The sequence below is a fragment of the Megascapheus bottae genome, chromosome 10 (assembly GCF_031878675.1).
Source record: "Megascapheus bottae isolate mThoBot1 chromosome 10, mThoBot2.hap1, whole genome shotgun sequence".
Classification (NCBI taxonomy): domain Eukaryota; kingdom Metazoa; phylum Chordata; class Mammalia; order Rodentia; family Geomyidae; genus Megascapheus; species Megascapheus bottae.
The window spans coordinates 17,723,508-17,976,945 of NC_143518.1; the positions used below are offsets into that span (position 1 = coordinate 17,723,508).

Consider the following 253,438-nt stretch of genomic DNA (forward strand, 5'->3'; position numbering starts at 1 on the left):
ATTGAAATTACCCTGGATACAATAAGGAGAATACTGTTCTAAGTCACAAGTACAACACTAAAATGTTCTAGTACTTTTAATCACACACTGATTTTTCAATGTATTAATACCTTCTGAAAAGTTAAATACTTGTCAGAGACAGAAATTCATTTTTTTACAGGTTTGTAGTATAGATGAGGAAACTTCAGAGCTATTCTTGTATAAGTAACTGTTAAAGTACTGAAATCCCAACAGGAGACATTTTGTTAGGTTTGTTATAATGTATAGCTGTGCCACCACTTAGAAGTAAAAATTTGACACTTCATGAAGTGAAGCTTCTTTAGTTTTTTTTTTTTTTAATTTGTCGTATTTTGTTTCTTCTTAGGTTTGTGTATGTGTGAAAGGTTTGGTATCTAGTTAGTCCATAACCAGCTTTTTGAGTTAATTAACTCATTTATTTTGGCTATACTGGAGTTTTCAGTTAAGCCTCAAAATTGCCAGGCAAGCACTATACCACTTGAGCCACATCCCAAACTCAGAAGAAGTAACTTTACAACCATTAAGCTCTGGAAGAGTGGTATGGTTATAACTGAAAACTCTAAACTATATATAAGAAAGCTCATCATAGCTGGGCACAGCTACTGTAACCCTAGCTACTCAGGAGGCTGAGATCCCAGGATCACAGTTCAAAGCCAATCCAGGCACTAAAGTTCGTGAAACTCATCTCCACTTAGCCACCAGAAAACTAGAAGTGGAGCTGTGGCTCTAGGGGTAGGGTGGTAACCTTGAGCTGAAGAGCTTAGGGACAGTGCCCAGGCCCAGAATTCAGGTCCCACAACCAACAACAACAACAAAAAAGCTCATTGCATAGAAAATGTGGGTATTGGAAGTTAGAAAACAATATTAAGGTGTGGGCATGGTAGCTCCTGCATGTAATCCTAGTTACTCAAGAAGGTGAGATCTAGAGATATCGGTTCAAAGCCAGCCCAGGCACTAAAGTCCGTAACATTCTTTATCTCCAATTAACTACCAGAAAAACCAGAAGTGGTGCTGTGGCTCAAGGGATAGGGTGATAGCCTTGACCTAAAGAGCTCGGGGACAACGCCCTGGCCCAGAGTCAGAGTTCAAGCCCCAACCAACAACAGCAAAAAAAGACTAAGGCCTTGGAGGGTCACAGTCCAGAGCTAATCCCAGCAGAAAAATCTTCCAGACTTCCATCTCTTCCATTTACCAGCAAAAAGTAGCTGGAATCTCAGCTCAAGTGGTAGAGCAGCAGCTATGAGCAATCAATTTGAGTAAGCTTGAGTCTCTTAGCTGCAAAAACAACAAAAACCCTAATTCTTGTTAGTTGAAATACTAACTTTAAAATGAGCACCATAAAGAAATCGATGCTACTACTTTGCTTACTGGAAAGAATAAATTTCTATAACACAGGAAATACGAAGCCAGCCCAGGCAGGAAATCCATCTCATCTCCAATTAACTACCAGAAAACCAGAAGGGGAGCAGTGATTCAAAGTAATAGAGCTATACCCTTGAGCAAAAAAGCTCAGGGACAGCTCCCAGGTCCTGAGTTCAAGCCCCATGACCAGTAAAAAAATTTAAAAAAAAAAATAAGCTAGCACTTGGACTATCTGGTTTAGTTCATACTGCTAAACTGAATGTTTCTATAAATTTGCTAAATGCCCATCAACGTGACATTGATCAGATACATTTACACAAGCTTAATTTGGTACAGAAACAGAACTTCTGTTTCCTGAAGACCCAAGTTCAATTCCTTGGTACCACATACATAGAAAAAGCTGGAAGTGGTGCTGTGGCTCAAGGGGTAGAGCTCTAGCCTTGAGAAAGCCCAAGGACAGTTCTCAGGCCTGGAGTTCAAGACCCAGGACTGGCAGCAAAAAATAAATAAAAATAAATTGGTAGAAAGTTGGAAGCTGATAAATTACATTAAGCTACAGCCAGAACTTTGGCCTAGCCATGGAATGCTTGCCTAGCATGGAAATGGTGCTATGTTTTAAGTAGTAGAGCCATGAGAAAGCTTAAAGACAGTGCCCAGGCCCTGAGTTCAAGCCCCTGGACTGGCCAAAAAAAAAAAAAATGTTATCTAGTGGGAAAAGCTGAGATCTGAGGATCAAGCCAGCCTGGGCACAATAGGACCTGAGACTTTTATCTCCAATTAACCTCTAGAAAACAGGAAGTGGAGCTTGCCTTGAGCTTAAGAGCTCAGGGACAATGCCCAGGCTGAGTTCAAGCCCCATGTCTCTCCCCCTCAAAAATGTTATCTACAGTTAACAACTTATTCCCATAGTTACAATGTAGTTAATATTCTCAAATGACTATAGTTGAGTGGTGTCAGCCGTATCTCATTACATTTTATTTTATTTATTTTTTTGCCAGTCCTGGGCTTGAGCTCATGATCTGAGCACTGTCCTTGGACTTTTTCAAGGCTAGAGCTCTACCACTTGAGCCTCAGCACCAGTTCTGGCTTTTTTCTATGTATGTGGTACCGAGGAATTGAACCTGGGTCTTCATGCATGCTAGGCAAGCACTCTACCACTAGGCCAAACTCCCGGCCCCTCTCATTACATTTTAAGAAAGCAGATTGGGGGATATAGCTCTGGTAGAATGTTTGCCTAGAATAATAAGGCCTCCTGGCCCATGTTTGAACTCCAACACTACAAAAAAATAAAATGTGTTAGTACTCCAGACATATATTCAAAAAAGGGGTAACCAAAGAATGGCTTGGGGGATCACTATGGTATCAAAAATTCTATTTACCATACTGACTTCTAAAACCCTACTCTAAATGATATTCTGGTTTGTTGAGGTTGGAATGCAAGAATAATCCCCAAAAGTTTACGAATGTGTCTGCATTGCTTAATTACAATGTTGAGTGGCCCAAGGTTGGTTACCATGGAGGTGGCTAAGTAGAAGATACAGACTTCACTGGTCCTTTCTCAATGGGCTCAGCAAAGTGAATTACAAACTGTGGGACCTGCATGAGGTTGCAGGACTACTGCTGCAACTCATTCAAATACACCAAATAGGATCCGGGATTCTACTTCGGGCTAGTCATGTGCACTTTTCTAGTCAAGCAATTGGGTAAACTACTGTTCCATGCTATATAATGTTTAGTTAAGGATAGACTGCATGCAATCAGTGGCTCCATAAGATAATGGACTGAAAAATTCCTACTAACTGTAATACCATAGCTGGTAAGATGTCAGTACATGCACATGTCTGGTGATGCTAGCGTAAACAAACGTAACCTACTGTGTCATCATTTATATAAAAGTATGGCACACACAGTTGTGTACTTTTCATAATAAACCATTGTTATTAGGATTTGAATTTACTATTTTTAGAGGGGTGGAGAGGCTGTGTTCAAACTCAAGATCCTTCTGCCAAAATGCTGGAATTAAAAGGTAAGCCCCCCACCTTAGAGGATACTAGTATTTTTTTTGTTTTCATTGTAAACCAGTATTTCATGGTACATGAGCATGCTGATTTACATCTCTTGACTGACCTATACCATCTAATGTGTGAATAAACTATATCCCAACACAATGAAATTGCCTAACACAGTTCTCAGAATGTATCTTCATGCTGTGTGTAATACTGGACTACTCAATCACCATTAGCAAGGCTCCTTGAACCAATGGATCCATTTCAACTGAAACATCTCCCTCTGCCATTCCTTACCAATGCCATACTGTTAAATTGAGTGGCAGTCAGTGGCTTATGCCTCTAATCCTAGCTAATCAGGAGGCCGAGTTCCAATGATCAGTTAATAAGTGAAAAAGCTAACAGTGGAGCTGTGGCACAAGTAGTAATGCCAATCTTGAGTTCAAGCCCCCTGCTTGTGCACTGTCTTTGGGTTTTTTCTCTAGTCTAGAACCCTACCCCTTGAGCCATAGCACTACTTCCAGCTTTTTCTATGTATGTGGTACCAAGGAATGGAACCCAGGTTTTTGTGCATGATAGGCAAGCACTCTTAACACTAGGCTAACCTCCCAGCCGTACAAGAGGCATTTTTTAAAATAACAAAGTTACTCCCTGTAACAACTCATGAACAGAACAATCCATAATAGCAGATCTCAATTTCTCACATCCAAATCCCATTAACATATGACTTTGGTGGTTTAAGTTTTTAGCACCAATGTTCTAAGAAAGTAAACATTGAAGCCATAGCAATACCTGTATTAATAATTAGACCTGACAAGCTTATGTTCTTCAAGGTCTTAGAATCTATTCCCACAGGCTTTCTCTACATATCAAAATACATGATCAAGGGGTGAGAAGGTGGCTTAGTGGTAAAGTGTTTGCCTAGCATGTATGAAGCCCTAAGTTCAATTCCTCAGTGCCACATAAGCAAAAGAAGTGCAGAAACAGTGCCTAGGCTCTTGGGCCCTGAGTTCAAGCCTCAGGACTGATCAAAACAGGATGTCAGACCACATCTTATGTACCCTTCTCAGGACATTTTTGGGATCTGATGCAAACCAACCTAAAAACAAAAAAGACTGTAGGACAACAGGGTTCTTTGTTTTGCAAGGTAACTAGCTCCTTTAAACATTGAGGTCCTCAATCACTAAAAAGCCCAAAGTAAAGTGGAGCTGTGGGTCAAATGGTAGAGCGCTAGCTTTAAACAAAGATCAAGGATAGTGTCCAGGCCCTGAGTTCAAGCCCCAGGTCTAACACACATACACGCCAAGATTGTATAATCTATTTTGTCATTAGTCTATTTAGAGATAACTGGTAAAAACACATCAAACTTCATTTCTGACAATGAACAACTTCAACTTGAAAATCTCAATATATTTGATGATGTTCTATGTTGTATGCTTAAATTGGTAGGGATTTTACATACTTGCAAAAATACTGCACTTCCCAACAAAAAAAGAACTACAGACCTATCTCTCTAATGAGACGCAAAACTCCGCAACAAAATACTAGCCAACAGAATCCAGAAACAAATTTTAAAAATTATACACTACCATCAAGTAGGCTTCATCCCACAGATGCAAGGCTGGTTTAACATTCGCAAATCAATCAATGTAATACATATCAATAGAGCTAATGATAAGAATCATGATTTCTCTGTATGCAGAGAAGGCATTTAACAAAATACAACATCCATTCATGTTGAAAGCACTAGAAAACGGAATAAGAGATACATTTCTCTAAAGCCATATATGACAAACCTACAGCCAGTATTATACTAAATGGAGAAAGACTGGAACCATTTACCTTAAAATCAGGAACTAGACAGGGATGCCCACTCTCTCCACTTCTCTTCAATATAGTGCTGGAACCCTTAGGTAGGCCAGAGCAATAAGGCAAGAGGATACCAAAGGGATCACATGGGGAAAGAAGAAATTAAAGTATCCCTCTTTGCAGATGACATGATCCTTCCTATACCTGAATGACCCAATAAGCTCCACTCCCAAACTCCTAGAACTAATAAACCACTTTAGCAAAGTGCCAGGATACAAAACTAACCTGCAAAAGTCAGTAGCCTTCTTGTATGCCAACAATACACAGAAGGCAAAATCAAGAAAATGATCCCATTTGCAATAGCCCCCAAAAGAATAAAATACTTAGGAATTAACCAAAAATGTAAAGGAATTATTTAATGAAAACTATAAAAGCCTAACAAAGAGGATACCAGGAAATTGAAAGACATGCTCATGGGTAGGGAGAACCAATATAGTGAAAATGGCCATACTGCCAAAACTGATATACAAATTCAATACAATCCCCATCAAAGTCCCAAAGACATTATTCACTGAAATAGAAGATATAATCCAAAGGTTCATATGGAACAAGAAAAGACCTAGGCCTAGAACAGCCAAAACAATTCTAGGCAAAAAGAGCAATGCAGGTGGTATAATACCAGACTTCAGAGGGAAGCAAGATGGTGCCGAAACAATAGGGACCCAACCTAGCTCTCTCCCACAGTACCAGACTTCAAACTCTACTATACAGCCATAATAACAAAAACAGCATGGTATTGGCACAAAAATAGACCAGAAGATTAATGTAACAGAATAGAAGATCCAGAAATAAAACCACATACCTATAGTCAACTTGTATTTGACAAAGGAGCCAAAAATATAAAGTGGAACAAACACAGTCTATTCAATTATTGGTGCTGGCAAAACTGGGCAGCCACGTGCAGAAAACTAAAAACTGGCCCTAGCCTTTCACCAAAAATGGATTAAAGATCTCAATATCAGACCGGAAACCTTGAAACTGCTACACGATAGAGTTGGAGAGACACTGGAACTCATAGGCACAGGCAAAAACTTCCTGAAGAGAGTCCCAGGGTCACAACAGATTGGAGAGAGACTCGATAAATGGGACTACCTAAAAATAAAACGTTTCTGCACAGATAAAAGCATAGCCACAAAAGTAGAGAGACAGCCAACCAACTGGGAAAAGATATGTACCAATAATACATCTGACAAATGCTTAATATCCAGTATCTACAGGGAACTCAAGAAACTAATCCCCCCAAACCCAACAAACCAATCACTAAATGGGCAAGGAAACTAAAGAGAGACTTATCAGAAGAAGAGATTAAAATGGCAGAAAAGCATATGAGAAAATGTTCATCATCCATGGTCATAAAGGAAATGCAAATAAAAACAACCCTAAGATACCACCTTACCCCAACAAGAATGGCCAAGATTTTGAACTCAATGACAGTTGCTGTTGGGGTTGTGGAGAAAAAGGAACCCTACTACACTGCTGGTAGAATTGTAAACTAGTTCAGCTACTCTGGAAAGAATGTGGAGGTTTCTTAAGGAACTGAAAATAGACCTTCCCTATGATCCCTCCATACCACTCCTGGGCATCTATCCTGAACATCATAACCCAAGATACAAGGACACCTGCTCAGCCATGATCATCTCTGCACTATTCACAATAGCCAGGCGATATCCAGAGCCCTACTATAGATGAATGGAAACAAAAATGTGGTATATATATACAATGGAATTCTACATAGCCAATAGACAAGATAAAATAATGGCATTCGCAGGGAAGTAGATGAATCTAAAGTGAATCATGTTGAGTGAGACAAGTCAAGACCAAAGTAACAAAAGGCGCATGATATCCTTAATATGTGGCTATTACATCCAAACAGTACAAGAGAGAGGACTCAATATTTGTATACCCAATGCTATGGACATGGTATTGGAAATACAAACTACCTAGACATAAAAATTTATGACTCTGTAGACATGTTTTATTACGTAGATTAATATGTATCTATGACATACAAATCCTCAGCCTAATTTAAATTATGTTCTAAAAATCTAAGTGCCCGTGATTGTATAGAGTCCCTTCTTGAATACTTGTTAAATGTCATTTGAAATATAATGTAAAAATCAATGTTAATAAATTCTTTAAATAAAAAAGTAAAAAAAATACTGTATGCATATTTTAGAGCAAAAAGATTAAGGAATTGTCAACCTCCACCTACAGAATGACTTATTTTTTGTGACTTTTTATTGCTCGTGGGACTTGAATTCTGGGCCTGGGCACTGTCCGTGACCTCTTCAGCTCAAGGCTACCACCCTATCTCTTGGGCCACAGTTCCATTTCCCGTTTTCTGGTGATTAATTGGAAATGAATCTCACTGATTTTTTAGTCAGTGGATTTGAACCACGATCCTCAGGTCTCAACCTCCTGAATAGCTAGAATTACAGGCATGAGCTACCAAGCCAGGCAGTTTTATGCAAGTTTTATGAAAGCAATACATGTACATTACTTAAAAAGTCCAAGTCTCATGGGGCCGGGAGTCTGGCCTAGTGGTTAAAGTGCTTGCCTAGCATGCATGAAGACCCGGGTTCAGTTCCTTGGTACCACATATAGAAAAAGCCAGAAGTGGTGCTGAGGCTCAAGTGGTAGAGCTCTAGCCTTGAGAAAGTCCAAGGACAGTGCTCAAGCCCTGAGCCCAAGCCCAGGACTGGCAAAAAAAAAGTCCAAGTCTTACAAAGTATGAAAAATGCACTCATCAGGCCGGGAGTTTGGCCTAGTGGTTAAAGTGCTTGCCTAGCATGCGCGAAGACCCGGGTTCGATTCCTTGGTACCACACACATACAAAAAAAAAAAAAGCTGGAAGTGGTGCTGAGGCTCAAGTGGTAGAGCTCTAGCCTTGAGAAAGTCCAAGGACAGTGCTCAGGCCCTGAGCTCAAGCCCAGGACTGGCAAAAAAAAAAAAAAAGAAAAAGAAAAATGCACTCATCATTTCTAAGTAAAATGCACAGTCCCTTTATTTTCAGCTTTACTGAAATCCTAACTTCTGCCATCTTCCTTCTCATCCTGAAACTCTGTGTGTGCCAGCCCTGGAGCTCAAACATAGGACAGGACTGGATCCCTGAGGTGCTTTGGCTTGAGGCTATGGCAGTACCAGTAGAGCCGCTACTTGCTTTTTTGTTGTTGGTGGTGGTGGTTTTTTTTGGGGGGGGGATAGTTTAGTGGAGATAAAAGTGTCACAAACTCTTCTACTGGGCTGGTTTCAAACAATACTCATATCTCAGCCTCATGAGTAGCTTATAGTTATGAAGACACTGGTACACAGCTCATCCTAAAACTTCTTCTTATTTTCCATCTTTTAATTACCTTCTCCAGAAGACTTCATACAACATCCCAGCACTTCTGTTGGTGTTAAGGATTTCCCATTATCTTATTCTTTAATTTTCAAGGCTCATTTTATTTTCCTCAATGATCTTTTTAATTCTAAATATAAAGCTAGAGGTATGGCTGAACAATTAAGTCCATACCTAGCAAGGCTTGCTAAGCCTTGAGTTCAAACTCCAGTACTGGGGGAATTTTCTCTTTCAGAAGCATTTGTGTGTTTGGCCTGTTTCCTTATCATTATCCTTTCCTCCAGGATCATCCATGTTGTCACAATTGACAAGATTTCTACTCTAAGTGGAAATCCTACTATTCCACTGTGTACATTTATACATTTGCTTTATCCATTCATGTGCCTATAGTAGGATGGTTCTGTTGTTGCGAGTAACACTGCACTGAACACAGAACTGCAGATGTCTCAACAGTGATTTTATTTTTTATGGGGATAGATAGATAGACAGATATAGAAGTAACTTTCTGAGGAACCTTCAAACTGTTTTCCATAGTAGTTATACTTACTTTCCCACATTTATGCAAGGATGTTTTTCTCCACATCTTCACAAATGCTGACATGATAATAGCCACTCTACCAGGTAGGAGATATCTCATTGTGGTTTTGTTGATTAGTCATTTTAATCATTTCTTCATACACTAGCTGGCTTGTTGTTTTGTTGAGGTATTTATTCAGGTCCTTTAAATGTAACCTAACATCCCTATGTCCTGGTACTGTGGACTGAACCCAGGGCCTTGTAGACAAGCACTCTGCATGTGAACTGTATGTCTAACCTTTGTTTTTGAGATAGTATCACTGACTATGGCCTGTGTAGCCTACACTTCCTAAGTAGCTGAGAAGCCAGCTGTGTTCCAATACACATGGCTTTTAGTCTACTTTTAAATTCAGTGGTTTTCTATTAAGTTCCTTAGGTATGTCAAACGAAAGGTTTGACATTCTGTAAGCTGTTTCTTCTCTTCACTGTTAGTTTTTACTGCTTCAACCAAAGACACTGAAGCAATTCAAGGATTATACCTGTGACTCAGTCACGACAGGCTTGATGTCACTAAGCTATGCTTACAACCCAATGCTATGGACAAGGTATTGAAAATACAAAGATTAACTACATAGACATAAAAACCTATGACTCTACAGACATAATGTTTTATTTCATAAATATGTATCTATGATATACAAACCCTTAGCCTAATTTTGATTATGTTCTAAAAACTAAATGCCAGTGATTATAGATTCCCTTCTCGAATACTCGTTTGTTAAACATGTCATTTGAAATATGATGTAAAAATCAATGTTAATAAATTCTTTAATAAAAAAATCATAAAAAAATATGCCTACAGGTGGCTGGTAGTGAAACAGACTATGGCAAAGGGAAAACTGCAGAACCCCAAGAAAATTCACAGCGAAAGACTCAAAGGAAAGTATTCCATCCCATGAAACCCATGGTCTTGTGCAAAAATACCATGCTCTCCCTCCTGCAGAAACTTGCAGACATCCACAAGTTCCTGTTTTAAAAAAATAAACAGCAAGCCTGGGAGTTTAGCCTAGTGGTAGAGTGCTTGCCTAGCATGCACAAAACCCCAGGACTACCCCCCCCCCTGCCCCGGACAAAAAAAAAAAAATCAGCAACACCAAAAAGGGTTTTGTTGTTATTGGCTATGAAGCTTGAACTCCAGGACTGGGCGCTGAGTTCTCTTTGCTCAAGGGTAGTATTCTGCCACATTCAGCCATTGTGTCATTTCTGGTTTGCTGGTGGTTAATGGGAATTAAGAGTCTCATGGGGACATTTTTGCCCAAGCTGGCTTCAAACTATGGTCCTCAGATCTCAGCTTCCTGAGTAGCTAGGATTCCAGGAGTGAGATCCAGTGCCCAGCCCCAAAAAGTTTTGAGAGGAGTGACAGACAGAAGCTACCTTATGTAGGCCTAAGAGTATGTGAGTGAGTGTGGGTATCTCAGTCAAAAATCGCCACAGTCCTTTTCAATTCAAAGTTGAAAAAATAAGGGTGCATTAAAAAAAGTTCTACACTTATTACAATATTTGTTTTTTAAGCTTATCACACAAGTTAAAAATACAGTAGGACATGGCATTACACACTTGTAATATCAGCACTAGAGAAGCTATGACAGCAAGACCAAGAGTTCAAAGGCAGCCTTGGCTATGAAGACCTTAACTCAAAATTTAAAAAAAACAAAACTTTGAAAGTTTTTAGAAAAAAACATTTACAAGCTGCTTTATTGAATTGAAACTCCTGTGTACCACACTAAATTAAAAAAAAAAGAAACTTAAAAAAAAGCATAATTAGCTTTAGATTACTGGAGAAAGAAAATGTTTTAAAAATTTGGTATAATCTATTTATATTCTTAGGCTACAGTGGATATCCTAGACTTTACCCACGATTGGAATTAAAGTCCTGCAAACTCAATCCTTAACAAGAGACTGATCCAGGCAGACCATTTTTCAAATCTTTGATACAGTATTTTTACTGTACCATTTTTGTCTATCAAGCTAATCCAAGCTCAATGGGCTATCCCATACAGCTAAGGTGTGAAAGAGGCTACATCATTTAGGTATATTCTAATACTATAATTTTTTTTTTTTTTTGCCAGTCCTGGTCTTGAGCTCAGGGCATGAGCACTGTCCTTGGACCTTCTCAAGGCTAGAGCTCTACCACTTAAGCCACAGCACCACTTCTGGCTTTGTTTCCATGTATGTGGTACCATGGAATCAAACCTGGGTCATCATGCTTGCTAGGCAAGCACTCTACCACTAGGCCAAACTCCTGGCCCTCTAATACTATAATTTTTATACAAGGAAACATCCTAACAATGCACATCTCAGAACCTACTACCATTGCTAAACAATATTCCTGTAGTTTGCAGGTTTTCTTTTCTAAGCAAATTATAAGCCAAAATGAATTCAGAGTTGGAGATGTAGTTCAGTAGTAGAGAACTTTCTTAGCATGCTGTGAGGCCCAGGTTCAATCCTCGGTATCCTCTAAGAGGTATATGAACTGAACATATTAGTCATCCTCAGTTTCCAGCCTTGAAGCCCTCATCTCAATATAAGGGTTTGAGGAAACAAGGCTTTGGGTTGGTAACTCAAGTTAAAAAGGAGGTTCTCAGTGTTGAGGTCCCTAGGAGGGATTGCTTAAGTGGGAGAACAGCATAGTGTGTGAGTGTATGACCAGAATCCCAGCACCAGAAAGGGTGAGATAGGAGGAACTGAGTTTGAACCTGGCTTGGGGACATATGACAAGACTGTCTCATGAAAACTGAAAAAGATTAGAAAGAAAAGAAAAAAAAAATAGATGGGGCCGGGAGTTTGGCCTAGTGGTTAAAGTGCTTGCCTAGCATGCATGAAGACCCGGGTTCGATTCCTTGGTACCACATACATAAAAAAAAAAAAAGCCGGAAGTGGTGCTGAGGCTCAAGTGGCAGAGCTCTAGCCTTGAGAAAGTCCAAGGACAGTGCTCAGGCCCTGAGCTCAAGCCCAGGACTGGCAAAAAAAAAAAAAAAAAAAAAAAAAATAGATGCCTATGGCTGGGAACATGGCCCAGTGGTAGAGTGCTTCCCTAGTATGCATGAAGCCTTGGTAACACATACATAAAGCCAAACATGGTACTGTGGCTCAAATGGTAGTGCTAGCCTTGAGAAACCTCAAGAACAGTGCCCATGCCCTGAGTTCAAGCCCCAGAACTGGCACAAAAAAAAAAAAAAAAAAAAGCCAGTGGCTCACACCTGTAATCCTAGCTCCTCAAGGAGGCTGAGATCTGAGGACTGTGGTTTGAAAAGTCCAAGAGACTCCTAATTTCCACTCAAAGTGGTTAACCACTCAAAGTCTTCCTAAGACTCATTGTCCATTAACCACCAGAAATGGTGCTATGTGGTTCTAGTGGTAGAGCGCTAGCTTTGAGCACAAAGAGGCTCGGGAACTGAAATCAAGCCCTACAACTCATACATATATATAAAGATAGATATAGATATAGATATTTAAGAATAGAGCTCATGGCGGGGGAGGGGGTAAAAAAAAAAGACAAGAGCTCACTTGCTTCCAATACTAAGGACTATGAGAAGGCAATCATTTAGACAGCCCCACAGAAGACCTCCACCAGTAACCCAGTAACCACTGGCACCTTAACCCTAGACTTATTAAGTCTTCTCAGCTGGGAGAAATAAATGTGGCTTAAGTCGTGTGGCTTATGGCATTCTGTTGTATCAAACCTGAGCTAAGACTGCCTTTTACATGTAAACTATCCAATTACGTTTACCAAGGCATGTCTTCAGCTTGGAAGTCTTTTTAGAATTTCTGTGAAGGAGATAAGGCAGTCAGGTCAGCTGGCTGATAATTTTTTTTCTGGCATTGTGAGAATGGCCTCATTTCTTCCATTTTGTGACACAATTTTACTTTGCTTTTTTCTCTCAACACTTTGTGATTGCTGTCTTCCCTCCCCTCCCCCCCTTCCCCTCTCCCATCCCCATTACTATCTTGATGAAAGGCTGTTATGGACAATCTATTGTGATTTGTTTATTGCTTTCTGAGACTGCTAGAATAAACAAGTGCTGCTTTATGGATTTGTGAGTTTGCGGTAATTTATTGGGTGTTTGGAATGCCCATCAAATGCTTTCCATCCAGTGGGGATGTCCCAGCCGCTCTCCCCCGACCCCTCCTATTGGAATTTCTGTTCTGCTTTGGTACACTTAATGACCCACAGTTCTTTGCTCATTGCTTTTCCACTTTTACCAGAAATGTATTTTCAATTGGTCTACCTCGTTTATAATTTCTTAAAGAGTTCAAATCTACTATGACTCTTTAACTTTTAATGTTATTTCTCAATCCAACTTTCTGCTCTCATTATTCATCTCTACAAGTTCCAAAGTCAGACCCAGAATTCAGAACCACAGCTTTCAGGATGATTTAGTGAAACATTTATTGAACAAACTCCCCGTATTTAGTTCTTCAGCCCCAGTTTCTTGTAAATTATTTGGGTATGCTTATTAAACCAGACTTAAAAGTATTTTGAGTCAGTCCAACACCTGGACTACCTCATACATAAAGGCTGCTTGGATTCTTTATATGTTATGTAAGTTTTTGGTTTAGACTGATTTGTCTAGACTGATTTGTGTTTACTGTTTGCTTAGTGACCTTCCTGAATTAATTTTGTAAAATATGTATACTTTATTGTGTGATCACTTAAGCCTTTGCCTCATTAGCTTTGTGGGCGGCTGTTAGGTAGATACTGATGCCCTTAAATGTCTTTCCTAGTCTTAAGTGGTGTCCGGTTGGGATAATGCCTGTAACACTCCAGTAAATTTACACTGTGCTTAGCCTTCCCAGGACCAGCACAAAAGAGAAGGAAAAAAAGCTCTGAAAATAATGCTTTTTAAGAAGTGAGATGTTAAGACAGGTCAAATGAGAATTTTTTTGAGATGAATTATTTAGGGATTTTAAGAATTCTTCTTTGAGAGCTTCAAACTGTGTGTGTGTGTATGTGCACACAGGCTGATACTAGCGCTTGAACTTAAGGTCTGAGAACTATTCCTTAGCTTTGTCCTTCAGGGGTGGCATTCTATCACTTGAGCCACAGTTCCACTTGTAACTTTTTGCTGATTCAATGAAGGTAAGAATCTCATGGACTTTTCCACCTGAGCTAGTTTCAAACCATGATCCTCAGACCTCAACCACTTCAATAGCTAATATTACGAGCTAATTTTCAAGGGTATCTAATTGCTAGAAATCTTTAGCTAATTGAACAACTCTGAAAAGCTAATGTTTTATAGATTCTACTTTGTTTTCATTGGTATTATAGAACAGTAAATTGTAAGAAGCCCTTATTGCACTATGAGAAAAGTCCAGACAGTTTTTTAATAGTTACAAAAATTGCAACATGGATGATTAAGTGCAGCAGTGGAGCTCACTGCACATTAATGGAAGTGAACTATACACCTCATGGACAGAGTAAGGAGGGAGACTGGGAGAGAGTGAGGGAAAGACACTGTATGAAAGAAAATGTACTCTCATTACCTGACTCACATATATACTCACATTGTTATTATAATAATAATTAAGTAGAAATTGTGAAACTAATCTGTAATAATTATGCTTATAAGATTAGCATACAAGAAAATATACATACAGAAGTGAAAGTATTTCTAAGTAGAAATGCAGCTGAAATCTAAGAGATGCCTTTTCTCATCTGGCATTTCAGTTACTTCAGGTATGTTTCACTGAGTTAAAATACTTAGCCACAACTTCTCAAAGGCTTAAAGAATAAAATTTCTTCCTCAAAGGATTGAAAAAAATTAAAAATAATAATGTAAAACTTATTATAATGCTCTAATCAAGTAGGGCGGCACTGTCCTTACAGACATACCAGTGAACAAAGCCCAAACATAAACTCTAATGTACGGAACTTCGGAGAACAAAGACCATTTCGTTGTGAGTAGACTACTGTATGATTGAGAAGACAAGGTATCTCCACATGAAGATAAAACGAAAGTGAGAATTTTATCCAATACAAAACTCAAAATAAATCAAAGAACTAAATGTACATGAAACTATAACACTTAGAAGAACAGGGAAAGGAAGTAGTGCTGTGGCTCAAGTGGTAAGAGCTCTAGCTTTGAGCTGAAGAGCTCAGGGACAGTGCCCAGGACCAGAGTTCAGGTCCCACAACCGACAGAAATAGCACATGCACACACACACACACACACACACAAAAAAAAAAAATACAAAAAAAAAAAAAAGGATAGGGGGAAAAGTTCACATTAGTGAATAACTGATTTTTTTTATTATGACACCAAAAGTATAGCCCACAAAAAGAAAAAGACTCACCCCCCCAAAAAAAGGGGGGCCCTGAAAATTTATACAACAAAAACACAAATCAAGAGAAGAGAAGAAAACTCAAAATGGAAGGATTCAGTTGTAGTTTATGTATCTGAAAACAGTAATAAGCAAATACATAAAGACTTCCTACAATTCAATAAAAAAAAGAGCAACCCAATTCAAGACAGGCAAGAGAACTTAGGAGGCTGCAGCTAAAAGATAGATCACTTGAGCCCAAGAGTCTGAGGCTAGTCAGGGCATCATAGCAATGAGCTATTTGAAAAACAAAGGAAAAGTTCAGTGAAAAGAATACTTGCCCAGAATGCAAAAACAAAAGCAAAGAATTATAGATTTCTGCACAGAAAATATTAAACTTATCATAAGGAAAAAGATGTCGAATATCATAAGCCATTTAAAGAAATGCAATTCAAGGGGCTCGGAGTTTGGCCTAGTGGTAGAGTGCTTGCCTAGCATGCATGAAGACCAGGGTTTGATTCCTCAGTACCGCATACATAGAAAAGCCAGAAGTGGTGCTGTGGCTCAAGTGGTAGAGCTCTAGCCTTGAGAAAACCCAAGGACAGTGCTTAGGCCCTGAGCCCAAGGTCAGCCCCCCCTCAAAAAAAGTATATAATAAAATAATAAATCCTGAAAAAAAATAGTAGTAAGTAATATGGAGATTATGGAAAAACTGGAACCCTTATTTACTTCTGGTCACAATGTAAACTGGTGCCATCACAGTAGATAAGAGTATAGGGCTCCTCAAAAAAATGTAAAGGTAGGCTGCGCGTGCGGTGGCTCACACCTGTAATCCTAGCTACTCACTGTTCAAAGCCAGCCCAGGCACTAAGGACCTTAAAAGACTCTTTTCTCCAATTAACCACTAGAAAATCAAAGAGGTGCTGTGGCTTAAGGGGTAGGACAATAGCCTTGAGTTGAAGAGCTCAGGCCCAGAGTTCAAGCCCTACGAGTCACAAAAAAAAAGGGGGGGGGGGCTGTGGAAAAATAACGGTGATCATTACACAACATTGAATGTACTACTACCACTGAATTACAGATTTTAAAATGGTTAAAATAAGCCACATAGGGTGGTATATATACCCTTTGTCCCAACTACCCAGAAACTGAGTGAGGAAAGAAGATGGCTTAAGATAAAGAGTTCAAGAACAGCCTGGATCTTGGATATTCTGTGCCTCTCCCTCAAAAAGAGTGGGAAAATATGGTTATTAGTAACAAAATCTAAAATAATAGTGTATCCAAAGGCCAGCATAACATTAAGTAAGCCAATGGTAACTGGAATTTTACTTACACAATACCACTGAACAGATGGGCACTGGTATCTCAAGCCTGTAATACTAGCTATTCAGGAGGCTGGGATCTGAGGATCATGATTCAAAGCCAGCTTGTGTAGAACTGTCTGTGAGACTCTTAATCTCCAATTAACCACAATAAAATCAGGAAGTGATACTGGGGCTCAAAGTGGTAGGGCACTACACTAGCTTTGAGCAAAAGAGCTCAGGGACAGCACCCAGGCCCTGAGTTCAAGCACTATGACCAACAATGAAAAACAAACAAACCAAAAAAAAGGCACCATGGAACAGTGATGGCCAATAGTCATTCATTCTTTCTCGCTCTCTCTCTCTTGCCACTTCTCCCTCTTCCTCTCCCCCCCTCTGTCTGTCTGTCTGTCTCTCTCTCTCTCTCTATATGCACATGCACCATTCACCATTCTTATCACTTACTTCTATTTTGCAAGGATCACACATTCAATGACTTTACTAATGATGCAAAGTTTATGTCCTCCCAAACTGACAGATAAAAACACATACATTCTCTAAGCACAAAGCTCATATTCACAAATAACTTTATGCTTAAAGATAAAATGTCAATTAGTAACCACAATGAAATTTAGTTATTTAATGCAACCACTAATCTGTCACCAATAAAATCTAAGCAATTTTTTCACAAAACCAGGGTTATATATATAATCAGTGGACATGCATTAATAATCTATACAACTTAACTTTACACCAGAAAAGGAATTTAATATAAAAGTTCTCTTAATTTTTGGTAGCTTTCAAATTTCATGGCACAGATTACAAAAAAAAACTGTAAAAACAGATTTCAAATGTTTTCAGTAAAATGGTAAAAAATTGAATAAGCCTTTAAGTTTTAATACTTGGCTCGAGTTAAAACATTGAGCTGCCCCAATCTGTCAAAATTGACAGGTAAATATTTACAACAACTAGACAGACTTTAGTTACAGTGGTACTGGAGGTCTACTCTCTCCTAAAATTTTCAATGCAGACAAGTCTTCATAAATACTGTAATAATATAAACTTGGAGACATTTCTAGATTAAAAAAATAAGACACAGCCAGGTGCTGGTGGCTCACATCTGTAACCCTAGCTACTCATGTAGCTGAGATCTGAGGATTGTGGTTCAAAGCCAGCAAACGCAGCAAAGTTTGTGAGACTCATCTCCAGTTAACCACCAAAAAGCCAGAAATGGAGCTGTAGCCCAAGTGGTAGAGCACTAGCCTTGAGTAAAAAAGCTCAGGGACAGTGCCCAGGTCCTAAGTTCAAGCCCCAGGACAGGTACCTCCCTGTCAAAAAAAAATAAGAAAAAGACACAAGCCAATCTTCCAGACTAGTAGGCATAAAGCTTCTACATCCCAAATGGCCAATAATGTCTCTAACATAAAACTACTGGTTAAAATTTTTGCACAGAATCATCTTTTACCACATATTAAAGCAGGGTTCAAACTCCATTAACCTGCTTCTGTAGTGTAATTAGCAAAGCACCAAATTATAAACTGATATGGCAACTCAAAATGCTAAGCACACTTTCAAACACAAGCAAAGAGTTTTCCATTGTTAGTTCTATGTGCCATGTTATTCTGGGCTCAAAATCACTACCAATAAGAATGATTGAGGGAAACTGAACATATCTTGTACTTTTCATCAAGGCTAAAGTGCAAAATATCTCTGGTATCTTTAACAGGAAAAAAACATCAAACACATAATAAAAGAACTGAAGTAAAACTAATACAAAAGAACTCTTAAATATACAATCGAGAACTACATATTCCTACTGGTTTAATTTTCTTCAGTGAAATCTGTTAATGAACTATGTTCACAAAGAACTTAAGACTTTCTCTTCCCCATGATCAAAAATTCTAAACTTACAAGTGAGTGGGAGAGGGGAACAGAAGAAAAAAAAAAACAAAAACATTGCAATGACAATGGACACCAAGTTCATAAAGAACCTCTTTCAAAAATGCGATATATGGAAGAAAATACCATGAAAATAATAATCCTATGAGAATTGTTTTTAAGCAAATTGAGCCTTGGTCTTCATGAAGATACAAGTTATATAGAAAACTATAAATATATAAGACTCCAGGAAAGGAAGGAATACATACTATGTAACATTCTACAGGCCTAAAAACTAAAGGAAGAAGGAAAAGATGGTCAACTGAAGCTGTACTTAAAACTCCTGGGTCAAAGGGCACTCCACATGGAACCATTCTTTCACAAGGACATGTTATAAAAAGAAAAAAAAAAGTACTGAACTGCTGCAGTATCTTTCAAAACATAAATCTTAATTTAAGGGGAAATGGTTCTAATAGAGTAAAAGAGTCTGGCTCAGAAAGGAAACTGAACAGCATATCCAAGATCTATCCGTAAGAGTAGTGATGGTACATCTTTAATATTAAAGAAAAAGGCTATAAAAAAAAAAAGGTCCAGTCTCAGAATTAGTTTTAAAACTTATTTGTGCTCCTTGGTGGGTGCATAATAAAGTTCCATGGGCTTGTTCACTTTCCAGTATTTCTCACTGACCAATTCCAAAGAAAAAGAGCCATTTAATACCTAAAACAAAAAGAAAAAATTATCAAAGTCACATTTAGTTCAGTAATCGTGAAGCAGAACAAAATTAAAGTCCACAAACATTTTGGGGAGTAATGGAGGACAAAACCAGGGTTTGAACTCAGGCACTCTAACATTTCCAAGCCTTTTTTGCTCTATGATTCAACAGGGTCAATTTGTTATCTGTCCAGGCCAGCTTGGACCTTCATGCTCCCACTTACATTAACCACACCGCTGGGGTGATATATGTGAACCACCAGGTCCACATGTTTTAAAGTGGCTGAGATGAGATCAAGTAAACTTTATTCCTGGCTGGTCTACAATAATCCTTCCAATCAAAGCCCCACCTCCACCAAGTTAACAGGCATGAAGCCCCACACCCTGTTTACAAAACTTTTTCTTTTCTTGTAGTACTAGGATTTAAAGTTAAAACTTCCTACTTGATATAGACAGAAACTACAACCCTTCCCTTCTCTGTACTCGTTATTTTTGAGTTAAGGTTTCACTTCCTGTCCAGGTACACTTTGCTCCTCATATTTTGCACTTTCTGACAAAGCTGGGATAACAGGTACATGCTACCATGCCCAGTTTAATGTGAGCGGGCACACTGCAGTCTTTTCTGCTTGGAATGGCCTAGAATCTTCTAGGTCTCAGCCTCCCATGAAGCTAGGAGAAGTGTACCATACCCAGGGGAAGGATTTCTACATGAAAGTTTTTGACCAGGCAGACCTCAAACTTCAACCTTACCAATCCCAGCCTCCCAAGTAGCTAGGATTCCAGGTATAAATCTGTAATATAGGACTTTAAGAGTAAGTTGGGTGCCGGTGGCTCACACCTATAATCCTAGCTACTCAGAAAGCTGAGATCTCAGGATCCGGTTCAAAGCTGGGCTGGGCACTAAAGTCTGTGAGACTCTTACCTCCAATTAACCACCAAGGGATAGGGCAGTAGCCTTGAGCTGAAGAGTTCAAGGACAGCACCCAGGCCCAGAGTTCAAACCCAATGACCAACCAAAACAAAAAGAAATTTAATAATAAGTTCTCAAGGATAACACAGAACTAGCCTGGGTGTTTGTAATGTAGGAGGGAGAAGGGGAAAGCCTGAGGTCCTAATTAAGTTGCTATCTGCCTGCCTTAGAGTTACCTAGCAAAGATCTTCTTGTCATCTTCGACATCCTTTCCCAAGTATCTGTGCATATGGAACTATTATCCAAGTTCTATAGTATCCACCCAAACTGCTTACCCAAATATTCTAGCAAAGCATGTTCTGCTGCCACAATTTCTCAAAAAAGAAAACATAGTGGGCCGGGAGTTTGGCCTAGTGGTAGAGTGCTTGCCTAGCATGCACGAAGACCCGGGTTCGATTCCTCGGTACCACATATATAGCAAAAAGCCAGAAGTGGTGCTGAGGCTCAAATGGTAGAGTGCTAGCCTTTAGAAAGTCCAAGGACAGTGCTCAGGCCCTGAGCCCAAGCCCAGGACTGGCAAAAAAACAAAACAAAACATAGTAACTCCAAAAAAATCACTTTTTGGAATCACCAACTAGTTATAACAACAATGGAATGGATTTAATGAAGATACTGGAGTATTTTAAATGATCTATGCTGAGTTCAACAGGCTTAAGAGGTATCTGGAAGCAGGACAGGGAGAATGGCGATGGTGAGAGAAAGGGATGACCTCTGTAAAGATGGGTCCTGATGTTTCCCTACTAGTCACATTTTAAGCAATTAGAATTCCTTCCACTCTTACCCTCTGTTCACCTGCATAGTCTTTATGACTGGTTTGATTTGCACCATCCCAACAAAGTAGTGAGTAGAATCAGCACCATCTTTGTGGAGCTCCTTGTTATTTTGTGATTTATCACAGCAGAGGCTATGAGAGACCTAGTATCTCAGGTCTTTCTTCTCTGTCCATTCTGCAATGTGCTCCCAGTACAGCACATCTATTTAATCAAGTTGTTCCACTACCATTAAAAGTACTGTTGGCCCCTGTAATCTATTCCTGGTCATTTTTTGTTTTTTTCTTTGTGACTTTCTGATGCTATTCCCTGATTTAGTCACTCTGATGTTCTCAGCTCCCCAACACTATCACTCTTAACCTAGAAATGCTACTTTAATGTTTCAAAGCTCACCTAAGATCTTTCCCCACAAACTATCTCTTGATGACTTTATCTTTCTCTAAGTCCTACCACAATCATCCTGACTCTAGCCAGTCATTGCTCTGTGAGGTATTATGAAAATTAGGAATTACATGCAGGAATTAGAGACATACCTCAGTGGCAGAACATTTGGCCTGGCATGTGCAAGGCCCTAGATTAGATTAACACCATGGGAAAGAAAAAAAAAGGAAAACGCTGATGGAAGTTCAAACAATTTTTACTTTCAGTATGATATAATGCTGCAAAGGATAGGAAACGGAGAGGTGGGGCCAGAGCAGGAACCCTTAGTGTTAAAATGCAGGGGAGGGCCAGGAGTTTGGCCTAGTGGTTAAAGTGCTTGCCTAGCATGCATGAAGACCCGGGTTCAATTCCTCGGTACCACATACATAGAAAAAAGCCGGAAGTGGTGCTGAGGCTCAAGTGGTAGAGCTCTAGTCTTGAGAAAGTCCAAGGACAGTGCTCAGGCCCTGAGCTCAAGCCCAGGACTGGCAAAAAAAAAAAATGTGTTTAAAAAAATAAATAAATAAAATAAAATGCAGGGGATCAGAGGAATGAAAACTGATCCAACAGTGAGACATCAAACAAACTATGCTTTAAACAATGGGAAAAGCAGAGCATGATACTGCACAACTACAAAGCCAGCCTTCGGGAGGCTGAAGTTGAAAAGTTGTGAGTTCAAGGCCAGCCTGGGCTACAGAATAGGGGGAAAATTACACTAAAATAAAATTTTTTTAGTCTTAGGAATAACTGCTTTTCATTTACACTGTAACAAAACAAAGGTATCAAAAGGTCAACTACTCTGTTGAAATTTGTTTCTCAAGATTCCATACTGTCCTATGTGGTCCAGCATCAATACTTGATACTCAGTTGGTCAACGTGCTCCCAGGTTCAAGGGTCTAGTATGTTAAATACTCACAGTGAACTGGCCGCTGGCAGTTGCTATGTAAATGGTATACTGCTTCTCACTGGCTGTATCAAGGTTCATCTGGTTTGATTCTCCTTTGCTTCGAAGTTCCTCTAGAGCTAACCTCACAGCCAGATACTTGGACAGATGATCAACAGTGGCATTACCTGAAGTCTTTATGTACCTGAAGGAATAAATCATGAAAAATTTAACCTGTAGAAACAGAAATTATATCAAGAAAACATATAAATTAGGAACTATATTTCTAAAACGTTAGGTAAAATATAAATAGAAATTTGTTGATGTATTATTCAGACCTTTCTCCTGAAAAGAAGTACAGACTATTTGATTGCTTTATCTCCCATAAAATGATATAAAATGACAAAAATCAAACAGAAATGCAACAAGTACTGGAGGCAAAAAAGAAAAGAACATACCCTTAAAGCTCAAGGACTAGGATCTGCAGGTTTCATAGCATGAGAAATCTTAAGGGTAAGAGCAAGTACTGTTTGAAGAGTTATCAAGAGTTAAAATCTCTAGTTTTTAAGATTAAGCAAAGTACTAATTTAACAAGCATTTAATGTTAGCTCTGAAGGCATGACTCAAGTGGCAAAGCACGTGCTAGTAAATATAACATCCTAAGTTTAAACAGCAGTATGTTCAATGATGATGATGATAATAGTAATATTAATAGTAACAAGACCAATAATGTTTATCTGCACTCACTGGCAAACTGCTTGCTGGGTCTTTGCCACATGAATTTTATAGCCTACTTAAAAAAAATCAGGACAATCTTTTTTCTTCCACTACCTAGAAACTATTCTGTTCCTTTCATATGTGCATCTATGAGTGAGAAGCACTTGAAGAAAGAAGGAAACACAATAATCTGGACAACCAGTTTACCCAAGTTGAACCCTGACAAGACAATGAGAACTACTGCTCCAACTTCATATGCAAAATTAACTGTTTGTTCCAGACTAAACCCTTTGAATTTAGATCATCTGAAGCCAAACCATATACTTACCTTGTCTGTGCACTGTCATCTTTTTCCATAAGTGTAGGATGAGGCCTGAACACTAACTCAATCTCACTAGCACCATCCATTACTGGATCAATTGCCACTGCTGTATTGTTATTATCAAGCTCAAGTCCAGAATCATCAGAGGTTTTGGTCCGTTTGTTACTAGGGCCTGCCTCCTGATTGCTGTGGGTGGATGCATTGCTACAATGCGAACTGTCACCGTTATCTTCTGCTCCACTACCATTTTCAATCTGTTGCTTCTTGCCTCGCTGCAATCTGGTTAAGTGGGGGGGGGAACAAAAAATTTACATTTCAAAGGCTTTTATACCAACAGGGGAAAAAAGTTTCAATTTATTTTTTGAGACAAGGTCTCAGTATATAACCTATTTTGTGATTTTCCTGTATTAACCTCTCAATCTTGGAATACCATGCATGTATGCCACATTGCCAGGCAATGTTGCTATGAACTTTAGAATTTAGAAAAAAAATCTTGATTACTCAATTTGGTAAGTTTCCCATGTGCCCTGAAAGGTCCAGAAAAAAAAAAAATCTCACCTCCCAAACTGAAGCAAATGTTTTGATTACAAACAGATAAAGGAACTATTAAGGCACAAGAAAGTGTAAAAGTTGTGAGGGGAAGTTATTTATACCTATTTAACGCATAAATTAGATTACTTTTAAGCAAACAAAATTTAAGGAAGGATGACAAAAACATTTTGACTTCCCCTTACATCCTTCAACTGCAATATAAAAAGTTCTAATGAGGAAGATGGGATGGTATCTAAATAACCAGCTTGAAGAAAAGTACAGTTCTCTAATAAGATCAGATACTAAGGCCACCTACTAGACAAGGCATTCTGTATAAACAATCTCATTTACTCTTAACAACAAAAAAACCTGACAATGGAGTAATAATACTCTCATTTTGCATTAAGACAAAAAATAATTAGCCTAAGGCAACACAATTAGTTAAGTACTAGGCCTAGAGCTAGGAAGTGATACCAGAATACATTCTTCTACTACACTATCGCTCTATCTGTGTACATGTAATTTTTTAAATCATGTTAACTCAACATCAACTTAAAGACTATACTTAAAAATATTTTAACACCACAATTATAGCAGGAGACAAGTTGCTCCAGCTGACCGTAAATTATCAGGCTAAGATTTAATGTACTTATTTTTATCTCATGCCTCTGCCCTCTGATCTAAGTGCCAGAGCACTATCATGCAATAATGTCAGAAAGTATTTAAAGAATGTTTAGATATCAAGGCCACCCTGGGAAAACAGCTCTCAAGACTAAATCTCAAACAATAAACCTGAGTCTGATAGTGCATGAATGTCATCCCAGCTATATGAAAGTATACAAATGAAGACCACAGTTCAGGACAACAGACGCATAGATGTGAGAACTAATTAAAACACAGCTAGAGGTATGGTCCAACAACAGTAGTGCCTGCTTAACAAGTACAAAGCCCTGAGGTCAACTCTCTCCATTCCCTCAAGTAAAAGTAGAATGGATGTTAAGAGAGGATCCTGATTATCTAGGGTCTACTGAGCCATCACTAGTCTTTTTGGTTTTTCACTTAAATGTAAACAAAAACTACTAAAGGACTCTAAACAAAAGGAACCATGGGATGACCTTCTATTTAATTACCCTGCCTATTGTGCAGGCTGAGGACAGACAATGGGGGAAAGCATGGAAAGTAGAAAGTTGGGAAATTACGCAATGGCAAGTGAAATAACATGGACAAATACATATATATTACAGAGAAAGCTACAAAGAAATTACTCACAAATTAGAATACAGGACCTAAAAAAGACCTTAATGAGTAACTTCAAAAGTTTATGGATGGTGAAGCAAATGGAAAGATCAACAATGAGGAGGAATAAATAGGTATCAGGCAGGCGAGGTGGCTCACACCTGTAATCCTAGCTACTCAGGAGGGCTGAGATCTGAGGGTTGCAGTTCAAAGCCCTGCCCAGGCATTACAGACTTGTGAGACTAATAAACCACTAGAAAACTGGAAGTGGCACTGTGGCTCAAGGGGCAGGGTGGTAGCCTTGACCTGAAGAGCTCAGGGACAATACCCAGGCCCAAAGTTCAAGTCCCAAGACTGACCAGAAAAAAAGAAAAAGAAATGGGGAGGAGTGAGACACAAAGTCTTCTGAAAGCCGGGTGAAGAAGCTAACCATGTCTTCTAGTGTTTTAAATGAAATGCTCTATTATGTTTTGAAATACATATTATACTTCCATCCCAGGAAACGTTTGACTGCATTTTCATTTTCTTAAGTAAAAATTCAGTATTTGGGAAAATAATTCCCATTTCTCACCCTCTCTCCCACATACCTATTCAGGGCCTGTATCTTCAGTCCTTCTTCAATACTGTGACTGAGCGCTTGCTGATTATTGTGCTTGTTGATCCTGGCTAATACTCTCTCTTGATGAGCTTCATACTCATCACGGCTTGGATAAATTTTGCTGATGAGAGCATCAAAATTTGGGTCTGGCCTTAGTGATCTTTTGGAAACTAGCTTTTTCCGACAAGTAGGGCATTCTTTGTTGCTAAATGAAAGGAAAGAAATTGTAAACAACACCAGCATCTTTGGTCTGAACACAAAGTCAAGCTTCTAGATACTAGATAGTCATCTTTACTGCAATGCCTTTTCTGGGTCACAGAAAGTTAGGATAATACAACTGCATTTCCTAGAAAATCTTAAGTAAACACAAGTAAGGTTTTACAAATCTCACCCACTATCAACTGTCAAAAGAAAAAAACATTTCACAATGATAATATATATATTAGAAATAAAAATAACATTTGCATTGAAAAGAACATGTTTTCATGTTTCCCAATTTCATATATATATAGATATAGATATAGATTCCTATACAACTTCTATAAGTACATAAAACCAACTGACTAAAACCAAAAATTCTCATTAATTAAAACCTAGACTTCGGGCCGGGAGTCTGGCCTCGTGGTTAAAGTGCTTGCCTAGCATGCATGAAGACCTGGGTTCGATTCCTTGGTACCACATATATAAAAAAAGCCGAAAGTGGTGCTGAGGCTCAAGTGGTAGAGTTCTAGCCTTGAGAAAGTACAAGGACAGCGCTCAAGCCCTGAGCTCAAGCCCAGGAGTGGCAAAAAAACAAAACAAAAACCTAGACTTCATTTTCAGTCAAATAATTATTGGAAGTAACCCCTCAAATTTCAGAGAGCAGTGTCATGTGGTACAACCTAAATATATCTAGTATAGTTCAACATACCCACTTCTAAGGGCTGTGATAATGCAATCTGCACAAAAACGATGTAAACACTCCTTTGTAGTCATGGTATTCTTCAACATGTCCAAGCAAATTGGACACATTAATTCACTGTGGAGACTTCTAGGCGAAACCACAATCTCCAAGCCATCTGTTATGGCCTCCTGCAAAAGATTTAATTCTACTTATTTTACTTTATCATGGACAAGTATCCATCACTGCTACCACCATCACATCTAATCCTCACACACCACTACTGTATTCTATAAATGCTAAAATATTCATCTGAAGAAAAAAACAGAGGGAAATTACCCTGCTATAATAAAAAAGACGTTGCATTTAGTATCATAAGTCTCAATAGTTCTAGATGATTAATTAGCGGCATGACTCTAATAAATTATTTTATTGTTCTCTTACTTGCCAAGATGAGAAGGGCTAATTAAATACTTAAGAATTTTTCTATATTCAACTCCTAAAAAGTTTACAAGCCATATATATTTGCCTATTAAAACATTTCAAGATTCTAATATATGTACTTTCAAATTTGCAAAAAACAGAATTTCAATTTAGTGCCACTTTTGAAACTCAAAAGGTCTTACTCCACAGTTTAATCAAAACAATTAGATTCTCAGGCCAAGTCTCAGGCTGAGTTAAAATATAATACGTCTGTGAACTACAACATGTCTAATTGTCCCTACAATTTTTCTATGCCAGAACACATTTAGAATTCCAAAGAAAAATTCCAGGATATTTGACTCCTGATGCCCATTATTGTTCCTACTTATTTAATTTCCACACTCTCAACTTCCCCATGGCTGTAATTAAGAACAGAACAACAGTTAACTCTAAAGCCACTGATTTTTGTAGATGGAGGAAAAGTTCTAGTATGGTGAGCACTGAAAAGAAATATACAGGTATGTTTCCAATACACTACTGACACTTGTTTCCAATGCCTCTCATGCTTCCTTTAACATGACTAAAGATCAACTGCTTGATAAGAAAAGACAGGGAAGTTATATCCTCAGATCTCAGCCTCCTAAGTAGCTAGGATATCAGTTGTGAGCCACCACATCCAGCTGAGTCCAGCTTTAAGCATGTTCATACCTTTCAAAGCTGCTCCTTCCCCAATCTTTGCCATCTTTACCGCCTCAAGTTTTCCCTACTTACCTCATTATTACTTTATTGCTGTAAAGGAAACTTACTCTTTACAGAACTTCTCACATGTGATTTTATGGAATCTATTTGTTTAATGTCTGTAAAATTTCCTCTTACTTTTACTTACCACTATTCACCTACTACCTCACATAGATAACTGTATATAGTATGTAAATTATTTGCTGATCAATGAGCTGCTGGTTTATAAATTTATTATTACTGTTAACTTCTATTTAAGTTTCCATTTTCTAAAACTGTGTCTTTTTTTGCATACATCTCATATTCTTCTTTGGTTATCTTAAGTCTTTATTACCTGAGGAGTTCTTTGTAATTCATACAAACTGAGTTCCCATGTTTTGCTTAGTGGTTGAGTTCCATTTGTCTGCACAGCCTGAGACATTGCTAGAATAAAAAGACAAAAATAATTGTTAGCAATTAAAAGGAAAGTACTATGGTCTGAATAAATGTGTAATGCACAAGACTGATGTTCAAACTGTTAGGGCTTAGAAAACAGCACCCCAAATATGCTCCTTTGGATTTTAAACTGAATTAGGTGGGAAGCAGCAACCATAGGCAAGGGCTTTCTCTAAAGTTCCTAAAACTGGTTTTGTCAAAGAGGAATGTAGCTGCCTTCAAATATTCTTACCGAACTTTTCTTAACCAGCGACAACTAAGCTCATGACAGAGGAAGATTGAAACCCAAACTTCTCTACAGCCCACTGGTACTTTGTCCTAGGCAAAGGGATGTGGTGGTGAGTACCTCTAACCAAGTACTGAGGATGGGGCAGGAGAACCTTAGGTTTGAGGCCAATGTAAGGCTTTGTTTCCAAAACAGAAAACCTTAAAATATAAGTGGAGCATTCAGAATCTCTAGTCGAAAAATATCAAAGTTTAAAATACTCACAAATCCACAATCTTTTAGTAAAACATGCTGTCCCAAGTGGGAAACAGCAAACCTGACCACATGTTAAAGGGTACAGTCAAAATGGAGATGTACTAAGAACATTATATAAAATTATATTTAGAAATTAGGGGTAGTGTAACATGCCTAGAACTCCTGAGGTCCTAGGTTTGAACTCTTAACAGTAAAATAATCTTCAAAGTGGCACTGAGGCTCAAATGGTAGAGCACTAGCCTTGAGCTGAAGAGTTTGGGGACAGCACCCAGGCCTAGAGTTCAAGCCCCACGAATGACCAAAAAAAAAAACTTTATCTGGGGCCTTGAGTGTGGCCTAGTGGTAGAATGCTCACCTAGCATGCACAAAGCCCTAGGTTCAATTCCTCGTTACCATATACACAGAAAAAACTGGAAGTGGCACTGTGGCTCTAGTGGCAGAGCATTAGCTTTGAGCAAAAAGTATGCAAGGACAGTGCCCAGGCCGAGTTCAAGCCCTAGGACTGGCAAAAAATAATAAATCATCTTCAGATTATATGCATAAAGTGTATACGAAACAAACTTTGTGTTTAGACTTGGGTCCTATCATCAAGATATTTCATTATGTGTATACAAAAAAGCCTGATAAAGCCAAAGTTATTTCTGATCCCACACATGCATTTTGGATAAGGAATACTCAAATGGTGTTCATGTAGTCTTACTCCATTGTTTAGGAGCCTCTAACCCCCTTGCAGTGATCTGAAAGGGAGTTTCTTTTGTTGTCTGCAATAAGTCCTTTCAATATCAAAGTTTGCACAAATGAGATAACTGGAAGTATGCCCCAAGTCAGCTGGAGGAACCAATCACATTGCAACTGTCATCTCCACAAGACAGAAGTCCCTAACCATGGGACCCCCGGACCTTGAACTATGTACATCTTCGGCTGCTGTTCATCTGTACCCTTTATGTCCTTTATATTAATTTGGTTAAATGAAAATAAAGTTGCCTGTGCTATTCTAGCAAATAATCAAACCTGAGAACCTCAATTTATAAACAGATGGTCAGAGACACATGAAGATGTACAGTTGGAAAAGATATCTGATGTGGAAGCACTCTTACAGGACTGATCCCTTTACCTGTAGTGTCTCATACTAAATTTGGAGAGTTAGGGCCAGAAATGATGCCTTTGGTTACTGAAGTGGTAAAGAATTGTTTGTTGCTGTGGGAAAAGATCACATTTTGTGTTAGTGTCAAAAAGTGAATAAGAACAGATTTTACTAGCAGACTAATTTTCCACTTTATTATCTTTGATCAATATATAATTAAGAATTTACTACCTCAGGGCCATCCGTTTAGCCTAGTGGTAGAGTACTTGCCTAGCATGCACAAAGACCAGGATTTGATTCCTCAGTACCACATGTATAGAAAAAGCCAAGTGGTGCTGTGACTCAAATGGTAGAGCTCTAGCCTTGAGAAGCCCAACAAGCCCTGAGTTCAAGCCCCAGGACAAAGACAAAGACAGGAGGTTCTTTTTAACACATCTAGGTACCTTTAAAAAAATAATCATATTGGGGCTGGGAGTTTGGCCTAGGGGTAGAGTGCTTGCCTAGCATGCACGAAGACCCGGGTTCGATTCCTCAGTACCACATACATGGCAAAAAGCCAGAAGTGGTGCTGAGGCTCAAGTGGTAGAGTGCTAGCCTTGAAAAAGTCCAAGGACAGTGCTCAGGCCCTGAGCCCAAGCCCAGGACTGGAAAAAACAAAACAAAACAAAACAAAATAATAATAAGCATATTTATTCAATAAAATTTAATTGTGAATTCAGTATTTAAAGTATTTGGAAACTAGACAGCAATGAAAGATAACACACTAAAATAACTGCTACCCGACTTAAAAATTACCAAGTAGACGTGTTGTTTCACCAAATTAAAAAGATAACATAGCTGGGTGCTGGTGGTCTATTGACTCATGAGACTGAGATCTGAGGATTGCTGTTTGAAGCTAGCCCAAAGTTCATGAGATTCCTATCTCCTATTAATCACTAAAAAGCTGGAAAAGGAAGGTGATTCAAGTGTTAAAAGAACCGACTTGAGTGAAAATGCTCCAATACTGACATAAAAAGAACATACATGCATACATACATACAGGCATAAAATAAACATATATAAGGACATTCAAAACATTCAAATCATTTTAAAAAGTCTATGTAAGCCCGGTGCAGCGGCTCACACCTGTAATCCTAGGTCCTCAGGAGGCTGATATCTGAGGATCACAGTTCAATGCCAGCCAGGGTACTAAAGACTGTGAGACTCTTCTCTCCAATTAACCACTGGAAAACTGGAAGTGGCGCTGTGGCTCAAGGGGAGGGCAGTAGCCTTGAGCTGAAGAGCTCAGTGACAAACACCCAGGACCAGAGTCCAAGCCCCACAATCATCCAAAAGTCCATGTAATGGGAAAGTGGCTAAAATACATTCTTAGTACAGAATACATAACAGATTACCAAAATGAAGCTCACATATATAAACATATGTTAGTCTTAACTTGTTCCTCAACTGATTCATAAATCACCAAAATTTTACACATTAACACATATATACAATGCCATGGAATGTATGCATCCCATATACCTTTTAAATGTTGTAGAGCAAATTGTGTAAGACTATTTACTTAATTATACAAGAAATCCAAACACCCTAAATATTTATGATTTTGATACTACATACCATGTCATCTTTATTCATCTTACCAAGCTTATTTTTGGTTCAGAATCTTTTCATTAGCTTGTCCTACATGGAACAGAATGCTCACTTTATGTAAAGTTCTCTCAGGGCCACGCCCCCCATTCTAAAGAATATCCATCTTTGTCAATTTTTATGCATTACACCCCCACCAACTACAGCAAGGTTATAGTCCCTAGGCTTCTTCAAAGATAGCTGGCTATTACAGCTAAGTGTGATGGCACAAATCTACTCATGAGGTGAAGTAGGACAGATTTTGAGATCAGCTCTGCCAAAATTAGAAAGACCCTATGGCAAATACAAAGTACAGAATAAAAGGGCCTAGGGCAAAGCTCAAGTGGTAAGAGTGCTTCACTTGCCCAGACTGATGGCTGGCTTCTATCCTACTCACAAGATTCACTATCTTATCTACATAGATATTGATATTGTACATCTATTCAACACAATACTCAGAACTTTTATTGTACCATGCATACAGTAGTTATTCAATACATATTTGCTAAAGAACAATGACAGTAACTAAACACTAGAGCTCAAGTTATGCAACCTTAATGTTCAAGAACAAAGATACAAAGATACAGGCTCTTGCCAACCTTGTCTTCACTGGGTATCACAAGAAACAAGCTGAGAAGATAATGAAGCTACACAAAGATGGCCTAATCTTTTTTTTTTTCCAGTCCTGTGCCTTGAACTCGGGGCCTGGGCACTGTCCTTGGGCTTTCTCTCAAGGCTATAGCTCTACCACTTGAGCCACAGCACCATTTCTGGCTTTTTCTATGCATGTGGTACCAAGGAATCAAACCTGGGTCTTCATGCAGGCTAGACAAGCACTCTACCACTAGGCCAAACTCCCAGCCCATAATCTTTTATCAAGAGTTTTACAGAAGTACTGAACCAACATAGTGTGCTCACAGTGTGGAGAGGAGGGGGGGTAGCACTTGCATATTAGACTTGTTAGATTGGATTACCTAGTCAGAGGTTAAACAGTCACCAGTGACTGTCCACAGGCTGAAGACAACAGTAGCTGCTCAGTCCAAAAATCTGGAAGCCTCAAAATAAAAGGTAGCAATGATTCAGCCTGAGGCCACGCCTACAAGAACCCCTGGTCTAGGTTCAAAGATTGAACCATCTAGAGTCTGATGTCTACTGGCAATGGCAATGAAGAAAACATCTGCTAGAGTCAAATGAGTTCTCTTTTTTTTTTTTTTGCCAGTCCTGGGCTTGGGCTCAGGGCTGAAGCACTGTCCTTGGACTTTCTCAAGGCTAGCACTCTACCACTTGGCCTCAGCACCACTTCCGGCTTTTTGCTATGTATACCGAGGAATTGAACCCGGGTCTTCATGCATGCTAGGCAAGCACTCTACCACTAGGCCAAACTCCCGGCCCCATCCTCTTCCACTTTTTAAAAAATTAGCTAGTATTAGTTATATAGAGTGGGGAAGGATTTCATGATTACCTCTCCACATGTTTACATTCTACTTTTTATTCCATCAGGGACCCTAACTCACTGGATTGTGCTATCCAAGGTCAGGTCAAGTCTTCTTCATTCTGTTCACTGACAATCTTCTCTGGAAACAGTCATACAAACCCATCCATCAATGTGCTTTTTGCTAGTTTTTCAGGCATCTCCTATGGTTTGGATATGAAGTGCCCCCACCCAATCACTGGAGTGGATAACGAGGGCTCTACCTCAGTAATTAATGAATTAGTCTATTAAGGAATTCATAAACTAATGGCAGGACTGGTAGGTGGTAGAAGCTATGAGGTAGGGACTGGGTACAGGAAATACAAACAGGAGTGTGCTCAACAGGTACATTTGCGCTGGGCTTCTTCCTTTACATCCTGTCTGCCACAAGGAGCTCTGCTCCATCACATGGTCACCATGACGTTTACCTCACTTCGACCCACAAAAAAATGGAGCCAAATATCATGGGCTGAAGTCTCTGAAACTGTAAGGCAAAACAAGTACGCTTATTTTTCTCAGATGTTTATCACAGCAATGAAATAGCTGACTAAAACAGTGTTTTATCCTCCCAATTAAGCTGACAACATTAATCATCAGATTCTTCCTTTAGGGTATCCAGAAAGAAGACTGTAATGACTGGGAAGCATGGTGACTGCAACAGTGTTCATTACTCTTAGAAAGAGGTGTCAGGCTGGGAATGTGGCTTAGTGGTAGTGTTTGCCTAGCATGCGTGAAACCCTGGGTTTTACTGCTCAGTACCACATACACAGAAAAAGCAGTAAGTAGTGCTGTGCATCCAGGGGTAGTAGAGTCCTACTAGCTTTGAGCAAAAGAAGCCCAGGGGCAGTACCTAGGCACTGAGTTCAAGCCCCAGCTCTCTCTCTCTCTCTCTCTGTGTGTGTGTGTGTGTGTGTGTGTGTGTGTGTGTGTGTGTGTGTGTGTGTGTGAATCATTTACCACTACCACTGCAAAATCTGCCCACTAACAAAAACAATGCCTACAGTGAAAATACTGAAGGAACAGGCGAAATCTACCAAAGAAATAACCTGCTGCCAGACTGGGGAAGGGGATTAGGGAGAATCTGTCACACAAAGTATCTTTTGAGAAGCAATGCCTGCTCCCCCATCACCAATGCCAGAGTGAAGCACCACAACCATGGCGATGCCCTGCTTGCCTGCTCACCAGAGCAACACATGTACACGACTCCCTTAAACTATTCATTTAGGTTGTGCCAAAATATCTTCTTAACTTCTTATATTTGTATCATTTTATCAACTAAAGATATTGTATGCATAAGATTTAACAATGGAGAGATGACAGCTTTGTTTTTATACTGCCCTGGATTTCTGGGGGGGGGGGGGGGGAAATCTGTCCTTCGAAGTGCAAGCCTTGAAACTTAAAAGATAACTGAACAAATAGTAGAGAAGATTTAGCTTCCTGGTAACATGTTTATATTTCAGAAGGGATTGAAGACCAGACTATGCACACATTCCAGGGATTGTAAAGTCTAAGATCTGTCTGATCTTCACTCCTAGAAAAATTCATTTACATTCAAGCCCTTTCTGCTTCTCGGAGAATTAGTTTACTATTTGGGAACAAAGGCTATTACAAAAGCTATTTTTCCGTCTTAGGAAGAAAGATGGATAACACGTATACAAGTTTCCAGATTCTGGTTCTTCACCTATCAAATAAACATCTACTTTTCACTGCATTGCTCTGAGGAAGAATCAAGGTATAAAAGAAGGAACAAAATCACTGCTGTAATAATCTTTCCTTGCTACAGAAGTTTCACGTCTACTTTTAGGGTAATATGAATATGTATTAAAATATATATATATCATTTCAACATACAGAATTTGGTTTGTTACTTTTCCTTTAATTCAGGCTTTTGTATCTTTTACTATGTATCTTTTATATCTTTTACTGCAACAAGGCAGTCACTGAGAGCTTCCAGATTTAGGTAAACATTTTCAAAAAAAATCCTCTCTCAGTTTGAGGTAAGTGCATTTCTTTGTCATGTAAATGTAGATGTATTGCTCCAATCTGTCATTACTGTCACATGACCTCTGTGGCTATTACTTCCTAGACTCTGTCTCACATGTGCTGACATTCACAACGTGCCTGGCTAATCCAGAACAAAATTAGTTTAATTATATATTCAAAGTTCCTTTTTCAAGAAAAGTAGCATTTACAAGTTCTACTAGGGAGGGTAATGTGGAATTGTAGGGCCTATTATTGTTACTGTTCAACCTACATTTGCCAAAGGTAAACTGCAACACATCAGTCACCATAACCAGTTCCCCCACAGACAACACTTAAGCCTTTATCTGGTATGTGATTTGTTTCCTTAATTTGTTTTTACATTGTAAAATAAATATCAGAAAATACAATCACTTTTAAATTACTTTATCGCATTTTCCTATATAACATTTTTCTTCATTAGTGTGAGATGCTTCCCACACACTACGAAGCAAAAAAACTGAGTTGCTTCTCCATTTCTAATGTTTGTCTCTTTCTTCCAAATGTTAATACCTCTTTGAACAGAGTAAAAATGCTAATAGAACAGAAATGTTGAGTAAGGGTACATGGAGTGGATTAAGTGGTGTAATACCGGTTGAGGGTCAACATCCTCCAAATTCTGGAGTTGGTGCTAGACTAGAATGGTAGAAGGCTCAGAAAAAGCCTGCAAAAAAGAATACTTCTCAGATAATAAATAGTACTATCCCATAACAAAGGTCACTCTAAATTAATTCCCGTGTTCCTAATATTTTTTAACCCTTTGAATTACAAAATGGGTGAATAAGCAAGCAATTTCTTTATTAAAACACTGCTTCCTTACAGGACTCAGATGTCAGATTTTGGAAATTTATTCAAGATTAGGCTAAAGCCAGAAAGCAGTAATCAATTCTGAGTAAGCCATCCAACTGCCCATTATAATTCTGCCTGCGGTTAACTACCACCTAATAAATACCGTGGTTCAGGATTTTAATCTAAAATTATGTCTGTAACACACATACTGAATGAAGACACAAGAACACATCCAAAGACAAAAAGGTGTTCATTCTTTTTTTTTTTTTGGCAGTCCTGGGCTTGAGCTCAGGGCCTGAGCACTGTCCTTGGGCTTTCCTCAAAGCTAACCACTGCACCACTTCTGGCTTTTTCTTTGTATGTGGTACCGAGGAATCGAACCCGGGTCTTTGTGCATGCTAGGCAGGCACTCTACCACTAGGCCAAACTCCTAGCCCCTGTTCATTCTTTTATTTAGGAACTTATCATTCTAGGTAGCATTTGGAATAGCCATCTAAATTACTTCTAGTAACCTAACTGCTTCCTTATTTAAAAAGGTATCAGGCCTGGTGCTGTTGGCTCAGGCCTATAATGATACCTACCTATGAAGATCCCAGTTCAAAGTAAGTCCAGAAGGGAAAGTCTGTGAGACTCTTTCATCTCCAATTAACCAACAAAAAGCCAGAAGTACAGCTGTGGCTACAGGGATAGAGTACTAACCTCAAGCAAAAAAATCTCAGGCACAGTATGCAGGCCCCGAGTTCAAGCCCCAAGACCAGCACACACACACACACACACACACACACACACACACACACAAAATAGTATCATCCGGATGTGGTGGCTCACGCCTGTAATCCTAGCTACTCAGGAGGCTAAAATCTGAGGATTGCGGTTCAAAGCCAGCCAAGGCACTAAAGACCAAAGACCGTGAGATTCTTATCTCCAATTAACCACTAGAAAATGGAAGTGGGGCTGTGGCTCAAGGAATAGGGTGGTAGCCTTGAGCTGAAGAGCTCAGGGACAGTGCCCAGTCCCAGAGTTCAAGACCCCTAACCCACAAAAACAAAACAAAACAAAAAAATAGTATCAATTCATAATTGGATTATACATACTTTCTGCATTGTGAAACAGAGTAGGGACCATCTAGGGGCTGGGAATTTAGCCTAGTGGTAAAGTGCTTGCTAGCACGCACAAAAACCCAGGTTCAATTCCTTGGTACCACAGACACAGAGAAAGCAGGAAGTGGTGCTGTGGCTCAAGTAGTAGAGCTCTAGCATTGAGAAAGCCCAAGGGCAGTGCTTAGGCCCTGAGTTCAAGTCCTAGGACTGTCAAAAAAAAAAAAGAAAAAAGAATTTTCTAAATCTTTATTGTTCAGTCTTAAGTTTCAAAGTATTAGTAATAAATCCAGTGTTTTCTAGGCTCAAAAATTAATTATTAAAGGGAAAATAAATATTTCTAAGACTTAACAGTTTCACTTAAAATGAAAATCTAGTTAGTGTGACCTGTACCTTCCTTCTACACTTTTCCCATCACCCATTACTACTTCATCTCCAACTACTCCTATACGTGTGTGTGTGTGTGTGTGTGTGTGTGTGTGTGTATACATATACTGAGAAAGAGAGAAAGAAAAAGAGAAACAAGAGGGGGGGAAGAGGGAGGGAAAGACTGAGAGCAAGCCCAATCTATACTACCATGCCTACATTCCTTCTAATAATCACTCTTTGGAGGAGAAATAAACACAAATCATAATTTACTACATAAAAGCTAATTTGCCCAGCTACAATGCTACTGTTAGATAAGAAGAATATGTTCTAATTGGTTTTTGTTGCTGCTGCTGCTGCTGATTTTGGACACAAAAGAAGCCTAGCTATGTGGCCCAGTCTGTTCTAAAATTCACAATCCTCCTGCCTAAACCTCCCAAAGGCTGGAATTACAGGCATTTGTCATCACATTCAGTTCTAAGCTCACAGTAGGGTGATTTATAGTTAATAACTGTAGTTTATTGTATCTTTATATAGGGGTACAATATAGAAACGTAAGATACAGTCAAGTATTCCATAAAATTCTATCTACACGTATTATTTCTGGATCAAGAGCAAATAATAAATGGAAACTCTGACCCAACTTTCCAGTCTTAGGCCTGCAAATCCAAGATTCTCAGGAGGCCAAAAACTAGAAGACTGTATTTGAAAGCCAGACTTGGGGGAGGGGGAGGTTGTCTGCAAGATTCCATCTCCAATTAACCAGCAAAATGCTGGAGTGGAGATGTGGTGCAAATGGTTAGAGTAGCAACTGTGAGCAAGAAAAATCAAGTAAGAGTATAAGGATCTGAATTCAAGCCCTGGTATCAATACATAAAAAAGACATTCCACTGGGCCCGGAGTTTGGCCTAGTGGTAGAGTGCTTGCCTAGCATGCACGAAGACCGCGGTTCGATTCCTTGGTACCACATACATAGAAAAAAGCTAGAAATGGTGCTATGGCTCAAGTGGTAGAGCTCTAGTCTTGAGAAAGCCCAAGGACAGTGCTCAGGCCCTGAGTTCAAGCCCCTGGATTGGCAAAAAAAAGCTTCATAATTGAAGCATGCACATTAAGGCCAACAGTGAAGTATCACTCACTTGTCAGATGAGGAAAACTTTCTAAAAAAACTACTACTAATCCCAGACTGGTGGGGAAAAAAAAAAATCAGTGTAGCAATTTGAACAGTGATTTTCAGAATTTAAAAAAGTATGCCCATTTTTTACATTTAAGAGGCCTGGAAATAGCTTTTCTACTCCATGTAACTGACAAGTTGTCTTGGCATCATTTATTGTTCTGCTTTCTTCCCCACTGATAAAGTTACTCAGCATGCTTTTTTTCCTTTTCTTTTTTTTTTTTTTTGCCAGTCCTGGGCTTGAGCTCAGGACCTGAGCACTGTCCTTGGATTTTCTCAAGGCTAGAGCTCTACCACTTGAGCCACGGTACCACTTCCAGCGTTTTTCTATCTATGTGGTACTGAGGAATCGAACCCGGGTCTTCGTGCATGCTAACTAGGCCAAACTCTCAGCCCAAGCATGCTATCTTTTACCCAATAACAAAGACGAGAAAACAGAAGAAAAATGTTTATGGCTTCCTACACCTTATGCTTACATAATACATGCTTGCATACATTAAAAAAATACATTAACATATTTAATCTCCCTACACTGTCCACAATACTATGAGAATTCCTTGATAAGATCACTAAATATGAAGGCAATAGGTAGGATCTCCAGGATTCCCTTTGCAAAAGTAACAGAACAGTCACAGGATTGCTGCCTCTTCCTCAAAAGCCAGGTTCTTTTCCCTAGCAGTTCTCTTCCCTTTTTATACGCAGATATGTATATTTGTTGCCACTAGGTGGAGACAATTTAATAACAGAAATGTGTTACTGAACTAGGAATAGCCACAGATTTTCTACAAACACACTTTAACGGTAATTTGGCTTATAAAATCTATGGTGAACTAAGGCCACTCAACTTAGCTGAAGATTCAATTTCCTCCAAATTGTAAATGTATGGTTTTATATTAAGTAGACTCAAGAATACCCTTAACTCTTAATACTCTAAGGAAGAAAGCTTGCTTAAATATTCATTAACAGCAACATGTCTACAGAGAGCCTTATCCTCCTCCAGCAACTCTTCCAAAGTGAACACTTTAACCATGTTGTTTCCTTCAATTTTTTATTTACATAGCAAGTCAAAAGGAGGTATGCTGCATACTAAAATTTACAGAACTTGGGGCTTAGTGGTAGAGCACTTGCCTGGCAAGCATAAAGCCCTGGGTTTGATTGCTTAGTATTACATACACAGAAAAAGTTGGAAGTGACATTGTGGCTCAAGTGACAGAATGCTAGCTTTGAGCAAAAGAAGCTTGGGGACAGTGCTCAGGCCTCTAGTTCAAGCCCCAGGACGGCAAAAAAAAAAAAATCTAAAATTTCCCCTTGTCTTAAAGACAACAGTCAATCCTATACTTCTCCACCTTAACTTCATTTGTATATGAAACAATAAGCTAGTTATATTCTTGGTGCTAGACTATTTTTACCTGTAGTTATTTTTTACTCTTATTATTTGGGGGGGGGGTCTCTAACTTGATCAGAACCTTCCAGTTGTGTTTCCTTAGTTCAATTGTCCCTCAGACAAGGCAAATATCTTAAACTGGTACACTTCTGCTTCTCCTGTATACCAGTAAGAATTTATCTTTTAAGCTCGGGGCTATAGCTCAAGTAGTAGAGCACTGACTCTCAAGCATGTGGCCCTTGGCTCAACCTCCAGTACAACTAAGTTATATACATATATATATACATATATATGTATATATTTATTGTTAGTCCTGGGGGGCCTGAACTCAGTCAAACAAGGAAATGTTCGGAGGGCAAATGCTCATAGCTATAAAAAGTATTTTTCCACTTCAAAAAACTTTTCTTCATAAATATGCTAACCAAAATTTATAATACAAAAGAAAAAAAGAAAGCTGGATGCCAGTGGTTCATGTCTATGGTCCTAGCTACTCAGAAAGCTGAGATGTAAGGACGGTGATTCAAAACCAGCCTGGGCATAGTCTGTGAGACTCTTACCCCAATTTGGCACATGCATATAGAAGAAACAAGCAGAACACATTTATAAAATGAAGTAAAAAAGATGCACTGCAGATGTGCACATCTGACAACAGCCAACGGAGGTAGCAGTGAAGAAATAAGAAAAAAGGAAACAATTTTTTGGATGGACAATTTTTTTAATGCATGCATGCGGGCATATATTTAATAAAACAGTTCATTAACAACCAAAAACACTGAGACATTAGTGCTTGGAAGAAAATGAGTCATCAAGAGAAAACAACCACTGACGGAGAACGCTGCATGAGTGAAACAAAGTCAAATTTAATCAAGTTAGTATAAGATGGTGTGAAAAGAGGAGATGGAGAAGCCTCTACCTGTCTGAGAGCTCCATATGCTACACAGGAGGGAGACCATGCACCCAGACAAGCAGAAGAAAAGAGTAATACAGACCCCAGGGCAGGGAGATGGAAGAAGAGACGGAATTACCAAGAGATGACAAAAAGGCCTTTTGTGTCCTCTAAAGTCTAAAATAAATCTTCAGTTTTAAAATATGTCAAATTCAATGATTGCATAATGAATGGCACTAGAATTGTGAAGAATGTTGGAGGAGGGTGGTTCATAAACATGAAGGGATGGCATGAAGCCTTCTCACACAGAGCTTACAACCCATGAAGAGACAGATTCTACACATTGAAATAACTACAAAACATCGTTACAAAGGAACAGACATACAAATAAAGGATTAACCAACATAGGAAAGCTAAGGAGCACCAGTCAGTAATTGCTTAGAAGTTCCTATACCTTGCAGGTATAGTAAAGGAAAAGATGTCAGCCTTGCAGTGTTACATTAATGGGGAGTAAAGCATGTGTAAATGCAGGAGTAGAAATAAATGCCATGTTTAGAAAGTAGATTAACTTGATTAGAGCAGAATGTTCAAATAGATCCAGTCAATTTGGTGAAAGAGACTGTGATGTACTGTGATGTTAGATCTGGTCCCTAAAATAAAATGAATGAGGAATGAAAATTTTCATGCTTTATTTTTTTTTGCCAGTCCTGGGGCTTGAACTCAAGAGCCTGAGCACTATCCTTAGACTCTCTCAAGGCTAGAGCTCTACCACTTAAGCCACAAAACCACTTCCAGCTTTTTCTTATGTATGTAGTGCCGAGAAAATAGAACCTGGGTGTTCGTACATGCTAGGCAAGCACTCTACCACTAGGCCAAACTCCCCGCCCCATGAGGATCAAGTGGCCTTAGGCCCAGGACCACCACTCTCAAAGGTTTTTTTTTTTTTGTCTCTCCAGGAGATAAAACAATCCTATTACAATCACACTGCTATATCTCTTATGCCTACTATTCCTAGTAGAGGAGCACTCAGCTTCCTTGAGCAAGCAGAAGGAATTCCCTTCAGCAAGAACTGCTTTACTTCTAACAGTATGGAAGTAAAAACCTCAAGGCAATTCCTATACAGACCTATCATTGGGAAGCCACCTTGATCTTGGTAATATCAACGGTTCAATAAAGCGTATCTCTGACCCTTGCTACTAATTTGTGGTGAGGAATAAATGGTATACGCTTATGTATTTTTTTTTATTTTGAAACCATAGTGACACCCAATTTTGATCTTATCAATGCAGAAACTAAAAATGAGGATGAGCCCAAATGTATACGGAATGCTCATGTTCCTAAAGGACAGGTCATTAAGGGCCCAAATTCTCCCCTCGTCTTTTAAGTAAAAAGGCAAAACATCACACCTTGGAAAGAGGCTGTTCTCAGCAAAAGTGAGACCCTTTCTTTCAGACCAGCCTACTGGTCTGAAGCTGTTGCTGGAAGAAAAAGGGTTCAGGCCAGATGTTCAGCAGCAGCCAGAGCCTACTTCAGGAGAGTTCTGGGGAGAAGTGTTGGGTCCCACTGATGTTGCAAATGACTGCTGAGGTGCAATTTTGATGCCATTTCCCTCATTGAGGACATCAAATAAACCCTACTGGATCTTCCTATATATTTCTTTGGCTGTATTAATGAAGACCTCTTTAACACTGCAGGCTGTTTTAGCCTACATTTCTGTGAATTCAAGTCCCTGCTCCTGAGCAAAGGTCTCTCCTTCCTCTTCACATCCCCCCAGGTTCTAAGTCACTCTTATTCCTGATAAGCATGATGACCATGTTGGAGCTGGAAGGCATCCTCTAACCATGAGGTCAGGTGGCTAAAGGTTTCACGTCTGGTAATGTCATACAGTAGCAGAACTCCAGCTGCTCCCTGGATAGCAAAAACGAGTCAGGTGATAGAACAGAAGGATTCTTGCCCAGCCGTATCCCAGATTTGCAGTTTGATTTGTTTTCCATCAATGCTGACCATTCGAGCTCCAAACTCCACTCCTATTGTGAGGTTATGAACAGGCTGGAACTGCCTGTCGGTAAACTTCAGGAGGAGATGTAACTTGATTACACCTGAAAGACCAGCATGTGCGTTCCAGAGGATGGCACGTAGCAGGGAAACCCAGCTGTCTGGACAATTTTTTTTGCCAGTCTAGGACTGAACTTAGAGCTAAATAGAGCACTGTCCTTGGGCTTTCTCAAGGCTACAGCTCTACCACAGCACCAGCTCTGGCTTTTTCTATGTATGTGGTACCAAGGAATTGAACCTGGGTCTTTGTGCATACTAGGCAAGCACTCTACCTCTAGGCCAAACTTCCAGCCCCATGGACAATTTTTTAATTGTTATTATTAAGAAGCTGTATGAAGTGGTTGAAATTCTACAAGTCAGTTAATGAGCACAATGCTTCCTAGGCAATATTACCGGGAAAATTTTTTAAAGACATCAAAATAAATTACCTGATATAGTCTTATTTTTAGGAAAGTGAAATTAGGAACTTCTGTCTCCTTCCTCAGAAACTGAGTCTGTAGGACACTCATTAAGAAAGAAGTAAAAGGGGATTTTATTTAGTATTTTTCTCTTAATAACTATAATCCTAGCTACTCAGAAGGTGGAGATCTAGAGGACTGTGATCTGAAGCCAGTCCAAATAAAAAAGTTCTCCAGACTTCATCTCCAATTAACCAGCAAAAGCTGGGCTCCAGATGTGGTTCAAGTGGTAGAGCATCAGCTTGAGCAAAGCAAACTAGTAATACCCAGACTGAATTCAAACCCTAGTACTAGATAATAAAAACAAAAACAAATGGAGGGGAGGGAGGGAAACAGAAGCAGCAAAATCCTATCCAAATTACTGCTTTGCAATATAGATTAGAAATCGAGTCCCCCTTTTAGATCATCTCTTTGTGCTATATATATAGTTAAATAACTGATGTGAATTTTCACATTCATAAAATCAAATAACACTATCCCAACTATTTTCTAATGACCTTAGGAGAAACAATATTTTATGCCTACTATCAATTACAAAAACAATTCTCTCATAAGACGCCCTTCCTGAACACCTATTTGTTAAACATGACATTTGAAATATGATGTAAAAGCCAGTGTTAACAAAATCTTTCAAAAAAAAGGAAAAAAACAAATTTTTCAAAGATCTTTGTACAAATTATTAGGCTAAACTAACAGTTCAGAGAAAACAATGATCTTTATAATTTAGATGAAAAAAGGCAAAGAAAAAAACTCAGAAGAATGATTATTACTAACAAAATTGAGGTATCTCAGAGAAACAGCTTTCACAGGAATTAGGCAGAATACAGCAGTCAGGAAAAAAGTTCAATTTGACAGAGATACAGGATTAAAAGACAGTACTGGTCATTAAGTTTCTGTAAGTAGAGAAGCAGCAAGTTGGCTGCTATTTCTTTGGGCTCCCAAAACACATCACTCATCTGTTCACTGCATTTAACACACTGTATAGTACTTTATCTATCATTCCCAGTTAGACTACATCCCTTAAAGACAGAGAGGTTGTTTGATGCATTTTTCTATTGCTTATCCCTAGCAAAAGGCTCTGGCCACACATAAAATCATCACTAGATGTTTTCTAAAAGGCAAGTCAAGTACAGGGTTTCCTTCCTATTTAAACTATACGTTTAACATTTACTTTTTGTTCAGGTTATTTAATTCACTATCTCTCAACTCTGAAAAATCACCCTTCTAAGCTCTGGTCTATGGTTGTGAGAGCTGAAACTGTGTAACTCCATTTTACGACTCCTTTGCCAATAAGGTCTCTGAACGTAGTAAAGAGTGCCTGGAAAGCTGACAGCTGTAACCTGCAGTTGTTGGTCCAGACAACACCAATTGATTCCAGCCTTCAATTTCTCTTGGCACTCCCAGAACTGGGTTTACCTAATATGCCTATGTACTCACACAGAACAATGTTTACCAGGCCCTAGCCCTTTGCAAAACAGTGATTCTAAATATTCTCTTCTGAGACATCTTTCTGTTCACAAAAGGAAACAAAATTTGGTGTTGGTTACTTTAGACATAAAAGGTTAACGTTTAGATAAAAGGCTCTAAATTTGCTTCTGTTGAGCTGAAGCATAAGAAAATAAAAAACACCAAACTTTTGTCACATAACCCACATATCTTTGAAAGAAAAAGGAGAAATAATTAAAATTCATTAAATGGCAAAGCCTACTCCAAAACGACTTTATTACTGGATTTTTTTTACTTCAGCACATATCCTCAAGACACTGTGATGTAACATAAAGTTCATCTGCTGCTTCCCAATATTTTCAATCCCAATCTGTGGCCTAAGACTGCTGAATATGATTCTTCTATGTCTGCCTTTCCAAACTATTTTTAAGGTTTTTTGTTTTGTTTAGTTTTTGGTGCTAGGGACCGAATCCAAGGCCTTGCACATGGCTAGGCACCAATGAGCTACATTTTGTGAGCTCCAAGTACAATGTTTTAATAAGTATGATTTCTGAATTTCAAACCTTACTATTCCACTCAACAACAACATGTGCGCGCGCGCACACGCACACACACACACACACACACACACACACACAATTTCCTTTCAGGAAAACCCATAAACAACAAATCTGTTAAGCAAAAAAAACCCACAGCCAGACACCAGTGGCTCACATCCTGTAATCCTAGCTACTCAAGGAGGCTGAGATCTGAGGATCAAGGTTCAAAGCCAACCCTAGCAGCAAGACTCTTATCTCCAATTAACCACAAAAAAAGGAAGTGGTGCTATGGTTCAAAGTGGTAGAGCGCTAGCACTGAACTGAGGAACTCAGAGACAGTGCCCAGAACCAGAGCTCAAGGAGAGAGTTCATGAGGGAAAGGGAGGGGGAGGAGAGAGAATTCAAGGAGACAGACAGACAGACAGACATAGGGAGGGAGGGAGGGAGGGAAGGAGGGAGGGAGGGAGGGAGAGAGAGGGGGAGAAGAGGGGAGAGAGGGAGAAGAGGGGAGAGAGGGACCAACAGGGAAAAGGGGGAGAGAGAAGCAAAATGTACAGATGTGGCTTATTTAGCCAATTACTTCACTTAACAGGATTTCTCATAAGAAAATTTAATCTGAAGGTTTTAAACATAATATTTCATTATTATACTCAATACCAACAAACTAACATTTGAAAATTTTAACAAATGGCAGGCACGTTGGACGCAAAAATGAAATGGGAGAAGGCTAATTTAAGCAACAGAAATCTTTCTCAGAATAGTTGATAACGTAATATTGTCACCGAGTATCCAAAAGCAAAGAAAAAAAAAATCGAGAACATGACAGTTCTACTGGAGTTACTCTACACAGCATTAAACTGGAGAGTGGACCCTCTCCTCCCTAACTACAACCAGGAATTCATCATCTAGCTCCTGCCTCGTCTCAAAGTAAAGGTAGCTTCTATTTCAAAGCTATAGGTCTCATCACTGCCAATCACATTACTTCTGATGCCAGAAGACCCAGCAGGCACAAAAGGTAGGAGAGTGGAAAATAAACCACGCTGCCACTGTACCTTTTACCCCAATCCATAACTGTTCAGTTAAATACAAACTCAGTAATGAGGAAGTGGAGCTCAAGGAATAGAGAACTAGTTATGAGCAAGACAATCAAGGACAGTGCCTGGGCCTTCAGGTCAAACCCCACGATTAGCACCAAAAATAAGGTCAAGAAATTACTAGGATAGCTAAGATTTCAAACCAATGAAATAAAATAGTGGACAACTGCTACTCAATAACGAATGTTTTATTTTGCACAGGATATGTAATAAGCAATAGTAATTAAAAACCAACCACGGATTTTTATGTGTATAAAAATCTTATTCTTCCACTTTAAAAAACTGCTGATGTGATACTTTTTCCCACTTCTCTAGAATTTTTTCCACTTCTCTAGAATTTAATAAACAAATCATTTCAAAAATGACTTAAGTCTGCCATAATATTAATAAAGTACAGCTTAGTGTTAACTCATTTCTGTTGCTGAAATTATGCCTCTTTGCTAATGTATAGAAATTAAACTGTCACTGGAAAGATCTAGTTTTATATATATATATATATGCATTAAGCATATATCATCTTTAGCCTAAAGCCTGCATAATATAAATGCAAATCATGCATAAGATCAAAAAGAAACAGTTGACACTACAAACTGATGTATCAAGTAACAGACAAATGAAATTTCAAACAAATTTGCTAAACCTGGTCTATCTATTCCTATCCACACAAACCTGGGAGTCAGCTGTCTGGATGCTCCACACAAACACAGAAAAATTCAAAAATTCCCATTGTTTTCTATGTACTGTCTACTTCGTATTACTTACCCTAATTTGAAGTTTTCTGATCAGCACTTGAGGACCAGTAGCTTATTTTTTAAATACACGTGAGAAGGACCAGTCTGATCCAGACAATTTTGTTTCCTAAATTCTCCACTTTATTCTTCCCTTACAGCTGATTCTAAAATTTATATAGAGATTTCGCAACGATTTACTTAGAATCAGTAAAAGATCACCTTTGCTGTGGGAAGATGGAATCCTCTAACAAGTACCCATTCCTTTACTTAAAAAAAAAAGTACCAAAAGATACTTGTTGATTGTGACAAGTAAGGCATTTTGAGAATAAAAGGAATATCCAAGAATCGACGGCTGCCCTACAAATTCTTTAGAAATCCAGGGATCGAATTTCACCTAAGACCCAGGATCTACCCCAGTCCAGGTGGAAAACAGTCGACCGCGACATTAAATTCAAAACACCGACGCGTCTCCGCTGCCCCACCCCGTGCTCCCGGCCTTGACCTAGGGTAGTGGGGTCGGGAGCACCGAACCCGTGCCTCGACTCAACTTGTCCCCGAAGCGCCGAGCCCGCGCGGCTGGCCGTCCCACCCGCCCCTTCTCCAAAGCCACTCGACGCGTGCCTGCGGTTGTTGGTGTTTTTTCTCCTTTCCCCACCATTTTACCAAGTAAAAGGCAACCCATGCCGGAGAACTTCCGGAGGTCTCTACCCCCCGCCACGGGTCTTCAAGGACCGGGGTCTCCGCGCTGTGGGGGCCCACCTCGCAAACCAGCCTGCAAGTTCGGTAGCCCCGTTTCGGCCGCACCATCGGGGGCACCGGGAAGACGTCCCGGGGCGGGCCGGACCCTTGACAGCCGAGTGGAAGGGGGGGGGGGGCCGACACGGCTCCCCGGGGACCCAGGCGGGGGGCCAAGAGGATCGCGGGCTCCACGTCCGAAGCGGCCCAGGAGAAGCCAGGCCCGGGTCGGCTGGAGAGGGGTCAGGGGTGGAGGGAGCGACCACCGAGACCCGGGGCGCTAGGAGGCACTCCAGGAATGTGCGGGCGGAGGGAGCCCCGCTTCCCAGGGGCGCCCTCCCTGCCCGAACCCCAACTCCAGCTGCCCCCCCCCCCCCGCCCTGCTCGGAGCAGCACCGGGCGGGCGGGCGGGCAGGAGGCACAAAGTGCCCGTCTTCCAGCCCGCGGCTCAGGCCCCCGGCCCGCCCGCCCGCGCGCCCCGCCCCGGCGGCGAGGCGGGGGGGGGGGGAAGCCTGCGATGGGATGGGGGGGGGGAGCCCGCATTCCCCCGCGGCCGAGCGGGGCGGCCCAGGCCGGGCTCTCGCCGCGGAGGAGAGAGGAAGGACTCCCGCCACCCCGCGCCGGCTGCCTCCCGAGTCCCGCGGAAAAACACGAACAATGAAGAGCCGCCTCCCCCGCCGCCATCCCCGCTCACACCCCCGCGGACGCGGACACGCTCCCGCACTCGCACCCCCGCCGGCCGCGGGGCGCCCCTCACCCCGCCGGCGACGCGCGGCCCGCGGCGCCCAACCCGCCGCACACCGCCCCCCCCTCCGCCCCCGACTCACCGGCTTCGGCCCCAGTCCGGGGCTCCGCGGGCCGCGGCCGGAGACAGAGACTCGGGGATCAGCCGCCGCGGCCGCCCGCGCCGCCGCACAATATGGCGAGCCTCGGCTTCCGCAATGGAGCTCGGGAAATACAACAGGGGCCGCTCAATATTCATGAGAAACGGAGGGGAAGCCGGCTCGGCCGGCGCCGCGGGGAGGGCGGGAAGGAGCGAGCGAGGGAGGAGGCAGAGGCGCGGGACGGGGACGTGCACGGCGCGGGAGGCCCCCGGCGCAGGGGAGGGGGCGCGCCGCGTGCTGGCCTGGAGCGCCCGGCCCCGCCCCGCCGCGGCGAGGCCACGCCCCTCCCGCCGGAGGCCACGCCCTCTATGTCCGGCCACGCCCCTCCCCAGGCTCGGCGCCCCCAGCCAGCCCCCGGGAAACTCCCGGAGACCCAGGTGCGGACCTTACCCTGCGGTGCCCCGGGAGCCCCGCGGTGCTTGCGGGTGCGGCCGCGGGTTATGCCTCCCAGGCTTCGATGAGACTTCCTCCGGTGATTTCGTCCTCTGAACACCCATCGGGCCCGGTAGACGTCTTCCTTAGTCTTTCACCCCCAGAACTTCACCTGAACTTCAGCGTCCCGGCACCCCTGCTGAACGAAAGCTTACTTTCTCGCCTTTGCCCAGCAAAACCTTCAGGATCCAACTATTCCGGGGAAAGTGACCTTCAGCTCTACGAGCCAGAGCATTGCTGAGGTTCTGTTGGCATTGCGATGGTTCTTAACGATTTATTTTGCTGATGTTTTTTTCTCTCTCCCTTCTTGGCCTTTTCTGCTTCCATATTATTAATGTTCTGAGAATATGAGGACTGAAGGTTAAAGGAGATGTAATCCTTACCTAAAACAAAGCCTACAAGAAATTATTCGCATCGGTTATGAGGTGAAGAAATAATAAAAGAAATAATTCAAAGATGTACCGCTGCTGAGATGTCGCGCTCTCTTCGAAAAGAGAGCCAACAATACTCACATGGTACCTGGAAAGGCACTTGAAGGAATGGACTGCACTAGGAATTAGACAAGCTGATTTATAGTCTTCAATAACTGAGATATACGTGTGTGACTTAAGTAGATATATTAGCTCCTCTGGACTTTTTCCTCCTCGTTTGCAAAATGAGACATTGTGTCCTTTCCATCTCTTGAGCAACCCAAAATCCTCAGTAAGCAACTTAGAATAAGAAATAGCAATGTACTACATACGGCTTTGGAAAAGAAAACTACGAATCCCAGCTGACCTGTCCAGAGAGTTAGGATTTGAGATGGTCTTAGTCTTTTAAAAAATATTTAGGTGATATAGGCAGGTATGCTGGATAGGTAGAAAGAAAGAGGAAAGGCATTAAAACATTGAAGACAACACACTACGTGTGCTACTTAACATCCATCAAAGTAAATGAGAACAAAGCATTATCCCTTTTTTGTCTCTGTCATTTTTTATTAAAGAATTTATTAACATTGATTTTTACATCATATTTCAAATGACGTGTTTAACAAACAAGTATTCAAGAAAGGAATCTCTATAAATAGTCACTGGCACTTAGATTTTAGAACATAATTAAAATTAGGCTGAGGGTTTGTATGTCATAGATAAGCATTATCCTTTTTCGGTGTCCTGAAAACTTTATCCCAGTATCCAGAGCCTTAAATAAGAAATGACAGTTTTGCGAGTTCACAATCGCTTCAAGGTTAAGCTCTTCCTTAAATATGAATAAGTTGCCAAAGTAACCATGGACTCTCTACTCCAATTTCTAGAAAGAGTGCAGGTGCAGACACATCTCTATTTTTCCTTCATGACTATATCAATTGAAGGGCAGGGTATTTGTCATTCAGAAAACCACCCAGTTAAAATTCTTTTAACTTGAGAGAACGAATGGGGTTGGGAGTGATGATGGGGGCGAATGGTGGAAGCAGTGACACTGATCAAGATGCATTATATACATGAATTGACATGTTGAATTGAAATCCCCTGTACAACTATTTAAAGATAAAATTGCTTTTGAAAATCATGATGTGTGACAAGATTAAACAATTCAATTGATGAGGAGGAAAATGATCTTTTGCAGAAAGTATGAGAACTTCATGAATAAAAATTAAACACAGCACTTAAAAAGGATTCACAGGAGAATCCATGGGGAAAAATGGAAAGTGTAGGGGATATTTGGATGAAATGTGATTAAGAAGCTAGACCTCAGGCTAATATCCTTTTATAGGAAAGATGCCACTGACAAATTAATGCAACTTCTTTTTATCCATGGTACCTCTTACTCCAAAACTTGATACAGAGAGTACTCTGAATCTTCTCAGACTTTGTTTACCAGAAAGGTTATGTTAAAACATACAATAACAAGCATCTCTGAAACAAAAGTTTATCACCTGCTCATGTTTTCTGTTTTATGAGGCTCATACTCACTGTTACAATCTCTCAAGAAATTGTATGAACTGACACTGTATCATCTGGAACCCAGCCCCCATTCTCTGTAGCAAAGGAAGGTGACTGAAGAATAACTATATGCCTTTCACTTGCAAGGGTACTGAGGCCTTGAACTAAACAAATGGAGTTACAGGAAAACAACACTAACGCCAACCTGCCTGCCCCTACCGGTTAACTGTTAGTTGTTATGAAAAAAATAACTCAAGAAATTTAAACTGTAACAGATTTTCTTGAGTAACTTCAGCAAATGTGTGCTTTCAAAAATAAACTATACTTGCTGTATTGACTGTCATCTAGAGTAGACTTTCCAATTCTTCCTCTACCTCCACAGGTCCATTTTTGGGAAACAGTGGTTGGCCTCAACCTGGAAATTTTCCTACCTCATCCTCTCAAGTGCTGAGATTACAAGTATGCACCACTACTCCCGATTTCCTTTTTAAAAAACTGAACAGTATGAGCAGTCCCTAGTTAATAGTAGTTGAGTTAACCTATTTTTAAAATTTATGGTAATATGAAGCATACCCATACCACATTATTGCATTTTTGTATCCTATCAATAAATTACATAAGAAATTCAATACTGTGATTATAGAATAGGCTGTGAGTTAGATATTTTTTGTCCAAATGGTCTAAGATAAGACTAACATAAGTGTCCTGAGAATAGTTACAATATCCCATAGATTAGGTACAGTAAATACATTCTTTTTTTTTTTTTTTTTGCCAGTCCTGGGCTTAAGTTCAGGACCTGAGCACTGTCCTTGGACTTTCTCAAGGCGAGAGCTCTACCCTTGAGCCTCAGCACCTTTTTCGGCTTTTTTTTTTTTTTCTATGTATGTGCTACTGAGGAATCGAACCTTGGTCTTCATGCATGCTAGGCAAGCACGTTACCACTAGGCCAAACTCCCAGCCCAGTAAATACATTCTTAACCTACGTTTTTCTTAAAGTTTCCATGGGTTTATTAAATCAAGCATCTGTGCATTAATAAATGTAGTGTTTCAACATATGGAAACTATGTTCTTGATGTATGGGCCATGCGCTTCCTAAAGTGTTTTGAATTTAAAAAAACCAATATCAATTATGACTGGGCTATAAGCTCCTTGACAACAGAAATTCTTGTTTGCAGCTGGGTGCCAGTGGCTCATGCCTATAATCCTAGCTACTCAGGAACCTGAGTCCTGGAGGAGGTAAGTGTAAAGCCAGCCAAGCCTGATAGAAAAGTCCCCGAGACTCCATCTCCAAAGTGACCAACACAAAACCCTGCTGGAAACTCCAGGAAATGAAAAGGAGAGATTATTTCTCTAAAGTAAAGAAAAGGCCCTAGATCAAGTGATAGACCACCATCCAAGTAAGCAAGCCAAGCAAACTGTAGGCTCTGAGTTCAAACTCTAGCACTGGAAGAAAGGAAGGAAGGAAAGGAGGGATGTAATCTTATTCACAACATCTACCTAGAGACTAGCATTGGGCTTGGTACTCAAAAAAACAGTTGGTAAGTGTGTTAAGGGAATGAAATCCTGGAATTGTAAGTCTACACACATACAGATATAGATAACAGAATACACATGATTTTGGTTTGCCGCACTGTATGTTAACAGCAGAAATTTCCCTCAAAATTGCATTTAGTTTCTCCAGAACTCTCTCTACAAAACCAGAGTATTATGTCACATAGATTTCTTTTCAGCCAGATTCCAAGTATCTAATTGCCACAGGTTGTTACAAGATGAAAACTGTAAGTCACCAATAGTCTGTTAACACTAAGCTATACATGTGTCTATAAAGAGTGCTGGTAGATCTATTATTTCACTGAATCTTCAGAATAATCCTCCAAGGTATTCGATTTTTAGAGATGAGACAATGTGATTTCTGTGGTTCAGTAACTCTCAAACAATGAATTTGAAAGTGACCAAGTTCAGTCATCTGACTCTAAGCCTGGGGTGGAGGGGTTCATTATTTGAACCTGCTACCGCCTCTCCAGGGTACATATTTAAGACAACTGAGGAATCTTGGCTCTTTTAATAAGTTTTACTTCCTGCAAATATCTCCAGAGCTTCTTCTCTGAAGTATTATTTATCAAATTATCAGTATAAACTATATAGATAGATACATAGATATAGATAGATACATTTTTTTTTCAGTTGTGCCCTTGGACTCAGGGCCTGAGTGCTGTCCCTGAGCTTTTTTTTGCTCAAGGCTAGTGCTCTATGATTTTGAGCCACTGCACTCTTTTCTCGTGGACAAAAGAATCTCATGGATTTTCTTTCCTGGGATGACTTTGAACTGCAGTCTTTAGATCTCGGCCTCCTTAGCAGCAAGGATTACAGGCGTGAGCCAGCACCCAGCCATGGGCTATTTTTAAGAAGCTGGAGCTGATGCAAATTGTAACAATCTATAAGCCAAATATATTGACAGGAAACCATCAGGTATTTTTTTTGTTTGTTTAGGAAACATGCTTTAAAAAAAAGTGAAAAACAAAAAAAAATGGTGAATAGATTGAGGTTTAACCACCTCTCTATATATCTTGCTATCATTTATCCTAGAGTAAAATTTTTATTTGTTTTATTTTAAATGGGTTGTGTTTTCTCTGAAAGAGCTAAGTTAAGTACAAAACTGTGTAAAAAGGCCTAAAGTCTTATAATTCAGGGTGACTTCAGGAAGCAGGCAACTCAAGATTTATGACCTCTTCAGCTGAAAAAATATAATTCTAGCCACAAGCTTTAGTGAAGTTCTATTTGTATTTCAACATAGTGAATTTCTGTTTGTATCCCTTGTTGTTGCAGCTCTTTTTTATATTCCTAAGGCAGCCCAAATAATTGGTAACACTCTTACTGTCTAACTATTCAACTCTGAGGAATTAAACAGTTAAATGCAATGGACCAGTTAGAAAGACTTAGAGAGAATGAATCAATATTGCATTTTCTCTCATATGGAGACTTGGAATGGTATTTTATATGTCCCAGATGTGGCTCCATTCTTCCTAACATCTGCTAGTGTATTTTATTAAAGAAATGAACTAGAATGTGTTTAAGGAGCCAACAGAACAAATTAAAGTTTTTATTTTAGTACTGAAGGTAGAATGATTCTTTATAGTTAATAATGATGTATATTAGTGAGGGATATTAAATTGCAATATTTATTTTCAAGCAAAAACTAAAGGATGACTTAATGATTAGGTTTTAGTTTTCTAATATAAAGAAATTTTATTCCATTCAAATCTTTACTGGTTTTTTTTTGTTGTTTTTTGTTTTGGTTTGGTTTGGGGTTTTTTTTGAGGGAAGGAAGGATTCCTGCAAAATTTCTACTGGATGAAGTATAATGTCTTTCTTGGCAGTGATCCAGAAAGATCAAGAATTAACCTGGAAACTGACAAGGAACAAAAAAAATTAAAAATCAGAACTAAAGTGGAAATTTCTCTGGAAAAGAATATTGAAAGATCCTAGTGGGAAAATAAAGAAAAAAGAATACAAAATACTTAAATTACAGTTCACTCAAAATTTCCCTCTTAAGAGAAGTGGGATACTAGAAAAAAATTTGTGGGGTTAGGAATAACAGAATGAAGAGAAAATATCTCTTAACTAACATGGTTCATAGAAATGTTTTTAGTAAGGAATTTAAAAGAACTGCCAAGGCAAGAGCCAGGGCTCAAGTGGTAGAGTAACAGCAGTGAGTAAGAAAGCTAAATGACTATGAAGCCCCGTGTTCAAGCCCTGGTAATGACAAATAAAAATTTAAAAATAATAAAAATACCTTCCAAATCCTCCCAATATAAGAAAAAAAATTCAGAATACATACAATTTGAAAACCCCCATCATATACATCATCTGATTCGATAACATTTTATACTCCACCAAAAACTATTTAAATATATATTGAACAACATATATAGGTTAGAACTTAGGTAACTCTAAGCAAAACATTTTGATCATTTTGATCACACTATCTTGTTAGAGACAAAAAAAAATGACCTAGCATACTTTGACTGTCCTCTCTCCAACACTCATTTACTCCTCCATTAATTTAAGTATCATTAGTCCTTGTTCTAGAACAGTGTTGATAGTTCATGGTTTATTTCCAGTTCTACCACTTCTTGCATATACATATACCTGTCTTCATATTCTTGGACTTCACCACACTAGCTACCCTTGTTTGACCCTTTCCTACAACTAGAGACTACTGTGTGTCTGCTTACAATACAGTTGTTTCTTCTTCCACATGACCCAGTTCTCAGCTAGTTGCTTATTCATTCTTGACTTGACCTGGTAATAGGTTTTTTTGTTCATATCTTTCCCTCAGCCCTTAGCTTAGCTTGGGGCTTGACAAATAATGAAATCAATTGCATTGCAAGAGAGTCTACTACAAACCTTACTCCTGCCATTCGTGAAGGAGAAAAACAAACACAAGCATTCTCCCAAGAACTTTCTCTATCAACAAATGTAGAAAATGGAAACGATCTCCAATTAACTACCAAAAAGTGGAACTCTGGGTTCAGAGTGGTAGAACACCAGTCTTGAAAAAAGCTGAGACACAATGATCAGGCCATGAATTCATGTCCCAGTTCTGGCACAAAAACAAACACCTTCATTCTCACAGTAGCTGTGCCTCCACTTACCTTTTAGGTCAACATTATAGAAGGGTCACAAATAATCCTGACACACATAGGGTAAATACTCTTGAGGCAACATCCTATGGATTTAATCAAATACAAAATAAACCATGTTTACTATGAGAAAGAGACTGCTCACTCCCACTTATGAAGTGTAGCCAAAGACCTACTGCTCAATATATTTTAAGGTTCCCTTAAATGTTTCTCAATACATAGTGAACTATAGCCTATATTGACATATAAATGGTCTGTTACTTACAACAAATAGGTGAATCTCAGTAGATCTGTTCAAATCATATTCAAGTAAAACAGAAGTAAGTAGGATGGCTCTGTATTTCATTTCCATTTTCCTAGGGCTATAAATATAATATGCCCAAGAGGAAGGGCAGAAAGCTCTGAACCATTTTTTGATCTAAACTGCTGCCTGATTTGAGAATTGGCAAATAAAGTCCATTCAATTTTGCAAAATAACATTTGTTGGCATTTGTCTTTTAACCACTGATAACAATACAAGGACTATTGCTAAATCAAAGAAGCTCATGTCTTCAAGTCTTGTGGCTTTGGGCCTGACTTTAATATGACCAGGATATTTATCCACTGAAGGAGCCTGTTACACAGGCCAGGGTAAATGAGGACACTCCTTTAATGTGGGCTCCCCAGAGAGATTTGCTGTGACAAAACTCAAAGACCATTGAAGAGCTTTGTTAAATTCACTTTCTCTACTTTCACTTAGATTTTACAGATGCTCATAAAAACAGTAGGCCAGTTAACAAGACAATGGGGAAAGACAAAGGAGAGAGCAACTTTTCAATAATTATTAAGAAATAAAGTTAGTAAAGAAAACATTTACGGGGAGGGGAGGGGAAGAAGGTACAAAAAGAGAAAACATTGTGTGTGGGGAGGTATTTAACCTGCAAAGGTGAAAATTTTTAGATATTCTGCCCTATTTCTATCTCTTTATCCCCTTTTGGAATTCCCCGAGGGGAATTTGAGGTTTGTCTATTATGGCTACCAAATATTTCTGCATTCACGAGTAATATGCTATTTGGCTTTACATATTCTTATACTTCACTCATGTTGTAAATGCTTTTTCCAAACTTCTTTCCTAACAATTAAATCATGTGCATTTGAAAAAAAAAGAAAAAAGAAAGAAATGGGATAGAAGCCCTGGGCACAACCACAAGCTCTATGAAGGAAGGAAGAGAGAGAGGGAGGGAAGGAAAGATTGAGAGGTAGGGATCGAGGGAGAGAGAGGGGGGACAGAAAAATGGAATGAACAAATTGGAAATTGATGAACTTAAATGAGTAAATGTATTGTATAGGAGATTGGGGAGATCAAAGGGACCTCCTGCTGTTTTCCCAACTTTAAGGAGTTTCAAACAAGTTTGCTCTATTTATCAATCAGAGGACATTTTAAAAAATCAGAAGACAAAGGTTACATTGAAAAATCTAGCCTATGGCGGGGGTGAGGGGATGGAAACGGGGACCAAGACATGAGAAAGGGTATCAATGTATGTGAAGTAATGCACCTTCTATCTGGTGAATATAATGTAACCCTTCTATTAATTACAATAAAAATATATGAAAACAATCTAGTCCGGCAGATTTATTATAATAGGGATGAGGCCAGTCTCTAGGCTCAACCTTGTGGTGGGACTCTTGGGAAACCAAGTTTTATACAACTGTATAAAACAGCCAGGGGTACTGAAGATAAGTATTTAAGACTCCTTGATAAGAGAACATCACTCACAATACCAAGACCCAATGTTATTGCTCTAACACAGATTACAAACAATTTGAAAGAACATAAAGATTGTGAGAGTTGGTAAGATTATGAAAGTTTGATTATTTAAACAGGCTTTATCTAATGAAGTTATGTTTCCTTTACTTAACTGTTATATTTCTGAAAAACATTTTCCCTACCCAGCATTGTAGAAAACAAGGCAACTCCCAATATTTGGGAAGCTGAGGCAGGACAATGGATGGTGCATTAGAGGCCACATTGGGCTAATAGCAAGATCCTGTCCTCACAACAATGGAGAGAGAATGTAAAATCACCTCTTAAGCACCATTAGTTGGATATTCTAAAAGGATCTTTAAGATTGAAAAGAGAACACATTTTGTGTGTAGTGCAGACAAGGAGATCTGACAAAAGTCCTCTGAGCACCTCCAAGCAACAGCTACTGGAACTTTGGACAACTTGTGGAGTTAGGGGAAATTATCTTGCTATCAAACGTTTATTACTTTGCTATCAGACATTTATGGCCTTGCTATTAGATATTAATGGAAGATATTTCTATGAATAAAGGGCATAAAATAATATTGAAGCTTGAAATCCCATGCCGTCTTGGGTCATGTCAAAGACAAACCGTAATGAGGCTGTCCTAGTGCCTAGAATTCATGATAAACTGGAAGTGGTTTATGCAGGGATGTGGTACTTGGAGAATACAGAAAAGCCTTTTTCCCCTTTATGACTCACTCTGGATTTGTGTGGGTAACTGCTGTATTCTATGGTACCCTACAAACGGCTCTTTTTTAAAATTGTTTTTATTGTTTGGATAATGTATAGAGGGGTTACAGCTGCATTCGTCAGATAGTAGGTGCAATACTACTTACACATTGATACCCCTTCTCATGTTTTTGTCCCTACTTTCCTTCTCCAACTCTCCCAATCACCTTATTTCCTCCCTTCCCTACTTCAAATAAATGAATAAAGTCAAATACAGTAATATCCATATCCTAGAGTTCATGTCAGTTGGTCTCATCCTATATGACCTTATGTATCTAGGTTTTGAGCTATTGTAATCCTCTGCTAGGAGAGTCCTAGATGTGTACTAATTATTACAAATAAGGGAAACCATTAAGACTATGTTCCTTGGGGGTTGGCTTACTTCCCTTAATATGATTTTTCCCAAGTCTTTCCATTTCCTTTCTGATGGCAGCATAGAATTCCATTTTGTATTCATAACACATCTTCTTGATTCCGTCATCTACTGAGGGGCATCTGAGTTGGTTCCATATCTTTGCTATGGTAAATATGTTGCAGTGAACATCATTGTGCTAGTGGCTTTAGTATGTCCTTGTTTCTGGACACTTGGTTAAATGCCCAGGAGTAGGATTACAAACAGCTCTTAACTAACAATCAAGAGCATGATTTGTGCATAACAGTTATAAGGTGAACAGCAAACAGCTTCTTTAGAAGGATCAATGGTAAAAGTCAATCCACTTGTTAGTCTGAATTGTATGTTCTTTTCTTATCAGTGATGGAAGAAATAAACAATGATAAAACTTACTTTGGTGTGTTACTATGGGCAGTGGCCAATGGCCATTCCATACACCAGGAATGGGGAACTTTATTTTTCTGAGCCATTTGGATTCTTATAGTATCATTGACAGGTCATTCAACCATCTACTTAATACTTAGCCTGCTACCTTTGATCAAACATTTAATTTGGTCACCTCTTATATGATAGCTAGAACTGTTTCTCTTTGATAACATGTGTGATGTCAGCTGATAGAAATGGTGTTGCTACTCATTGCTGCTTTTCCAGTTAGTCTGTAGTACTGTTGGCTCCTCATGATGGTAAGTTTTGAAAAGAATCACTCACCGCAATTAAGGTGTTCTGAACACACACACACACACACACACACACACACACACACACACACACACACACACACGTCAGTCCTGGGCTTGAGCTCAGGGCCTGAGCACTGTCCTTGGATTTTCTCAAGGCTAGAGCTCTACCACTCGAGCCTCAGCACCATTTCTGGCTTTTTCCAATGTATGTGGTACTGAGGAATTGAACCCTGGTCTTGGTGCAATCGAACCCTGGTCTTGGTGCATGCTAGGCAAGCACTCAACCACTAGGCCAAACTCCCGGCCCCCGTCAGTATATTTTTAAAGTAAAAAATTAATCACTGTTCATGGCATGTTATGTTTGTTTGTCAGTCAAAGAGCTAGAATTCAGGGCCTCGATCTTGTCACTGAGCTTTTTTGTTCAAGTCTAGCTCTACCATTTTGAGCCACATACTACTTCCTGTTTCAGGTGGTTAATTAGAGATAAGGGTATCACAGACTTTCCTCTGTGGGCTGCCTTGAGCCATGATTCTCAGATCTCCTATCTCCTGAGTAGCCAGATTACAGGCATGAGGCTTGATGCCCAGTTTCATGTCATGTTTATGAAACTCTTGCCAATCACTATCACATTGCAGCTAATTGATTATATATTGTAACTTATCAGGCACATCAGATGATTCCATATTGAATGGTATAGCAAAGATACCCAATTTCATGTTTTTACTTTTTCTGTCCTTGAATCTTTCGTTAAGTGCCTCCATTGATTTTTTACATTCACCAGCATAGTAAAATGTCATAGAAGGCTTTTGCCTTTCCAGATTGGGGAAAATGTACCATGTTATTTCTTTGGAGTTGCACTTTCCACAGCCTTAATTTAGCTTCAGATGATTTCACAATTTGAAGGCAGGGAGCTGAGAAGCTGAAATTGCAACTTGACAACGAGCTGTGACAGATATTGATAATGTCCACCATCAATGTTAGATCACATAGCATCTCGATACCATTGTGTTCTGACATATGTTCCCATTATGTTCCCTTCTGGTTAGTTCAGTTATTTTCATTGTTAGAAGAAACTCCTCAGATCCTCACTTTTTATTATGTCATGCCTGATTTTCAGTGATTGTAGTTCTTCTCATATGCCAAAGGCTGCCGTTATCCCATTAATGGAAAAACAGCCTGAATTTGTTGTCCATTGTCTCATCATAAGTCAGAGAGAAAAACTAGACCTCTCCTGCAGAATCTTCTAATATTTTTAAATATATTGTGCTAGGTCTGTAATCTGATGAAGTAGTATTTTGAAACAATTTTACTTCGGTGCTAATACTTCCGTGGTAGTCACCATGAAATTTTTCACAGACTTCCTTCTCCTTGTGATTGGCATGTTTACTACATAATTCTTCAGAAGCATGGTGTCTCTGTCACAGAAGACCTTGTTTGTTTGTTTATCTATTTATGTGGATGTGGGGCTTGAACTCAGGGTCTAGGTGCTGTCCCTGAGCTTCTTTGTACTCAAGGCTAGTGCTCTACCATTTGAGCCACACTGCCACTTCCAGTGATTGAGTAGTTAATTGAAAATAAGAGGCTCACAGGGACTTTTCTGCCCAGGCTGGCTTTGAACCTTGATCATCAGATCTTAGCCTCCTGAGTAGCCTGGATTATAGGTGTGAGCCACTGGTGCCCAGCTTATTTATGATTTTTAATACTAATCCTGAGGCTTGAATTCAGGGCCTGGCTGTTGTTTCTGAGCTTTCATGCTCAAAAGGTAGCACTGCCAGCCCAGTGGCTCATGCCTCTAATCCTAGCTATTCAGGAGGCTGAGATTTAAGGATCACTGTTTAAAGGCAGACTGGGCTCAAAAGGACCTGAGACTCTTATCTCCAATTAACCTCTAGAACATGGGGCTTGGGGCTTGTTTTTTGTTTTTGTTTTTTTAATCCACACATGTGTTCCCCCAATTCATTGAATTTAGTGTGATTTGAGCTGTCATGATGGTCCCACTTGACATGTTAATACATCAGCACAAACTGCTTTTGGCTTCAGCAAAAAAAATTGTAAAAAAAGAATTATTTTTTCACTTTTCTTGGAAAGATCATGACTACATCAACATTTCTTTGTAGTCACCATTTGTAGGCTATCACATTATGTAAGTTCTAAATAACTAAGCAGTGTGTGTATGTCATCAACAATGGAATTATTTTTGCTTTGCTCACTGTTGTAATTCTGCATCTTGGATTTGGAACTTACCCAACATTCATATCATCTGTTCTTTAGGTCTTTTCTGGCTATTGTAATTCCCTCAATCTTCATCTGTGATTCAGTTATTGTGAGTTTTGATGATAAATGTGTGGATAAAGGTTAGATCAGACTTAACATCTGTGTCTAAAGAAGTAAATACCGTTGTTAGTAATCAGAGTGAAGGTCATCAATCAGATAAGGAATCTACTCATTACATCTCATCATCACTGTGGCTGTAGTTTTGCCACAGTGGGTTAACACTCTGCTAAATACGTATACTTCTAGCCTGCCTGGCACTGATTGTTCTCTGAGTCATTGCAGTACAGAGGCAGCCAAGAGAACGCATGTATATCTGTCCCATCATGTGTGTGTCCTGCTTATCCTGTAATGGATATTCCTTGCTTGTCCCTCAAAATTATGCTGTTACTGTGATTCATTGAGAGAAAATTTACAATGCCATGAAAAAAAAATGCTCCTAGGTTTATTGAACTGCAAGCCCTGCCAGAGACTGTCTTGGAAGGGCCAGACCTAATGATATTCCAGGCCTTCTACTACTTGAGGGTCCACTGTTGTCCACTCTTGCTGTAAGTTCAGGAAGGAGGACAATAGACCCTGCCTAGTTCATGGGTTGCCATGTGGAAATCTGAGGAAATTATGATGTACGTGATGTTGACACCCATTAGAAGGATCCTTTCTAGGTTTGGAAGTTGATTGGAATTGCCAAGTGGCTATTCCCATATGCTCATTTAAGATAACCATCTAGGTAAAGAAATGAGTGGACATGAGATTCTTTTAGCCACGCAGAGACACTCCACTTGTTTCTCCCACATACTCTCAGGCCTATCACTCCCCTGAAGAATTCTTCCATCTACCAGCAAAAGACACACAGTGACCACTATTTGGCAGATTCCCCAGGGGATAGCTGTCAAGTGAGACTGATTCCAGAGACCTTGGTGACCACAAGTGGCTCTTGATGGGACTGGACCATGCTACTAGGCTACTTTTGCATACCCAGTAAAAGCTGTAGGTGCTAAGTGTTGTAGAAAAATCAGGATGCAAGATATTGCAGTTTTGGATGGCCGGTTAACATTGCCTCAGACCAAAAAGCATACCAACCATGGGGAATAATTATCATTCCATTATCATGACCATGTAATCTGCCAAGGGAAGAGTCCACTAGTGTAAGGACTACACTCTCCCCCACCCCCACCCCCCGCACATACACACATCACTCCAACTCTTTTCTTTCTTTTCCCTACTTGATGCAATGGTTCCTAATGAAAACTGCAACTTTTGTTTTGTTTTCTTTTGCCAGCCCTGGGACTTGAACTCAGAGCCTTGACACTGTCTCTGAGCTTCTTTTGCTGAAGGCAAGCACTCTATCACTTGAGCCACAGCCCCACGTCCAGGTTTTTCTGTCAATGTAGTACTGGGGACTCAAATCCAGGGCTTCATGAATGCTAAGCAAGCACTTTACCATGAAACCACATCCCCAGCCCAAAGCTCCTGCTTTTATAAAGTGCTGGAAGTGGACTCATTGCTCTGAAACTTAGGTCAGAATACTTAAAAGCCTGACGGGGGGTGTTGTGCTTCACTGCATCAATAAACTTGGAGTTAACAGTGAGTGCAACTGTATTTATTGCCTGATGATTGAAAAAAAAAATCCTGTGAGTTCTGTAACTTTAAAACTTTAGCTTTTCTGAATTTAAGGGGACTTAGGGAGGGTACTATCAGACTAGCATTTACTACCTGTAGTCTCATTAAACACCGTGGTTGAACTTAATATCCCTTCCAAAGATGGGAAACTTTGGGTAAAAATGAAGAGAAAGAAAAATAATAGCTGAAGTCAAAGGAATGAATAAATAGGTTATAAATTAGGGAAATCAAATATTATATTTATACCTTGAAAAAGGCTCAGAGTAAGAGATGAGATATCAGATGTCTGAAAGCACGCACTATGTTTGATGGGTCACTCTTGCACTTGGAACCTGACAAGATTGAAAGAAGAGATGGGTGTTGGTAGCTCACACCTATAATCGTAGCTACTTGGGAGGCTGAGATCTGAGTGCCACCCTGAGAAGACCAATCCAAAGACTCGATGGGCTGGATGGAGCTCAAGGCGAGTGAGTAAACTGTGATGCTGTACAACATGTATTTGGTGCTCATTTTCCTTCTTGGTATTCAATTTCTCATTTCTTGAGACCTTCAAAAAAATGTCTTTTCATGCCAAGAAGCAGGCAAATGATGGGCAACCTCTAGGAAGTTCAAGACAGAAGTCGGTCACTTGAAAGACCAAAGCAGATCTGGGTGCAATCACATGTGCTGCAGAACCAGCTACTTGTGAGGCGGAGACAGGAGGATCTCTGGCACCTAGGAGTTTGAAGACACTCAGGACAACATAGATTCTATCACTTAATAAAAATGGGGGAGCCCAGGCCTACAGCTCACCCCTGTAATCCTAGCTACTTAGGAGGCTTGAAATCTGAGGATTGTGGTTCAAAGCCAGCCTGGACACAAAAATCCATGAGACTCTTATCTCCAATTAACCACCAAAAAACCGGAAGTGATGCTGTGGCTCAAGTGGTAGAATGCTAGCTTTGAGCTAAAGAGCTTAGGGACAGGGCCCAGGCCCAGAGTTCAAGCCCCATGACTGACAAAAAAAAAGCATGTGGGAGGGCATGGGTTCCATCCTCAACACCAGAATTAAAGAGCTTGATGCTGATGATTCCCGCCTATAAGCCTAGTTACTTTGGAGGCAAGACTAGAGGAATTGTGCTTTGAGCCTCAAACTCTCAAAAAGACTATCTGGGAAGACAGGTGTGATGCCATGTGCCTATTTTTTCAGCTCCAAGAAAGAACGAATTGTGGAGGACTGCAATTCTAGCTTGGTCAACAACGTTTGAGATACTCTCATCTCAATGAAAACTTGTGAGTATTGTAGCATGTTTTGTCATCCTAGCTATGGTAATGGAAAATGTAACTAGAAGGAACAGTGAGGAAGACTTGTCTGGGCAAAAAGCTAGATTGTATCTCAAAAATAACCAAATTGCCCAGAACATGGCCAAGTGGTAGAGTGCTTGCCTAGCATGCATGAAGCTCTGTATTCAATTTCCTGGTATCGTACATAGAAAAACCCAGAAGTGATATTGTGGCTCAAGTGGTAGAGAACTAGACCTTGAGAAAGTCCAAGGATAGTGCTCAGGCCCTGAGTTTAAACCCCAGGACTGGAAAAAAAATAAAACAGAATCAGGAAATCTGAACATCTCGAAACTTACATCCAAATTGTGACTTGTCCCTCTCTTTAGATGTGTAACAGGAGGCTGAGAAAGAGGATTACTTGGATTGAGGAATTTCAGATCAGCATGGGCAACAACAGAGAAAGAATTTTATTTTGTCAGTCATGGGGCTTGAACTCTGGGCCTGAGCGCTATCCCTGAGCTCTTCAGCTCAAGGCTACAGCCCTACCCCTTGAGCCACAGTGCTACTTCCCAACAGAGTAAGATCTTGTCTCAATCAAACAAAACAAAACAAAATAACAACCAGAAAAACCAGGAACCTAAAATAAAACCTTCTTCAATGTGTAGTTGAAGAGCAATATATGTCTTTTTATTTGTAACTATCCTATTGATACTGATTTACTAGTTCCAGGGGAGTGTTAAAAAAAAAGAACTCTTTTTTGATAATTACTTAAGATCACAAAAAAACTAAACATTAAATAATATTTTAAATGGGTTTGCATGAGGTTTTATACATTGTTCCTTGTTAGAGTCTACAAGGGAATGGGAATGAGGGTGGGCTAGTGGTAGAGTGCTCACCTAGCATGTATGAAGTCCTGAGTTCAATTCCTTGGTACCACATACACAGAAAAAGCCAGAAGTAGCTCTGTGACTCAAGTGGCAGAACAATAGCCTTGGGCAAAAAGTGTCCGAGGACAGTGCCCAGGCCCTGAATTTGAACTCAGGACTGGCAAAAAAAAAAAGTCTAGACTCAATACTTCAAAGAGATGTTTGACAGAAGAACAGCCCTCAAAAAACTCAGCATCTAATGGTGGAATCAGAAAGAACAAGATCAATAAGAATAAAGGCAGCTGAAGGAACTGTCCCTTGATAACTATTATTAGTTACACACTTCGGAAAAGCATCTCCCACATCTCTCACAGAGCTCCACTTATGGCAATAGTAGCTTCAATCCTGAATATTAGAGGAGTTGTAGGCAAATTCACAACTGTACTAATAACCAGCAACCTTATGGACTTCATATGCAGCAGGTGCTAAGTATTTTATAAGCATCATCTCAGTTAATCTTTGCAAGATTTGATTTAAAGAAGTTACTATCATGATCACTTTACAGTTTAGAAAAATAGAATTCTAAATCAAAGGGGTATCAATGTATGTGAAGTAATGCATCTTCTATCTGGTAAATATAATGTAACTCTTCTATTCGTTACAATAAAAATACAAAAAGTAGAATTCTAAATCATTTCAATGCCTACCTAAATCACCTCAGAGTTACAGGGTGGGAAAAGTCATACTTTCAATTATGATTCAAACTGCCTTCTCATAATTGATGGCCCTGCTTTTACTCAATAATTTCTTCCTCCTCTTCCTCCTCTTTCTCTTCCTCCTCCTCCTCCTCCTCTCTTGTTTTCTTCTTCTTCTTCTTCTTCTTCTTCTTCTTCTTCTTCTTCTTCTTCTTCTTCTTCTTCTGCTGCTGCTGCTGCTGCTGCTGCTGCTGCTGCTGCTGCTGCTGCTGCTGCTTCTGCTTCTATTTGTTTGGGGTATTATTTTTGTTACAAAGTTGAGAATGAAATCCAGGACCTCATGCTCACTAGGCAAAGATGTTATCACTTGAGCCACATTCCCAGCCCAGGAATAAATTTCTGAACAAGCCAAATAGTTTAATATTACATTTTGGGGAAAAAAATCTTCATTTACTAAACACACTTGAATAATAATGAATGCTTGTACAAGATGTTCATCTCCATGAAATGATGTGGTCAGACTTACCCAGCTCATAAAGATGCAGTAGCCACAAGTGGGCTTCTTTAGATTCCTGCTGATTGCCTTGGAGATAAAACTTCATTTTATATTAAGGTTCTCTCTTGTTACTATAACTTAATAAGTTAAATAGAAAGAATCTTCAGACTTGCAGAGGTCAAGAGAATATACAACAAAATGTATAGGAATACAATTTTCTGAATTTACTTTTCTGAATTGATTTATCACATGGTAGAAACTTAAGGAAGATGTATTCTAGTGGAGGAGGCCATTCGCTGATAGCCAGGGTGCAGGGCCTCCACCTGAAAGTTTAAAAAATCAGAGCTCATGGTTACACACTAGAGTAAAACTTCCACTCATCTTTTCAAATGAACTGGAACTCTGTTTCTTAGTCTGGAAGTTATTCAAACTGCTGGCTTTTGAAATGCAATTATTTTTATTTTCTGAAGACTCAACATTTTCTGAGTCACTTTTATTTAATCTAAAGCAAAATCTTCTTGGAAATACAGCTCTGATGTATAAATATGAACATTTACACATTGCCACTTGCTCTATTCTCATCTGGAATTTAGACATCACATTTTTATAGCTAAAATTGAATAATATCTTGCCATCTGTTTTCTTTTAACTAGTTTTAAAATTTTGTTCTTTCAGGTCACATTTAAGTATTGAAAATAATTTCATTTTAATGATATGCAGCTAGAGAATGTTTTTCCAGGTTAGACACAATGAGTTACATAGCTATATTACCATTTCATTTTCAAATAATTGACAATTATTTGGTAATGTTTCTTTGTTAGGAGTATACAGTATCCATATAGTAAAATACACAACTATTAAGTCTATAATTAATTGGATCTGTTTCTATTACCATTAGTTCTTTAATTAAATAATTATACAAAGAGGTTTCAATTCCACAAGGCAGGTTATGAGTACAGTTCATCTCAACCAATGTCAGTTGTCCATTGGATGAGTTTCAACAAATGATTATTCTTATTGTAACCAAAACCCCATCAAGACTCAGGACATTTCCATCATCCTCAGACAGTTCCTATATACCCAGACCTTTTATGGTTATGGCAAGTTCAGGGAACAAAGGTTTATTTGGGCTCATGGTTTCAGAAATTGTAATCCAGAGCATTGTGATGAAAAGGATGTTGTGAAGCAAAGCTGCTCACCTCATGGCAGCCAGGAAGTAGAAAGACAGAAGACAGGGCAAGGAACAAGATGCATCTTTCTTCCCTTAAGTTTCTTCCCCCTTTGAGTATTTATCACAGTCAGAAAGTCTGTCTAACATAGAAAATATACCGGAGAAGTGAAATCATTGTTAGGACTATCTGACCATGTAGTCTAGAAGTCCTTGAACTGTCTTATGGGAGGAATTTGGAAACATGTTGACATTTAAGCTAAGGAAGCCCTATAAATCTCGGAGTAGATCACCTCTTTCTCCCCTGCCCCCGATCCTGGGACTTGAACTCAAGGCCTGAGTGCCATTGCCAAGCTTTTTTGTGTTCAAGATTAGTGCTCTACCACTTGAACCATGGCACCACTTCCAGCTTTTCCTGAGTAGTTCATTGGAGATAAGTATTTCATTAGACATTCCTGCCAAATGTGGCTTTGAACTGCAGTCCTCAAATCTCAGCCTCCTCAGTAGCTAGGATTACAGGCGTGAGCCACTGCACCCACCTCATAAACAGATCTTAACGGGTAATTCTAGGAGGAGCTAAGAATTCCAGAATGCCGAGACAAATAAAGATTTCCAATGAGAAATGACATGTATTGGGAAGGAAACTGGAAGTCACTTATGTTATATGTGGCATGTGACTTGCCTAAGTTTCGTCCATGCCCTAAGACGTTGTATGAGGCTGAGTTTAAGGATGACATATTCATTTAACAAACAGATGGAATTTGAAGGTAGCACAGCATTAAACCTATAGCATGCTGATTGCTGGTTGGTTTTTATCTTGGTATAAGGTGAAAGATGGGAGCAAAAACTGCAGATGAAAATACGTGAAATACATGCAGTTTGGTCAGAAGTGGAGCATGTTAAAGTCTGTAAAGAAGAAGAATGTGGCTGTTAAAGACATTAACTCCTTGTGAAGATGCTAGTTACTTTGCATCAGAACAATGCAAAAGATGCATTGAATATACCTCAAAGTTAGCAAGACAGCTCCCATCATAGAACTAAGGATTAACTTTGTTTGAAAGACTTTGCCTTGGCTGGGAGTTTGGCCTAGTGGTTAAAGTGCTTGCCTAGCATGCACAAAGACCCGGGTTCGATTCCTTGGTACCACATACATACAAAAAAGCTGGAAGTGGTGCTGAGGCTCAAGTGGTAGAGCTCTAGCCTTGAGAAAGTCCAAGGACAGTGCTCAGGCCCTGAGCTCAAGCCCAGGACTGGCAAAAAAAAAAAAAATCTAAGACTTTGCCTTGATCAAAGCATACTGGAACACACACATATAATCACAGACTTTACTGTGAGAAGACAATGCCTCTGGGCCACCCAGAGAAGGGTTTTCTCAGTTCATCTCCTTCAACACTCAGAGGGTGGCAAAGAGGTCTGGCTACTGCTCAAGCAGGCAGTAGATCTTGGCATTGTCTATCCACATGGTGTTGATTTTGAAGACATACAGAATCCGAGAGTTACAGGATCACTGAAGCTTTTGCTCAGATTTTAAAGGAAGGGCTGTTATGTAAGCAGATCCACAACAGGGTCTCAGTCCCCCTCTGTAGGTAGTCCCACAAAGAGTATTGCATGGATCTGTGAGAATGAGCATTCATGATGTTAGCAACCCAGAAGTTCGTAAGTGGACAGTGAGAGGCAATGAGCAAAGTAAACTCAATGGAGAAGCAATATGGTGCTTCACATCACTCAATGTATGGCCCAAGTACTGAGCATGAAGTTATAGGATTTAATGCTAGCCCTTATGGGTTTCAGTCTTGCTTTGCTCTTTTGTCTCTTTTCTGTTCCCCTATTGCTTCCTTCTAGAATAGGAATACTTCTGTCATTGGAAGCATGCATCTTCTTCTTTCTTTTCTTTCTTTCTTCCCTTTCTTTCTTCCCTTTCTTTCTTCCCTTTCTTTCTTCCCTTTTTTCTTTCTTTCTTTCTTTCTTTCTTTCTTTCTTTCTTTCTTTCTTTCTTTCTTTCTTTCTTTCTCTCTTTGTTTTTACAGAATCTTAGAGCTAAGAGTTTGCCTCAATTCTCAGAGGAAAACTTTGGACTTGAATTTTTAAGTGATATTGGTACTGTTAAGACTTTGGGGACTCTGGGACCGAACATGTTTTGTGTTATGAGATGGCCCTGAGCCTTGCATGCTAAAGCTAGAATTTATGGTTTGCAACTGCTATGTACTCTTGTTACCAGATTTGGGTCATTGGATCCAGGGCCAGAAAGTGCTTTTTCAGTTGGGAAATAATCCAAGGATAGACACAGGAGACTTAAGCAGAAACAGATTTATTAATGCAAAAGAAAGTGAAGAATAACACACATGTACCGTTAGGATGAGGGTGGAGGGAGGGAAATGATTGTGGGTAGGCTCAAAAGGGAACACTGCTCTGCAGATTCTAAGACTCAAGCTTTTATTGGAGTCTGAAGGCTTGGAGGTGAATAGTGCTGGAAAACTGGCTTAATATATCATAAACTTTGGAGTCTGGGTTAAGCATCATCAACTCCCACATGCTGAGCAAGGAGTTCAGGCCATTGGGTGGTTAGATGAGGACTGTCATCTTCTACAGGCTGCAGGGGCTTCCAAGACCCTGTTGTGAGTCACAAGGTACTTCATTAATGTCAATTGCCAAGGATAGGACCCTTTATCAGTGTCCAAGACATTTTCTTGGCCATCTATTAATTTGCTTTGATTTGTTATCCTAGGGTAATCTGCTTTCAAAAATTGTATAAATAGAGCTCAGTTTCAGTGGTTCTTGTCTGTAATCCTAGCTATTCAAGAGGCTAAGACTTAACAGAATTGCATTTGGAAGCCAGGCCTTGCAGAAAAGTCTTGTGAGACTATCTTCAATTAACCAGCAAAAGTTGGACTGGAGGCATGATTCAAGTGGTAGAGTGAGCAAGAAAGCTGAGTGAGCACATGTCGAGCACAAGACCAGGTAAAAAAGCCAGTTCTTAAGCTATCTTAAGCTATCTATAAAGCATTGGCTCACACAGTATATTAAAGACAACAAACACAAAGATAAACCTTTTGCTTTCATATCCAGGAGTTCATTTTGCTTAGCATCATTCTGTATGGCCATATACACATAGTTTTTGAGCTATTATAATCATCTGCTAGGAAAATCTAGATGCATACTAATGGTTACAAGTGAGGCAAACCATGAAGCCTATGTTTCTGTACTCTTTTTTCTCTTTATGTCTTATTCCCTGTGTTGCTGTATCTGACTTTGGTACCTAGTATATTGTATATGCATTTATTTATTTATTTGAATTAGGGAAGAAAAGGGGAAAAACAAGATGATGAGACCAAGTCAAAGGGTGAACCAATGTAACAGATATTCACAAGATAATATGTTGGACATGAACTTACAACTTGGGAGGGGATGGGGAGGAGGGAAAGTGGAAAATACATAGGAAGGGGTAACAGTGTTCAAGAAATAATATACTCAATACCTTACAAATGTAACTGTAAACCCTCTATATATCATCCTGACAATAAAATAAAATTTAAAAAAAATTAAAGCCTTGGTCGTCAGTAAAACAGGCTGAGGAGATAGCAAATGATGTAGAATCTAGTCTAGACAGGCAGAAAGTGGCTTCTTTACAATAGGCAATGAAGGTTGTGATGCGGGTTACTGGTTTTCTCTTGTTTTTAAACTGATGGCAGTTGATATTTTAATTTGTAAGGAAGTGGAAAGTAGAGTAATATCATAACACAGGATCCAGGAAGCACCCCTGACAAAGCCCTAAGCCCAGGCCCTTCTGCATTCCCAGATTTTAGTCCAAAATGGAAAATCTACTCCTACTGGCTAAGTAATTCTGTAACTATGAGACTTTCTTTTCTTTTTTTCTCTCTCTCTCTCTTTTTTTGCCAATCCTAGGGCTTGAACTCAGAGCCTGAGCACTGTCGTTGGGCTTTCTCAAGGCTAAAGCTCTACCACTCGAGCCACAGCACCACTCTGGCTTTTTCTGTGTACATGGTACTGAGGAATTGAACCCAGGGCTTCCTGCATGCTAGGCAAACATGCTACTACTAGGCCAAACTCCCAGCCCCATCTATGAGACTTTCTATAAAGTGACTTTATGACTCAGATTTATAGCATTTCTATTTTTAGTTTTCTTTTTGTCTGTCATGGGACTTGAACTCAGGGCCTGCGCACTGTCTCTGAGCTCCTTTGCTCAAGGCTCATGCTCTACTACTTTTAGCCTCAGCATCACTTCTGATTTTCTGATGGTTAATTGGAGGTAAGAGTTTCATTTCTTTTTTTGCCTGGGCTGGCTTTGAACTGTGATCCTCAGATCACAGGCTCCTGAATAGCTAGGGATTATAGCCATTAGCCCAAGTACCCAGCTATTTTTAATTAGCTTAAGGAAATGTTTTTTTTAATATTTTTATTGTAATTAATAAAAGGGTTACATGATATTTGCCAGATAGAAGGTGCATTAATTCACATACATTGATACCCTTTCACATGTCTTGGTCCCCATTACCCTCCCTCCCACCCCCCCATCTTGGTTTTTCCCCCTTCCCTATCCAATTTCAAATAACCAAATACAAATATATCCAATATTTCTGATAACAAAGTGAGATACTGTAACAATATGATATAACCAAGGGACAGCAAAAGAGATGAGAGATAACATAGTACATTAAGGACAACAATCATTCATTATATGGCTTTTGTTTCAATATCCTGGAGGTCCTTTCAATTAGCTTCATACTATATGGCCTTATGTATCAAGGTTTTGCTCTATTGCAAATCTCTGCTAGGAGAGCCCAAGGTTTCTACTGATTATGACAAATGAGGGAAACCATTGAGCCTAAGTTCTAGCTTAAGGAAATGTTTGATGATTATTCTGATAACCTGTGGTGTTTGTTGGTTATTTAAATAGACTGTACTTTTTAGGTTTGAAGTATTTGAACAAGGTAGGTAAAATTTGAAACCATAGTTTATAATATTTTAGGGGAATTCAATCTTTTAAGACATAATTGGGGGTGTGGGAAGGGAAATGGGAGCAAAAACATAAGAAGGCGGGCGTATCAATGTGTGAGAAGTAATGCACCTACTACCTGGCAAATGTAACTGCGACCCCTCCATACGTTTCCTCGATAATAAAAAAAATATATATATATATGTATATATATATAAAAGACATAATTAAGGCCAGGCTTGATGGCGCATGCCTATAATCTCAAGGTCAAATAGGGATGTATAAAAAGAAAGCCCATGTAAAAAAAACCTTTGCAATGAATTATATATTAGCCTAAAAATAAGTTAAATTGATTTCTTACATGTGTTTTTAAATTATTCCTTTTTTGTGAGTACTTGAGTTTGAATTCAAGCCATCTGTGTTTACTAGGTAGTACTAGGTAGTCATTTTACTTTTTTGTGGGTTCTGGGGATGAACTCGGCCTGGGCGCTGTCCTCTTTAGCTCAAGGCTACCACCCTACTCTGGATCCAAGCCCCACTTCCCATTTTGTTTTTTTTAGAGGTTAAATGAAGATAAGGGTCTCAGGTTCTTTTGTGCCCAGGCTGGCTTTGAACCTTGATCCTCAGATCTCAGTCTCCTGAGTAGCTAGGATTACAGGCATGAGCCACCGCACCTGGCTTCATTTTACTTCTTGAGACACCACTCCTACACCAAAATAATTCTGCTCTACATTTGTTTTTTGTTTTTCCAGTCCTAGGGCTTGAACTCAAGGCCTGAGCACTGTCAATGGGCTTTCTCAAGACTAGCACTCTATCACTTGAGCCACAGCACCACTTCCAGCTTTTTTCTATGTATGTGGTACTGAGGAATCAAACCCAGGTCTTCTTGCATGCCAGGCAAGCACTCTACCACTAGGTCAAACTCCTGGCCCATAATTCTACTTCTAAAAGACCCATTTATTTATATGTATTTACAGAGCATAGTAATCTGATATGTGTATGTACTATATATGATCAAATAGGGCCATTAGCATTCCTATCTCTTCAAACATTAATCATTTCTCTGTGTTAGAAGTAATTGGATTTATAAGTAGAACAGATTAAAATTAATGAGGTTTTATTTTAGGAGAAAACTAGGAAAAAGCTTTATGTAATTGGATTTGCCAACAATTTCTTCGGTATGAAACCCAAAGCATTGGCAACAAAAGAAAATAAATAGGATTTGATTTTTAAAATTTTTAATGAATCAATCAAATAAATAGAAAAACAGCACATAGAATGACAGAACACAGATATAAGTCCTATATCTGATAAAGGATATATATCTACAATATGAAGGTTACTGTGGAAAAATTTAATTTTCAGCAAGTTAATGTGAAATGACCATAGGATATACAATTCCACTAAAATAAAAATAAAGCCCAAGACTCAAATAGCTATATAGGGTTTTTTTTGGGGGGGGGGTGTTTGTTTTGTCCTGGTACCCAGGCTTGAACTCAAGGCCTGTGTTCTTACTTGGCTTTATTCCCCACGCTCCTCCCCCACTCCCCAGTAAGGCTGAAACTCTACCACTTGAGCCACATTGCCCCTTCCTGAAAATGTTTCTCATGTAGTTTAGCATCTGACAGAATGGAGAGAGATGATGGCTGGTGGGAAAAAAGCTAAAGGGATAACAGTCTGGGGAAGGCAAAGGAAAACAGAATGTGGAAGAAGGGACCCAAACATCAGATGCAAAGGAAAAGATAGCTTAGAAGTAGAAATGAGAAAAAGTTACACTAATTCTGATTGCTGCAGAGGAGGAGATTGGAGGTTAAGCCACCATGGACCAGGTGTTTCTTGGTGGACCACAGCCTTAAGCTGGCCTCTTTCTTCTCTCTTCTGAATGCCTCACTCATGTCTACCTTTGGGCCACTTCCACAAACCCAGCTCTACCTCTGTAGCTAAAGCTGAACCTAATTTTTTTTTATTCAAAACCCCCTTTATGCCTGTTATTATTTTTTCCTATAGGTTTTAATCACTGTCAAATACATTATATAATCTATTTGCTGTATTTTTTTAAAATGGTGCCTCATCTCTGAAAGGGTAGCAAGTGTATGTCAGTGTGTGTGTGTGTGTGTGTGTGTAACTGAGTCTTGCACTTTGGGCATCACATACTCCTTTGCTTTTTTGCTCAAGGCTAATGTTCTACGCTTTCTACCACACCTCCACTTCTGGCTTTTTGCTGGCTAATTGGAGATGAGAGTTTCTTGGATGGTCTACCTGCGCTAACTTCACATCTTGATCCTCAGATCTCAGTTTCCTGCATAGCTAAGAATACAAGCATGAGACACCAGACTGGCCAGCATGTTTTTGATATGGAATGGGGGTATTCAACAGCAGAGTAAACATGATGGTTACTTGCTTCAAATCACTCAGTTAGTTGTTAGAACATCACACAGTTAGCTATCCTGTAAATATCTGCTGCTCTGCAGTCTCAGCTAGGTCCCCAGCTAGCAAGGAAATAAATGCAAAGAACAACTGGGAACCCTGTCTCCAACCCTGCATTAATGCTGCATCTGCTGAAGGTGAGTGCCTTCTGTTAAGAAGCTTGAATGTTCAAAGCCAGAGGTGCCAGCCTTCAGTGATAAAGCTAATGGATAGCACTCTGGTCCTTAGTTCAAATTCCAGTACTGGCACATACAAAAAAATGGTAATAATAATAATAGTGTTTTTTCTGTAAAATAGTAATAATATTTAACTAGACTGAAATAGATTGAAGATATTGCAGGTTAAAGTGACAAAAAGGATTTAGCAAGTTCGATGTGGTGATTCATGTCAGTAATTGGAGGGTAAGTTAGGAAGATCATGAGTTCAAAGCCATGCTGTTTTACATAGTAACATTCTATCTCAAAACCAGACACAAAGAGTAGATCAATAACAGATTTAATCATGAATATATAGTGTTTACAGAAAAGTATAATCTATTGATTCAGTAGAATTTATGACCTATCTAACATCTTAACAGAATGCATGGGAGAAAAGAGAAACACACGCAGAAAAAACACATGACTTTTTGTGAGAAGAGATAGGAGATTAGATGATTTTGTTACAATTCTGGTTCACCCCATGGTACAGACTTCTCTGATGATAAGACTCAATCTTCCCTGATAGTCCCTAGGGAAAGTGTTTATGACAATTGATTGCTTTTGGTTGCTTTGGAAGGCTCTGATTTTAAGCAGATAAGAGAATTCAGGAATTCAAATACCATGCATTCAACATTGTTTTTATGCCACAGTAATATATTCTAAATCACTTCATTTCCCAGCTCATCTGAACTTTGAAACTAATAGAAAGTAAAGACAAGGTCAATGTCAATGTTTCCCCTGTTGCATAGTTCAGAGGACTTGGTAATTTCAATATTGAATGCATCTTTACCATAGATTTCTAGGGGCATTGTGTTATACAAAACACAGTACCTACCTTCAAATGCTTAGCTAGTGGGAGGGACAGGATTAATATCTCAGGGCTGGCATTTAGTTCAGTTGTACAATGGCTGTCTTGTGGGTTCAAGGCCCTGAGGTTGATCCTTCACACTACAGATACTAAGATAGATATTAAGATACTACAGATAATACAGATAGATACTAAGTGTAATTTGACTTTAAATTCTATGAAGCCAGTATAAAACTAGAAAGCTGTTTGCAGCCGCTTGCAGCCATCCACATCCTCTTAGAGTCTTTTCACCTCTGTACATAGTGGTTTCAGCTCTCCTAGAGTAGTTTTTCTGCTACTGCAAGTGCTACCTTGAGCTTGTGTTGGGATGTGTTCAAACCTGTTTCAAATTTATTTCACACTGCTATGATTAGTGGATTCTTGCATACATTTGTTTTTGGTGGTAGTGGGTTTTGAACTCAGGGTTTTGCATTGTTACACAGATATTCTACCACTTGAGTCACATTCCCAGTCTGTTTTTTCTCTTTATTCTTCAGATAGGGTCTTTTGGTTTTACCTGAGCAGGGGTTGGACCTTGAGCTTGCCATCTATGCCTTCTGTGTACCTGGTATCACAGGTACATGTTGTCACTGTGTCTGAAATGGGGTCTTGCTAACATCTCCTCTCAGCATTAGCCTTCAACTGACAGGCCCCTAGTGGCTGTTTCTGGAGTGTCTGGGATTATAGGTCTGAGCTACTGTGCCCAACCTCATGCCAAGAGTTTCATGACATCATTTTAAGTTTCCTTTTGAGAAAGAGTAATTACAGTAATATAGCCTTGGTCTAGAAATGGTTTCTCTGTCTTCTTACTTTTGAAGACAAGTTTGTTTTTTGTTTTGTTTCTGGATATTATCAGCAAAGATAGAACATAGATCCTTTTTGATTTGATAGTTTCTAAATAATGCCATATGTCTTGATTTTAATTTAACTAGTGCTTACTTTTCAGTCTAGACTCATTTGCCTTATAATAGTAGGTGCCATCATCTCTAATAGAATATGATTTTATCAAACACATTTGTAGTTAAAAGGGCCATGTTTTGCTGAGAAAACTATGTAGAACAAGTTCTGCTTGTATAATGGGGGATTTTGGGGGGAGCAATGATGAATTTTTTCCTGAGCTGATTATAATTAGAGATATTTGTATGAAAATAGAATATCTGTTGCTTCCAGGCTGCTCAGTTCACGCCAATGCCTTTATCGTTCACAGGCACCATCCTTTGTGATATAATAGTTAGTTACTACGGAGATGATTATTCTGTCATGAAGAAAAGAGTCATGAATTTAAATGAAGAATGAGTAGCAGGAGCAAAGGAACTATGCTAGGTACCAAGGACTTCATCTAATTTAATTTTCTCTTGTCTTTTTAATGTATGGTACATCATAAAGTTGGATGTATCCTCTTAAATAATACAGCATTAGAGGTAATGATGAATAATAACAATAAAATTTTGAGAGGAAAAGGCAAGCTATAATTCTGCCATGTTATACAGAAGCAAGAATGAGTTCCAATTATAAAAAAAAAACTCAACAGGTCAATTGACATATACTACCAAGGCATTCTTTGTGAATGAAACAAACTCTTTGGACAGTTCAATTGAAGTCTAGCTTTTGAGGACTTATGGAGGTCATTTAAAGCATCATTTGCCAAGTGGGAAATAGAAGATTGGGAAAGAGAATTAGCTTTTTATCAAACAGCAGATTTTGTCACTTACATATTATTGTCTTTGGCAGGATAGTTGATCCTCTCTTAAGTTTCATCCAATCTCAAGTGATAACCAGTCCATTCGGTTATTTTCAGGGCTGTGCAACTAGGAAAGAACTCAGCTGATTGTCCCAGTTTACAGCCAATTTTATTTGTTTTGATAGATCAGTAGTCATTCTGTACTAGTCATTATATATTCTGAGTATCATCTGTTTTTTAGTCAGTACAGGATGGACAGACAAATTTCACAGACAAATTGTGAGATCTAAGTGAGGTCACATTTCATAAGCTCACAGATTCCCATGCAGATCTGGTAGATTTTCTTTCACTTGAGGATAGGGGCTTCCAATCCAAGATTGTTACGGTAGAAGAAGAGAGATAAAGATATACCAGATTTTCAAACTTTCCCACTTCTAAACAGACATATGATATTTTTACGCAGAGACCACTAATCAGAAATATCAGTACAATACGTGACCTCAACTATCTGCAGGGGAGGTTAGGAGATGTAATGTCAAGCATGCAATCATTCATGAATAGGTAGTGACTACCATTGTTATAGAACATCTTTGTGAATTAGATGAGACAGCATATATACAAGGTTTGCAATTGCACTTACTGAGTTAAGATAGATAATGAAGGTGATTGCAGTGTAATGGTGATTTGGTCGAGATATTTTATTTTCATCTAAAGCCAGCAAAAGAGGCACAAAGTTGATCAAGGGTGCAGGATGGTGCTTGTTAAATTCAGCCTCCCAGTCTTCCACCTGCTTGGTTCTTCTGAAGCCTGTGTGAGATTCAGTAGCCTTAGCAGCCAACACAGAGGAGTATGACAGATGAGAAGAGCCTGGAACAAGGCTTGCTGAATGGTAGTAGTATGGAAAGTAGGGAGAGAAGTCAACATGTAAACACCATACTATACCATGAAGAAATCGCTTGGTAGGTCTTAGCTCCCTATTACACAATTCACTCCTTAGGATATCTTTAAGACTGCGTTGAAAGAATTCCCTGCCAGGGGCTGGTGGTTCAACCTAGAAAGAAGGCTGAGGTCTGAGGTCTGTGGTTTGAAGCCAGCTCAGGCAGGAAAGTCCAATTACCTACAGTGAAACATAGTGTAGCTATGGCTCCAAATGATCGAGTGCTAGCTTTAAAACAAACAGAAAAAAGCTCAGGGACAGCACTGAGGCTCTTAATTCAAGCCACATGACCGATATTAAAAAAAAAAAAAAGAACATTGGGCGCTGTGTCTCAGGCCTATAATCCTAGCTACTCAGGAGGGTGAGATCTTAGGATCTCAGTTCAAAGCCAGTCCAGACAATGAAAACTGGGTGAGACTCTTATCTCCAGTTAATCACCAGAAAACCAGAAGTGATGCTATGGCTCAAGGGGTAGGGCTGTAACCTTGAGCTGCAGAGCTGAGGGACAATGCCCAGACCTAGAGTCAGTCCCACGACTGACAAAAGAAAAAGAAAAGAAAAGAAAAAGAACTTCCTGAGTTCATATGTATGTCATGTTGATGGCTGAAATATGCTAGTGTTTTAGGGTCTTCACAAGAAAAATATAACCCAGTCTTCTTGTAAAAAAAAAAATTATAATCAGGGCTGGGAGTTTGGCCTAGTGGTAGAGTGCTTGCCTAGTATGCACAGAGACCTGGGTTTGATTCCTTGGTACTACATACATAGAAAAAAAAGCTGGAAATGCTGCTGAGGCTCAAGTGGTAGAGCTCTAGCCTTGAGAAAGTCCAAGGACATGGATCAGTCCCTGTGCTTAAGCCCAGGATTGGCAAAAAAAAAAAAATTGTAGTCAAGCAGATAAAATTATTGTCAGCTTCCAATCACTATGATAAAATACCTGAAACAATGAACTTAGGAAGAAGAAAGGGTTGTTTTGGTTCACACTTTAGGAGGTTCTACTTGGTGGTTGAGGGGGCTTGTGGCCTTGGGATGTGGTGAGGAAGTCCATTACAGTGGGAGAAAAGAGCAGAGCAAACTACTCACTTCATTCTCCTGGGAGCATAGAGCATAGGATGGGCCTGGAGTTCTACACAAATACACTCAGAGTGACCTAAATACCCCCACTAGACCCCATCTCTTAAGGTTCTACCATCTCCCGATAGCAGCAGTATGCAGATGGAGTCTTCACCATATGGGCCTCTGGAGACATGCAGAATCTCAACTAGAGCAGTATATGAACCAAAAACCAAGTAACAAGGCTAAACCCACAGTCGAGGTCAATTTAAAAATAGGAAAACATACAGTGAGCTGTTGATTATGATGCATAAATGACAAAAAGTAAAGAAGAGAATTAATTATTGGGGAAGGTAGTAGAATCCAATGGCATTATTCTCTCTCTTACTTCCTTGTCTCTATTACAGTCTCACAGTCACAATCATTTTCTCTCTCTTTCTTGTAGATATGTATGTATATATTTTAGGATTGGATTCCACAAATGAATGAATATGAAATGGCTTTTCTCATTTAATATAATGATCCATCCATTCTCCTACAAATGACATAATTTCATTTTTCCTTTTGGCTGAGAAAGATGCTGTACCACATCAGCCAAACTCCAGTTCCTTGAACTAGTTCTTCATAATGAGAATCATTAACAATCAAACTAGCTGGGTGTTGGTGGCTCATACCGGTAATCTGAGATACTCAGGAAGCTTAGATCTGAGGATCAAGGTTCAAAGCCAGCGAGCCCAGGCAGAAATGTCCTTTTGAGATATTTATCTCCAATTAACCATTCAAAAATCAAAAGTTGTGCTACGGCTCAGAGGGCTAGCCTTGAGCACAAAAAGGCTCAGAGATAGCACCCAGGCCCTGAGTTCAAGCCCTGAAACCAACAACAAAAAGAAAGAAAGAAAGAAATGAATGAAAGAAAATAATCAAGTTAAAATATTTTAACTATTTCTTATGTTTTGGGAGAAATAAAAACCTCCTAGGATTCAGTAAATAATGCCTAGTAAATATATATATAGCACCTCAAGTAAAACACAGTGAGGTTATTATTTGAAAAACAATTTAGGGCTGGGAATGTAGCTTAGTGAAAAGTACATACCTAGCATACATGAAGCCCTGGGTTCTATTCCTCAGTACCACATAAACAGAAAAAGCCAGAAGTGGTTCTATGGCTCAAGTGGTAGAGTGCTAGCCTTGAGCAAAAGAAGGTCAGGGACAGTGCCCGGGCCCTGAATTCAAGTCCCAGGACTGGTAAAATAATAGTAATAATAATAATAACAGTAATTTAAACATTTTTCTTGATAGTATTAAAAGTACTGAAAATTAGTAGCACTTTTTTTTTTGTTGGTTATGGGACTTGAACTCTGGGCCTGGGCATTGTCCCTGAGCTCTTTGGCTCAAGGCTACTGCTCTACCTCTTGAGCCACAACACCACTTTTGGTTTTCTAGTGGTTAATTCCTCTCTTACATACACATATATATTCCTCAGTATGTATATATACATATACATATATATGTATGTATATATGTGCAGATGTAGCTCAGTGGTAGAGCATCTGCCTAATATATTCAAAGCTCTGGGTTTGTTCACTAACACTATATAAGCAAGAAAATAAATCTGTCAGTCTATTTCTCTCTATAAATAACTATATCTATAGTTATAGATATCTATGTATATATATTAATTATCTATATCTATACATCAATATAGATATGCCTTTAGATCTCTCTCTATATATATCTATACAGATCTGTATAAATATATATACTCATAGATGTTATGTATATCTATATCTACTTATAAGTAGATAGATATGCATATAAAATAGCATAACTGTGTCAGAGATATGTTTATATCAAAACTTGTCATTTCTTTTTCTTTTTTTTTGTCAGTCCTAGGCTTGAACTCAGGGACTGAGCATTGTCCCGAGCACTTTCTCAAGGCTAGAGCTCTTCTACTTGAGCCTCAGCACCACTTCCAGCTCTTTTCTAGGTATGTGGTACCAAGGAATTGAACCCAGGTCTTCGTGCAAGGTAGGCAAGCACTCTACCACTAGGCCAAATACCTGACCCCAAAACTTGTCATTTCTTAACACTCATTTATGCATTTGTTATTTCCCAAACTATAGCACAGAGATGGTTGTAAGGGTTAATGAAACATACGTATCTCAGATGACAAGACAGAATGAATGTATAAGGTTACTTACTCATTATACAGAGGGTTTTTGATGGATAGATCAATGACCCACATTAGTAATTATCTAGCTTGTCTGGGCTCATCATAACTTGATATTATAGTAATTTAATTTGCTTAGCTATAACAAGCTGTCATTGTCATCGAGGGTCTTATAAGGTGTGAAGTAAACAATCTGTAGCTCATTATTTTTGCTAATAACAATCTATGCCAGTCTCCATAAAAAAGGGGGTGGGGAGTGGGAAGCAGATAGCAACAAAAGGTCCAAAGGCCCGTTGGAGAATTCTGAGAAAATAGATTGTTTCAAAACTGACATTTATTTGAAAATGAGAAGTAGCATTAGCTATATGCAGGGAATTTTGTGTTTTGAGCCGACATGGTTTAATGAGAAAGCCTTTAATATAATTTATTTAGCAGATCTGTTGTACTTTAAATGGCTAGGTGATTATATTTCTCTATATTTTATGCAGAAAAGTGAATAGCTTTTTGAGTGCTTTTCAATGTGTAAAGTAATGTGCTTTTTAATTGCTGCTCAGAGGTATCCTTAATTTAGTGAAATCTCTTTCCTGAATCTGGATGGTCTGCCTCTCTGAGCAGATTTGCTTGATTGTAGCCATAAATGGTATTACAGCTTTGTGATAGCCAGACCTTTCACTGCCATGACCAAAACCAGGATGAAACAACTTGAGAGAAAATTAATTCAGTCCATGGTCAGCTGGCTCCCTTGCTGTGTCCTGGGGGTGAATGGCATGCCAGGTACAACGTGGTCGAGCAAAGCAGCTCACCTCATGGTGGACAGGAGGCAGAGAGAACCTGCAAGGGACTGGGGACTAGTGTTTATATTTATGGAACATTTCCAGGGACCTATTTCCCCCATCTAGGCCCCAATTCATCTAATTATGAACCTATCAAATGATGAATCAAAGTCTTCCAGATCCAATCACTTCCAGCAAGTTCATGGCTGGTAGCCTCACAAGCATACAGTGTAACTCCATGAATCATTACCACACTCCCTCCTCCTGTTTTCCTCTCAAAACCACCCTAATAAGTTTCATTGTTCTACTTTCATACATGAACACCTCCGTCATATTTATCCTTATTCATCTTCCTCACCAGCCCTTCCCCTCCCTCAGATACCTACTTTCTCAACAGGAATGAAAACCTGCTAGGATTCAATAAACAATGTCTAGGTATTTTTGGTGTTGTTTGATTGCTTTTGTTTGTGTGTGAGTACTAGGGCTTGAAATCAGTGTCAGGACACTGTCCCTTAGCATTTTTGCTCAAGGGTGGTCTCTCCTACTTGAACTACAGCTCTACATTGGGTTTTTTGGTGGTTAGAAAGAAGAGTCTTGGGCCAGAATAGTGGCCTAGTGGTAGAGTGCTTACTTTGCATACACAAAGACCTGGGTTTTATTCCTTGGTACCATATACACAAAAAAGCTGGAAATGGTACTGTGGCTCAACTGGTAGAGCACTGGATGGTGCCCAGGCCTTGAGTTCAAGCCCCAGGACTGGCAAAAAGAAAGAAAGAAAGAAAGAAAGAAAGAAAGAAAGAAAGAAAGAAAGAAAGAAAGAAAGAAAGAAAGAAACTTTACTGCTCTCAATTTGTTTCTTGGGTCTCAGCTTCCTAAGCAGCTAGGATTACAGGCATGAGTCATTGGTGTCCAGCTCCAACAGAACCCACTTGATTTTCCTGTCCTTTACTCATTTCTATTTCTTTATTAAAAATGTGTATGCATAAGCATGGCACTGAGCCAGGCACAGTGGCTCATGCCTGTAATCCTCGCTACTCAGGAGGCTGAGATCTGAGGATCTTGGTTCAAAGCCAGCCTGGGCACTAAAGAATGTGAGACTCTTATCTCCAATTAACCTCTAGAAAACAGGAAGTGGGGCTGTGACTCAAGGGGTAGGGTGGTAGCCTTGAGCTAAAGAGCTCAGGAACAGCACCCAGGCCCCAGAGTTCAAGTCCCATGACTCACAAGGAAAAATAAAAAAGAATTGCATACATTGTCTTTGGCTTAGAATAGTAGTTCTAGTTCTTTCCCGCCCTGCTCCCAGCTCTTTATTGGTCAACAGCACTCATTTAGAGTATTTATGCCATCTTCATACAAGTAACAAAGTATTTGGAAATTTTTCATTTATCTTTTTTCTTCCCTATCCCCACCCCTCAAACAGTCCCATAGCTAGAATTATAGAGTGTGTGTGTGTGTGTGTGTGGTGTGTATACATGAATGCGTCCATGGATCTATCTTCTACATGCGAATGAAAACATATGATACCAGGCTTTGTGAGTTTGGCTTATTTTGCCCAGTATGGTGTTCAATTCACCCATTTTCTTGCTAATGACATGTTTTTGTTTTTCATGGCCATGTGATATTCAATAATATGTATGTACCATGTATTTATTTTCATCTGTTGTTAGGTACCTTAGGTGATTCCATTGTTTGGCTATTGTACTGCAATAAGCAAGTATAGAGGTATCTTTCTAGTACATGGATTTACATATACATTTCCAATAGCAGACAGTAGATTATAAAGTAAGTCTAGTTTTAGTTTTTTTGAGGAATTTACATACTCATTTTTCTCATGGTTGCACTAGTTTATATTCTCATCAAGAATAGGTGACCATTCCTTTTTCCTCTTGAATCCTGGCTAACTATCATTCGTTGTCTGTTTTCTTGATGATTTCCATTCTGACTGGGGTGAGATGGAGTTTAGTGTAGTTTTCATTTGCTTTTCCTTTATGACTAAGGGAGTTGAACATTTCTTCGTGTATCTATTGGTTGTTTGCATTTCTTCTCCTGAGAATTACCTGCTCAGTTTATTAACTGTTCATTTGTTAACCAGATTCTCCATTCTCTTGTTTAACTTTTGAACTCTTGGTATTTTCTGGATATTAATCCCTTTTCCACTGAAGAGTAGGTGGAGATTTTCTCCTTTTCTATCAGTGGTCTCTTGGTTCTAGTAATTATTTCTTCTGTTGTAAAGAACCTTTTTAATTTAATGCAGTTTCACTTGTTAATTTGTGTTCTTACTTTCTGGGCAATTGGAGTTTCATTAAAAAAAAAAAATCACTGCTGGGGCCAGGAGTTTGGCCTAGTGGTAGAGTGTTTGCCTACCATGCATGAAGACCCAAGTTTGATTCCTCAGTACCACATACATAGAAAAAGCCAGAAGTGGTGCTGAGGCTCAAGTGGTAGAGCTCTAGCCTTGAGAAAACCCAAGGACAGTGCTCAGGTCCTGAGCTCAAGCCCAGAGTTTCCCTAGGTTTTTCTCTAATAGTTTCAACATTCCAGTTCTTACATTATGATCAACATGTTGGATGAATTCTTCAGTACAAATGTAGTCTTCTGTCTTAATCTTAGGTGGATGTCTGTCTATCAGCCTCTGACTCTCAGATTCTTCTTTAATCGTGATCAACTTCTGGACTCCTACATTCAGTTTTCAGTCCAGGTCTCTGAGCTCCTTTGTCTTCCTTCCTTCTAGGAAGCTCCAGGGAATGAGTCTTGGCATTAGTCCCGATACACCCACCGTCAATCTCCCTGAGTCTGTTTTCTAATTATAAATACAGAGAGTACAGTCCATCTAAAGGAGTGAAGTTCTGATACATGCTACAACATAGATGAACCTGGAAGGCATTAGGCTAAGTGAAATAAGACAGCATGGAGCAAATTCTACTCACACGACTTACCTAAAATAGACAAGCACATAGAGATACGAGATGGCATGCTGGGAGTGTGACCTAGTGTTAGGTACTTGCCTAGCATGCACAAAGCCCTGGGTTTGATTCCCTGGTACCACATAAACAGAAAAAGCCAGAGGTGGTGCTGTGGCTCAAGTAGAAGAGCCCTGAGAAAGCCCAAGGATAGTGCCCAGGCCCTGAGTTCAAGCCGTAAGTCTGGCACAGAGAAAGAGAGACACACACAGAGAGACAGATAGAGAGACAGAGAAAGAGAGAGAGAGAGAGAGAGAGAGAGAGAGAGAGAGAGACAGAGAAAGAGAGAAAGAGAGAGAGGAGAGTACAGGTTACCAGTGGTTGTGGGGAGGAAGGAAAGGCAAACCATTGCCCTTATGAAAGATTTCCATGTGGGACAAGGGAAAATGTAAATAATGATCACTGTTGTACAATGTGATTAACTCTACACTTCAAATGGTGAAAATGCTGAAGTTTCTATCATATATATTCTACCACAGTAAACCAGAAGACACACTAGTTTCTTCTCCACCTTTCTTAGTCTCCTATTGGGATTTTCCCTCCATCTGCCATTTAAATATTAGGATACAGTAGTATTTAACCCCTTTGGCTCTCTTTCATAACATCCCCATCCCCTGGGGAAATCTCATGCATCTTGTTAATGATGATTAGTCCTGTGTTTCTAGGTCAAAATTGTCCTAAGAGGCAGCCAATCCCAAGCTATGAATGATTACTTGACATTACTGGATGTTCTGCTGGCTCAACCATGGCCATATTCTGCAGCCAACCCCTTCCTCTTCCTTTCATCAATCATTAATCTCCATTCTCTACCAGCTAGATTCCAAGACCAGACACTTAGCTGTGTCCCTGCTTCCTTTCCCCTCATCTGCGTGCTTGTAACATCTTTTCTTCTCTGCTCCATCATTTATGCCACAGCTGCAGATCTAGTCTTAAATCTGATGCTTGTTTTTAGAAATCTGTTCTTCTGTGTGGGATATTTTAGGTTGATTTTCCTTACTCTTTTATTAAAATATATTTTAAAAAGTCTTATTGTAGCTGTGTGCTGGTGGCTCACATCTGTAATCCTGGCTACTCATGAGGCCGAGATCTGAGGATTGTGATTTGAAGCCAGCCTGGGCAGAAAAATCTTCATGAGACTTTTATCTCCAATTAGCCACTCAAAAACCAGAAGTGGGTCAGAAGTTTGGCCTAATGGTAGGGTGCTTGCCTAGCATGCACGAAGACCGGGACTCAATTCCTTGGTACCACATACATAGAAAAAAGCCAGAAGTGGTGCTGAGACTCAGGTGATAGAGCTCTAGCCTTGAGAAAGTCCAAGGACAGTGCTCAGGCCCTGAGCTCAAGCCCAGGACTGGCAAAAACAAACAAACAAAGAACAACAACAACAAAAAAAAACCCAAGAAGTGGTGTTGTGGCTCATGTAGTAGAGGGCTAGCCTTGAGCACAAAGAGGCTCGGGGACAACACTAAATAGCTTAGATTAATGTCAAAATGTGTACTATGCACAGCAAGTACAAGCTTGCACCTTAAGACAGATTGGTCACTTAAGAAGAATTTATCTAGGAGAGTAATGCATTTTTCAGTGGAGATAAAGAAGCTGAATGTTAGTATTTGTTTGAGTAATGGACACCTATAAGCAAGTTCAGAGCACCTGAATTTGCTTTTGAATGGAGTCTAAGACGAATTAGACCTCAATACCTCATAGCCCAGATGGGCATGAACTATCCCCTGGATGTCCAGCAGGTGTCACTCTTCCCATTGTGCACTAAGACTAACCATATAACTTTTCCCCCTCAGTAGGCTTTAGAGACTTGTCTTCAGAAGAAACAGTAGGCATCAGTGGATGCCTTTGACAATTACATGTACAAATTGTGCAAAATGATGGATATCATATGACATTTTCATACTCACATATCACGTACTACAATTTCAAGTAATTTTTCCCTGTAAGTCTAGATTCTTTATTTGTCTTTTTAATTTACTTGCCTAGTTTATTTCACTCAACATTATGGTCTGCAGTTCCATTCAATTTCCTGCAAATATGATCATTTTTTCTTCTTTATGGTTGGATAATTCTCCGTTGTATATACATACCTCATGTTCTTTACTGATACGTTTGTTGATGGTAACCTAGGCTGTGTCTATGATGTGGATAATGAGAGTAGCACCAAAAAAAAACATAGCTATGGAGGTATTTCCATTGCATGCTAACTTTGATTTCTTGGAAGTTATGCTCAGGAATGGTACAACAGGATTGTATGGTAGTTTTAGTTTTAAGTTTTTGAGGAACCCCCATACATATTTCCATAGTGTTTGCATTAGTTTACACTCCAACTGTGTGTTAGCATTCCTTTCAACCTGCATCTTTGCCAGCATTTGTTGTTGTTTCCTCAATGGTAGCCATTCTGGCATGGGTGAGACAAAATCTCAGTGTCATTTTGATTTGCAGTTCATTTTTGACTAAAGATGGTGAACATGTCTTTATGTCTGAATGGACTGTATGGCTTTTGAGAACTGATGGTTTAATTCATTTACCCACTTATTGATTAGATTATTTCCTGCCTTTTTTTTTAGTTCTTTATATAATCTCGATAGTAATCCTTCATTGGATGAATAACTGGCAAAGACTTTTCTCCCATTTTTTAGGCACTGGTAATTACTTCACCAGGAATAGAAATCAATTCAAAGTAGATCAAAGACATTTGTATAAGACCTGAGACTGAAACTAATACAGAAAAACATAGGGAAAACACTGAAGATGTAGGCATAGGCTGTGACTTTCTGAATAACTCAGGAAATAATAGTGAGAATTGACAAATGAGATTGCACAAATTACAAAGCTCTGCACATCAAAGGAAAATAGTGAAGCTGTTGCAAAGGTAACAATGCTGGCCTAGTCTCTGATCTGGTCACATTTAAATGTCACTTTGCTTCTAGTGTTTTACCATCCTTAATTCTAAGCCTTTATTGGTTTGGGCTAAAATGCTTGCATTTCTATTTTGAGTCTAAGGTCTGATGCATTGCTAAGGTCTTTGCAAAACCATGACAACTCATATTTGAAAGACATGTTGAACAAATATTTTTCAATTAAAAAAAATCTGTATGCTAGGTGCTGGTGGCTCATGCCTCCTAGCTACTCAGAAGGCCGAGGATGGTAGTTTTTGAAGCCAGCTTAGGGAAGAGAGTCTGAGCGAGCCTTATCTCCAATTAACTACCTCCAAAGCTGGAAGTGGAGTAGTTGCTCAAGCAGTAGAGTGAGAGCCTTGAGGAAAAAAGCTCAGGGAATGGCTGGCAATGTGGCCTTGTGGTAGAGTGCTGGCATAGCAGGCACAAAGCCCTGAGTCTGATTGCTCAGTATCACATAAACAGAAAGAGGCAGAAGTTGTGCTGTGGTTCAAGTGCTAGCCTTGAACGAAAGAAGTTCAAGGATAGAGTCAAGGCTATGAGTTCAAGCCCCAAGACTGGCAACCCCCCCCCCAAAACAAAAACACCCCACAAAACAAAACAAAACAAAAAAACCTAAAAGTGGAGCTCAAAATGGTAGAGCACTAGCCTCTAGCCAGTCCCTAAGTGAGTTCAAGACCCACCACTGACCAAAAGCAAAAACAAAACCAATCCCCCCCAAAACGACCTATCCCAGAACCAGTCAAACCACATTTTCCTTTCTTCCTTCCCTCCCTTCCTTCCTTCCTTCCCCCCTTTCTTTTTTCTCTCATTCTTTCTTTGTTCTCCTCTCTCTCTCCCCCCTCTTTCTCTCCCTCTCTGTCTGTCTGTCTGTCTGTCTGTCTCTCTCTCTCTCTCTCTCTCTCTCTCTCTCTCTCTCTCTCTCTCTCTCTCTCTCTCTTTCTCTCTCTCTTTTGTTTGTGGATCCTGGAGCTGGAATGCAGGGCCTGGGTGCTGTCCCTGAGCCTCTTTGTGCTCAGGGCTAGTCCTTTACCATTTGAGCCACAGCACAATTTGCAGCTTCTTCTGAGTAGCTTATTGGAGATAAGAGTTTCATGGACTTTCCTGCCCCGGCTAGCAAAGATTTTAATTTCTTACCAGTGGTCATGCTAGCTTCATTTAACGAATGCCAAATAAATAACGTACATGAAGTGCATTGTGTAAATTGTATGAGCTCACAATTCTCACACATGCCCACTTTGACAACATGGAAGATAGCCTTAGAAAAATGGAGCTATTTCCTAAAATCATGAGTTGAGTCAAAATCAGAATGAGGAGTGAAGTCACTTTTTCTACCCTGGAATGTATTCTTTTATTACAACAGCTGGTAAGCAGAGGGCTTTTCTTTAAAAAAAAATACAAAATGACTTTCAATACTTTATTTTGTATAAAGACCCTATAAACATCAGCCTGTGGGAGCTAATGGACCAGATTGTTTTTTAGCATACGTAATGAGAAAGAGGAAGCGAAGTGGTGAGGAAAGATGGGGTGTTTCATTGATTTTACAATCTGCCTCTAGTGAGCATCATGTTCAAACTCAATAAGCAGCCAGAAATATGTTTTAATAAGACAAATGTAGCCGGATAATGGTTGGCTTATGCTTGTAACCCGAGCTACTTCAGAAAACTGACATCCAGAGAATTGTGATTCAAAGCCCAGCAGGGCAAAAGAGTCCATCTGAGAGACTCCATCACCCATTAACCAGCAAAATGCTGGATGGGAGGTGTGGCTCAAGTGGTAAGAGTGCCAACCATAAGCAAGTAAAGCTGAGTGAGCTCAAGGCTCTGAGTTTAAGTCCTAGTGCTAGGATAAATAAAATGAGAAACCTATTATGAGTACTTACCAGTCAATCAAGTAATTTCATGGTTCTAATTTCTATGTCACAAGACTGTGAAAAATATTTTGGAAGTATAAAGAAATCTGAGACTATATTTTAACTACAGGCAGCTAAATCCCCCAAGATACAGAGATACTAAACAAATGAGAACATAACAAATAAAGGGCTCATGGTTTGTGACATGCAAGCAAATTTCCAAACACAACACACACACTTTAAGGTATTTAATGTCTATTAAGCTAATTTATAGCTGGGCACCTGTGGCTCATACCTGTAATTCTAGCTACTTAGGATGCTGAGATCTGAGGTTGGAAGCCAGCTTGGGCAGATATGTCCCTATGAGACTCTTATCTCTAATAAACTACTGAAAAAAAAAAACAACCCAGAAATGGTGTTGTGATTTAAGTAATTGAGTGCTGGCTTTGAGCAAAAAGAGGCTCAAGGATAGAGCCCAGGCCCTGAGTTCAAGCCCCAGGACCAGAAAAAACAAAAGACAAAAACAAAAGAAAGAAAAGAAAGAAAGAAAGAAAGAAAGAAAGAAAGAAAGAAAGAAAGAAAAGGCTAATCCAAGACAGGCTAAAATCTGAGGATCGGAGATCAGGGTTTATATCAGCCCCAGCAGTAAAGTCCCTGTGAGATTCTTATGTCCAATTAACCACCAGAAAACCAGAAGTGGTGATGTGGCTCAAGTGGTAGAGGGCTAGTCTTGAGCACAAAGAAGTTCAGGAACAGTGCCCAGGTCATGAGTTCAAGCCCCAGGACTGGCAAAGAAAAAAACAATCATCAATCTAAATGGGAGGAATTTTAGCATTTGTGAATTCTATTTCAATGAAAACGCTAGAATAGTAATTTTAGCATATGATATTTACCTGAAATGATCTGAAGAGTATTTTTAGTACAACATGTACTGATGTAGTACAGACACTAGCACTGTCTCAGAAATGTTTCATACTTGCTGATTTGAGTCATATGAAATTGAATCTGGTTCACAAAGCTATGGAATTGCTCGGAGACTCATTTAATGTGTGCTTAATAAAATGATGCTCACCTAGGATTTGCAAATATTAAATACCATGACTAAAATAATGAATTTTTTAATTTTTCTTATAAACCATTGGGAGAAAAAGAACTCTTATTTGTTGGGGGAGGCGAGGAAAGAAAGCATTCTTAATGCAGCAGCAATGATCTTTGAGATCTGATTCTTCTTTTTTTTTTTTTTTTTTTTGCCAGTCCTGGGGATTGAACTCAGGGCCTGGGCACTGTCCCTGAACATCTTTTTTGCTCAAAGCTAGTGCTCTCTTTTAAGCCACAGCACCACTTCTGGCTTTTTCTGTGTATGTGGTACTGAGGAATTCAATCCAGGGTTTCATGCATGCTAGGAAAACACTCTACCACCTAAGCCACACTTTCAGCCCCAATTAAATCTTTACTTTCTCTAAAAAGATTGTTTCCTTGTTCAAAATTGTTTCCTTGATTACTGGTAATAATCTTAACTTTTCCCCAGCTGCTTACAATGCTACTCAATATATGTATGTTCAGTGTCTCAGAGACCTGATCACATTTGATTTTCGCAGCAGCTCAGAAAATAAGCAATATTAGATTTCCTTGACTAATGAAGAAACTCAGACAAGTACCATAGTTTGGTTTGGGAATCTCTTCCTCCAAAAGGCTCATGTGTTGAAGGCTTGGTCCCCAGTGCATTTGATGATTAAGTGAGGGAGCCTGAAGGAGATGAGGCTTAAGTGGAGGGAGTTAAGTCATTGGAAATGATTGCATTGAAGGGGATGTTAGAACCCCAATCTCTTTCTCTCTGTCCCTGAAATGTTGGCTGCCATGGGGTTAAGCTCTCCTACTACATGTTCCTGCCATAATGGTCTGTGTTGTCACAAGCCCATAGGCAAAGAGCCAGGGGATCACAGAATAAAATAGCTGAAATTCTGCACCAAAATAAGACTTTTTCCCCTGTGTGCTAGGGATGGAACTTAGGCTTGTACACAGTAGACAGATGTTCTACCATTGAGCTATACCCCAGCCCAGTCCTTTCATGGAAAAGAGACTGCCACATGGTTCAGGCAGAGAAGAGTTTATTGAGGGGAGAGCAAATTGCTAGCTAACACAAGATGGAGATGTGCAGAGAGAAAAGCGAAGACAAGAAGAGGGAGGAGACTGTGACCAGGATGGTTCAGGAAGTGCCCTCAGTAGATGAGGAAGTGACCTCAGAGTCTGGGGTCTTTTGCTGACTCACAGTCAGGTGATTACTGGTTTCCAGCAGGTGATTTCTGGTAAGGCTACAGGCTGTCTTTCATGAAGAGGAAGTGGGGAGGGTGCTTTTCTCCCTGACAGTCCAAACAGTTTGCCTAGCAGTGGGGAGCTAAGACCCCACATAAGTGGAGGTGCCTGTAATCTTAGCTGAGATCTCAAGATTGTGGTTTGAAGCTATGTTGGGCAGAAAAGTCTATGAGATTCTTATCTCTAAAAAAGAAGTTAAAAAAAAAAAAACAGAAGTAGAGATATGGGTCAAGTGTAGAGTGCCAACCTTAAAAGAAAAAGCCAGGTAAGACCCTAGTACTGGTGTGTGTGTGTGTGTGTGTGTGTGTGTGTGTGTGTGTGTGTGCTTGTGCACACACATATACACAACTACAGATAAGTGAAGTAATGTGACAAGGTCATGTGCTCTGCTAGTGATTCAAAGATAAAACTAATTTTAATGCCCCATCACTCAAACCCTGACTTGCATCTTGTTTCCCTATCAATCTCGCAAAAGAGAAACAAAGAATGATAGATTGCAATGGCCAGTTTTCTTTCCAATAATTCCTACTCTATAAAATCCCCAATAAAACTACATTTCTGGTATGATATCTGAATTCATTTTCTCCTAGAACTATAGATACAATAGTACTTTATATAATGAAAGTAGTTGCTACTCTACTGCAATCGAAGCCAACTGAAACACTGACAGAGGAATTAAACTAGTTTCCATTGTTGTGCAGTTATCTGAAAATGCTCTTTATTCACTTGAATCAGAACTCTTTTTTTTTTTTTTTTTTTGCCAGTCCTGGGCTTGAGCTTAGGGCCTGGACTTTCTCAAGGCTAGACTTGGACTTTCAAGGCTAGGCCTGGACTTTCTCCTTGGACTTTCTCAAGGCTAGAACTCTACCACTTGAGCCTCAGCACCACTTCCCACTTTTTTTATATATGTAGTACTAAGGAATCAAACCCGGGTCTTTGTGTATGCTAGGCAAGCACTTTAACCACTAGGCCAAACTCCCGGTCCTCAGAAGTCTTTTTGAGTCTAGATTATAGCAGTTTACATCTTTTTTTTTTTTTTTTTTTTGCCAGTCCTGGACTTGAGCTCAGGGCTTGAGCACTGTCCTTGGACTTTCTCAAGGCTAGAGCTCTACCACTTGAGCCTCAGCACCACTTCTGGCTTTTTTCTATGTATGTGGTACCGAGGAATTGAACCCGGGTCTTCATGCATGCTAGGCAAGCACTTTAACCACTAGGCCAAACTCCCGGCCCCAGCAGTTTACATCTTATTGACTGTGATACAGTCCTAGATATTTGAGCTATCTCAGGGGGTGTAAAAGGCAAATATTGCACTTAGAGAAAAATATAATAACCAAAGAAAGGAATTTTTTTAATCCTAGAAAGCAAAAACAAGGACAATCATTTATATTGTGGCTTATATTTCAGCAGGGGAAGATAGCAAAGAAACAAGGGCAAGGGGCAGAGATGAGGAATAGTATTTAGACAGGGGGTGGGGGGTGTCAATCAAACCCTCTCTGAGATACTAGCCTGTCAGTGGAAATTTTTATGAGGTAAGACAATTACCTAGAGAGTGGCTCATGTAATTATCTGATTGCACTCTAGGCAGAAGAGAGCATGTGCAAAGGCCACGAGCTTGCTGCGTCTTGAAGCAAAAATGCTTCAGGGCCTGGAGCAAGAAGGAAATTGGTCCTAGATAAGATTGAGAGAAAACCCTGCCTGGGAGGTTAAGGACTTGCTTGTCTTAGTAGAAGGGAGACTCAGCAGGAAGCTACTAAAACAATCGAGGAGAAGAACCAAGGAAGCAGAGGATACTGGTTGCACACCACACACATTTTCATTGTTGGTTTTTCTTTTCCCAATTGAAGATGGGAACCCATCTTGAACCCAAGGTATTGTTGCGCTTGCTAGACAAGTGCTTTTCCACTGAGCTACATCCCAGCCCCTGACACACATTTTCAAAGTAGAATTGACAGAATTTGCTACTGGATTGACATGTAGCCTGTACAAGATTCTGTGTGTACGTTTGTGTATGTGTGTGTGTGGCATGAGATATTACCTGTGTTTACAGTGATTAACTTTAAAGATAGTCTTCCTCAGGCCTGCTTCTGGTATGTGCTGAGCTTAACTTCATGTGAATAGCAGCTGCTAAAAATCTGACAACTGAGATGAGACCAGTGGCTCACATTTGTCATCCTAGCTACTCAGAAGGCTGAGATCTGAGGATCTTGGTTTCATGCCAGCCTGGGCAGGCTGTGAGACTCTTATTTCCAATTAATCACTAAAAAGCCGTAAGTGATTGACCACCAGCCGTGAGTGAAAAAACTAAGGGACAGGGGCTGGGAGCTTGGCTTAGTGGTAGAGTGCTTGCCTAGCATGCATGAAGACCTGGGTTCGATTTTTCAGTACCATATACATAGAAAAGACGGAAGTAGTGCTGTGGCTTAAGTGGTAGAGCGCTAGTCTTGAGGAAAGCCCAAGGAGAGTGCTCAGACCCTGAGATCAAGCCTAGAACTGACAAAACACACACACACACACACAAAGGGACAGTGCTGAGGTTAACTTCAAGCTTCAGGACTGGCACACACACACACACGCACACACACACAAAGAAAAAAGAATCTGACAGCTAAAAATAGAAGGAAATCAGCTCTGCCCAGCCTTTTGTTGGAGAGAAGCTGGCAAGCTAAACAATGGCTGGGGAAATCAACAAATGCCTTTTTCCATGTTTCCAATTTGGCCCAGAGAAGATCTGAACTTCAAGGTGTAAAGACATTTCCATCAGATCTTAGAAAGTTTGGGGGCTGCAAGTACATTGTAGTATCCAGCCTTAATTTCCCATTAGGTTCCCCATTTCTGCCTCCTTTTCCACGCATTCATTTCCCACAGTCTACTTCATCCAACTTCTTGGCTGCTGGAAGGTGTAGCTCATCACTGGTTCTGATATTCCAGCAGCTATAGGAGGTCCCTCGAGGGTCTGTGAAAACTCATCGCTGGGCCCCACTCCCAGAGTTTCTAAGTTTCTAAGTATACGTGTGTGTGTGTGTGTGTGTGTGTGTGTGTGTGTGCCTCTGTCACCTGGGAAATGGTCCACTTCTTCCCTAGAACTTCCTCCATTGCCCTTAACTGGTGAAAAGGAACCTAGTTTAGGTCAACAATGGCAGGCTCTGGTGGCACATGCCCGTGATCCTAGCTACTCAAAAAGCTGCGATCTGATGGATGCCCGCCTGGATGGAGAAGTCTGCGAGACTCTTCTCTCCGGTGAGCCACCCGAAGCCAGAGGCTTAAGTGGTAGAACTTGAGTCTCGAGTGAACGAGCTCGGGGACAGCGCTCAGGTCCTGAGTTCAAGCCCCAGGACCTGCACACACACTCTATAAATACAGAGATAAATAAACGAATACAATATAAGATAAAATGAAAGTGAGTAAAGAGAAGAGCGAGAAGCCCTGGCTGGTCGTCGGCCGCGAGGGCGGGCCGGGGCCAGCCCTCCCATCCTCGAGGGCGCGGACCGGAGGAGGTGCCCCAGAAGGCGACGCCTCTCGGAGGAAGTCTGTCCTGTAGCCGCGGGGCCGGCGTCCCAGACGCGCCCTGCTGCGGGAGTGAGCGCGGGTCTGGTCGGGGTCTGAGCTGTCGGCGGTGCCCGGGACGCGAGCCGCTCGCTTTGCCCAGCGGACAACACCACCCACCGCCATGGGCGGCTCTGCCTCCAGCCAGCTGGACGAGGGCAAGTGCGCCTACATCCGAGGTACCTCGGGGACCCCCACGCGCGCCCCCAGCCCACGCGCTCTCCCCTGGGCCGGGGATGGCGGGTGCCCGCCGAGTTGTTCACGCTGCCGCCAGGCCTGGGTGCTGCGGGAAGGTTGCGACGCGCCGAGGCACGCGTGGGAAAGGCAGGTGCAGGACGCAGGGACCCGGGGACCTGGGGCGCCCCCCGCCCCCCGCTCTGATCGTCCCAGGGTCCGTTCTGCTCTGATCCCCCCCGCCCATCCGCCCGGAAGCACCTGGTTTGGAGGTACCAGGCGCCCTAGTAACTCGGTGGTGAGCTGTTCTCCGCTCTTGGCGGCGGGGAGAGCGCGCGGGCAGCGGGGATACCCTGGCTTTGCAGAGATTTCCCTCGCGGGGGGAGGGGGGATCCCCGACCCCGGCGGCAGCGGACTTTCCACGGAAAGTTGGCCGGCTTTGGTGAGCACTGGGCGCGATGGGGCCCAGTTGGCACTTGAGCTGGAGCCGAAAATGTCCACGCCTACTAAGCTCCCACGTTGGGAGCTTCCCTTCCCGTCCCCAGTGGGTGTGTTTGCGGGGGGGAGTAAGGGGGGACAGAAGAGGAACCCCCGGAGAGTGTTTTGTAACAGTTGCTAAAGTGACCCAAGGAGAGAAACTCATCTTGGGAGATGGGCAGAGATAGGTGACTCAGACCAGAGCTGAAGATAGGACAACAACGAACCCAACCGCAACTTCAGGAAGTCACAAGTCTGCAGCACCCCCCCCCAGCCCCACCTGCCTTCTACCGCAATCCAACATGGAAGGGGGGGGGGTTCTGAGAATGTCGTCTGCTTCTCCCCTTCTCAACTCCCTCGCCACACAAAACCCTTTAAAACTAGGCACTCCTTTCTTGTGCTAAGTCTTTAAAAGGACTGGTTAAGCTATTCCTAGCAGCACCTTTCTTCTGGACCTTGAACCTTTTCCTAAGAGGAAAGCTCTTACTTGGTGTCCGGATTCCGTATTTGTTGGTCACTATAGCCTGTGGAACGGTTTTAAGAAGAGGTTCATTCCCCTCAGGGTGCTCGAACGGGAAGCGTGCTGTGAATTGGCTTTCCTGATTCCTGCCACTGCTGCTTTTCTTTGGAAGGGCGAGAATAATTGACAACTCACCCTGTCAGCGAGTAAAACTTGATTACATATCCCTCTGCCGTTGTTTATTAAAAAGGGGGAGAGATGGATGTTTTATTTGGCTAAAGGAAACCTGCAATAGTTTTAAGAATTTGTCTGTCATGTGGGAGGAGATGAAGAGCTGGATAAGACGGCCATATAGTTGGTCCTTAGCAAAAGTGTGCATGTGTGTGGTACTTATAAGACTATGTCAGTCGGTCTAAAAATGTGGCTTAGTGGTCCAGTGCTTACCTAGCATGCATGAAGCCCTGGATTCAATTCCTCAGTACCACATAAGCAGAAAAAGATAGAAGTGGTGCTGTGGCTCAAGTGGTAGTGGGCTAGTCTTGAGCAAGAGAAACTCAGGGACAGTGTCGATGTCTGGAGTTCAAGCCCCAGGACTGGAAAAAAAACAATGTCTAGCGGACCCTAGTGAGTCATGTTCTCAGGAAACTGAGATCTGATAATCTTGGTTTGAAGCCAGCCAGGGGAGAAATGCCTGTGAGATGCTTTTCTCCAGTTAACTAGCAAAAAGCCAAAAGCAGTGGTGTGATTCAATTAGCAGAGCATCAGCTGTGAGTGAAAAAGCCAAGAGAGAACAAGCCATGTGCACACACACACACACACACACACACACACACACACACACACACATGCACACATACACACAGGCTGTGTCCCTGGAAAATGATAGAAGGGCCTAAAATAAAAAAAACATAATCTCACAGCACTCTTCTGGAGCCTAGAATGTGATGGATTTAGTTATAGTACCACTTTAAGGTCATGACCTTTGTCTCCATTGAAACAAGAATTAAACTCACATAAGAAAACATTCTTTACGTCAGAACTAAATTATTACTCATACAAAAATATAAGATGGGGCCCGATGAAGGACTTGTAGTGAATATATTCTAACAAATGAAGTTAAGAGCAGCTTGAGTGACAGTTATTACATTCCCCAGTCTCGTCTAGTTTTATGTCTTTCTATATTTAGGTGGGCATTTTGGAGGTATGTATAGCAGGAGGGAAGAAAAGAGTTAAAGTACCTCCTGATAAAATGAGACATTGCTCCATATGCGAGCACTGGGCTTGCCAAAAGAGAAAGGAACCTTGGAAACATGCATGCAGGATGCTGGGAGCTGTTGGTGCATGAGCAAATGCAGATCCCAGGGACAGGATTTCTTGGTTTGACGCTTCAGGTCCCTGAATAAAACCATAACTCTGTCTTTAGCCCTCTGTCCATCCTTTAATGTAGACACATCATAGGGCTTTGATTTCATTATAAGTAAAACAATGGGAGATATGACAGTCATGTTGAAATAGTTTTATGGTCTGTTTCTCATAAAGTTGCTGCCAGTGAAATATGATGGGTTTGAAAGCTCCTGGAGCAGAGACAGTAACTTTTATTGGTGCTTGATATATTTTGCTAACCTGGAGAATAACTAGTCCATATATTTTGAGTTTTCTTTTAACTGTATTTTGTATGTGTTGCAAGCAGCTGTACCTCCAAGATGCTGCTGATAGATCTGTTTGCTTTTGGATGAATCATTTAACAGTTGTCATGTGGTTTGCATTCTTCCAAACTATGATAATCACGATGTGTGTCTTGCAAATATATTGTTTCTTATGATTTAGTCTCTATGCAAACAGGGATCAGATTGTTAAGGAAATACCTCCTTTCAAAATGTATCAGTTTTGAAGATTACTGCTGCATTCGTATTTTTTTTCTTCTTTCTCAATTCCTTCTTCTTACCCTCTTTTTTTTCTTTTTTCATTGTAATGTATAGAGGGGTCACAGTTACATTCACCAGACAGAGTTACCCTCTTCTTTAAAAAAATTTTTTTTGGGAGATGCTGGAGATTGAGTACTGCTACATAAGTGCTGTACCAGTTAAGCAATACCACCAGGCTTTTAGACTTCATTTGGTAGATAGAGATTTCTGCTTTAGCCTGGGAAGACTGTAATCCTTTTACCCCCTACTTCCTGAGTAGCTGGGATTATAGGCAGGTGCTGCCATGCTCAGACTGCAGACACATGATTCTTAAAAAGGAATTCATTTTTAGGATGGTCTACAACCTCGATAAAGTGTTTCTATTAATAAATAATACTGAGACCAACTTTCATCAAAGTGTCATCTCTTGCCCTTCAGTGACACTTTGAGCATTGATCTAAAATAATTTTTCTAATCAGGAATGAATCTTATACAATTCTGCTGCCAGTGGTCAGTATAAGACATTTTACTCAGCCACGTACGGTGGCTGTAATCGTAGCTACTCAGGAGTCTGAGATCTGAGATCATGGTTCAAAGCCAGCCTGGGCACTAAAGTCCTGTGAGACTTTTATCTCCAGTTAACCACCAGAAAACCAGAAGTGGCCCTGTGGCTCAAGGGGTAGGATGATATCCTTGATCTGAAGAGCTCAGAGACAGCATCCAGGCCCAGAGTTCAAGTCTCACGATAGACCAAAAAAAAAAAAAAAGGCATTCTACTGTTCTAATTGTGTATTAAACATTTCTTTTGGTATGGCTGAAATTAAACTTTAGATGAGAAAAAAGAAAACACAATGTGTTTTCCTGTTTAGGCAATGATTCCACTTCCTTTAAAAATCACAATTGAATTTTTAATGAGTCAAAAGGAAAACAACTGTGAAACTCACATAAAAAAGTCTTAGGGCTGTACAGGAGCTAGAAAATCAGATTTGGGGTGTGGCTGGTGTGAACTTCTGGGCCTACTAGCAGCAAATAGGAGAAAACTTTTCTGGACTCATTCATTACTGTTTAGTCAGCCACAATTTGTGAAGGGCCCAGTGGCTTTCTTGAAATGCTCATTCATGAGCATTTGATGCTTTTAAAGACATGGGTTTTGGCAGGCTGTCATTTACTCATGCCTGTAATTCTTGCTATTTGGGAAACTGAGATTGGGAGGATCAAAGTTGAAGGCTAATAATCCAGGATGAGCTGAAGTGACTTTTTCTGAATGGACAGTGGGCTTGGTGGTGAGCTCCTGTTAGGCTAGCTATGATGGAAAGTCTAACACAGAACAATCATGCATAGGGGTGTATCTGGGCAGGAAGAAAAACTATTGTAATAATAACCAGCAGAAAACAGGACTGGAGGTGTGGCTCAGTGAAAAAACTGTCTACCAAAAAAAATCTAAATATGTTTCATCTTTAAAAAAACAGCAGCAGCAGCAACAACAACAACAATAACAACATCAAGTTCTCTAAAGAGAGTATGCCCTTATTTTATATTAAGGGTTAAATTAGGTAGCTGTATCTAAAAATGCATGGTGGTGTGTAAAATCTCCCTGGACAGAGTGGAAAATGATGAGAGCTGTTTTGCGGTCTACTCAATCTATCTGAGTAGTGCTAGTCCATACTTTTGCTCATTTTTCAGTCACTTGTTGGTAAGAAACGCATATAAGATTTGTCTGATTTATCGGACTAATTTTTTTTTTTTGCCAGTCCTGGGGCTTGAACTCAGGGACTGGGTACTGCCTTTGGGCTTTTCCTTCCAGGGTAGCACCACTTCCAGTGTTTCTATGTATGTCGTAATAAGGAATCAAACCCGGGTCTTCATGCATGCTAGGCAAGCATTCTACTGCTAGGTCAAATTCCCAGCTTATCTGACTAATTCTGACAGTATTGTCTAAGAATCCAAGTTATCTGAATAGCGCCAGCTGTACACTGTGATGGCAGAGTCCATCTGTGGAGTATGGATGACCTTGTCAGTTGCCAACTCCAACATCCTCTCTGTGTTCTGTTTTTGGGTTCATTTTTTTTTTTTCAGTTGTGGGACTTGAACTCTGGGCCTGGGCACTGTCTCTGAGCTCTTCAGCTCAAGGCTACCACCCTACCCCTTGAGCCACAGGGCCACTTCCGGTTTTCTGGTTGTTAACTGGACACAAGAGTCTCACCGACGTTTGTACCCTGGCTAGCTTTGAACCTCGAACTTCAGATCTCAGCCTCCTGAGTAGCTAGGATTATAGGTGTGAGCCACCATGCTCACTTTCTGAGTTCCTTTGTAACCTAGGTATTGTTTAGGTGGAGAAACTCTTCAGGAGATGTTGTTTTGGCCCCCGAGGGGTGGGTGTTGATTGGTCCTTGCCCTACCCTGAGGGGGGTGGTCCTTGCCTGGGATTACACCACACCTGGGGCTATCAAGCCATCTAGCCCCCTACTGGAAGAGGAAGACCGCTGGCTGCTTTTGGGAAAGTTTTGTCTCTGTTGATAAGGGAGTGCAGGGAAAGGTACTTGCTCTCCCCCCCCCCCCCAACGAAAGTAGTGCTTGAAAGTTATGTCAAAGAGCAGTAAGGATTTAGCTTACAGAGGCTATGCTTGGGGAACATGGGAAAAAGTTAGAGCCCTGGCAAACTTTGCGGATAGTGTGCTTGAACTCCCCTATGCACTTCTTGGTCTGACAGATACCAAATCCCCTTTCAGATTGAGTGATACAGATTGCTAGTTATTTCCTAATACCATTCTCTTCTTTCTTCTCTAATGGAACTTCCAAATCTAGCTTTTGTGAGTTCCTGTGGTAAAGGTGTTTCCCAAGTTGTCCTACAACTAGATGGAGTCACCTGAGGTTTGCCCAATGCATACAAGTGGAAGCATTGTATGGTATTTCCAGAAAGTGGTGTTGCCTGGTAAGGGTGTGCTGTTCTTTGTCCAGTCGCCATACTGCTGGATGGATTGTGAACTTGCAGGGAGCTGTCATCTTGGATGCTGACATATCCCTGAACAAAGAGGTTCATCCTGAGCCAAGTACATGAACCAAAGGAGCCTAGGTTCCTGTGAGATCACATAGTAGAACCGCCATAACTGTCCCTGGGATACACCTCTATATCTCAGTAAAAGAGAAATAAACTATCTCATTTAAGCCATTGCTATTGGTGGTATTCATATTATCTGTAGGCAAACTATTACCCATCGCCTAACTAACAAAACTGTTTTCTTTTTAGCCAAACGTATCCTAACAAATTCACAGAAGGCTACCACCCCGGGTCTCATAAGATTTCATCCAATTATGGTAGGAAGTGGGCAATGGTTATTTAAGGTATTAATTTATAGAAATGAATTGATTTTGTTAAGAGTAGGATTGAAGTTCCTCAGATGGGAGTAGGAAACTGGGGAAACCCTCTAGAAATAATTTATACATGTACCTTGGGTTCTTCATATTTTGGGTTTAGAAATGCCTTGAGGCATGCTAAGTGACTTGCTGAACTTAATAGGACTTCCAGATACGGAACACTATGGCAGAATGGGAATTTTCTGTCACTTGTAACCTTTTGCTTCCTTCAAACTTCATGAATAAAAAAACTAAGTGTTTGAGAGTGGAAATCACTTTAGAAAGTCCCAAAATTGAGTATTGCCAAGAATTGTGTGTTGAGAGCTTTTTAGAAGATGTAATTAAAAAGAAACTAGATAGTACACTGAGAGGGGTGACAGTTTTCTTCAGTACTTGGGGAATCAGTGACCATGCCTGGATTCTAATACAGGCCCTGATAAGAACAAGTCCATCGGGCTGGGAGTTTGGCCTAGTGGTTAAAGTGCTTGCCTAGCATGCACAAAGACCTGGGTTCGATTCCTTGGTACCACATACATACAAAAAAGCCGGAAGTGGTGCTGAGGCTCAAGTGGTAGAGCTCTAGCCTTGAGAAAGTCCAAGGACAGTGCTCAGGCCCTGAGCTCAAGCCCAAGACTGGCAAAAAAAAAAAAAAGAACAAGTCCATTGTTGAATCAATAGGTGGTCTTAAGGAGACATTTTCCTTTCACTATCTACACTGGCTGCTGCAGGAAAATCGTCCCACCGAGAGTGGTCTAGTAATTATAATGACATGTGTTTGGAAGCCTGGCTTAGTTGGTAGAGTACCAGCCAATGAGCAAAAGCATCAGGTTCCAAGTTTGAGTCCTACTCTCAGACCAAAAAAGAAAAGAAGGAAGGAAGGAAGGAAAGGAAAGGAAAGAGAGAGAGACAGAGACAGAGAGAGAGACAGAGGAAATTGCTATGATGATAAGAGTTTCTTGGTAGCAGTGGAGGGGGCAGGGCTTGAATTCAGCACCTTGAACTCAAGACTGATGTTCTTCCACTTGAGCCATATCTCCGCTTTCAGCTTTTTGCTGGTTAATTGGAGATATGAGTCTCTTGGATTCTTGGATTTATCTTTCCAGATTGACTCTGAACTGAGATCTTTAGTAGCTAAAATTACAGGAATGAGCCAAGGCATCTGGTAAGAGTAATTTTTATTATTTGATTGTTGCTACTGACTACCTGAACTGGTTGTGGTTTCTCTCCATTGTAATCTTGGGGGAAGGCCTGAGTTCATATGTAGAAAGTGCCGCCACAGGGGTGTCATTTATAGCAGTAGTTTCTAATGTAATTAAAACAATGTACTATGATTGGTTTATAAAATATGCAGTGTGAATTATGATAGTGAATTTTAATCTAATCAAAATTTTAATTTTATAATCAAAAGTAAGTAACACCAGAAGCAAGATATGTATAACAGTTTGCATTATGAAATGAGGAATGAAATCAGAAATAAAAAGGAAGAAACAAAGACAAAGTCAAATTTATCTACTGAAGTCTGGTTAAAGCACTTTAGAAAAACATAGGAATATAAAAATTTTAGGAATATAAAATGTTAGCAATTCCAAACTAAAATACACACACACACACACACACACACACACACACACACACACTCACACAGTCCCAAATGTAATACAGATTCTGTTCTTTGAAACTGGAAAATTCATTTAAAAAAAGACAAGAAATTTGCTGCCAATAAGAAAATACAAGCCAGCTTTCCAAAACACTCTTTTTCTTTGCTACAGCATACTTTTCTCTCTAGAGGAGAGAATAAAGAGTTTAGAGGCATGAAAGCAATTAATTTAGCCTTGCAAACTGCAAGGTCTAGAACCTGAAGAAGTTCATATTTCTGTGTTTGATGGTGTAGGGAAGGAATCTTCAAGATTAGAATAAATGAAGTTTTTGCTAAGAAGAGGTTTATGAAAACACCCATAATTTGAAAGAATTTTGGAAGAAGACTAAATGTATCTATGCCAAACCATGTGGATAATTTTTGTCTTTTTCCTTTTAAGCACTATTTTTATTTTAAAACAACATATAGGTTCAGAAACCGCACAAAACAGATACTTGGTGAATCATTATCAAGTAAAATATCCATGTAGCCACAAACCAGGTCCAGAGATAGAAAGAGCTCTACCGGCTGTCTCAGCAGCTTCCGTGCTCCATCCAGATTCTAGATTCCTTTTTCTCACCCCAGAAAACCCTCCCCCCCTCCTCCTCCTCTTCCTCCCAGTCCTTCTTCCTTCTTCCCAGTCCTGGGGACCGTCTTTGGGCTCTTTTTCACTCTGCCACTTGAGCCACAGTGCCACTTCCGGCTTTTTCTGTGTAAGTGATTCTGGGAATCGAATTTAGGGCTTGGTGCGTGCTAGGTGAGCACACTACCACTAGACCATGCTCCTGGCCACAAAACGTCTTTTGAGTCTCTTAATCTGCAAATTTCCCCTGTATCTCTTTTTTTTTTTTTTTTTTTTTTTTTTTTTTTTGCCAGTCCCGGGCTTGAGCTCAGGGCCTGAGCACTGGTCTTGGACTTTCTCAAGGCTAGAGCTCTACCACTTGAGCCTCAGCACCACTTCCAGCGTTTTTGTATGTATGTGGTACCAAGGAATCGAACCCGGGTCTTCACGCATGCTAGGCAAGCACTTTAACCACTAGGCCAAACTCCCGGAAAATTTGAGCCTTGTGACACATAGAGTATTTCAGTCTGGAGTTTGTTCATACCACACATTTCTCTTTTATTTTCTACAAATGGAGAGGTCATGAGACTAGATCCATCAGAGTTTGTCTTCTTGTCAAGACTATAGGTTATGTTACATTCTTCACTTGGAGTGCATGATGTTGAGTCCTCTCCTTTTGTGATGTTAGCAGCCCTCAGTGCCCATTGCCAGCTTAATTAACTCATTGCGATTGAAAAACTATCCGTTCTTCAATCTGTAGTAACAAAGAAACCTTTCTCAAGTAGTTCATTAGCAGAGTTCCAGGCTGCTCTGAACCTAGTCTAGTAAAAGTCTAAAAGCAAGTGTCAAAAGAACCGAAGTGAATCCATGTAACTTAATAGCATCCCTGAACAAAGGCTACATCTGCTTTAAATGTTATTTAAAATTAGTATACGTGAATAACGGGAGAGAGATTTTCACTGTGATAATTCCATAAATTCTTACAGTGTACTCTGAACAAGTTGATCCCCTACATTATATCCCTACAGCTCCTCCCTGCCTTTTTGAAGTGTTTGGTTGGTTTAATTACGTGCACATGAATACACAGATACATGTATATAAAGACATCATAAATAAATATGATAGAAGATCCATATACTTCCAGTTCTTAGCATCCTTTCCTTTACCTCTCTTCCCACTGATCCTCTACCAGATAGACCCCCCCTTTACATTCATGTCCCATTATCATCATCATCATCATCATCATCATCATCATCATCATCATCATCATTGTTATTAAGTCTAGATTTTATGAATTAGTAGAAACATGTGATATTTGGCTTTTTTGAGCTTATGTTTCTGAACATAACGATCTCCACTTCCATCTGTCTTCCTGTAATATTATTTTTCTTTATGACTGAATACTACTTTTATTGGTTGTTGGGCACCATGGCTGATTCCACAGTTTGGCTGTTGTAGCTATAGAGCTACAGTAAACATATATATACAAGTATCTTTCTTTTCTGTCTCTTCTTCCTCCTCCTCCTCCTCCTCTTCCTCCTCCTCCTCCTCCTCCTCCTCCTCCTCCTCTTCCTCCTCCTCCTCCTCCTCCTCCTCCTCCTCCTCCTCCTTCTCCTTCTTCTTTGCTGGACCCTGGGCTTAAACTCAGGGCCCGGGCGCTATCCATGAGCTTCTTTGTGTTCAAGGCTAGCCCTTCTATCACCTGAGCCACAGCACCACTTCAGACTTTTTGAGTAGTTTATTGGAGATAAGAGTCTCATGGGGGACTTGGGCACATTTCTTTCTTTCTTTTTTTGCTTATCAGAGGCTGGGAAGTACAGAATCTAGGTGTCTGCTTAGAGAGGATCCACACTCTCCACTTCAAATATGCCTGTATGATCTGGAGGGGCAGAATGCCAGCTCTGTGCCTGGCAGAAGGAAAGCCCTTCTGTGTGGACATGAATCCCACCTATGAGCTCTGAGTCATTATGACTCCATCATGATTTGGGGACATTTCTGCCCACAATGGCTTCGAGCCAGTATCTTTAGATCTCAGCCTCCAGAGAGGCTGAGCCATCAGTAGCCAGAAGCATCTTATATGTTGATTTACACTCCTTTGGATATATGCCCAGTGGTTGTAGGTTGGGGTCATGAGATATGTTTATTTTTAGATCTGTGAGAAATCTCTGCGCTGATTTCCATTGTGGTTACACTAGATTACTTTCCTACCAGCACTGCATAAGGATTCATTTTCACCTATCTCCTGGGCCAGCATTTGTCATTGTTTGTTTTCTTGATGACTGCCATTTTGACTGAGTGAGATTTTCTCCCATTCTATGGATTATTTCTGGAAATCTGGTAATTATTTCCTTTGATGTGAAAAAACTTTTAATGTAGTCTCATTTATGATTGTTGCTTTTACTTCCTGCCAATTGAGCAGTCAGAAAATAATTATGCATATATCTTACAGAGTTTTTCTTCTGTTTTCCTGCAGTACTTTCTTTTCCTTTTCCTTTTTATTTTTTATTTATTTTTGCAAGTCTTGGGCTTGGGCTCAGGGCCTGAGCACTGTCCTTGGATTTTCTCAAGGCTAGAGCTCTACCACAGGAGTCACAGCACCACTTCCGGCTTTTTTCTATGTATGTGGTACCGAAGAATTGAACCTGGGTCTTCATGCATGCTAGGCAAGCACTCTACCACTAGGTTAAACTCCCAACTCCTGCAGTACTTTCAAAGTTTCAGATCTTACAGTAAGATCTTTGATCCATTTGGGGTTAATTTTTTTATATTGTAGTTTATTGTCGGGATAGCAGATAGAGGGGTTACAGTTACATTCATCAGGTAACTGGTGCATTATTTGTTAAACATTGATACCCTTTCTCAAGTTTTTCTCCCACTTTCTCCTCTCCCCCCCCTGAAGTTAATTTTTATACATGTAATAATTAGTTTTCTTACTACCGTTTATTGAAGAAACTGTCTTTTTCCAATGTCTATGTTTTGACCCTTTTAAAAAACCAGATGTTGTCTGGTGCGGTGGCTCACGCCTGTAATCCTAGCTACTCAGAAGGCTGAGATCTGAGGATCAAGGTTCAAAGCCATCCAGGCACAAAAGGACTTATCTCCAACTAACATCTAGAAAACAGGAAGTGGGGCTTGGCTCCAGGGTAGGATGATAGCCTTGGGCTGAGGAACTCAGGGACAGTGTCCAGTCTGAGTTCTAGCCCCATGACCCACAAAAACAAACAAAACAGATGTCCGAAGCTATATTGATTTATTTCTGGGTTTTCCATTCTATCCCATTGGTGTTTGTGAATGAATGTTCTTGTGCCAGTACCATTCTGTTTACGTTAATATGGCCAATTTGGTATTATGATACCTCCAGAAGTGCTCTTTCTACTCAGGATTACTTTAGCTATCCAGGGTCTTTTATGTTTCCATATGATTTTCAGGACTGATTTTTTTCTGTTTTGGCAAAGAATGACATTAAATCTTTAATGAACTGGTTGAATAGGTAGATTGCTTTGGATATATAGCCATTTTTACAATATTATTATTCAATCCATGAACATGAGAAGTCTTTCCACTTTCTGATATGTCTTCTATGTCTAATTTCTTTTTTCAAGATTTTTATCAATTTTATTGTAGAGATCTTTCACCTTTAGAGGCTACTGTGGTATATATATACATGGGCTGGGAGTTTGGCCTACTGGTAGAGTGCTTGCCTAGCATGCATGAAGACCTGTGTTTGATTCCTCGGTACCACATACATAGAAAAAAACTGGAAGTGTGAGGCTCAAGTGGTAAAGCTCTAGCCTTGAGAAAGTCCAAAGACAATGCTCAGGCCTTGAGCTCAAGCCCAAGACTGGCAAAAACAACAACAAAAAAAAACCAACAAAAAAAACCTAATGATTTTTGTATATTGATTGTGTATCCTGTCATTTTTCCTAAAGTACATTGTCTTCTAGAAGTATATTTTTAGGGTCTTTAAAATGAAGGATCATATAGTCAGTTGAGTACCAGTGATGTATGCCTATAACTCTAACTACTTAAGTGATTGAGAATCACAGTTGGAAGCTAGCCTGGGCAGGAAAGTCTTATGAAGCTTTTATCACCAATAAACTCCTAAGCCAAATCAAAACAACACAAAACTTGAAGTGGAGCAGTGGCTCAAATGGTATTGCACTAGCTTTGAGCAAAAGAACATTAGGGACAGTACCCAGGCCCTTAGTTCAAGCCCCAAGACTGGCATACACATACAAACACACCCACACCCCCGCAAGAATTATTATATCATCTTCAAATAGGAAAAAGTCAAAGTCCGAACTCAATACAACTGCATATCCTTTCAACAATGTGAAACTGAGTGTCCAGGCATCCGTTTACCAGGCAAATGAAGAAGTTGGAGGGTATCCATACTTGTAGGGGAAAAAAAAATACATCAGGCTGGAGGTATAGCATGAGGTAGAACCACTGCCTAGCAAGCATAAGCATTGAGTTCAAAGCTCAGTATCACCAAAAAGGAAACAAAACAAACCATCGAAACAGATTTAGGAATTACAGGCATAGCAAACAAAGATGTTAAGACAGTAATTATATACTTCACAAGTTAGTTAGAAAAAATGCAAACATCATGAGAAGGGAAAGGTAGCACTACACTTCTAGTCTGCAGTCACTACGGAAGAGCAATGTTTGGGCTGCCTGTTGGAACATCAAGGGAGAATGCAGCTGAACCAGCCTGCTGCCAGTGTCCTTACTGGGAGAGAAACGGAACAGCCTGCATAAAACTGGATGTACAGGGGAGCTGTTAGAACACTAGGGCTGGTCTAGGCCCAGGCAGAGGAGCAGTGCCAGTTCAGAAATGGAAGGATCTTGTGGGTATTCTTTTATTCTTTCTTTTCTTTTTTTGGTGGGTATTCTTTTAATGGTGATGCTGTCCCTTTAACTGTAGGGCCCACATGGACAAGCAACAATTTCTATGATTAGCTCAGAAAAATTCAGAGGTTTTCCAAATTTGGATTGAATGTGTTTATTTAAAAAATTATTTCCTACATAAGTCATGCTGCTTGTGTTGGCTACATACGTTTGAATAATTGCCCAAGTGAAGTAGACATAGGCTTAGAGTTAGAGTAGTGATAAATTTTTATTAGCAACAAAGGCAAATATGTAATATCTGGAGAATAAATATTTAAAATGGTTAGGCTGCAGAGGATTAAGTGAGTAGTAATAATTGAAATGATTTTTTTAAATTGAAGGAAGAAAGAATGTCAGAGTCTGGCTAAGACTTGTACAAATCAATAGATATGTCAACTCCTAATTTAAAAAGAACTTCTGGTCTGAGAAATGAAAACCATAGTAAAAGCTAATGGTTATTGAGTATCTGCATTGTGTCTGGCAGGTAAATGTCTCAGAAAAGAGAACAGAAGGGTGTGGAGTTGAGGTTCAAATGGTACAGAGGCCCTGAGTTCATCCCTAGTACCACTGAAAATAAATAGACAAATAAATAAATGGGAACAAATTACTAAGTACTACTTCAAGTATATACTTTAATAAAGTGTAAGTCTATTTACAAGTCTTATACACTTACAAGTATGTAAATGTATAGACTTCTATAATGTATAAGTCTTTCAGAAATTCCATGTTAACACAGTTTTGGCTTGCTTGTTCTTTCAAACAGTATAGGCCCTTCCTTCCTTCCTTCCTTCCTTCCTTCCTTCCTTCCTTCCTTCCTTCCTTCCTTCCTTGCTTCCTTCCTTCCTTCCCTCCTTCCCTCCTTCCTTCCTTCCTTCCCTCCTTCCCTCCTTCCCTCCTTCCCTCCTTCCTTCCTTCCTTCCTTCCTTCCTTCCTTCTTTCCTTCCTTCCTTTCTTATCTCCTCTTATCTTGGCTCTGTTCTCTTTTTCTCTCTTTCTCTCTCTTCCTCCCTCTCCCCATTCCCAATTACTACTTTAGTAAGTGTTCTACCTCTGAGCACAATACCTTTATTGCTCACAAAAGCTTTTTCTTTGATAAAAAGAAGTTGTCAACTTGATAGGACTAGAGCAGTGTTTAATCTAGTTTAGTACTTTAAATAACCAAACCTATAGTTCATCTGTTGGTACAAGTTGAAACATTTATTACAGCTTTGATAGCTTAACTTTAATCTGTTTTTGAGGTGAGTAGTGAATGAGATGGTAGATTGTAAATAATCCAGAAATTAAAATTCATTTACGTGTGAATAAAACAATGTGCAGTCTACAACATAAGTGACAGTGGCCTTGTAAGTAAGTCTAGCTATAAGGAAAGTGATGCTTTCTGGTTACTGCCCCAGTACAAAGAGAAACCTTTGTATTTGAGAAGCCTAGCTAAGGGTTAATTAGTAGACCTGTCAACTTGGCAACCTTGGAGGACGTGTTGAGTCTGAAGCTGTGTTCTCTGTCAATCTTTGGGCTGTAGAATGGCTGTGCTCAGTTTTCCCTGTGTCCATTGGAGACTGCTGTAATACCCAGAGAGATTAAAAGAGCTCACAAATGAACAATGTAATGTAATACAAGTAATGTGATTCCAGATTTCCCAGTCCTACTATCATGCTAATCAATTTGTTTTACTCACAGTAATGACATCAGCCCTTTGCCAGGAAATAATTGGCTTTCTCATACTGCCAAATAATCCCTATCTCACACATTTGTTCTGTAGACTAATTAATGTTTGAGTGTTTAAACACAATGCCGCTACAGAAGCAATGGCATTATATTGTGTTGGGATATTCTAGTATTGTAATTAGTACTAATTAGATTCTTTTCAACAGCTTGCTGAATTTACATATTCCGCATGTAAGGTATTCTTGTTTTTTTTTTCTGTTATGAACAAGTTAGACACTGATTTAAATAGAAATCTTTGGGTGGCTGTTCTCAAAGTACTACCAACTACTTTCCCTGAAATGTAGGAACTTTCCAGGGAGAGCCACCCTTGAGATGTGCCCTGAGGCAGCTCACACTGGTTGTCAAGAGCTGGCTTTAAACCATTTAAACCACTCAGGCTTCATTGTTGTTACTTGGCAGTGCAATCAACCATGGTGGGAGACTCTTCTAGATTCTATTTACCAGCACTCACTGCCCATACCCTACCTTTCAGTGGGTAGAATCTGCTTGAAGTAGTAACCAATGGACAGTAGCCTGAAGCCAGATTTCAGTTGTATAGTCATTAGAATGGGCTGAGCTGTGACAATCACCCCTCAGATTCAGTGATCTAGTGTGATTTGGTGGGAGCTGGTGATTGGATTTGGGGGCCAAGAACTAGAACATTATGACAGTCTGGAGAACCCTAGGTATCTCTTTCTCAGAATAGCATTTTTTAAAAGGGAGGAAAAATCCCAACAATATTGCAGGATTAAAACGGAACCATTTTTCACTGAAAAGGGGTTATCAGAATATTGAAAAATATTCTCTGCTATAATGAAATATGTGCTTTTTTATTAGTGCATTTCATCATAAGTTGCTGTGAGTTTTACAGCTTCTGTCACTTCAAGGGATTGCTCTTGTGAAAATGGTCAGCAGCTTCAATGTGCTGAGAAAACATTTGTGAGCTCTGTTGGCTACACAGTCACAAGAGCCAGTTGTCTTCGACTGTGGATGGTTGTCCTCATTCATAATCGAAAGAAATATTGAATTGGAAATTGAAAGTCAATAAAATAAAATATATTCTCCTTCGCTCAACTTTTGGATCCCATGAATTCTATTCATAGAGCTCATAAAGGCCTGTAAATTCCAGTTTTAAAACAACAAACAAACAAAAAGCCAAAAGACCCTAACATATTGACTCCATTTTTCTCAAGGTTCCAAAGATCTGAAGTGGGTATGTTTTCAGATAAGGTAGAGCGAGGGCTGAGGATCATGGGGGAATGTATTGAGGACCAAGCCTAAGAGTGGCATAAATCATTTCTGTCTGAAGGCTCCATTTTTAATAATGACACAGCCCCTTCCTTTTTTCCCCCTTCCTTTTCCATGGCAAATTTTCATTAAGTCCCTGTTTGCTTTTTTTGTTTGTCAAGGGACTTGAACTCTGGGATTGGGCATTGTACTTCCTGTTTTCTGGTGGTTAATTGGAGATAAGAGTCTCATGGACTTTTTAGTGCCCTGGCTGGCTTTGAACTGCAATTGCAATCCTTAGATCTCCGCCTCCTGAGTAGCGAGGATTCAAATCCCTGTTTTATTCTTTGCTGGTCACTTCTTTTCTTTCTGCGTACCCTGAATGTGTAAAATGCAGTCTTTTTTTTTTTAACCTGTCCTGGGGTTTGTACTCTGGGCTTGAACACTGTCCTTGGTGTTTTCAAGGCTAGAGCTCTACCACTTGAGCCACAGCAGCACTTCTGGCTTTTTTTTTTTTCTATGTATGTGGTACTGAGGAATTGAACCCAAGTCTTCATGCATGCTAGGCAAGCACTCTACCACTAGGTCAAACTCCCAGTCCCTAAATCTGTTCTTATTTAATTGACTTATTTAATTGACAGTAGGTCCTGAGCTCAAGACTGGCAAAAAAAAAAGAAAGAAAGAAACCATAGAATGTTGGGGATTAGTAAGTGCTCTGTTTACTGTGAAGTCAGAGGTAGAATGAGCCACTCCCACCTGCACAGCCAGTCACGCAGATACAGGACTGGAATTCAGGTTGTCACACTCTGATACTGACCAAACCATACCACACATCATTCTCCCCCTTCTCACTCTCTGTTTCTCTCTCTCTCTCCCCTCTCTCTCTCTTCTTCCCTCCCTTCCTCCCTCCTTCCTTCCTTCCCCTCCTCTCTCCCTCATTCTCTCTTCTTTCCTTTCCCCCTCCCTCCTTAAAATTCTTGGAAGTGGCACTGTGGCTCCAGTGGTAGAGCAGTAGCCTTGAGCTGAAGAGCTCAGGGACAATGTCCAGGCCCAGAGTTCAAGCCCCATGAACATTAAAAAACAAAAAAAGAATGGTGCAGTATTATTAATAGGGAAGGGAAGGGGAAAAACAAGATAGGGTGTGGGGAGGGAAAGTAGGAGAAAAACATGTTCAAGAAGTAATGTACCTAGTACCTTGTGAATGTAACTGTAACCCCCCCATACATCACCCTGACAATAAAATACAATTAAAAAAGTTAAACTCAAATGGGTGCGGTGGCTCACGCCTGTAATCCTAGCTATTCAGGAAGCTGAGATCTAAGGAATAAGGTTCAAAACCATCCCAGGCACAAAAGAACCTGGGACTCTTATCTCCCCTTAACCTCTAGAAAACAGGAAGTGAGACTTGGCTCAAGGGTAAGGTGGTAGCCTTGAGCTGAAGAGCTCAGGGACAACACCCAAGCCAAATTTAAGCCCCATGACCCACCAAAAAAAAAAAAAATTAAACTTCTTTATTAGTATACATTCTTTTTTTCAGGGGGAATTTCATTGAGACATTTCTACACATTCATATTTCTTTGTTTTATTTTCATATTTGCGTGAAAAGTACTTTGACAAACTTCACTCTTTCCATTCAGCCCTCCATTCCTGTCCCTCACAGAGCCTGTTTTACTCCCCTGTTGTTTTTCTTTTTAGTGTATATTAATGGTACCAAGGGATTTTTATTTTATCATAAAACCAACCCTTTTTTTCTGGGCACCCTCTCTTAGTTTTTTTCTTCAAGGCTGACACTCTATCCTTTAAACCACAGCTCCAGTTTTGGGGTTTTTTTTTAGTTAACTGGAGAGTCTCCTGGACTTTCCTGCCCTGTCTGGTCTCGAACTGCATTCCTCAGATGTCCACTTCCTGAGTAGTTAGGATTACAGTGTGAGCCACCAGCACCTGGCAAAACCAAACATTTATGAGATTTAAATTTCCAACTTAAACCAAAACATAGCCTAATCCAGATTATTTATAATCATGAAAATGACTAGTTTTTTTTCCAGTCATATAAATTCCTCAGCCCTAGATTTAAATTTTAAATATAGCTTTCTTTTGCTGTTTAAAAATTGCAGGCTGGCAGTCATATTGGCTGGTACTTGACTCCCTTGTGAACCCAGATAAAAGTAGCCCTGAAGTTTTTTCTTTGCCTCGGGTCTCATGCATTCCCATTTATTGAATGTTTTAGATCAAGCTAGCTTGCTTTTTTTGGATTTTGTCTTAAGGGATAAAAATATGTGGAATCCTAGTATTGAACAGAGCTACCCTAATAGCAGAATATAGATCGCAATAAGAAGGAATAAAAGAAGGGTTTGTTTGCTTTTTTGTTGTTGTTCTTTTGTTCTTGTCTCTCATAATGTATAGCCAAAGATATGTGGAAAGCTTTACTGATGTATTTGTTCCAGAATATTCTTTCCCGTGGGTTTGCCTCTTTCATTTTATTCTCTCTCTGAAACCCAGCAGTTTCCATACCTTTATATTTGGGCCATTGTGTATTTAGATAATAATTAAGATGAAAACGTAGCTAATAGAGTTCTTTTTTTTTTTCTTTGTCCAGTCCTGGGGCTTGAACTCAGAGCCTGAGCACTGTCCTTGGGCTTTCTCAAGGCTAGAGCTCTATCACGTGAGCCACAGTACCACTTTCTTTTTCTATGTATGTGGTATTGAGGAATTGAACACAGGTCTTTGTGCATGCTAGGCAAGCACTCTACCACTAGGCCAAACTCCTGGCCCTTAACTTTATATTGCCAATACAGCATTTGTCTTAACAATGTTAGGTATTATTTGCTGTTGAAATTGAAATCACATGGATACCCGATTCAACATTCTTTGAAAAAGATTCTATGTTCCCTATACCCTGGACTTCTGGAGTTCCCTGGACTTCTACTTTCTCAACATTTTCAATGGTCTCAAGAACTCCTAATTCTGAGGTGAGCCACTAAAAAAAAATGCTGGAGCCAGAACAGTGACTCATTTACATATTCTCTGTTTTGGTATTTTTCTCTTCATTATTGTGCTTGGCACACAAAAAACCCCTCTTGAGGCCTGTCATAAGTTGCTTCTTATTTCAGGCTTTTTTTTTTTTTTCCAGATTCTCACATCCTCTGATACCAATGGATATCTTAGAAAGGCACATAAACTGTTCATGTCTCCACATGGCTTCATAAGAATGCATACTTATTAGCTCAGCACTTAGGGGCTGAAGGAAGAAGATGGTGAGGTGTAGGCTGTACTGGGCCAAATGGTGAAACCTCATCTCAAAACAAAACCAAGACAAAACTGCACACACACACACGCGCACACACACACACACACAGAGGAGACTTTGAAATACATTGATAATTCAGCATTTCTTTTAAAAGAAAACAAATTTCAGGATAATTTACATTGTTATTTAAAAGTAGGACTACATATGCATGGCATGCTTTGCAAATGAGTGTGAGCCTTATTAAGATTTGTATTAAAACTTTAAAATGGTATTTATAATATATGTATATATTTCACTTTCGAGAAGTGGACAAAATGAGATGAGCTAAGCAAGCAGATTAGACCTTATAAAATATGTATCATAATATGCTAACCATGTAGCTTTCTTGATTCAGTAGAGCCATGTCTCTGTACAAGACCACTCATGTGGGGCCGGAAGTTTGGCCTAGTGGTAGAGTGCTTGCCTAGCATGCATGAAGACCCGGGTTCGATTCCTTGGTACCCCACATACATAGCAAAAAGCCGGAAGTGGCACTGAGGCTCAAGTGGTAGAGCTCTAGCCTTGAGAAAGTCCAAGGACAGTGCTCAAGCCCTGAGCCCAAGCCCAGGACTGGCAAAAAAAAAAAAAAAAAGATCACTCATGTTCAGTTACCCACTCCTATCACGTGCTAGCTGTGCAACGCTTTCTAAGTTATCTAATCATATCTTTCCAAGTTATCCAATCCTGTCTTCCAAGTTATCCTATCTTATTTTCCAAGTTATCCTATCTGGTCTTTACCACTGCAAAAATAAGAATAAAGCTTCAGAAAGTTGTTGCAACGATTCAATATGACAGTCATGGCAATCATACTGTGGCTGGGATTTGGTGCTCAATCACTACTAACTTTTATCATAGGCATTTGATGTACTGCATTTATTCAAAGTCTCAGTTAAAGATTTTAAATAAACTTCAAATCATATAATAAAATCTCTTCCTTCCAAATCTTTAGTCAATCACTTGGAATCAGACTGAATTTCTGCCTATTATTTATGGTGAGGCCATATCACAATATGCTTCATATTCAATAGGCAAACATCAATCTTGGGAGCCAAGGATGTGAAACTTAATGCAAAAATTCTTGTATCATATGCAAACCATAGCAATTACTTAGGATCAGTGTATAAATTTGAACTTGCAGCATTTAATTTAGTCTTTAACCTTCCAGCTTCCCAGAACCCATCTATTTCTCATTGGGAGGTATAAATAGTCCTGTTTCAAGCAAGTCTAGAGAAATCCCTGCTCTCTTGGGACTTCATCACGGAAGTAGTGGTGGGGAGAAATAAAGTAAGTGAAAACTAAGATGGCATGTGACAAGCAGTGATACGTAGCCAGAAGGCCAGTGTGGTCGGTGAGGATTGAGCAATTGGAACTGTGGTACAGGGCCACGGCCTCACAACCAGGGTGTTTGTGGGCTGTTGTGAGGGCTGGGCCTCTTCTCTGAGCAAGACCGAATTTTGAACAGCAGAAGGTGCTGTGTAGAAAATAGAATGTAGGGCAACAAAAGAGGAAGCAAGTTGGTTCACAAGAAGTCAGAATCATAATCCAGGTGAGGAACTATGGTGGCTTGGACCAAGGGGTGGCTTGAAATAGTAAGAAGTAGTGGGGTTATAAATGATTGGAAGGTAGAACTCACAGGGTTTACTGAAGAGATATATGGGGTATAAGAGACCTGAACAACAAGAAGAATAGAATTTTATGTAGGAGGGAAGTCTAGAAAAACACATTAGAGGGTGAAAAATCAAGTCATCTTTGATCATGCTTTGCCTGAGATTCTAGTGGAAATGTCAGGTAAGCAGCTGGATGTCTTCTAAGAACTTTATTCAGGCTCAACCCTGCTCTTTCCATGGTACTGTTCACTTCCCAGCCATGAGAAGAGCGGGGCTTTATAATTACATCAATGAAGTAATTACTTCTATAAAGACTACTGCATAGCTTTGTATGCTGTGCCTTAACTTCTGCCTCAAGTCACACTGCCATTTTGGAGTTAATTGTATTTCAGCTCAAACTCAGCCTTTGCTATCGAAGAGAGCAAAGATGTGGATGACATATAGTTGCAATGTATTTTACTTCTGAGGATTACAAATAATTTTCAGCACCAGAGATATGATTCAAGAGAGTAGTAAGAACTGCCATTTCATGAAATTATTGTTTCTAAGAGAAAGAAGCCTGGAGGCTTCCTTTATAGCTGCATCAAGCGTTGGCAATGAATCACCATGTCTGGCTTATCTTAATCTGAAACCAGCTGCCTATTTGAAATGCTACTGATCAAGTGAAGTTTTCCCACCGACGTTGCATCCTGGCCTTTAGATGAATAGGCAAGAATATAATCAGGATGACCTTATTTGCATAAGCATCTCCTGACAGGTCATCAGGTAGTTTTATTGTTTCTTGGCTACATTTCATGGGCTGCTAAAGGCATGCATAATAATCTGTGGCAATTCATCTTTTTTCATAGCTTAATGGCCCCAGTTACATATCAGGAAATGATGGAGTGAAAAGACAAGACAGTATGTCTAGGACCAGTCTGCCTGAGAATGTGGAGTAAATTACATTGAGAAAGAAATGACGTTAACCCTTTCTCCTTCAGTTATCTTTTGTAAAGTTCCTCTCACTGGCTAAACAATCCTGGATGCCTGGGAAAAAGAAAGCCAACCTTCTTCTCCACAACAGGCCCAGATGCTTTGTTTGGATCATTTTGCAAGACAGAGAGATGAGATTTATTATACAATATAGGCATGTCATGGGGAAGATCATGCTTCAGCCCTGCTAGGGATACAAATGTTTCCTTTGGGTTAAACAGGAAGAAGTGGAGACAGGAGTAAGAAAGTATGCATTTTTCTTATTTTATATTTTTTGCCTGGGCATTGTCCTTGAGCACTTTTGCATGCTAAGCAAGCACTCTATCACTAGGCTACACTCCTGGTCCTGTAAGTATGTCGTCGTCGTCTCCTCCTCCTCCTCCTCCTCCTCCTCCTCCTCCTCCTCCTCCTCCTCCTCCTCCTCCTCCTCCTTCTCCTCCTTCTCCTCTTTCTTCTTTCTTCTTCTTCTTCTTCTTCTTCTTCTTCTTCTTCTTCTTCTTCTTCTTCATCTTCATCTTCATCTTTGTCTTCTTTTTTGTTCTTGGGCTTTCTCAAGGCTAGAGCTCTACCATTTGAGCCACAGCACCACTTCCAGCTTTATCTATGTATGTGGTACTGAAAAATAGAACCCTGGTCTTTGTGTATGCTAGGCTAGCACTCTACCACTAGGCCAAACTCTCAGCCTCGAAAGTATGCATTCTTATAACAGTCCCAAGTCACGGATGTGTTTAGAGGTAGTCAGGTGTTGCCAGAGGTGGCATCAGAAGTTTTCTCATAGCCTTTTGTGTGGTATTTGTCTCATAATAAACATTTTGGTCAAGTGAGGTCTTGTTGCAATAAGGATCATTGATTCTTGGCAGATGGTCTTGTCTCCTCTGTGTTATTTCTTTGTTTCCAAGATGGCTGCAAAGTGAGTGCCGGAGACAATGGCTAATGTCAAAGGACACAGTAATGAACTTGAGGAGTCTGAGACATCTACTTGGCCTTTATCGTGTGCCAGTTAATTTTGGAGCCCAGATAAGGAGTCAGTGTTTCTCAGCAAAAGATAATTATTACGCACTTCTTACACTGGAGGTTGGACTCAGGGCCTCAGACTTGCAAGACATGCACTCTACCAGTGAGCCACACACCCAGCTCATCTGTCTGTCTATCTATCTATCTATCTATCTATCTATCTATCTATCTATCTATCTATCTATCTATCATCTATCTACCTTTCTCTCTTCCTCCTCTCTCCCTCCTTCTCTCCCTCCTTCCCTCCCTCCCTCCCTCCCTCCCTTCCTTCCTTCCTTGTTTGTGTGGCTTGAATTCAGGGCTTGGACACTATCCCTGAGCTTTTTTGCTCAAGGTTAGCACTCTAGCACTTAGCCATAGCTCTACTTCCAGTTTTTGAGTGCTTAATTGGAGATAAGAGCTCATGGGTACTTTTCTGCCTGGACTGGCTTTGAACTGAGATCCTCAGATCTCTGCCTCCTGATTAGCTAGGATTACAGGTGTGAGCCACAGGTACCCGGCGTTACCTGCATTATTTTTTTATTTTTTTGCCAGTCCTGGGCTTAAGCTCAGGGCCTGAGCACTGTCCTTGGACTTTCTCAAGGCTAGAACTCTACCACTTGAGCCTCAGCACCACTTCTGGCTTTTTCTAAGTATATGGTACCAAGGAATCGAACCCGGGTCTTCGTGCATGCTAGGCAAGCACTCTACCACTAGGCCAAACTCCCAGCCCTGCATTATTTTTTAAATAGTCTCATAGATCTACCTAAAGAGATCTGGACTTAGTCTCCCTATGCCTTCTTCTTATGGAAGTAGAATAGGCATTTTCCATTGCATCTATCTAGCTGTGGGTTGAATCAGGTTTGTGTGTATATGTTTGGGCTGGCCTCAAGTTTTGACCCTCTCAAGAATAGCCAGGATTATAGATATGAGCCACATCTCACTCTAAACTTTCAGTGATATGTGGTCTCTGAAGGGGTTGTTCTGTGGCAGAGCAGGGATCCAGCTCTGTCTGTAGCTTGTCCTCATTTAGTTGTGATAATCAGAAGGAAAGCAGGTAATTTCAATCTCACAAGATTAACTCCTTGCATTCAGAGAGAAGTACATTGGATCATTGCTTGTCCTTCATTAAATGTATAGTTGGTTGGTTAAGCAGAAAAGTGTCTGATTTAATGGAAAGAGTAGAATAAGGATTAGACAGAGGCTGGGAATGTGGCTTAATGGTAGAATGCTTACCTAGCATGTGTGAAGTCCTGGGTTCAATTCTTCAGTACCACATACACAGAAAAAGCTGGAAGTGACACTGTGACTCAAGTAGTAGAGTGCTAGCCTTGAGCAAAAGAAACTCAGGGACAGTGGCCTGAGTTCAAGCCACAGGACTGGCAAAAAAAAAAAAAAATGATAGACTCTATTTGGATCCTATGTAGGTAACCTTAATGCTATGCGATCCAAGCTGAGTTTGTATCCTGAATGATAGAGGCATGAAAGATCTCAGGCAACATGGGTGGGTTAACAGTAGGCAGGGTTTTATTTAAGGATGGGCTGAGAGGGATTCAGAAAGACTGAGCCCGAGTAGCTTGTATAGCCCAAGGTGTTATTATGATTATTTTTTTCCTTCTTCTGTTGTGGGACTTGAACTCAGGGTTTGGACAGTGTCCCTAAGGTTTTTCACTCAAGGCTGATACTCTAGCACTTTGAGCCACAGTGCCACTTACGGTTTTCTGGTGGTTAATTGGAGATAAAAAAAAGTCTTTTATTCTATTTTTTTTAATGTTTTATCATTGGGGTAATATTTACATTACAGTTACATTTGTCAGGTAGTGGGTACATTACTTCTTGAACATTGGTCCACTTCTCATGTTTTTCTCCCACTTTCCCTCCCCCCCACCCCGTAGATAAGACTTTTCTGGGGACTCTTGGACATTTCTGCTGGGCTGGTTAATTGGAGATGAGAATCTCACAGGGACTTTTCTGCCTGGGCTGGCTTCGAACCGGGATTCTCATATCTCAGCCTCCTGAGTAGCTAGGGTTACACTGGCACCCAGCTAAATGTTTTTTTGTTGTTGTTTTGTTTTAATGAATTTTAAAGGCTTTCTTTTGGTTGGTGGATCTCCTTGTGAGGTTGTGGAGTCAAAAATTTAGAACCCTTGTTTCCACATTCTTTTATCTTATCTCAAAAGGCTTTATTTCCTCATTCTTTTGAACCACCTGCTCCCATTTTGTTTTTTTGTTGCTGAGAAAATTTGGCTTATTATCTTATCCTTCCATCAGAAAGTTGTATAGGTCTTAAATTTCCTGATAAATTGCCCTTCTTCTTCTTTTTTTTTTAAATCACTTTCTTATTCTTTTGTCCTTGCTCTTCTTGACTTTCCATGTCCTCAGTACCTTCTGTCACCCACTGCCCCATTTCATGGTGGGGCAGGTTTTGCTTTGTTAGCTTAACCTTCTGCTTGAAAACTGAAGCCCCATTTCCATGGCTGCTGCTTTCTTACTAATATCTATCTAATAACCTTCAGGGTTGCCCCAATTCATTTATATTGAACTTGAATAATGACCTTTTTGAGGGTTAGGATTTAGGTTTGAAATCAGGGCCCTGTATCTGGTCAGTTGGTATTTTACCACTTGAGCTATATCTCCAGCCTTTTTTTTTTTTTGCTATTTAGTTGGAAATGGATTCTCTCAGACTTTTCTGTCCCAGTGGCTTTAAACCAAAATCCTTTGATCTTACCCTATCCTGCTGAGTAGCTAGGATTATAATTCTACATTTGTTTTGAGGGTTAGGTCATGGAGTAGATAGATAGATAGATGATAGTGTTCTATTTTACTTATAAGGGCTCAATAAATGGTACTGTTTTTGTTATAATTATAAGCTAATCTCTTTGAACTACAATCCAATTTCAAATATAAAAGAGACAAAACTCCCACAAAATGTCAGGAATGTAATAAAGATTTTAGAATAAAGTTGTGGAAGAAATACTCCAAGTAATATCAATTTCATTTAAATAGTTTAAGTAACAATTGATTCCAACTCATAAAACATTAAGAGAATATAAAGGAAAAAATTGAGATCTGTGATCCCTCAATCTGTTCTTAATTTTTTATTTTTCTCTCTCTTTCCCCCTCTCTATTTCATGGAATAAATAGAGCATATTTTATCTCCAACTTGGTATACCTCTACACTATAGTGTAACCAATAATAATAATAACCAATAGGTTATTTATGATTAAATGTTCTTCTAAATCTTAAGATTTTTTTTTCTTTGCCAATCCTGGGTCTTGAACTCAGGGCCTGATCATTGTCCTTGGGCTTTCTCAAGGCTAGAGCTCTACCACTTGAGCCATAGCACTGCTTCTGGCTTTTTTCTATGTATGTGGAACCAAGGAATCAAACCCAGGTCTTTGTGCATGGTAGGCAATCACTCTACCATTAGGCCAAATCTTAAGTTTTATTAGCTGTAATGGACACTGTGTTTTGCATGCTGTATAATTTATTTAGTTATTCTTCTGTTGATGGACATTTAGATTATTCTCAACTTTTATTACAAGGAACATTATATTGAGTATCCTAATAAATATTTATATGCAGCTCTGATTATTTTCTGAGAATTACTTCTTAGGTATTAGAGTGTGAACCATTTTTCAATTAGAAAGGTATCATAAATACATAGTATATAGCTGCACTGAATTTGGAACCTCTCAGAATGCAATATCTTGTCTTAGCTCTTGTAGCAGACATTTTTATCTTATTTATTTTCCTGCCACTTTTGTATTTCATGTCATTGTCCTCAATTCTTGCTTGATGAATGAAAAATAAATGAATAAATACTTGCTTTGAGCAGTAGTTAATTAATTTGAGATCTTGCTTCAAATAAAAATGTACCCAAAGCAATTTTTTCTAGGTACTCTATATAACTAAAGGACTCTTGCAGACAAACCCCACAAGCTTATGTAGTAATGACAGTCATGTCTTACCTTTCTTATTCTTAAGGATTTTTCCTGTTTTATTACAGAGTCTTGAATAACCTGTTTGTGCTTATCTAGGCATAGGTTAAATACCCAAGTTATCTGAGTTCCTTTTCCATTCCCTATAATTTTCCATGTCTCATAGCTTAGGGTGAATATAGTAAAGGGATAAACATCACTGGCTTGTTCTTTTAAGAGGGAATTTAAAGGTCATTAAAAGTTACTTCATGCTTGAATGCTTTTTACCAATCGAGTGAGCTGCTTTTAATACCTTTAGTAATAGAGAACTCACTGTGTCCTAAAGTGAATGAATCCATATTTGGAGAGATATTTTGCTAGTGAGTCTTGCCAGGGCTGAATTCTTCCTCCTTTTATTTTCACTTCTGCCTCCTACGTAACACTTAATGTTTGTGCCAACTCCTCTGCCACCCCTATTGTCTAGGACAACCGGGTGTCCCTAGACTCTAGCCCCTAGTCACAACCAAGGCTCTTGTTCTATAGGGAGAGAGCTCAGCTACAAGAATCCTGGATTTAAAGTCCAGGTTTATCTAGTGTCTAGCTGGACATTTTTTTTTCTTCTGATACTAGGGCTTGATCTCACACTTCCTCAGATTGCTTGCTTGGCACTCTACCACTTGAGCCCATGGCTCAAGCCTGCATTTTTGCTCATTTTGGGGATGAAGTCTCTCAAACTTTTCTGCCTAGACTGCTCCTCCGAATATCAGTCCTCTGGATCTCATCCCCTTGGTTCGTTCTTTCTTTCTTTCTTTCTTTCTTTCTTTCTTTCTTTCTTTCTTTCTTCCTTCCTTCCTTCCTTCCTTCCTTCCTTTCTTTCTTTCTTTCTTTCTTTCTTTCTTTCTTTCTTTCTTTCGTTCATTCTTTCTTTCTTTCCATCTTTCTTTCTTTACTTCCTTCCTTCTTTCTTTACTTTCCTTCCTTCTTTTCTCTTTCTTTCTTTCTTTCTTTCTTTCTTTCTTTCTTTCTTTCTTTCTTTCTTTCTTTCTTTCTTTCTTTCTTTCTTTCTTTCTTTCTTTCTGCTACAACTGGGGCTTGAATGCAGGGCCTGAGTACTGTCCTTGAGCTTTTTCCAGGCTAGAGCTCTACCAGTTGAGCCACTGCACCATTTCTCGCTTTTTCTGTGTATGTGGTACCAAGGAATCGAACTCAGGGCTTTGTGCATGTTAGGCAAGGACTCTACCACAAGGCCAAACTCCCAACCCAATCTTGTCCTCTTGACTAGGTAGGATTACAGGTGTAAGCCATCAGCATCTCTTTTTTTTTCCCCCTTTCAAAAATTATAAACATAGGGGCCAGGAGTGTAGCCTAGTGATAAAGTGCTGGCCTAGCATCCATGAATACCTGGGTTCAATTCAGTACTACATACACAGAAAAAGCCAGAAGTGGAGCTGTGGCTCAAGTGGCAGAGTGCTGTCCAAAGACAGTGCCCAGGCCCTGAGTTCAAGTCCCAGGGCTAACAAAAAATTTAAAACAACATTTTAAAAAAGTAAAGCTTACAGTAGAATCCTGAAAAAATTATTTAAAAAATTATAAAAATATGCACAGTACATTGTTTATCATTTTTGTGATTGAAAAAGAGTATGTGTATGTGTGTAAGTGTGTAGATGTGTATATGTGTATGTGTGTGTACACATGTGTGAGTACATGTGCATGTATGTGTGTATGTGTGTATGTGTGGTAACAAGCTTTGAAGAAAGGGTCTCCCTCTTGGTAGCCTTGAGACACTGCTCTAGCCATTTTTTTTCCAGTCATGGGGCTTGAACTCAGGGCCTGAACACTTGTCTTGGGTTTTCCTCAAGGCTAGCGCTCTACCACTTGAGCCACAGCACCACTTCTGACTTTTTCTCTGTATGTGGTACTTAGGAATCAAACCTGGGTCTTTGTGCAGCATGTTAGGCAAGCACTCTACCACTAAGCCAATCTCCCAGCCCCTACTGATTCCTTTTGAGATAGAGTTTCACAAACTTTTCTGACCTGGCTGGCCTTGAACCATAAGCTTTTTGCTCTCAGCTTTCCAAGTGTCTATGATGATAAGCCTGAGCCACTGGCACAGCTTCTTTTTAACATTTGAAAGTGCACATCTCAATGGAATTAAACACTTTCACAATAATGTATAGCCACTATTACTCTATATACACTGCCTTAGCCCATTTTCCATTGCAGTAACAAAATACCTAAGACTGTGCTATGTTTGAAATAAAGAGATATATGCAACGCATAGCATCAGAGGCTGAAAGTCAAAGACCAAATAGCCGCATCTGTTTGTCCTCCTGTAGGGCTTAATGCTGGATGGAAGACAATGGCAGGACCATCCGCAGAGGAGGTCTGGTGGTAAAACAGGATGCCAGAGGGACTGAAGGACCACATTTACTCTATGTAGAAGAATCCAATCCAATGGAAACGTAACTGGAGACTCCAGACTCATTTACCCTTTGCAATAACGCTATCATCTTGTTTTCCTTTCAACCACCCTGCCTTCCCAAACATACAAACACAACCACCTTCTGAAGGTTTGGCCACCTGTCAACATTGCTATAATGTGGACCAAGTTGCTAATATGTACAATTATGGGACACATATTCCAGTCATAGCCAAACCATAGTTACTCAAAACAACAACAACAACAAAAACAAAACACTTGAACCTATTACACAATAATGTTCCATTTGTCTCTCTCATTCCCTAGTGAAGTCAATCTTCCTTTCTGCCCATGAGTTTGCTTTATCTATGTGGGCTACTACAGTATTTGTTTCATGTGTGTGTGTGTGTATCTGAAGCCAGACATTTTACTAGAGCACCCTACTTTCCCAGCATATTTTGCCTATCACTAATACATTGTATCTACTTAATCTTCCTGAAGTCTTTTGGGTCTAAGAGTTGCCACATTTTTAGAGAGATCTCAAGGGCTCTGACTCCATATCATTTTAATGAAAAAAAAGCAGGGCAAGAAATACAACAATATAGTTCTTTGTTTTGAACTCTATACTAATTTTAGGCAAGTTTTACTTCCTGTTGGGTCAGATTCCTTTTTATAAAAGTACAAAAACTGGAGAATAAGTGTCCTTCCCCTCGCAATAGCAGTCATTCTGGTTATCTTGCTTTGGAAAATCAATGTCTTTCTTATTTCTCTAGAAAATTTGATAGTAACTGCTGGTTTTAGAAATAAGGCTTGGAGTTTGGCCTAGTGGAAGAGTGCTTGCCTAGGATGCATGAAGACCCTGGTTTGATTCCTTGGTACGACATACATAGAAAAAAAGCTGGAAGTGGGGCTGTGGCTCAAGTGGTAGAGCAGCATTATCCTTGAGAAAGCCCAAGGACAGTGTTCAGATCCTGAGTTCAAGCCGTAGGACTGGCAAAAAAAAAAAAAAAAAAGGAAGAAATAGTATGTATGATCTCTCTACTTTTAAATCATCAGTGTTTAAATCATCCCATTAATACCAACTCCACAATCATTCCTGGCATTAATATCAAGCTTAAGTGCTGAAAAACATTCTGAAAGGGTCTTTCTACCCTCTACTTTTCTCTTGAGACCCACATATGTGTTTTGTCTATTTTATTCTTCAAGCACCTCTACTAGTTGGTAATATTTTAATACTCTTTTGTAAGTTTTGTTTGGACACTAGGTAAGAGTTTATTATATAGTAATTAGCTACTTTATTCTGTATTAACACATAGCAATCATATGTACTTATGGGATTCAGTCTGATGTTACCATACTTCCCTTTGAATTTGCAATTCAGTATGAATTTTTGGCATTAGTTGTATCAATCTACCTTTCTTTCCCCTTTCCCCCTCCATCTCCTTTCCAGTAACCACTGCTCCATGCACACATCATTGTTTGTTAATTTCGATATAAGAATGTGCATATATATAGTACTTGTCTATGTCTGGCTTATTTCACTTTGCATGTTTCCTAGTTCCCTCCATCTTGCTGCAAATGACAGGATTTCATGTTTCTGCTGTATAACACTCTATTGGGTTTATTTATTTATTTTTTAACTTAATTATTTAGAGACAGGTTGAGCTATGTAATTCGAGCTAGCGTCCAACTCTTGACCCTCAATGCCTCAGCCTTCCGAGTACTGAGAATATCTGCTTTTTCTTGACCAATTTTCTCTATCCATTTAATACTTAACTTGATAGAGTCAACACAAGCACACAGCTATCTTTCTGGTATGTTGATTTCATTTCATTTCAGTTTTGTATGCTGATTTATCCAGGAGTGATGACTTAGGGTCATGTAATTGGAAACAGCACACTTTTGTGTCTGCAATACCCTTTTTTGGGGGAAGGGCGGGAGGGGTCTACTATGCAAAGTTTTCAGCTAGTTTCTGAAAATGACTGTGCTCTAAAAAGCTTAACAGTTTTCTAGATTTCTTAGATTAGATATCATTTTATTCTGTTCCCTTTTCATGGGGGAGGAGGGGTGTGAAATCTTTTTCCTTATTAGCATATGTGAATGTACAAGAGTTTCATTCTCTTCGAAGTAAGCAAAGCAGTTTGTTTATGTTTGGACTAGTCCTTTTGGGTTTGCATGCTGGGACTGAGGATTTTTCTAAAACACAGAGTTTCAAGTCATATTGTGCTAACTTTCCTTCCTTCCTTCCTTCCTTCCTTCCTTCCTTCCTTCCTTCCTTCCTTCCTCTCTCTCTCTCTCTCTCTCTCTCTCTCTCTCTCTCTCTCTCTCTCTCTCTCTCTTTCTTTCTTTCTTCTTTCTTGTGGGTCATGGGGCTTGAACTAGGCACTGTCCTGGAGCTCTTCAGCTCAATGTTACCACCCTACCCTTGGGTCAAGCCTACTTCCCGTTTTCTAGAGGTTAACTAGAGATAAGAGTCTCAGGTCTTCTTGTGCCAAGGCTGGCTTTGAACCTTGATCCTCAGATCTCAGCCTCCTGATTTGCTAGGATTACAGGCATGAGCCACCACGCCCAGCTTGAGCTAACTTACTTATACTTACAGTGACCCATAATAGGAGCTAGGCTGAAGTGTAGCTGTATCTGACAGACTGCTGTCCTGGTCACTTCAGAGCTGAGTGTGGAAAATGAGTCACACATATTAGTAGATTGCATACCAAAAAACCCCCATGATTTTTCAAAAAATGGAACCACTAACACATTTCTATCACTCATATATATACATATGCATCATGTATATACATATATACATATGTATAAAATATACACATAAACATATATATTCATATAATCATATATATAACCATTATATATGAGTGATATTTTAATTATATATTATATTATTTTAATGGTATATTGTTATATTTGTCATTATATATCATATAATATAATATTATAACATATTATATATATTTATCTTAGACATTGTCCATTAGATATGTCTGTAGAGATTTTTTTCAGATGTGTGATGAAATTCGGGGCTCTTGTCCATTTTATTTGTGGCTTATCTGCTGTGCTGAAGATTTGCCCTCAACCTGGTTTTTTATTTTTTATTTTTTTGTAATTTATAACTTGCAAAAGGTACTTTCTTTTATAAGTTAGGAACAGTTAAATGGACTGAAAACTAAAGCATAACTTTCATGTATGTGGGGAGTGGAATGATATAATAATTACTATGTTCTCTTTCTGGAAGTTTATTGTTGTATTTCTTGGCTTACACCACTTTTATAATAAATGCTCTTGCATCTCTCAGAAATTATTTTACAGGTCAGTAGCTTGGTTGCATTTGAACAAATAGCTCAGGGGCCTTAGCAGACTTTAAATCGTTCCACTTAATTGGTTTTTAAAACTGCAGGCTTCATTATGATCCCCTGTCTTGTCTGAATATATTTGTTGTTTCTGAGCTATGAGCTTTGAGAAGTGGAGTCAAAACAAGTCCCTAGTCTATCATCACTTGCCTTTGTGCTGTTTCCACATCCTTCCTCATCCGTGCTTTAAGACCTTCCTCTTTTCCTGGCAATGAGGAACATCCTTCTCCTGGGAGGCACACCTACTCTCGGTACTTCTCTGTTAGAACACTCGGCTCCATCTACCTGGCTACAGCCTCAAAACTTTTCATGAGAGACCTGCTCTGGACACTATTGTCTATAATCTCCATGTCCTGAGAATGCAGTTTGGCATGAGAAGAATACTTTCACACTCTTGTTTCTTAAAGAACTAGGAGAACTAGACCTGACTTAAGTGTGAGGTTGTAGAGAATGAGTAGTTGATTTTTTTTTTTTTTGTTAGTCCTGGAGCTTGAACTCAGGGCCTGAGCACTGTCCTTTGGCTTTTTCCTCAAAGGTATGGCTCTGCCACTTGTGCCACAGCACCACTTTTTCTTTGTATGTGGTACTGAGATATCAGACTTGGGTCTTTGTGCATGCTAGGCAAGCACTGTGCCACTAGGCCAAACTCCTGGCCTCCAGGATTCTTTAAATGAAAGTGTTAACAGCGAAGATACTTAGCTTTCCTAATTTAGAATTAGACTTGGTGTGGATAAGGAAAGGAATGTCAAATGGCTTTCACTGGATTTAGTTTACTTGCTTCTGTTTCTTTTTCCTTCCTTCTCTTTCTTCCGGGTATTAACCCCTAAGTGGCTTGGGCATTATTGTAAATGATGCCAAGTGTGGAGAAAATGTATGCCAAAACTGGCCATCCTGTGAACCAGAAAACCCCTGGAAGATGATAAAGCAGAGAGCGGAGGGTTTCTGGACACCTTCTTGGTGTGTCTGCTGGTAGCACACTGCCTCTTGTACCAGCCAGATGCAAGAAGTCCACCATCCAGCCCAGCTCAAGCAGAGTGAGCAAGGAGCACCATACCTTCTCCATTCTGTAGAAAAAGGGATCTCCTTACAGTTTTAGAAAGTATTTTTCATCTATTATCCAAGAGTACAGTAGGTTACCACACATTGTTACTTATAGACATAATAACAAAGGGAGAGGAAACTAAGGAAGAGAAACAAAGGGATGAATATAATCAAAGCACATGTATAGAAATATCACAATGAAACAATACCCCAATAGAAAAGAACCAGAGACAAGCTGAACATTTTTATATAAGTGGTTTGCTTAACTTTCTCAAAAAAAAAAAAAAAAAAAAACCAAACCTACTTAGTAAGTATGTTAAGCTAGGGGTTTGGCTCAGTTGGTAGACTGCCTGGCGAGTGGTAGTTCCTGAGTTCAAATTGTAGTACTTCTCAAAATAGTATATTAATAAGAAATCATAAACTAGTAGTCCTTTTCCTCAAACCCTACCAAAATAAATTGGTGTATGCTAATTTACCCTAAACAGGATACCTTGTACTTAACATTGCTCTTTCATGAGCAAAGCATGTAATACAACAAAACAGGATTGTTTTCTTTCACCTATTTCTAAAGCACTCCCTGCTGAGCACATAATTTGAGGAATTTAGAGTTCCAAGTTATTGCTGCAGCTGCTAAGATAATTTGGGGAAATGTATTCACTACAATGCTTCTTTCTTTACCATTCATAGTCACTGATTTCCTCAAAACCATGTTTGTAATCATAGCTCTTAGGAAGAGGAGATCCAGAGGATCAAGGTTTGAAAACTGCCTGGAGAGAAAAGTTCACAAGACTTTATTTCCAGTGAACCAACAAAAAACTTGGGCTGGAGTTATGACTCAAGTGGTCTGCAATGAGCAAGCAAGCTGCACGAGTGAAGTAATACAGTCACAAGTATGGAGTGCCAGGCCTCACCAAATACGGGCTAAGTAAGGAATATCTTCTTCCTAGACTGTGGAAGCCTCTGAAATTAGTGGGCGCTCTGCCACTTTAGCCACAGATCCACTTATGGCTTTTTCCGTATATATGGTACCAGGGAATTGAATCCAGGGCTTCGTGCATGCTAGGCCAGTACTCTACCATTGGGCCATGCTCCTGGCCTGTGGCTGAGCTTTTAAAGGTGAACATCACATGTAGGTAGTAGTCACCGTATGACATCACCTTTCAATGCCCATAGTCAATAACCACAAGGATGAAACCACAGGCAGATGGGCTTAGTCACTCATAAGTAGTCCAACAGGTTAAGCATTTTTACAATTTGGCAGCTAAGCTTGCCATTGGTAAACTTATTACAATGGTATGGAATTTACCACTTGTGGTGTTCTTTGGGGGCTCAAACAGGTCTGGTTTTGAAACATTTTGGATTTCAGAATTGAAGTTGAGATTGTCAGTCAGTGTGCTAAAGAGGAGCCCTAGCTCGCTCTCCTGTTAAATTTTGGGGAAAGGAGTTCTACATCCTGCTTTCTATCGAAACTTTATTATTGTAACCTGTTGTAGTTCTCCTTTTCAATTAACAGGATTGTAATTGGTTCTTGGTAGGGATAAAGTGGTAATTTTTTTTAGATGCTAAAAATACCAACAAAACATACTTACCAAAACCAAAACAAAACCAAAACAAAAAAACCTTCACAAAAAGCCAGGTACCAGTGGCTTGTAGTCCTAGCTACGCAGGAAGCTGAGATCTTAGGATCATGGCTTGAAGCTAGCCCACGCTAATTGTGAAACTCCTCTCTCTCTCCCTCCCCCCTGACACACACACACACACACACACACACACACACACACACACACACACACAGGTCAAGCTCAGGGACAGCATTCAGACTCCAAGTTCAAGCCCCAGCACTTGCATAAATAACAAATAATTAAAAAAAAAACCTACAAAAGACAGATGTAAAGGATCAAGAAGGATTAGAGACAGACCCACTTTCCTTTGGTTATGCCCAAATCCTGTTTTCTTCCAATAGATGTTAAAAAAAAAAATCACAAAATTTGGGGCCAGAGGCAAACCCAGGTCCACAGCTATAAACTCAGCAATGTGGAGGGCGGGGGCGGGTAGGAGGATCATTATCCATAGCCAGTCCTGATAAAAAGAAAAACACCTTAAATGAAAAGTAACCAAAATTTCTAAAAGGATGAGAGGTATGACTCAAATGTCATGTGTGAAGTATGGCAAGTATGAAGCCCTGAGTTCAAATTCCCAGTACTATCAAAAAAAATCATTTTTAGAATATAAAATTAAAGTCATAGGAGTCCAGTAAGCAAAAGAGAAGAATTCCTGATTTTTAGGTGAATTGTATTCTGCAGCTACCAATAAAGGAGTCACGTATATTTAAACCTAGGTTTTTCTATGTGTTCTAGTTTACTTCACTGCATAATGCAACACGGACTTACATCTTGAACCCATCTTGTCTATAACTCATTTATAATTAGACGTGATAGTCCACGTTTCTATGGTCATTCTGACCTACACACAAACAGGATACACTAGTGTCTCACTGTCTTGTCATTCCGTGCATCTTTTCTGAAATCTTTGGCATGCTGGAGTTTGTCCTCAGGGCCTTTGCTAGGCAAATGTTTTACCATTGAGTCATCCCTCAGTCTCTAGTCAAAAGCAGATTAAGCCCTGGGCTTTTGCCTGGGCCAAGTTCAAACCAAGATACTCTGACCTCTCCCTCCTAAGTATCTGATATGACAAGCACGTGCCATCATTTTGAGCCCTGATACCTGGCACTCTTTCCTACTCTCCTGTATCTACGTAGCACATGCAACTAGATTTTTTAAAAAGCACATTATTTAGACACTGTGAAATTATTATTGCCTTACAATAAAATAAGAAGTTATAGACATTCTTCCTAAAACAAATAATTATTCTGATAATATTACATTTTTGGCAACTTTTTTTGCATGCCTTTCTATTTTCCCAGTAATTCTTTTGCTTCAGTTTTAAATCCAATTATATAGATGGAAGTACTTTTTATATCAGATAAAATGGACCTAAGTAAAAAAAACAAAAGACATGTACAATGGCTATTAAATTGAACACTATTAGACAAAGCCCAGTTCAAGTGACAGCAATGCGAATAGCCATGACCAAGTTTGTACAAGCAACCATGACCCGATAGCAAGTGGTAGAAGGAAATTGTAAGTCCCTATTGACTTCCACAGAGTGGTATGCTCCTGTAACCCCAGTAGCGTGGAGATGAGGAGCCGGAGGCTTTTGGTTTAAGGATAGCCCAGGTAAAACTAGTGAGAGCTCAGTCAGCAAGCTGGATGTGATGGGCTCATCTTTATCTCAACTATGAGGAGAGCATGGTAGTGGCAGCACAATCTGAGGAATGGAAAACAAGAGACTACTTACAGGGAAGGGTGAAGGAAGTAGCTAGAGGGTTGACCTTGGTTGACCTTGATTGGAATACAGTGCAAATGTGGGGAGATGTAACAAGAAACACCCCTCCCCCCACTTCACCGTATCACTGACATGAGCCAAGAAAAAATTCTACTCTCCTCCCCTGAATGAGGAGATGATGTGAAAGGTGAACATCTGGTTGCCCCTGTTTCTGGCTAAGGTCACAAGAGTGGGGACAGGACAACTTCAGGAGGGGCAGTTGCACCTAGCCTTCCTATCTCTGTCTCTCTTGATTTGTCCACAAAGTGAAGCATCCCAGGCCTGTATTGGTTACTGCTCTCTTCCAATTGATACCTGCATGAGTGAGGTCTTTAATGAAAAAGTTTGTGATTCTCCTTGTCTGGGCATTTCTTCATGTTCTACATTTCAAAAACCCTATCTTTTCATATTGAGATCACATAACTTTGGCTCCTTGAGTCATTTCCAATAGAATCACTGTGAGCATGCGTGTTCCAGTCATCCCTTGTGTAAGTATGCAGTGTTTCTACAAACTGAGTTGTGTATGTGAAACTGGGAACAGAAGCCAAACTGTCATTCTCTTTATCTGCCATGCGGAAGGTTGAAAGATATATCTGTCTCTGTTTTGGCAGCCTTCACTCTGAATTGAGCAGATTTCAAACTTTTCTCTCAGCAGAATACCTCGAGTTTAATCTCTAAAGACTTTTATTTCACTGCTTGTCATATTCAAGATGAATAGATCTGAGTTTTCTTCTGCTGGGTTTTCTCTAGTTGCTCTCTGGTTAAAGAAATAAGAGTAGGCAGCTGTGAAAGAATTAAATTAAAAAAGCCTAGGATACAATAGAGCCACCTACACAACATGTTCACTGCAGCACTATTTACCATAGCCAAGGTACAGAAACTACTCAGATACCCCTCAGTGGACGAATGGTTCAGAAAAAGCAGTATATTTACACAATGGAATCCTATCCATGCATTAGAAAGAACTGAATTGTGTAATTTGCAAAGAAACGGAAGGACCTGAAAAAAATTACGTTACGTCCATTAAGTCAGGCCTGGAGAGTCAAAGGTTGCTTGTGTTCTCTCATCTGAGGAAAGCAGAATTGGTTTACATACATGTAAGTAAACGTATTAGTTGGTATGCAACTGTATAAAATGTATTAACTGAAATATGGGAGATTCAGATTTGAACTCAATGTAACTCCTTAGAAAGGTAAAGCCAAAGTTCAACAAAACAAACACCAGGATACAGGCACTTGAAAAGTGAAGAGTGAGAGGAGTGAGGAGGGAGAATGCAGTCAATAATTCCCTGTATAGTCTACAAAATTGAGAAATAGGAAGGAAGAGGTGGATCAGGAAAGATGTGTGAGAATACTAGAAGGAGTGACATTGATCAGGATGCGCTGTAGTTATAAACTGCTTTGTTAAATGGCAACTCCCATGTACAATTACAAAGATAATCATATTATCTTATACAACTACACAATAATAGAATAAGAAAATAAAACATACTAAAAAAAAGGAAGAGGGGCCTAATGGTAGAGTGCTTGCCTAGCAGGCACGAGGTCCTGGGTTCAATTCTTTGGTACCACATACACAGAAAAAGCTAGAAGTGGTGCTGTGACTCAAGTGGTAGAGTGCTAGTCTTGAGAAAGTCCAAGGACAGTGCTCAGGCCCTGAACTCAAGCCCTAAGACTGGCAAAAAAAAAGAAGAAAAGAAGGAAGGAAGGAAGGAAGGAAGGAAGGAAGGAAGGAAGGAAGGAAGGGAGGGAGGGAGGGAGGGAGGGAGGGAGGGAGGGAGGGAGGGAGGGAGGGGAGGGAAGGAAAAACGCTCACCAAATCAGAGTCTTGAGAAGCCTGCAGTAGAAGACATGGAGGCTAAGTCCCTGGAGCAGGGCTAGGACAACTTCATCATGGAGTGAGATTGGCTACTAAACCCCTGTGGGAGTTCTCTTAGGTGGACAGTTTTTCATTCTTAGTTTTGGCTTTATCTCTATTACTATCTCAAGAAGTTGCTTCTGCTGTAATCTGCTGGGTACAATCTTATGAGTGGCTAGATGATGACATTCAGTAAGGATTAGATATATCTTCCTTTTAACACTTCATATACTATAACTTATCAGATAGAGTCTTCATCATGTTGACTGCTTATTAGTAGAGTCAACACCATAGAGTTTTGTTTTATTTTGTTTTTTGCTAGTCCTAGGGCTTGAATTCAGAGCCTGGTTGTTGTCTCTGAGCTTTTTATTTTGCTCATGGCTAGAGCTCTACCACTTGAATGACAATGCCACTTCCAGCTCTTTTTGAGTAGTTTATCAAAGATAGAAGTCTCAAAGGACTTTCCTTCTGCAGCTGGTTTCAAAAGAGATCTTCAGCTCTCAGCCTCTTGAGTAACTAAAATTACAGGTATGGGCCATAGGTGCATGGCTGAGATTATTTTTTCTTTTGAGATAGAGTTTTTTTTTTTTTGCCAGTCCTGGGCTTGAGCTCAGGGCCTGACCACAGTCCTTGGACTTTCTCAAGGCTAGAGCTCTACCACCTGAGCCTTAACACCACTTCTGGCTTTTTTTCTATGTATGTGGTACCAAAGAATTGAACCCGGGTCTTCGTGCATGCTAGGCAAGCACTCTACCACTAGGCCAAACTCCCAGCCCTGAGATAGAGTTTGTTTGTTGGGTTTTTTTTTTTGATAATTTCTTTTTTATTTATTTTTTTCCATATATTTTTTATTGTAATTAATAGAAGGGTTACATTACATTCGCCAGATGGAAGGTGCATTACTTCACATACATTGATACCCTTTCTCATGTCTTGGTCCCCATTTCCCTCCCCCTCACCCCCACCCTCATCTTGTTTTCCCTCCTTTCCTATCCAATTTCAAATAACCAAATACGCATATATCCAATATATCAGATAACATAGTGAAATACTGTAACAATATGAGATAATCAAGGGAAAGCAAAAGAGATGAGAGATAACATAGTACATTAAGGACAACAATCACTCATTATATGGCTTTTGTTTCTTTTTTTTTTGGCCAGTCCTGGGCTTGAGCTCAGGGCCTGAGCACTGTCCTTGGACTTTCTCAAGGCTAGAGCTCTACCACTTGAGCCTCAGCACCACTTCCAGCTTTTTTCTATGTATGTGGTACCGAGGAATCGAACCCGGGTCTTCATGCATGCTAGGCAAGCACTTTAACCACTAAGCCAAACTCCCGGCCCTATGGCTTTTGTTTCTATATCCTGGAGGTCCTTTCATTTAGCGTCATACTGTATGGCCTTATGTATCTAGGTTTTGCATAGCTAGTAAATTAATTAGGAGAAGATCTTCACTAACCATACAACAGACAAAGGCCTCATATCTAAAATATATCAACAGCTCAAAAAATTGAATCACTCCAAAACTAATCTCCAAAGTAACAACCATCCCATCAAAAGATGGGCCAAAGATTTAAAGAGAGTCTTCTCTGAAGAAGAAATAAGAATGGCCTATAGACACATGAAGAAATGCTCAACATCTCTGGTCATAAAAGAAATGCAAATCAAAACAACTCTAAGACTCCACCTCACTCCACTTAGAATGGCCAGGATCAAGAAATCTAATAACAGCAGATGCTGGAGGGGATGTGGCCAGGAGGGATCACTACTACACTGTTGGTGGGAGTGCAAACTCATTCAACCACTATGGAAAGCAATATGGCAGTCCCTCAAAAGACTAAACATAGAGTTCTCCTATGACCCAGCAATTCCACTACTTGGCATTTACCCAATCATCCAGAAACAACATCCACTAGCACAACGATGTTCATTGCAGCACTATTTACCATAGCAAAGATATGGAACCAACCTAGATGTCCCTCAGTTGATGAGTGGATCAACAAGATGTGGTATTTGTACACAATGGAATTGTATGCTGCTGTCAGAAAGAATGACATCGCCCCATTTGTAAGGAAATGGAAAGACTTAGAAAAAATCCTATTAAGTGAAGTAAGCCAGACTCAAAGGAACATAGGCCCAATAGTCTCCCTCATATTTCATAATCAGTAGAAACCTTGGGCTCTCCTAGCAGAGATTTACAATAGAACAAAATCTAGAGACATAAGTCCAAACAGTATGACACTAAATGTAAGGACCTCTAGGATAAGGAAACAAAAGCCATATAATGAGTGATTGTTGTCCTTAATGTACTGTTATCTCTCATCTCTTTTGCTATCTCTTGGTTATCTTATATTGTTACAATATTTCACCTTGTTATCTGATATATTTTATATGTGCTTAATTGGTTATTTGAAACTGGATAGGGAAGGGGGGAAATCAAGATAGCCGGGGGGAGGGTAAGAGGGACATGGGGACCATGTTATGAGAAAGGGTATCAATGTTTGTAAAGTAATGCACCTTCTATCTGGTGAATATAATGTAACCCTTCTATTAATTACAATAAAAAATCTAAATTAAAAAAAGAAAGAAAAGAATGAAAGTTCAGATTAGCATTATTATATTACCTATTACTGGCTCTTTACATCAGAGACTATATCCTTAAAATAATCGGAGTATGTGATAATAGTTTAATTAAAACAACTACTTCTTTTAATATGAATGTTTAAAAAATTATCAAATTCTTTCTACTGGGGAATTGAGCTCAGGGCCTCTAAGTAAGTGGTCTTAAACCACTTAAGCCCAGTCCCATCTGTATCTTCCTGAAAATGATGGCATACTTTGGACATTATTACTGATTATTTCTTGTTTTCTTTTCCTCTTCTCCCCTTCACCCCCTCTTCCTCCTTGCCTAGCCTGGGGCTTGAATCCAAGACCTGGCTGCTGTCCCTGAGCATTTGTGCTCAAGACTAGAGCTTTACCTTTGAGCCTGAGCTCCACTTCTGGCATTTTGGTGGTTAGGATCACAGTTTGAAGCCAGCCGTTGTTTGACTCTTATTACCACCCAAAAGCCAGAAACAGGGTTTTAACTCAAATGGTAAACTGCTATCCTTAAGCAGAAAGAAGCTCAGGGACTGTGCCCAGGCTCTTAGTTCAAGCCCTAGATCTTGCACAAAAAGCAAATAAAAATATACCCTTTTATAACAATAGAAAGAAAAAGTCATATACAGGCCCATTAAAATGATAATCATCATTTTGTTATTATTTTTCCAGTCTTAGATCATCTGGTTTTTCTTGTTTAACTTCTTTGTGATTTCTCTCCATGTATAAAGTCTAAAAGAGTTGTTGTTTCTGGTTACTTTTATGATGCATTTCTTGCATGTTTGGTTCTTGGATTTGTATGTTTGATAGGTGTATGTAGTTTAAAATCTGCTATATTATCTGGGTTCCAGTGATACACAGTTGTAATTTTAGCTACTCAGGAGTCTGAGATCTGAGGATTACAGTTTGAAGCCAGCCTGGGCAGAAAGTCTTATCTCTTGTTAACCAGCAAAAAGTAGAAGCATCACTTGGCTCAAGTGGTAGAGTGCCAATTTTAAGCAAAAAAAAAGGGTAAGGGATAAAGTGTCTATGCCCTGAATTCAAGCTTTGTGCACACACACGCACACACACACACACACACACACACACACACACACACACACGCGTCTATTATACTTTACTTCCTCAATCTTTCTTATGTTTTATTAAATCAGGAAACACACTTTGTTTGTAGGATATTTTTGTTTGCTTCAACTTTTACATTTTAACTTTAAAGCAACAGATAAACTATTCAACTTTATGAGTAAGCTGGCTAAGGTCCATCTACTCAATAGGATGATACTCATTTGGATACTTCTAGATGATTATACAAACAAAAAGAGATGTTGCTATTCCATCTTAACTAGATGTTTCTCTTAGATTATCATTTAATGAACAAACACTTGGTGGTCAACTTACAAAGTTTTACGTAACATACACATTCTCTTTTCTTGATCTCTTGATTATCTTCTCATACTCCTCTCATGCAAAAAGACTAATTGGATGTATTTCATATCTTTGCAACCATGCCAGCCACAGGCTCTGAGTGTCCTTCTAAGGAGGAGGCCTTGATTTTCCATCTTTATATATTTTGTGGGTTTCTGACTCCTCAGTGCCCTCTAGTAGAGAGCCCCAGACCACTTCTTCTTTCAGGTTTGCCTCATTTCCTATCATGCATTCCTGACTTTGGTTGGCAAGCCTTTTTCTAAAAAAAAAAAAAAAAAAAATTAATAACCAAGATAGAGATAGAGTCTTCCTATTCTGGGTAAATGAACAAAACAAGACTTGTCATCTTTTTCCCTTGTAAGGAAATTTTCTTCAACCTGGAGATTGTTTTGAATGTGTGATTTTAAAAAATGGCTATTGTTAGCTTATTTGGAGATTGTCATAGTGCTGTGACTCAGAGAAGTCAGTGTTCCTCACATATACTTTACATCCATTACTAGGGAGGTGTACAGAATCCCCCTCCCCCTGGGGCAGCTGCGTTTTAATTCCTTCCCTGTTACCATTTCCCAAATAGAGACACTCTAGGAATGTTGGTGAAAAGTAGTGAGACAGACTGGAAGGCAGCAGCTCATTTCTTTCCTTCCTGATCATCTCTCTTGATAAATTATTTCCTGAGTAAACTCCAGTCTTGTCTTTTTTCCTAATAAGTCAATCATTTCGGATGCTCAGTCTGTTGGAATTTGATTTGTTTCTCCCTCACACTGGGTTGAATTAAATCAACCTAGTAGTTTTGCGTTACACAGCATGATCCTATCTAAATTTTCATCTCAAAACTTTAAATGTGTACTTTTGATGCTTTGCTTCTTGTGGAACTTGGCTTCTGCCGAGACTTAGCACAAAGAATGAGATGTTTCCCTCTCGGCCTCTGGATTTCCCGCTCAAGCCCCAGGCTGCTTCAGGATGGTCCTCGACTCACCCACAGGTCAGGGCATCCAGTCTGAAGCAGGTGTCTAAACCTTCCTTCTGCCCTTCTTCTCTCTCCCTCTCTCCCTCCCTTCTTGACTCTCACCTTCCCTCTCCCTCCACTTTAGAGACAGGTACCAAAAGCGGGGTCAAACTTGCTATTCTTCTGCTTCCTCCTCCAGAATGCTGAGATTACAGGTCATCACACCCAGCTCAATAGTATCTATCTATGTATCAATCATCTATCTATCATCTATCTACCCTTCTAACTATAGTATATGTATTTGCAGCTTACATCTATAGCATATTCAGATATAAGATATATGGAAATACATTTGGCAATAAATGGAAATATATATATGTGAAAATAAAGAGAAATTAATCAATTATTTATTTATTTATTTAGCTTATGATTGGTTTCTCTTCTACTTGCTGTAGCACACACAAAAAATAAAACCATGCATTTATAGTTAGGCTAATATTATGTACATGTAACAGCTAAATAAAGTGCTAATAAACAACTAATAAAGTTTTCAATGCACACTCAAGTGAAGTTCCTACCCTAAGCTTCTCTGGCTTTGCATATGAATAATTTACTTAGTTCTTATAGCTGTCTTTCCCCCTTTCATGATCATTTTTGTATTTTCCAGTTCTAGTCTGTTATCAAGCAACCCTGTGTTATCTATTTACATTATCCACATCAGCTTCCTGAATAAGAGCGCACAGAAACTCATTAGCACAGGACATTTTTGCTTGTGCAAGGAATCACCTTGCCTATAATTGTGTAGCTTGCTCTTGGAGAGCTTTGTGCACAGTGAGAAAATCCCACCATATTCCCTCAGGAGACTAGGCAAGCAGATGGCTTTTACATCTGTGGAGGAGGAAGGAATGTGCATGGCTTTCTGAGACTACCCTGCAGCTTCGGAATCCTCTTTGGAAGTTACATAATGTGCTGCTGGAAACAGCAGCACACTCAGCAATGGACTAGAATGCAGGCCACTTGCCAGAAAGCCACCCTTTGATCCTATTGCGTTCATTTCCCCCCTCCATTTTATAAAGCTAATAACCTGACATGAAGGAAGACTGGGTATGTGAAGTTTTTCTTTCAGCTGCTGTTTCTGTGTCTCTTCTTACTATAGGTGGTGAAAAAGAACTAGAATTTGAACTCAGAACATATGTGCGTGCTCTACTCAAGTGCTCTGCCACTTGACGTGCTTCCAGCCCTTTTGCCCTGGTTATTTTTGAGATAGTCTTTGTTTCTGTCTCGGTCACTCTCTCTTTCTCTCTCTCTTTCTCCATTCTCTCCCATCTCTCTTTTGCCCACAGTCCTCCTATTCATTCTTTCTACTGTAGCTGTGAAGACAGGAAAGTACCATTAAGCCTAATTTTTTGTCTGTTGAGATAGGATTGGTTTCATGACCTGTTTTTTTTTGCCCAGGTTGCCCTGAACCTGAAGTACTGTTACTCTCATCTCTGGAATAACTGGAATGACATCTATTCATCATCACATGAACTGTTAGTTGTTAGTTGAGACTGGATTTCTTTTTTTTCCTTTTTTTATATATTTTTTATTGTAATTAATAGAAGGGTTACATGATATTTGCCAGATAGAAGGTACATTAATTCACATACATTGATACCCTTTCACATGTCTTGGTCCCCATTTCCCTCCCCCCACCCTCACCCCTCACGTTGTTTTTCCCCCTTCCCTAACCAATTTCAAATAACCAAATACAAACATATCCGATTTATCAGGTAACAAAGTGAGATACTGTAACAATATGAAATAACCAAGGGACAGCCAAAGAGATGAGAGATAACATAGTACACTAAGGACAACAATCACTCATTATAGGGCTTATGTTTCTATATCCTAGAGGTCCTTTCATTTAGCATCATAGTATATGGCCTTCTGTATCAAGGTTTTGCTCTATTGCAAATCTCTGCTGGGAGAGCCCAAGGTTTCTACTGATTATGACAAATGAGGGAAACCATTGAGCCTATGCTCCTTTGAGTCTGGCTTACTTCACTTAATATGATTTTTTCTAAGTCTTTCCTTTTCCTAACAAATGGGGCGATGTCATTCTTTCTGACAGCAGCATACAATTCCATTGTGTACAAATACCACACCTTGTTGATCCACTCATCAACTGAGGGACATCTAGGTTGGTTCCATATCTTTGCTATGGTAAATAGTGCTGCAATGAACATTGTGCTAGTGGATTTAGTATGTCCTTGTTTCTGGATGATTGGGTCAATGCCAAGTAGTGGAATTGCTGGGTCATAGGGGAGCTCTATATTAAGTCTTTTGAGGAACTGCCATACTGCTTTCCATAGTGGTTGAACAAGTTTGCACTCCCACCAACAGTGTAGTAGTGATTCCTCCTGGCCACATCCCCTCTAGCATCTGTTGTTATTAGTTTTCTTGATCCTGGCCATTCTAACTGGAGTGAGGTGGAATCTTAGAGTTGTTTTGATTTGCATTTCTTTTATGACCAGAGATGTTGAGCATTTCTTCATATGTCTATAGGCCATTTTTGTTTCTTCTTCAGAGAAGACTCTCTAAGTCTTTGGCCCATCTTTTAATGGGATGGTTGTTACTTTGGAGATTAGTTTTGGAGTGATTCAATTTTTGGAGCTGTTGATATATTTTAGATATGAGGCCTTTGTCCATTGTATGGTTAGTGAAGATCTTCTCCCATTCTGTAGGCTTCCTAATTAATTTACTAGCTATGTCCTTTGCCATACAAAAGCTCTGCAGTTCAATGCAGTCCCACTTATCCAGCCTTTCTCTGATTTGTTGTGATTCTTGGTCCTTATTAAGAAAGTTTCGACCTGTGCCAAGGAGACCTAGTGTATCTCCTATTCCTTCTTGTGAAGTTTTCAGTGTGAGACTGGATTTCTTAAATGTCTGGTCTGGTCTAGCCTTACTCTATTATCCTTCTAATCTCTTCCTCCAGAATCATGAGGATTACCAGTGAGAGATACTAGTGCTTGCATTTTATTTTTTTAACCATTTAAAAATCACTTTAATGATATAGTTATATAGTAATCATTTTATTTTGCCTTTCTAAGTTATTTAATTAGATACCATAAATAATTCACTGAACCAGTTAAAAAATAAAGTCCTGACCATTCTCCCTTTAGGGTAGCCATCACAACAAACAGAGCACTCTGGAGTAAGATAAGACTTCTCATAACCTTCACACAAAGTACTCAACTGTTTAGTATTCAAAGTGGATTTGATACATAGATTAGCTTAGAAATATTTGACATCTCAATTTTTCTTGTAATACTGGTGTTTGTGCTCAAGGCCTGATGCCTCTTGAGCCATCTCCTAGCCCTAAGACTGCCTGACTATACTGCAGAGAGCCTTAAAGTGGACATATTGCCACTAATGAGCAGGTGGCATTTCCCATGCTATTTGAATACATTGAAGTGCCTTGATCCCGAGAAGCTACTGAAGGCCTGTAATGGCCTCTCTTAGGTGGATTCTGATTCATTAGTTGTGAGGTTGGGGTCAGAATTTTCTACAGTTTCTTAGGTTGTTGCAGAGACTCTTAGGACCCAGAAGATAAACACAGAAGCAAATGATTACCCTCCTTTTATAAAGAAGAGGTAAGATTTTATACAGCTTCACTGCTTAATGTGGTGGCATGTGTGGTTATTTAAATCATAGTCAACAAAAACGAATGATGCTGTGGATTCAAAAGAGTAACTATGGGAGATGACAGGCGTGTTAACCTGCTTCACAGCCATCATGGCTATTGGACAACACATTTATTGGCATAGGAATTTTCTGCTTCTGCAAGTGATTATCCTACTTGTAATGTTTGGGCTTTTTAATTTGGAGTGCTTCATGTACTCAAAGAATTTCATTATATTCCCTGAAGGAAAGTAGATGAGCAGACGCCCTGCATCTGCAAAGCCTCAATTCTAGAGAAAAAGCAACCCAAGGGTTTATGTTTAGTGAGGAGTAGAACCAACACAATATGAATGGCTCCTCTCTCTCTCTCCCTCCCTCCCTTCCTCCCATTCTTCCTCTCTCCCTCCCTCCCTTCCTTCTTTCCTTCCTTCCTTCCTTCTTTTCCTCCTTCCTCTCCTCCACCCTTTTTTTCTGTGTTGTTCTGGAGCTTGAACTCAGGTCCTACCCACTGTCACTGAACTTACTTACTTACTTATTTATTTTTCTTTTTGCTCAAAGCTAGTGCTCTACCACTTGAGCCAGAGCGTCACTTCTAGTCTTATATTCTGGGTAGTTAATTGGAAGGGACGTCCCTGCCCCTGTTAGCTTCATATCTCAGTCTCCAGAGTAGGTAGGATTACCAGCACATAGCCTTGAGCCACTTTTTTTTTTTTGAAGCAATTGCATGCCACTAGAAGTCTGTATTTATTTAGTGCAACAAACCCCTTAACAGGGAAGACTGAGGGTCTGTTTGGTGCTGAGACTGAGCCAGCCTTCTTGTGATGCATTTGAAATCCCAGAAGCTTCCCATTTGGGTTGTTAGTTCCTTTGAGAGTAATTTGATGTAAGCCTCAAATTCTTTTTTTTTTCCTTTCTTTTTGCCAGTTCTGGGGCTTGGACTCAGGGCCTGGGCACTGTCCTTGGGCTTTCTCAAGGCTAGAGCTCTACCAGTTGAGCCGCAACACCACTTTCAGCTTTTTCTATGTATATGGTACTGAGGAATTGAACCCATAGCTTTGTGCATGCTAGGCAAGCACTCTACCACTAGGCTAAACTCCTGGCCACCAGCCTCAAATTCTTGCAGAAGGGGAATATGTCTGACTGAAACTAATTTAATTACACAGCAAGCCAACTTTGCAGTCAGGAAGAGCAACTCACCTCTTGCTTACATCCAGTCAACCACAGAAAAGTTCACTAAGTCTAAGAAAGAATCTACTTTAAAATGTGTCCTTTTGCAAAAATGAAATAACAGATTGCTTTTTCATATGCAGGCAGGCAGTTATACACTCCAAAGATTTCAAATTTAAGTCAGTAGCTTGTGAGTTTGGAATGCTTTCTGTAGTAGAAACAATATTATAAAATGTTGGTTTGGTTTCCAGGATATCTGACAAAAATCTGCACTGTGCATAGAAGAAAGTGTGAGCTTGAATCATAATTACAGAGTCACCAGGACAATATGAGTTACATATAACTGTCATTTACAACTTTTCTTTGATGAAACTGTACTATAAACATTCTAATGCTCTGTTTCAAATACTTCTGTTAACTCCAGTTTTAATGCAGGGTGATATTTCTGGGTTCTTTATTAGTTCTCTAGATCTATGTAAAAGAGACATCTTTTACTGGCAAAGATAAATATAATGCACTGTTGCTGAGGATACATGACTGTCTAATACCATGCATGTGACACTACAAAATGACTTCATTCTTAAACAGGGTAATTTGCTCATTTTAATTAAAACTACAAATGTATTTAATCTGTTTTCTTTCCTCCCTCACTCCCTCTTTCTCTTTCCCTTTTTCTTTTTTTTTTTTTGCCAGTCCTGGGCTTGAGCTCAGGGCCTGAGCACTGTCCTTGGACTTTCTCAAGGCTAGAGCTCTACCACTTGAGCCTCAGCACCACTTCCAGCTTTTTTCTATGTATGTGGTACCGAGGAATCGAACCCGGGTCTTCGTGCATGCTAGGCAAGCACTTTAACCACTAGGCCAAACTCCCAGCCCTCTTTCCCTTTTTCCTTCCCTCCCTTCCTCTCCCTCTCTCTTTCTCTCTTTCCCTTTCCCTCTCCCTCCCCCTCTCACTTTTGCCAACAGAGTGAGGCTTGTACCCTCACTCTGCTTTAGATCAAGGCTGGTGCTCTACTATATCTCCACTTCTGGCTCTTAACTGGTAAACAGGAAGTAGGAATCGCAGATTTGTCTTCCCAGGCTTGCTTTGAACCATGATCCGCATATCTCATCCTTCTGAGGATTAAGGGCATGAGCCATTGGCACCCGACACATTTATTCTTTGTCTTCATATTTCCATTTCTACAAATTGTGCTCTATATGTATGTATTTGTAATATTCATGTACATGGGTACAAAAGGCATATATTGTACTCGGTATAGTCCAGCATTGCTTTTTTATGGACTAAAGCAGCTGCCCAGGTGGCAACAGGGAACTGTCAGAGCCAGTGTTTCCACACTTCCTGTGAGCATCATGAGAACTTGGGAGAACACATGGAGAACTTAGAAAAACATATGACTGTGTCACACCTGTAGAATTTCTGATCAGTAGGTCAGGGACTTGTGGACAAGCAGAACTAAAATCCCCATAATGCTACATACTCTGCCTATGGATCTGGCTGCATCTGCCTCCTCGTCGAGTGCCCCGTGCTAGTTCTCACAAAGTTCTGTATGAGCTGACACTCATACAGAGAGAATGGAAATACTGTGGTCTTGTTAGCTACATAATAACTGAAAGCTCACTGTGGTTCTGATGAAAATGCCAGTGACGATTGTGTGTGTGTGTGTGTGTGTGTGTGTGTGTGTGTGTGTGTGTGTGTGTGTGCCAGTATTGGGACTTGAATTCAGGGGCTGGGCACTTCCCTTAGCTTTTCCTGTCAATGCTGGCTCACAATCACTGGAGCCACAGCTCTACTTTCAGCTTTTTGGTGATCATTGGAGATAATCTTATAGCCTTTTCTGTCTGGGCTGGCTTTGAACTGAGATCCTCAAATCCCGGTCTCCTGGGATTGCAGATGTGAGGCACCAGCGTCAGGCTCTCACCATGGTTCCATGAGATTTGATAGAACCTACCCTAAACTCACATGGAAGAACATGAGGGAAGGAGCTAAGCTCCAAATAGGAAGACTTCACTCTCGGGATATCAGAAGTTATTCTAACATTGTAATAGCGGTATGATTTTTACTAGTGCCAAGATTGTCAGTGGACTGCTGGAATAGAACAGAGGGCTCAAAGTAACACATTCAGATATGGAAATGTGCATAATATACATGCATAAATATATAAACATATATTTATACATACAAACATATAATGCATGAAAGTCAGTATTGTCAATTTCAGTGCTATTCGTACCATACTGTCTCAATTTTTATAGTATAAGAATAATTGGGCCGAGAGTTTGGCCTAGTGGTTGAAGTGCTTGCCTAGCATGCATGAAGACCCGGGTTCGATTCCTCGGCACCATATACATAGAAAAAAGCCGGAAGTGGTGCTGAGGCTCAAGTGGTAGAGCTCTAGCCTTGAGAAAGTCCAAGGACAGTGCTCAGGCCCTGAGCTCAAGCCCAGGACTGGCAAAAAAAAAAAAAAAAAAAAAAAAAAAAGAATAATTTATGATATGTGGGGGTACCATAAATGTACTATCCAGTTTCATGGATTATTCATATTTTAAAGTATCCTGGGCAAACCAAGCTGCAGAATGACAGGTGGAGTCAATTTTTCAAAATATGCCTAGCAGTGTTATTAATTATATGTAGACACATACATGTATTGAATGAGTGTCAAATGCTTTACAAGAATAAACAATTTTCACATAATGGTGCCTGGTACTATGGGGCAGAATAAAAGGAACTACAAATGTAGCTGTACTGGTTTGTTCAAAAAGTTCTTAGAACAAATATAGCACAATGTTAGCTGTTCATTCATTTATACACTGGGGGATATATGCACTAATGTTCATATCATCACGGATTTGTAAAAATATAAAAGGGGGAATAGTGTGGGAGCTTCATAAACAAGGAAACCAGTAGTATTGTTAGAATTACAGATAGAAGTTAAAATGAATAAAGCAGAAGAAACAATACCATATGTGTATCTTGTGTGTGTATGGGCATGGGAACTAGTTATATATTATAATTCATGATACAACTTTATGTGTTGCATAGCATTTTCCATAATGAGAGAAAAACATAGATACATAAAACTATTGCTTCTGGTGGTCTGTTGCTTAACATCTTTTGGGTCATGCAGAGTTGGACACAGCACAGAGATGAGAGAAACTAGGAGAAAAGCATTTCAAGTGTTCAGATGACATCGCTGGTCCCCACTAGCTCCTCTTAACTTCTATTTTGTGCATAACAAATTCTTAATAAGTAACTAAGAAAATCTACTTAATTAGAGCATCTCCCAGGGAGCTTTATGGTATTAGCCAGTGAAGACTGCGGCTTTAATTGAGATGGTGATGCTACTTAATTGGAACACCTGAATAGGATTATGGGGCACTCTGATAAGCTCAGCTGGTTTCCCTGGTGCTCAGAGCTTTGCTGCCTTTCTGCCTTCTTGCTGGGATAAAGCTGAGACAAATGTTTTCATACATTTCATACATCAGTGGACAGAATGTTTTAAGTTCAAATTCCAGGTATTTCATAATATATAGTGTAACACTAGCATGATGATTCTATTGACCATTTTAGAACTTGTTTTGTAGAAATACTAGCCATTTGCTTTGCTTTAAAGTTGTTATTAATCTAACATTTTAATATCTGTTAAATGAAATAAATTAACAGTTGTGTTGGGACTCAGTAATGTATTTCAATCCATTAAATACTAATGGTTCTCCAGAGAAACAGAACCAATAGGCTATATATGCATATATGTATAATAATTACGATTAAATGACTCATGAAATTATAGTAGCTGCCAATATCTACAGTGAGTATGCTGAAAGAGCCAGAAGAACTAAGAGTAAAGCTCTAGTCCAGAAATGGAGAGTCTGGAGGTCTAGGAAATGCTGTTATTCCAGACCAGGTTCAGAATGGAAAAGACCAATGTCCAAGTTCAAGGCATTCAGATTTATGAATTTTTTTATAGACCTGTAGCTGATTCCTTAAGATCCTCCTGCATTAGGTAGGACTATCCACTTCCTCATATAGTCAGTTGTTGGTGTCATTTGGAAACACCCCACAGACACATTCAGAATACTGTTTGACCAAAATATCTGGGTACCTTGTAGTCCAGTTACGTTAACACAGAAAATGAACTATCCCATTTTTTTATTCACATTTAAAGTTGTTTCACAGAACTTTGTGATAACATGAATTTTTACTATCCAAGATTACTTCTATTTATTCATTAATAAAAGAAAGTACTTGAAGTCCAACAGAAAATCAATACAATATTAAGTAAGAAGGAAAACTATTAAAAAGCTGGCATTCTTTTTTTTTTTTTTTTTTTTGTGGTTCATGGAGCTTGAACTTGGCCTGAGCAGTGTCCCTGTGCTCTTCAGCTAAAGGCTACCACCCTACCCTTGGACCAAACCCTACTTTCTGTTTTCTAGAGGTTAAATGGAGTCTCAGGCCCTTTTGTGCCCAGGCTGTCTTTGAACCTGCATCCTCATATCTCAGCCTCCTGAGTAGCTAGGATTACAGGTGTGAGCCACCATGCCCAGCTTCCCCTGACATTTAAAAAAATGTGTATTTTATATTCATTTATATGATTTCAATTATTATGCAAGAAATATTTTCAGGATTTTAGAATAATATGAAAGCCTATGACAAAATATGCACAGATGTTTTAATAACTGAAAAAGAACAATTGTCTCATTATTTTGGTTTTTGAATCTTAATATTATATTACTCTCAAATCCCTATTCTCTCTCTCTCTCTTGCTGTCTCTCTCGCTCTCTCTTGCTGTTTCTTACTCTCTCTCACTTGCTTTTGCTCTCTCTTTTCTCTGTATCAATTCTAGGGCTTTGAACTTTACCATGACCTATATCCCCAACTCTTGGCTTCTTAAGACAAGGATTCCAGCTCAGGGTGGTGTTGAACTTGGCCTGTAGTCCACACTGACTTCAAACTTCTGATCCTCTTCCATCTCAGACTCCTGAGTATACTGGGATTATAGGCCTGCACTTCCACAGTTCTTATAATTCTTTGTGAAACAAGCAAACAAGTAAAAAGTTACCAGACTAATTTTGTTTTGCATGTTCTTCCCTCTCACATTTTGGAAAGAAAAGGGCAAGCAATCTGAAATTCCTTGGAGGACATTAGACAGCTTAGAAAAGTAGCAAAATAAACAAGATTTCTTCTCAACAGATGTGTCAGAAAGAAATTGGAGGCATGCTGTGAGGTAATAACAAAATGATCTTAAAAATTTATGAGCGCTTTTTTTCCAAATGAAATGCAAGAAAAATTAAAGTTATTTCTGTCTAATTGTGGCTAAAAAAATAATATGTAAGTGTACAGGCACATGCATTTTTCCAATAATACAAGCAAAAGAGAACAAACTTAAGGCCTTATAGTTTTAGAAAACTGTTACTGATTTTTCTAAGTCTGGAGAAGCTGGCCACAGTGAGGCTTTCTTTCCCCCTCTCCCCCCACTTTGGTAGTGGGGCATGAACTCTGGACCTGAGCTATACCCCTGAGCTCTTCAACTCAAGGCTACTTCCCTGCCCTTGGAGCCACAGTGCCACTCCTGGTTTTCTGGTGGTTATTTGGAGATAAGAGTGTCAGGGACTTTAGTGCTGGGCTGGCTTTGAACCTTGATCCTCAGATCTCAGCCTCCTGAATAGCTAGGATTACAGGCGTGGGCCACCATTCCCAGCTTCATTTTTTTTTAATAGCACAAGGTAGTAGAAATTGAAACTCATAAGACAGTAGTGTGTATTTCCTCATTAATGTCTTTTCTCATTTCTCTTATATTAACTTGCAAAGACATGTTCTGTTAAGATGCCATGCAGATGTACTTTTGATTCACTTGAGTGATGGTGGTCACTTGTAGAAAATTTTGTTTTGGGTTTTACTTCTCCCCTGGAGCTAGAGCTAACTCCCATATGTAGCATCGAAGCACCCTTAAAGGATGAAGCTTTGTGGTTATATTATAGACATTGGGACTGCCTTTTAGCACAGGCTTGGGAAAAACTTAGAACCTTAATAGTCTGAAGGCAAGGTCACTGAAAGCCCAACTCACAAAAGTCTGGATTACTATGAATGCGGCTGGAAACCCAGAAAACCATATTCTATTGTTTGTTCCTTAGCAAGCCTACTTTTTGCCTAGATTCTCGCTAAGAATATATTTAATATAAGTTCTTATGGGCATAAGTATTGAATATTTCTGTCCATGGACTAATACCTGAAGTAAATCATCAAGAATTTAAATTGGCTTGTGTCTCTTAGTTTTAACTCAGAGTGGAGTTTCTGTAGGAGAGGGCAACCAAGGACTTCCACAAATCATTTCACCCTCTTTTAGGGTAGTCTTGCTCAAAACTTGTCACTTGAATACCAATAATAAATGTGCCTTAAATACACATAGATGTATGTACACCCATGTGTATGTGCACATGTACTTTTTAGTCCAATTATGGAGAGCTCAATTTATCTTCATTCTCTAAGGCATTTGCAAGAAGAATAAGAGAGTCCTTGGGCATCATTGTATGTAATTAGATTTTTGTATCTCTGTATTGTGAATTAGGATTTCCAAATTTTCTACCCCAAACTTTTAAGCAATACTGCTTAGCAACCTGAGATCATAGAGGATGCAATAATTCATCCCACCTTTTAAACTTCTATAGTCTGAGAAACTGGAGAAAATAAGCAGTGGTGGGTATTGTACTCTATTTTTAAATAATTAAAAAGTTTATTTTAGAGGCCTTTGTCTCATTTCCTGATTAATCTTCACTCAAAACCTCAACAGTTCTTGAGAAATCATACCAAAAACCTGGTTAATCTTTTCCTTCCTTAGATTGGCCTCAATTCCTACCTTGTTAAAATCAAAACAAAATTATTTTTTGTATTTTCCTCCATAATAATAGTGGAATTAGCACCTGAAAATAACTGAAAAAAAAAATTTTGGGGCTGGGAGTTTGGCCTAGTGGTAGAGTGCTTGCCTAGCATGCAGGAAGATCCTGGTTCAATTCCTTGGTACCACATACATAGAAAAAAGCCAGAAGTAGTGCTGTGGCTCAAAGTGGTAGAGCTCCAGCCTTGAGAAAACCCAAGGACAGTGCTCATACCCTGAGCCCAAGACCAGGACTGGCAAAAGTAAATAAATAAATAAATAATTCTTGTTGTAATATCATAGCTAAAGATGAGATGTATGACATAATCATGTATTATAATCTCAAATACAAGAAAACATTTAAAAGTCACAAAGATTATCAGGAAAAGTTGTCAGACACTTTTGCATCTTTTTGTGCCTATAAGCTTTTTTTTCCCCTGCTGGTCCTGAGGCTTGAACTCTGGGTCTAGGAACTGTTCCTGAGCTTCTTTGGCTCAAGACTAGTACTCTACTACTTGACCCAAAAGGCCACTTCCAACTTTTTCTGAGTAGTTTATTGGAGCTAAGAATCTCATGGACTTTCTTCCCTGGCTGGCTTCATGCCACGATCTTTAGATTGCAGCCTCCCGAGTGGCTGGGATTACATGTATGAGCCACTGGTGCTTGGCTCAGGTAAGTTATTTTTCTAAAGCAATTGAAATAGGAAAGGATCTATATTTGTTAGAGCTTTTAGAGTACATAATTATTATACTTGGGACAATGGGGAACTATAAATAATCTACTATCGATAATATCTTTCAGGGAAGACTAAAGCATTGATGGAGAATCAGAAAGAACTAGTTCCTTCTAAAATGAGACTTCATAGAAGTTTTTTTTAATTAAAGAATTTATTAACATTGATTTTTACATCATATTTCAAATGATGTATTTAACAAACAAGTATTCAAGAAGGGACTCTCTATATACAATCACTGGCACTTAGATTTTAGAACATAATTAAAATTAGGCTGAGGGTTTGTATGTCATAGATACATACTAATCTATGTAATAAAACATGTCTATAGAGTCATAGATTTTTATGTCTATGTAGTTGTGTTTATATTTCCAGTATCATGTCCATAGTATTGGGTATGCAAATATTGAGTCTTCGCTCTTGTACTGTTTGGGTCTAATAGCCACATAGAAGGATACCATGCGCCTTTTAGAAGTTTTTGTTTTGTTTTGTTTTTATTTTTGTTTTTCCAGATCCTTATGTATCTTTCATATTTGTTGACTGGACAAGAAAAGAAAACAAGCAAATCAAGAAGATTTTTTGTTTTTGAGTAATTTCTCATAAATGTTCTCATGGATAACACTCATTTAAAAAATTCAAAAGAGCTAACCTGTAAGAGTCTGAGTTTCACAAACAAATAGAACTGAGCTTCACAAGTGTATCTTTTTAGTAGTAAGGAGTCAAGCTGAAAACTATACTTTTCTTCTTTGCTGGGATTTTGGCATGGATTCCATCATTATTTTGAATTGAATATTTACTCGGCCATGCTTGCATTCATTCAACAAATATTTGCAGAGTACATGAACACACTATACCCCCGGAGAACTGAGAGGCTGTATTTAAACAGCTGTAGAAGAAGCAGTTCATAATTTGGGAGAAAGTAAAAGAAAATGAGATTATTTCCAATTGAGGAGCTCTGGAAAGGTTCTTTTTGGGGTTGAGACTGTCATTTGGGCTTAAAGTGTCTGAAAGTGGCTGCCAAGACACTCTGGGGGGAAAAGGAAGAGAGAGGAAACATGGAAACAAATGGCAAGACATTTTCAGTTTGTATGGGGCCAGATCACTTTAGTACAAGGCTCAGGGAACGGGAACAGGAATGCATCTGAGGTTTTTTTGTTTTTTGTTTTTTATTTTTATTTTTGCCAGTCATGGTGCTTAAATTCAGGATGTGAGCACTGTCCTTGGACTTTTTTCAAGGCTCGAGCTCTATCACTTGAGCCTCAGCACCACTTCCAGCTTTTTTCTATGTATGTGGTACTGAGGATCCGGGTCTTTGTGCATGCTAGGCAAGCACTCTACCACTAGGCCAAACTCCTGGCCCATGTTTCGGAGTTTTTAACCAAGGTAGTGGCATAATCTGGCAGTGATTATATAATACTTCAAATCACAAAACTCTGTTAAACCAAAAGCACAAGAACACAACTGGAGAAAAAAGTTGATGGTTTTATCCAGGACCAAGAGATTGCAAGACTACAGATAAAGTTCAGGGGTCTGAAAAAAACAAAAACAAAACCGAAGGGTATGTCTACAGGGTTAAAAGGTAGACCTAGGATTTTTGCATGAAAGTTTGGCTGTGAGGAGGGGAGTAAAGAACAGAAGTAGTGAGAGGATGAAATAGTCTTCAAAGAACTGAAGGATGGCCGTTTCTGATTGTGGCAATATTATATGGTACACTGAAGAAAACCTGTGTGGTTACTGGCTGGTTGGTGAGCAGGGTCCCTGAAGTATTTGAGCGTGATGCCAGAAGGAGAGGAAGAGATCAAGGCACCTGCAGCAGCTGGCCAAATGCTCAGAGAACACAGAGAACACCCTGCTAAACAATGGTGGTAGAGAGGTGGGGTGGGAGGGGATTTGAAAGAATGACACAGAAAGTAAATGAGGACTATTAGGGAGGTGGAAAAGGAAGAGAAAATGAGGTAGAAAAGGATAAGAAAGTATGTCATAGAGGGGTTAAATGTGATCAAAGTATTCACACACACATATGTGTATGTATTTATGCATACATGGAAATGTTAGGAATAAATCCTTTATTATAGTTAATGCCAATAAATGAAATGTCCGTCCTGAGAGATACACTATGTTTCAAAATTATAATGTTCACTTTTTTTTTCTTTTCCAGGAAAAACTGAGGCTGCCATCAAGAACTTCAGTCCCTACTACAACCGCCAGTATTCAGTGGCATTCTGTAATCATGTGCGCAGTGAGGTAGAACAGCACAGAGATTTCACATCACAATTGTTGAAGACCAAGGTAAGCCAAGCACCTTTGGCTTCCATATTGCCTTCATTGAAGAAAGCTTTGGAGCTCTGAGTACTTCGAATCATAAAAATGATTTGAATGGCAGCTTTAAACACTCTACTGTGGGGCCGGGAGTTTAGCCTAGTGGTAGAGTGCTTGCCTAGCATGTACGAAGACCTGGGTTTGATTCCTTGGTACCACATACCTAGAAAAAAGCCAGAAATGGTGCTGTGGCTTAAGTGGTAAAGCTCTAGACTTGAGAAAGCCCACGAACAGTGCCCAGCCCCTGAGTTCAAGGCCCAGGACTGGCCAAAAAAAAAAAAAAAAAAAGAAAAAACCCAAAACCCAAACCAAAAACAAAAACAAACTTAAGGACATAGGGCTGTGGTTCAAGGGGTAGGGAGGTAGCCTTGAGCTGAAGAGCTCAGGGATAATACCCAGGCCCAGAGTTCAAGCCCCATGACTGACTAAAAAAAATGGTTATCAAAAATGCTACTGTGTCATGACTTCACACTCACCCTCCCCCCCCCACACCTTCCCCACCACTATCTGGCTGAAAATTAGAAGATACATGATGATGTAATCCATATTTAAATCCAGAAGTTGATTAACCAAGAGCGTACAGCGTGATTATGTACCATAAAACAGTGATTCTCAAGCTTTAGAGTACTTGTTTAAAAATGCAAATTCTGATCAGAGGTGGTAGTATATGAATTTTCCCAGCATTATGGAGACTGAGACAAAAGAATTATTTGAGCCTGAGAACCTAAGGCCAGTCTGGGCAAGAGAGATCCTGTCTCAAACCTGCAAAACAAAGTAACTTATGACCTACACTTGCAGTAAGTCTAGGATGAGTTCATATTTTGATTAAGGAGTCCAGCATTGTTGTACATAAAAACGTTAGTTTGTTTTATTTAAACAGAGGACAAAGCTCTTTGAAAATATCTTTTTTCCATATTTTTTATTGTAATTAATAGAAGGGTTACATGATATTTGCCAGATAGATGGTGCATTAATTCCCATACATTGATATCCTTTCACATGTCTTGGTCCCCATTTCCCTCCCCCCCACCCCCACCCCTCATCTTGTTTTCCCCTGTTCCCCATCCAATTTCAGATAACCAAATGAAAATATCTTTTAATGAGGCAAGATAGGAGACTTTATCATCTCTGTCAGAAAAGGCTTCAAGCACTAGCACTTGCAAAGGAGCTTATTTCATCCCCAAGATGATTCTTAAAAGAAATAAGCTTGTTTTCTCTGTATAGTTAATATAAATTTTTGCTTAAAAGTAGAGAGAGAAGTTTCAAAGGCATTGTTTTTTTTAATAAAGGGAAAGTAAATGTAAATCCAATGACATGTAAAAGACAAGGGGCCCATTCCTGTAGGTTGAGGTCAGGTATGACTTGCCCATTAATAGATTGTCCTAACACAGTAATCCCAGTGGAAGACCTAATGAGGAATCCAATGGAAATTCTCCAGTGGTATATATATATATATATATATATATATATATATATATCATCAAGGTGAATAAGAGATACCCAACTTTTTAGGAGTAGAGCTGAGGGTTGCTGGCTTCGTGCCTCCCCTTCTTTAAGCAAACAGGAACTCCTGGAGGATCCTGAGCATGGGCAAAGTGTTTATAGTTTAGGCATTCGTGACTTCTGGAAAAGCCACCTGGCAATGGCTCTTGATGTGTGCATAAAGGTGTGATGAGGAAGGGAGCAGGCTCTTGGCTCTTATGCTTTCCAGAAATGGACCCTGAAGCCTTTTGGGAAAGTAAGGAAGATGCCAACCTCATCTGTTCTGTCTTAACCCCTCTTTCTCCTCCCCCAACCATTTATCAGCAGTTAATAAATATGCATGGCGCCACTCAATTGCTATAATACCTTCTGCCCATGTTCCTGTACCTTTATATACCTGTTTTCTTAGGTAGAATTTTTTCTTTTCAACATTAATTAACCTAATTATTTTCTCTGCTTACCTACATTAGGATTTCATTCAATGCTTCATTTGTATTCAGGAACAAATGATTGATATACTACCAATAATAGTCACCAATCACTTTATATTTTATATGACCCCTTAAAGAGAATGAAAATAATAAAAATACCAAAATGGCAAGTGTTTGTATTTGCTTAGGAAAAGTAAGAGTGGGAAATTGTGGCAGAGAGGTGATAAGAGTTTCTTCATTTCCTGAAATATCCTTAGAAATACAGAAAATAGCATAGTTGTTATGAGGTAACTTATCTCTTGCTGTAATTGTGAATTATATCCATCTTCTTTAAGCCACCATTGGAATCTGGGACAGTTTTGTATGAAGCAGAGGTCATGCAGTTTGTGGAAGACATAAGGAAATGGAAGGACAGATATATCGTGGTTAAAAACGATTTTGCGGTGGAAAGCTATGAGAACAAAGAGGTAAGATTTGTTCCCTGGTCCTTGTAAAATTCTACAAACACAGGCTGGGATGTTTGGCATGCTCATTCTTGGTGACTCATTTATTGTTAGTAATCATTCATTCTGATATTCATGGTGATTAGTCCATATCCACTGATATAGGTTACTGTTGTAGGCCAAGTGTTAGATAAGGTTCTGGATAAAGAACAGCTGATCCAACAAATGCTTTCTGTCTATGGACAAGATAGACTTGGAACAAGCTCTGTCCCTGAGCATGAACATAGAAATCTAGAAAAGAAAGAATGAAAATAGGGCTGGGAAGGTGACTTAGTGGTAGAGTGCTTGCCTAGCATGTCTAAAGCCCTGGGTTCAGTTCCTCAGTACTACATAAACAGAAAAAGCTGGAAAAGGCTTTTTTTTCCCCCTCTTCAACACTAATATATTCTCTGCTTGTCTATATTGGGATTTCATTCAATACATTATTTACATTCAATAACAACTTATCAACACACCACAAATAATGGGAACCAATGACCTTACATTTTGCACGGTTCCTTACAAAGTCCTTTCAAGGAAGCTGGAGTGGAGACAGGATGGCCGATTAGCCAGTCAACATTATGGACTTTGATTCATATAAGTGCCCATTATTTAACCTAGTTTCTTTTGTACAATTGATGTGCATGGTCCCTTTGCCATTGCATTGCACATTAGCATTCATTGTGCAATGAATAAGAGTACTGAAGCTCTTAGAATGGCCAGGCTTGTGAGTGAGCTTAATGTTGATAGGATTATCACTTTTCAATTGTGAGGAAACACTTGGAAAAGCTTGTTCCTAGATATACAGACGTTCACACTATATTTAACACTATCAGACTTTGTTGTAAAGCAAAATCTGATGTCTTATTCCTTCATTTTCATACAACTGCCTCCCTTTATTTGCAATTATACCACATTTATGCTGCTTTCTTTTCTTTGTTCTTAATCTTCAACTGTGTTCTGGTTGTTAAGCTATGGTGACTGAATTAGATAATAATCACATTTTTTGTTTTGTTTTGTTGTTGCCAGTGCTGGGGCTTGAACTCAGGGCCTGAGCACTGTCGTTTGGCTTTCTCTAGGCTAGAGCTCTACCACTTGAACCATAGCACCACTTTCGGCTTTTTTCTATTATGTGGTACCAAGGAATTGAACCATGGTCTTTGTGCATGCTAGGCAAGCACTCTACCACTAGACCAAACTCCTGGCCCTCTAATCACATTTTTTTTTTGCCAGTCCTGGGCTTAAGCTCAGGACCAGAGGACTGTCCTTGGATTTTTCTCAAGGCTAGAACTCTACCACTTGAGCCTCAGCACCACTTCTGGCTTTTTCTAAGTATATGGTACCAAGGAATCGAACCTGGGTCTTCGTGCATGCTAGGCAAGCACTCTACCACTAGGCCAAACTCCAAGCCCCATAATCACATATTTTTAAGGACCTATTTGGGTCATTAAAGAAAAAGTCTGTGAAGTTAGTTGTCATTAGTTAAATTTTTAATAACATCTTGGGTTTTTTCCTTTTATTTTATTGGTGTAAGTTTTTAAAGTGACATCTAAAAGCTAGGCATTAAGAATCTATAAATTGACTATGATTGGTACGGGGAGTCCAGCTTGGTGGTAGTAAAGCAGGAATCTGGATACCTACCATCTCATAACCACTCCCCACTTCCTGTACTTGCATGCAGCTAGCAAGTGATAGAGTCCTGGTTTGGTTACCTATTCAGTGCTGGAATGTTCACAAATTATTGTACCTCTTCCAGCCTCTATTATATCACTTTACTTTGAAAATGAAAATACCTGATTTGTAGAGAGAGCTATCTTTGGGATTAAATGATATAATGTTTACAAAAGCCAACACTGAGGGGATGGGAATGTGGTTTAGTGGTAGAGTCGTTGCCTAGCATGCTTGAATCCCTCAGTACCATATAAGCAGAAAAAGCTGAAAGTCATATTGTGGCTCAAGTGACAGAGTACCAGACTTGAGCAAAAGAAGCTCAGGGACAGTGCCTAGGCCTTGAATTCAAGCCTCAGAAAACAAGCCTGGAAAAACAAAACAATACAAAAGCCAACATTGAACTGTGACTAAAAGCACAGTTCACACCTGAGTCTAGTCTGAATTGATTGGCTTCTAAACTTTCTCCAAGTCATACAAATTTTGATTGTTATACTCAGGGTCCCTGATGGATTTGAGTAGTTGACCAGTGGTTCTTTTTTTTTATTTAAAGAATTTATTAGCATTGATTTTTACATCATATTTCAAATGAGGTGTTTAACAAATAAGTGTTCAGAAGAGAATCTCTATATACAATCATTGGCACTTAGGTTTTAGAATATAATTAAAATTAGGCTGAGGGTTTATATCTCATAGATGCATCTTAATATATAGTATATACACAACTACGTAGATATAAAACTTTATGACTCTATAGTAGTTCTTACCAGTACAAAAAAACAAACTTCTTAGAAATCTCTGAATTTGTTTGGTTTGGGTCCCTTCAGTTGCTAGTTTATGAATAATAGATATGTTTTTATTATTCAGAGTTATTTTAGTTTTTCTCAACAGTATGCCCCAAATTTGGCATCCCACACTATCCTATTTCAACTTGCTTTTAGGTTATTCTCTTTCCCCCCTCAAAAAAATCTTACGCTAGTATACATTCTCCTCTCCACTCTCCCCTCTGATGCACATTCTTGAATTTTATCTGATCTGTGTGTTCTCATGGGTGTGTCTGAGCAGCTGCTAGCAGTGTTTGTGCCTCTGGTATAGCTCAGGCAAGAGGACTTCCTGTCTGTAGGCAAGAATACATTCTGGTGTCACAAGCTGTATTTCCACTCATTTTACTGCTAAACTGCTATACCTCAGGGCAAAATGGCAGCACATTTTTATCATGGCTACATTGCAATGTCTTTGATGAGACTGTGTGGTAACCATGGTTACATTTACACATCCCACCACCTCATTAGTCACCAGCCATGGCCCACATCAGCCACCAAGCTTTTGTGTAACACTGGTGTGACCTTCACCCTGGTGGTTATTAGAATGACTCAGGAGTCAGAGCTGAAATGGTAAACAAGCCACAGACCATGTAGGTGTGTCTGAGATTCTATGTTCACCATTTGAAAATTGTCTACCTGGAATCTCCCTGAGATTAGATCTCTGATTTACCATGCTATGCCCATCACACAAACCCAATCAACCGTACCTTGAGAGTAGCAGGTCCAAAAAGCGTCTTTTTATAAAATCAGTGACATCTTGTGGGGTTTACTATCTCTGGGTGTATGTATCTGAGTCTACCCATTTGTCATTTTTCTGGTATTTTTTTAAAACTCCGAATGGGGGTAATTTCATTCATGAATGCCTTTTTCTTTTTAGGCCTATCAGAGAGGAGCTGCTCCTAAAAGCCGAATTCTTCCTGCTGGTGGCAGGGTGTTGACCTCAGAAGATGAATACAACCTGTTATCTGATAGGCATTTCCCAGACCCCATTGGTGAGTCTCTAAGCAGTGTTTTCCAAGGGGAAAGTTCCTTCTTATTTATTGTTTAGCTGCATCAGTACTGTAGTTATCTAGTGGGTGGAGGTCAGTAGTACTTCCGGACCCCACGATGCACAGGACGGCCTCCCCCAACAATGAAGAATGATCTAACATAAAGGATCAGTGATGTCATGGCAGAGAAACCTTAAACTAGAGTCCCATATTCCATAGACATATAGAAGATATAACTCCTCTAATTTAGGTAGTCATTTTACCACTTTCATGAGTTTACATCCCAATTAGTAACAGGCATAAGAGGACATGACATAGGGTGCTATTGGTTAGGAATAGTGAAGTTTTTAGAAAACCAGACATATCTCCATATAGGGCAGCAGAAAGAACCAGGTTGGGTTCTGTGAAATGTACAATCTCCTTTTTTTTATTCAGCAAACTTGGACGTGTGGAACATTTAAGATCCTTCCAATTTTAGAGTCATAAACAATGCAATAAAACATCCTAAATTCATTCTGTCTCTCGGGGACACACACACATACACATCCCTTTAAGCAAGCATTATAATAACTCACAGCTGCTGGGTAAAAAAGATATCCCATTAATTTACCAAATGTCTTCAGTAGTAGGCTTCTGAGTCTCCTGGTTCTTGTTTCTTCAGCTTCCAACTTGGAGCTTAGATTGAACTTAGAAAGGTCTTTGCGTTTTTGACATTCTTTGATTTTCATTCATTCCATGTATTTTCATGTAGAGAAAGGGATGCCAAATGTGTACCCCCCATAGAGAAGCTCATAGAGATTTGTGAACTGTGGGTAATGTAATAAAAGCTCCCTACGACTTTGTATAAATCATATCACACAGTAATTACTTGGTTTCTTGTAGACAGCATTTGTTTTATTAATGGTCATAATTATTTCATTAAAATTTATGGGTAAAAATATAATCATTTCATCTGGTGCTATTTTGTAGTAGAATGCTTAGCATTGTGCTTTAATTTTTTTTTTTTTTTTTGCCAGTTGGGGCTTGAACACTGTCCTTGGGTTTTCTCAAGGTTAGTGCTCTACCACTTGAGCCACAACACCAATTCCAGCTTTTTCTGTGTATGTGGTACCTAGGAATCAAACCCAGGTGAGCACTCTACCATTAGGCTGTGTTAACAGCCCCCAGCATTTTGCTTTTTAACAACATATTCCTAGGACTAGTACCTGGTTCATAAGTCTAGATTAACAATTACTAAAAACATACTTTAGGCTAAAACATACCTTTTTTTTTTCTGTCAGTCCTGGGGTATGAACTCAGGGCCTGGGCTCTGTCCTTGGACACGTGAAAAATACTTTCTGTGCACCATACCCATTATTATATTTTCTTTCAACACCATGCTGTCTTTGCTGTGGGGTTCCATGGAGAAATGGGAAATGAACATGCTGATCTGAAAGTCTTTCCAGAACATTCTAATGAAATCACTCAGAACAATGTATTTATTGATTTATTGGTGAAATCATATCAGAAGGAATGAAGAGAAAAACAAAGCACAAGGCCTGTGTGACTAATGTCAGTTGGCCCAAGGGCTTCATACTGGGACATCTGATGACTATTTTTATTTTATGTCTTGAGCTTCTACATCTTAAAAATAGAATATTCCACAGTGAATGCTGTGTGATACCACTGAAACTCAATATAGAAAATATGCAGACTGATGATAGCATTTGGAAAATTGTTAGAAAAGGTTAAGTAAGAGATGACTTCAGGTTAATGGGAGTGAAACTTTGAAATGTTAAGGGTCAACAGTTGTTTGCACAAAATCCTGACACATTGGAAAGGACTGCTTTGCTCAACTATGTTAAACAGGACTCTTCATGTGATGCTGTTTCTATGCAGAGAATAAATTAAACACACACAAAAAAAAAGAGGGGAGAAATTAACCTTGCTTGAGAAAAGGCACTCACAGCTTATGAATAAATATGTGTTCTTTATGACGAGGGTGATAGATCAAAAGTCCCCCCCCCTCACATTTTCACTAGAGTCATTCATTTAGCTGGCATTTTATTAGTTAGAAATTGGTTTATTGCACACTACAAATAAAAGAAATCTCCAATTACATACAACAAAGTTTATTATCTTGCTAAAGACACGTGGGCATTATTTTATTTTATTTTTAAATTTTATTGTCGGGGTAAAGCATGGAGGGGTTGGGTATTAGTTTAGAGTTGGTGTGGCAGACTATATATTTGGCAGGAGCCTAAGCTTTTTCTAGCTTTCTCTTCCTTTATTTCTAGCAGCGTATAGGAGGGCTGCTGCTTAAGTTCCAGTCCTAGCTGGAGTTACCGAGAACGAGAGCAGGGGAGGAATACATTTCTTTCTCTTACTTCTTTCTTTCTTCTTTCCCTTCTTTCTTGTTTTCTTGCTTGATTGCTTACTTTCCTTCTTTTTCCTTCCCTCTTTCTCTCCTCCCTTCCTCCTTCTTTTTCACTCCCCCCCCCAACAATACCTTCAAGGTTTCATAAGCTACAACTTAAGAGCTGTGGGTTATCAAATTACAAGGGAGGCTGGAAATGTGGCTACAGTTTTTATTCTATGTGGTTACTTGTCCAACTGAAAAGGGTTTTATTGCTAAGAAAGCAGGAGAGAATAAATAGTGTGTTGTAACTAGAGGTCTCTGTTCATTCATATGCTGGGTCATTCTTATGCTATTCTACACAAAGCACTCTGCTAGGTACTACTGGGCACCAACCTGGGCTTTCAGAGCATTTGTACTTTTTCTTACCTCCTGAGTCTAAGTCTCGTGTAATAGTGGATACCTGTTATCCCAGTCCTTGGGGGGCTGAGACAGAAAGAGCATGGATTTCAGGTCAGCCTAAGCTATCAAGCAAGACACCATCTCAGAAGATGAAACAAAAGGAGAAAAAAAAAAAAGACCCAAACCCTTCAGATTCCAGGACAGTGGAATAGCACACCTATAGGTGCCCCAAAGTTTATTTTTTACATAAGTCAATCCTGGTTTATTAATTCTTTCATAGCTCACTAAGTCGAATTCTGATTATGATCGGTTTCTTAGTAGATGAGTCAGTAGCCTTTTTGTTTTCCTTTTTTCTTTTTTTTTTTTTTAAACCACAGGGTCTTAGGCTCACAGTACGCAGCTCACTCCTAAGTGTGGGGTGTCACCAACCTCTCAGAATTGTTCTTTCTTTCTTTTCTCAGAAATTGGTGACTAGGAATCCAGAACTAACTTCTCTTTCTGTGGATTCTCTCTGAGGCTGGAAAGAAGTTGGGGCTTTTTAACATGTGCAATGATATATAATAGGAATACAGGAAAGAACCATGGCTGAGGTCTTGGCTCTGAGTAGTTCTGGCCCCATGGTTTAACAGGAGTTTCTTGGAATTGATTTGAAGGAAGTTAGGCCATCCTCAGGTTGGACCCATGATCGTTTACCTGTGAAACAAGTACTCAACCATCGTGCTACACCTACAGGCTCTCAAGGGTCATCATTATTTTTCTTTAAGGGTTCTAACTAGGTTATCATAGCTCATCACTTAAACATCAGGGACCTCTGAGAGTCACAAGGAGAGAATATTTTTAAAGGAACGATCATTAGCAGCAGCCCCTGTTTCAGATCACATTGAAAGGACAGTGAAAGTCTTGTAATCCCAGTTACTCAGGAGGCTGAGACTTGGAGGATGGTGATTTGAAGCCAGACCAGACAGAAAAGTCTGTAAGATTCAATCTCTAGTTAACCAGTGAAAAGCTAGGCTAGGGACATCGTTCAAGTAAACCAAGTGAGAGTGAGGTCCTGAGTACAAACAAACAACAGGAAAAGAGAAGAAGCCACAGCTGGCAACCCGAGTGACATTAATGACCTTGGGCATGAGTCGGGAGCTGGAGGGGCAGCGTAGAAGGTGGTGAAGACAGCTAATTTTGCCCAGCTGTGACAGGATGAAGAGAAGCCTGGGGGAAGTGGAGCCTGCAGGGAAAAGAGAATGTGCATTCGCAAGTGGGCAGGTGAGCTCTGGCTGCAGGTATTGAGACATGGCTGTCTGTGTTTGGTGGCCATGGCTATCCCAGAAGAGGAAGAGCCCTGATACTTGGGGGATGAGGTGGTGGAGTTGGTAGAGCCCTGGAGAAGAGCCTCGGTGACATTTTCCTCACCACCTTCCCATCTCATGCTGGTTCCTAGATATGTTCATGACCTAAAGTCAGCATTTGAGATAAAAGCCACACATTTTACAATGATCTGCCTCTCTGATATTTCTTCAGCCTCCAGTGAGAAGGAAAACACCCAGCCCTTTGTGGTCCTGCCCAAGGCATTCCCGGTGTATCTGTGGCAACCCTTTCTCAGACATGGCTACTTCTGCTTCCACGAGGCTGCCGACCAGAGGAAGTTCAGTGCTCTCCTGAGCGATTGCATCAGACACCTGAATCATGGTAGGCTTCATTTCCAGGGGCTACCTGCTCTGAGTTTCCCTGGCTCATATCTGCTTCCTGGATTCTTAAAAAGAGCAGCAGATGATTACATAGCCCCGAGAGAAGAGGGGAAACCAAGCAAAGGTAGTTTTGCACAAGAGGAACTGAGAGTGTCAGTGAATCCTAACATGGAATGGTGGCAGGAGTCACTCTATTTTGCATATTGTTTTGTCATAGAATCCCTCCTTTTTTTCTTGGTGATTTCATCTATATGACAGCAAAAACATTACTTAGTTATCTTCACCTTTACTCCTGAATAGCAATCCCTTAAGATCAGTTGGTGATCGCATTCATCAGCTGTCACTGTCATGAATAAGGTTAATTTGGCTCAGTTGTGGAGATTACAGTCCGTTGACCTTTGGCTCTGGCTTTTGGGCCTGTAGCAAGGCCACATTAAGAAGTGAGAGTGTGATGGGGAGCCTGTGATGTCTGAGAAGAGAGAGAAAACAAGAAAGGGCCAGAGTCTCATAACACTCTTGGAGGGCAGGCCCCTCCTCACTCACCTCTTATGGTCCCGCCATCTCCCAGGTGTATTCTATAGCTTCTAACACATAAGCCTTTGGGAGACATTACTCAAAACACTAGCCGTGACTCTCAAGAAGAGTTACTTAGGGGCTGGGAGTTTAGCCTGGTGGTGAGTGCTTGCCTAGCATGCACGAAGACCCGGGTTCAATTCCTTGGTACCACATACATAGAGGGGAAATAAAGCCGGAAATGGTGCTGTGGCTCAAGTGACAGAGTGCTAGCCTTGAGAAAGCCCAAGGACAGTGCTCAGGCCCTCAGTACAATCCCCAGGACTGGTTAAAAAAAGGGGAGGGGCTACTTGGCAAATCACAATTAAAACACAGGCACTTGAGCTGCACCCTCAGACACTCTGCTTTGCTGGGACTGTAGTGGACCCCACATTCTTCTTTCCCAAGAACTTGCCACATGGTGCAGGTGCTTCTGATCTATGAACCACACACCGAGTGGTATTGCTTCATTAATTAAATCCACACATTCCCTGGAGGTCTGGATTTAATTAATATTCCATCTGCAGTAAAAGTGATTTCTTATTCCAATCAGTGATGGTTTTGACACTTGGATATGAATGGTGGCTTTACTAGACTCCATGAAGCCTTCAGCAACAGATAAGTAACCCTGTGGGTTTTTTTTTTTTTTTTTTGGTAGTTGGAAGAGCAACCTATCAAATACTATGAGGGTCTGACTTTGTTGCTACCGCTCTTCAGATTGCTGGAAATAGAGTAAGGAAGCATCCAAAAGTTCCTGTCTCTGAAAGTCTAAATTCAAACAAAGAAGAGAGTCAAACTTACCCATAAATTCTAATTTGAGAGTTGCCAAAATTAAGGTGTAACTGCAAGTTACTGCCTAGGGAAGAAGAGTACACAGTTGATTCCAACTCAGCAGTGGTTGTTCTTACCATACCTTCCAGTGTTCCACAAAAGTGCCATGCATTTAGTCTACTGATGTTCTCTCTTGATACTAGACAATAGCAGTGAATGGCAGCTCCAAGCCAGCCACAGGCCTGAGGACAATCACTCAACATACAGTGTTCTGTGTCACCTGACTTATGATTATTATGCTTTGTGATTTTCCATCCCCCTGTCTACAAAACCCTCACCTGTGTACATGCATCAGTTATTTCACACATTACTACAAGTCAGGTTTTGTTGGAGTGACAGTGATGTGAAGCTGGGATGTTTGTAATCTGGTGTGTGACATGCATTTTCAACTCAGGATGGATTGATTGAGATGCGATGCCATGGAATATATATAGAAGCATGTATACAGAGCCTAAACTTGTCAGGGGAGGCCTCTTTGGTGAAGCTGAGTCGCCTCATCCAAGTGCCTCTTTTTCTCTGCTATGGCTAATTTGCTCATATGCTTAATTTAAAGTTCAGAAGTTTCCTTGAGGCTGTCAGGCCCACAGAGCAACAGTTTCTAGTGACATATTTCAGCCAGTTCTGTTTTAACTTGTGCATCCATCAGAGGCTAATGGGAAAATGACTTTGCTGTAGCAATTCTGAGGAACATTTATAATTGGACTCATTTTTTTTGTTGTTGATAGAGGGTTTGAACTTGGGGTCTTGTTGTTGCTAGCTATTCCCTCAGTTCCCATCATATTGACTCTTACCCAGAGACTTTACAAAAACAATCCCCTTTCTGAAGAGCTTGCCTTGTTGTTTGGATGTTTTAGGGACAAGAGATTCCTAGGCACTGTCTGGTTTGTCTAACTTAGTTTTCAATACACTTAGTATTTCTGTCTTCAGGCTAGTATGAACATGCCATTGGCACTAAATACAGGATCTGCGGAATTTCACTGAACAGCGAATGTTCTCTTCCCAGCCAAATGGGACTTGCTGCACTCCCTTTCCTTGTACATAATAGGAATTTCTCTAGGGAGCTTTGGATGCTGTGTGGCCTGCATTCAGACACCATTTATGGAAGATTTCAATTACTTCAGAAGGCTGCTCTGAGCTCCAGTGTATTATCAATGGCATTAAGGCAAGGAGGTCTAGTTACTAATGTAAAGGACCCTTGTCCTTTGGCACATTGTTGTGTCCAGTGACCATGTGCTCCTCCCAGTCTTTCTGTAGACAATAAGACATGACTTCCAGTAGCTTCAGTCACACGGTTCCTCACTGTATTAGAGGAGTTGTCTTTGGCTGTCCTGGGCCAGTGAGCTGATGGCTCTTTCCCACCCAGCCTCTTTTCCTGTGTTTAGTGCATGAAGTACCATCATCTTTACTGAATCACTTCTTCAGCTCTGGGCTTTATTCATTGTGTGATTGTCAGTAAATTAGTACCAGGCTTGTTTGAGGCCTCTAATTTACAACTTTTTTCATAGTTCTAGAAGAATTTAGAATTAGATGGAAAATCAAGGCTAGGATTGGGACCAGAAACTTTGAAGGGATTCCGAGGAGTGTGTCCCTTTCACCACAGACAAGTAGATGAAGTACCCAGCCTGTGGCCACCATTAATACATTATCTGCCCAGCACCACGTGTCTCTGTTGAGAAATTAGGCCCAGATCTCTAGCAGCTGAATTCAGGGTTACTGTGGCTCCAACTTCGGTGTCCATAGATGCATTTTCTAGTGCTCAAATGCAGCTATAGCCAAGCCCATGTGTCTCAAGAGTGTTGGGTCCAAATTGGTCTTGTGACCAAGTTGATTCATTTGGAATCCAGTACCATTTCTGGTGGCCTTTACGAGGAAGACATGTTTTCTATGTAATTCCAACAAAGGACCTGATTGTGTCCATTCTGGGACCTTATTCCAAAGGATGATGAGGGCCAGCAGAGAGATCTGTGATCCTCCCTCTTTTGAGAGAGAATTAGCCTTCACATGCTTCTAAGGAACACACAGGTATGGAGAGAAAAGTAGTGTGTGTGTGTGTGTGTGTGTGTGTGTGTCGATTTAATATTAGCATCTCTTCATTGAGCAGATATGAGAAAATGAGAAAATCTTGGTCTTTAAAAGAACATCTTACCTTCTCCCTCCCCACCCCCTTAACACTGTGCTAAGGATCAACGCTGTTGTGAAATATATACCTAGAGCAACTACTGCTTTCTCTCCCCACTCTAATCTTTTGTCCCCAGCTAGGGAAAGCCACAGTTCTGAATGCCAGCGGCCACAAAGTGGAACTTGAATCAATCCAAGATGTTTTAAGACAGTCCTATTCAGCTTTTTAGTTTGCAAAAGATGGTTATTGTAGTCGTAGAGATATGGATGAGCAGCTGAACCATTTCAACCTAATCATGGGCAGGCCAGGCCTGCTCTTCCAGCTCAGGATAAGCATTCCTTGGTATGTGAATGGCTAAGAAAGGGCGTAAGTATTCTTCATAGGAGGAACAGGATAACTGGGGGCTTGGAATCAGCATAGAACACGGACTTATTAAAGGAAACTGAGAGAATGTTATGAGGTTGTGGCTTAGACAGGAGTTGGGAGCCAAATGGAGATGGGGACACTGCAAGATACAGGCTTTGTGATACTTATTAAAAATCTGGGTGAAGCAGGTGGTTCATGCCAGTAACACTTGCTATGGGAAAGGTGATCACGAGGGAGAAGAGGAGGTTTGTGTTGAGGCATTACATTCATGGCACCTCTATCTCAACTAATAGTTTTCATCCTAGCTATATTAGGCGGCTGAGTTTGGGAGGATCATGGTTTCAGGGCAGCCTGCAGATAAGTTGGTGAAATTTTATCTCAGGGGAAGAAACTGAGTATGGCAGTGTGCACTTCCCATCCTAGCTATGGCAGGAAGGAAAAAAATACAGTGTGTGCCTCTGGCAGAAAGCAAGAGTAACCAGTACAAAAAGAGGATTGTAGTCATGGTTCAGTAGTTCAGTAGTACAGTACCTGCCCAGCAACCACAGGGCTCAGAGTTCAAAAGGAATACTGTTTCTCTCAAAGAATTTGGAAGACTGGTGTCCCAGTGCATGTGTGTAATTTCAGCACTTGGGAAGCTAGGAAGGAGGATCTCAAGTTAGAGACCAGCCTGGGAAATATTGAGAGACCTTGTATTAAGATAAGCAAAATCTCCAAAATAATTTGGACATTAATTTAATAGCAATAAGAAACCACTGGAGAATTTTAAGCACATAGGTGGCCTGATCAGATACTGGTGTTCTGGAGGGGGCTGCCATGTTGGTGGTAGGTGGAAGGCCAGTATATTGTAGTATCAAGAAGGCATTTAGAAAGTGGGAGCAGGACACAACTGGTGGAAGCCTGTATCATACAGAGATACATGAGCAAGTGAAGGGACTCATTGATAGAAAGCCTTTTTCTTCAACCTATAGGATTTGAGAAATAGAGAAAGGGGGATTGGTGCTGGATGAATGGTAATTCTGCAAAGGAGGTCGATTCTAGTAATGTCTGGTTCAACCGTGCTGCAATGTCCTGAAAGTCAACCAGAACTGTCGCTTACAAGATACCAGTGTTTATATATACCATCATGAACACTGAGGAAAAAGATAGTTGATGGTCAGGGAACTATGAAAGACAAAAGGTGGAACCAGAAGGAAGAATCAGAGGACTTTGACAAAACTAAAAAAAAAGCAATGATGTGAAAACACTGTGCAAAACCTCTGAGCAGTTCAATCACCTACAGTAATGGTATACTCAAAGTGTGTGTGTGTGTGTGTGTGTGTGTGTGTGTGTGTGTGTGTGTGTACAGGAAATCAGGCTGGATGTGAGGCTGTGAAGTGATTTCATTCTGGAATTGGTTACTCCGACAGTGTTGTATGCCAGACATTCCTTCCCAGAAATCACATGCCAAATCAAAAGTCATTATTAGATTTGATTTTGACACTAGCGCATTTTAGTTATTCATAAATACTGCTGAATTAAATTGACTTTGGGGAACAGACATGACAATTCAAATCAGATGGAGCAAATTCTTTTTGGTGTGTTTATGTGAACATGGCGAGTTTCCCCTCTAGTACCTAGCAGCAATTCTCAAGATTTATTTTCACCAATTTAATTTCTATTTAAAGATCATTATCTCCAGTAAAACAAATTCATTACTTGAGGGACTAAGAGTCTGGCTTTAATCAATTCTGATGCAAACTTACGTAATATTTGAAAAGACTCTTGTGAATTTTGTGGCACTTATTTATATTTATGACAAACATAGACATGAGTTGGACATTTTTAACTTACATTTAGACACTTTGGGGCATTCTCCTTATTACAAATGAATATTGTTGGGAGATGGCTAAATAATGATATGATTTTTGCACACATTTCTAAATGCTTTTACTTACGAAAATTCTGTGGTGGACGTTTGCTGTGATGCACTGCAAACACAATGTTTGGTAATTGCTGTTTTATGAAAACTAGGACTGGGGGTATGGGTCAAGGGGTAGAGAGCCTGTCTAGCAAGCTTGTGGTCCTGTGTTCAATGCCCTTTACTGCAATCGAAACAAAAAACAAAAGTAAATAAGCAAACCAACCAATAAGCAAAAACTCAACTAGAAATCAACTTTCCTCTTTAATAGTAAGGCTCCAAATGCAATTCTTGGAAAGGATTCTCTCTCCTCCGACTCCCTGGAGTTTGACCTGTGCTCAATTATTCATATTTCCCTTGGTCCCTTTGAGAGTAATTCCCCTTTCGGGCTCTTGCTGATTATTCATAAAATTCTGCATTCCGGAGAGACCTTTGTGGTCACTTATTCTATCCATTCAGGCTTCTGAGTGTAAGGCTTCAGTAGGTCACAGCTAATTAGTGGCAAAGAACAAGATGTCCTGACACCTTACCCTAGACATCTGTTCCTGTTGAATTTGTTGGTTTTCGGCATTATGTTACAAAAGCCTCATCTCTTGAGCATTTAAAACACATGATTTTTAAGTCAAGTACCCTATTTGCATGATCCACAAGGGAAGAAGTCGGAACTAAACCACTTAGGGTCCTCTGAGAGCTGGAATGTGCCTGATTTAGATAAATAGTACTATCTAAGCTGACTTTGGTATTTTGTCTGTCATCTGAACATGCGCATGTAATTTAGGGTGGATATAATCTGAAGATAAACTATGTGATATGGTAGCTTGTATTATGGTTTATAGCCTGACATGAAAACCATGCATGATTTCAGACCATTTAAATCAAAACTTTATGATGCCTATGAGCATATAAGGTGGCAGAATTTTAAAATAATTGAGTAAGTTGGGTCTTCTTGTTACTTAGACTTCTGAGGTCTGATCAAATGAAGTTCTCAAAGCAGTGTGAGTTGGAAGTGAAAAACTGGTCTCTGCCATAGACTAGAAGGAAATACAAGTGCTGTGACTCAGCCTTTTGAGTCCATCACCACGGCAGGCCTGTAGTCTTGAACTCATTGTCACGTAAAGCTCTGTTACTACTGAACTACACTTGACAACTGCTTTGGGCTTATCAAACCAGTATTATTTCAGTGAATTCACTAAGTGCCCACACCCTTTCCTACTTCTCATCAACTGAACAGTCATTTGGGTATAAAGATCTTAAAATGATATGATTTTGATAAAGATGACAAATGGGAACAATAAGAAAAAGATGAAACAAGCAAAGAACAGACATTCATTCAAGCAATTTTTAAAATTTGTACTATTTAGATTGTCTAGATTCCAAAGTCACAGAACAATTTTTGGTATTAACTCTGATTGACTGTGGATAAATTTAAATAGCTTTCAAGATTCTTTTTTGAACTTGTACAGAGTACATAGGATGGCTAGTTAAATATGTAATGAGGTAACATCCCTGCTCTTGTTTCCTCTCCCTATAATTTTCCAGAAATGCTTTCACTTTGTCTTTGCATCCAGTGGCATGAAGTTTTGCATATATCTTCTTTTTCCATAAATATTTTCACTACATCTATAGTCCTTCTGAGTTCTTTGCCTCCAATATTCTGTTTTGTGCTAGTCTTACTGGAAGTTTATTGATTTTTTAAAAAGGTATAGCCCAGGCTGGTCTTGAACTCGTGATTCTCCTGCCTCATCCTCCTCATTGATTACAGGCATGTGCCACCATGGCCATCTGATTATTGATTTTTTTTTTCCAGTCCTGGGGCTTGAACTCAGGGCCTAAAACTGTCCTTGGACTTTCTCAAGACTAGAGCTCTACCACTTGAGCCACAGCACCACTTCTGGCTTTTTTCTATGTATGTGGTACCAAGGAATTGAACTGCAGTCTTTGTGCATGCTAGCAAGCATTCTACCAGTAGGCTAAACTTCTGGCCCATAGATTGTTGATTTTTATCAACCTAAAATAAAATCCCCAAATTTGGGCTTTGTAGATGTCTTTCCTATTGTGTTCATTTCTGATGTCATTTTAAAAAATCACTTTCCTTGGGCTTCGATTTACTGGATTTGTCTTCTCTACTCTGTTATTTGCTTAGCCCATCATACTTGTTTAAAATGCTTGCAGATACCTTGATGGTCTTTCCTTCGCAAAGAGCCTGATGTTTTCTTCCACTCAAGTGTGGGCCAGACTTTGTGACTTACTCTTTAGACGGTACTTGGCAGAAATGGTAACTTGTGGCTTCCAAGAACACACAAAAAAGGACTACCGTCTGCCTGCCTTCCTATGTCTTGAGAAAACCTTCATGTCATCATAGGAAAGTTTATAGCAACCCCATGGGGAGGCCATGCTTATAGATAGGATGTGAGTGCTCCTTCCTAGTCAGCAGCACATGTGCCATGTGAGCAGTCTGTGGAGGAAGCTGTATGCTCTCCCTTGTCAAGTCCTCTGATAGCTGCTGCAGTGGCTGGAAGTGATCGCCTCCTCCAGGGAGAACCCCAGCCAGAAGCACCCAGCCAGGCTGCTTTCCAATTCCCAAGCCACACAGTCACGAGAGATAATTAATACTCATCATTATTTTAGGCTACGAATGTTTAGATTCTTTTCTGGCCACAGTAAAAATCTAAAATACCTATTCGTCCTGCTACTGCTAAAGACTGAACACTGAGATGCTCTTAAATTTCATCGTATGTATTATTTTAGCTGAATCTCAGAACTTTAGACATGTAACATTTTTCATCATCATTCCGATTTGAATGTTTTCTAGCTTCTATTAATTCTTCCGTTACTTGCATATTCTAATTTATATTAATTTACATTTTATAAGTGTGTTATATTTTAGAATTGGGTACTTTTGTTGTTGTTTTGACAGTACTAGGGTTTTAACTTATGTCCTCATGAAAGCATACTACTACTTGAGCCACTTAGTCCTTTTGCTTTTAGTTTGTTTTTCAGAAAGGTCTCATGCTTTTACTCAGAGTACCTTTGATCTTGATCCTCCTACTTCTGTCTCCCAGGTAGCTATAATCTGAGTGTGCACCCTTAGAATTTTGTTCCACAAATTATAATTAATTTATAATAACTGCATTGTAGAAATACAGGATGATTCATATGACATCAAAATTTGTACATTTTGCTTTGTGCCCCTATATGGGTTGACTTTTTTTTTTTTTTGCCAGTCCTATGGCATGAACTCAAGGCCTGAGCACTGTCCCTGAGGGCTTTCTCAAGGCTAGCACTCTACCACTCGAGTCATAGCACCTTCTGGCATTTTTCTGTGTATGTGGTACCAAGGAATTGAACCTGGGTCTTCGTGCATGCTAGGCAAGCATTCTTTCACTAGGCCAAATTCCTGACCTCATGGGTTGATTTTTAAAAAGGGTCATGATTCTTTGGAAGCACTACACATTCTTTTTTTTCTTTTTCTTTTTTTTTGGCCAGTCCTGGGCTTGGGCTCAGGGCTTGAACACTGTCCTTGGACTTTCTCAAGGCTTAGCACTCTACCACTTGAGCCTCAGCACCACTTCCAGCTTTTTTCAATGTATGTAGTACGGAGGAATCGTGCCCGGGTCTTTGTGCATGCTAGGCAAGCACTCTACCACTAGGCCAAACTCCAGGCCCCAAGTACTATACATTCTATAGCAATTTGTAACCATTAGCTAAAGTATATCTAACGATCATTCAAAATTACCTTCCTTTTTTTTTTTTTGCATATGTGTGTGTGTGTGTGTGTGTGTGTGTGTGTGTGTGTGTGTGTGTGTGTGTGTCATGGGGCTAGAACTTAGCCTGGGAACTGTCCCTGAGCTCTTCAGCTCAAGGCTACTGCCCTACCCTTGGGCCTGGGTGTTGTCCCTGAGATGTTAAGGTCAAGGCTAACACCCTACCCTTGAGCCACAGCCCCATTTTCTAGAGGTTAATTGGAGATAAGAGTCTTAGGTCCTTTGGTGCCTGGGCTGGCTTTGAACCTTGATCCTCAGATCTCAGCCTCCTGAGTAGCTAGGATTACAGGTGTGAGCCACCATGCTGGCTTGCATTTGTATTTTGTATTTTATCTGGCATTAATGTAGCTACATTGACAGCGTTTTTCTTTTTTGGCTTACATAGAGCATGTGTTAAATAAAAAGACATGAAAGTAGACACACCATTGTATCTTCATCTATTACAATTATTCATAATTTTGGTTTTAAATTTCTCTTGTTTTCTGTATGGAGTATTTTGTCTTCTATCTTAACTGAAATGGGTTCACCAAAGCTAAAATTTTCTTGGCTTGTGCAAATATACAACTGATGATAATTTTGTCAGGTATATTGAAGATTTGAGGTTGAGAGTTAAGACTCTGAAATGTTTATGATGTATGTCACTAGTTCTTTTTTTTTTTTTCCTACCAGTCCTGGGGCTTGGATTCAGGACCTGGCCACTGTCTTTGGACACTTTTGCTCAAGACTAGTGCCATTTGAGCCACAGTGCCATTTCTGGCTTTTTCTAAGTCTGTGGTACTGAGGAATCAAACCCAGGGCTTCATGCATGCTACGCAAGCACTCTACCACTAGGCTATGCTCCCAGCCATGTTACTAGTTCTTTACATTTTTAAATGCTTAGCCTTTGTTTTGTTTTCCCCCTCAGCAATTAAAAAAGCCTTTAAGGGAATTTTCATATTTGCTGTTGTTGGAGTAGAATCTGGACCTGTTGACAAGACATTCTTGTTTTAAGGGTGTTAGAAAGGAAGGTGAAAGAGAAGAAAGATGGGGAGGAATGATGGCATCCTAATATTCACATTCATATCTTACCAGACACACCCAAACTTCCTTTCCACGGGATTGGAGCATGGTCTATGTAACTACCAGCTGAGAGCAGAGCTGAGACATCTGACATCATCCATACTTCCCTGTTTCTTCCCAGCTCCCCACAGGAACCAGAGGGCCATCTCATCACCTACATGGGTCATCATCATTTGCCTGCTAGTTTTGTTCACACACATTGACACCTTAAGTGACAGAGGAGACCAAAATGTGGAACAAAAGAACTTTTACAAAGTGTCTATTATGTCTAGAACAGTATCATAGATGCTGAGGAAAAAGAAAACCCAAACCAGAAACCCACTGTGTTTAGACAAGACTATTTAAGTCTAGCCCATTCTAGCAACAGTGAAGTGCTTGAAATTCTATTTGATATTCATAGAGAGGTGAAATCATCATGAAGAACAGGAGCTCATTTCATATCAGGACCAACCACGAATGGTTCTGTTCTTGAGAATGTAGTGAGTCAGGCCAAATGCAGGTCTCCACACTTCTGAACCATTATCGTGACTGTGGGTCCTTAGTGAGAAGGGAATTGCTTATGGTTCTCTAGTCACGAACCACAAACTTTTGCAACAAGGCTATTAAGTGTATTAAGTGCATTCAGTCAGTATTGCAGTGGAGCTTTTTTTTTTTGGCTAGTCCTGGGGCCTGAACTCAGAGCCTGAGCACTGTCCTTGGACTTTCTCAAGGCTAGCACTCTACCATTTGGGCCACAGAGCCACTTCTGGCCTTTTCCGTGTATGTGGTACTGAGGCCCAAGGGCTTCATGCATGCTAGGCAAGCACTCTATCACTAGGCCATGCTCCCGGCCCAGCCCTTTTTAATATGTGGTGTGTGTATGTAGGTGAATGTATGTAAGAGAGAGAAAGGGGGGCTGTACCTCAGTTCCTAGTTGTTCTTGCATGTCTGCGTATGCACTAGGACTGTTATTGCACTTCATATCATTGGTACAGATAAAAGTGAACCAATTCACTGACACAGATACTGACAAATGAACGATGTTTTAAAATGGAAAAAAAATGAATTCTGGTTATCTAGAAGAATTGCCAAACTTCTACGGTTTCTTCAGTAGACTATAAAGTAAAAGGTTCTTAGGCTTACTGGGTGAGCTTCTAAATACCACTGGTTCTGAGATCGAGAAGACTGATAGAAATTTATAGTTGTGTTTGCTCATGCTGAAAGTCTAGGGAACTTTGCCATTGACTGAAGAAGGTAGTCTGAAATTTTCCATCACTGTTTTCTCCTCTGATTTCTAGTTTGGCATCTGGTGATTTAAAATGAGCACAGTTCATACCAGGTCAGGAATTTAAGCTACTTATAGCCTACTTAAAATGTCTCTGGAAATGTGAATTTCATAACCGAAGAGGGAGAAGATTTGAAAAATTGAAATATTAAAAATGAGGTTATCAAGTTAAATGGGGTGCTGAGTACTACAATCTTAAAATTACATGTCTTATCTTCTGAATTTTCCTCTAAAGAACCTATTTCAGAATTATAATACATTTTTTTTTTGCCAGTCCTGGAGACTGAACTCAGGGCTGAGCACTGTCCGTGGACTTTCCTCAAAGCTAATGCTCTACCACTTGAGCTACAGCACCAGTTCATGGCTTTTCTATGTGTGTGGTACCGAGGAATCAAACCTTAAATTCCTGGCCTTATAATACAATTTTTGTTATTATTTCTATGCTTCTGTCTGTCCTTGGGTTAGTGACTCCCTTTGTGGTTCTATAGTTTGATTTTTCTGGAGAACTTAGTTTATGTGCCATTTCCTCTAGAACACCTCTCTCTCTCTCTCTCTCTCTCTCTCTCTCTCTCTCTCTCTCTCTCTCTCTCTCTCTCTCTCTCTCTCTCTCTCTCTCTCTCTCTCTCTCTGGGGGGGGGGGGGGTCATGGGTCTTGAGCTCTAGGCCTGGGCGCTGTCCCTGAGCTCTTCAGCTCAAGGCTACTGCCCTACCACTGAGCTACAGCCCCACTTCTCGTTTTCTAGTGATTAATTGGAGATAGAATCTCACATTCTTTAGTGCCTGGGCTGGCTTTGAACCTTGATCCTCAGATCTGAGCCTCCTGAGTAGCTAGGATTACAGGCGTAAGCCACTGAGCCTGGCTTAGAACACCTTTCATAATCTACTAGGATTTGATGTTATTATTTATACATCTGAATTCATTTTACACATAACTCCTTTACAGCCATGCTGGTGATTTTAATTTTACCATCATCATCTTAGAATGTGACACCCGTAACCACAACAAAAAAGAACCCAGTCGGGATTGGGAGTTTGGCCTAGTGGTAGAGTGCTTGCCTAGCATGCACAAAGACCCGGGTTCAATTCCTCAGTACCACATACATATGAAAAAGCCAGAAGTGGTGCTGAGGCTCAAGTGGTAGAGCTCTAGCCTTGAGAAAATCCAAGGACAGTGTTCAGGCCCTGAGCTCAAAACCAGGAATGGCAAAAAAAAAAAAAAAAGAACCCAATCAACATTTCTCCATCTGCACAGACACTTCTGACATAGAAGTCAGACACTGAAGTTATAAATCCCCAACCTATCCATGAAGTTGTACTGGAGTAAGAGCAGGGGAGTTAATAGTTTTTTTCTATTTTACCCTACTTAGAGATATAATCATGTTTACTTACAGATTCTAATAATGCACATGTACAGTGTTTATGGATTTTATGTGGTTCCATTAGGAAGAAAGTAGAAATGATATGGGTTATACTTTATAGTTGTCAGAAATATGGTTGAGAACCAGCTACCCGTGGCTAAGGCTGAGAACAAATCTTTTCAGTGGACAGGTTTTTTTTTTTATCTTGAGACTGGAAAGGAACTGGAGGTAGACAGTTATTAAATTCAGAATTCAATCCTCAGTGATTCACTTTCAAACCATAGCTACTAATTTCAATATGTTAATATGCCTAGTACTTGAAGGATTGTATTTAGCTTTCCTTGATACATTTTAAAGAGTAAATTTAGAAAATAATAATAGCAGCAATATATTGGGTATCTGCTTTTGTCATCTGTGTGACTATACACCAATACTTTTTACAAAATGATATTAAGAATTGAACTCAGGTCCTCACACGTGCTTCAAAAGTATTCCTCTACTTGAGCCATGATCTCTGCATCTTAATTTGTTTTTCAGATAGAGTTTCACGCTTTTGTCTGGCCTTGGGCTATGACCTTCTTATCTCTACTTGCCCCCCTAGATGGTATTTCAGGTGTAAGCCACCATGCCTTGCTGGAGAAATAACTAGTTCCACAAGTTGTAGAACCGAGGCTTATGGAAAGTAAGAAACTTAAGATCATAAAGTTACTAGACAGCTAAGCTGATTCACACCTAAATCTTCGCTCTTGCTCTGTGTCCTAGAATGTGTTGACAGGCTGAATACTCTGAGGTCTAGTCACAAGATTATGTGACTGAGAGGATTGGATGTGTTTAGCTTGAGAATAATTGACATGAGGAAAATGTCTTTAGATATCTTCTAGTTAGAAGAAGGATCAGACATTTTGTTTTGCTCCAAAAGATAGAATCATCTCAGAAATGTAAACAAGTTAGGTTCTGAACTTACAATTTCGCTTGCTTCTTCTTATGATATTATTTAATTAAAAGTAGATATTGAGGGTACTGGTGCTCACCGCTGTAATCCTAAACCCAGGAAGCTGAGATATGAGGGTTGTGGTTTGCAGCCGGCAGGGGCAGCAAAGTCCATGAAACTCTCATTGCAGAGAGAGAGAGAGAGAGAGAGAGAGAGAGAGAGAGAGAGAGAGAGAGAGAGACAGAGAGAGAGAGAGAGGGGGGGGGGAGGGAGGGAGGGAGGGAGGGAGGAGAGGGAGGGAGGGAGGGAGGGAGGGAGGGAGAGAGTACAAGCGCAGTAGTGGAGTTGTGGTTCAAATGGTAGAGTACTAGTCTTGAGCAAAAAAGCTCAGGACCATTCAAGCCCCTGGGACAGGCCCCCCCCCCAAAAAAAAAGTAGAAATTGAATCTAGAATTCCAAATTAGAAAAAACTAAATTTGAACTAAGAGCCAGTTGGCATCTCACTTCATTGTGTAATAGACTATCATAGATGAGGCCCCAAGTTAGTTTTGAAACTTCCAGAATGAAAACAGAAACAATTGTTTCTTTCTTTTCTTTTCTTCTCTCTCTCTCCCATCCTTCCTTCCTTCTTTCCTTTTTCCTCTCTCCCTCCCTCCTTCCCTCTCTCCTTTCTCCTTCCCTTTCTTTCTCTTTCTTTCTTTCTTCTCCCTTCCTTCCTTTCTTTCTTTCTTTCTTTCTTTCTTTCTTTCTTTCTTTCTTTCTTTCTTTCTTTCTTTCTCCTTCCTTCCTTCTTTCTCCTTCCTTCCTTCTTTTTCCTTCCTTCCTTCTTTTTCCTTCCTTCCTTCCTTCCTTCCTTCCTTCCTTCCTTCCTTCCTTCCTTCCTTCCTTCCTTCCTTCTCTTTTGCCCACCTTCAAAGAACAAAAACCAGTTTGGGGAGAGGAATCATGTAAGTGTTGAAAGGCTTCTGGATGCATAGAGCTCTGGAACATCAGCTAGCAGCAGCTCCTCAGGTTACCCATGGAGGTGAGCAAATGGTGCCTGGTGCTCCTCTGAGGAGGCAAGTAAAATTAAACTGATAAGAGTTGGTGAGAGACGAGCACTCACCAGGAACATCCCAGGAGAGGAATCAAGACTCCCGCAAGTGTGAGCTGCTGGCGTCCCCTCTCATCTAGTGGCTGCTGAGAACTGGCTCAGAGGGTTGAAAGATAAACAAGGGAAGGTCAGCAGGTGCCCAGGAAAGTTGACAGGTGGTTTTATAACATGTACTCAGGCACAGTCTCGTGTTGACTTTCTTTCTCTTTTTCTTTTTTCTTTTTTTTGCCTAGGGAAAACAAAACAGGTAGGGCCTTATTGTTCTTTCCCTTCTTTGAATGGCCAGATAACTGTGGTACTCTGGCACCTGAGAGGACAAGAGTGGGAAATCAGTTTTTCTTTCACATAGAAGGTCATTGGGTGCTTGATTTAAATGGCACAGCAAGGTTGCCAGTAGTGATGACAGAGTTGCTGGAGAAAGCAGTAGTTCTCTGATTAATGCTACTCCCGAGCACAGAACTCAATTAGGTATGAAGAGCTGATAGATTTTCCTTCTTTCTTCCTTTCCTTCCGCTTCCTATTTTCCCTCCTTTCTTCCCTCCCTCTATCCTTCCCTTTCTTCCCTCCTTCTTTCCTTCCTTCCTTTGTTTCTTCCTTCCTCCCTTCTTTCCCCTTTCTTCTTTCCCTCTCTTCCTTTCTTCCCTCTTTCTCCTTTTCCCTCCATTCTTCCCCTACTTCCTTCTTCACTCCTTCTTTCTCTCCCTCCCCTTTTTCTTCCTTTCTTTCCTTCTCCTATTCTTCTTCCTTCCTTCCTTCACTTTCTTCCCCACAGCAACAAATTGCCCAGTCACACTAGTAAACCATAAGAGAGAGACTTGGTTTAAGATGAGTTCAAGGGAAGGATGTGTGAAGGAATAACAAGGATAATTAGCTTTAAAATCATTCAGTTTAGAGCAAGAGTTGGCACATTAAGATCTAGGGGCCAAATTTGGCTACCATCCATTTTTGGTCACACCATTTGCTTGGCATTTGGGGGCTGCATTTGTGAATCATGGGTTAAGATGAAGAGTTATAACATGAGCTATATAGCTAGAAAAGCCTAAGCTACTTATTATTTTGCCTTAGACACACACACACACACACACACACACACACACACACACACACACACACACACACACACGTTTGCTGATCTATGGTACAGAAAATAATTGAAAATGAGACCGAAATATTTAATTTGCTCCATGCAATTTTGGGCACCATGGGCCATAGACCACATGGCTGAGACTTTAAGCAAAAACAAATTACTTGGATGTGATGGTATGTGCCTTCTACCTCCTCATTCCCTCTCCAGCCATAGCTCTGGCCTGGATTAAGCTGATAAGCTTAATTCCAGCCCTATCCTACACTATAATAGCTCTCATGTCCAGTTTTACCTGGTGGGTTGAATGAGTCTATTCTTCATTCTTGTCTCATTGTCTCTCTCTTGTGTATAGTTCTTGCATTGACCGGACAACTTCCCCCATCTCTGCCCTTTCATCCATTTCCCTCCACTGAAGTCCTGGTTTCAGTTGTGATTTCCTCTGGCTCAGAGTTGCAGATACTCATGGTTGCTGGTGGATTGTGATTAGACAAGCTTTGGGGCAATTGGATCACATGGATGGAAGCTGCTGTACTTGCATACCTTTAATTGTTCTAGACCTCAGTTCCCTGAGAAACAAGGGCGTTCTCCCTGTGTTGTCCATGAAAGTGATACCCAGCCATTCTCTTAAATCATGTCTTTGGTGGCATGCCAATCTATCATTCAGTAGAACTTGGTGGGCATTGTGGAGCACAATAGCAGTGTGCAATTACCATAATTTATTTCCTCCACTGTGATGGCATCACAGCACGGAGAAGATAAACACTGTCAAGGTCATCTGAGGATGAAGACTCATCCCTGTAATCCTAGCTACTTAGGAAGCTGAGATTTACAGGATTGCAGCTCAAGGCTAGCGCAGACCACAATTCAAGGCCAAAAAGATTCATGAGACTTACCCTCTCTACACACCCCATCTCAGCCATTAAGTAGGTGTTGTGAGCTGCACTTGTTATCTCGGCTGCTGCAGGAAGTATAAAATAGGAGGTTTGTGGTCTAGGCTAGCCCTATTAAAATTACGAACTACCCCCTACCCTATGTCAAAAATAACCAGCAGAAAAAGGGCTGGAGCCAGGAAGTAGAGTATCTGCCTGGCTACCAAAAACCCCCAAATCAAAACAGAAGAAACAGAAATCAGGTAGTGAGATTTACTCTGCTTCTGCTTTTGGATCCTTTTGGGTTTGTTTCTATGGGCCACATGGTTACTGGGGAAACATCCACCTACCTGGTGCCCTCTGAACCTGGTGACAGGGACACCAGAGCGGGAACTTATCTTAAAGATCCTGGGACAGGAGAGGAAATTGAGGGACTTATGTATCCTCGAGTGGAGGAAGATAGGCTTGATGGGGCAGGCTGAGGACATACTTGTGAACATAGAATTGAATGAGCTAAATGTTTTTTTGAATGAAGTATTGCTTCTTTTTGCTCCATTTAAAAAATATCATACACACAATTTTGTATAACTGTATAGCGTGGATCCATCATCAAAGCTGAGCTAGTTCTTTTGCTCTCTCTTCTCATTTTCTTAATTTTGTCAAAATTAAGAGAAAAACAAGGTGTTTTTTTCTAAAATTTCTAAATGTTGTGATTATAAAAATGATGTACATAGGGGTTACAGTTACAAAAGTCAAGTAATGAGTACATTTCCTTTCCCACAATGTACCCCCTTCTCCCACTCTCTCCCAGCTTTTCCCTCCCATCACCCCCACAACTTGGATACTTCATTTTTACAGTGTTGAATGAGTGCCACTGATGTGTTTTGTTGGTACATTGTGTTAGTTTTAAAATTCTTGATTGCCAAACAAAACTTTAAACTATGCATCTTAACACAGACGCTCATGCGCGCGCACACACACACACACACACACACACACACACACACACACACACACACACACACACACACACACGATGTTTGGCCTAGTGGTAGAGTGCCTAGCATGCATGAAGACTGGGATTCGGTTCCCCAGTACTACATACATAGAAAAAAGCTGGAAGTGGTGCTTATGTATTACATTTACTTTTTCTTCTCTTCCTTTTTCTTTCCTCCTTCCCCTCCCCTTCCTCCCTCCCCCCGTACTAGGACATCCCTACTAGGGCTTTGCCTTGTACTGTAGTTTGGCATGTCTCTCACCTGATACTCTTCAACTTCAGCCATACTTCTTCCAGTTCTAACTTCCTTCAGGTTAATTGGAGAGAAGTGTCTTGAGAATTTGTCTGCCTGGCTGGCTAAGAGCCTTGATTCTCAGGTCTCAGCCTCCTGAGGTGCTAGGATAATCAGCAGAAGCCACTGGCATGCTTTGCTTGCGATATATACTTTTCTGCCTTTTTTCTTGTTCACTAGTATTCTAGTTACTGACATAGCTCTGATTCATTTAGTGTCAGATTAATAGTATTGCCTGGCTTACCATTCTCTTATTAATTTCTCACAGACCCTATGATTATATAGGTGTCCTTAAATATATATCCTATTTTTCTTCTCTCTTTGTTTCTCTGTCTGTCTCTGTCTTTCTCCGTCTCTTCATCTGTCTGACTCTTTCTCTGTCTGTCTATCTGTCTGTCTGTCTGTCTGTCTGTCTGTGTTAGTGTCTCTCTTGCAGTTTAAAGTGATGGACTTGCTCACTAGGCAGGGCTCTACCACTTGAGCTAAGCTCCCAGCCCATATATACTAATGTTCTTATTCTGTGACTCAGTGTCCACGAAGTGGGATTCATGGGTAAATGTATTTTAATTTAATAGATTCTGTCCGATTAATTTTCAAATGGATTTTAGAGCTGCATATGTCACAGGGCATGAGAGTACTCTTATCTGCATCCTTGCCAGCAATAGGTCTTTGGCTCAGTATTTGTTTTGAGAAGCTCACAGGTAAAATATGAATCTTGTGGCCTTTCCCTGATTGTCTGGAGTCTGAGGGTCTTATCTGATGTTCCTGCTCATTTGGATTTACAATTTTGTGATTGTCTGTTTGGTTTTCATTTGTCTATTCTTTCTAGGCCCTGAGTTCAATCCCCAGTACAGGTGGGGTGGGGGGGAGGGAGGACTAGAGGGAGGGAGAGAGGAAGGGAAGAAAGACAGAGGAAGGAGAGAGAAAAAGTGAAAAAGAAGAGAAGGAGGGAGGAAAGGAGGAAGGAAAAGGAGAAAGATAATGAGAGAGGGAAGAAGAAAGGTAGTCAATTGGGTCAACTTTCTCAATACCATGTAAATGCAGGGTTTTGTTTTGTTTTGTTTTTTTCTCCTGTCCTGGAGCTTGCACTCTGGCCCTGGGCACTATCCCAGAGCTGTTCAGTTCAAGGCCACCTTACTTCTTGAGCCACCACATCACTTCCAGTTTTCTCATTGGAGATAAGAGTCTCAAAGTCTTTAGTGTCCGGCCTGGCTTTGAACCACGATCCTCAGATCTCAGCCTTCTGAATAGCTAAGGTTACAGGTGTAAGCCACCGTACCCAGCTCAGATGCTTTCTTGAATGTTGTAAAGTTTAATTCAGACATTTAATTTTGTTTTAACCTTATATCAATCAATTAGATGGAGTATGTTAGCAGAAGAAGAAAAGATGTTTATTTTGGCTTACAATACTTTAGATGCCAGCTCCAGGAGCCATCTGGTGATGGCCTTCTTGTTGGCAAAGTCCTGAGATGGCACAGGGACATCACATGGCAAGAGGCAGGTGTAGAGGCACAAGAACATGTGCCTGTCTCTTCAGGTCTCTCCCTCACCCTCCTCCAAGAGTCAGTCACGACCCTCTCTCTTCCTAATCATCTCCCAACATCCCACTTAAACATCACAGTTTTCCATTAGGTTTCTATCCCCTTTCTTCCTCTTGCTTCTTCTCAGTGGACATTAAATTGCATCAGGTGACACCTTGGGGTGGGGGATATAGTCAACCCACATGAAAACCACAGCATTCCTCTTGAAGGGAGAATGCGGGAAGCACCGATGCTAACTTTCCAATGAAAACGTTTAAGCAGGTTCAAGCTGCTGCCTATAGCAATGTCCTTCACTGTAACCTGAGTTTCATGGACTGCATGCCTGCCTCAAGTGGTAGAGTGCCTGCTTAGCAAACCCGAGGTCCTGAGTTTAGTTCCTAGTACTGCCAAATAAGGAAGAAAAGAAATGCATGTTACTTGTGAAGGAGAACTACTTGACAATGAAAAGCCATTTCCTAACATATGAAATAAGGAAAGATTGGGACAATGTCTTCTGAATGGCTTCCACTGGATTAATTTTAATCTGTAAAGCCATACTGTTTTACTGTTATTAAGTAATGATGATAGGTCTGGAATACTTTATAATGTATTAATTACTTAATAAATAAATATACCCTTGTTAAAGGGAAGTAGACTAGACATTAAAAGCTCATTCTAATTTGGGGCTTTTCTATGATCCCACCATGTCTTCCTTAATCACAAAAACATTAGGAATCAAATACCCAAGAGGCATTTATTTACTTATTTGTAACACACCATCAGGAAACACACACACACACACACACACACACACACACACACACACACCCATGTGTTGCTTTGATACTTCTGACACAAAAGAATTGAGGTTTTATTTTGCTTCCTCTTTCTCTGTTTCGCCATACGAGAATTAGATCATTGGACTCATTCTTCCAAATAATTCTATGGAATGAGTTAATTGTATCCATAATTACTACAGAGATTGTCTACAATAGGTACAAGAGATACCTAAATCCACAAGAATTTAACTTTTTTATTGTTCTTTATTCTGTTTGTCAAAAGGTAGGAACTAGGTGAACAATTTGTTGCTATAAATATACTGTAAGACAGTATCCTGTTTGGAAATGATCTCATATTTCAGTTGGTGGTTAATGATTTTCTACCACATTGGGCAGGGCTATTATGAGAGGATATTGTCATCTGAGAGATCTCAAAGTTAAAGCTTCAGAATTCCTGTGTGACTATCACATAGGTTTCATAAGATACAGCTGTCAAACTAGACTTCATCTTACCTAGGACCTGTTACAAATTAGTTTTCATTTTGGCAGGACAGGAACTTGAACACAGGGTCATGTTCGACTGATTTTTTTATATTGGTTATATATTCTGGACATGGGGCTAAACTAAATATATTATTAAAATTAATTTCATCTGTTTTTGTATTGAATGTAGCTACTTTTTAAACTTAAAATTGCTTTTGTTATAGTTCTCTTGGAATCACTTGAGTAGTGTCTCTTTGCCTCAATTTCCCCTAAGCCTTTCAAACCCAGTGTTATTTTCTGCATTCTAGAGAAAAACATGTGCATTTATGTGTATGAATATGTATTGTATGCATGTGTGTTTGTTCATGTGGGGTAAAAGAAGGCCTTTTGGGATGATGCATAAGAATATAAGGGAAAAGAAGAAGTAATTTGGGCCAGTTGCTCTGAGATGCCTGCTGCTCTCAATTTAAGGAATAGAGTACCTCAGTATAATGATATCCCTGCATCCCTCCACCCCCTGCCTCCTCCAAGTCTACCAGGAAAATATGCATTTTGCTTGAAAATAGGACTCATCACTGGAACATGGACATGAAGCCTCTTAACTTTAGAACAGAGTAAACAGGAAGTCGTTGTTGTTGTTTTGCCAGTCCCATGACTTAAACGCAAGGCCTAAGTACTATCCTTGGGCTTTCTCAAGGCTCAAGCTCTACCATTCGAGCCACAGCACCACTTTCAGCTTTACTTTTTTCCCTATGCATGTGCTACCAAGAAATCAAACCCAAATTTTAGTTCATGCTAGGCAAGCACTCTTCCCACTAGGCCAAACTCCTGGTCCAAACAGGAAGTTTTTAAGGTTTGTCATCATTTTTCTTAGTCAACAGGGAAAATTAAGAACTGACCTGGGCAGGAGGTATGGCTCAAATGGTAGGGCTCCGGTGTAGCAACCATGAGGCCCTAAGTTCCCCATCTCCAGTGTTGCCAAGAAGCAAAAGATTGTATATCTCAATTGATATTACTGATTTGAACAAAGGGCATATAATATATCGATCTACTTTATTTCATGAGAGAGAAATTTTGGTTGAGCTAGAATCTCTTAATGGTCTTACAGTTGATGTAAACACAAAAGTTAATAAGGTCATTGTTCTAGATTACTGGATGGTTTTATGCAAAATTGTTAAAGAATATCAGGTAGTGACACTGTGATTCCCAAGTGGTAGAGCACTAGCCTTGAAAATGCTCAGTGCTTGGCCCTGAGTTCAAGCCCCACAATCTGACAAAACAAAAAGAATATCAAAGTCTATGTTTTTCAAAAGGGGCATCTATTTTTAAACCAAGGCAAATTTCTAGGCTAATGATTTAGTTTTTCATGTCTGTTTTACTGAAATCTTGTCATACACCATGAATTTGCAAACTTGAATATTTTCACAATTTTTTTTTTTTGCCAGTCCTGGGGCTTGAACTCAGGGCCTGAATGCTGTCATTGGGTTTTCTTCAAGGCTAGTGCTGTACTGCTTAAGCCACAGCACCACTTCTGGCTTTTTTTCTATGTATGTGGTACAGAGGAATCAAACCCAGGGCTTCGTGCATGCTAGGCAAGCACTCTACCACTAGGCCAAACTCCAGGCCCATTTTCACTATTTCATTAACATAATTAGCTAGATTGCTCCAGTGAGCAGCCCAGGAAAGTAAATACAACATAAACTGCTATTCAGGGTAGCAGGGGAGAAACAAAAGGGAAAGGAGCTTTGAGCCAAACACTGTCTAGTAGAATTATAATGAGTTACATATGTCACTTCATATTTTCTTCTCTCTACACACATCACTTTCTGCAGACTAGACAAACTTGAATATTTGGGAGACAGAGAAAATATTTTTTTTTTAGTGGTTTTAAAAGAAAAAGGAACAGAGTGGCCTTGAAGCCAGAACTTTCTGTCCTCAAGTTGGAATACTAGCATGGCAAGCACTCTCCACATGTTAATAAAAACAGCTGTCCGCTAAGATGATTATAGAATTACGCTATTTCATTGCTGACAAAGGAGAGAGGACAATCAACATCTCATTTGAAATGAAAGGAATTAGGCCCAGAGAAGCAAAGCAACCCACCTTCACTCTCACAGCGGTAGGGCCAGAAATAAACGCTAGTCTATTGTGTGTCCTGGAGCCTAAGGTAGCCATAATGACCAGGACAGTCCTTTGTCCCAAAGGAGAGACATTATAGCATGTGAGAACAGAGGTCATCCAGCTGTGTCATAGGTGACATTGTCACCTTCCCATGTATGTGTATGTGTGCTGTCCCTTGACTTTGCTTGGTTTTGTTGGGAACCAATAGCTGGCCATAATACTTTGGGACTTTGGTCCTAAACCCACAGTGCTCCAGAATGTAAGACCTTCCCTACATTCCTCAGTAAACAAGACAGTGGAAGAAGAAAATGGAGTCCTCCTCTTAGAAAATCACACCAAAAGGCTGGGAGCATGGCCTAGCGGTAGAGTGCTTGCCTAGCATGCATGAAACCCAGGGCTTGATTCCTTGGTACCGTATATTCAGAAAAGGCAGGAAGTGGTGCTGCGATTCAAGTGGGAGAGCACTTGAGAACAATGAAGGACACTGCTCAGGCCCTGAGTTCTAGCCCCAGGTCTTGTAAAGAGGGAGATGGGGGGCGGGGGGAGAGGAGGGAGCGAGGGGAGGTGGAGAATATTACACCATACAATATCTTTAAGGAGAGAAAAATGAATGGCTTCCATTGAATTGAAATCAGGATGGAAATAGCTAGGTAGACTGAGTCAGGAGCTGGGCTCAGGCCTGTCTTCATGTGAGGCCTCGCTCTCATGCTAGTAGACTTCATAGACTCAGTGGCACAGACAAACCCTGAATTCATGGATACTGGACAGGCTGTAGTGTGGACACTGCTGAGGCAAACTGACTCAGCCTAACTTGACTCTGGAGAGACAAATATGATCTATCACATAAAAAATAAAATAGGCTATGTATTTTCTCAGGAAAGAATAATAGGAAGTATCACATTTCATAAATCTTGAGTCACAAATAAAAAATTCCCCATAACTCATTTTTCATTTCAGTCACTGCTCATGTTGGTGCACTTTAAATTGCTGAATCAGGATGGATATAAAAGTGGTGTGCGTGTGTGTGTGTGTGTGTGTGTGTGTGTGTGTGTTTCAGTACGGGGGTCTGCACTCAGAGCCTTGCACTTACATGCCAGGCAGGAGCTCTAGCAGTTAAGCTAAGCTCCTGTTCATGTCATATCTTAAGCTATCTATTTTTCATGATGTTTTTAGACCATTATATTTGCTTTAGTGACTGTATTATGTCACATTCAATAATTCTGTGTCTGCATAAACTTTTTAGGCAAGATATTAAACAGGGTGATCCATGGTCTTTACTGAAAATCATTGTGAATGCTTTGAGTTTTCACAATAACAACACATAGTTGGCCCTAACTGTGTAGCCACATTCAGTGGGTCCTTCAGTGAGAAAGCACGTACTGACATTCAGAACACAGGCTTTTAGCCATACCAGCAGCAAAATAGGATCCAACTATCTTTTAGCTTAGAGCAATTATGCAAAATGGATATACTTGTGGGCACAGCTAACCCCAAATTAAAGAGAGCTCTGTGGGCATTATTGTTCCTGCTTGTAATAGGTCAGGAATGTAGATGCTATTTTTTTTGTTATGTAGCTTTTGGAGTTCCCATTTGAAAAAAAAAGATCTAGAACCTAAGAACATGAGCCCTAAATTATCTCCATGAAATTAACCTGCATTCTCACTTTGCTAATCAGGAGAGATGATGGTTTCCAGGAATCTGTGTTCTCTATCTCTACTTTTTTTGGGGAGGGAGAATGAAGCATTTGTCAATTTTTTTGGTCTTTATGGAAAAGTTACAAGTAAGGAAACGGAGATACATTACCGTAGACAAGAGTAGAGTACTGTTGTTAGAAGTTTTATGTAAGGTTAGGTTATTTTTCAAGTTGAGTCCAGTCAGAATAGAAACTCACTTTTGTCTTTTTTTTTTTTTTTTACCATTTTTTTTTTTTTTTGCCAGTACTGGGAACTGAACTCAGGGCCTGAATACTGTCCTTGGGCTTTCTCAAGGCCAGAGCTCTACCACTTGAGCCACAGCACCACTTATGGCCTTTTCTGTGTATGTGGTACCTAGAAATCAAACCCAGGACTTTGAGCATACTAGGCAAGCACTCTACTACTAGGCCACGCTCCTGGCCCAGCTCTACTACTTAAGCAGTGCCCTTAGCCCTTTTTGCTTTAGTTTGTTTTTCAGATGGCATCTCAAGGTTTTGCCCAGATAAGCCTGAACTGAAGATCCTTCTACCTCTACCTCCTAGTATCTGGGATGATAAGCCACCAGGTTAATCTCCGCTTATTATTTTTATTCCTATTTAATAACCTTATATTATCTTCAGCAATGTCATATCCTTACTCATTTTTCAGTTTTTCCCATGTCGTATGTAGAATAATTACCCCCAGCTTGTTTGTCTTGTGAGATTGCTGTAGAAATCAAATGAGATGTTGTAAACTGTACAGCCTGGTAAACTAAAGGTAGATGGTGGTAGTAATCACTGGTGATGAGCATGTGCAGGGCATTCCCAGATGGCACACTGGAGGGTGCTGTACTCAGGTGTGCTGGGCTGTATATGTCATTGCTGAAGGGCTTATGGGGAGATATTTAATACCATGAGCCACTATAATAAAGAGCTTAAGCAAGTCAGCACACTTTCTAAGAGATGATCCAGCCCCATGCTCTACTTTTTTGACTTTCCAACTGGGGCCAAGTTGCACTCTACTTTAGATCACATAGTCCTGACTCCACTGTCGCACTGTGAGGAGAAAAACTTTGTGCTCTTTACCATGTGATCTTCAAATCAATGAAGATGCCTTTCTGAGGTTTTCTTTCCAAAGCTGTAAGATTCTTCATTATGTTGGTGAAATTCAAAACTCCACTTTTTTCTTCTTTACTTTTTAAATATGGTTTTCTTTCCTTTCCTTTTCTTTTTTTCCCCAGCTCTGAGGGGAGGAGAGAGAAACACACACACAGAGAGAGAGAGAGAGAGAGAGAGAGAGAGAGAGAGAGAGAGAGAGAGAGAGAGAGAGAGAGAGAGAGAGAGAGAGAGTTTTGCCCGTCCGGAGGCTTGAACTCAGGCCATGGGCACTGTCCTTGGACTTTCTCAAGGCTAACTAACTCTACCCTTGAGCCACAGCATCCCTCCAGCTTTTTCTGTGTATGTGTTACCGAAGAATTGAACCTAGGGCTTCATGCATGCCAGGTGAGTACTTTACCACTAAGCCACTACTAAAAGAAAAAGTAGTTTTCAAAAGGTTTGCCATTTAGCAGAGCAGTTTATGAATACAGTGTCACTTGATCAATGTCACCCCTTTTAACATTCTTACCCCCCACCTTCCATCACATTCTTTCAGTTTTTTGGGCTATGTACTGAAGCTTTTGCCATTTAACAAACCAGTTTATTATATAATATTTCACCACCCCCTTCAGCCTATGGCTCCCCTATTTTTCTCAGTTCTGTGGCATGTACAATGCATTCTCACTTGTATTCTACTCATTTGCCCCATTCATTCTCCACCCACTCTCCCTTTGTGTTCCCCATAAATACCTATTTCCTGGTGGTCATTTTGTCAGGCTTTGGCTTAGTCTTTCTAAAGAACTACACTATTTATGCTCTCCATAGATTCTCTTGATTCATTGATAACTATTTGGGTGCCCTCCAATGTGTTTATTTCTGGTTTTATAGACATATTCTAGTTCCCACAAATGAGGAAAACCATGCAACCTGCACTACTCTGGGTCTGGTTTACTTCATTTAACATAAATTTTCTCATTCTATAAGGTACATAAGCTATTTACTTTATGTATCCAGGTTTTGAGCTAATGTAAGCCTCTTCTAGAACTATGTGTACTAATTATTACAAATGAGAGAAATCACTGAGCCTATGTTCCTTTGGGTCTGGCTTATCTCACTTAATATGATTTTTTTCCAGTCTTTCCATTTCCTTCCAAATGGGGCAATGCCATTTTTTTCTGATGGCAGCATAGAATTCCATTGTCTTTTGGTGGGGAGGGGTCATGGGCCTTGAATTAGGCTTGGGTGCTGTCCCTGAGCTCTTCAGCTCAAGGATATAACCCTACCCTCGAGTCAAGCTCCACTCCCTGTTTTCTAGAGGTTAATTGAAGAGTATCAGGTCCTTTTGTACCCGGGCTGGCTTTGAACCTTGATCCTCAGATCTCAACCTCCTGAGTAGCTAGGATTACAGGTGTGAGCCACTGCATCCTGCCAAGTACCTCTTCTTGATCCAATCGTCTACTGAGGGGCATCTGGGTAGGTTCCATACTTCACTGTGGTGAATAATGCTGCAATGAACATCATGGTGCTAGTGGCTGTAGTATGTCCTTGTTCCTGGACATTTGGGTAAATGCCAAGGAGTGGAATTGCTGGGTCATAGGGGAGCTCTATGTTTAGTCTTTTGAGGAACTGCCATCCTGCTTTCCATAGTGGTTGAACGAGTTTATACTCCCATTAGCAATGTAGCAGGGATCCCTCCTGGCCACATCCCCTCCAGCATCTGTTGTTATTAGATTTCTTGATCATGGCCGTTCTAACTGGAGTGAGGTGGAATCTCAGAGTTGTTTTGAGTTGCATTTCTTTTATGGCCACAGATGTCAAGCATTTCCTCATGTGTCTATATGCCATTCTTATTTCCTCTTCAGAGAAGTCTCTCTTTAAGTCTTTAGCCCACCTTTTAATGGGATGGTTGTTTCTTTGAAGATTTGTTTTGATGAGATTCAATTTTTTTGAGCTATAAGTATATTTTAGATATGAGGCCCTTGATTGTTGCATGGCTACACTCTGTGGGCTTTCTGTTAACTTGCTAGCTATGCCCTTTTCCATACAGAAGCTCTGCAGTTTAATGTAGTCCCATTTGTCCAAAGTTTATTTAATTTGTTGTATTTCTGGGTCTTCATTAAGAAAGTTTTGACCTGTGCCAAGGAGACCTAGTGTATCTCCTATTCCTTCTTGTAAAAATTTCAGGGTGTCTGCCCTTCTCATATTTTTGTCCCTCTTTCCTCCCTCCTCCCTCTCCCAGGCATCTTGTTTTCCCCTTTCCTTCCCTCTTTCAAATAAACAAATAAGTGAATATACAGTATTCCCCGTAACAAAGTCAGACACAGTAACCACATATGGTTAGCCATAAGTAGAAAAAAAAAGAGAGAAAATAAATAAATAACTTCACATAGTATATAAAGAATAATTACGAAGATAAATCTCGTTTCCATATCCTAGAGTTCATTTTGTTTAGTCTCTCTGGCACTGTAGTTATTTTTTACAATAGCAAGTGAATCTAAAATTACCTCAAATTAATGAACTTTGAACGTGAACCATAGAGTGTTATAAGAGGATTTGAGGGTGAATGGACCTTGCTTTGACCAAATGCAAACTCAGCTATTTAACCTTTTTTTTTCCCCAGCCCTAGTGCTTGAACTCAGGGTCTGGTCTCTGTCTCTAAGTCCCTCTGTGCTCAATCAAGGCTACCACTTAAGTCACAGTGCTACTTCCAGCTTTTTTCTGGTCATGTGGTACTGAGGAATCGAACCCTGGGCTTTATACATGCTAGGAAAGCACTCTATCGCCTAGCCACATTCTCAGCTCCTATTTAACCTTTTTGAAAACTATTTCCTCGTGCTTTGTGAAATAGAAGTGTTAATTCTTACATAATAGGGTTGTTACAAGGACCATACCAGATATGGTTCCCACTCAGCTGACGCTTGTTCTAGAGAAAACACCAGGACAATCAGCGTGACTGCAGCCTTTCTAGAAACAGTGCTATAGGACTGAAGCTAAAGCCAGTTTAGAAGTATTTATCAGTGGGAAGAAGCGCCATAGCATTGTAGTGAGTAATGCTGTTACATAACTCACAAATCACCAGGCAGATCAGCTATCATGGCTTGGCACAGCTTACCAATAAAATAAAATAACAAGGCAGTGTCCAAACCCAGGCCCGACCCAGCAGTCAGTCAAAATTGACAGTGATTCCATAGACTTCGCTCAAGCCCTTTTGCTTCAGTGGACTCAGTCAAGCTATAAATTTGTATAAGTGGAAAAAAAACAAAAAATGATGCCTTTCTGGCTGGCCTCTTGAATGACTGCTCCCCAGAGACCTAGAGAAGCTTTCCTTCCCCTCTCACAATTCTTAGTCATCTGTCCCAGATTTGAGTTTTCCACGCAGCTGTACAGATGAGGGACTCAGGAGAGACTTGGAGAACTGTGCGCTCCTAGATGTTTCCCTGTTCCCGGGATGCAAGGGATGAATGAATGGCCACAATGTCTCCCACATGTCTCCTCACATTTTGAGTTTCTTGGGACTCTGTCCTTGCCTGTGATCTTGTGAATTCTTTATCAGTGAGTTAGACAGAAACAAGGAAGCCAACTTACCACATTAGAAAAGGTGAAAGGAGACACCATTTTAAAGTCTCATTCTTGTCAAAAAAAAAAAAAGCAGTTTGGCAGGCATTGGGTAACTGCGCTGACCACTGTTAATTTCATAGGGATGATGTTCAATCTGTCCTTCAAAGTCAAAAGCAAGAAGTGGAGAGGCTTAGAAATCAGAGGGAAAGTAACCATTCTAGTTTACATAATTTGTGCTAGTGAGATAATATCCAGTTCTGTGGGCCAGGTTCAAGAAAGATGTTGATAAATGAAAATGGATCTCTGGGGAAGGAAGGAAAAATGAGGGCCAAATTGAAGAGATCTGAAAGATAGGTTGTTTAAAGTTTGGTTGAAAGAAAGGAAGTATATACTTTTTATTCAGCTGATGACTGCTTTAATAGAAGTACCATATGGAAAAGAAGTAAACTTAGTTTGCTGAGAAATGAGATTAATGAGAGAGTTTATAGAAAAAGACTTTGGCTCCATAGAGGGGAAAAAATTCAAGTAATTAGAGCAGTTCAGTGACGGAAAGAATTACTTCATGAAATTGTGAGCTCTCTGTCCCACAAGTATTTAAGCAAGGCCAAGTGAATGTTTGTCTGGGACTCTGAGGATACCAGTGTGGAAGGAGAGCTGGGAGCTGGTGATCTGTGTGATCGCTTCCAACTGTCACAGTGGGTGGATGATTTTAGGACACACGAATGCCGACATGGCATGTGGCATGGCAGAGCCACGTTTTCAACTCTTGGCTCTAATACTCACCAGCTGGGTGACCTTTAGCTAAGCAAGTAGCTTTGGGTTTGTTTGGGTTTTTATTGATTGATTGATTGATTGATTGATATCCAGTGCTGGGCGTGAGCTCAGGGCCTGAGCACTGCCCCTGGGCTTTCTCAAGGCTAGAGCTCTACCACTTGAGCCTCAGCACCACTTCTGGCTTTTTTCTATGTATGTAGTACCGAGGAATTGAACCCAGGTCTTCATGCATGCTAGGCAAGCACTCTATCACTAGGCCAAATTCCCGGCCCTTGTTTGTTTTTTTTTTTTTTGTTTGTTTGTTTGTTTGTTTGTTTTGCCCAAATTTCCTCTTCCATAGAACAAGAGAACTGGATCTCTGGTCCATCCATCTCCTGGAGCATGCATTTCATTACATTGGAAAAGGAGAATTGTTGCTGAAATTTGCCATTTTCCCAGTCCTGTCAGCAAAGGCAGGACCTAAAGACTAGAAACCATGGCTGATACCAGGAGCCTTTGAACTAAACTCTCAGTTTGCTGTTTTGGCAGGAGGGATTTGTTCCCTTGAGATCTATAAGCAGGAAGTTGATCAACTCATTGGGAATCTGGTTTCTCTCAAACACCTGTACATATTGAGAGTTTCCTAATGCCTTTGCAAACAGTTTAAGAGAAATGAAGATCAGATTACCATGGCCATGTCTTTTAGAAGGCAAACTTTTGCTCTTTACTGAGTAAACTGGTGATTGCCATTGAGCTTTGTTTACAATTATGAGAACAAATATTCATAAGGAAACTTACTCCATGGCAGAATCATTATCAACGTTTTGTGTAAATGTATTTATTCAAGGAATTTATAAGCTGAAAATGTAATGGTAAATCTGTAAATTAGATATTTTTCCCCACTGTGGAAAGGGGGCAGTTAAAATTGACCTTGTGTGAATGATAAGCAACTCTCATTTTAAAGTTTTTTTTTTTCTTCAGTTATTATATTTTGTTTGGGGGGTTCAAATTCAGGGCCTCACATTTGGTAGGCAGATATTCTGAGCCACATGCCCAGCCCTTTTGGTTTTCATTTATTTTTCATATAGGGCCTCACTCTCTTTTCCCAGGTTGGCTTAGGGCCATAATTCCTCTGTGCACATAGCTGGGATTACAGTGACTAGTTCAATGGCTAGTTTCTTTTGTGATCCATTTGATTCCTAATACTTTTCTTTGCCTCTGTTAAGTTGGTTCACTCCATAACTATTCTATTCTAGCTCTTTTTCTCTTCCTTCCCATCTTCTCTCTGACAAACATCACTGTCTCCAAATCCAATCTCTTTTCCGTTTTTTTGTTTGTTTGTTTGTAGTACTAGGGTTTGCATTCAGGCCTCACATTTGCTATTGGCTATTTTCCTAAAGGCCTTCCACACTGCCACCATTTGTTTGAATTGTCTTCATTTTGTTTGATATAGACACAGAAGATAATGAACAGAACTAAAAATATCTCCTCCCGTTACTGGAGCCAGCAGGGGAAAAAATAAGGGAAGTTATGCTTCTTATAAAGATGTGAAGGATTTGAAATTTCATTCCTTGGCTGAGGAGTCAGGCCATATGCACTCCATCCAAAGACAGTGCTACATTTCCTTCCCATCTCTTTGTTTCCTTGAGGTAGAAATGAAAATGAAAACAGCTGTTAGAAATGAGCGCACATAAGTCAATCTTGAATCTCAATGTAGTCATTACAGTTTCCATCTCATTTGGCAGAGTCCCTAGTGTACTGAGTCTCATATCACAGTTCCTCGTGGGAAGGGCACTACTGACGGTGTTATTGTGGCAAGACCTTCATTTTGTTTTTCCAAACCTCCAAGTTAAATGCTAAAGCAAGTGCCAAGCCAAGAAAGAAAATCCTTCAGTTTGAAATCGCAAATCCTGGGACATGTTCCTTTTCTGATTTTTTTTAAAAAAATTATAACCACATCTCAATGTTGGTCTTGGAAATGTTAGTTCCTGTAGGGCACTGGTGGATCTCACCTATAATCCTAGCTATTCAGAAAGCTATTTATCTGGAGGATCACAGTTCAAAGCCAGCCCAGGAGGAAAAGTCTAAGAGACTATCTCTAATCTTCAAAATGCTGGACTGAGGAAATGACTCAGAAACAATCTGGGTGACAGCACAAGGCCCTGACTTCAAACTCCAGTACAGTTGAAAAGAAATGTCCGTTTCTCTTCCACAATTTTGAAGATGTAGTTTCTAGGCCTTCATGTAGCCTCATTGAGAAGGACTTTGCTTCAGCTCAGCCCTTGTAACTGCTATGCCTTAAGTTATATTTTCTCTGATCCTGAGGGTTAATGGATGGCTGGTATGGACAATATGTTAGGGTGAGTGGTGCAGAGTTGCTGGGTGCCTGGAGAAACAAGGCATACCCAGATACTAACCGCTATGCTCAGGAGCTGATAGTATCAGTCAGCTCAGGTAGCCAGCAAATGATGTGTTACTTGCCTGCAAATGAGTTTGAATTGAATACCTTTTTCTGAATCTCCTAATTCTATGTTTTACAATAGAAGACCCATCATATCTGAACTTTTCTAATGGCTGCTTCCTCTTTCCTTTAGATTACATGAAGCAGATGACATTCGAAGCCCAAGCCTTTTTAGAAGCAGTACAATTCTTCCGGCAAGAGAAGGGGCACTATGGCTCGTGGGATATAATCATGGGGAGTGAGATCCAGGTAATGCAGGGCTCAGGGTTCGGATCCTCTGTGTGGAAGAAGACCAGCATCATTCCAGAGAATGATTTAAGTCCAAGTTGCAAGAATGAAAGACAGGGTTCTAAAAAGATTGTGTAGAAGCATGTGGTGAACCATTGAGCCGTTGAGCTCCTGTCACAAAGACCACTTGACTGGCCAAACAACTGTGGCTCACACCTATAATCTTAACTACTCAGGAGGCTTAAATCGGAAGACCATGATTCAAAGCCAGCCTGGGCAACTTATCTCCAATTACATGGCAAAAACCTGAAGGTATGTCTTGAGTGTTAGAGTACCATCTGTAATCAAAAGGCCCTGAGCTCAAGAATCATCTACCATCCTCCCATGTACTCCCTATCTCCACCCAATAAGATCATCAAATTGAACCACTGCAACATCAGCGAGCAGAACTGTCCCCATGTCCTCTATGAAGACTTATTCTTTCACATGACCTCTAGGACTAGAGTGAGTTGGTGTATGCAGGGTTGTGAGGTGGGACCTAAAGGTTATCAGACTTGGGCTTAAATCTTGAAAGTTCTTAATCTCTTTTAGTCTAAGAATACTCCTCTAGAAAAAAAAAATATTTACACTACCAGGTCATGAGAATTGAGGGAGATGCCATTTGTCACATAGCCATATTGAGAAGCTTTTTAAATCAGAGCTGACGCTCTCTACTACTACCATTCACAGCTTTTGGCTCCGTTACTTCAAGGATTTGTCTCTTCAGGCTGGCTGTGAACTGTGACTCTTAAACCTCAGCCTCCTGAGTAGCTAGGATTATAGGTGTGAGCTACTGCCACATAGCTGCTGCATCTCCTTTTGAAGTGATAAGTAAAGGATAAATGGAAACAAATACAGAAGGTATTGGCTCATTTTCTTTATAGTTGGCTTCTCTTTTCTTCTGATACACTGTCCTCAATGGACTTTGGCTCAGGGTGGTGTTGCAAATCTCCAGTTTTCTGCTGTGACCACCTTGTTGCCACCAATCAAGTGGCTGCTCTGAACAGGAGGAGGCTGTGTGCAAGCTTCCTCCTGTTTGAACATCATGTCCAAGAATGTTATTCTTTTTTTATTTTTCCTGACATATTTTCCAGAATTCCTATTTTTTTGGGGGGGGAGGTGCTGCTGAAATTTGTAAAGAGGGAATAATATTTGGAAGATGCCAGATGGTGCTTTGGCTTCTGAAAGCATAAAGAGCTAAAACTTTCCCCATGAGGATGGAGTTGGTCTTTATTATTTTACCATATGAATCAGAATTTCCATTTTCTCTCTTGTTCTCCCTCTTCCTCCCCACCTCTCTCTGGATTCTAAATTCATTTATTTCCAAAACTGAGACTTATTTCAGAACCCTAGCTAATTCTTTATTTCTAATATATTAGAGAAGTACATCCATACATTTAAGAGCACTGCTGGGTGCCTGTGACTTAGATCTGTAATCCTAGCTACTCGGGAGGCTGAGATCTAAAGATCATGATTTAAAGCCAGTCTGGGTAGGAAAAGCTGTGAGCTTCTTATTTCCAATTAAATTTGAGAGCACTAAAAACTTATAATAATACTTGCACCCAAAAGGAAAACCAAGACATAGAAAAGGATTTAATGCCGACTGTCATATTAAAAAACCAACACATTTAATCTTGACTTATTATATAATAGATCAGCTTGAAATTGCTTTATTGTAATACTTCACAATGTTTGATCCTAATTACATTTATTTAACAATTTTATTGGGTTGTGGAATACAGTTACTATGATTTCCATTTTAGCTAAGTGACTGCTGGTTGTATTCATTCAGTTAGGAGCATGCATCACATACCAGGCATTGTGCTGGGTGTCAGTGATACAGAAATGAACAAGGATGAGGCAGGACTGTTCCTCTTCTGGGGACCGGATGGTTTCAGTGCCACATGTTTACTGGTCACATGACAGAGGATATGGTATCTTCTGCCTCCGGATGCAGGGAAAAGTCTGCGCAAGTGACTCATGCCTGTAATCCTAGCTACTCAGGAGGGTCAGAGCTGAAGCCATCCTGGGCAAGAAGGTCTGTGAAACTAATCTCCAATTAACATCCCCCCCCTCCAAGAAAACATCAAGACAATACAGAAGTGGAGCTTTAGATCAAGTGCAGAGCACCAGCCTTGAGAGGAAAAAAGCCAAAGGACTACACTCAGGCCCGAAGTTTAAGCTCAGTACCAGCACATCCATAACTGATCACTGATTATGGGGATGGATGAAGTTTCATATTTATCTCTTGTAGTGTAGCTATGCCACTTAATGTAAATTCTCATTCTTTTTTTCTTCAATCCTATTGAAAATAGTCACATAAATCATTTCTTTGGGTTGTGTGAGTGAGTGAGTGTGTGTGTGTAAATGTATGTGTGTTTTCCTTTTCTGTTCTTCTTTTTGGGCTGATATGCATTCAGTGCTCAGAAGCTCACGAGTGCAGCATGACTTTTTTCCTACCATTGCACTGAGATCAGACATGCAGAGATAGTAGCCGGTGTGTAGTGGGGGTAGTATATACATATGTGGATGTATACATCTATGGGTATGCCAGGCATTAGTGCAAAGAAATCATAGTGCAGTGCTAATTTTCTGTATAAAAATACTCTAGATGAGGTGAAGGAGGCAGGAAGCCAAGGTGAGATCAGGAAAAGCTATCAAGTGACCCCAGACACATATCTTTGGTGGGATCATAGACTCCTTCTCTCCAATAGAGAATTATAAGGGTTATTTTCATTCTAGATAAGAGAAGTACATTCAGAGAAGCCAGTGACTGGAAGTGCATTTTGAACCATCTTAGAGAAGCAGATAGAAATAAATGGGTTCTAGAACTTTCCTGTACAGGGTCTGGTGAGGATGAAAGTTCATCATAACCACTTATAAAAAGAGTGGAACTGCTGTTAGGAGCTTGAATTCAGTAGATTCTCATCCTTGTCTTTTGATTCTCTTCATAGCTGTGACTTAAGACAGTGATGGTGGCAGGGTCCCCTGGGGTTGTTGTTGTTTGTTTGTTTTTTTTTTGGTTGTTGTTCTCTATTGGTTTGGGTTTTTTTTTTTTGTCAGTCCTGGGGCTTGAACTCAGGGCCTGAGTGCTGTCCTTGAGCTTTCTCAAGGCTAGAGCTCTTGAGCCACAGCACCATTTCCAGCTTTTTCTATGTCTCTGGTACCGAGGAATCGAACCCTGGTCTTCGTGCAGGCTAGGCAAGCACTCTACCACTAGACCAAGCTTCCAGCCCCTCCCCCTGGTTATTTTAAGCAAGGGTCCAGACAAAAGCAATATGTCAGAATAACTTGCCTGACAGACTGTTAAGGTGAAAATATTTGTACATCAGTAAAAACATCAACATATTCTCTACTTGTCAATATAAATGAGATCATGAGCAAAAGCAATCTGCAAAAGTGTAAAGTTTCTGCAGTTATTTGGTATATTTATTATCTGCCTTTAAATTAGCCAGATGGGCCAGGGAACAGCTCATAATTCCCACAGAGCTGAGTGGTTCAAGACAAGAAAAAAATTCCCACATGCCTGGGTCTTGTTCATAATTTCTAGAATTGTCTTCTGGCCAAGGATCTCTAGTGTGGCCCTCTGTAAGTAGACTGCTCTACCCGCAGCCCTTCGGTACCTCAAGGAGCCAAGGAGATGGTCAGTACTCCATGTTAAATATGGAGCTGCAGCTTCCTTGGGTCCCACCTTTTCTTCATAGCTCCAGATCTATCAGGTAGTGTGATATACCCCTAATTTGGTTCCTTGTATGGGTAATTTGAACATTTTCACCGTCATAATTTGCCCAGTATCTTCCATCTTCCTTTGTAGTTTTTAAATTGGGAGGCTGCAGGAGATACTGGGGCTTGAACTCGCAGCCTCGTCTCTCTTCCAGCTTTTTCACTCAGGGCTGGCGTGTGACCTACCTATTGAGCCACACCTCGCCTACTGGCTTTATCATTGGAGATAAAAAGCCTCCCAGACTTTAGTGCCAGAACTGGCTCCTCAGATCTAAGCCTCTTGAGTAGCTTAGGATCACTGACAAGAGCCACCAGTGACCAGCCTTTATCTTTTTAAAAGACAAAATTTGCATTTTTTAAGTCTCTTAGGGTAAAACTTAGTGGGTCCTCTTTTAGGAGGAGGAGGTTAGAGCTCTCCTCATTGTTATGTTTTGTTATTTCATTCGCCTTTTTTTCTCCAGAAAAGCCCAAGGGGTTAGGACCTTGCTTATGCAGAGCTGGCCAGGATAAAGAATCCCCAAGTGAGCCCAACTTCAGGAAAGGCAGTGGGGCAGAGGTGAGAGGAGCTGAGTTGAGAGGAGGAGGAGTTTGGTGGATTTTAGCTCAGCCAGCTCCAAGACTATCCCTGATCTCCACCTAGCTCACCAGCCTTGCACCCCTCCCCCACTTCTGCTCTCTCTCTCCCCACTGCCACCCCCTCCATGCATGTTTCCTTTTCAATTCCCTAAATTGTAAAACAGAACCAAATTTCTTGGAACATTGTGTGGGAAAGACTGAAGGGAAACTGTAAGCCCACCCAAATGGAACATACTTTTTCTTTGGCCTTTGTATAGAACTCAGCGTTTCTGATCTGTTCACACTCATGTTCAAATTAAAACCAATCTTTGCAAAAGGAAAAATTAAGATATTTTTAAAATGATTCTTGAGCTCCAAGCTTTCCAACTAAGATAGCGTTTCCCACTGTTTATAAGCTCCATCTTTAGTCTCCACCCCACCCAGTCCCCCCCACACCCTTAGCTCCCTTTCATCCTGTCACACTAGGGTCTCTCTTGGGCAGATGTGTTTCAAACAAGAATTTACCCCTGCAAAAGTAGGAGAGTTAACTACTCACCCAACTAAAAGACCTCCTGATTTCTAGGACTTTGCACTTGTCCAATTTTTCTTAAACCCTAGAAAATATTCTTAAACTGCCCCAGAGAGTGGTAAAGCAGGGAGACTGGCCCAAGTCTGTGATTTAGTTACTTGAGAGGCAGAGGTCAGATTACTTGCAGTTAGAGACCACCGGGGGCAAAAAAAGTTTCCAGGCTTCCTTTCAACCAGTGGCTAGGCACGTGGTGCAGCTTCTCCTCCTTAGAACACGGGAAACCCAACTGAGAGAATTGAGTTCAGGTGTGCTGGAGGGGTTTGAGGTGAAGAGTGAGATGCTGGCTCAAAGGTAATCAATGGGAAAAGATCTAGAAGTATGACCCAATTGGTAGAATTTCTGCCTAGGGGGAATGGGGAGTGATCAAGCCAAGGGAAGGGAAGGGAAGGGAAGGGAAGGGAAGGGAAGGGAAGGGAAGGGAAAGGAGCAAAGGAGGGAGGGAGGGGAGGGGGGAGAGGAGGGGAGAGGAGAAAGGAAGGAAAATACAGTTCCATTAATGAATTATCAGCAGTGAAAATCCTCTCCTTACCATCTTCTATGTCATGAGGCAGGTTGACATGACAGGTGACAGAAATCTGGCTTACTGCGCTAATGGGAGTTTCTCTCCTAGAAACTCAGAGGTTCAGTTGGTCTGGACAGTTCCCCTCTCTCTGCCTTGGCCTCTTCCTCCCTGGGTGTGGTCCTGTTCAGGTCAGCCAGAGTACGACACCTGACTGAAATATCCCAGCCAAAGGCACAGTCTAATGACCTCATGAGATTTTCCACCAGCGTGAGGCTAAGTGACCTCAGAATAAAATCTTCCTTAATTCCCAAAGTGAAATAAGAAGATTTTTATGAGAAGTGAGAGGGAGGAGATCAGTTATGCTAGACAAAAATATTATTTCAACATTTCAGAACAGCTGCCTCGAATAAGTCTTTCTTTTTCTTCCTCGTTCCATGTGCAACACTACTCCTGTACATCTTCATCTGCAACCTGTGATTGAAAGCTGAGCTTTCAAAACCCTCATGGTGAAAGTGAATCTGAGCAGCACAGGGTACAGGGAGGAAAAGGAAGGAAGGGGCCAAGGGTGGGAGAGGTTGTCATGAGTGAGCGTGGAGATAATCGTGCGATACAAAGAAACATTTTCACTGATCCAAGCAAAAATATCTAGGAACAATCTTTTTTAAAATATAAAAACTCTACCCAGGCTGGATTCAAACAGGCTCTTAGGACCTTGGCCTCCAGAGTAGCTAGGATTACAGGGGTCAATTTTTCTTAAGGTAGTTCTCACTTCCTACTGTGTATACTGTAAAATTTCTTGTCAAAGCATAGTTTGTTTTTTTATGAGTAAGGAAATGAAGTAGTAACATTAAAATTTACTGAGTACAGTGTATTTTTTTAAAAAAATATAAAAACTCTAGATACTCCAAAATTCTGTTTAGGCCACAAATGACCAGTTGTCCACTGCCCCCTCTAATTTTGTAATACTAGGTTTGAATTCAGGCTTTCATATTTTCTAGGCAGGTACTCTACCACTTGAACCACATTCCCAACCCATTTTTCCTCCAGTTATTTATTTTATTTTAATTTTTGTCGGTCATGGGGCTTGAACTCTGGGTCTGGGCACTGTCCCTGAGCTCTTCAGCTCAAGGCTATCACCCTACCCCTGAGCCACAGCACCACTTCTGGTTTTCTAGTGGTTAATTGGAGGTAGAAGTCTCTCCATCTTTTAGTGCCCAGGCTGGCTTTGAACTCCGATCCTCAGTTCTCAGCCTCCTGAGAAGCTAGGATTACAGGCATGAGTCACCATGCCAGTTGTCTCTGGTTATTTTTGAGATAGGATCTGGCTTATTTTTTTTTTCCAGTCTGGCCTGAACTATAATTCTTCTTTTCATGTTTCCCACTGTGTCTGGATATAAGTCACCACATCCAGCTTTTTCTGTTGAGATTTTGAGTTTCGCAGAGATGTAAAGAGCACTCAGACTGGCCTGGAACCTTGACTGTTGAGGGATCTCACAAGCTCCTCCTCCTCCTCCCCCTCTTCCTCCTCCTCCACCATCTCCTTCCTTCTCTTTTTCCTCTTCTTTCTGCTTTCTGTACAGGTGGGCTGGGAAATAGAATCTTCCTAGACCCAGCCTCCCAAGTAGCTTGGATTGCAAGTGTGAGCCACTGACACCCAGTCTTTCCTTGTTTTCAAGCTATGTCCAAATTTATTAAAGATACTCATCACTTGTCTCAGGCAATGGACTATTGACACCCCTCTTCCCCTGCCCCTACCTACAGTCCTGGAACTCGAGGCTTGGGTGCTGTCCCTGAGCTCTTTCTTTGTATTTCTACCACTTTGAACTACAGAGCCACCTTCCATTTTCTGGTGGTTAGTTGGAGATAAGAGACTCCCAGGCCTTCCGGTGTGGGCTGGCTTTGATCTCATCTTCCTGAGTAAACAGGATTACAGGAGGGACCCACCAGTGCCCTGCTTAACACCTCTTCTTTCAGTGGACTACCCAAACCAGAAAGTCATCATAAAACTTAATGATGCTTTCAATAGGTTTAGAGGGTGACGTTTGGCATTCCACATTGAGTGAGTTTCTTCATCACTTTTCACGAGTCCACACTGGCTCTGAGGACATGGCAGGGAAGCAGCAGAATCATCTACCTGAAGATCCACAGCCTAGACAAGGAACAGCCCTGCTTGTGAGGAACGCAGACTAGTGGCTGGAAGATTCAGAGTACCTGACACATTGCTATCCACTTTTCAGGGGTAGGGGGCTGCAGTCCAATTGACCTCTCCATTTCAGACAGATAGGGAGGGAACATAAGAACAACTTCGAGTTTGTGTCCTCCCCAGCCCTTTGAGCCCAGGTGGCTGGCTGTGTGTCCTTGCCAAGAAATTCCCCCTCTTAGGAATCAAGAGGAAATCCCTCAAAACAAAAGACAGGCGTTTTCCCTGGAGCAAGCCAGCTTTGGAGACTTTCATTAGTGGCATAGGCTCCTTCCCCTCAGATCAACAATGAAAGGTTTTTGTGCTAACAACATAGCTTAAGCACAAAGAATACAAAGTTCTGCAGTTTTGTTTTGGTGTGTTTTGTGATTGGGCTAGACAGTTTCAGGCTGGCCTGGAACTCACTGTTGTTTCCTTGTCTCAGTTTCACGAGGGCTGAGGTAAGAGGCACGTACTCCCATGCCCCTAAAGTTTCTGCATTTTCATAAACTTAATCAAACACAATACAAGCGCATAGTCATCAGAAACACACAATTACCCAAACTGCACCCATGTTGGGTGGCAGTGGCTCACCTCTTTAGTCCTAGCTACTTGGGAGACAGATCTGTGCAATGCGATTCAAAGCCAGTCCATGCAGGAAAGTCTGCACAACTCATCTCCAATTAACTACCAAAAAGGCAGAAATAGAGATGTGATTCAAGTGGTAGAGCACCAGCCTTGAGTAGAAAAAAAGCCAGAGGTCCTGAATTCAAGCCCAAGTAGGCACCAGATACACACACACACACACACACCAGCTGGCAACTCCAGCCCCTTCAGCTTTCTGTGCCTGCTGTGGTTTGGAATGTCCATTTCCTAAAGATTATCCCATCCTTTCCAGCATCAACTTTTCCTTTGTCCCTCTTAGATACCTTCTCTCCCTCCTTTGAAGGGCCTTTGTCAGGCTTTAGCACAGGCTTTGCAGGAGCAGACCATTTTGCAGTTTCTGGAGCTCACCTTTCGCCTCTGCTTTATCACCTCCAGACTCCCCTTCAGTGTTTCTTCTTAAATCCAACCGGGAGTGGGAACATGGTCCAGGGATGCAATGGAGCTTGGGCTTTGTTTAGCCCATGCATTTTTCTCTCCTCTTTCTATCTTGCTCCTCTCTTGTAAATATTCCAGGCTGGAGATGGTGTTTAGCAAGTAGTAGGGGCAAAGAGAAAAAAGACACCTAGATCCTAAGAGGTCCTGGGAAAGAATGATAAGATAAGGGGATGCAGACTACATATGCTTGGCCACCCAGATCAAAAAGGCACTTTGCAGTGTTGCTGGAGAATGACCTTCTGAATGGTTGAAATCTCTTCTCCTAAGCGCACTGGGTTCTTCTGGTTTGAGTGTGAGAAGTTGGACGTTGAGGAATTTATTCTTTCCATTGAAAAATGGCAATGGAGAATGTCAGCAGATCTTTCTGCTCTTGTAAGAATGCTTGCTCTCCAAGATTTTTCTTAGTTGATACTTGTGGCCTCAGAGCCAAGGTGATGGTGATGATGATGATGATGATGATGATGATGATGATGATGATGACAATGAAGAACCTAGGCTAAGGCATACTTAGCATGTATGAGGCCATGGATTCTATCTCTCATAACAGTACACACACACACACACAGTATACAGACAGACATCATGATCTGGTTGGCCAATGCTAGCGGACGGACTCTGTGGCTCCCCTTTCACTGTGTAGGTCCTGAGTAACCTGGTGATGGAGGAACTTTTGCCAACTCTCCAGACTGATCTGCTGCCAAAGATGAAGGGGAAGAAGAATGACAGGAAGAGAGCCTGGTTCGGGGTAAGTCACGCACGTATAGGATGCAGAGTGAACATTCTCTCAGGGTGGCTCATGCCTATAATCCCAGCTACTCCAGGAGGCTAAGATCTGAGAATCCTGGTTCAAAGTCTGTCCAGGCAGGAAAATCCATGAGGCTCTTATCTCCAATTAACCATCAAAAAGCCAGAAGCAACCCTGGCACTGGTAATTCACACTTATAATCTTAGTTACTCAGGAGGCTGAGGTCTGAGGATCACAGTTCAAAGCCAGCCCAGGCAAGAAAGTCCATGAGATTCTTATCTCTAATTTACCACCTAAAAACTGAAAGTGGAGCTGTGACTCAAAGTGGTAGAGTAAAAAAGCTCATAAACACTGCCCAGGTCCTGAATTCAAGCCCCATCACCAGCAAAAAACCAACAACAACAACAAAAAAAACCATAAAAAAAAACCCCAAAAAACAAGAAGTGGAGGCTTGACTCGAGAGGTAGAATTCCAGCCTTAACCAAAAATCCTAAGTGAGATCACAAGGCCTTGAGGTTAAGCTCCAGTACTAGGAAAAATAAATAACAAATAAATGGCTTTCCCTTCCCTTTTAGGACATGTTCAGGTGGTTGGTTGTTTTTAAAGAATTCCTTCCTTGGCTGGAGACATGCTTTCCTAAAGACTGCTCAATCTTTCTTACATAAGAGCTCATTCAAACAGACTTGAACTTGAAAAAAAAAAAATGAATGCATAGCAGCTTTGTTTACATCCCGAGAGTCTAGAATGGCCTCTACTCTTACCCCTACAGACACTCAAGCATTTGTACACTACAAGCCGCCATTCACCGTGCTATTCTCTGTTGCAGCTCCTGGAAGAGGCCTACAACCTGGTTCAGCACCAAGTTTCAGAAGGACTAAGTGTTTTGAAGGAGGAGTGCCGAGCTCTGACCAAGGGCCTGGAAGGAACCATCCGCTCAGACATGGATCAGATTGTGAACTCAAAGAACTTCCTAACCGGAAAGATCAAAGGTTGGTGAGGATGCTCACACCACAGTTCCTGTTAATGAAATACGCCACCTGCTGAGGGAATCCACACATCCTTAGGCTCTGGTTGGCCCTCTGGATAGGTGGGGCCCACTTCTGTGGACTAAACACTGGGGAAAACTTCCTAAAAGAATTGCACTCAACACGTCCATGCTTCTGTTGTTGTCATGGTTTCCTGAATCACACAGTTAAACTCCTTGCACAGCATTTGCCTTGTAACTACCCAGAGATAATTTTAAAGTACACGAAGCAAACAGCTGTGTGAATTCCACCCCATTCTCTCTTGTCTGAGTTCTGGACTCATATAGTTTACTGAAAGAAATCTTGAAAGACAGTAGTGATCAAATCCTTTCAAAACAAGGAAAGGACCTGCAGGCTGCAATGGTCTTCCCGATTTTGAAAAATACTTATGGAGTGTTAAGAAGTGACCTCTCTGTAGAGCCATCAATTGATCTTTAGCTCTGTCCCACCATTCGTTAATTATTCAGTAAGCATTATTTTGGTTCTGCCAAGTGTAAGGGATGAAAGGATTCAGAGGCTGCTCATACAGACAGAAGATAATGAGGCTGTCACAGGTACGAGACTGAAGACAAAGCCCAATGAATGTGCTGAGAGTCTAGAGGTCTCATGTCAACTTCAGTGAGAACTGCCCCCTGCTGGGGAAAGTGTTTTAATGTTAGGCAATTCAATGAATACCCACAGATACTATACCCATGGTTACTGAGCTTTTCCCCAGCACCAAAACCATAGACAGCATCTTGAAAATAGTGAACTCTGCTTCCTCTATAATCCTAAGAAGTAATTACTCTTATGATCTCCATTCTATGGAGTAGGGAATGGAGGCTGCGATGAAGGAAAATACTAGCCTGTGTCCATCAGACTCTGAGCCCAACCCTCCATCTCAGCCTCTCCAGCTTCATCAGTCTGCAGACTTGCTTTCCAATGGCTGCAGAACGTACACCTTTAGGGGACAGGAAATAGATGAAGCCCATAAGGAAATACCTGCAGATTACCATTCAGGAAGCTGGGTGTTGGGTCCAGAGCATTAAGCCATCCCAAGTGGGTGACATTTGATTTGATATAGTTGCAGGCCACGTGCAAGAAAACTCATGGTCCTGAGAGGGAGAAATTGTACTTGATTTTTTTCAAGTTTCTTGGTAGGGAGGAGAGGATGGAAGAATAGTATAACAGCTTTGCTGTTAGGAAAATGAACTAGGAGGTAATACAGTGTGCATTCCAAAGACCAACTTCCAAATCTAAGGCTGGCGAAGGGTCTATAGGTGGGTCACCAGCATTTCCTTCTCTGTGGAGGCACTGCATCTTCCTAGCAGCCAAGGGCCGAAGAAGGCTTGGGGGAGGGAGATTCTGCTGCCTCTACTTCTCAGAGCCTCCAATGTGTTTGCATGTCCAGTGCTGGCTCACCATCCATGTGCTGGGCTGTCGTGTCCACCTTGGCTGGACAATGGCTTCAAGGGTATCATCTAGCCCAGGCCTGGCTCCAGAGCCATTCAGTCCATGAGTCATGGCTTTCTGTCTCTTTTGCAATTCAGCAATGGTGGCCCAGCCAGCAGAGAGGAGCTGTGGGGAGAGTGTGCAGCCTTTCCTGGCATCCATTCTGGAGGAGCTCATGGGGCCAGTGAGCTCGGGCTTCAGTGAAGTGCGCACGCTCTTTGAAAAAGAAGTGGATGGACTCAGCCAGGGCTTTCACACAGCCAAAGACAGCACGTGGCTGAAGGAGGTAGGAGAATGGGCAGGGGAGCAGAGAGCTCACATTTCTTCCCTCCCTCCTCCCCTTTTCACTCACTTCCCCCTTCCCTCCTTGTCTCCCTCCTTCTCTTTATCTGCGTCTGTCCTCCCTTCCACCTTTTCTTTCTTCCCTTCAGTCTTTCATCTTTCTTCCCTTTCTTTCTTTCTTCCTTTCTTTCTTCCTTCCTTCCTTTCTTTCTTTCTTTCTTTCTTTCTTTCTTTCTTTCTTTTCTTTTCTTTTCTTTTCTTTTCTTTTCGTGGGTCATGGGGCTTGAACTAGGCCTGGGCACTGTCCCACTCTACCCTTGAGCCAAGCCCCACTTCCCATTTTCTAGAGGTTAATTGGAGATAAGAGTCTCGAGTCCTTTTGTGCCTGGACTGGCTTTGAACCTTGATCCTCAGATCTGAGCTTCCTGAGTAGCTAGGATTACAGGCGTGAGCTACCGTACCGGCTCTTGCTTGCTCGCTCTCTCTCTCTCTCTCTCTGTCTCTCTCTCTGTCTCTCTCTCTGTCTCTCTCTCTGTCTCTCTCTCTCTGTCTCTCTCTCTCTGTCTCTCTCTCTCTGTCTCTCTCTCTCTCTCTCTCTCTCTCTCCCTTCCTTCCTTCCTTCTCTCCCCTTCTTTCCTCCCTTCCTTTTTTTCTTTCCTTTTTCCCACCTCTTCCTTCTTTTTTTTTTCTCCCTCCCTTTCCTTCCTTCTCTTTCCTTTTCTCCCTCCTTCCTTCTTCCCCTCCTCCCTTTTCTTCCTTCCTCTACCTCCTTCCTCTCTGTCCTTCCTTCCTTGATTTCTTTCTCCCTTCTTTCCTCTCATTCCTTCCTTTTTGTCTTTCTCTCCTTCTCCCTTTCCTCCTTTCTTACCTTTCTTTTTTTTCCTTCCTTCTGTCCCTCCCATGTTTCTTCCCCTTTTCTCCTCCTTTCTTCCTTCCTTCCTTTTCCCTCTGTCCCTCCTTTCCTTCCTCCTTCCTTCACACCTTCCTTTTCTTTCTTCCTTCTTTCTTTCCTCTTTCCCATCCTCCATTTCTTTTTTCTTTCCTTCCTTTTTCCCTCCCCCCACCTCCCTCTCCTCCTTCCATTTTTCTATCTTTCTAATGTCACTAGAAACTCTTTTATTCTTATTGTCATATGAAATTGCATATATTTATGAATGTAATGTGATACACATAAGCAATATGGCATGATCAAATCAATGCAGCTAGAATTTCCAGTTTCTTTAACATTTACCAATTATTTGTGTTAGGAATCCTTTTTTTTTTTTTCTTCTCAGAACTGGGGTTCACATTGTTAGGCAGGGGCTCAACAATTTAAGTCACACGAACGTCATTTTTTTCACTTTGTTATTTGTTAGATAAGGTCTTTTAATTTTTTTTTTTTTTGAACTCTGGGTCTGGTGCTATCCCTGACCTCTTCAGCTCAAAGCTACGATCCTACCCCTTGAGCCACAGTGCCACTTCCCATTTTCTGATGGTTAATTGGAGATAGAGTCTCTCGGACTTTAGTGCCCGGGCTGGCTTTAAATCGTCATCCTCAGACCTCAGCCTCCTGAGTATCTAGGATAACACGAGTTCGCCTCTGACCTCAGTCCTCGGACTGTGCCTACCTATGTAACTGAGATTTCAGGTGCGTGCCACCACACTCAGCTTGTTCTCTAAGACAGAATCTCACTAACTTTTGACTAAGCTGGCCTTGAACGTTTTGTTGTTATTGTTATCAGTCATGGGACTTGAATTCTGGGCCTAGGCACTGTTACTAAGCTCTTCAGCTCAAGGCTAGAGCTGTACCACTTTGAGCCAGTTTTCTGGTGGTTAATTGGAAATAATCGTCTCATGGACTTTTGTGCCTGAGCTGGCTTTGAACCAGGATCCTCAGATCTCTAAGCAGCTAAGATTATAGGCGCGAGTCTCCAGCACCTGGCTGGCCTTGAATTTTTATCTTTCCATCTCTTCCTCCTAAGTGCCTGGAATTACTAAGGTGTGCTCCCACTGTCAGGTTACATAAACGTTTAGTTCTTTATAAAACATATAATAAACTGAGCTGTCTCTTATTATTTTATGCATACATACATGTTTAATGGCACAAAAGCAAAAGCAAGATCATTTCATAAATGCTCTGAGTTTTCTTACTGAAACTGGTTTTTTGTTGTTTTTGAGAATTCCTTCCCTAACCCACCTCCAATCTAATTAGTGTCAATATATTTTTCTCTGCTTATATAGCATATAAAGCACACACAATTATATGTTATATTCTTACATTGTTTGATTTTAGAAAAATAGGATTCTATTTATTATACTACTGTGCTTACCAATTTTCTCATTCAAAAATGCTTCATGAACTCATTTCTAGGGTAACAGTCATTCTTGGTAATGGCTGCGTGGTAGTTCACACACAATGATTTATTCAACTATGCCAACATTTCTGGTACCATGAGCAGAGCTTCCACAAACAGTGTATACACACATTCTTCTGTCTTGATGCTTTTGTTTTAGCAGAGTCGGTTCTTAGGCTGAATGATGTATTTCCCATGCTAACAGAATTTTTCCATTGCTTTTCAAAGAATAGATTTTAAATTTTATACTCCACTGTGTGTAACAGGGACCTTATTCTCCATATTTCCATCAATAACAGGTGTCACCATTTGTTTAAACCTTCAACCTTCTGATGGGAATGAAGTATTTTCATTTTTGTTCTCCTGCCTGACTAAGCAATGTTTTAAAGGACATATTGTATTGTAATGCCCTAACTGGGACTCTACTGCTGAACCATGCCTCCAGCCCCTTTGTTCACAGTGGTTAATTTTTACATAAATTCTTATTCCTTTCTGGGCACACACTTGCACCATGATCCTCCTACTTTTTACTTCCTACCAGAGTTGGATGACAACTGTGTGCCACAGCAGCCAGTTATTTGTTAAGAATGAGCCACCTAAAGCACCAGTATGCTTTTGATCATTAATTCCACTTAAGGACATGGCTCCATAATTAAGTTTTTACTCTTTCTTTCTTTTCTTCTATATTTGAACCACTGGGTTTGCATTCAGTGCCTTGCACTTGCTAGGCTGCCATTCCCAAGCCCTAATTTTTGCAAGTTATTTGTGGGATGGGGTTTAATGAACTCCTCTGCCCAAGCTGGCCTGGGACCTGATCCTCCAGACTCATGAGTAGCTGGAATTACAGGTATGAGCTTCTAATCACTTCCTTTACCTCTTTTTTTATTAAAAAATTTATTAACATTGATTTTTACATCATATTTCAAATGACTTGTTTAACAAATGAGTGTTCAAGAAGGGAATCTCTATATACAATCACTGAAAGTTTTACTTCTTAATAAAAACATTTTTTTTTTTTGCCAGTCTTGGGGCTTGAACTCAGGGCTGGGCACTGATGCTGAGCTTCTCTTTGCTCAAGGCTGGCACTCTACCACTTGAGCCACAGTGCCACTTCTGGCCTTTTCTGTGTATGTGATACTGAGGAATAGAATCTGGGGCTTTATGCAAGCGTTCTCCCACTAAGCCACATTACTGACCATAATTCATTTCTTTAGGTGAATTTGTGTGTGTGTGTGTGTGTGTGTGTGTGTGTGTGTGTGTGTGTGTGTGTGTGTGTATTCTGGCTTAAATTCAGGGTCTGGGTGTTATTCCTCAGCTTTTTCACCCAAGGTTTGGACTATCCCATTGAGCCACAGTTCTACTTCAGGCTTTTGGCTGGTTAATTGGAGATAAGTCTTACCGACTTTTCTGCTGGGGCTAGCTTTGAACCAGGATCCTCAGATCCCAGCTTCCTGAGTAATTGGGATTACAGGTGTGAGGTACGGCACCTGGCACTGTTTCCTATTTATGCACAGTGGGCTCATCTGGGACAGGTGCCTCCTTCACTCTGCTGACTTCTTCCCAGAGCCTCCATTTTCAGAAACCTTTCTCTACTCCACTTCAGCTTCACTTGATGAAGAGTTCCTTTATTTTCTTGTAGGGTTTTCCTATCACTTTCAAGTTAACTTACTTTTTCTTAAAACCTGATAACTAAAACAGCAGCAAGCAACAACAACAACCTTATTTCTGCACACTCTTTCACCCATCCTCCTATTTATGTCAACCCTCAATTCGATTTTAAAAACTCTTTCAAAATAAACGGAAAAAGCATTCATGGTATAAGAGTGTATGGATCAGCCCAGTAGGCTTTAGCAGACCAAGCTCTCACCTGTGGACTCATTGATTAACTTACCAGCTATGCAAACTGAGGTGGGGGGTCTTCAGATTATTCTTATTCATTTATGTGATTTATGCATGTATTTGTTGCTTCATTCATTTTGCTAAATTTACAATAAATCAAATAATTAATTATAATAGTTAAATTTATAATAAATTAAATATGTATAAGTTAAATTTATTGCAATTATATTTATAATAAATACAAATAAATTGTAATCATTCCATTTTAATGGTTAAATTAGTATAATTATATTTCTAATTTATTTATTAAATTTACAATGGATTATAATTAAAATCTATATAAACTAAATTGCTATACTTAAATAAAATATAATTAAGCTGATCTTGAGTAAATTTATAATGATTCAAATATAATAATGCATGATAGGTTTGTATTTATTTGAGACAGCCAAAGCTGTCCTCAAACTCAAGATCCTCCTGCCTCTGCCTCCTAGGTGTTGGGATTACAAGAGTGAGTGAGCCACCATGCTTATCTCCCCAATTTTAAAGCTGGATTCTTCACCCCCTCACCACAGCTCACTGAGCCTCTTCCTCACCTCCATACCACACCCAAAAGCACTAGGAAGCAAGTAGTGCTGCAGGGGCGGGACCGGGGAAGGCAATGGAAGAGCCTCTCCAAACTGTGAGGGGCCATAGCTTCTCTCCCAGGGTGGAGGAGGGCAGGGACTCCCGACCTCCCTAGGGCCTCTTGAGAGCCATGTCACTCTTCCAAGATGACTCATGGCCCGCAAAACAATTCCATGTGCCAAACAGCCTGCCTGGGTGCCTTGTGAGCTCTGGAAGTAGAAGCTCGAGTCCACTGCCAACGTTACATTGGGGAGTCCCTGTGTGCACCCCTTGGGCTCTTCCAGGGCTTTCTGCTCAAGCAATAGAGCTGTTCCTGGAACCCACTGCAGGTGGGAAATAGGGTGGTTGACAGTGCCACAGGTGTAGTGAGTAGTGGTTCATTCTAAGAACACGCATTTGATTATTTGCAATTTGGATGTTCTGAAATATGTTGGCAGTTGGATTCCTCAATCCTAACTATTTCGTTATTCCCTTCATCCAAATATAGCATCTGAACCAGCTTGTGAATCTCCCACTGGATTCAGTGAAGATGGAGCCTTGTTATGCTCAAGTGAACTTGCTTCAGGAGCGCCTGCAGGACCTCAAGAGCCGCTTCCGCTTCCCCCACGTGGACCTGGTGGTCCAGAGGACACAGAACTACATGCAAGAGGTGGGAGCCTCAGGGATCCAGCAGGATGAGGATGGAGAGAGAGAAAGAGGCAAATGTGTACCAGCAGTTGAGGCGGGCAGGGTCCCACAGTCCAGGAAATCAGGCCATTTTCTTAGTCGGGCTGATCTGTGTCCTTCCTGCTGGTCCCCACGTTGGATGAACAGCAGATAGAATCTCTAGAGAAATAATTAATTGGTTTAAACTATGGCTGTACATTAGAAACACCCAGGAAGTGTTTGTTTTTTTAAGCAGCCCTGGGGATTGAACTCAGAATCTCACCCTTGCCAGGTAGGTGCTCAACCATTTGAACCATATCACTAGCTCTCTTGTGTTTGCATTCAGTTATTTTGGGGGTAGAGTCCTACCCCAGGATGACCTCAGGCTGCAATCCTCTCATCGTTGCCTGGCCAGTAGCTGGGATTTTATGCTCCACTACTCCCAGCCTACTGATGGAGCTTTTGACAAATCTTGTGACTCATATCCCATCCCATAATTTAAATACATGCATCCATACAAACATACATTCATGAATAATATTTAAAACTCCTCCCATCCCCATTCCTGTTGTTTCGAGTGTGTAGCCATGGATTTAACTTAATTTGTAATGTCATTGAATCAAACAATCATGACTTGACACATATTTTTTTTGAGCCTAATTGGTAGATTTTTATGATTCCAGGGAATTCCCCTGTAACTTCCAGAGCAGTCATGATGTCACTCATAGAACAAAGGAGGAATGTGACGGGCCACAAGCCTATTTCACAACTGTTCTATGGGAGCTGGTTGTGCACTGGATACTGTGCCAGATCCCAGATCAGGGATCCAGAAAGGAGACACATTCTTAGATAAATGCACTGGCATGTTGCAAGTGCTATGACAGAGTTATATGCTGGGTGCTTTTGGCCCAGTCCTAAGCTTTGGAGAGAAAAAGAGTTTAGTTTCCTTGAAAGATACCACAGGGGTAAATAGCGCATCTTGTTATCTTACCTACAAGTTGTGAGGAATTCAAGATGTAGTAGGGACGGATTGGGCAACCATTTAACTAACAGTGATCTGTTTGAGAATATTGGTCCTGGGAAGAAGGTTGCAGATGATGAGACGTGACCCACAGGGCTCCTTAGCTGCTGTCACCAGCCAGCCTTGACTGTGCCCTGGCCCAGCCTTGCAGAGACATGGAAGGCATGCAGGAAGCAGGAGAAAGCAGAGAGTGGGATGCACTGCAGGACTTCCTATCTACCTAAGCTCTTAGGTGCAGCCAGGAATTTTGGCAGAAAGGCTCTCCATCCCCTCTCATCTCCTTAACCAATGGCCGTAGCCCCACAGGCTAGAGGAGAAAGAACCACAGATGAGGAAGAGGAGGGGGTAGAAGAGGGGGGTGGTGACCACAGGAGATGGTATAATGTGTGTCCTCCCATCCTAGGGTTTTCCCTTCAGGGATGATGGGGAGGAAAGAAGAAATGATACCAGACAGACTTTGCCTATCTTCAGGCAAAGGGGGTGTTTTCCAGACCTCTCTGCTGCCCTTGTAGCCATATGGCTACTTGTTTCATAATGGAGGGAGTAGGGCTGAGGTCTTGGGGCTCTGGGTCATCTCAGAGCATACCTGAGAAGTTCTGGTGGTTCTCTCTGAGCCAAGTCAAGCAGGCCCGTGCTAGTGACCCTGAGCTCTGACTGGAGTCTCTTTCTGTGTGGCTTTGTTTTCCAGCTGATGGAGAATGCCGTGTTCACTTTTGAGCAGTTGCTGGCCCCACATCTCCAAGGAGAGGAATCTAGAATAACAGCTGCCATTGAGAAGGTCAAGCTCCGAGTCTTAAAGGTAAAACTTGAGCTGGAAAGTTTCCAACAAGAACGTGAGCCCTGTTTCTTCTCTGAAGTGGAACATACCTTATATCCTCTTCCAAGCTGAGCTGCTCATCCTGCTCCTTCCTCTGAGACACCTGAAGCAGCCATGTGGCAGCATGACTTTTGTGCCTGCTCTGCCATCTAGTGGCTCTTTTAGGCACCATAGATCCTCAACATCGCCTATAGGTAAAAAGTGATGTGGCTGCGCTTTCATAGCAATTGGAATTCATTAGCTATCCACGACAACCACTGTACCAATTACATAGAATGTGAAGGTAGACAAGGCATAGCCTTTGTCTTTAACACATTCACAGGGCAGTGAAATCCATTACTTTGACCAGTACTTTTAAGACGAGTCCAAAACCTCAAAGGAAAGGAAATGCTCAAGGAAAAGGAAAAGACAGGTGCCCTATTAAATTGTTTTAAATGTGTTGCTTGTATATATGCACATGAGAAACAATAATGTGCTTGTGAACACGTATGGTGTGATTTTGAAACCTTTAAAAACGCTACCTTGTTCACTTGATCTTCCCAAGAACGTGTGAGCAGACTAGACTATGTCTCAATTTTATAAACAAGGAAAGAAATCCTCGAAAAGCCTGTGACTTGCAAGCTAGACACACTAGCCAATGGTGAGCTTAGCACTACAGCTCTCCTAATACCTGTCTACTAACTGTATGTTCAAATAAATAGTAAAGCACCACAAAGTCTACAGTGGTCTCCGAATTCCATCCCTGACAAAACCTCTGAGTTTGAGACCTTTTAGGCAAGAGAAAGCCCTGGTAACCAAATTGTTGAGATTAAAATCAGTATTGATAGTGGTAACATAAATCTTTTTTTTTAACTGTATTTTTTTTTGTCTTTTCTTTTTTGGCCCTGGGGATCTAACCCAGGACATTGCAGTTCCTAGGCAAGCGCTTTGCCACTGAGCTACATCCCAGCCTGTGGTAACACAAATCTTAATGTCCTAGCAATTGAGCTGAAGGAGAAGACTGTGAAGTGTTTGTGTAGACAGAAAAAAATAGATGGAAGAGTGTCCAGATCTTAGCAGCTGAGGTTTGAAAGGGACTCGAAATTCCTTTAGTTCAACTTCCCATCAGGTGTCAAGAGCCTTCCTGCCAGGGCAGTCTACCTGGTACTGGATGCCTTCACCCTCTGCTTCCCAGGAAAGTCCATTCCATCTCTAGACACTTCCGACTGCAAAAACATGCTTTCTTAGGTTAGACTAAAATCCTTGCCACTGGTAATTCTAGTTTTTTGGGAGTTTTTTTGTTTTGTTTTTTGTTTTTTCCAATCCTAGGCTTAGGCTCAGAGCCTGAGCACTGTCCTTGGGTTTTTCTCAAGGCTAGAGCTCTATTACTTGAGCCACAGCACCACTTCTGGCTTTTTTTCTATGTGTGTGGTACTAAGGAATCAAACCTGGGTCTTCGTGCGTGCTAGGCTAGCACTCTACCACTAGGCCAAACTCCTGCCCCCCCTGGTAATTCTAGTTTTACCATCTTCCTTTTATATCCTTTTCTTCCTCATGGTAGTCTTTGGTTGTTTAACTAAAGCTGTAATTTTCCCTCAAGTTATTTTCTCAGCATAAGTACTCTCCTCTCTTCAGTCATTCTTCATGTATCCTGACTATTCTGCTCACATGCCTGTGTTATGACCTCTTATTGCTAGTATCACAGGCTTGGATGTTCAACCCAGAGCAGAGAGAGTCAACCACTTTCTTGTCTGCCTACCCAGACTATATGATGAAGCACAAACATCCCCTAGTTCTCTCCACAATGTCTTTATAAGACAAATGTCACTTCCCTGTTTTGGTCTTTTCTTCATTTCCATGTTTGTAAGAAGGGAGGATGAGATGAGTCAGGATGTCTAACCAACACCCAGCATGTATGAGAATTATAGAAATTTCAAGGGGGTGGGGGAAGGGAGATGATGTGAGTTGCTGATTTTTGTTTGTTTGTTGAAGCAAATGTTAACAGACTGGAATGTTATAATTTAGCATATGTTTCTGTATTGACAGCAATATGATTATGACAGCAGCACCATCAGGAAGAAGATCTTTCAGGAAGCCCTGGTTCAAATCACGCTCCCTACCCTGCAGAAGGCGCTGGCATCCACATGCAAACCAGTAAGGGAACAGGTGGCTCCAAAGAGCTCTCTCCTATTGTCTCTGGAGTTCAAATGTAGACACTTGCAAGTAGTTGGCTAGACCCAGGGCCAGGTTGGTGAGCTGTTTGACAAATGGCCAGATGGTAAATATTTTAGGCTTTGTGAGCTTATTTGTTTTGTAGCCACTTGAGTCTGCTGTTGTAATGCAAAAACAGCTAAAGATACACAGATTGCTCAGGCAAATTGCTAATTGACTTTATGTAAAAAGCACAAGAAGCTGCCCAGATTGGCTGCCCCTGGAATGGCAGAAATCTTGAGGGGTAATGAGCTGAACTTGAGCCAAAAAGAATGTCTGAGAGAGCCTGTGATCCCTATTAAAGGAGCATGATTACAAAAGGAAATCTGTGCTATTTTCTCCAGTAACTTTTGTTTACTGAAACTAGGGATTCATGTGGTGCTTCTGCTGACAGTGAAGGTGAGATCTCAGAGTGTGTGTGCCAGAGCAGTGGGCAGGTTCAAAGCCTGGGCTGAAGCCCTGGATTCATGTTTTTGCTCCGGGGCTCTAGAAAAGTCACCTTTCCTCTTTGGGGTAAGATTACATCTCCCTACAATGCAATGGATATTTTGCAAGGTCTTTCTTAAGACTGAGAAGACTAGAATGATGCAATTCACATCTATGAACTTTATTAAGCACTCACCACTGTAGGAAGCATTTTGTATGGATTGTAGAAATCAATTTCACAGCAACTCTTTGAAGGGTATTATTTACATCCTCATATGCAAATGAGGAAACCAGAGAGGTTAAGTAACAGTGGCTGGTTAACACCAGTTTCACCCAGTTCTCACTCACCTGTAATACAACACACACTTGGTTAACTAGCAGCCCACCACAACACAACTACCGTGTCTATTCTGTGAGAAGGAATCATGAGTCTGAACATCTGCAAGTTCTACTCCCTGTTGGAGTCGATGATAAAGAGCTCAGAATGTCAAAAGGGCATTTGGAGAGCTTGGAGCTTCTCCAAGCATGAGAGCATTAAAATCCTCTGTGTGATTTATTTTACTGTTGACATTTTCTATGGTCATTTCTTATATTTGATAAATGTTGTTTTTCTACACACCGGCATATCTAGCATTGGCATTCGTTTCTGGGTGTTTATTTCCTAATAGTAAAGGATTTGATTGAAGCCAGGGAGAAAAGAATCCATCTTTGAATATCCATCCCTTAGCCTTATGTAACAGAATAATTCAGCAACTTGGCAGATTGCTGGTTCCACCTGAAGGCACAGGTGCACATAGGCATTTGTTTAGGAGACATTTGTACAGGCAATGCTTCAGAACCCCTCCTCCCAGTGGCGGGTTCTTCTCAGCACAACCCTCTTTCCCAAGCATCAGCAGAGTGAGGTGAATGCAATCTATAACAAAGCTCTTATAATTTTTTAATCAAGACTACTTCCAAAAGAGCCTGTGATCCTGAATTATAAACATAGTATGTCATTGTCAAGAGATTTAGAAAAGGTGCCAGTGGCTCACACTTATAACCCTAGCTGCTCTGAGGATTGTGGTTCAAAGCCAGCTTGAGCAGGAAAGTCCATGAAACTCTTATCTCCAATTAACTACCAAAACAACCAGAAGTGGAGCTGTGGCTTAAGTGGGTAGAGAGCTAGCCTGAAACACAAAAAGCTCAAGGCCAGTGTCAAGGCCAGTTTCATAGAGTCAGTTTCTTCCCCCTAAGGTGTGTTTTCCTTTTTTTTTTTTTTTTGCTAGTCCTGGGCCCTGAACTCAGGGCCTGAGCACTGTCCTTGGGCTTTTTCAAGGCTAGAGCTCTATCACTTGAGCCACAGCACCATTTCCAGCTTTTTTCTATGTTTGTGTTGATGAGAAATCAAACCCCGGTCTTCACGCATGCTAGGCAAGCACTAGAGTGCACTAAGCCAAATTCCCGGCCCCTCTTTCTCTTTTTCTTAGTAGCATCTTCTTGGGTTTGTGCTGCTAACTGTGCATTAGAATTTCCTGGGATATTTTTTTAAGTATTCCACAGATTCTTCCTTGGCATTCCAATTTAACTGATGCAGAAAGGTAAGCCTATACAATGATCAGTTGATTTAATATGGACAGCTTGTAAAGCTGGGCACACCTAAGTGTCCTTTGATGATCACTTCCCACAGAATTATTTAGCTGGTTGAAGACATGAAGGCCCTCTGTTTAGCCAATGGGTGTTCAGATGCATCAAATATGATCAAGTCCTGTGCCAGGTCACAAGGCCATGGTCTTTGTGGTCCTGGGGGGTGGGTCACAGTATGGAGGCAGAAGACATAGCTAGGATGCCATGTTTGGAGCACAGCATTGTCCTTATGGGCAAGAGTTCAGGGAAGGTGCTGAACTCTGCTCATAGAATCAGAGAGGACTTCCCTGAGTCATGCTTCTATGCAGGTCTGGCAGGGAAATGAATGCTTTTACTCAGTCCTTAGGGGTTGCATGGGAGGGAGATGACAAGAGGATTAGCATTAGGAAGAAAAGATGAAAACACATTCCGGCCATGAGTCTATGTGCCTCCATTTAGCTTATGAGTGATGACATGGCAATGTCCAGTCTTGTGTACAGTGATCTTTCCAAATCTGTACACTCTTACCTCATAAACCCTCAAGGGGTCAAAGAACTCCTGTCTCTTGTCAACTTTTTGTCTTTCCCCCCCTGAGGAGTATAAAGGAATCCCATTATTGCCCATGGCCATACAATATAATCCCAAGCCACAGCTCCCCCAAGTCTTAGCTAAAAGTTGTCTGAATGTGATTGCTTCCAAGCACCTGCTATAAACCCCAACTACTGAGATAAAAGGTGTAAAGATCCATGTCTTGGGCGCCCCCTCCCTACCATGTCCAGTACGTTAGGTATGAGGATTACTGAGCTAATGACTGAGACAATATTTAGTGTTTTGTTCCCTGCTGATAAGAAAATGTGTTTCCATGCCTGTACTGTCTGAGAGAGAATCTGTGGTATTGAGGCCAGTTGGAGGGAAAGAAGAGAGTTTACAGAGACTGTCCAACTGGAAAAGAGACCCCCATTCTAATAAAGTTAAACATACATCTGTCGGCCTGGCAACACATACCTGTAATCCTAGCATGTGGAAGGCAGATTGAGGTTTCAAGTCCAGCCTGGACTTGAAGTAAGACCTTGTCGCCCAACAAAACACCATAACAAAAAGACTAAACGTAAGTCTACAGGACCCAGCAACTTCATTTCCAGATATATGACTAAGATAAGAAAGTCCTAAAATTAAGTCCTTAAGTCTAAAAAAAAGGAAATGGTGTGCCTGTTATTAGCATGAGGACAAAAAATTTTCATAGCTTGGTCCATAAGTTTGGCCTAATGGCAGAGTGCTTGCCTAGCATGCACCAAGACCTGGGTACAATTTCTCGATACCACATACATAAAAAAGCTGGAAGTGGTACTGTGGCTTAAGTAGCAGAGCACTAGCCTTGAGAAAAATCTAAGGACAGTTCTCAGACCCTGAGTGCAAGTCCTAGTACTGGTTAAATAAATAAATAAATAAAATGTTCAGAGCATCTGTATTCATAATAATGAGAAAGTGAGGGGAAAATCCCAATTTGGAGAAGGAGTAAGGGAAAACAATTTTGGTTTAGCCATTTAGATACAGCCATGTGAATATCTGAAAAGCAAATAGGAAAGAGTATATAATTTCATTTATATAAAAGTTGCAGAAAATAGTCTATCCTATCTCTCTCCTGTTATGAAATCAGTGTTCCTCATAGAAGGATGAAAGGACAGAAGGGTGGTAGAGGATCCTGGGATGGGGAGTAGTGAGTGGTAATGTATTCTCCATCTTGATCTATATTTTGGCTTTTTGAGTATATTTATATATTAAGTGCTGTTGAATTACACTTTTAAAATCTGTGTCTTCTACTGTGTATAACTTGTGTCTCAACTTTCATTTAATGTTGACATTAAATAAACAGCTTGGTTATGACTGATTCCAGTTTAACTGATGCAGAAAATGAAACCTATGACATAATGCAGTTGCTTTAATATGGACAGCTTTATAAAGTTGGGCATATCTAAGTGCCCTTTGATTATTGCTTCCCACAGAATTATTTAGCTGGTTGAAAACAGGAAGGCCCTCTGTTTAACCAATAGGTGTTTAGGTGCATCAAACACGATCAAGTCCTGTGCCAGGTCTACATCCACTGATAAAAAAAAAAAAAAAAGACGTGTCTACTATTCCATATTGAAGTACAGAGGACACGTTCCCAGTCCAAGGAAAGGGAAGAAAGGCACAATGACCGTATGCCCCCTTCTAGTAGACATGTAATAGGTATGTCGAGGTTATATGAGGTTCACAGTATCTCGGATTAAAGAGGTCATATGTGGTCATAGGAGCTTGGATGGAAGAGAAAACCATTGAACTGAATTACTATTTAGGCTTCTTTTTGTGGGCCACCATGGCTTCCCTCCTTTTCATGTCAAGTAAGGAATCACATTTGAGAGTCATCATACCTCTTCTTTATCTTTTTATCTCTCGCTGTCACTGTCTAGGAGCTTCAGAAATATGAGCAGTTCATCTTCTCAGATCATACTCATATGATCCACGTTGAGAATGTCTATGAGGAGATTCTGCATCAGATTCTTCTGGATGAAACACTGAAAGGTAAGGGCACTTTTCCTGGCATGGAAGGGAACTCCACAGAAGGAAGCATTCCTCAAATGCAACTCAAGGGGGTAAGAAAGAGGAAGAGGAAAAAAAGTGTTCCAGGAAAGGGAAGGAAAAAAGGAAGGATGATAAACTTGATTGAGGACTCGTGATTTGGCTTGTATTCTGCTGGCCAGTTAAATTTCTTCCTTTTCAATACAATACAAACTATGAAGCTGGGTGCCAGGTGCTCGTGCTTGTAATCTTAGGTACCCAGGAGTCTGAGATCTGAGGACCATGGTTCAAAGCCAGCCAAAGAAATAAAAATCCATGAAACTCTTATCTCTAATTAACCAGCTTTCCACCCTCACCAGAAACAAAACAAAACAAAAGCAAACAAACAAACCTGGAAGCAGAGCTGTGTCTGAAGAGGTAGAACATCAGGGCAGGAGTTTGGCTTGCCTAGCATGCACAAAGACCTGTGTTCAATTCCTTGGTACCAAATACATAAAAAAAGCTGGAAGTGGTACTGTGGCTCAAGTGGTAGAGCTCTAGCCTTGAGAAAGCCCAAGGACAGTGCTCAAGCCCTGAGTTCAAGCTCCAGGACTGGCAAAAGAAAAAGAAAAAAAAGGAGGTAGAATACCAACCTTGAGCAAAATAGCTAGAGGACAGCATGTAGGTCTCATTTCAAGTCTCAGTACCAACACAACAAAACAAAAGAAAGCAAAACAAAAATAAAAAACCGTAAAGATGAGAATAATATGAGAAGTGGAATCAAGGTTTGAGAACTAATACACCCACTACATGATGAATGTAACTGTAACCCCTCTATACAGTACCCCGACAGTAAAATACAATTAAAAAATGATGAGAATTATAAGATGGGGATGTTCAGCTTAGAGGCTTGAGGGAATTAAATATGGGGTATATCATGATGAGTTATCTTTCCTGCACTGGGTCAGACAGCAGAGGAGAAGGACCCTTGGGCATTGGCTCCTGACCCCCACAGAGCCTGGCAGAGGTGATTGCAGCAACACCGCCTGGCCACTGCTCTCTCAGCACATTCCCTGCCTCCACTCAGCCAGGCAGAAAAAGACACTGGGTAATGACACAGTGCCCTGTGAAGCTTGATACAATGTTGATACACACCCAAGGTGCTGTGTAACCAAGCTTTGCTTGGAATGAGAGTTTGAATAGGAAAACGATGATCTAAAAGAATATGCTTAAGATGGCTGCTACCACACTGGACCTGAACAGTAACTCTCTTCACAGGGAAGATCTAGGTAGGACCAGGAATGAATGTGTAGAATCTGTACAAATCAAGGCCATTGCTAGGAATTAGAAGAATCCTTTCCTCTGGATAGTTCCCTTTGTCAGAAACATGGTCATAATACTCTGACTTTGGTCAAAGCAGGCGATGGGGGGGAGTCTAACAGCTGGCTGCCGAAAGAATGCTATACAACATACACATCTGTGAAATCTCTGATGTGAATGGTGCTTCCTTGGATGTAGTAATGGCAAGCATTCTACCCACAATCATAAATGGAAGCCCATATTGCCGGATGCTGTTATTTCTCTCATGACAGGCAGGGAAAGCAGAGTATCATAAGGCCTGTCCTGGCCCTTAAGGAATTCCAATGGAAGTGGACAAACTCACCACATAAATTCACAGCTAGTAAAATATGCTGGGGAGAGGAGGGACCATCCTGAGGGATATACATTGTGAACCCTGAGCTCATTGAAAGCAAAGGTCATCTTTTACTTCCTTCTAAGTTTCCAGTATTGGTCCCCCTTTTTGATGCCTAGCAAATCTTGGTTTGAGGGAATCAATGACTGAATGTTACCAAGGCTCTGTGTCCTGAAAGGGCTTGCAGTCTTTGATCATTACAGAAGTAAGGTTTCCATGGTGTTGAATTTGAGAATTTGATAGCGAGAGATGCTGATGGCTATTTGGCTTCTGAATCAATGCAGAAAATCCAGGTTTGCTCTGTACAATGTTCATGTTCTGTTTTGATTTCTCTTATCTCTCAGTGATAAAAGAAGCTGCTATCTTGAAGAAGCACAATTTATTTGAAGACAACATGGCCTTGCCCAGTGAAAGCGTGTCCAGTTTGACAGATCTAAAAATCCCCACAGGAACAAACCTGGCCAGCCCTGCCACAACAGCATGTGCTTTTGTGCCAGGACCTCCAGATAATGAGACCCCAAGTATAGAAGTGTTCCAGGAGTCAGAGGAAAAGAAGCAAGCTGGGCTCCCTAATTCATCAGCTGAAGGAGAAAGCCTTTCTTTCTCTGGGCCCAGCCCTCCTTCAGATGGGGATGGGCAGGTGATTCTGTCCAGCGAGCATGACTCTGCTGTGACTCCTGCAGCTGCGGAGAACCTCAGGGGATCTCTGGCACAAGAGCTGGAATTAGGGGAGACCCCGGAGAATGAAGAGCCTACCCATGAACAGCCAGAACTCATGGCTGCCTCGGGATCCTTGAAAGAGCTCAGAGAGTCGATGGAAATGCCTGTGGAGCTTGCCCCGGTGACTGGAAAGGACACAAATGAAGGGACACTTGTGCTCCAAGAATGTGAAAACGAAGAAGGAAAAACCCAGTTGTACCCAGAGGTCAGCCAGATATCTGCTCTCCAACAGGAGAACTGTGAAGAGAACAGCACGGGGGAGAGGGAGGCTGGTCCTCCAGCTCCAGAGGCTGGAGCCCCTGGGGTGGATCCGGATGCATTTCCAGCACCCAGTGTCCCTCCCTGTTCACCTGCTGGTGAAGGTCACCCTGAGTGCACAGGCCACCTTGACCCCAAAGAGGAGCCAGCTGGGGCTACACAGCCCACAGGGAGGGAGCTGGAAGCCGGGGAGGATGGAGGCGAGGCTGTGTGGAATGTGGAGGATGGCACTGTGCCACAGGAAGTTGGCGCTTTAAGTTGTGACCCTGTTTGCCCTAAGGAGAGCCAGGTTTCAGAGGAACTAGAAGTGATAGGAGGGAACAGTGAAGTGGCCCCCGTTGTGGTCAGCGAGGATACACAGGAGGGTGAGGCTGTCCATGTCTATGAGTGCCAATGGGTGGCTGAGGATTCGCCAGACACAGGAGTCACGGTTGCACAGGAAAGTGATATGACAGGGAATGAAGGATGCCAAGAGGACTCTCCAGGGCCGCCTTCTGAGGAGTAAGAGCCACAAGTTGGCAATCATCTTTCTTCGAACAAAGTCAGTCAAGGGGTTATAATTATGGGTTATGCATAAAGGTTGCATGTGATTTGCTATGAAAACTATGATGAAATAGTTCTTTAATTTGAACAATAGAGCTGGTAGAAATACTCAACAGGACAAGAGTACTGAAGCAGATCTTTCTGGAATTAAATTGCTTCGCCATGAATTATTGCTTTAGCATTTTAATAGGAATGATAATGGCACTAGGGTGTTTGGGGTAAGAGGCAGGGGAAAGGAGTCCAGAGAGAGAGAGAGAAAGGGAGAATGAGGGAAGGGTGGAAGAACAGTACTGCAGTAAAACAGGAGCAAAGTTCTCAATATTCTCTATACATTTCAGCAGTGTCTTTGTCTATTGCTTTAAAGCTTTTAGATTTTGAATAAGAATATAAATATACACTCATCCAAATGCATACTTTTAAGTCCAGCCTCAACATCTATCATCCTCACCTTCTCTTAAGGATTCCGAAATGCAGACTCCACAAACAGGCTGCTAGAAAGTGAAGGTCATGGGCCAGGAGTTTGGCCTAGTGGTAAGAGTGCTTGCCTAGCATGCATGAGGACCAGGGTTCGATTCCTTGGTAACACATACATACAAAAAGCTGGAAGTGGTGCTATGGCTAAAGTGGTAGAGCTCTAACCTTGAGAAAGTCCAGCAACAGAGCTCAGGCCCTGAGTTCAAGACCCACGACTAGCACAAAAGAAAGAAAGAAAGTGAAGGTCATGAATGCTAAACCCCTTGGGAGAAAGATTGTGGGACTCTCTGGCCCTGTGACTAATTCTATGATTAAATTCTTGATTCTTATCAAGTGTTGGTACTGGGGCTTGAACTCATCTCCTGGCTTCCCTGTCTTTTAGTTTTTTCACTCAAGACTAGTACCACTCTGCCATGAAACCACATCTCCACATCTGGTGGTGAATTGGAGGTAAGAATCTCATCGAATTTCCTGCTTAGGCTGGCTTTGAAATCTAATCCTTAGCTCTCAGCCTCCAGAATAACTAAGATTATAAGCATGAGTTAATTTTCATGGTGACACCAATTAATTTTACTCACAATGTGTAAGCTGGAAAGCATTCTAATTAGGCCTTCTGATGTACATTGAACTCAAAGCCTCCCAACTAAATAAACATTGTTTGGGAAGCTAGTACATGTCTCAAACTATGTTAGACATATGAAGATATGGTACTGGTACTTTGTCTTTCACAAATTAAAAGGTCGATGAACATGTAGTCTAGAAGGAAAACTATGTCAATTTTCATACCATGATGGCTTTTTTCTTTCCATTCAAACACCCTCAGGGAACAAATGAATAAGGAAAGACAAAAGCCAAGGATATTCCAGCAACCCCCAAGATGTTACTAAAAGTAGAAATCATTTGTTTAGGCATTCAGCAAGTGTACTAACCACTGGAGATTCTAAGGTGAAAAGCTATTGTTCCTTCTTCCTGGAAGGGAATAGAATCAAAAGCATCTTTTAAAGGGTTCATAATCTGAAACTGTCATGTTAAAAATACAGTGGACTTTCTTGAAAAAAAGAAAAAAGATGTGTTCTATTGGACTTTAGACAAATACTAGATTATTCTTTAAAGGTTTGAGCCCCAAGTAATGTGACTAAAAAACTTTCCTTTTACAAATTTGAATATTAGATTTCAACATTTTGTTTAAAAAGTTTGCTTTGCTGATCACTATCAAGTATAGTTCAGCCATTTCACCAGGAATTACTAGGGAATTTTCCTCTAAACTGTCCCCAAAGAACATCTCAGGTCATGACATCAGAATGATATTCATCGTGAGCATGGTCTTATATTGGATTACTTTGACTTTTCTTAGAGTATTTAGACCCTTCATATCTCTGAGCTATCCACGGTAGGTGAGGAAGGGAGAAGCTGCTCTCCTAAGATCCCTCACATCTGGCATTCAGTATGGTGTACTGAACTTCTGTTTGCTTCCTATTGTTCCCAGATGCTTCTCTCTTCAGGGGTAGAAACTAGGCTTGGTTACCATACATGCTTCCTGCTAGAAACCCACAGCCTTGAGCAATGGTCTCCTTAATTATCCTGGGGCCTGACTCAGAAACTGAACCCCCAGCATACAGCTGCATGGAGCTAGCCAGAAAGCACTGTGAAGGCAGGGAGATGTCCTTGTTGAGTCTTCCCATAAAGTCCAAAGTCTAAGGGGCCAATAACCAGATGGCCAGAAGTACTGCCCAGTAAGGCAGAGAGCCAAAAGAGTAGTACCTAGTCCACAAAGACTGCCCTTCATTGTGGGAGAGCCCTGGCCAGTGCAGTTCCAATTCACTCATTCCTACCAGAGTTCCCCGGCTTGCTTGCATTGGCTCACTTCACTTCTTGCACTAAGAACTTTCCCAACTGTGGAAGAGGATTCATGTCACTATATTGCATGGATGAATTTCAGTGCTCTTCCTCTATTCCTCCTAAAGACCAATGAGAGCTAGGCAATAAGCGGCAAGGAATGCTAGACAGCAAAAATAACTTTTCTGGGTCCGGGAGTTTGGTCTACTGGTAGAGTGTTTGCCTAGCATGCACAAAGACCCGGGTTCGATTCCTCGGTACCATATACATAGGGAAAAAAGCTGGACGTGGTGCTGTGGCTCAAGTGGTAGAGCTCTAGCCTTGAGAAAGTCCATGGACAGTGCTCAGGCCCTGAGCTCAAGCCCAGGACTGGCAAAAAAAAAAAAAAATAGCTTTTCTGTATATATGTCACAAAGACAAGTTTCCTGGAATAAGCAGGATAAGTGTTGCGTTTGAAGATGGAACAAGAAAGCAAAGTGCATGAAAATAGTCTGTCTTCACATTAGCACATGACCATAACAAGCATATGGATTCATAGTACATGCATTTCTCTTGCTTCTCACGCAGACCTTAGATATTGATGTAGTGGATTCTGGGTGGGAGCAAGATTATATTGACTTTAATGAGCAGTAGGAAAAGATTCTACATGCTGCTCTGGATAAAACAGTATAATTCATTTCAAAAATGACTGGCCAAAAAAAGCATATCTATGACTTTACGCCAGTTGTTACTCTTGACCTTTTACAAAGAAAGAGTATTTTTCTTGGGGGGAAAACAGCTTGTCACATGCTAGCTTGAAGCATAGACATTTGTGTAGTACATTATGCAAAGGAAACTTTGAAGGAAATATTTTTGGAAACTATAATAAGATTGCAGTTTGTTCAGAATTTTAGAAAGAGACTAAATGAGAAGAGGTATAGAACTTCAGTCCAGTGTGTGTGTGTGTGTGTGTGTGTGTGTGTGTGTGTGTGTGTGTGTTATTCTTGGTTCCAGGGCTTAAAATTGGGGTATCATTCCTGAGCTTTTGCTGAAGACTAGATTGCTACCACGTGAGCCACAGCACAACTTCTGTTTGTTTGGGTTTTTTTTCTGAATAGTTTATTGGAGATAACATTCTCATGGGCTTTCTTGTCTGCACTGGCTTAGAACTATAATCCTCAGATCTGAGCCTTTCGAGTAGCCAGGATTATAGGCATGAGACTTCAGCACCTGTCCTGAATTATTTTTATTGTATTATAAAGATTCTTGAATCTGGTTTAGAAGTTCAGAAGATTTTCCAGTAATCCAAAACCAAAGAGATAGTACATGATTTTTAATTCATTACAAAAAGTATTAAGTAAACTGGGAGTGTGGCACAGGGGTAGTGCTTGCCTAACATGCTGAAGGCTTGGGTTTATCCCATGAAAGCGAAAAAGAAAAGAAAGGAAATATGTGCTAAGTGATATGTGCTACACAGTAACTTTACTTGGAGAAAGTGGGATAACACTGACTTAAAACAGTAACAAAGTTTCACTAGAACCAGGTCTGTGCCTTTTTACTTTGCCATAATCATATGGGTTTTGAGGGGGGAGCTTTCTGAAATCCTCAACTTCAAGAAACAATCTACACTGTGGTTTTATCTTTGTGGTCACTATAGAAAGCAAATAAACTGAGAACACTGTAGCCATGTATTTACTCTGCCAAGTGCCTATATTGCAATAAAACACTCATCCTTGAAAAGTTGTCCGGATGTCATTTATTTAGAATGGGATTGGTTTCATCTTTTTTTTTTTTTGGCAGTCCTGGGCTTGAGCTCAGGGCCTGAGCACTGTCCTTGGACTTTCTCAAGGCTAAAGCTCTACCACTTGAGCCTCAGCACCACTTCCAGCTTTTTACTATGTATGTGGTACCGAGGAATCGAACCCGGGTCTTCATGCATGCTAGGCAAGCACTTTAACCACTAGGCCAAACTCCCAGCCCTGGTTTCATCTTTTAAGCAAATGTCAAATTTCAGTTGAAGGAACAGCTTTCAGAAATAAAAAGGTGAGTCATTCTTACTGTGTTATGGAACTTTTACTTTTCTGCTGTCAGGAAGAAACTTGCAGGGAAGCCACTTAACTACAAGTGGAATTATGCTTTGATAAAAAACACATGCATATTTCTTCTAGGAATAAGACCACATTCATAATACAGTGATGGCCAATTGCTTGATGTAATTGGATGGGCTGGTCAATCTTAGATATATTTTCAGTCAGTAACATTGAACAAAACATTCATTCTTTCAGTAGTTACAAATAAAACTGTCTATCCATCAAAAATACTCACAGTTGCTCATTGATCCATGCATTAATGCATCCAAAAATTAATGACTGCATCTGATTATATGTGGGCAATGAAGTGAGTGGTAGAGACAGAAATGATTGAAGTAGATGTGATCGCTAACTTCATCAAATTCATATTCCCAAGGCAGTCATGGCCAGGGAGACGCTAGACTGAACATTTGCTTCCATATTGACATAAACCTTGTCTATAATCTCAGCTTGAACTCTATAGCAACAGTTGAAAGCAGGAGATAAAGATACATTAGAGAAAAGCCCAGCAGGGCTGGGAGCAGTCTGTGTAGCATGAACTTTGCTATTTCCTTTCCTCCTTCTATACCAGGCTCCCAGTGTACAAGCTGAATCACGCCCCTGCTCCCCCAAGAACCAACAATCAAGCTGGAATTTAGGGCAAGGGAACTGATTCAAAGCTGTCAGCTGACTTTTCTTCAGGTTACGTGTTTTGGGGGAAGGAGAGGTGGTATGGCTTAAGAGAGATTGAGGAAGGGAGAGCAATGAAATTCATTCTCGCCTCAAATACATTTGGCATTGCTTGTGGTTGAATATCTAAATCTTTGCCATAGTCTTAACTTTACCCAAACCAACTGGCTCTTCCTTCCACCATCTGCCCAGTTCCCACTTGTCCTGAAAGATTCAAGGCAAGTCAGGCTGTACCCCCAAACCAAGCCCCTCAATAACCTGAACTTTACCTGCTTCCTTCTCTTCTTCCTCTCTCTACGGCAGCCAGGTCTCCTTCCTGTGCCTTTAGAGCAGGGACACTGGCTTCAATCTGTGTCACTGGCAGTCACGTTTCTAGCATAGAGCAAATGCTTAGTATGTGTTAAATGTCACCCATCCCAGATGTGAGAGGCACGTGAATAGAAGGCCAATGATCCTCCAGCCTAGCCTAAGAGCTGGTGACTTTTCTCATCTTTAGCCCACCAAGATCCTTCTCTTTTATCGATGAAACTTCAGCATTTTCTACATACCTGTACTTCTGTCTAGGATCTACAGAACCATGTTACCCCCAAATCAAGCTAGCTGCTTATAAACCACCTCTTAGTTTTCAGGGCAGAAGCATCCACTGACCTTTCTTTAGAGCCCTAGGATACAAACTATGCAGACGAGGTTAAGAGGTCATGTTTGCATTGAACCCAAGTTTGTAGAACATAAGAAAATCTCCACAGGTAGCATCTGCTCTCTGGCCAGCTCTCCTCTTGTGCAGAGAGCAGGAGATGAGCTATCCCCAGCTCCTTAGGAAGGCCAGGTGAAGGACCTAAAAGCAAATAGTGGATCTGCAAGGAGAGGAGAAAAGATCCTGGCCGTTCAACAGGAAGGACAACGAAGAAATTTCAAGTTCAGTCCTTGGATCAATTCAGGCTGCTCTTTGTTTTTGTCGCTTATTTGTACTCTGTCATGGACTAAAATCCAAACTTCAGCTGTCTACAGAAATTCAGGATAAAAAAAAAATGATTGTTTTAAAATTTGCCATAATTCCTTTTACCCAGCCCTTACACCATCTTTCCAGGAATCATAGAGTTCTTGGATGACAGCCCAGACCTTCTGCAGACCTAGTTGTGTTTCCCTTTCTGCTCATTACACAAAGAGTGCACACATGCAGTAAGGAGGGCCCTCCTTGCATTGAGGTAGGACAATCCAGTAGGAGAGCAGGCTTGTGCTTTAGAAAGATTCCAAAATGACTGCAAGGTGACTTTGACTCTCACAACAGCTGGCTGCTCCTGATAAGACATCAACTCCCCTGCCCCCACTTTACCTCCCCACATTCTCTGATGCTTCCTGAGCTATGTGGAGAAGTTCTATATGGTGATTTTTAAATTATTTTATTGTATTTAAAGGGGATGAACAGAGGGCTTACAGTTATGTATGTAAGTAAGGTAATGAGTACATTTCTTGTCAGTGTTACTTACTCCCTCATTTTCTCCCCCTTTCTCTCCTCTTCCCCCCCAGCTTTGCTCCCTGCCACAAGTTGTAAGGTTCATTTCCCACATAGTGTCTTGTATCAATGTTGCTTTGGTTCACCCTTTCCTTTGACTCACCATTTTGTGATTCCCTTCCCCAAATCAGATAAACATATATACAAGACACAGGGTACCACAATCAAAAATAGTGACAATAGGGGATAAACCAAAGTAGGAGGGGGAAGATGACAGAAAAACAAAATAACTTTACACACACACACACACACACAGTCCTCTTGCTTGAATATCTCGGAGTTCATTTTGATTAGCATCATTTTATATAGCCATAAAAGCCCCCAAGTCTGTATAGTGACTTGAGATAGATCATGTGGGAAAAAGGAGATCTTCTTGGCAGGCTCACATTTTGAACCCTGAAACTTTCATTTTTTTTTCTGTCCAAGCCTGGGATGCAAATGCTCTGTCTGACACTTGCTATTACCTGAGCCATGCCTCCAATCCTGAACCCTGGAATTTTTAATTTGCGTATTTAGAATGGATGGCATTTCAATATACTATTACTCAGTCAGGATTCCTTCATGGATTAATTCTTTCAAAAATATTTATTGGTATCTATTCATGCATTGCATATTCTTCTAGGCCTAGGAAACCAGAAGTGGCTCTGTGGCTTAAAGTGGTAGAGTGCTATCCTTGAGCTGACATGCTCAGGGACTGCGCCCGGCACAGAGTTCAAGTCCCATGTCTCTGTCTCTGTCTCTCTCTGTCTCTGTCTCTCTCTCTCTCACACACATACACACATAACATTTATCGTAGTTAGTATTCTTTATTGTAATGCAGCTGATTTTTATTTGTTACTCTTTTTTCTGTTAAAACATCATGTGGGGGCCGGGAGTTTGGCCTAGTGGTTAAAGTGCTTGCCTAGCATGTACGAAGACCCGGGTTCGATTCCATGGTACCACACACATAGAAAAAGAAGCCGGAAGTGGTGCTGAGGCTGAAGTGGTAGAGCTCTAGCCTCCTTGAGAAAGTCCAAGGACAGTGCTCAAGCCCAAGACTGGCAAAAAAAAAAACAAAAAAAAAAAACAAAAAAAAACAAAAAAAAACATCATGTGGTTGCATGTACATGTGCACATGTGTATATGCGAACATGCATGTATGCTTTTACATGGCTTGAACTCAGGGTCTCTCAGTCCCAATTAGCTTGTCTATAGTTGACCCTCTACTGTTTGAACCAGGCCTCTAGCCTGGCTTTTTTAGCCAGTCCTAGGGCTTGAATTCAGGGCCTGGGCTCTATCCCTGAGCCTCTTTGTGCTCAAGGCTAGTGCTCTACCCTTTGAGCCACAGTACCATTACTGCCTTTTCCTGAATAGTTCATTGGAGATACAAATCTCCAATTTCCTGTGTGGGCTGGCTTTGAACCATGATTCTCAGGTCTCAGCCTCCCGAGAAGCTAGGATTACAGGAATGAGCCACTGGTCCCAGTAAGTGTGGCGTTTTGATGGTTAAGAGGAGATGGACTCTCACAGACTTTTCTGTCCCAGTTGGCATTGATTTCAGTCTCCTGATTAGCAAGGACTACAGCTGTGATTCACCATCACCCAGCTCAGGATGTAACATTCTTTAAAGCCTTGGATTCCCATGTTGCCCTTTGGGTTTTCCATTAGGGTATTGTTTTTAGTGACAGGTTTCTATTTTTAAATTTTTGAAGACCAAATAAAATTCCACATCTTGAGTATGCCATCTCACCACCAGGACCACATCTGCTCCCAGCATCACTTCAAGTTTCCTTTCTATGAAAGTCCTTGGTTGTTGTTGTTGCCAATGTAAATTTTGGCATGTAACTATGTGTCATTAAGAAATTTTTAATGATTTCCTATGTGTTTTGACTCATAACCAGATGGTAAACTTTTGGAGGAGTATTCCTTAAATGTCTAGACACTCAATATATTCATAGAATGTCGGGGACATTCTCCCTCTCCCGGAATTCTTAGTGTAAGACTGTGCCTGCATCTTGTAATTAGGTCACTAAGCAACACATGCCTGCTTGCGTTGATATGCAAACATCCTACCACCTGGCCTCTACCCCGAACAAACATCCTACTACAGGACCCCCTACCCCGAGCAGTTCCTATACCCCAACTCCCTCCTGCCTCTCCTGAAGAGGCATATAAACCCCTGTGTGAAAAATAAAATTTGCAGCTTGATCAGGACTCTTGTCTTGCTGCCTTTTTCATGTCTCCTGTCCCTTTCATTCCTCCCTCTAGGTTCTTGGCCCTAGTTGACGTCCTGCTGGACGGGACAATAGAATCATACATTCTTAGGGCTGGAAAATGCTCTAGAATTTGTCTAGTGCAAATGAATCTGCTGCACTTGTGAGGAGCATAGAAAATATCTATATATTTTCTATAAACCCATGCTAGCCATTTGTATTTTTATTCATTTGTATTTTTATACTTGTATTTTCTTAACTTGCCTTTTTGCTTCTGTATACTTGCTTGCTAAAAATTGCTGTTCTCGTGACTAATCTACAACCACACTGGCCCCCCAGACCCCAGACACTCTTTCTCCTCTGTCCCCTTGTTGGGTCTTTCCCTTCACCTGTTCTCCTCTGACCCCGTATTGGGTCTTTCCCTTCACCCATTAGCCAATCAGTTCAAAGCACGACAGCTCGCTAAACCTACCAATGATTAGTCACGACCCTATCCCTGTTTCGTATTGCACCAATCATTTAATGGAATCGGGGGTATGAATTTCCCGTGTGGTGTATTGATTTGTTGCCAATGCTTGCTGGGACCTTCCCCCTACCAAAGAATGTATTAAAGGTGCTGTAATTTTGTGCTCATGGCCTTTGATCTGCACTCGACTATCAGTGCGCAGAGACCCGTGCTGGAGTTCATCAATAAACGACTCATTGCAGTTTGCATTGATCTTCGGTCTCTGGCGATCCTTCCAGGGGGCTTCAAGTTTCTGGGCATTACATTTGCTCTTTTGTTCTTCTGTTCTTTCTTTCTTTCTTTCTTTCTTTCTTTCTTTCTTTCTTTCTTTCTTTCTTTCATAAGACTGGCTTTGCACTCTTCCTTGGATTTCTTGCTAACAGCTAATGATCTACCACTTGAATCTTGCCCTCTTGTACAGCATTTTGATGGTTAATCAGAGGTAGTCTCACAGACTCTTCTGCCCAGGCCAAATTTGAAGCATCTTCTGCAGATCTGTCTCTGGGGGTATCTAAGATTACAGGTGTGAGCGACAGGCATTCACCTTCTCTTTCCTTTCCAAAACTACCTGTTAGCTAGTTATCTGCCAAGGATGGGAAACTCATTATCTCCCTAAGGAGCACATTCTATTTCCTGACAACTCTAATAGTTATAAAGCAAAGGTATTGTCCTATCATTCTCTGTTCTTTTTCCAACACTGTACCATTGTAGGGAACTAGTTCTGCCCGTCAAGGTTGCATATGGAAAGACTCGACAAATGAGACTACCTAAAAATAAAACATTTTCTGCACAAATAAAGACACAGCTACTAAAATAGAAAGGCAGCTTAAGGAACTGATCCTCCCAAACCCCAAAAAACCAATTGCTAAACAGGCAAGGGAACTAAAGAGAGACTTATCAGAGGAAGAGGTAAAAATGGCGAAAAAAAATATGAGAAAATGCTCATCATCCATGGTCATAAAGGAAATGAAAATAAAAACAACTCTGAGATACCACCTTACCCCAACAGAATGACCAATATTATGACAACAATAAATGCTGGCAGGGATGTGGAGAAAGAGGAACCCTACTGCACTGCTGCTGGAAATGTAAACTAGTACAATCCTTCTGGAAGGCAGTCTGGAGGTTCCTCAAAAAACTAAAAATAGACCTTCCCTATGACCAAGCCATACCACTCCTGGCATCTACCCTGAGCATCGTAACCCAGGATATGATAAGGACACCTGCACAGTCATGTTCATTGCTGCACTATTCCCAATGGTCAAGCGATGGAAACAACCCAGATACCCTACTGAAGATGGATAGATACAAAAAATGTGATATATATATATGTATGTATGTATGTATATGTATACACACACACACACATACACACACAATGGAATTCTACATAGCCAACAGACAAGATAAAATAATGGCATTTGCTGGGAAGTGGATGAAGCTAGAGCGAATCATGTTGAGTGAAATAAACCAAGACCAAGGGAACAAAAGGTGCCTGATTTCCTTGTTATGTGTGTATTAGACTGAACCAATACAAGAGCGATGACTCAATACTTAGGTACTCCAGATCATTGACATGAATTTGTGTCAGAGACCAAGGAGTTAAACGGAACGAAGCAAAGACCCTCTAGCCTTGAGCAAATTGCATCTGGTTGAGTCATCTGCACAAAATACTTCTCGGAATAACCGCAGGTGGTTGCTTGGGTTAGCACAACGGCCAAAAGAACAGCCTGACCCACCCCTAACCTTGAGACTTCTCCTTCTTGTTATCACAAAAACTCTCCATCCTCCCCCTCCCTCTATACTCCCTTCCTTACACTCAGGGTATATAAACCCTGCTTTACTTTTAATAAATGAGACCTTGACGCGACTCAGATTGTCTCTGTCTTTCTTTATGCGCCTGGTCTCCTTCCTCTCTTTCCCCCACTGGTTTTCTTCTTTTAGGAGGTGCCTCTTCGAGCCGCATGTATAGCTGAACCCGCGGGTCGGGAGAAGTGGCGCCCAACGTGGGGCTCGAAGCACGGTGACCTACCGGACGGCGTGGAGAACAGGGGACCCCGATTATATTAAGGTAGAGACGCCCACACCGCATCGCTCGTGCACCGTGGGAGAGTCTTGAGGTAAGTTCTGCCGTCCCATCAACCATGGGCAAAGCGTTATCAAAAGAGGTTTTATTTATAAAAAGAAATGAAAGGATCACTTAGGGAGAGAGGAATAAGAGTTAAAAAGAAAGATTTGGTAAAATTCTTTTGTTTTGTTGAAAGAAAAATATGTCACTAAAACCTTATAAAAATATTTATCCTATTATTCCTAAGACTTCTCCTAATAATGGCAGGCTCAACCCCCCCTCTGAGGTGGAGCTAGAGGAGGAGGCAGCGCATTATGAGGAAGAAAGATATGGCCCTTTTCCTCTTCCCCAAGTTTCTGCAGCTACACAGACTCCAGAGATAAGGGCCCTTCACTGGCCCACCCCTCCCCCCTATCCAGACACCTCTCTCCCCTCAGCCCCACCACAGGAAATGTTGAGATCATTTTCTGTTCCTCCGGAGGTGCAAGGTCTCCTTAAATCCAAAGACTCTCTCTTGAAACAAGTGACAGAATTAAAAAACGTGCTTCATTTAAAAAGAGAGTTAAGGGACCTCACTTTGCAAATTCATGATTTACAAATGGATCTTGTTGGGGAAGCCGTGACTACCCCCCATGCCTCGGGTAACAAGCCCGCTAAAACACCCTCGGCCTCAAAGAGCCGCAATAATAGACTCAGATCCGGGGCGCAAACTGTTTCCTTCTCCTTCCCCGTAATTACTCGCTCTAACACTCAACCTAGGGAACAAGAGGGGGAGGGAGGAGAAGCGGGAGAGGAGGAGGCGGACACCACCAGAAGGCAGGAGGAGGGACAAAACCTAGATTCCTCTGCCTCCGAGGAGGAAGGGGGTGATCAGGAGGAGGCAAGGAGAGATTCTCAAATTACATATAGGAGACTGACGTTTAAACAAATTAAAGAATTACATTCGGCTGTTAAGAATTATGGAATTAACGCCCCTTTTACTTTAACAGTACTGGAGGGCCTCGGGGGTGAGGGACATTTATTGCCTCGAGTGGCACAAGATTGTACAGTCTGTTTTAACCAGGAGTCAATATCTAACCTGGAAAGCTGAATTTATAGATAAGGCAGAAAATCAAGCTATTACCAATAAAAAACATACACAAATGGCTTCATGGTCTTCTGATAAAATTTCAGGGAGGGGCAAATTTGCCTCGGAGGAAAAACAACAAAAACTCCCTGCAGGAATATTAACCCAGACTGCTCAGGCTGCCCTGGCCGCCTGGAGAGCCGTGCCCGCTGCAGGAGCGGTTACTACCTCTCTTTCCAGGGTAGTACAAGGCAATAATGAACCATATTCTCAATTCGTTGCCAGACTGTTAGAAGCAGCTGAAAGAATATTAGGTGAGGTAGATACAGATGATATTATAGTTAGACAGTTGGCCATAGAAAATGCTAATGCAGCCTGTAAAGCTACTTTAAGAGGCAAAACAAAGACCCTAGATTTAAATGGTATGATTAAAATTTGCAATGATGTGGATTCCTTTGAACATAAAATGTCTAAATCTATTAATTTGGCCATTGGAGCCATACTCCAAAACCAGACTCCACGTTCAGGAAAACTAGGACGAATATCTAGCCCTAAAAACTGTTTTAAATGTGGACAAGTTGGACATTTTGCTAGAGAATGCCCTGGAACTATTAAACAACCCAATGTTCCTGGGACGATTCCCTTCCCCCTTCCCCCTGGCTTTTGTCCTAAATGTAAAAGAGGCCGTCACTGGGCTAAAGAGTGCCGGTCCAAGACCGATATAAATGGCCAGCCTTTATCTGTGGTCTCGGGAAACGGGCTACGTGCCCCAGTAGGGGGCCCTACCTACCCACCACGACAACCAATGACCCCTCCCGCCCAAAATCTGCCTCTAATGCAAACATCGCTGACTCAGACTTGTTCCGAGCCACTGCAGGCAGCGCAGGACTGGACCTCTGTTCCTCCACCACCAGAATTATAACTCCAGAGGAAGAAACAGTTGTTATAAACTCTGGAAGGTTCGGGCCTCCCCCGCCAGGAATGTTTTTTCTTATTATAGGCCGAGCTTCAAGCTCACTGCAAGGACTCTCCTTTAAAATGGTTTATCTGAATAAAAAAAGGATCTGAAAGGAATTCTCTTAAATGTTTGCTCAAAAGGGAAAATAATCATGGAATGTTCATGTAAGTCGTAAAAGGTTTGAGTATGTCGCCAATGGTATGAGTATGTCTTGAGTAAAGTTGGTATGCAGTTAAACTGCAGTAATGTAAATAGAGTCAGAATTGATACACTGATGTGAGGGGTTGCTATACTTGGATGTATATTTTCTAATTGTGTGGGTTTTCTTGGGTGCAGAACTGGGAGGAAATGCTGTATGCCCCTCCAAACCAAAGAATGCTGTCTGCCCAGCATTCTGCCCAGGTCTGATAGCAATTGTTAGCCCCCCCCCACCAGGCCATATGTTATCTCTGGTATCAGAGGCAGCCCCAGGAGTCATTTAAAGGAAAACTTGGGAAAGCTAAACTAGCTGACAGTGCTAACCATGATGCAGTCCAGTCCTTCCAGGCCTTACAGGTTGATCTAGGGACATGTTCATCGTCTGGTTTCTAACATCCTGGCTCTCCCACAGCTATCCCTAAAGAATATTTTAAAATTGTAATAGATATAAAAGACTGTTTTTTCTCCATTCCCCTCGATCCTGGAGATTGTAAAAGATTTGCCTTTTCCATACCCATGATAAACCATAAAGGCCCTAATCCCCGCTTTCAATGGCGAGTGTTGCCACAGGGTATGGCTAATTCTCCCACTCTTTGTCAAAAATTTGTGGCTCAATCCATAGACCCAATTCGTGTTCAATACCCTCATATATATATTATACATTATATGGATGACCTATTAATTGCTGCCAAACTAGAACTGGAGGCACATCAAGTGACTCAAAAAATAGTTATTGCTTTACAAGACAGAGGACTTTTTATCTCCCCAGAAAAAATTCAAACTTGCTATCCCTTCTTGTTCCTGGGTTTTCAATTAGAACCCTCTTTAATATATGCTCAAAAAATTCAAATCAAAAGGAATAAGCTAAATTGTCTAAATGATTTCCAAAAACTCCTTGGAGACATTAATTGGCTACGTCCCCACCTTAAATTAACAACAGGAGATCTCAAACCCCTGTTTAATATTCTACAGGGAGATTCTGACCCTTCCTCCCCCAGAAAACTTACGCCCGAAGCTGAAAAAGCTCTAATAAAGTTAGAGGAGGCCATTACACAACAAAATATAGGTTACTTCAACCCCTCCTTGACCCTTTATTTAATCATTTTTGCCACAGAATTTACACCCACCAGTTTATTGTGGCAAAAAACCGTGCCCCTGTTATGGATTCATGCCTCCGCCTCTCAGTCCAAGGTACTCCCCTCCTACCCCTCTTTGGTCTCCCAACTTATTTTTCTGGGGCTCAAGACTTCTGTCAGATATTTTGGCAAGGATCCTGATATCATAATCACCCCTTACTCTAAGGAACAAATTAATTGGTTACAACAAAGACAAGATGATTGGGCTGTTTTATGCACTGGGTTCCAGGGTAGCTTTGATACTCACATGCCCAGCGACAGACTTATTCAATTCCTTAATATTACTCCTTTTGTTTTTCTAAAAAATACCTTAATAAAGCCCATCCCCAATACTTTGAGCATTTTTATTGATGGTTCAAAAAATGGAAAAGCTTCATATGTTATTAATAATGTTTCCCACTTTGTAAATACTTCCTTTAAATCTGCTCAGTTAGTAGAATTATTTGCTGCGCTTTGTGTTTTTCGGTTATTAAAGACCCACCCTTTTAATCTGTTTTCGGATAGCCATTATGTTGTTAGAGCTTTACAAGTTTTAGAAATGGTTCCGGTTATTCAGCCTACTACACCTACTTTTCAATTATTTTTTGAATTGCAAAAACTTATTAGACAACGTTCGTACCCCTTCTTTGTAGGACATATTCGTGCTCATTCCGGTCTACCTGGGCCACTAACCCGGGGCAATGAATTAGCTGACTTGGCAACCCAAATAGTTACCTTATCTCAAACAGTTGATCCGGTGACCCTTGCACAGGAGGCCCATGCTGTTCACCACCTCAATGCTCATACCCTGCGCTTAAAATTTAAAATTACTAGAGAACAGGCAAGGCAAATTGTTAAAAACTGCAGAAATTGCCTAACCCTGCTCCCTGAACCCCATGTAGGTGTAAACCCTAGAGGGCTCATACCTGGACAACTTTGGCAGATGGATGTTACTCATGTCCCCTCCTTTGGAAGGTTAAAATATGTACATGTTACCATTGATACCTTTAGTGGATTTATTTGTGCCTCTGCTCATTTAGGGGAGGCCACAAAAGATGTTATAAACCATCTCCTATATGTTTTTTCTGTCATGGGACAACCCCAAACTATAAAGACGGACAATGGGCCCGGATATACCAGTCAAAAGTTCAAACAATTTTGCTCCCAAATGAGCATAAAACATATTACTGGAATCCCCTACAACCCCCAAGGACAAGGAATAGTGGAAAGGGCTCATCAGACTTTAAAAAACACCCTCATTAAACTTGCCTCACAAGAAACATTATATTCCCTTAAAGGAAACTATAAGACTTTGCTATTACATGCTCTCTTTGTTTTAAACTTTTTAACCCTTGACGCTAATGGCAAATCTGAAGCAGAACGCCTTTGGCATCCCACCACACAAACAGACTACGCCCAGGCCCTATGGAAAGACCCACTGACAGGAATATGGAATGGCCCTGACCCAGTCATTATCTGGGGAAAAGGATCAGCTTGCATTTATAATTCTAAAGAAGGGGGAGCTAGATGGTTGCCTGAAAGATTAATAAAACCATATAATAAACAATAAAGCCATATAACTAATTCCAGGGTGGCGCCTGAGAACAAAAATATTTTTCTTTTACAGGTCAACAACCATGATGATGAGGCCTTCCCCGTCATCACTCCGCATGATGCTATTGACGGTGATGCTCTCTGGCAGAAGTTGTCCTCCAAAATCGACGAGGATTAGACTTACTTTTTCTACAGCAAGGAGGCTTATGCGCGGCTTTAAAGGAAAAATGCTGTGTATATGTAGATAGAACAGGACTTGTTAAGGATAGCTTAGAAAAAATTACAGCTAGCCTAGAAAAGCGAAAAAGAGAGGGAAAAACAAGAATCTTGGTATCAAAATTGGTTCTCCACATCTCCCTGGCTATCAACTCTTTTACCCTCCCTCTTGGGCCCCCTTGTGGGACTTCTCCTCCTAATTTCTTTTGGCCCTTGGGCTTTTCAGCGCCTTACGCGATTTATAAAAAATCAAATTGATTCTGCCTTTTCCAAAAACTCAATCTCGGTGCATTATCATCGCTTAGAGGCTCAGGATGACCCTGTAGGGTCCGAAACAAGCACTCCTGAAAGAGGGCTCCAGTTTCATACACTTCTTGACTGATAAACCCCAAGCGGCTAGAGAGCATCCAATGACGGGATTATTATGGAGCTTACCCTGGGTGGCACAACATACAGAGGCCGTCGAGGCCGGCTCAACAAGGCATGTTGCCAGGAGTAAGGGTCCCTCCATATAGCCTAAGACAGGGTGTTCTCTCCACCTATAAAGACCTTGTTCTTTAAAGGAAAGGGGGAATTGTCAGAGACCAAGGAGTTAAACGGAACGAAGCAAAGACCCTCTAGCCTTGAGCAAATTGCATCTGGTTGAGTCATCTGCACAAAATACTTCTCGGAATAACCGCAGGTGGTTGCTTGGGTTAGCACAACGGCCAAAAGAACAGCCTGACCCACCCCTAACCTTGAGACTTCTCCTTCTTGTTATCACAAAAACTCTCCATCCTCCCCCTCCCTCTATACTCCCTTCCTTACACTCAGGGTATATAAACCCTGCTTTACTTTTAATAAATGAGACCTTGACGCGACTCAGATTGTCTCTGTCTTTCTTTATGCGCCTGGTCTCCTTCCTCTCTTTCCCCCACTGGTTTTCTTCTTTTAGGAGGTGCCTCTTCGAGCCGCATGTATAGCTGAACCCGCGGGTCGGGAGAAATTTGGAGATATAAATATAACTATATAGATACATAAGTCCATGATGGGATATATATTCTATAGACATATATCAATATAATATATAGATCTATATGTATCTATGACTTACAAACTCTCAGCTTAATTTTAATTATGCTCTTAAGTTTATGTGCCAGTGATTGCATAGAGGGATTCCTTTCTTGAATACTTGTGTTTTGAACATGACATTTGAAACATGATGTAAAAACTCAGTGCTAATAAAAACTTTTAATAAAAATAGACTGCATATGCCATTCTAAAGCTTCTTCCTTGTGACAGCTTTGGAACCTCCCCTAGCTAATTATCCTAAATATTTCCCCTTTTCTTACATGGAATGACTTTGAATCTCCGTGTTCAGTCTTATTTTTTTAAGTAAATTGTTGCCTTGTGTTTTCTTCTTCTTCTTCTTCTTTTTTTTTTTGCCAGTCCTGGGCTTGAGCTCAGGGTCTGAACACTGTCCTTGGATTTTCTCAAGGCTAGAGCTCTACCACTTGAGCCTCAGCACCACTTCTGGCTTTTTCGTATGTATGTGGTACTGAGGAATTGAACCCGGGTCTTTGTGCATGCTAGGCAAGCACTCTACCACTAGGCCAAACTCCCAATCCCAATAATAGGTTTCATTGAGGCACTTTTTTTTTTTTTTTTGCCAGTCCTGGGCTTGAGCTCAGGGCTTGAGCACTGTCCTTGGACTTTCTCAAGGCTAGCACTTTACCACTTGAGCCTCAGCACCACTTCCGGATTTTTTCTGTGTATATGAGGTACTGAAGAATCGAACCCCGGTCTTCATGCATGCTAGGCAAGCACTCTACCACTAGGCCAAACTCCCAGCCCCCATGTTTTCTTCTTTTTCTATGAAGCATATTCCTAAAAAATACCTCTTGCCCTCACCTAGCCTCTACCCTGGAGTCTTATACCTTTGCTCTTGAGCATGTGCTCTCTTTCTCTACTTCCCTCCTTCTTTGTCATTTTAAAAGGAATACAAGATGTAATTTTTTTTTGCCACTCCTGGGGCTTGAACTCAGAGCCTAGGTACAATTGGCCTGGGTATTGTTCTTGGTCTTTCTCAAGGCTAGCACTCTATCACTTGAGCCATAGCACTACTTCTGGCTTTTTCTGTGTATGTGGTGGTACTGTGGAATAAAACCCAGGGCTTTGTGCATGCTAGGCAAGCACGCTAACACTAGGCCATGGTCTCGGCCCAAGAAGCAATTTGATTTGCTTGGTTTTTGTTTTATTTTGGTGTGTGTGTGTGTGTGTGTGTGTGTGTGTGTGTGTGTGTGTGCCATTGGCCTTGAACTTGGGGCCTAGGTACAGTTCCTAAGCCTTGTACTGAAGGCTAGTGCTTTAACCACTTGAGCTATAGCTCCATCTCTGGCTTTTTGGTGATTAATTGGAAATAAGAGTCTAATCAACTTTTCTACCCAGGCTGGCATTCAGCCAGATGCTAAATCATTTACTTTCAAGTTCTATGGGAAGATAAATAATAATAAAAATTCGTCAGATGGCTCATACCTGTAATCCTAGCTACTCAGGAAGCTGAGATCTGCGGATCAAGGTTTGAAGCTAGTACCCAGCAGAAAGGTCCTCCTAAAGTTCTTATCTCCAATTAACTACTTAAACAGTGGAAGGGATGCTGTGGCTCATAATGATAGAGCACTAGCCTTGAGAAAAAAGCTCAGAGACAGTGCCTAGGCACTGAGTTTAAGACCCACAACTGACAAAATATAGTAATAATTCTGAAATTGCAAAAATGTAAAGGTTTTATATTTATGTTTCCAGGTCTACTACCTTTGTCTCTTTGCAATGAGGTTAAGGGAGGAAACTTGCTAGATATCAGCCCACTACTTATTTCTAAAGATGAGACTCACCAACATACCTGTTCCACAAGGAGATCCCAGACTATACCAGGCCATATGAATCTATCCTTCCAAGAAAATATCTCTTTCCAGAATGCAGTTAGAAATAAAAACAAATGTTTGCATGGTAAATGTTATCCAGTAAGACTTCCAGAGTGCAAAAAAAAAAATACCCTGTAGATTTTTTTGTCTTTTGACATTTCACAATTTTCTTTTGAGAGCTCCTTGTTGGCTTTTGGGGATTTATTGATTAAATATTTCCCCATCTCCTCAAAATTATATATGTATAATTTCACATATATAGGTATATATATATGAGAAGATCCCAAGAAGGGATGTGGTAGAGATCAAATCTGTGTGTGTGTGTGTGTGTGTGTGTGTGTGTGTGTGTGTGTGTATCTTTGTCTGCTGAAGGTTGAGTTCCTCCAAATTGAATCTGATATTCTAAGTGTCATCTCTGGTACAACTGGTGGAGTGGCCTGGGGTCACCTCCACTGTGATTGACCCCCTCTCTATGGCTGTCAGTGGAGCTTCATGTCATATTGAGGTTTGGGGTTTGTGAGCATTTTGGGCAATCCCACTTAGTGTATGACTCATATGAAATAATCTACTTTAACCTGTCCCTTCCACGTGCAGCAAGAGAAATGTCTGATTTGTCATTCTGTGTGCATACTGTAAAAAGAACCTCAGAATTTCATCCAGCCACAATTTATGGTTTTAGTATCTGCTCTTTGTTCTACTCCACGGAAATTTTTCTCCTAATTTTGTCATCCCACCATGTTAGTTATTCTCCTGGGTTTATGCCACCCATAAATTTGATTTATACACCATCAGTGTTTCTATCCAAGTTATCAATAATGCCATGCCCCACACACTCTTGCAAAGGTCGGATGGGACCTAGAAGACATGGCTGGGTCTGAAGCCAATAATAATGGTCAGAATGCTGATGCTAGCATGTTTGACGCCAGGAGAATCCACGAGTTTGGTACTAAGAATTTGTTCAAGGGGAAAAGTGCAGCACTAGAGAATGGTGCAGTAACGAAGAACTGAGTCAAATCACAATATACAGGAGCAGGTTGAATATACAAGACTAATCTAGAGAACTAAAGAAATCCCCAAAGCCACAATTAGTTCAATGGAAGAATATACATTAACTTTTTTTTTATGTGGTTATTACGGCACTACCTTTAATTCCTTTACCCAGAGTCCAAAAAAAAAAAAAAAAAGTAGACAAACCCTAAAAATGTAGCAGAAGCATTTCCACACACTGGTCTCCACCATATAGTTTGTGCAGAAATGTTTCCACTAGATTCATAGAGTAATCTTTGGAAGAAAGAAGAAAGGACTGATCATCTGGTTGCCCTTCTGACCTTCTGCAGCTCTTCAACAGGCTTCCATTTTTGGTTGATAGTTATAAGCTTTTGAGGTACATTAGGGTCTACAGTTTCCCAAGGTTCTGGATTTTTTTTTCCGGTTAATAATCACATCGGTTTTGTTTCTCAGTGAATAGGTAGCAAAAGACGAGGCTCCACTCACAGCCACAGTTATGATTACTGCCAAAGGAATGAGTTCCTTCTTTTTCATCAGGGTTTGGAAGACACCTTCAGTGTTGAATGAATGTCAAACCTGGGGAGGCGTGTGCAGAAGATGCCATAACGCCCAAATGGGATATACATTAACTTTTAAGACTACATATTTACTTTTAAACCTCAGGGTGACCTATTTCACCTACTCCAAGGATAAGGGTGTCTGTCTCTCAAAATTCCAAGAGCTTTTGATAAAAGCATAAAACAGGATCTTTTCTAAGGATTTTGTCCTATTCAAAATTTTCTTTGGGTTAGCCAGGTAGACATTATTAATATTGTGTCATTCCTATAGCCTTATTATTTCTAAAGAGATGAGGGTTTTTTTTTTATCAGTCATGGGGCTTGAACTCTGGCCTGAGTGCTGTCCCTGAGCTCTTCAGCTCAAGGCTAATGCTCTACCACTTGAGCCACAGTGCCACTTCCTGTTTTCTGGTGGTTAATTGGTGATAAAGGGTCTCACAGATCTTGTGCCCAGGTTGAATTTGAACCATGTCATCAGATCTCAACCTCCTGAGTAGCCAGGATTACTAGTGTGAGCCACCGGCTCCTGGCTTGAGATGGATTTTTATAAGGAAAATTGTGAAACCAGGGAAGGGCATATCTTCCCACTGAGGTATTTCCATGTTGTAGTGCATAATCTTTTCTTCTATTGCTGTATTTTCATCTGAGAGTAGCTTCAACATTATTCCAATATAATAGCTACAGCTGCAAATGATATAAGTGATAAGACTGAGTACTGATAAAGATGTAACAGGGACACCAGCAGTGACTAATGGAAATGCATCTGAGTTGCCACTTTGAAAACCAGTCTGTCCACATCTTATAAGGTTACATATACCCTGATCATACGATCCCATTAATATCACCCCCCATACTTTTTACAGAACAGAAATGAAAAACTGTGTTTGCACAAAAACTTACATGCAAACATCTACAATCGCTGTCTCTGAATCTGCCACAAGTTAAAAATAATAAAATATCAATTTTATTTTTGTGCTGGTCTTTGACCTGGACTCAGGGCCTGGGCTCTCTCCATTAGATTTTATGCTCAAGGCTGGTGACCTACCACTTGAACGTCCACTTTCAGCATTTTGCTAGTTAATTCAAGATAAAAATCTCTCGGACTTGTCATCCCAGGCTGGCTTTGAACCAAAATCCTCAGACGTCAGCCTCCTGTGTGGCTAAGATCATAGGTGTGAGCTTCTTGCAACAATAGATCATCACTGGATAGTAGTAGGGAATAAAGAAAAGAGCTGTGAATTGATACATGGAAAAAAATTTGAGGAGTGAAGGAACTGTTCTATATCTTTGAATATGGTGGTTTTTCCATGACTAATCCCATCTGTCAATATTTTTAAAATCCTATTTAAATATAAAAAGATCAATTTTGTTTATATATACATTACCTCAATTCACCTAATAAAATATGTTGTATGGCCCAATAAGAAACAATAATTAAATATATCATGAAGTCCTTATATAAACTAGCCTTGCATAGTTGTAATTGCTGCTCTTGTCTACTCTGTAGCCATAGCGGGATGTGTCTCACCTTGCTCATCACTCTCCATTCTAATCAACATTTGCCACCTTACTTTTTATTCTCCTCAGCTAAAATATAGGAACAGGATGTGCCTTTGTACAAATCAGACTCATTCATATGACTTTGATTGAAAAGGATAAACATAAAGAACTGCCTATAAAAATCTATTCTGCTGAGTGTGGGGTATAGTAAAAATAAATACATAAATAAATAAACATAATAGATACAAATAAAGGAAGTTACCAGAAACTTTTGCCAAGTTAAATTGGCTCCCTGGACTAGGGATGTAGGTAAGTGGTAAAGGCCTTCAATATGATTTGTAGTAACACCACACACACACACACACACACACACACACACACACACACACACACGACTGGCTCTGCTCTTTGAAGTTCTGATCTTGATCCCAATCTTTTCCATCAGAATTCTTTGGGTGATATCCCTGCCAGTTGGCAGGGATGTCACCATCACAGGAGTCTGGGATCCTGGCATGGCAAGGTGCAAAGGACTGGGGGCCTGGAGTTTGGCCTAGTGGTAGAGTGCGTGCCTAGCATGCTTGAAGTCCTGGGTTCAATTCCTCAGTACCACATACACAGATGACTGCAGAACCTGGAAAAGCTGTTGCTGCTATCAATGTATAACATACTGCTATTATTGATCTTTTTGTATAAATATAAATATATACATATAAATGCACACATAATGTGAATTTTTGGAAACTTTAGCTGTGCTGTCAACTTTGGAACAGTTACTGTGTTGAGTTGGCATTGTACAGAAAATAATGGCCATATTGGTCTAGAAACATTAAACTTAATTTTTTTCCATTTGTAAGGGATAAACACACTGTATTAAATATGTAAGGTCTTATCTATATGGGTTTGATTACAGAAACTAATAAAGTATTCTCTAAATAAAAAAAAAATAATTAAAAAAATAAACAGGCCGGGCACAGTGGCTCATGCCTGTAATCCTAGCTACTCAGGAGGCTAAGATCTGAGGACCAAGGTTCAAAGCCAGCCTGGGCACAAAAGGACCTGAGGCTCATATCTCTAATTAACCACTAGAAAATGGGAAATGGGGCTTTGCTCAAGGGTAGGGCAGTAGCCTTGAACTACAGAGCTCAGGGACAATGCCCAGGCCAGTACAACAAGCTCCATGACCCACCAAAAAAAAAAAAAAAAAAAAAGAATTTGAGATAGGAAAGAGATCACACTCATTAAAGCACAACATGCCGGGCCATGAAAAATTTATGGTTATTTGAAGCCTGAAAAGCTAACCAAGTTTTTTTTTTTTTTTTTTTTTTTGCCAGTCCTGGGCTTGAGCTCAGGGCCTAGCGCTGTCCTTGGACTTTCTCAAGGCTAGAGCTCTACCACTTGAGCCTCAGCACACTTCCGGCTTTTTTCTATGTATGTGGTACCGAGGAATCGAACCTGGGTCTTCATGCATGGTAGGCAAGCACTTTAACCACTAGGCCAAACTCCACCAAGTTTTTTTTTAATTTGTTTGTTTATTGCTTTTGTTTTGATGGGTCATGGGGCTTGAACTCTGGGCCTGGCCTCTGTCTCGAAGCTCTTCAGCTCAAGGCCAACATCCTACCCCTTGAGACACAGTGCTACTTCCCTTTTTCTAGAGGTTAATTGGAGATAAGAGTCTCTCAGGCTTTCGTGCCCAGGGTGGCTTTGAACCTCGATCCTCAGATCTCAGCCTCCTAAGTAGCTAGGATTACAGGAATGAGCCTAACCAAGTTTTTAATTTTCACTCAAATACTCACTCAACATGTACATACATGTTCTCTTATTATTTATTACAAAACTGTGTTTTCTACATCAAAACCATAGAGAGAAGCCATCTGCTGGTGGAAATTGCCTGAAGATATAGTTATTAGACTCCATTAAGGATATGTTTTACACACATTTCCACAAACCACACAAGATCATGATCATTTTATTGTGCTCAAGGACAGCAAGAGTGTGTTGGGAAGGAGTGTTAGGACAGTGGTCAAAGAGACAACATAGTGGAAGGAGGCTGATTATGAAGACGTAGATTATTTTATATGAATCAGACTGTCCTAAGGTATTTACATACCACCCAAAACTTAAAGGCTCGAAATAACAACACAGGTTCCCTAGCTGCCTGGATGGAGACAGATCGCAGATGAGATGGAGGGAGACTTCTGTTTTCACTGATGTTCATTTTTGATTCCTTAGATGATCTCTCTTATCATTTCCTTTCTTTCTCACCAAAGCCCAAGATGAAGTAAATGGAATAATGTTGCAAATCACCAGTTTTCCTTATCAAGTTACAGCAAGCTTCACTGCCCCAAAAGCAGAACAGCAAATAATACCCTCCAGTACTTTTATGCTAATCCTATTATACTTAATTATTTTATTTTATTCTTTTATTCTAGGAGCTCCTGCAATTAGGAGTATTAGAGCTCTTAGTGTTTACTAGCTACCTCTTTCATCACCAAGGGATTTAAATCCTCCCAGGAGAAGCTGCCTTGTAGCATTTCCAGTAACATGTTATCTCTAGTCATCTTATGCAGAGGAGAAAGCATAAGGAAAGCATAAAGATAATCAGGACTAACTTTCCTATTGTAGAAGTTCCCAAGGCTCAGACAAAATAATGAAGCTTTTAAGTACCTTTCCAAGGAGAGCCTATTTATTTACAGTACTGTTTCTACAGACTACATATAAAAATTAAAAGAGAAATAAGATTGATTTTTCCATAGCTAACCCATTTTAGAAATCTATAAATATATCAAAAATTCACATTTGCATCTTTGCCATATATATGATGATGACTAGAAGGATCACAAAGCAAGGATTTGGCATAGGCTACTGCTTGCCAATATTTATTATCCTCTTCTTTTTACTAATTAAAGAATCCCCTGAGTTCAAGCCAATCACATGGCTGCTAACTTAGAGAATAAAAATACCAGCCTTGTAGATAGTTGACCAATTGCAGATACTTCTTCCCAGTAAGATGAGAGTAATGAGATGTATACGTATGCTAAATTTCCAAGTTAAATCTGCATGATTTCATCTTCTCTCGTTTTCTGTGTATATCTCTCTG

The 253,438-nt window shown here is 40.6% G+C and overlaps 2 protein-coding genes and 2 pseudogenes across 2 annotated transcripts; 1 reads left to right on the forward strand and 3 right to left on the reverse strand.

The window, feature by feature from the left end:
• Positions 1-19,124: 19,124 nt before the first annotated feature.
• Positions 19,125-31,502, reverse strand: Rnf2 (ring finger protein 2). Its single transcript, XM_090340244.1, has 7 exons — positions 31,425-31,502; positions 28,142-28,230; positions 26,677-26,837; positions 25,756-25,971; positions 23,408-23,680; positions 22,396-22,567; positions 19,125-19,325 (listed from the first exon to the last, which is right to left on the reverse strand). Exons 2-7 carry the CDS (start codon positions 28,226-28,228, stop codon positions 19,224-19,226), a joined length of 1,011 nt encoding a protein of 336 aa, XP_090196370.1. The 5' UTR covers positions 28,229-28,230; positions 31,425-31,502; the 3' UTR covers positions 19,125-19,223.
• A 10,621-nt stretch (positions 31,503-42,123) lies between these two features.
• Positions 42,124-42,692, reverse strand: LOC150057645 (ras-related protein Rab-2B pseudogene; annotated as a pseudogene).
• A 53,536-nt stretch (positions 42,693-96,228) lies between these two features.
• Niban1 (niban apoptosis regulator 1) lies at positions 96,229-231,972 on the forward strand. The gene is made up of 14 exons (XM_090340245.1): positions 96,229-96,303; positions 154,913-155,043; positions 157,322-157,453; positions 160,838-160,952; positions 165,202-165,369; positions 198,426-198,541; positions 207,849-207,953; positions 208,780-208,942; positions 210,508-210,695; positions 215,978-216,139; positions 217,845-217,955; positions 219,999-220,106; positions 224,642-224,753; positions 226,767-231,972. The coding sequence occupies exons 1-14, from the start codon at positions 96,249-96,251 to the stop codon at positions 227,903-227,905; spliced, it is 2,805 nt and encodes a 934-aa protein (XP_090196371.1). The 5' UTR covers positions 96,229-96,248; the 3' UTR covers positions 227,906-231,972.
• Positions 231,973-248,512: 16,540 nt separating this feature from the next.
• On the reverse strand, positions 248,513-249,503 carry LOC150057647 (cytochrome c oxidase associated subunit FA4L3 pseudogene; annotated as a pseudogene).
• Positions 249,504-253,438: the final 3,935 nt, after the last annotated feature.

What these genes read in the sequence shown, in the direction of transcription:
- Rnf2 (XM_090340244.1), bottom strand. Translation starts at nt 28,228, where the DNA reads ATGTCTCAGGCTGTGCAGACAAATGGAACTCAACCACTAAGCAAAACA. An exon ending in ATCACAGCCCTTAGAAGTGG is followed by an intron (nt 25,972 to 26,676) that starts GTATGTTGAACT and finishes CCTTTCATTTAG; the next exon opens with CAACAAAGAATGCCCTACTT. An exon ending in CTGCCAGCGGCCAGTTCACT is followed by an intron (nt 19,326 to 22,395) that starts GTGAGTATTTAA and finishes TTTTTGTTTTAG; the next exon opens with GTATTAAATGGCTCTTTTTC.
- Niban1 (XM_090340245.1), top strand. Translation starts at nt 96,249, where the DNA reads ATGGGCGGCTCTGCCTCCAGCCAGCTGGACGAGGGCAAGTGCGCCTAC. An exon ending in TCATGGGGAGTGAGATCCAG is followed by an intron (nt 198,542 to 207,848) that starts GTAATGCAGGGC and finishes TTCACTGTGTAG; the next exon opens with GTCCTGAGTAACCTGGTGAT. An exon ending in CACAGAACTACATGCAAGAG is followed by an intron (nt 216,140 to 217,844) that starts GTGGGAGCCTCA and finishes TTTGTTTTCCAG; the next exon opens with CTGATGGAGAATGCCGTGTT.